The 288358-nt window shown below is 34.4% G+C and overlaps 1 protein-coding gene, 1 long non-coding RNA gene and 1 pseudogene across 2 annotated transcripts; 2 read left to right on the forward strand and 1 right to left on the reverse strand.

The window, feature by feature from the left end:
* The first annotated feature begins 9981 nt into the window (after positions 1-9981).
* On the forward strand, positions 9982-18651 carry LOC149561084 (putative prolyl 4-hydroxylase 7). Its single transcript, XM_089827743.1, has 6 exons — positions 9982-9990; positions 13251-13355; positions 13585-13642; positions 17741-17916; positions 18022-18082; positions 18302-18651. Exons 2-6 carry the CDS (start codon positions 13275-13277, stop codon positions 18649-18651), a joined length of 726 nt encoding a protein of 241 aa, XP_089683869.1. The 5' UTR covers positions 9982-9990; positions 13251-13274.
* A 28758-nt stretch (positions 18652-47409) lies between these two features.
* On the forward strand, positions 47410-158836 carry LOC149561085 (DNA mismatch repair protein MSH2-like; annotated as a pseudogene).
* A 97762-nt stretch (positions 158837-256598) lies between these two features.
* Positions 256599-257120, reverse strand: LOC149561086 (uncharacterized). The gene is made up of 3 exons (XR_016363395.1): positions 257018-257120; positions 256816-256919; positions 256599-256662 (listed from the first exon to the last, which is right to left on the reverse strand). It is a non-coding gene; the product is annotated as an uncharacterized LOC149561086 (long non-coding RNA).
* Positions 257121-288358: the final 31238 nt, after the last annotated feature.

The raw sequence follows: 288358 nt of genomic DNA on the forward strand, positions 1-288358 counted from the left end.
TAGACAAAGAAGGTCCGTATAGAAATATAATTGTATAATCACTTTCAACTTACTACATTTTATATCTCTCACATATAGACAAGGAAGAATTGCACGTATGAGTCATGACTTGATTATTCTATATATATTATTTAAATATTATTAAATTTCCATTTGATGGATTGCAGGTGCCACTAAATAGGTACTTCTTAGATCTATCTACATTAAATGAGGAAATGGTAGATGAAAGCTCTACATGTGGTACGTCTAAAATAGGGAGATCAACTAGAGGTCAAAAGATTAAAAAAAAATTGATAAATGCATGTAATTTTTCCTTGCTAATGGGGCTTCATGTTCTTATGATGATGAGACCAAAGGTGACATCAAGGTGCCCTTTTGATACACACACATTGAGAAAGAATGGGTACCCAATGAGCTACCTCCAATTAACACAGATTTTTGTGTTAATGAGAGGATATATCGCATTGCTCCATCCTCATTACATGGTTTAGGCCTATTTTCCATTGATGGGATAAAGGTATGTTACAAAAAAGTTGTCGAATTGTTAAAGTATGTCGGTCCATGATACAATTACAATGATTGGATGTGGATTGTTTGATATAAAAAAAGTATGCATAGGTATGCACTATCAACTAATTATATACAATGGAAAGAAAATGATCAAAGTAAAATATTTTCTATGTACATTGATGGGAGACCAAAAGCAACATGTAATATTGCAGGTTTTATAAATAGTATGAAACCTTCCTCAACTAGTAAGCAACCCAAGTGCATATTTGAGGCGTGTGAGGGGAATGAAGTTTTTGTTTGTGCAATAAAATCAATAAGTGTAGGGGAATAACTGCTAATAGATTACCATTTAAATTGCATAGATACAAACAAAGTTACTATCATGAGGGTTGTAAGTATTATATACCATTTTGTTAATAAGTTTTTTTTGCTGTCTATTGCTTTCAGTTAGCTAAAGTTTTTATTTTTAATCTTTGTGATAGGACGATATGGATTCAACAAATGATAGAGGCCATGAGGATGCTGCTCCCACCCATTCTTCAGAAAGTGTAAACCTTATTGAAATTGTACAAATTAGATAGTTGAAAAATGTTATATTATTGAATTATTTTATTTACAATTTTTGAGATTCTATGATAGTTTTACTGATACTCCTCTCACAATCTGATGTTCAAAATAAGGGAAAAGCATCTGCAGTAACTACAGAGCCACTAGCTACCCCTTCTGATGACGATATTGCAGAGACTCACAATGTAACAATAATGTTTAAGAAAAGAAATTTAAAAATTAATTTAGAAATAATGAGAACTTTGGAAGAAGCAAATATTTTGTCTAAGTAGATGATGAAGAGGCTATCTAATTTGAGAGCGCAAGCTCGTCATTATAAAGTAAGCAGTAATGAATCTTTACTTATAAAAAAAGTTCAATAAAGATTTATATTTATAATGTTTTATGTTCTGAAGTAAAATATGTAATATGTGTTTTTATTTTAGGATTTTTTGGCAACTAATCTAGAACTTGGTCAAGGACAACCCGGTGAGGGTGCTAGTAGCATAGCTCTGACTGCTACTACTAAAATAATCTTTTAGTTGACAAATTACAAGGAATTTTTTATTTTGAACATTCAAAAACTTCTTAAGTTAACTCTTACTTTTATTATTTTAGAATGTCTTTGCTAACAATGTATTGTTTAGGTCATCAAGTGTAGGAGACTCCTAGGAGGTCGACGGATGTCCATACAAGATTGTTGACTACAATGTCAGCAACAAGGGGACATCTAGCTAGTAAATCCTTGTTTTTCTATCTTTGGTTTTGTGTTAATTATGGGTTGATAATTTGTAACTTTATCTTGGGTGCATCACATAGTGGATTTTTTTTTTTTTGTGGTAGGAGATGCACCATCTACTATGCCAGAGATAGATCATAGTCAAAGTATTGGGTATAATTCACCATCATTTCCTAGAGCTACCCATGTTTCTAGCATGGGAACTATGAAGATGTCATTGTGGATTAACAATGATGAATTGATGTCTTTAAAATATCCTAAGATTCCAAGTACTTTAAATAATTATTTTTTATATTGTAATATGCATTTACCTATTCATAAGAAGCTTTGGATTGATTATCCCATCACATTTTTTTGTAGGAAATGATACATTTTATAGGAAGCTTTATGACCTCAAACTATAAATATTCGGGCCCACCATACGTACAAGGTGGAACATCATAAGTGAACTAATTTTATCCCACTAATTTTTTTTTCATATCATTAATTGGTGCAAAAATTTTCCTTTCATTTGGGTCTTTTATTTTACTAGCTATATCTAACAATTTTGTGTTTTTTCTTAAAAGGTGGAAATTTCAACATCAAAAATTAAAAGATCAGCTCATCAAAGATTTAGAGCATAAGTTTGGTAATAATATTTTTGATTAAAGAAAATGTTACAAAAAGCTTGCAAACATCTTAAGGTTGTGAGAGACTCATATAGAAAGAGTCTTTTCCTAAACCCAATGTATGAGCATCCTCTATTTATTACAGTGAGGGAATGGAATGAGTTCATTTTAGGAGAAAGGGGCGGATGATCAAAGAGAAACTACACCAACAAGCGTGAGAAGGTATGAAATAGTATTAACTACTAGTACATTAATGTAATAATGCACTAATTAGTATTGATCTTTATATCTATATCATCTAACATATTTCAAACTTTTCATGGGTTGCAGGACACATCAAAGGCAACAAAGGCTAGGCTAGAAAAGGTTGGGTAACACAAACTTGGTGCTGGGGGATATTCTTAAGTCAAAGCACGAGTTGTAAGTAGCAATAAATGAATTGCAGAGAAAAAATATTTATAAAATGAAAATAATTTTGTTAATTAATAAAAAATGTAAATAAAATGCAGGGTGCGGATTTTAATCTGGAGGCCATGGAAGAATACAAAAGAATTGCCTTCAATCAAGGCTATGTAGCCATAGCTGAACACCTATGGCAAGCTTCCATTGCCCCAACTGAACAGTCTCCTCCATCATGTGCATAGGTAAATATGCCAAAAAATATATTAGAAATTGAATACTTGAGAAACAATCTATTTTATAATAATGTGCATGACATTGCAATGTAGCCTATTAATCATCACATAGATCATAAGCCACATCATGAAGCCCTTGATGTCACTCATACTGTCCATGGATGATGGATACACAATCCAAGTACATAATGGACACAACAGGAAAGGGAAACTTTTTAAACTATGAAAATATGCTAATACACTTAGTGCAGAGTAAACAGACTCCAAAACATGCCCTATGGGCTTACAATAGTATAAATCTGGAGATAATTTCTTCTCCGAGTACCTTCTCTCAAACTCCACTCTGAACTACCTTTTACAATGTCAGAGATGTTCTTAAATAGACCCCAAAGGGTTGAGGATTAGAAATACATTCTAGAAAGTGCTAGTTGGCATCCACCACCCAAATGGAAGGCTCTAGAACTCGCGTTAGAAGTCGGTACAAAATTAGAAGAATCCAGAAATGGTAGCCGAACTTTCGGGAGGCATAACTTTTGAACTGTAGCTCAGATTGATGAATCATTTACATTTTTGAAAAGCTCTCAGAGTGCTCTATAGTCCTATGGAATAAATTCACTTGTCCCCCATTTTTTAGGCCTGTACAAGGTCATTTAGTGCCTTGAACCTGACTTTGAAGCATTCTTAGGAGGTCTCCAGAAACCAAAAAACTGCAATAACTTTCAAACTGTGTAGCCTTTTGACCTAATTCTTTTTTTGGAATGTTCTAAATTACTATTTTAATAATACCTCCAATTTAATCCTTCTAACTCACCATAATTATGGCTTAATTATATAGTCCTTTTTTTTTTTGTATTTACACATTTCCCAAGGTGCTTAAAAACTCTAACCCAGAACACTGATAGTGGAACTGTGAGAGTTGGAACTTTTATTTGACCCAAATGTGTATCCAAAAATAAAAACAAATGAAATAAAAACTATTTCTAGATATATTTTTTTTGGGTGACACGGGATTTCCCTTATATCTCTGGATGCTCCTGCATCAGACACCCAGGGTAGATTAAAAAGTGACCCTGTCACTTTATGGATGGTAGAGGAAATCCCAAATGGGATACCTCAGCTGCTGATATACAAGTTGAATCCTCTATCGGCCATCCTTTCCACTTAACCAGGTACTCTTCATACCTCCTATTTCTGGTACTCCTACCCACACGACTATCTAGAACTCTTCTATCTCCTCCTTCTTAGAAGTAGGAATTGGACATGGCTCCAACATCAACCCCTCATCTGCACCATCATCATGATACTCTATTAAGTTTGCAATGTTGAAGATAGGAGAAATGTGAATTCCATTTGGCAACTCCACTTCATATGCATTTCCTAAGTCATGTTTCTTCAAAAATTTGCAGGGGCCAAATTTTTACATCTTTAGCTTGTTGTAAGTACCTACTAGAAATCTTTCCTTTCTCAAGTGTACCATGACTAGATCCCCTACTTGAAACTCCTTGTGTCTTCTCCTTTGATCAGCCCTACCCTTATACTTTTGGTTCATCTTGGTAATGTGTACCTAGACCTCCTCATGTAGATGCTTGATATGTTTAGCAAATTCTTCTGCTTCACCACTTATCCTCTCCCCTAGCTCTATCTTCCTCAATTCTGGTGTAGTCCTTGGGCTACTTCCATATACAATTTGGAATGGTGATCTACCAGTACTCCTATTTATAGATTTATTGTAAGAAAATTCTGCTTGTGGTAGAATCAAATCTCATCCCTTGGGCTTATCCCCAACTAAATATCTCAGCAAATTGCCCAGACTTCTGTTTACCACTTCTGTTTGGCCGTCAGTCTACGGCTGATGTGTGGAACTGAATTTCAAGTCTATTCTCAACTTCTTCCACAATATTCTCCAGAAATACCCCACAAATTTAGTATCTTTATCAAAAACTATACTCCTTGGGAGACCATGTAATCTCACCACCTCTCAAAAAAACAAGTCTGCAATATGGACGACATCATGAGTTTTCTGGCATGGAATGAAATGTGCCATTTTGGAGAACCTATCCACCACAAATATTGAGTCATTACCCCTTTTTGTCCTCAGCAATCCAAGAAAAAAATCCATACTTATGTCCTCCCATGGCTTTGATGGAACAGGTAATGGCTGATATAGTCTAGTATTGTGACTAAATCCCTTGGCCACTTGATAAACCTAACAACTTTGTACAAACTTCTTCACATCCTGTGAAATTTGAGGCCAAAAATAATGTTCTCTAAGAATGGCAATGGTCTTATCTCAACCAAAATGTCCTATCATCCCTCCACTGTGTTTCTCCTTAATCAAATTTTCCCTCATGGAACTCCTTGGAATGCACAATTGACTGCCCTTGAACAACATACCATCCTGAATCAAATAGTCTAACCACTTGGTTCTGTCTACAGCAACAGGTTCTTTACAAGCTTTCCACACTTCAACAAAATTAGGATCCTTAGGGTACAAATTCTTGAGTTCATCAAACCCAACTACTTCAACTTGCATTACTGTAAGCAACAACTGCCTCCTACTCAATGCATTTGTAACCCTATTAGACTTTCCACTTCTATGCTTCAACACAAATGTATAGCTCTGCAAGAACTCTACCCACTTCATATGCCTCTAGTTCAATTTACCTTGGCTAGCCAGGTACTATAATGCCTGGTGATCAGTATATAAAACAAATTCCTTTGGCAATTAATAATGCCTCCATTTCTTTAAGGCTTGAACTATTGCATAGAACTCTTGATCATAAACATAATACTTCTTCTTCGCATCATTCAATTTTTCACTAAAATATGCAATAGGCTTACCTTCTTGGCTCAACACAGCCCCAATAGCACTACCACTAGCATCACAATCCACCTAGAACACCTTACTAAAATCAGGAAGTCCCAACATAGGTTTTTCTATCACCTTCTTCTTCAGAAATTCAAAACTTCTTGCAGCTGTTGTAGTCCATTTGAACTCTTTTCTATCACCTCTTATTGCATCAGTCAAGGGTGCACATATGCCACTGAAATTCTTAATGAACTTCTTGTAAAAACTAACCAAACCATGAAATGATCTTACCTCAGTAGTAGACCTTGGAGTAGGCCATTCCAAGATGGTTTTTACCTTCTCTGGATCCATTTTGAGACCTTCAGGTGATAGAGCAAACCCCAAGTAGACTAACTCTTTTTTAGCAAAGCTACACTTCTTTAGATTAATTAATAGTTTCTCTTCCCTCAACCTTTCAAGGACACTATGAATATGCAATAAATGTTCTTCCAAAGTCTTGCTGAAAATTAAAATATCATCCAAATAGACAATAACAAATTTTCCCAAGAACTTCTTAAGTACCTCATTCATAAGCTACATGAAGGTGCTTGGGGCATTCGTCAATCAAAAGGGCATGACTAGCCACTCATAAAGAACCTCCTTAGTCTTGAAGGTAGTTTTCCAATCATCTCCTTCTCATATCCATATCTAGTGATAGCCACTCTTGAGATCTATCTTTGTGAAGTACTGAGCTCCACTCAAGCATTCCATAAGATCATCCATTCTTGGCAAAGGAAATCGATACTTGATGGTTATCATATTTATAGCTTGAGAGTCTGTACACATTCTCCAATCTCCATCCTTCTTTGCTACCAGTACTATAGGTACTGCACATGGACTCAGGCTCTCTCGAATCAAACCCTTCCTCAATAGCTCCTGAACCTATTTGTTTAGCTCCTCAGTTTCAGTAGGAGTCATCCTATGAGCAGCCTTATTAGGAAAACTAGCTCTAGGAATTAAATCTATCTGATGACTAATTTTCCTTACTGGTGGCAATCCTTCTAGAACATTATCAGAGATGATATCTCCAAACTCACTTAATAAATCTAAAACTTCAAGTGTTATTTCACTACTACCTTCCTTATCTTTTCTAGGAATCAAAGAATAACACATACGCTGATGTTTCATGCCATCTAAAAACTTTCTTCCATCAACAAGACAGATCTTAGCACTGTTGCATACCTTTTCACCTTCCCTTATCATGGGCTTAAGTTTGTGGTGAACTCCATCCTTTGTCAGAGAGTATGTGTTTCCATGACCATCATGTATTGCATGTCTGTCAAATTGCCACGGTCTTCCCAATAATAGATGGTAGACATCCATCGGAATAATATCACAGAGAACTTCATCATGGTAACTCCCAATTTTGAACTTCACTAAACATTGTTCACATACCAAGACCTTATGATCATCCTTCACCCAAGCAATCCGATAGGACTGGGAGTGTTTCTCCCTCTTGAGCTTTAACTTAGAGACCATCTCTTTTGACACCAAGTTGTCAGTGCTACCACCATCAATGATCACATCACAACATTTATCCTCACACTTGCACCTGGTACGAAATAGACTCCTCCTTTGTCCTGGTTCAATCTCACCACTCAGTAGGACCCTTCCATTTACTAAAGCCTCCTCTTTCTACATCCTCTGAATGTGATGACTATGCATCCTCATCCACATGAGCAACCCTAGCTTGGCCCTCAGCTCTCCTATCTGTCCTTCCTTGTTGTTGAGGACATTCAAAGGCACGATGACCTTGTTTATTGAAATAGAAATAGGTACCACAGAAGCCTCCTCTTCCTGAACCTTGTCCATGTCCTCTACCTCTTCCTCTCTGATCTCCAAAGTTTTGATCATGGGAGAAGTTGAAATCCTCGTTCCTCTAGTTCCTGCTAGTACCCACATCTTCATTTTTCTTTTGGGTCTCATTTCAGCCTCTAGATGACCTACCACTACCCCTTCCTCCTTGACCTTGCCCTCTTTGTGTCCCTTCAAACCTTTTACTTAGCTTCTCTTCAACTCGTAGGAAAAACTGGTATGCCTCTTCAATGCTGGTCATTCTTACCAGACTTAATTCCTCCTTGATGCTGGCTTGCAACCCACTGATATAATGAGCAACCTTCTCCTTATTTTCTTTTGCATGCCCTATTCTAATAAGAAGTCAGTAAAACTCCTCCATATATTCCTAGACTAATTTTCCTACTTTCTTTAACCCATGCATCTTCTTAAACAAATCAAGCTTGTAGTCAATAGGAATGAATTGCTTCTTTAGTTTGTCCACCATGCGATCCCACCTTGTGATCTTCTCCTTTCCTCTTCTATTTCTTTCCAATTAAACCTCTTGCCACCAAATTTTGGCATGGTCTTTCAGTTTGGCCTTTGCAAACTTAACTCTATCTAGATCCTTGATATCCTCATACTCAAAGTACTCCTCCAGTTCGTTGATCTAGTCAATCAACTCATCTGGTTTCAGATTTCTTGAAAATACACCCACATCAATTGTAGGTATTTTTCCAAACTTAGTAATGGCCCTAAAAAGCCTCTCATCTATCTAATTTAGAACTTCCCCTTTCGGTCCAATGTCTTCTTCTTCATTGTTGTCCTCACTTTCGTCACCTACGACAACATTTGTTCCTCTACGGAGCTCCTCCTGCAATGCTTGAACCTACCTTTGGACGGCTCTAACCTCCTCAATATTAATAGCTCTAGCCCTTCCACCATGCTCTCTTTGTGGAGGCATCTTCTTAACTCAAACCCATAACCACACAGTCCTGGTCCAAACTACCTCACAGTCGACGCTCTATCTACACACTTAGGAAAACCTCCTCTAATACTACTTGATGGATACACAACCCAAGTATAGAATGGACACAACAGGAAAGGGAAAATTTTATTTACTATGAAAATATGTTAATACACATAGTGCAGAGAAAATAGACTCCAAAACATGCCCTATGTGCTTACAATAGTATAAATCTGGAGATAATTTCTTCTCCCAGTACCTTCTCTCAAACTCCACTATGAACTGCCTTTTACAATGCCAAAAATGTTCTTAAATAGAACCCAAAGGGTTAAGGATTAGGAATACATTCTAGAAATTGCTAGTTGGCATCTACCCCCCATGTGGAAGGCTCTAGAAGTCACTTTAGAAGTCGGTGCAAAATTAGAAGAATCCAAAAATGATAGCCGAACTTCTGGGAGGCATAACTTTTGAACTGTAGCTCTGATTGACAAACTGTTTACATCTTTGAAAAGCTCTCAGAGTGCTCTATAGCCCTATGGACCAGCTTCACTCATCCCCCATTTTTTAGGCCTATACAAGGTCATTTAGTGCCTCGAACCTAACTTTGAAGCATTCTTAGGAAGTCTTCAGAAACTGAAAAACTGTGATAACTTTCAAACCGTGCAACCTTTTGACCTGATTCTTTTTTTGGAATGTTCTAAATTAAAATTTTAATCATCCCTCCAATTTAAACCTTCTAACTCACCATAATTATGGCTCAATTACATAGTCCTATTTTTTTGGCATTTACACGTATCCCAAGGTGCTTAAAAACTCTAACCCAGAACACTGATAGTGGAACTATGAGAGTTGGAACCTTTATTTGACCTAAATGGGTATCCAAAAATTAAAACACATGAAATAGAAACTATGTCTAGATATATTTTTTTTGGGTGACACAAGATTGCCCTTATACCTCTAGATGCTCCTGCATCAATGGAGGTGCTCATTTGCTATTTAAAACTAATTATGTAATTATTAATAAAATTTAATAGCTTTAATTGAACTTGGTGTAACCTTTTTTGTGTATATTTTAGAGGATATAGATCAATCATATCATGCTGATGAATGAGTGCCAAAGGTTGTTTAGATTGATCAACAAGTAGCTCATGTCACACATTCGGTTCAAGAAAATCTATGTTTTGTTCTTTTAAATTAATTTTTTAATTTATGGTTATTTTACTTAAATAAAAACTCGTAATTCACTAATATAAAATGGTGTGAATTTAACTCTTGAAGTACTTGTTATTGTAGCGGACCCTCCTTTGGTGTAGCGGCCTCATGATGTTCCTCAACAGATGAGGAGGAGACATGTGTTAGAACTAGTAGAGGAGAGGGATGACGAGGACATTGATATTCATCTTAGAAATTTCATGAAAAAAAAGTAGCAAGAAAGCCAAAAGGAAATGAATGTTGCGTGTTAAAGAATTTTATATGTTAATGACTTATTCATGAATGTTGGGTGTTAATGAATTATTCATGAATGTTGTGTGTTAATGAATGTTATCATGTGATTATAATGATTGAATGTTATATTTCAAAAATGGATGAATGAATGAATATTATTAAATGTTAATGGGGAATTTAGAGTCATGTTGGTGGGGGGGGGGGGGGGGGGGGGGCGAATGAGCTTCCACCTTCATGTGGCTAGCCTTGTTTAGTAGAGAATATTAAACTATTCTTAAAACTAAGTGAAGCTCAATTTTTAAAGTTAAGCTTATAGTTAATAGTGACAACCAATTAGCAAGTCCAAATGAAGTTCTTCATTATAGATACCTTTTTATTTTTTAAAGCACGATGTCATGTTTTAATATTGTGTAGTTTTTTTCTTAAGTCAAAGTATTCTTTTACTATAAGAACATAATTTATTACTTATTTTCTAAATTTAAAGTATTAAATAGTCAAAATAGTCTTATTTTCAATGCTCAATTTTCATATTAATGTGAGATGTTTTAAACTAACCATCTAAGAACTGTACAATATCCGATTTAAAAAACCCTACATGTTTGAAATGTGGTGCTCTTTCTAATACATTTGTTGTCAATGCATTCCAGGCAAAGGCTGGTCATGATAAAGATTTTAAAGAAGCATTACAAGCTCTTAGGGGAACCCAATGTGATGTGTCATGTGAAGCAACTAAAATCCTGGTGCATATCTTTATCTGTTCTAGAAATATATATATTTTTCATTCATCGGTATCAACTAGGTCAGCTTCCAATTTCAATTTAAGCTTAAATTTGAGTAAAACTTTGGAGCTAATAAGTTCCAATGAAGATGTTAAAAAAATATTTGATTGCTGCTGATATTAGGTTATCAATGTATTAAATATATTATATAGGAATATATGGTGGAGTTGGAAAATCTGCCCAAGACAAAAATACTTGATTTATTTCACAGAAACTATGCTCTTGCTATCATTGTAAGCAATATACTCAATGATTTGTTGGTTCTCCATAATTTATCTACTCATCCATAGTTCCTTCCAATAATCCATTCATCATTTACAACTTCATAATATGTACTGTACTTGATAAAATTTTATTTGTTGAATCTTAATTATTTATCTAGTCATCCTTTACAACTTAACAATTCAATTTTCTATGTCAGGTTGATATTGGCCTAGCAATATGCCAAAAAATTGGTGGAATCAATGGTGTTATATTTTATGCCAGTGCAATCTTTGAGGCCAGTAGTGAGAAGCTACATTAGGATATTGTTTCTCTTTCATTTCTACTGATATAAATGTGTTCTTTTATGTTTTAGATGTAATATAATTGTTTTAATTAGATAAAGTGGGATAGGGTTCAAACCTGTACAATAAAGAAACAACAAGATCATAAAAAGTAATATCAAGTTGAAACTACAGGCAAAAGGAATTCATAAGAGGTCAAAAGACTTTTGGACTTTAATGTAATATAATTAATTTGGACTTTGTTGTAGGCTATTCTTTGGGTCAGAGAACATCAGTTGCAATTGCTATAGATCAGGTGCCAAAAATGGTCAATTCAAGATAAGAATATCTTATTTAGTTCCTCTCAATGATCAAATATGTTTTTCTTACTTATTAATTAGAAAGTGGTGCTTGGCAGGTGCCAAAGATAATAGAAGGTGCATTGTTGTGGACAAATCTGGTAGGAGACCACTTCTAATGGTATGAGTTAGGTCCTAAATATAGACTATTATAAGGACATTTACTGTGTATTGATTTGAACAATAATAAAGAAAACTTTCTTCAGATTATTGTAGGAGGAATGAGTATCAGTTGCCTTATTGTTGGATTGTCATTCTACATACTGGTAATTACACTTTCCTATCATTATAACACTTTATGTCCACTAACTCAATTTAATGGGATTTAATTTCATTTACCTAATGCTCATGCAAAATAAAATAGCCATTTGTCTTGTTAAATCATCTAAGACTATAAAGGGAATGCCATTGTTATGTCAATGTGTTTAAAAGAAAATTTTAGAGTTTTGAATAAGGGTTTAGTTCAGCTCAATTGTTTTTATAAATTAATTTCTGGCTATTTTGTTAAAACCCTTGTAGAGTAGGACAGTATAAATCTATAAGGTCCTCTTATTTCTATAGGGGTTTGAAATTGAGAGGGGGTCTTTATTTAGAGGCTAATTTTTTTGTGATATTGCTATTATGATTTAATTTTGTAGTTTTTGAGTCAAATTCATGTATCTATGTTTCATGAGTAGTGATTGGCACTAATCTATCTAGTAAAGCATTGGGACTTTGGCCGAGGGCACTCATCCTCATACTACATCAACTTAGAACTCACTTAACTACATAATTTTGTCCATGGTTAAACCCACTCTGATTAATTTTTTAGTGAATTTAATTGTATAAAGTTTATTTATTCTGATTATATTTCATAACTATTATTGAAACAAAAGAAACATAAGAAACTAAAGTAAAGATCCCATCTTTTACAAAGTATGGAAACAAAATTAGACCTAAACCATGTCCATAAAGAACACAAACTCTATAAAAACCTTCAAGATGTAAATAGATAATAAGAAGCACAATAATGAAATGAGCCTAAAAGACAGCCATGGATTAAATAATTAAAGGAGGAGAGTGCATATGACAAGAGTAATTGGATCTAATCAAAAGGCAAACCCAATATTCAATGAGTGGTTGTGAGTCCACTCCCATGAACCTAAGATGAGCTACCAAAATGAAATGAATAAATCCACTTTAAAAAACTCCTAAATGGTGACTACTTGAATGAACAAGTGTCATACATGTAAGGAGGACCAATTAGAATTAAAATTATAAGTGTGATTAAATAAAATAAATATACTAACTAAATCTAATATTAAGCACTACTACATTAACAAAGAATCAATCCCTAGCTTACCAGAGACCCCACTAGATTCCAAAGACTTAGAAGCAACCTCTTGTTTAGTATGAATCAAAATATGTGAGATGGTTAATTGTTTTTGTTTATTGTGACATTGGTTTGTTTTGGTTAACTTTATACTTTTCATTAGTCAAGTAGTCTAGTAAGGGGGCTAAGGGCTGACCTTTGCACTATTAAATATTTCCTTACAGTCGAGAATGTTAGCTTTAGGCAAAAGACAAGTTAGAGAAATCAATGGTGGCAAATAATGAATCAGGGAAGAGTATTATTAGTGAGATTCAAACAAGCTCAAGAATGTTCTTAAATAAATCTCAGGTGTGTTGGGCTCATCCATCAATCAAAGCTTGATTTTAAAATGTAGAAAAATATGAGACTATTCATTATAAATTAGTTGGATGAAATTTTAAGAAGGCACTTGGGCTTTACCAAACATCCATATTATAGATTATATTGATTAAGATCATGTAATAAGTAGATCTTTCTTGGCTTATGATTACTCCTCTACAAAGGCTATTTATTGGCATTTCTTGTACATTTTTATTAGGATGTCATTGTTGCAAGGATTGAAGATAGAATAACATCCTGGACCTTTCTTCCAAAAGGTAATAACATGTTGAAAAATGGTAGTAACCTAAGTCTAATTCATGATGTATTGGTAAAGATTCTTTTAAAGAACTTATATCATTCTAATGATGATTGCAAAAAGTTGTTCCATTTTTATAACATTGTAAATTCTTGTACAACTTCTTATGAAAAAAGAAATTCATTAACTAGTTTCATTGAATGTAATTTAATTGGTTCAGGTCAGGCCCTTTGTGAGGCCTCACCAGATTTGCCATAGTGTATATGATATATCCACATTATGATACTTCCAATTTGATGTTTTGATATACTTTGAGACTATAGGGTTATGTTATTGTAATATCTGCATTTTAATGATCTGCACATTAGGACCTAATTGATATAATTAATGATTTCATTCCATGTTCTAAATTATTTCAATTGCTTTAATAAAAACTGAATTGTAGAAATGCTTGAAATGTCAATTACAATGTTAGGGTTAAAGGATAGATTTTTTTATGAAATAGAACCTAATATTGCAAACGAAATGATCAAACACATAAGGATGCAACTTTATGACATGATAAAATTAGATTATAATATGATGATTTCGATGATCTATGATTTAATGAGATATGTAGATAAATGTTAATTTGATTATGATGGCTTATGATTTAAATGCGGATAAATGTTAATTTGATAATGATGAATTAGGATTTAATGTGGTATGAAAATAAATGTTAATTTGATTATGATGATTTATGATTTAATGTGATATGCAGACAAATGTTGATTTGATTTTGATGATTTGTGATATGCAGACCCTGATATTTTAACATTTTGAATGATTTATTTGAATTATGTTAATAAGATTACATAATGTTTGAAATTATATGCATTTATGATATTTATTTATATAACCTCCTTGGACTACTGATGCTCGAGTTGAATGTGCAGGAAGTGGAACCATGGAAAGTTTTGGGGGAAACAAGTTCCAAACCTTGTAAACACAATTTAACCAAGGAAAATCTTTGGAAGATTCAAAAGCCTCATTATGAAATTATTTTTCTTCATAAATGTGAGTTTTCTTGTGTGAGGAAATGTTTAATCATTAAGATGCATTAGGGGCATGTCATGGTGATGTGGAATGTGTCTTTATTTGTAACTTGACACTTGTGGACTTTATGTGTAATTGACATGTTATTTAGGGGTTTGATCATGGTGGCCATTTACCCTAAAACCAATTACCTTGTTAATGAGTAAGTAAGCCCACTTATTAAGGGGTAGGATGAATCACAATCAAAGGAAATCCGAAATTTGACTTGGCTAGGGTTTTGAGGGGTCTTTAAGTGGTCCCAAAATGTCTTTTAGGTGAAAAGAAGTTACCCATATGATAGTATATCAAGTTAGGGACCCAATTTTGACCATGTGAGTACCTAGATAGCCTAGGGGGCCCATTTACCCATGCATTATTCCACCAATTCGAAATTTGAGTTGTCATATGTGTCCTTTTTCCATGTTCCCACTAAGTCAAATATAGCAAATGTAGAGGAGACAAGTTTGTAAGAGGGAGTGGCTTAGTGTTCTTGCTAAAATTAGTTAGTGAGAAGACCTTATTAGAGAGACTTGGACAAACTAGAGGGTTGTTCACCCACTCTCTAAGTTGAGAGATAGTTAGGGTTGGAGAGAGGAGAAGGGAGCTCTACTACAACTAGCATTGCCTTAGCTTGGAACAAGGTTGGTGATTCAAACCATGTTCATTTTCCTTTCTTTTAGTATTGCAAAATAAATCAGGAAGCATGGAGTATATGTTTTGGAATCATGCATTTTGTGATGAATCTTTGTATTGTAGATTTTTGTATGGATTTGTGACAATGTAAATGTGTAGTGTCGTCATGTGAATTTCTTGGTTTTCTTCTTTCTTGAATATCCTTGTTTTGGAATTGAATGTTAAGTGCTATTATGGGTGTGAGGGCTTCACTCACCCTTTGGGAAGGGAAGATAAGTCCATGGTGAAGGGCTTAGTTTGGTTTGAAATATAGTTGAGAACCTTGGAGTATGGTCCCCATTGTATGTCATATTCATCCATATCTTGCTTTGGAGGTGATAAGGAAAAAGATGGTGTAGAAAGGAAGATTAAAGAGTATCGGCATGAAATTTTTAGATTTGTGAAAGCCCCACAAGGGCATGAAATTGTTGATTTGTGAAAGCCCTGAAAGGGCATGGAATTTATTTATTGCAGATATGTAACGATATGGAAAGTCTCCTTATTGAAAGCACACCTTTAGCCTATGATCAATGGTTCCAATGGTGAATCAATGTGTAAGCCATGGGAGGGATCGTTGTGTGTTATGTGATAGGTTTTATGCATTGGCAAGTGATGTGTCTGCACATCCCATTTGGACTTGTTTCCCCTGCTTAGTGGGTGGCTTCATAGAAGCCTAGGATGGGAGGTGAGCCTCCATGGTTCTTGTTTAAAATGTATTTGCAGGTTTCTTTTGTGCTTCATGGCTTCATAGGGGAACTTTGAGATTTCTCATTGTTTGGATCCATTACAAAGGAGACAATTTGTCTTTTATGTATTACAAGATAATGGAGGAATCTCCACCTTGTTTTAAAGAGTTGTCATACATGTTTTCCTATTGGCAGATGTTAGTTTTGTGGAGATGTAAATTGTACCAATGTTTAGTGATATACATTTATATGTAATGAAAAAAAAAGTTGAAATATTCTAATGGTATGGTTGAAATATAGATGAAATCATGTGAATAGATAGTCCCTTTTAATGATATAGTTGAAAAATAGAAGAAATCATATTAGTAGATAGTGCTTGGTACTCATGTTATAAGATTGAATAAGTGTATGAGAATCATGTTCACTGTTGAAATTATAGAAAAGTCCAAAAAGGAAGTGCATTGCAATATGGTTGTTCTTATAAAGGAATTCCATGAAGTAAATGGTTAAATGAGAAATTTCAATTAAAGTTTCATTATAGATAGAAGGAATTACTCTATTAGATTTCATAATCGATCTTGCTCAAATACAATACCTGGAGTCAAATTTATTGTTACATGTGTGTATACATTTTTAGTTCCAAGTTAAAATTTCAATAATCTAAAAAGGGACTTAATGGAATCATCAATTGATTTTACTTAGACTAGAACATTAAAATACAAAACTTCATAACCAACTTTATTAACACAATATAGTTAAGATATTACAAGCATACCTTTGAAAACATAAACAAAATAAATCTGGAAATAGGCTTTTGGCTCTCTAGAATTTGTATGGAGATAGAACTAATTCCCTCTCCCAATTATACACTATTAAAATAATCCCCCTCCCTAATTCAACCCAATATAATATTCCTCACAAGTAATCATGCATGCAATATCATTTCCTAACAAACTAACCACCCAAGGATTACACTTTATATAAAAATTATTAAACTAATGGCCACTATGACATGACTTTCCCCTAATCCACTTAACCATATTGTCCCATAACTATCACCTGCATCACATGCTTGAGGTTCTAAAGTTGACCTAGGGTCATGAGCTTTTTTCAAAGATCAGCCTAGATACATGTATAAAAAAATGGGGACTTGGTCATTGCCTTGAAAGGAGTGTATGTTTAAATACAAGAAAGAGAACTTTTTTTTTAAAAATCATCATCCTTCCTTCCTTAGGTGCCTTCATCTAGGTGCTCAGAAAATCCACCAAGGATGTGACATCCCACCCCATCCTCTACTCATGTGCCACTTAGACACTCAGTTTATTACCAACAAATTTTGGGGAGGAAAAGGGGTGTGAGGTGTTTAAAAAAATAGAAGATTAAGGGAGTTAGGGTTGACATCTAGTTGATAGTGTGTCATATTAAATGTTTAGGAATAAGTTATGCAATGGGGTGTTGGGGTAGCTTAGCTTAAATATTTAATAGTTGAGTTTATTTAAAAAGGTATTATAATGTCAAATTTTTTAATAAATGTAATTTTGGGCATGAAACCTTTGCACTTTATTTAGCCAAGATTTCAATCATGAAATGACCTCATTAAAATGTAAGCCCTAATTTTTCTAATACTATTAAAGATCTTATTTGTAAGTTTCTTTTGTTAATATTTCTTTTATGGGTGTTTTTAGAGAATGGCGAGGCAATACAAATTTTACGTTATGAAAATGGCCAGAAATATGAACCTCATGTTGAATTTTTCCATGATAAGTTTAACAAAGAGGTGGGTGGTCATAGAACTGCTACAATGCTCATGTATCTATCAGATGTGATCAAGGGGGGTGAGACTATTTTTCCCTGTTCAGAGGTTAGTTTCTTTGCATCAAACACCCACTTTATGTGGTTAATCCATATCATAAAATGTAAGTGAGCTGTTACAAATATTATTCAATTATCTTTGTTGGGTAGTCAGGAAAGTGATAACCAATTAAAAGACAGTTCTTGGTTAGAATATGCCAAAGGTGGATATTCAGGTATAAATACTTTGGAAATTTTTTTGTGCTCCAAATTAACACTGACTAAGCATTCATGTTTACATTTAATAATCTTAAGGGTGAAAGATGAACTGAAGCTTATATTCTTTATTTTTATCAAGATAATTTATTTTCTAATTCATAGACAAAAGTAAAATGATCAGTGAGATGATTATAGTATAAGTGAAAAATGAAATTCATGTTGTTTTTTTAATAGAGTGAAGCCAAGAAAAAGTGATGCTATTTTGTTCTTCAGTCTTCTGCCAAATGGGACAACTGATGAAAACAGTCTGCATGGAAGCTGTCCTATTATAGAAGGAGATAAGTGGTCTCCTACAAAAAGGATACATGTGAAGGCATATGACTTCATTAAAATGGGCACTTCTGATGAATGCATTGATGAAAATGATGATTGTGCTAAGTGGGCTACTGTTGGGGAATGCATGGACAACCCCACCTATATGATTGGCTCTCCACATTCTAATTGGATACAAATTTACCCCCTGCCTCAACATCTTTCATTTCCTAAATATTCCAACATGTACAACAAAGTCAAGAAAGATAGTTAGAAACAAACTAGTACACAACTTCTAGTCCACATCAATAATAGGTAAACAACTCACCCACCATTTGGGGAGGTGAGTGAGAGTCTACATACTAATTTTTTCCACCTTTGGAAAATTTCAAGCCTTAAGTTTAGTAGGGTCCCAACTACAAGAGGAATGTGGAAGAGCCCATTTCGAGAGAGAATCAACAACAATAATTTCTAGATATTGACAATGATTTATCTCAACAGTCAAGCCTTGATGTGAATTAGGAGCAATAATTTAGAGAAGGTTGTGCATGACTAGAGTGGACCACATCAACAACAAGAGGTGGAGTTGGATCCATTAGGCCACAAAAGACTAGTTCAATAGAACTATAACATTGGGAGGAGTCATCATTACCCTATGGAGAGTCATTAGAGGAAGAGTTAGATGCGCAAATAGTCAAATAATTATCATTTGTGTCCCTCCAAAAAGTGACAACACCTCTTTCACATGCAAAAAGATAATTTATAACCAAATATCCTATGGAGAAGCATTGATGACTCCAAAAGGGGAGGTCCTCATAATCTAGTAGTTGAGCCCATGACCTAAACCCTACCATCAGAACTTGCTCCTGAAGGAGAGGATTGGAGATGCTAGTGTCAACTAGAATGTGAGGAAATGTAGAATGACCTATAATACCCAATATTAGTATAAGTAATTTGGGACATTTTGGAATATAAGATTTATCTTAACAAATAACACACGAGACTGAATTAATGAAGCAATTGTAAGGGTGTATTTAGTTATATGTTTAGCTTTAATAATTTCAATCTATACAACATCTATCTATTGGTATTATGTTATATTTTTCATTAGTGACAAGACTTACTCAATTCTAAATGCTTACCAAACTTATCACTCAGCCTACAGTTTATACCAAGCATTCAGTGGTTACCTTGTAAGCTTAGCAGTTAAGCAGTTTACACCGAGCATTCCTGAAGCTACTGAGTAAATACATGCAATGTGAAGACCAGTAGTGTCTACCGTGCTTCTTAGTATCTACCATGCTTCATAGTGTCTACCAAGTAGCAAGTTTGTGTCATGAAGTTCAGTGTAAATTGAGCATTGGAAGTAGTGTTTACCGAGTGAAGCAAGGTAAACTCAGTATGCAGTATCTATTGAGTGACACTACATCTATAGAGCCATCAGTGGTTACAAAGCTCAAAACTACATCGAGTGAGTAGTATGGACCTAGCCTTCACTTCTACTGAGTGCATGATGATGCCAAGTAATGCAGTGGACACCGTGTATCAAAAGGTCATCGAGTTAGTTTAGTGAACCTAAGTTATTTACTGTTGGGCAAAATTTTTAATGTATTTGTTCACTTGTATTTTTGTTGACCTTGCAGTTTTGTAAATTTGAAAGGTATATATGTAAGGTGTATTGCAAGATATCATGTGTATGAAGAAATAGTGAAGTAATGAAAAAGATATGCAAAGGTTTTTCAATAGTAGTTCAAGGAATATAGCAAGGTCAATACAGAGGCATAAAAGTTATATCCATCACGTAAGGTGATCAGTGCATAGAGGATCTTATCAGCAATTAGTTTATGTAGATCCACTACTTCATCTTAACAAGTGAATTAGTTTTCTAAATCCTCTAACAAGGTAGACTTAATAGTCTTTGTATACATCTCCTAACCGAGTGCATACTTCATTGTATGTTTGTAAATCCTTTAACAAGGTGGACCTAGCAGTCCTTTGTGCTCCTAATAGGGTAGATCACCAGAAGTGGTCAATGTAAGCCTTAATAGGCCAACTTTATGGTGTAGTCTTGAAGTTTTGTGAGTATCATCCCCACCCCAATTTTACTTTCTATTTGGAAGGTTTCTGGGTCACCAAAATATTGTGTTCTTTTGTGTGATGAATGATTTACCTTTCAATAATAATGTATATAGTAGTATAGATGGATGTAAATTTAAAAGAAAGTTTTAAAGTTACTGATTCACACCTCCCCTCTGAGTAACTTTTCATATCCTGAATATTTCCAACAATTGGTATCAAAGCCTTGTGGTTCTTAGGATAAAAGCTTTGTAGCTTGAGCAAAGATCTAAGGACAAATGGAGATATTCAAACTTGACAAGGCAATTGAAAATGAAAAGCTAGATCTAGAGATGGCCATAGCTCAAGTCAAAGAAGCAAAAGAGCACCTTTCCCAATCCCTAAAAATAAGGAAGGAACTTGCAAGAAAAATGGATGACCATCATTATGTTGAAGAGAAGATTGAAGACTTTTTCCCATCAAGCAACTCAAGTGAAGCTAATAAGGCAATCAAAGAACTAGCAAAGAATGGCTCTCTACAGGAAGAAGTAAGGAAACTTAAACAAGAACAAAAATCCAATCAATCAGGCTATGTGAAATTTTGGAACAAAGGAATCAGGAAAATGAAGACTTAGAAGCAAGAAACAATGAAGAACAAAATCAATCCAATCAGCATGAAGACCTCATTGATCAAATCACTAGAGCAAATGAAGAAATCAGAATTCTCAAAGCACAGAATGAAAGAATAAGAAGTGATCTAAATTATGAAAGGGAAATCAATGAAATAATAATGAGAGAACTGAGACGTGAAAAGTAAATCATTGAAAAATTAAAAGATGACCTAAATGCTAAAAAAAAATCAATGAGAGAATCTTGAAATCACAAGAAGACATGAATCAATTGAATCAACAAAATCTTCATAGGCAAAAAGGTAAAGTAGGACTTGGATACAATGAAGAACAAGGTGAATCTTCCAAGTGACATGCAAAAAGGAATCTAAAACCCTCATGCAATCATTGTAGGATAATTGGTTATACATCAAACAAATGCTAGAGCAATGAAAAAGGAAAATTCAATGGAGAGTGCTATAACTATAATCAACATGGTCATAAAGCCAATGAATGCAAGGAGAAACCAAAATTTGATGGTAAATGTCACAAGTGCAAAAGGCATGGTCACAAGGCATCTCAATGCAAATCTAAATCATTCAATCTAGCTAAACAATTAGTAAAGGCAATATTTGGATGGGACTACAATACCTGGTGTAGATGTCATTATTGTGAAGAATATGGACACACTGGTATAAATTGTACAAGGCATCATCTAAGGAAGAAGGACACTACTATAAGGTGTTACACATGCACTGAACTCAGTCATATAGCTAAAAAATGCATGAATATAGGCAAAATTGAAGATGAAAAGAAAGTAAGGGCTGACAACATAAGGAAACAAATGAAGCAGCAATGGATTCCTAAATCCACTGACGATACAAGCTCAAATCATGGAAGTGAAGTCACTCAAGAAGTGGGTGGCTCCATCCCCTCAAACTAAATTCCTAAGAATGTGTTGGAGCTATACTCAACAAGAAAAATCATAAGCAGTTCCAAGAAATATGAGGAATACAAATGATTCAATTAGTATTCTAGATACACTAGGATCATAGAAAGGTTATCTTTTATCGAGTTACATCAGACTCCACTGAGGAAAGTTAGTTAAAGACCTTATCGAGCGAGGTTGGGAGCAAAAAGAATTTGGTTCGTCTGTCGAGTTGATATAGTTACCAAGTTAGGTCAGTGGATGATAGTCTATCATGCACTACGTTAATATGGTACCTAGCATTAATGGCAAATTTTCATGAAAAAGGGCAGAATTCAACTTCATTTTTCACTGTGTCTTCAAGAGCAAAGAGATTTCTAGGTGCATTCAAGCGATTCCAAGCAATTTCAAATGAATTTGCAGATTAGGGAATTTGTTTGAATATTTCATCACTTACCAAGTAGAAATGGCATCCAGAATTTCTAGTAGCAGCAAGGTGAAAAGAGGATCAGAGATGTTGGTCAATGGTGTAGAGTGGAAAGCACCAAATTTCAAGTTAGTTCTAGTAGTGGCAGAGGCACTCAACCCTAATGGCACACCATCATGAATTCCACCAAAGGTACTTCTGATTAATGATATCCACACTCATTTTAAGTGTTCAATTCAAGAGATAGGAACCCTAGAAATGGATAGTGCTTTAGAAGAAATGCGTGTTGATAGCTCACTGAAACTCAAGCATAAGCATTCAGAAAAAAAGGGTTGACACACATACCAAACCTACCAAGAAGCTTTCAGATAAAATGGACTAGGTATATTCTTAGCCATGTTCAAAATGGTCAGTTATGGTTCGAGCAGCCTGTATTGATCACCAAAATGATGATTCACAAGATTATTGGCCTTCCCATTCTGAGCAAAGCTAAATCCACCAAAACCCTAGGTTGGGATGAACTCCAAAAGAAAACCCTAGTTAGGTGGGATAGTAGAGGCTTTAAAATTAGTACCATTATTGATGTAGAGTTGAGGTTTGGAATTCATGTAATTGCTCACAAGATTTACAGTTCTAGTCATTGGAATAGCATGCCATGTGAGGCAGTAGACTTAGCATTCAAAGTTGTGAAGAAAAACTTGGAATTTGACCTGTCAAAACTACTACTAAAGCAACTAAACAAGAATATGGATAGCATCAGGTCATCAAAGAACAATCCCTACAAATTTGGTTCTTTATTAATATGTCTCTTCTTTTATGTGCAAAAATTCTTTCCATCCAAAGGTTTTGTCATATGGAGAAAGGATGTTCCCATTTTGTATCAGATAAATGAGTTTATAGGAGAAATGGGTGTAAACTTTGATAGTATAATGGATAATTATTTTGAAGACTTCAAAGAAAGAATGAACAATAGGTTTAGGATTCCTCATAAACTTTTTGAGGACTATGAAGATGATGTATGTTTCATGGTAGACTGTGCTAGAGTATACATTCAGGTAGTCAGGCCTAGAGTTGCATGGGTGAATCCTCTCCCTTATGAGGTCAATATTGATGAAACCAGGGACATCATTGAAGCACTAGTAAATGAGCCTATAGATCCCAAGTAACCATTCTTTGGAACTTATGATGAGGCAAAAACTAGAATTGAATTGGAAATTAAGCTACCTCAAGCAATTAGCAAAGGTAAGAGAAAGATTGCTAAGATGAAAACTATCACTGGTCCCTTAATGCTTACCAAGGGAAAAGGAGAGGACCAAGAATAGAATCAAGAACAAGAAGATGAAGAGAAAGAATCATAAAAGGAGGTAGAGCCAACAAAGAAGAAAGGGAGGGTTATCATTACTAAACCTCCAAAGGCTTCCATAGTTATTTTCACCAGGAGAGGTAAAGGCAAAGATAAAGGTGAAGTAATATTTAACAAGCCCCAACTCACCTTCCAAGAAAGGCTAAAATAGATGGAAGAAGGAACTGGCATCCCAAAATTCAAGGCTTTAAAGTTTGAAGCTAGAATTGATGTCGAGAAGATACAAATTGAGGAGCAAGTACTCACTAAAATGGGAAAGTGGAAGTGTTACCCAGACCAAATTACTCCTCAGATCTCAAAAGAATTATTAGTAAGACTACAACCGACGTGGGAGTCAGCCACATAGACATCCAAGGACATCTATGAATAATTCTTGAAGAAACTATTGCAAAATCTCACTGAGGCAGAAATAAAGGCAGCCATGAAGAATAATGAAGGAAAAATGATGATCAAATTTCACACATGTTTGATTCTAATTAAGGACATTGAACATGTTGTAAGAGATTCAAAAAATGTGTGAAAGAATATCTATCATCTACATAAGCCTAGTGATGATCCAGTTGAGATCAAGGATGATGATGGTGATAGTGATGATGAACAAGATGGCAACACTCTACATATTACTTTTGATTTTGAATATTATTAGACACTAAGAGCTGATGATGAAGAGATAAGGGAAGAAGCTGAAGAGGTAGACAAGGAGGAAGTGGATGAAGAAGGTGATCCAATGAAGATTGCAGCAAAATTCATTGCTTCTCTTCCTCACTCTCCACCTAAGCTAGCATCATCATTAGGGTTGGAGTCATCTTTAGAAGGATTGATTGCATCCACATCAGAAGTATCATCTACTCCTACCACCCCATAGCTCCAGGCATCTTCTATGGAAGTATCAATTACTTCATCTACCAAGTTGTAGCCCTCTTCATAAGCACCCAAGCAATCCATCATAGCAACATGCACATCTATTAATTTCACAACTTCATGTATAGTAAGTCTACCAACCCATTCTACAATTTTGTCCGCCATAGCTCTGACTACACCAATTTCTATCAGTTCTTCAATTGTAAAAATTCTAGCTTGTACATTACCTATTAGTACATCATTTTTGGGAAGCACATCAATTTTTGATACAGTTGGTACTTCTCTCATTTTTCCTCCAGTTGGACCAATTCAAATTTTTTCTGCTAGTCCATGTCTATCAACTATTGTTTTTGTTTCAAAATCCAAGGAAGCAAGCATTGAAGTAAAACCAAAGACTCCACTAAAACTTCTACTTACTGGTAAGTAAATTGATGAAGATATAGACTTGGATAAAGAAATTATTATTTCTAAGATAGATTTGGACATTGCCTCAGCCAACAAAATGAGATTGGTCAGTCAACTTTTAGAACAAAAGGCAAGGCAGGAGTAGCTAAGAGAAGAGAAGGACAAAGAATACTAATAATTGAGAATGCCAAAAATATAATTACTGAAGCTATTGGTGTTGATGTTGATCCATCTCAACACATTTTGTTACAATTAGAAGAGGTTGTAAATAAGTTCAATGAGAACACCTCTGGCCAATAGAAGCTCATTGAAAAGGCAGAGAAGAAATTTGACAATAAGGTGCTTGAGCACATTGCTTAGCACATTGCAATAAAGTAAGTAGAATTATCCACAATTTTGAGCAATCTTTTACAAATGTAACATTACTTTTTGGAAAGCTTTGTGATGTTACTGAGTACACAAAGGATGTTAAAGAAAAATCAAATAAGATTGATGTGGATATAAAGGCTAGTGCTCAAAAGTTATAGCTTGACCATAGTTCAAGTTCTTCACATCACATGAAGGTGAAATTTTTTTCAGCAATGCAGGCAGAGTTACTTAGAGAAAAAGCCAGGATCATGTCTACACTGATTGACATCCAAAATATGATCCTTCTAGTCATGGACCAAATGCAAAAACATATTACCTATTCAAAAACATTGATCCAAGACAACAATTTTTCTATAGAAGATCATATGATTGAACTTTCTGTAGAAGTTCAAGTGGCACTCTCCACTTGCAAAATTTTGCAAGATAATTGGGACAAGACATTGTCTCTTATTCTCAAGGTACACTCTGAATTTCTCTCACATTTTAGGGTCTCTATTTGAATTTATTGTATAATACTCTTTGGCATTATTTTCAAAAAGGGGGAGTATGAGATGAACTAGAGAAGGGAGCAAGGGGAGTAAAAGAGACTTGTAGAGAAATAAGAAAGAAAATAAATTGACATATGTACAGATAAAAGCTATGTATATATATTATGCCATATGTATGGGGGAGATATGTAAGATATGTATGTACAATAGCTTTACAAAGATCAATTTTGAAAACTCAAAATCAGAATGTCAATTAACATAAGTTTTGGTTCATAAGTGTTTTTGTCACTAATGCCAAAGGGGAAGATTGTTGGCATTATGTTATATTTGTCATTACTGACAACACTTACTTGATTTTGAATGCTTACCGAGCATTCAGTGGTTACTTTGTAAGCTTAGCAGTTAAGCATTTTACACTGAGCATTCCTGAAGCTACAAAGTAAATATAGGCAATGTGAAGACTAGTAGTGTGTACCGAGCTTCTTAGTATCTAATGTGCTTCACAGTGTCTATCAAGCAGTAAGTTTGTGTCATGAAGTTCAGTGTAAACCGAGCATTGGAAGAAGTAGTGTTTACCGAGTGAAGCAAGGTAAACTCAGTATGCAGTATCAACTGAGTGACACTACATCTATCGAGTCACCAGTGTCTACCGAGTTCAGAACTACATTGAGTGATTAGTATGGACTAAGCCTTCACATCTATTGAGTGCATGACAATGTCAAGTAATGTCAGTTCAATGAAGCTAAGTTATTTACTATTGGGCTGACTTTGTAATGTATTTGTTCACTTGTATTTTGGCCAACCTTGCAGCTTTGTAAATTTGAAAGGTATATATGTAAGGTGTATTGCAAGATATCAGGTGTATGAAGAAATAGAAAAGTAATGAAAAGGATATGTGAAGGTTTTTCAATAGCAGTTCAAGGAATACAACAAGGTCAATACAGAGGCATAAAAGCTATATCCATCACATAAGGTGATTAGTGCATAAAGGATCTTATTAGTAGTTAGTTTAAGTAGATCCACTACTTCATCTTAACAGGTGAATCAGTTTTCTAAATCCTCTAACAAGGTATACTTAACAGTCTTTGTATAAATCTCTTAATGGAATGCATACTTCATCGTATGTTTATAAATCCTTTAACAAGGTGGACCTAGCAGTCCTTTGTGCTCCTAAGAGGGAAAATCACCAGAAGTGGTAAATGTAAGCCCTAACATGCCAACTTTATGCGGCAGTATTGAAGTTTTGTGGGTATCATCCCCACCCCAGTTTTACTTTCTATTTGGAAGGTTTCTAGGTCAACAAAATATTGTGTTCTTTTGTGTGACAAATGATTTACCTTTCAATACTAATGCATACAATAGTATAGATGGATGTAAATTTAAAGGAAAGTTTTAAAGTTACTAATTCACCCCTCCCCTCTTAGTAACTTTTCATATCCTAAATATTTCCAACACTATCTACTTGACAAGTTCCTAAAAGGTTCTATGGGGTCTTGATTTAATTAATGCTTCAACTAAATTATTAATAGTTATAAGTGTCTCTATCCTTAATTTACTAGTTGGGATTTCTTATGATGCTTAGAACCTATTTTGCATCTTACATTGTTAAAAGTGTACCTTGATTCATATTTATTCAATATCATGTTTTCAATACCTTGTATTATGTTTTATATGTTGCTCAGAGTTCTAATACAATATCACACTTGAGCACATTGCTTATGAATAAGTATGATTTGGTGTTAACCCAACCCAACTAAAAGATTATGCTTATGTACATATATGTATGCTTATTTTATTCAGCATGACTTTTGGATGAGGGAAGATAGTTGTAGTCACTTATTCAAGAGATATACATGATATCACACTCCTCCTTCCTTGCATGTCAATGTTTTCTATATCCATTATCACCTTGTCTTTTCTAGATCATTGTTTCAATAATGCATTATAGAGTATGATCCATATTCTTACAATCCATCGTTAGGATTGTTATTATTATTTTTAATTCATTATATTGATGGGTGTTTGAACTCTTTGAAAATCTTTATTATAGACCAAGAAAGTAAGACTGCCTAATTAGTTTTTAGATTTAGTTATTTTATCATTTATTCCTATCAATATTTTAGATCATGTTCTATGATCTACCATCACAACTTTCATGTTCTCTAACTTCCTATCTTGATCATGATAGGTAATGGATATGTGTCATTGCCATAATGTCTTATTAATAACTCATAAATATTGATGCAAAAGAGATTTATGAAGTCATATCCAAATCTTTCAAATTCATTAAATTCTAAGAAAAATAGTGTACACTAAGTAAAATACTTATCAACATAATCTTTATTTGCTTTGAATTTTCATTTTTTGAGTTGATTGTGTATTTTTGTAAACTCAAAATTAGAAATCATAGCTTTATCTATCATCATAACTTTTCTCTTTTCTAGCTCATTATCTTGTCTAATCCATTATAAACCTGACCACACTCATATGAAAAAGTCTTAATTTGTATCTTAAATTGGAAAGCTTTTAGACTTTATTGCAGGTATCTCCAAAATTATATTTATGATCTAGCATAACTTTTTGTTTCTTTTCAAGCTCACTATACTAAATGATGCATCATGGTAGCTCTCTTTTTCACTAATTCATTGTCTAGATTATAGATTCTAAAATATGAATTGCAAAGTCGATGCAAAAATGTTATACATGGTCAAAGTGAACTATCCTCATTCTATTTGTTTTGTTTTAGTGTTTATTTTATAGTAAGAGTATTTGGGGTCATTCAATATGATGACATTGTTCAATATGATGACATTCTAACTTGTGTCTTTTCAAAACGTGTTTAAACTAACCAGGTAGAAATGAAGCTTAAAGGCCACCAAAAGAAAATTATAGGCTTGGAATTTTAACACACTTTGAATTTATTGGTATCTTTTGGGGCCAATGCCTAGGTTTGTCTTCATTTTGTATATCCATTTCCATCTCATTTTGTACATTCACATGTTTATAGATTCAAATTACTAAATGTTTGGCCAATGTTTTGGCAGCTCTATTTTTGGAGCATTGATAGATGGGAGAAGTGAAAGTAAAAATTTTAACAAGTGCAAACAGGAAGATCATCACCACTAGTTGGGCATACAAGACTGAAATTCTATAATGATCAAGTTCACTTGTTGGTTGTTCACAAGAGCCAGCTTGCTATTTATGATGCTTCTAAGTTTGATCATTTGCATTATGTAAGTCTTTGTCAGCAATTTAGAATTCAAATTTAGTAAGTGATAATGATATAAGATACCTTCTCTATATGAGTGTAAACTGATATCACATTTGTTTGTACTGTTGTGGACACCTCATGATTCTCTATCTGCTCCCATTTCAAGTGTGGTATATTCATGTGACAGCCTTCTTGTATTTTATGATTCAACTCAAAATGTATCCTTCGATTATTCATGTAGTGTCTATCCTCTAGTAATTGCATCACATCCATCAAACTCAAATTAGTTCTCTCTTGGAATGATTGATGGAGGAGTTTATGTCACTAAGCCTTCAGAATCAGTAGGAAAGTGAGGGGTGGGACCTCCTGCACATAATGGTACCGTTGGATCAAATCCAACGTTAAGTAATCAAGGTTTAGAACTAGCTCCAAGGTAGTTTATCATATTATAACATCGAAAATGGTGCATTGTACTACCTTTTTATGTTTATCACTTACTTATCTGCAACTCCATAATCAATATTGATGATAGTCGCTTGCCCTCACTGTTCTCCTTTCGAGATATTAGTCTTGTAACCTGTATATATATCTTCAAGAGCATGGTGCTTCTTTGTGCATAATTTTGAGGTTTTAGAGAAAATTATTCACTTATGAACATTCCATCAAAGATGATGTATACAGAGGAATTATGGCTTTTCTAGCTATTAAGAGGAAGTTTTACATTTTTTGAACATTCAAATAACTTTACTTTTATTGATGCAGCTAAACTACAAGTGCCTTTTGTGTTCTTGACAAATTGTAAGCTTTCAACTTTTGTGAAGCCATTACGGATGCAAATGAACTACAACTAGTGAGATGTCAATTTTAAGGCAATTTTTGTTTCTATAGTACAGTTCAATTGCTAGAAATAGGCTTAGTGATTGATTGAGTTTTAATATTATGTCTTGGATGCTCTTGCCAAGGAATTGGTCAACAAGCAGCCAAATAAGGGGTTATAGTTATATATGCACTCTTATGATGATGTGATTGGGACTATAAGTTTTTTTGTCACATTTATCTGTTTGAAAAATAGAGATTCGTTAGTGTCATTGGCTTTCATTCCTAATAAATAATTCTTTCCTAATTTTAGTTTTCCCTTTAGCCTTCACAAGAAATGGTGTCTCAAGAAACAAAATTTAGATGGGCTATGGCAATTATTGCAAAGGCTTTGCTCTCACAGGAGCCTTTTAAACTGCATAAAATTTGATTCTGAAGCATAATTGCTCGATGGAGACTCAGGATATCATGCACATTTCTTCCTCCTTCCCATTTTTTTGTATGAAATAAATCATGTGATATGAAAAAAACAATGATGTGGAGGTAGAAATGTGCACGATACCCTGAGTCTCACAATGAGCAATTATGCTTTAGAATCCAATTTTGTGTAGTTTAGAAGGCTCCTATGAGAGCAAAGCTTTTCCAATAATTACCAAGCATTGGTCTCAATTTCAACCAACATGTCTTCCCTTTGCTATCACATGTATGGTACCACCGTAGAAAATTAAGGGGTCTTGGTCATAATTTTGATGCAAGTTGAAAGGGATCTTGGTTGCAATTTTGACTATGGTTAGTCTTTTTTTCCTTCAAATTTTTGGCTTTACCATAAAAAAAGTCAAGGGGTGTACATCAAAATTTCAACCAGTGATGGATGCAAATGATGAAATAAGAGTTCAAGATGGACTAAGGAAATCGATGAAACTCGCATCGGTAAGTCGACCTCTTTTGAGTCAAAATTTTGAAGCATAGTTACTGTGACAAAAATTGACTAAAATAGATTGATGAAAGGTTTAGTCATCTATTCAACTAATTCTAGTTAGAATATGGACCTTTTCTCATCAAAATTTAGGGCTAAATTTACTAGTGTCTTGACTAGTTCCTTGGCCTTTGACTGCAAGTCTAGATTAGCCAAGAATGTAGTAACTATCTTCTACATCCTTTCCAAGACTTCAGTTAGAGTCTTCTCTAAAGTTTGTAGTAACAATCTTCTTTTCCTCTTCTTCTTTCTTTTTCTTTACCTCTTCTATCCTCTTTTCTTCTACTAATCTCTTTGTTTCTTTCTTCTTCTCTTCCTTTATCTTTTCTTCTTCTCTCCTCCTAACCTCTTCTTTTCTCTTATCCTCAGCCCATTTCTTCTTTTCCTCTTATTCATTATGATCATTAGATCTAGTTTATTTTTTGATATTGTCAATAATGGATTGGCCAAATTTTGAAAAAGGATTCTCCTTTGTATCCATAGTTATATATGTACAATCTACTTGCATGGATTCAATACCCATAACAATGTCTAGTCATGAGAGTTCCTATTGAGTCTCTTATACTTCTTCCTCATCAATGCAGGGTGTAGTGGCTTGTACATATACTAGACTCTCAAGTTCAGAATGCACTCACTTTCTCTACTATAGGAACTGTGGTCATCTATTTCACAATGGCCCCCTCTCTTTGTTTCCCCATATCTTCATAGTTGCCACCCATCATTAGAATTGCTCTTCTTTTGTTCCTTATCAAGGGCTCAATACCCTTAAAAATTGTTTCTAAATCCTACTTTGAGTTTAGTTCACACAACTTATTTATAATTGTCTCTCTTAACTTAGTATCCTCTTTTGTCACTCTTTTGTATCTATTCAATAACCTATTATATAGGTCCTCTAGTATCTTATTCTAAATGTTATTAAATATTTTCTACCTCAACATCATATTCTTAAGTATGGCATTCTCTAGCTTCCTTCTATCCATATTATTTTACAAACTATAATACTTATTCAATGCACAAAATTGTCATCATTAATGATTTTCATTTTAAGGTTTTTTACCTTTGGCTTCCATGCTTTATTTCTTGTAAGAATTCAACCTTATTGCACATCTTTCTTCACTAGTCTATCCTCAACTTCATCCTTAGAATCAATTACCTACAGTGTCTTTCTTCCCTTTTGTGGTCCACTCATGGTCTACTTTACACTTTTCTTGGTAGATGGTGTTGGTTCTTTGTTAACCTTCACCACTCTCTCTAATTCCCTCTATACAATAGGTCTTTCCACGTCTTATTGCCTACTTGGCTGATCACTTCTTGTTCTTACTAGTTGCACTTGTGCAACTACTACATATGGTACTTGCACACTATGTTTGCTGATGGTTACACCTTCACAAGGTCTTGCCATAGAAAAGGGAGTTGCTACAATCTTTTCAGATTTTCCACTTGCCTTCATTTCTAGTGCAATACCTTTAACCTTATTGAATTCCTCATGAGTCATTCCAAATTACACAATCAATCTCTTTTACACACTCTTTGATGCAGAAGGATCTTGGGTTAGTGTGTTATCCTAGTCATTTTTTTTCATCTTACTAGTTGGTGCTGAGTTTTAGTCATTGTCAAGTTACAGAAATTGCTGAGTGCTAGTAATTTTGTAGTTTAAGCTGAGTTGAGGTTATCCTACGTCATGTTAATACTTAGGTTTGTGTATTATCCCATCTCACTCTATAGTGTGTGCCAAGCTATTATTCATGTGCCAAGTTACCTAGTATATGCCCAGTGACTCTTCATGTGCTGGTTTTTCCTATTTATGCCAAGTGTTATCATTCTAGATGTAATTTTTTCATTTTTGGCATGAGAAAACTTGCAAGATTGATTTTGATCATGACATTTATGATGAGATCTTTTCTTTTGGATGGTCCAAACTATTGTTGGGTCAGCATTTCTATTATGTAGTGTTCTAGAATGTTCTATAAGCCATTTTGACAAATATAAATAGAGTGTTTAGGCTTAGCATTAGGTAGTTTTTGGTAAAGTTAAAAGAAGAATGAAAAAGTTTGGAAAGTTTGTGGCATATGTTCTTCGAGCTAGGAAGTTGATGCTAGATCTTTGATCTTGATTGTATTTTGTATCTGGCTATAACTCAAAATGCCTTATAGTTGGGCTTGTATGCTGATCATTTGATAAATCAATAAAAGTATCTTGTTCTCTCTCACTCTATGGTGTTATTCTATTTATGTGTTTGCTTCCATTGTGTTAACTCTATAATGTTGGTCTAGATTGATGGGTTGCCTTCGACCATAGTTTCTTTGGCCCTCCTCATGTTACGTGGTATCAGAGCTCAATTGTTCCTTAGTGTGCAAGAAGATTAGCAAAGTGTGAGGTAGTTTGTACCAGGACTTTGGATCATGTAGAACCATATTTTAGATTTGGTTATAGGGTTGCAAATCTACAAATCTAACCTATAACTTGTAGAGGGTTATGATCTTGGAGGAACTTGATTTGTAAAGATTGTTTGTGGTAGAGGAAATGTTGATAATGCCATGTTAGATGCATTGAGAAAAATTCCAGCTAGATTAGATGCTATGAAGATAGCCTAGAGGAGAGGACCACATCTTGAGGATGTGAGTGATGGTAAAGTGGTAGCACTAAACCTTAATCCAAAACTAAAAGAAGATCAAGATGAGGAAAGATTGGTGAGAGTATTATCTAGGGCACATTCAGAGCCTACTATAGAAGTTGTTCCTTATGATAGAAAGTTGGACACCAATGTTGTGTTGGATTGGATCTCTAATATGAAGAAGTTCTTTGAGTTTGAAAAAACTCCTGATAATAGGAAGGTGAAGATTGTAGTTACTAGGTTGAAAGGTCACACTGCACTGTGGTGGGAACATTTGGAAACTAATAGACAAAGGAGAGGAAAGGAGAAGATTAGAACTCGACCGAAAATGGTGAATAAGGTAAAGAAAAAATTCCTTCCTACTGATTACCAAGTTAGCTTGTTGAGAAAGATGCAAAATTTGAGACAAAAAGACATGACTCTAAAAGAGTATACTAAGGAATTCTATAGATTGAACATTAGATCTGGACATGTGGATGATGATGTTGAGAAAATTGCAAGATACATAAATAGATTGAGATCTAGAATTCAAGATGAAATAAGTTTTGTGAAATTGGAAAGTGTGGAAGAAGCATATCAATATGCCTTCAAAGCTGAGGAGATCTAGAAAAGGAAGCATGAACATTGAAAAAGAGGTAGAGGTAGATCTTATAGTGAAGGTGATAGATCTGATAGTTATATACAAGATAGAGTGAAATTTGAATAGGAGAATGATGACAAAGACAAGACTAAGTGGAAAGGTGATAGTTCTTACTGAGGAGGTACTAGTTCTTATTGAGGAAGAGGTAATTCTTATTCTAGATGTGGTTTTTGTGGTAATTTGTTTCAGATGTGGTAAGGAAGGGCATAGATAATTTGAATGTAGATCTTCTGAAATTGGGCAAAATAATAGAAATGTTGTGATACAACAAGACATTGAGAGTTCATTGAGTGGAACTGAGGCTAGAGAAAATCTAATGGTGAGAAGAACCTTGTTTAATAATGGAAGTGATTAGGAACCTATCATTAGAGGAAGTCTTTTCAAGACCAAATGTAAGATGGCTGGAAAGTGCTGCAAGGTGATCATTAATAGTGGAAGTTCTACAAATTTGGCATCAAAAGAGCTGGTTACAAAGTGGCAGTTGTAGAGTGTAAAACATCACAAAACCTATCATTTTTCATGGATCAAATATGAGAATAAGTTATTGGTAAGTGAACAATGCATTATGAAGTTCAAGATTGGGCACTATTTTGATAAAGTATTGTGTGATATTATGCCTATGGATTATTATCATATTTTGTTGGGTAGACCTTGGCAATATGATAGATATGTTGTATATGATGGAAGATTAAAACAATATACACTTTGGGTAAATGGGAATAAGAAAATATTGTTTCCTTTGATTAAAATTTAGATGAGGTTAGTTGTATTGCAATAAAAGTTTGTATGGTGAATGGGAAACAATTTGAAAAAGAAGTGAAGAAGAATCAAGTCTATATTGATATAGTTTTTGAGAGGACCGAGTGTTGGTAGTAATGATTGAGTAATAGAAGCTAGTAATGAACAAGTGATAGGAGCTAGGGGTAGCCAAGTACCAGAAGAAACTATAGAATTATTGAATGAGTATAAGGAGATTGTTGCTGAAGATAGTCCTAATGGTTTACCACTAGTAAGAATTATAAGTTATTGTATAGATCTGATTCACGGAGCTAGTTTGTTCAACAAAGCACCATATAGATTGACACCTACAAAGAATGAAGAACTTAATATACAAGTGCATGAATTGCTATAGAAGGGATTAATTAGAGAAATTTTGAGTCAATGTGTTGTACCTATTGTATTACCACCTAAAAAGAATGGAGAATGGAGGATGTATACTAATTTTAGAGCTATTAACAAGATCACAATGAAATATAGGTTTCCTATGCTGAGGATGGATGACATAATGGATTTTTTGAGTTGGGAAAAGTATTTTACCAAGATTGATTTGAAGAGTGGCTATCATCAGATTATAATCAAAGAAGGTGATGAATGGAAATGCTTTCAACACAAAAGCTGGTTTGCATGAATGGTTGGTTATGCCTTTTGGTTTGACTAATGCACCTAGTGCTTTCACAAGGTTGATGAATGAAGTTCTGAAAAGATTTTTTGGTAAGTTTGTGGTCATTTATTTGGATGATATTTTGATATTCAGTAAGACTGAGGAAGAACATCTTGAGCATGTTAGACAAGTATTGCAGAGATTGAAAGAGGAAAAGTTGATGATTAATCTTAAAAAATGTTCTTTTATGCAAGAGGAGATTGTGTATTTGGGATTTTTGATTTCAACTGATGGTTTGAGAATGGATCTTGAGAAGGTTAAAGAAATTTTAGAATGGACTACACTTGAGAATTAGGGTGAGGTAAGATCATTTCATGGTTTTGTTAGTTTTTATAGAAAGTTTATAAAGAATTTTAGTGTTGTTTGTAATGCTATGACTAAGACAATGTGAGGAGATAAAAATGAATTCAAGTGGACACATGGATATAATAAGCATTTTGAGACTTTGAAACAAAAGGTTTTTGAGTTACCTATATTGGCTTTGCCTAATTTCAATACGGTATTTCAAGTTGAATGTGATTCAAGTGGTAGTGCAATAGGAGCTATATTGTGTCAAGAAGGTAAACCTGTTGCTTTCCTTAGTGAGAAGCTGAATGATGTTAAAAGGAAGTATTATGTGTATGATCAAGAGTAATATGCTATTGTTCAAGCTTGAAAGAAGTGGAGACACTATTTGATTCCTAAGGAGTTTTTTTTGTATACTGATCATAAAGCTTTATAGTTCCTAGGAAGTCAACATAAATTTAACCAAAGACATATGAAGTGGGTTGAGTATTTACAAAGTTTTACATTTGTGATTAAACATAAGAGTGGAGTTACTAATAGAGTTGCTGATGCATTGAGTAGAAGAAATTCTTTGTTGACTGAAATGAAAGTTAAAGTTATTGGTTTTGATGAAATGAAAGAGTTCTATAATGCTAATCCTAATTTTTCTTAGGTGTGGAGAGAGTGTAGAGCACAAAATCTAACAAATCATATTAGTAAGTATGATGAATATTTCATTCAAGAAGATATGTTGTTCAAAGGTATTTGGTTGTGCATCCCTAGAAGTTCTACGAGGTTGAATCTAATTAAGGTAAAGCATAGTGGTGGATTGGCTAGACATTTTGGAATTGATAGGACATTAAGTTTGTTGAAGGAAAAATATTATTGGCCATAGATGTATAAGGATGTTTAGAAATTTGTGAAGAATTATGGAGTTTGTCAAGTTGCAAAAGGAGCAAGTCAGAATACTAGATTGTATACACCTATTTTTATTCCTGAGAAACCTTGGAGTGACATTAGTATATATTTTGTCCTTGGATTGCCTAAAATTACAAAAGGGTATGATTATATATTTTTTGTTGTCAATAGATTTTTTTAAATAGCTCATTTTATACAATGTAAGTGTTGGATACAATTGATTAATTGTGTATTGTCTTTGATGTTACACAAATGCCATATCATTAGCAATCAGTGTATGTCGAGATCACTCGGGCAGTAAACATAGTTTTCTTTGTCTACCAAGCATTCTTGAGTTTTTTGAGTTTAGAAGTCAGTATTTACAGAGTTCACTTAGGCATCAAAGGAAATTCTATAGAAGATGAGTGTTAACTAAGCTCACTCGGTTAATGAAGGAAAGTTGGATGGAACCAGTGCTAACCAAGCTCACTCAGTTGCCAAAGGATTTTTATGAGTTTGCAGTGTTAACTAAGCTTCTATTGTTACCACAAGAAATCATTTTTGAGTTGGTTTCTACCAAGCTAGGTTGGCTAAGGAAGGATTTTCTTATTTTGGCATATTAAGCTTAATTGATTTATCAGCTAATTCCAGCCGACTGAGGTGATGAATATTAATTGTTCTAAGTTGTATATGAGCCAACATAACAATATGAAAGATATAAGTATATGGTTAAGTTGTGGTTTCAAAGTGTGCAAGTATGAAGATGTTGAAAATTTGAAGGATAAGCAGAATATCCTTGTGGAGAAAAAAAAGCTATATTCAATCAAGAAGGATCAAGTACAAACTAGAACAAAGATCTATAATAAGAAATTTAGTTGAATTCAAATCAGGTCATCTCATTGTTACTCTCTTACCATTGTAGTTGTGATCTAAATCTACTAACAGAGCTGACTTAATAGCTATTTGCAAATGCTCTAATAAGGTGGAAATTCTATTGAATTGTCTAAAGACCTCTAACAAGGCCACTTCTAATAGGGTGATTAAATCATCTAATAGGGTCACACCTAATAGTGTGTTTTGTAACCTTTAACAAGTTTGGCTCTTAATAGGGCTCACTTCAAAAGAGTGAAAATAGTAACTAGTTGCAATTGGTAGTTTTTTCGAAATTGGGTTTCCATGTTAAATCCTGGTGTCAAATGTGTTCATGCTATTTTCTGTTATGTGCTTGCAACTAAATTAAAGTAATGGTAATCATAGATAAAATCTAAAGTTTATATGTTAAGAATTTACCAAGTACTTACCAAGTTATAGCATTTTGTATGTGTTTACCAAGCTTCAACAATATTCAATTTTTAGTTTGCATTTTTTATTGACATCTAAGTGATCTAGGCTTTATTTTAGTAGTAAGTAATTCATCCCTCCTCTCTCAATTACTCCTTTTATATTTCCAAACATTGGTATTAGAGCATTTGGTGCTTGTAGAGAAGGTTTCAAGAACTTAAGATAAAGATTAGGATATCTTATATAAGAGAGATCCCCAAGCTAAACATAGACAATTTTGCAGCATGGCAAGGACTTATGAGGTTAAACTTGGCTACCATCAGTAACTTAGGATGCAAGTATCTTAATACTGAATATAAGAATCCCTCTAGAACATTATCAGTTGAAGATATTATTGATAAGAAGAATCATAACATCATGATGACTGATATTGCATCTTCTCTTAGTTATGCCAAATTTGATGAAGTCAAAGATTGCAAGACAACTCATGAGATGTGGGTCAAGCTAAATGACATATATGGAGGAGATGAAAATGTAATAACGGCTAAGGTTGAAAGTCTTAGAGGTCATTTTGATGAGATGAAAATGAGAGAAGATGAGAACATTGCAAAATATGTGGAAAGGATCAAAGCAAGTGTAAGTCCAATCAAATCATCTAGAGGAGACATTGAAAAAAAAATAGTTGTAAGCAAGGTACTTAAAACTCTTCTTCCTATTTATGTAATTAGAGTATTTTCTATTCAAGAGATGAGATGTGATCCAAATAATAAAATATCTTTGGATGCTCTAATTGGAAGATTGATAGATTTTGAGTTAGATAACTTTGATAACTATTTCCTAGTTCAAAAGTCATTGAATCTATATTTAGATCTAAACTCTCACTCAAAGAAAAGGGTAAGAAATCAAAATCTAGTCAATCAAGAAGTGAATAATAAGAACCATTAGAAGAAATTTCAAATAGTGATCTTGAAGTTATTGAAGCCCTACTTCTAGGGAATTATTCCAAAGGTAGAGGAAAGTACAAAGGTAAAGTTCCTTTGATCTATTATTTCTATGAAAAAGTTGGTCACATTACTGCTAGGTGTCCAAATAAGAAAATCAAAGATGAAAATAAAAGCAATAAGCATAAAGGCAAGAAAGATTCCAAGAACTACAAGAACTACAAGGAGAAAGGTAAGAAATCTTGTTTTATGGCTAAAGATTCTGATAATAGTGAAGATGAAATGGTATATACTTCTATGAAAGATGAATCTAATGATGATGGACATAAGATGACACTTATCTCTAATGTTAGAAAAAATGATAGATGGATTATTGATAATGGCTACTCACATCATATGACTGGAGATAAAACAAAATTTGAGCACATGGAATATTATGATGGAGGTAGTGTGAGATTTAGAAACAATGAACCTTGTAACATAAAAGGAAAAGGATGTATTTCATTAACTAAAGAACTTGTATGTGACAATGCTTATTAGGTTGAAGGACTAAAGCACAATCTACTAAGTGTGCCACAGTTGAATAACATTGGATTCAAGGTAGAATTCATGAATGGATAGGCCAAACTACTAGATGGTAAAGGAAATCAAGTTGGATCTGGCAAGCAAACAAAAGGTAATCTATTTTATCTTGATCTCAGTGATTGTTCATGTTTTATTGCTCAAGTAGAAGAAAGTTGGTTATGGTATAAAAGGATATGTCATGTAAACTTTGATAATCTAGTTAAGATAAGTAGATATAGAAGAGTAAGAGGTATTCCTAGTTTGAAGAAGCCTGATATGGGTCTTTGCAAGAATTGCCAAATTGGTAAGACGGGATCAATTAGAAGAAGTCTAGGAAATTGTTCATACAAACTTATTTCAACCTATTGGAATAGAGAGTTATAGTGGAGAATTTTTTTTCATTCTTTTTGTTGATGAATATTCTAGAATGTTTACTGTAATGTATCTAAAAGAAAAATTAGAAGCCTTTCAAAAATTTAAGTGGTATCTAGTAAGAGTAGAAAAGGAAATTGGTAAGAGATTAAAATGCCTAAGATCAGATAGAGGTGGTGAATTCATCTCCAATGAATTTAATATTTTTTGCATTGAAAGAGGAATCAAAAGACAAGTATCAGCCCCTGGTACACAAAGTATAGTTGAAGAAAGATTCAAAGAAAACTCCTTGTCAACTATGGTATGGCTATAAACCTAATGTAAGTTACTTGAAAGTATTTGGTAACAAATGTTATATGTTGAAAGAATATAGAAAATAGAAATTTGATGTAAAAGGTGACGAAGGCATATTTCTAGGATACTCCTACAGAATTAAAGCACATAAAATTATAGAAAGTCCACATGTTAGAATTGATGAGTTTGCAAAAAGGAGTGAAAATGAAAGCAACAAGGATCCAGATGATTATAGAAATTTTTTTTACTATGAACCTAATACGCTACCAAATCTATTTGGAAGAAAGGAGGCTTCACCTCTCCAGTCCCCAAAATCACCAATAGTTACTCAGTTGCAAACAGTGCAACCTGAGTCATAGTCAAGTTCAACCCAATTAATAGTCAGAGGCTACTGAGCTAGTTCAAACCAAGTCACAATCCAAAGGACCCAAGTAAAAAATAGAAGGACCTGAGCTTGATATTGATGATCATAATAAAGATAGTGGAACTCATTCAAAGCCCAAAGAGCCTGTATTAGCAAGATATGTCAGAAGGAATCATGCACCTGATTAGATTATTGGAGACAAATATGATGGAACAATGACAAGAAGCAAATCAATAGGTACATGTTTAGTTGCTGATTTTGAACCTATAAATGTTAAAGATGCTCTAGCTAATGAAAGTTGGATTGAAGAAATGAATGAAGAGATAGAATAGATTGAGAAGAACAAAACTTGGACTCTTGTTCCTAGACCCAAGGATAAAATATAATTGGTACAAAGTGGGTATTCAAAAATAAGCTAAATAAAGATGGAAAAGTTAGAAGAAACAAAACATGATTGGTGTACAAAGGCTATTCTCAAGAAGAAGGTATTGATTTTGCTACTATAGCAGGACTAGAAGGTGTTAGAACTTTACTAGCATATGCAACATATAAAGGATTTAAAGGATATCAAATGGATGTCAAATCTACATTTTTGAATGAAATTCTTGATGAGGAAGCCTACATTAAACAACTAGAAGGTTTTGTAGATCCTAACAAAAGAGACATGGTTTGCAAGTTACACAAAGAATTATATGGTCTCAAGTAAGCTCCCAGAGCTTGGTATGAAGGACTTCATAATTACTTGGTATAGATTGGCTTTCAAAGGACAAATGATAACAGTAGTCCATATATCAAGGAAGGACTAGGAAAGAAGATTGTGTTGACAGAAATATTTGTTGATGATACTCTATTTACAAGAAATGATGACTTATGCAAAGCATTTTTAGAAGAGATGAGTACAGAATTTGAGATGTCCATGTTTGGAGAAATAAAATTCTTTGTTGGATTGTAGATACAACAGAACAAAAATTGAATCTTGATGTAGGAGCATCCAGAGGTATAAGGGCAATCCTATGTCACCCAAAAAAGTGTACCTAGACATAGTTTCTATTTCATGTGTTTTCATTTTTGGATACCCATTTGGGTCAAATAAAGGTTCCAACTCTCACAGTTCCACTATTAGTGTTCTAGGTTAGAGTTTTTAAGCACCTTGGAATACATGTAAATGTCAAAAAAATAGGACTATGTAATTGATCCATAATTATGGTGAGCTAGAAGCTATAAATTGGAGCGATGATTAAAATTATAATTTAGAACATTCCAAAAAAAGAATCAAGTCAAAAGGCTGCACGGTTTGAAAGTTATCGCAGTTTTCTAATTTTTTGAGACCTCCTAAGATTGCTTCAAAGTTAGGTTTGAGGAATTAAATGACCTTGTATAGGCTTGAAAAATGGAGGACAAGAAAAGGTGGTCCATAGGGCTATAGAGAACTCCAAGATCTTTCCAAAAATGTAAACAATTCGTCAATCGGAGCTACGGTTCAAAAGTTATGCCTCCCAAAAGTTCGGCTACCATTTTTGGATTCTTCTAATTTTGCACCGACTTCTAAAGCAACTTTTGGAGCCTTCTATTTTGGTGGTGGATGCCAACTAGTGTTTTCTAGAATGTATTCCTAATCCTTAACCCTTTGGGGCCTATTTAAGAGCATTTTTGGCATTGTAAAAGGCAGTTCAGGGTGGAGTTTGAGAGGAGGTACTGGGAGAAGAAATTATCTCCAGATTTATACTATTGTAAGTCCAGAGGGCATGTTTTGGAATCTATTTTCTCTCCACTAAGTGTATTGGCATATTTTCATAGTTAATAAGATTTTCCCTTTCTTGTTGTGTCCATTTTGTACTTGGGTTGTGTCTCCATCAAATCTACATCACTCAATCTAAGAATATTAAGGAAATATTGAAAAAGTTTGGATTGGAAGATTCAAGACCAGTTGTAACCCCTATATCTACTAGACATAGGCTCTCCAAAAATGATGATTCCAAAGAAGTAGATCAGATCACATATAGATCAATGATTGGAAAATTGTAGTATCACTAGTACATTTGCACTTGTTTTTCTACCAAAATTTTTGACCAAAGGTATGATTTATTTTATTTTTTGGTTTTCATGCTTGTATTGGTAAAAAATGTAATAAGTTTTCCCAAATTGGTCAAAATTTTTACCAACTTAGGTCATAAGAAATAAAAAAATATCTTAATCTTATATGTACATAGGCTTATACTAGTCTATGATATTACTGTTTAATCTTATTTCATTCCTGCCCATGTAGGGTATCATTGCAGGAAATATTGTAGCTTCACGAGTAAATTTTGTAGGATTCATCACTAGAGGAAGGTGAATGATTTCTGCATTCATTCTATGGAAGCTCTAAGACATTGGTAGAGGAAGAAAGCAGGAAGTGTTTACACGATTTTGTCAAGTCTGAAAGGGTGAACTTGTGATCAAAGTAACATTCTAGGCATCCCAGAGTGAATGCTTGGGCTGAATTTTCTCAACAAGTAAAGTACACCATGGACTCTAAAGCTGAGTTTCCCAAGTGCAAGGATTCTTTACCTACGATGCCTTGAATCTGCATCTTCTTGCATAGAAATTATTGGAGGAAGTTGAATTTGATACATAGACAAGCTGAATCAACACAAAATTTTCCATTTGAATGTTACAACATCTTGGTGAGATTTTAATTCCATGTGTCATAATCAATGCAAAAAGAATCTAAATATATCATTTATATACCCTTCTATATTTGTGCAATATGTTCTCCTTTCAACAATGAAGAGTATATGATGTTTGTGCAAATAAATTATATTGACATCTTGGAAAATGATCTCTTAATTTCATGATCATCAGATGCATATAATTAGTGATCCTCAATATGCACCAAGTTCTTGCACCATACTCCATAGGCTCTTTCAATTTGATAGTATGGATCAAAATGAGTCTTCTTTCCTATAACTCCAAAGAACAATTCTTGAATTCTCTCTCTGTTACTTACTACTAGAAGCAATGGACAAGATTTGGTGTCAAAACTATGTGGAAATGAAATTCCTAGCTTTTTTATATGCTTCTAAATCATATCATTTATAACTCACTACCTTGCAACTTCCTTGAGCAACAATTGTTTGGCAGAAACCTTGGGAGTTTGATTGGGCATATTGTACTTTCTAATATATAGATGTAGGTGAATTTTGGAAACTTAGCGTACCATGATCCATACTTTTTCAAGAATTTCTCCACTCAAATTGATAATCTCATTAGGAGTGCCTTGTAATACTCTCACCGTGTGCATAGCAAAGGCTTTTTTGCAATCTTAAACCAATCCCTGTCTTGAGGTTACATTTGTGGATAATAATCATATATCGCGTATTGTCTTGGTCCAATTCCAATTACAACTAGGCATTCCAATCCTTTGTACTCGTGTACTCACAAAATCATGTAGATCATATAGGAGCTCATGTAAAATGTCAATGATTTCATCATAGTTCTTAATTGTATATTTAAGTTGTCATTGATCATTGTTTCCCAATCAAATCTTTCACTTGCATTGATGATACTCTTGATTAAATAACTCATCCACAATCTGAATAGTGCCACTTGTGAGCTTCCAATTGCTTTATTCAATCTGATTATGACATCCTAATATCTTCTTTGAAATCTTCCTTAGTCAACTTCAACAAATTGGTATTATTCTTTGTGGATTATAACCTTTCATTGTTGACAAGAGTGATGTAGTCATCCTCTCTTTTTTTTAAACTCTTTCATGACAAACTCTCATGTTCTATTTAAGCCATCTTTGTACTATGAGATATTGAATGGATCCCTTATGTTATCAAGTATGATTGCAACCACAATTCTTCCTTTAGGGGTAGGTAGTTGTTTCAGTATCATATCTTCTAGTACATTTAGCCATTAGCTTGGGCCATTGTCTGACTGGTGGAAATGCAGCTGCGTGAACTATACAACTCTTCAAGATTTTATTTTCCCATGGTGATGGACTGTGTTGAAATGTTCTATCTCTTATCAAATTCATGTTATAGGGAGCAAGTTTGGTGTCATTGATTTTCTTCCATTTGAATGTAAAGTTTTTCTCGAGGAGCATGTCTCATAAATCCTGTTTGAGCTACACAATACTACATTGTCTTGAGTTTATCCCATTTTTAGGTGTCTTTTCCATTTTCTTTGAGCCTTCTCCTCAATTAGCTCCTTCAATTCCTTAACCTACCATACAACACCCTACATTAGGTTTTTTCTTTTTATATTTCTTTAAATCAATAGGAGTTATTATTTAGGGAATCAGAATTGAAGATCACGAACAATTCTAATTTGTCCATTTGCTTCTCTTCTTAATGACTCTTTAAGAAATTCAACCACACATACTTTGTGACTACTTTACAAATCTAATACATTTCCTAATTCCAATGAGATTTCTTAGCTTAAAATTCAAATCTAGAGATGTTTTGAGTTTTTACAAGGCATGATTACTTTCAAATTTTACAAATTCAACACACACCTGCAGCTTGCAACCTTTAGATCTGATTTCTCCACACTAGAATATGGACTTATATAATTGAGTTGTCTTAGTTTCAATTTTTACAGAACTGATCGTGAACATTGATCAACATTGTCCACAAATTTGGCTTGTTAAAAAATGGTTAATTACTAATGTAAATAGATTTACTTTGCTCCTTATTTGATTTTTTTGAGCTAACTGAGTTTATGATTTGAAATGAAGTGGGCAAGTTCTGTTTATATGGCTATAGAATCCAAAGTGTATGACTCATATTCTCACTTCATTCACCAAATCAAAACTAATTCCTTAAATTTAGATCGTGCTTCTTCATTATTTATTTAAATTGCTCCTCATCATTTAATAGAATAGAATTGCAATTCATCAACATTTATTTAAAATTTAAATCACTCCTACTCACAAATGGTTCCAATATTCCCATAGACAAGTAATGTTCCAAATTTGATAATATTGGGGATTACAAAGGGTCATACAAGAGTAAAGGCATATGTATGCATTGTCAATAAGTGATTGTTTCTTAATCTTGTGTAAGACATAGTGCTGCATAATTAATCATTGTTAATTGGCACTCTCCTAATAAGGAACATTACAAGTTGCTATCCCCAAGTGCATTTACTTTATGAGTTATTAATATATACTTAGTCTAATCATTTTTCACTCACTAATACAGTTAAGAGGATAGGTTGGCTTGTCAGGGTTGGAGTAATACCATGTTGGAGGAAGCTTTTAAGCTAGTGGTATGGATATATATCATGAATCTTTGAGGACGTAGCCCAAAAATAGTTAATTCTTATATGTGCCACAAATCCTTTGATGGAGCCTACTTGTAGAGGGTTTCTAAGGCCCTCTAAAAATTAATTTCCCATCTTTCTTAAGGTTAGTGATGAAAAGTGTAGTGGGGAATTGAATGCTTGAATATGTGTTGTGAATCAACAATTATTTGTTAATGCAATTGAAACACATAATGATGAACATTGATCATTAGGAACTAGCATTCTCCAAGTAAGGAATGTTTTATAACTCCATTTTTGTGCAAGACCTAAACCCTAGTTGGGAATAGTAGTGTAAATCAAATGAGGTCTTAATAAGGGACCTTATAATGGGATCAAAGCACTATCTTGCTATCCTGTAGGGTATTGGATGAAAACAAGGAATCATTCTAAGTCAATAAGAAGAAATCTAACAATGTAATGTATTATGTGTATACTTGGTGTATGTTATGTGTCTTCATGCATTCATGTGTATGTTATGTGTATTATTCATGCCTTCATGCATCAATGTGTATATTTTGCATATCCTTTGTCTTCATATATTCATGCATCCTCAAGTATGTGCTCCATGTGTGTTTCTACCCTTGGTTGGTCTAGAGAAAGATAATAACTAGGAGCAAATAGAAAGATATGAATTTAGGGCATGTTGTTTTGAAAACATTGGTTTTTGCAAACTCAATTGACATCATTTTGGAATGGCCTACATTCTTGTCTCTAGATAAGAGAAAAATGTATAATGATAATATCAAAATTGAACCCTGATAGTAATATTGCAATTTGACTTGCCTACGTATTCTTGAGTGGGAAGTTATAGGGTTCATAGTCCACAATTAGAAGGAGCTTATTCTCTCCTCTTTAAAAGTTCTCTAATCTCTCTTTAACTATTATCTTTAATTAAGTGTAAACTTAGTCCCATCACAAATAAAGATACTCATTGTATTTAGGTGATGGTTCCATCTCTAACATCACCTATCATTATTTGCAAAAAATTATACATATTCATATGGATCATATCACAAATCACACACATCATGATTACAATGGGAACCTGTCTCATATACAAAAACTTGCTCATACACATCATAGGTACACAAATTAACTAGCTTTCCATACATCACATACATAGTAAGTAGCTCCAACAAACATCACAAAGACTATAGTGACTTGCTCACATGTGAATCACAAGACAATAGTGACTAGTTCACATATAATGGCCAATCATTCTCCACCCATGTGCATCCTAAAGAAGTGATTGTTAGTGCATTATGCACTACACTATGGGTCCCATTCCTTTATTTGGTCTTGGCACTAGTAGATAATTGGGAAGGGGATTAGTTTCATCCCATGCTAAACCCAATTGGGTGAATTTTACCATTTCCACTTCAAACTAAACCCAAAAGCATACCATGAGGTTCATCCAATTATCACCTACCTATTCCTCATTAGAAATTCTCTTCTCTATAGTCCCTTAGATAGCCAAGAAATTAATACTTGTGGAGGTAGCCTTATGATAGGTATTAGATATATGTGCCATAGATCCTTTGAGGGATCCTACTCAAAAATGGTTTCCAAGGCCCACAGACAAGTAATTCCCCATCTTTCTCAAGGTTAGTGATGAATAGTGCAACAAGGAATTGAATGTTTGAAAATGTATTGTGAATCATCAATAATTCCTTAATTTAATTAAAATTCATAATGATGAAAGTTGATCATTAGGAATTGGCATTCTCCTAGTAAGGAAAGTTTTATATCATTATTTCTGAGTGGGATCTAAACCCTAGTTGTGAATAGTAGAGTAAGTGAGTAAAAGTCTCAATAGGGGACATTGTAGTAGTATAGTATGCTAACATCCCATTTGAGGAAGGCAATGAGTGGAAAGGAAACTAGTAAGTCTTCAATGGTAGTAGTTCAACTATATATCAACTAAATATTGGTGAGGGTCCAATAGACAATTATTGATTACTAGAAAAGTATCAAAATATTAACTTTGACTCAAATCAAGAGTCACATATAAAATATTCATTGGCTGATGGAGTTTATGATATAATGCTTTAAGATATGAAGTCATCTATTCACCCAAGCATCAAACAAGATTCAACACTCTATCATAGATTATCAAATGATGGGGGCATGCAGAGATAAAAGGGATAAGAAAGAAGAGCAGTCACAAACCTCTACCAATAACACAAAATCCAAGTTATTCAAGTTGATAGATGATAACATGATCATAGAATTGACTAAAGATTTAATGATATCAAGATTACTATACTACTTATGGGGATGATGCACTCTTCATTCCAAAAGATTACTACCACACCACAACTACTCTTTTTCAGTTGGGTAATGAACATGATGCTCTCTCAAGTGTGAGCATTAGTAGGAATATGTTTGAAATGATTATCAAAAACTTGTTATTAGAGAGGATTGAACATACTGTGGAGCTTTTTTAGGGAAGTGGGTCAAATTGGAAGTTGGCAAAAACTGGAACCCTTGGCAAGCTTGGTAGTTTTGAGGACATTCTCTTTGCTAGCAATGACATGTAAGATACACCAATGATAATCACTCTTCAATATGTTATTCATGAGAATGATTACCTTGTGGGTATGGCCTTTGTTGACTTGACAAAGATAACTTTAGGCATTGCCAAGTTTCTTGATGCCAACCAATACTCAAACCTGGAATCTACTCTGATAGCTCTTAGTTGTAGGGAATTCTTGTTACCTCAAGTCAGTGGAAAGTCCACTAATAATAAATGCCTACATGATGTATTGGCAAGTTATAATGTTCTCTTAACTGAAAAGAAGAAATCTGATTTCAAGTCTAGGGATGTTGATCAAGATCTTTGTCACTTGTAAAATGTTTAGTTGATTCATTGAAGGACATAGTTCCAAGTTCAGAGTCTATTGCTGGAGCTTTGGGGGCACTCATCTCTTACATAGATTTGCTTGCAGATGACAGTAATTATGGAAAGTTTACCATTTAACATTATCACATAGGTAGATTTATGTGGCTAGATGTTGCAGCTTTACAAGCATTGAATGTTTTTGAAAGTAAAATAGATGTGAACAAGAACTTTAGTTTATTTGGATTGATGAACATGACATGTATTGCTAGCATGGGGAAGAGACTATTGAATACCTAGCTTAAGAAACCTCTCTTAGATGTAGAAGAGATCAAGTGTAGACTATATATGGTGTAGTCATTTGTTGAGAATGCAACATTATGCCATGATTTAAAACTTCATCTAAAAAGAATTGTAGATATTGACTAACTTGTATGGAAATTTGAAAAGGGTAGGGCCAATCTACAAGATATTGTAAAGCTCTATCATGCAAGGACCTTTAGGTTTTACTGTACTTGATTTTTTATACTATGCATTTGCAATAAACATGGTTTGTATTTTTTCCCTTCTATGATCACATGGATACTTTTGCATTGAACTTATGTGTTTCTTTCACAATAATGACATTGTTCTTTTGAATGAAAGTTGATCATTACGTTATATGTAAATTTATTTTTTTGTTGTGCAATTGCACTTACTAATTAAATGGTGTATTTCATCATCTATGATTTTTCTTAGCTATCATGCTAAGCTTCTAGCTAGTAGATATCACATATTTTACAAGATGAGAACTATGGTTTTCAAGAACTTAAACTATTTTTGGATTATTTTTGTTCACTATAGTTATTTTACATGTGACATACAAGCATACAACTTTCGGTAATCAAAAGTTCACTCAAATGATATCAAGGGGACTTTTCTTTATTGATCAAGGAAAGATACTTGGATGCCTTTGAACTTTGGATAGATGAAGAGCATTTGACAAAGTTTGTAGCACTTGTGAAGGGCTATTGTTGATCTTGATCAACTTGACAATGGAGAGTACATCATCTCAGTTGGTATCCTAGTCTGACAACACTTAAGAGTGAATTAGATGAAGTAGAAGAACAAATTCAAAAGTACATCATAAAGTAGCAGATGATCTGGATCTTCCTATTGACAAGGCTTTAAAACTAGACAAAGGCACACAATTTGGAGATGTATTTAGGATTACAAGGGAAGAAGAACCAAAATTATAGAAGAATTTGAATCCATAGTATATAGTCTTAGAGACATAGAAGGATGGAGTCAAATTCACAAATGCAAAACTTAAGTGACTTGGGGAGCAATATATTAAGTTATTAGATGAATATTTGAGTAGTCAAAGGCAACTTCCTACTCATGTGGTATAGACAACAACAAAATTTACTAAGGTAAGTTTTTCTAAGTCTATTTTTACCATATTTACTATTTAATCTTTGTGAGAAATAATTCTATACATAGTCTTAATAAAAATTTTTCTGATATTGTGTGTTCCTTTTTAATATATTTATGGCTTTCACTCATATGCCCTAACTTGTTATTGAGTCTTGACTATTTTTATTTAAAGTCCTCAAAGCTTGTATGATTACTTCAAATAATAATGGCTAGATTAAGCTATTTCTTTTGCATGCTAATTGAACCTTCCAAAAAGAATGTATTATTGTAGGAAAACTAAATTTTTTGTAGGTGATGGTTGATTTGAAATTTTCTTAATGCCAGTTGGATGATTATGTATGGATATCAAGTAATGTTGTAAGACAAGTTTTGAATGAATTGGTTCTTGAACTCATAGGCCTTTGATAGCATACAATGACAATCTATGTTAACACTTAAGTAGTTAACTCTATGCTTTATATTTCTTTAGGAATTTTTCAAGATTGTATAAGTAATGGAAAGCTGAGGATTCCTCATGGTAATATTTTTTCCAGAAATGACCTGAAAGCAAGGTTACATTTTTGTTTGGTTTAAGATAGCTCCTTTACCCCTTTATGACATCTAACTAAAGGACCATTTGTGATAACATTCATCATTGGAAATGGGGTAATTTTATTTGTACTAAGTCCATAAGCGTACATGTAGACTATATTTTGTTATAGAGAAATGTGTCTCAAAAAATCTAAGCTCACTTTTAAGGATGACTTAGTATAAGATGGTAGCATGACCTTAAGTTCTAGCCACATTTCCAAATTTCATGTCCCATTTCCAATTGTCATCCTCCATTTTGGTTTTCCACTACTCCTTCTAGTTTGTTTATGTTGGTCTTAGATTGGTTTTGACATTTTAGTGTCAACACACTTAACCAAATTCTCAAGATGATGTCAAGTATAATACATATGTTGAGCTACAATGTATGCCGAGCCAGAGAATCCAATAGGTGTGAGTGAACTTCAGGTGCTAAGTGAAGTTCAAGTGCTGAATGATAAGTGATGCCAAGTCACTTTAGGTGTCGATAAAAGTATAGATGCCAAGAAAAATAGAATTACTATAGGAGCCGAGTGAAATAGAATTCCTATATGTGTTGAGCATCAACAACTAGTAAGTGTCGAGTAACATAGAATTAGCATATGAGTTAGTACCTTCACAAACTCATATGTAAACCATTTTTGGAGCCAACATAGGATGAATCTTGAAGGATCTTGAAGATAAGATTTAATCTTTTGCATTACCTATGTAATCAACATGCACCCAATAAGAAAAATGGAAAAGGCATGCAACCAATAGGAAAAGTGCATGAATAGAGCAAGAAATGAAGAGTAAATATAGATCATAGATTCATACCTAACCCTAACACTTTTAAGTATTTAAAAGGAGGAAAGAACCCCATTGTGCATGTAAGAGAGAAGGGTATGGGTGAATTATAGTGAACTACAGAAGGGTGTTTAAAGACGTAGACATAGTAGAACAACATTGCAGAATTAAGTTGATTAAGAATAGAGTGTCATAATTTCAAGAAGAGATAAATAAGACCAAGCAAGGATCAGAGTAGAAAAAGGAAAATAAGGATCTAGAATCAACAATTCAAGATCGCAAGTCATCAGGTCAAGACATTCTACTATACTTTGTAACCATTGTATTGTAAGAATGGAAATCCTATGTTAATAGGTTGGTCTAGCAGCCATATTGGTTTAATAGCCACATTGTAGATCCTTAAAAGGATTGTAAATCCTTTAACAAGGTAACATTCCAAGTGAATGTTTTGTAAATCCTTTAACCATGTTAATTTTTACAGGGTGTAAAGTCTTTAACAAGATAGACCTTTCATAGGGCAGACCATTGGAAGTAGTTTAACTTTGTAACCTTAAATAGTTACTTATTGCTGTAGTGATACTTTGTGGGTGTCATCTCCACCCCAATTTTACCTTCTCATTTTGGAGGTTTTCTAGGTTACCAAATTCTTGTGTTTTCTGTGTTCATGTATGTCTTTACTTTCATGTTTATAAGATGAATTAGATGCATGTGAATATTTTTAGTTAAAAGGTTTTGAAAAGGTTTAAATTAGTTACTTCTAATTCACCCCCCCTCTCAGAAGTAAATCTTCCCACTTGTAAATTCCAAAAATTGGTATTAGAGCCAAGTTCTCACAAGAAGGAGCCTTACAACTTGGATAAAAGATCTAAAATGGAAGTCTACAAACTTGGGAAGATCGTAGAGAATTAGGCAATTGATATACAACTTGCTTTACATACTTCGAAAGAAGCTAGGGAGGAACTAAGAAAATCCTTAAAGAGAAGGAGAGACATTGCCATAGCTGAGAATGATACACAATACAAGGAGATTGAAACCTCAAAATTGTTTTCAAATGGAGATTCCAAAGAGTTTGATGTAGCAATAGCAGACCTAATGGAGAAGAATAGAGCCCAAGCAAAAGAAATTAGAACACTCAAGATTGAAGAAGAATCACAAGCCATTATGCTTTGTGAAGTGACTGAATAGAAGAAAATAGACATTGAAGATAAGGTTATGCTAGAAGAAGACAAGAGAAATTTTGCCAATAGACTAGAAGAGAAGTCAATTGAACTTGCAAGAATTTCAAACATGCAGCTAGACACCCTAAGTCAGATGATGAATCCATGAACTGAATGTCAAGGATATTGAGATCTCTACACTAAAGATGAAAAATGAACAACTACAAAATGACCTAAAAAGAGAGAAGGCAATTGCAAAGAGCTTCAACAAAGCTAATGGGGAAATCAAGTACTTTGAGTAGATGCTAAAATCACCAAGGGCTAGCAATGATACCTCAGAAATTGGATACACCAGCACTGAAGAAGGAGAATCATCCAAGACTATAGAAGAAAGGAGTAAAAAAGGTAAGAACACTAAACCTACTTGTCATTTCTATGGTAAAAAGGGACATACCTCTAATGTATGAAGGAGCAAGAATGCCCATCAGCATGACAAACCTAAGAATGTGAGTCACTATCATAATTGCAAAAAGCAAGGACATCAAGCACATGACTATAGGACTAGGACTATTAGAATGCCAAGATTTGAATGTCATTTCTATAATTGCAAGAAGTATGGACATAGAGCTTTTGAGTGTAGAGAAAAGCCTATGTGGACACCGAATCAGCCAACAAGGGGAAATAACCATGGACATCACTACAATTGGGACTACAACACTAGGTACAACTATCATTACTATTAGGAATATCGACAAATTCCTAAAAATTACATAAGAACACATTTCAGAGGAAACTACAGCAGATGGTTGAGTCAAACCATATGTTTTAGTTGCTTGAAGACTGGTCATATCAGCAGGAATTTTCCTATAAGGTCAAAGGCACTCAACTAAAAGAACAACAAAGGTAAAGAGAAGCTAGATGTTGAATACATCAAAGGAGAAATGAATAAGACATGGAAGAAGAAAGAGGTTAAGTGGTCACATTTCATCAAATTAAGCAAAAAGAGGGCATGTGGAATTGATTTGAAAAGCTTTATCATACATTAGTTCCTAAATAAGAAAGTATTGAAAGGAAGAAATCAGCATGATTAAAGATGCAAAGTTAAAATTTCAAGATTTCACAAGTATTGTCGAGTTTCCCTCAGATGTCGAGTAGAATCCTAGTGCATACCAAGTTGATAGAGGAAGCTGAGTAAAGTGGAAAATTCAGTGGAAGTCGAGTGAAGGTTACTCCTGTGAATGTCGAGTGATGAAAAGCCAATGGAAGCTGAGTAATGCATAAATCCTTAAGAAGTTGAGTGGACAATTGTAAACACACTAAGCATTAAATGTGATAAAAATAGAGTATATTATTGCATTTTCAATCATTTTTACTCATAAAAAATTAAGAGCAAAGATGACAAAGTGCAGAGTGACTTTATAGTAAAAAATCCAGTGTTTAGGTAGATTTCAATAGCAATTTAGCATGATTTCATCAATTTCAAGGTACTTATGTTTGTGTCGAGTTGCACAGTTTCATATTGTCTTTGTGTTCAAACCCTAGATTGCACAAATGACTTCTAGTTCTATGCAAAATCAAGAGAAGGAACCATTCAAGGTCTAGTTAGTGTCCAATGAAGTGAAACAACCTAATTTCTACCCAATTCTAAAGGTAGCATATAATAATGACCCAGCTAGAGCCCTATCTGTCATACCTCCTAAGGTAGTTATGGTCCAAGATGTTAGGAGATGTTACAATTGCAAGATTGGAGCCATAGGTGACATGGAGATGAGGGAAGCTTATGAGAAATTGTGTGATAATGGAATTCTGAAGGAAGAGTCCAAATTGTTGAAAAGAAGGGTTTGACACGAGCCCTAGAATTCCATACAATTTTCAAGTCTAAATGGATTAGGCTAGTGCTTAGCAAAATACATGATGGGAGCTTATGGCTAGAGGATGATCCAATGAAAATCACCAAAAGGGTTGTACATAGAGTGATAGGGTACCCAACCCCAGATCAGCCAAAGACCCTTAGGAGTGATTCTAAGGAGGCAATTGAGAAAAATACTGGTGCCAAATAGAACAAGAGAGGAATGACAATTAATACCATTCAAGACCCTCTTTTTGATTTTTCTATTAAAGTCATTGCACATAAATTCTACCAATCTAGCAGACTTAACAATGTGCCTTGCATTACAGTGGATTTGGGTTATAGATTGGTGAAAAAGGATCATACTTATGATCTTGCAGAATTGCAACTACAACAAATTAATGAGAATTTAGTAGCAATAAGGAGTACCAAGGGAGCCCAATCCAAGTTTTGTACTATTTTGATTTGCATTTTCTTTTATGTGTAGAATGATTTTCCTTCTTTTAGAAAAGTAGTCCAGAAAGAAAATAGGTCTATCATAGCTCAAGTCAATGAATATATTGAACAAATGGGAGCTAATTTTGAAACCCTTATGACTATCTATTTTGAAGACTTCAAGAAGAAAATGAAGCAAAGGCTAAGAATACTAGTTTCCTTAGTAGAAAAGCATGTAAATGATGTATGCTCTCTTGTAGACATTAACTACACCTATATACAAGCTACCATACCAAGAGTTAGATGGCTAAGACCTCTAGGTATGAAATAAATATAGATGAGTCATCAGCAGCTATAACTAAACTACTAGCTAAGGAAGTGGACAAGAGTGCACCACATTTTGGAACATATGATGTGGTCAGGTAAAAATTGGATATGGAGTTAAAAACTTCCTCTACACTGAAGAAGAAGCATAAACTTGTGAAGAAACTTAAGGCCAAGTTTGGTGAGGGCAGGACAGAAGAAGAAGAAGAAGGTGAAGAAGGAGAAGATGATGAAGAGGAACAAGGACAAGAAACACTTGCATTAACCTAAGGCATGGGGGAGGATGCAAAAGAAGAGGAAAGTGTCAAGCAAGAAGCACCCAAAGCTAACACAAAGAAGAGAAAGACACAAAAACAACTAGCTGCATAGCCCAAGCGAAAGAAAAAAGCAACAAAGTCAAGCCTAGCCAAGCCAATTACAAGGGAAAACACCAGGGAAACTACCCAAGTGGCAAAAGAACAAGGGAAAAAAAAGGAAATAGAGCAAAGAGGGCCTACATAACAAAAGAAGAGAAGAAAATATATTGCACCTCCAGAGTTAGATGACGAAATGATAGAGTCTGATAATGAACAATATAGATAGGTAAGATGTTCTACCAAATCTACATTGGAAAATGTTTGTAATAACATTAGAGATAATGCTGATTTAACTAGTTTAAAGACCATTGATTTTAATAAATTTTCAAGGGAAGAACAAAACATAGTGGAAGAGTCCATCTACACTATGTTGGCTAAGTTCAAGACCACCCCACTTGAACTAGACAATTCAATGCCTAAAGAGCTAAGCTCATTAGTTGAAAATAAATGGCATTACTACCTTAATATGGAAAAGGATATAAGGGAGTCAACATTAGCTCGTGTGATGCCAAACCTTACTAAAGGTCAAATAACTAAGGCTAGTAAGAAACATGGGAGAAAATTTGCACCCAAATATAGAGCCTTTTGTATTTTGCAAAATCAAATTGAGGATGTTGTACAGAAATACACACAAATGTGGAAATTAATTTATGAATTGACTATAGTAAAGGAAGGGAAGGAAGACCCCTTTGAAGGAATAAATTATGAGGAAGAAGAGGAGAATGAAAAAAAGGAACAAGGAGAGAAAGAAGAGGAAATAGTGGAGAAGACACAACAAGGTGAAGAGGCAACAACTAAAGAGCAGTAGGAAGAACACAATCTCCAAGACAGTCAAATGCCACCACCAAGTCCTCCACATACAACACCTATAGAAATGGTAATTATTAAGGATGTTCCTAACACCTTAGGTTCGTACATCAATCCATTGACTACAGAGGATCTCAAAAAGATCCTTCACCAAAATGCATTGCAATCACAACTATGCACAAATCCTATTTTGGTGAGTGTGGAAGAATTGCAAAAGGCTATAGTAGAAATTGCAAGGGAGAAGGTGAACACACAAGAACCACCTTCACAACCTCCGATAGCTATAGTAGATCAACCAAAAGAGCAAGAAGCATAGGATACAACCGCTAGGGTTGATCACATAGTCATAGCAACAACAACTATTGAGGAGTTAGTAAAGGAACAAATAGGACAAGATGTTCCTACACACAAAACCAAGGTGTACCTCCTCAAATCATTATCATTGATCAATGTAGTAGAGAAGAATAGAAGGAAGAGGAGATAAACCCCAAAGAAAAAGAGCAAGAGGCAATATAGACATTGGTAAACTTGCCTATTACAGGGACTCCTACCAAGTAGCCAAGCACTAATGCAGTACCACTACAAATTTCAGCACAGGCTTGAGCTCCACCAAGGTAGTAATGGTACTTCACTATGGAGACCCTATAGTTGATGTAGAAATTTTCATACCAAGTTATGACTCCAAGACAATGAACCTAGCTCAGATTAATGAAGTACAAGAGGCACTAGAGAGAAGGAAGAAATAGGAGATACTCAGAAATGAGTATAGACAAAAGCAAGCACTAGGAGAAATCAAAGATATATTTCTTGATTCATTTAGCTTGCCAATACCTGATGAAAAAATGCCCATCATTGAGAAATTATCCAATATAGTGGACTAGGTACAAAACAAAGACCTTGATACAAATGTTAAGTTATTAGAGTGGTTTGAAAAGAAATTTCAAATGAAAGTTAATGAGAAAATATCTAGTGAAATAGCACTTTCACAAGTAGAATTGGCTAAGAAAATTGAGAAAGTTAAAACAATACTTAGGAATATATTTTTATTGTACTCCAAGTTGTGTGATTCATCATATTTCACACATGAAACTAGCCAAAGGATATTGAGCTTGGAACTAAATCTAAAGATATCTAGCACACAGCTACCCAAAGATCTAGCTCAAAGTGAGAAGCATTTTGCAACTACGCTTCACGCCCAAAAGGAGTTAGTTGCATTGATAGTAGAAGAGGCCAATATTAAGGCCAAATTAATACAAATTCAATCTTCTATTACTCCACATCTAGAAGTCTTGCATAAGGAATAGGCCTATGTAGAAAATTGTTTTGAATAAAGACCCAAATCTGTCTACTTTAGAAGGCCTAGTACATCTTGCAGTAGAGACAACCATCCAACACAAATCACTGGAAATTGCCTTAGACAATTGGGATGCTTCTATAAATATGATCATGGAGGTAAATAAAACATTTTTGGCTAAATATTCTATTGATCCTTAAGACCCTTTGACATAAGTGTCAAAAAGGGGGAGATAAATTTTTTTGAGGGAGATGATAATAAGAATGGGAGAGACTACATTCTTTGATGGAAGTAATAAAGAATATCCAAAGGGGGAGATATTCAAATTTTGTGGAAGTAATAAGGAGATATTCGTGTAACACAATAAGGGAATAAAGCCAAAGGGATGCAAAAATTGCAAGAAGATGTAAGCAGGGGAGCAGAAATAGGGTACAAACAGATATAGAGTACATACAAGACAAAGAGTATCAGACACATCAGCATGAGACAAATTCAGCACAAGAGTCTTTGGTTGTAGAAATGGAATATCGGTTATAGAATTGGCATATCAGCTCAGGGGGAGTTACAAATTTTTGAGGTATACAAAATTTTGAATAAGTTTTTGAAGTTTTGTACATATGCCAAACAAGAATGTGAAGTATACTCATAATTCTTAGATTCATAATGCTTAGTTAAGTTTTTTTTCCACTCATGTCAAAGGGGGAGATTGTTGATCTTAGATTGGATTTCACATTTGAGTGTCAACACACTTAATCAAATTCTCAAGATAATGGTGAGTATAATACATATGCCAAGCTACAGTGTGTGTAAACTAGAGATTCCAATAGGTGTCAAGTGAACTTCAAGTGCCAAGAAAAGTATAGATGTCAAGCAAACAAAAATTACTATAGGAGCCATGTGAAATAGAATTCCTATATGTGTCGAGCATCAGCAACTAGTAAGTGCCAAGTAACACAGAATCAGCATATGAGTTTGTATCTTCACAACCTCATATGTAAACCATTTTTGGAGCTAACATAGGATGAATCTTGAAGGATCTTGAAGATAAGATCAAATCTTTTTCATTACCTATGTAATCAGCATGCAACCAATAAGAAAAATGGAGAGAAGGCATACAACCAATAGTAAAAGTGCAAGAATTGAGCAAGAAATGATGAGTAAATATTGATCGTAAATTCATACCTAACCCTAAGGCTTCAAAGTCTTTAAGAGGAGGAAAAAACCCCATTGTTTGTGTAAGAAAGAAGTGTATGGGTGAATTATATCGAAAAACAAAAGGGTGTTTAAAGACTTAGATAGAGTAGAAAAACATTGTAGAATTTAGTTGATCAAGAACAAAGTATCAGGATTTCGAGAAGAGGCAAATCAGATCAAGCAAGGATTAGAGTAGATAGAGTAGAACAAGGATCTAGAATCAGTAGTTCAATATTGCAAGTCATCAGGTCAAGACATTCTACTATACTTTCTAACCATTGTATTGTAAGAATGGAAATCCTATGTTAATAGGTTGGTCTAGCAGCCATATTGGTTTAATAGCCACATTGTAGATCCTTAACATGATAGTAAATCATTTAACAAGGTAAAATTCCAAGTGAATGTTTTGTAAATCTTTTAACTAGGTCACTTTTAATAGGGTGTAAATTATTTGACAAGATAGGCCTTTCATAGGGTAGACAATTGGAAGTGGTCACACTTTTTAACCTTAAATAGTTATGTTGGTGTTTGAAAACGCTGGAGGGTTTTCAATTATCCCCATTAGAATATGACATATCTAGGGGCAGCTAACTCCCATTCTCAATATATCATTTCAGACACAAGGCCAACTATAAGGCTTGACCCTTCTTCTACTTCAAGCTTGGCCAAACCTAGGTGGGTAGACCTCAAATTCAAATGATACCGTACTAGTGCAAAAATATATCGCTGAATCTATTAAGCAAATTTTACCCTTATTTCTCCTAATGACTCATGAAATGACACAGATCTACAGTAGCTGAATGGAAATCTACGAATCTCATAAGCTGAGTGAGGGTTAAACATTTTAGATCTTTCAACATGACAGGAAAAGAACGTTTGATTAATAATGTTGAATTCAACAAACCCTCAGATATGCAGCAGTAAGACTTTGATGATCCTATGACTGACTAGTGCCTAATCCATTGGGCAAATCCATGAATCAAATGCATACATATGGATATCTGATACTTATTTATATATTCAAATATTTGATCCATCCATCCACCTTATGAATAAACATCTATGCTCAATCCAAACCTCATTCTTACATAATACCCTTCTCAATAAACCTACAACCCTATTGATTCACTAAAGCATTTACATAACCCCTTGAGTTAGAAGCAACAATAAGAAAAAATATAGCCTTAAGGGACTGCAACTACAATCTAGGCTCTTTGTTCAAAGATCGTAAAACATTGAACCTCACTGAGATAGGAGACAAGATTCAAGATGAAACTCAACTTGTTGCTACTCTTTGTATTATTTCCTTGAAATTATATAGTCATATGCATGATAAGAAAAACATGAAACAACCTAATAGAACTGAACTATCTGTATATTCCTTCCTACTGCTGTTCACATGAGAGAATTATGCTAAAAAATATGGTGTCTTAGTATTGGGAATGCATCAAGACTGGAACCAAAAACCTGGTATCACAGTAATGTGCAAGTTTTCTCCAAAAGACAGGAACCTAAACAATCATAAAGAAAGAGATTGATATCGAGGAAGGAATTCCCAGATCTGCTCTGCAACTGACATGTGTGGTGATTCCCTTTTAAAAGTGTGGTGGGCTCTCCTCAATGCAGGCTAAGGTTTTCCCCTTCACTCATGGGTTGGTGTGTCTTCTCTATTGCTCAGGCTGCTCCCCTATTTCTACATGTTGTGGGTGACCATCTATGCTATGAGCTTCCTTCTTTCCATTGGGTGGTTTGTTCAACGTTTTGCCATGTCAAACTATTTGTAATTTGAATGAAGCCTCCTCTTCAAAGCATTAACTATCCTACTGCTACTTGAATCAATCCCATTGAAAAATGATTTGAAGTAAATCATGGCATTGTCAACATTACAACATCATCTCAATTTGTCATCAGAGCTAGCATATAACATGGTGTCCCACTTCTTTGAAGTTTGTCGAGTCTACTACCTCTGTGTGCTTCATTGAGCTTGTTTTATGTGTGGAGAATTCTACACAAAACTATAGTTCCCCTTTTGTACATGTCTGCTAAAATGTGAATCTCTAAATCTCTTACCTGGCATGGTTTTCCTTCAAAATGGTGCTTCCAACTACACTTTCTTCTAGCTGGCTCTGGTCACGTTGACTTACTTACATTTTCAGGCCATTGATTCTCCTTTATAAGTTGCGTGGGTTCCTCTTTGTATCTACTGGTAGCTTTTGTTTTTCTTTATATAAAGTATTGGTTTTCTCTATAAAAAATTGAATACTCTCACCCAATACATCTACCATAGATGATGATGTAGTTTCATTAAGTTTTAATTATGAAAGATCTTTAGTTGCAAGCAGTTCAGTTTCACTAGTGTCTATTAAATCTGGCATCTCAATAGCAATAGGTCTAGGAGAACCATTTGGCTTTTCTCTTAAAGATGCCTATGGAGATTCTAAACAAGCAACTACTACATCCTTGTTTTCTTGAAAAAACAATGCCAGAATCTCAAAAGAATTATCTTCTCTTTTTTGGCATAACATTGGCTCCAGAACACACATAGCTTTCAACTACATGTATATGAGCAAATGAATTTCATGAGATTTGATCGACCCTCAATGACTTCAAAGGAGGATATCTCTATTATAGTCAACTGTCTAGTTCTTATTAAATATAAGTCTCCATTTGAAGCAATATCCTTCACATTTTATCAATCTGGAGAAATCAGTCAGACCCCAAAGTGGGTCCGGCTAAAAAAAAAAATTGTTTCCAGACAACTGAACCGACAAATTGATCTATTGATCATCTCAAACTGATTAGAATCAAGTTCGAGCACTGAACCCTCATTTAAAACTCATTTTACCATAGATCTGCAAATTGTGAATTTCATGTCAAGAGGTCCATTGACTGGCCTTAAAAACTAATCCAAACCTCTGACCAGGCTCTAAAATCTGGCACACTGACTCTTTGTTCTGCATACTTTCACCCTGTTAGATCTCGTCTTATGATGAATTCAGGGTCAAAAGATATTGATAGTCAAAGTTACCCTCTTAGAATTACCTACATGAAAACATGTCAGAAAACAACAAATTGCATTTGGAATTGGCTTTGAAAACTAGGTAAATTGACACTTGAGAAGACAAAAACTAGGGTATTAGTTCACTGTCATGAGGAGAGTATGAATCTATGATTTGGGCTCATGAAAAATCATGGGGCGCATTTGGAAAGGGTCTAAAGTTGGCTACTTCAATTTGCAGGACAGTGATCAATAGTAAAAATAGAGTTTTTTACAAATGGAAAGGCCCCGAAAATGTGCGTAGATGGATTCGTCAAGACTTGCAAACTGACACACTTGTAGTATTTTTGGAGTAGAATTCATGGGAACAAACCATTTGATCTCATCTATCACAAATTAGGAGTTATGACATCACAAACAGGGCTTCTGAAAAATCTGCAAATGCCGACACCAGTAAAAAGATATAAATTGCATTTGGAATTGCGTTTGAAAAATGATCAAACGGATTCATCACGATCTAAAAACTTGAATCATAACAATTCTCTAACGTCTACAATAAAACACAAAAGTAATTTTAGCATTTTGGTCAACTAGTCAAAATTTATAACACGTCAAATAGGGCTTCCCAGAAATTTGCACAATTATACAAAAACATGAAACAGTAAATGACCAACTTTGAGGGGTTTGCAACCTATTCAAACCCATTCAAAATGGGCTAAAAATTGGAACACGTGTTCTTTGATATGAATACTACACATCCCCAAATTGGTGGGTCATAACACATTGCTGGGTAAAAGATATTCAAAGACAAACTGGGCCTCCTATCACTATTTGACACTTTGGCAAAAATGCAAATTTTGACACTAGCTCAAAATCGAACTTCACAAAATGGCTCAAAATGATGATTTAACTTCATGGAACAAGTAGACACACTGAATGCAAGGTGGTAGAAACATTAAAGACCTCTTGGGGCTCGAAAGTATAGTCGGGTACAAAGGTATTTATGGGGCTTGATTTGACTCAAAATTGAAAATAGACGCTCAAAATGGGAATGCAATTTTGAGTGCCAACAAGTTACATATTGCTGCAGTGATACTTTGTGGGTGTGATCCCCACCCCAGTTTTACCTTCTCATTTTGGAGGGTTTCTGGGTTACCAAATTCTTGTCTTATTTGCGCTCATGCATTTGTTTACTTTCGTGTTTATTAGATGAACCAGATACATGTGAATGTTTTTAGTTAAAAGGTTTTTAAAATGTTAAAATTAGTTACTTCTGATTCACCTCCCTCTCAGAAGTAAATCTTCCCACTTGTAAATTCCAATAGTTTAGACCATTTTTCATATTGTGTATATTAATGGAGATGCTCTACTCTTAAGTAGAGCTTGAGAGCCCATTGTATCATATCAGGTGTAAAGAAAATTGATTTTGAAGTTGATAGTTTGGTTTTTTGAATCTTGAAGTGCTAAATTAATAATACTTGTAATATGTTCTTTATATATCAGCAATATTATTAATGTTACTTATCACTTCCTGTTATGATTAATCTGAAGTGTTCTAGAGATTTCTTCATCAATATTAATTCAGAATTCTAGCTTCATATGATTAATCTATTATGTTGCATGTAGGTTTTTGAAGTGATTGCCAATATACTTTTTGAACTGAATGTTTTGCTTAATTTTTCTAATCTTTATGTGAGCTATTTGAACCATATGTGAGGCCAGATATCACTTCACTGATAAATTCTTTTCCAAAGAATATGTTTTCAATTTTATTTTTAATATTTGAATTGTCTCTAAAATTACGTTGGTTGTGCCTTGTTAAATAAAATATATGTTTTCCATGTCTTTGAGTTATTAGGAGGAAGGGGACATTATACTTAAGGGGAGCAGGCATCCTTTTGTTGAAGCTCAAGATGGTGTAAATTTCATACCAAATGATTGTTGTCTTGTGAGTTGTGTAAATAGGATTCAGATGAATGCCTACTTTTTCACCTTTACTTTCCTTCATTACATTACAATAATATTTTTACCTTTGTAATAATGTTAATCATATGGTTGTTTTCTAGGTGAGGGGTAAAACTTGGTTCCAAATCATCACTGGACCAAACATGGGAGGTAAATCAACTTTCATTAGGCAAGTATGGTGTTTTATTTCAACTATGGCACTACAGATCATTTATTTTCCTTTACATCACCCTACTTAGTATGTTTTCAATTTATATGTTTTATTTTAAAAGTGAACTGAGTCAAATTAAACTAGATATTTTAAAATTCTATGATTTTGTTTTGGTCTGGATATTGTTTGATCTAGCACTATAGGGCCCAGACACTAAGAATTGCCAAAGTTGATAGTATATTTATGTGAGCAATTAAGGATTATTGTAGCTTTAGCCTTAAACTATAGTTGCATCTCGGTGATTCTACTCTTTTTTTCTATAAAGAAATCTAGAAGTTTCTTGTTTCCTACTTTGATTTAGTGGTGTTTGGAGTGATTTAGTTCTTTATAATACTTGCATGATCCTTCCTTCTAAAAGTAACTAGACCTTATAATTCTCTTTTCTCTTGCCCAATCTCTAGAATCTTTAGTGAATGTTTTTCTTACTTTAAGTTCTTGTGGGAATAATCATTTTTTTTTAGTTGTGCTGATCATGTTATTTTGTGTTCCTCTCCTTGTTTAGTTTTCTCATTTATTACATCTACTCTCATTCAAGTTTTTTAATCCTGGGTCACTTCCTTTGTAATATATTTCTAAGCAATATTTTCTATTAAGCCAATAAAAAAAATAGTATGATTTCATGTAGAATGGATCTTATTTCATTAGGGTGATCACCAGCTTAAGAAAATGTAAGGATGCAAGGTTCTAATAAAAAAAAATTAGAGAGAAAATTGAGGATAATTTTCTTCTAATGAAGTTCAAGTACTTACAAATGCAACATATATTCATTGAGAAACCAAGTAAATTTGTTGTGTCCAACTACATGCACATCTAGTGTACCCTTTATCAGGTGTATGTCATGAGATCAAGGAGATTTGTGAAATTCAATGGTTCAAGAAGGTAGTCGAAGAGCCAAAGGAGGTGTGCATGCTTGTGTATAACCATCATAGCTCCTTGAAATTGCTTCAATCCTTTTCGATGAAAGAATTCCTCAATCCAATTAAGATTTGGTATGTTTCCTACTTGATTTTTTGAAGAAAATTATTAAGTTGTGGAAGTCCTTGAAAGTTATTATTGAGACAAAAGATTGGACTGGTAATGAAAAGTTCAAGGCAAGGGAAGGAAATGGGATAAGGAGGTTTTGGTCAGCAATGTGTTTGGATCAAGTTTCAATTAATTAGGATTTGTGTGCAACTTTCCATTGGCATCAGATTTGGGGATTCTTAAACTTGCATGTACAAGTGCCTTGTTAACATGTTTACCTAGAATAAAGCTGCAATTCATGAGATTGATCCCACCTTAGAAGCCTAATGCAACAATATTCAGCAGAAGTGAGAGAAGTTGAACATACATTGACCAATGACAACATATGTAGTGAATCCAAAATGATGTGCAAAAAAGCCCAATAGAAGTGTTCCCATTGATAATAGTGAAACAAAAAAGAACCTTGTAAAGACTTCCAAATGAAGGTTGCTAAGAGCCTCATCCATTAAAAAAAATCCCAAAACAGGTCTCCCAATCATAAGATAAAAATGAGCAACTCCTCCATTACAAAACTGAAATCCTGAAATCTAAAAACTACTATCTATTATTATAATAACTTTAGTTACATTTTTTGCTACAATATCACCTGTACAAATCAAAATTGGGTGATACAACTAACAAGATGCCCTAAATTCAAAGTTTTGATGATAGTTACATGGTGCCACTACCATCCCCTTGGAAGGGAATATGTCAGGAAGGAGAGTTGTTTAATACATCACATTGCAACAAGTCTATTGTATATCTCATGCATCTTATTATTTAGAAAGTCCAATGTATAGGGGGTGAAGTTTATTCAGTGGATCTTGTAATTTTTCATATTATTTCTAGGGTTAGCTTCAAATATTTGTGAAAATACTATAGTTTTGATTTAGGCCTCGATGTTATGTGGGCCAAGCTTGACAAATTCATACTTCATGAGTTTCACCCAAAACTATCGATTTATCCATAAACAGTTTTATTCATCTCTTCTTTTAAGTGGTCAAATTTTTTTGTAACACATCCATTATTGACTAGAGCTTATGGTTTAGGAAGATAATCGGTGCACACTAGTATATTAAAACATATGAAGCTGAATTTGGTCAACTAAATAGGAGTAGTGTAAAAGAGTTTTGCTCACCTCATGATGCATTAGGTCATGTAACTCATACTTCTTCAATAGTAGTAGGTAATTTGGTATATAATGTGAGCTTTCTTGGGCTAGCTCCAAGATCTACGAGGGGGGGTGCCCCAGGAGCTCACATTGCAACATATAAAAAAAATTTGTTGTAGTTTTTTTAGCTGGAAACTCTAGACCTTACTTGGATGCAGTTACAAATAAAGCTCCCTAGTTAATCATAGTAGCAGCAAGCATAATTGATAGAAGTTTCCCTTCTACATTGACTCTTGGAAACAATCAAACCTTCAAGGTTAAACACCCATTCTTCTCTAGTTAGAAAATTGTGTAAGATGTTTAATATATTTTGATCATTCATACTTAGTATCAATAATAAGAGATTTCCAGAATCCAAACTGTATAGAGAGAGTTGTCTTTGGATTAAATTGTGTACACAATTTTTGTACCCCATTCTGTGATTCATAATATCTTGATGATGAATCATGAAATCTAATCTAAAAGATTGATACAAAAAACTTGTACACAATTTAATTTTAAACTAGTTTTCTTTCTCTACTGATTTAGTAAGTTAAAGTTTAATGGCATTACTATAAGGTATATTTTTTCCTATAGGGTCAAGCATTGTATAACAAAAAGCATATGGTGAAGTTGTGTAGCCTTGTTTATGCCGAAGACATTGCTTCTAGGGATGTTTCTACCTCACAAGCTAGGTATGACTTCTAACATTTATTGCTAACTTTCACCTTGAATGAAGTAATGGTTCTCATAGGAAGTAATAGATCTGTAGGACTTGTGAAATACACTCTCTTAATGCTACTTTAGCAAAAGGTAAATACAAAAGCCAAGCAGTGCAGTAGCACTTAGTGTCTACAATGGCCAAGGAATTGGAGTGATCTATCCTCAGATCAGAACTAGGACTATAGTTTCTTCCCCTATTATTCCATGTGTACAAGTGGATTTTGAAGTGGACACTAATATTCTTTCATACATACAGACATCAAGGTAATCGATTGGTAATTTTTACAAAGGAAACAAGGTTGCTGTCACCCTGCATTTGCAACTAGAAGATTTTTTTAAAAACACTTTGACTAAAAATACCTTGATATCGATACTCTATAGATCTCCTCTTCTGAGACTAACCACTATAGAGAGAGCTATCAAGAAGACACTTGCTCTACAAATTGCATTTTTCTCCTCTAGAGGACCTAGCTCTTTGTCTCCAACAACATTAAAGGTAAGCAATTGCAATATTCCTGCCCTTTTGCAATATGATTTATTTATTATGGATCTCATTTGACTAGTGTACATTATATCAAATGATAATTTTCTCCTTTCAATAGTGAAACAATGTTGCAAAATGAGAAATTTTTGAATGCCTCTAAAACTTAACCTTAGAGATTGTTTAGTACACATATTGTTCTTCTTGTTAAATATAATTATAAAAGTGATGTACAATTTGAGTGAAATAATTATTTGCAATGTTGGGGTCATTATAAGACAATATTGTAACCAAAAACCAATGGAAAAATTAATATTGACAAAATTTGTGATGAATGTATTCCCCTGCTTCATTATTGAATTGAATAATTATGTAAATAAATTCTTACGTCTGTTACTCATTTGTGTTTTATGGTATGCCATTTACACTTTCTTTCAACTACATATGTTTGACTTTCATAAGTAGGCTTCTTGAAACACACCTCTCATGGATGTCCTTTTAGCATAGAAGACAGGTTTGGAAATGTCTACAGTGCATTTAGTTTATCCTTTGCCTTAGATGTGTTGCCTAGAAACCAGGCCTCTTCTCTTGTATTCAAATTTGAAATTTTACAAGCAATTTGGGTAATACAAACAACAAGCACTGATCACACTATTTAAAATTTGTTTCTCATCCCACAACTTTTGTATTTTTGGTTCATGTGCTGGTGAATTTCTCTAAGGGTGAAGCTTTTCTGAGGTAAGTCAACCATATACATGTACTCATTTTCATCTTCAGTTCTACCTTGAGATGTTTTATTTGTTGCTGCCATGTCACTGTTGATATAATACATACTGTGGGACCCATCTTTATTCGGATTGATTTTCATAAAGGACTATCTTTCTAAAGTTGGGTGTTTCAAAATTCCATCACATATATTATACTCTTGAATGGATTTATAATTGATTATTTAATAATCATTTTTTTAGAAGTAAAATCATTTACTTATTGGCAATAGTTTGATTTGTCTTTATTCCTAATAGTAAGAGCTTACTGTTTGGTGCATATGGGAATGCTTTGTGTTAAAAAATGGAGTGTCATGTATAAAGGATGTATTTGAGACAACATTGACCTTGTTTGGGCTTCTGTGTCGAATATTTCTTATTTTTAGAATGGGTTGTGATAAAGTTTAATGAAGGAAGAAAACATGTGTATTGGTGGGAATATACACTGCTACAAATTCTAGAAATATTACTCTTTAGTTTTGCTATCATGGACCATGCACTATTTAGTTAAGGGAAAATGTGTCATTATTTTATAAAGAGAGTCGTAAGAGTTCTTGGAGCATGTGTGAGAAGCTCGAGATTTGGCTAACTATGATTCTTCTTATCATGTGTGTACTGAGTGAGTATCCATTTTGGTACATGTCTTCTATATATCCAGCTCTTGGAGAATATAGCTACTATTTTATTCCTGTGAATGATTTGATTCAAGCATGTGATGTAGTAGGAGCAGATATATAGATATAAGAAATTTAGTGTAGATTGGGAGGTGAAAATATACATTAAAGGAGAAATGAATGAGCTGTGTGATAGATATTATTCGATATTGTGCATTTCATTGCAATTGAGATGTTGTCATTGAAGATGATATTTGCAATGCAACATTCATTTTTCTATTATTGCTGATAAAAAAGGGGTGTTATCTAAAATGCTAAGAATTTTTTGAAAAGTGGTATTAAGTTCTACATTTGGGTTGGTGCTCGCATTTGTATGCTGGGTTGTTGGTGCCCATTTTTCATTTTGGTTCATAAAAAGCTCTTGTATACTGTGGTTTTTTACCCATAAAGGTTTCACATGAATAAATTAATGTATGCATCTTTATGCTTACTCTCTTTAGTCTTTAATACTTTATGTTGTTTAATGTGCATTCAAAATTTCTAACAGTTCTAAAATACTGATTCATGCCCATAACAAAGATGAAGACTCACTTAGGGGATAGGAGCCCATAAAAAAGATGAAGACCATCAGTTTGTAGTGCAATTTACAACCACAATGTCAACCTCATAGAGATTAGAAACCTTATATTAATTGGTGGCTTTGACCCAAAAAAATTTGGCTGCATTACTCACATAATTGATGGTGCCCTATGCAAAAATGTCCATTTGTTCTATGTTGTATCAAGCAATTATTTCTTATCCAAGCCATTTAATTTCCAACTTTTTAAATCTCTACAAAGATAAAGTTGGAGTAGGAGAATTTTTCTTCTCAAAGGTGTCCATTCCATTATCTGTTCAACAAACAAGACATATCTAGTTCAACAGATAATGGAATGGACACTTTACAATTAGAGGACACCTTTGAGAAGAAAAATTCTCCTACTCCAACTTTATCTTTGTTGAGATTTAAAAGGTCACAAATTAAATGGCTTGGATAAGAAACAATTGCTTGATATAGCATATAAAAAAAAATTTGAGCAAACATTTGTGGAAATTTTGACCAATTGTTGACAGTTTTCTACCAAGACTTGGTCAAAATTTTCAACAATTATTAAAAAAAATTGACCAACATTGGTGGAAATTTTGATCAATTCTTGATAGTTTTCTAGCAAGACTTGGTTGAAATTTCCACCAATTATTAAAAAAAATTCAAGCAAACATTGGTGGAAATTTTGACCAATTCTTGGTAGTTTTCTACCAAGAATAGGTCAAAATTTCCACCAATTCAAAAAAAATTCGACCAAACATTGGTGGAAATTTTGACCAACACTGACAAATCAGAGCTAGCAAAAATCAAAAATTTTCAACGAATGTATTAGTCAAAATTTTGACCAAACATTGGTTGGTCAAAATTTCGATGAGAAAAATTACCACGAACTACTTGGTCAAAATTTCAATCAACCTACATCAAAATTTTGACCAATATTCATCAAAAATTGAGTTCAACTTTAGTAGTGTATGTAGTACACACAATGCCTGATATTGCTGTAGTAGTTGGAATAGTGGCAAGATTCTCAACAAATCCTAAGGAAAATCACATGATGGCAATCAAGAGAATCATGATATATCTAAAAGGTACTGAAGGCTATGGCTTATGGTATAAACTTAGAGGCAATTTGGACTTAAAAATAGTTACTAATGTTGATTGGGCAAGAAATATTCATGATAGAAAAAGAACTAGTCTTAGAGCATCCTTTCTTGGTAAAATATTAGTGTCTTTTACAAGCAAGAAGCAAAATTATACATCTCAATCCAGAACAGAGGAAGAATATGTGGTAGCAAGAGTTAATTGTTCTAACATTGTTTGGTTCAAACAATTGTTGGAAGGAATGAAGATAGGAATCAAGGATCCAATAGTCATATACTATGATAACACCAATGCAATCAATATATCAAAGAACCCTATGATGCATTCCAAAACAAAGCACATTTCTATAAAATATCACTTCTTAAGTGAGTTGGTGTAGGATAAAGAAGGAAGATTGGAATATGTTAATAAAAAACAATAGATTGTAGATATATTCACCAAGCCATTACGTAAGGATACATTTCTATATCTAAGAGGTAAGCTAGGGATCATTCCCCTATATGAAGATCACTAAATAAAGTTTAGTGATGCATCAACTAGACCAAGTTGAAGATCAATCAGTTTGTGCACAATTGACAATGGCATAGTACTAATGAATCAGTACTTAATGTACATTGATATTAACATAGTTCTTGTCTTTGGCATGTGTTTTCAAAGAGGGGGAAGTTTACTATCATATCTCAAAGAAATTTGTAAGAAAGAGAAGTTTTTTGTAAGACAGAGAAGTGTACAGAAGATTTTTGACAGTGGAACTAAAGAGAGAAGGAGATCACACAACAGAGGGAGTTCTTATGGATGAGAATTAGAATGAAAATAAGAATATGTTCTTTACTTTATTCTTTCTCTAAACTTTTATTGTGCTATGACATGTTGTGTTGCCATCAATGCCAAAGAGGAAAATTGTTGGATACAATTGATTAATTGTGTATTCTCTTTGATGTTACATAAATGTCATATCATTAGTAGTCAGTGTATGCCAAGGTCACTCAGGAAGTAAAGAAAGTTTTCTATGTCTACTGAGTGTTCCTGAGTTTACCAAGTTCATAAGTCAATATTTACCAAGTTCACTCAGGCATCAAAGGAAAGTCTATAGAAGATGAGTGTTAACCAAGCTCACTTGGTTAATGAAGAAAAGTTAGATGGAACCAGTGCTAACAAACCTCACTCAGTTACCAAAGGATTCTTGCAAGTTTGTAGTGTTAACTAAGCTTCTATTAGTTAACATAAGAAATTGTTTCTAAGTTAGTTTCTACTAAGTTGGGTTGGCTAAGGAAGGATTTTCTTATTTTGGCATATTAAGCTTAATTTATTTATCTATTGATTCCAGCTGACTGAGGTGATGAATATTAATTATTCTAAGTTGTATTTGAGTCAACTTGATAATATGAAAGATATATGTATAAGGTCAAGTTGTGGTTTCAAAGTGTGCAAGTATGAAGATGTTATTGAAGATTTAATGATGAGAAGAGGAAGTGGATTTGAAGGATAAGCAGAATATCCTTGTGGAGCAGAAAAGCCATATTCAATTAGGAAGGATCAAGTACAAACCATAACATACATCTATACTTAGCAATTCAGTTGTATTGAAATCAGGCCATCTCATTTTTACTTCTAACCATTGTAGCAGTGATCTAAATCTCTTAACAGAGTTGGTTTAACAACCATTTGTAAATCCTCTAACAAGGTGGTAGTTCTATTGAATTTCTAAAAACCTCTTACAAGGTCACTCCTAACAGGGTGATTAAATCCTCTAATAGTGTCACACCTAATAATGTGTTTTGTAACCTTTAATAGGGTTGGCTCCTAACAGAGTTCAATTCAAAAGAGTGAAAACAATAAATAGTTGCAATTGGTGGTTTTTACCAAATTGGGTTTCCACATTAAATCTTGATGTCAAATATTTTCATGCTATTTTATTTTATGTGTTTGCAACTAAATTAAAGTAATGGTAATCATAGATAACATATAAAGTTTATATGTTAAGAATTTACTAAGTACTTACTGAGTTACAACATTCTATATGTGTTTATCGAGCTTCAACAGTATTCAGTATTCAGTTTGCATTTTAAACTGACATTTAAGGTTTCTAGGATTTATTCTAGTAGTAACTAATTCACCCCTTCCCTCTCAATTACTCCTCTTATATTTCCAATGGTAAGAAGACATCAGATGATGAGCATGTTGCTAAAATTTTCTTCAATGAGATTATTAGATTGCATGGATTACAAAGAAGTATTATTTCTGACAGAGATAACAAGTTTGTTGGTTATTTTTGGAGAACTTTTTGGAAGAAGATGGGTATTGAGCTGAAATTTAGTTCTACATTCTATTGGTGTTTTTCAACTATTAAGAAAAAATACTTAATACCAAGATAAAAAAGATGACAATAATCTAAGGATCGACTACTTCCCATAAACAATTAGATGTGCTTAATATTCGGAACCAACTTCAAAAAAATCAAGATAGATTTTTTGCTCTTTATGCTCTGTAGAACCTAGGTGGGTATACCTGAGGGATGGACGACTTTCATTTTGATATTACTTACATACTTCTCTCATTCCATGACACTCTACAACACTACACATCCATTATAGAAGATTGGTCACAATTCTTCTTAGATCTACAGATAACTTTGGATAATAGTAACTAACTAGGATTCAAAAATTAAATGTAAATAAGTGATGACCAGCTTTAATATTCTTTAATAGTAAAGTAAATTTGAGTTTGATTTTAAGCTTTGATGCTTATTCATGACCTCTCCATCTGTAGACTAGATTAAATAGATTAGTGCCTCATCCATTGGGATTTAGAGTCCATTCAATACACAGATCTAATTGATTGCATTACAACCAATATTATCAACAATTCTTACCAAAATTCATTCTTGAAGACATCCCTCCTACCACCATAGAAACCCTATCATCTTCCCTAAAGAATTTACTTAATTCATTGAATGAAAAGAAATAACAAATTGACATACAACCTAAATTGAATTGCATTCAATTGGACAAGCTTTTCTTATACAACATCAAAATGACTAGGTAAATAACAATGGAGACAAATTTCAGCAAGAACAGATATAGGGATAGTTCATATTTGTATTGATTTCCTTTGAAAATTGTATACGATTAAAATAAAACTCAGAATGATTCAAGATGGAACATCAAAATCCTTCAATACCAATGTATTCTCAGACACTGGTAGAGAAAATACATCACAAAGTTTGCATTAAAATGAACTAAACTGACCAATTCTTAACAATACTAAAATTGGTAAAAAGTTGAACACTTTCTCTAGCCCTGGAATCTCACTTATGTAGGCTGAGATGCAACAAGCTTTAGGTATAGAGAATTGATAGTTATCCTCTAGAAAAAAGATATTTACATCTTGTTAATGTCATAAAAGAAAAAATTTGAGTAACAAAGAAACTTTACATCACAACCATTTTCTTGGTGGGCCCATTTTTTGTCACATCTTCAAATGCTACTAGTTCCATGACTGGCTTTTGTGCTATTCTGAATCCTCAGAATATGTAGCCATCAGGTTTACCAATGATGTGTCTAGTTCTAATATTTGTAAGTTCACTTTAACTTGGGAATCTTCATTGGCATAATCATGAATTGTCAAAACAACAGTTATTTCTGAGTTCTCAATCACCACATCATCACTTGGAACCATGGTGCTTTCCTTTTGAGTTGGTTGTTCTGCTTTGTCTTCTTCTGCATATATCAATGTGTCATCTATTTGACTCTCATCTTGGCCCACATCTTCTTCTATTGCCACCTATTTTGAAGAAAAAAGTTATTCCTTCTACTTGTTGAAAATAGTATCATTAGGCCAATCAAAATTTAGGATCTCCCATTGCTTTTTTATTACAAAGTCTCCTATTTTCTTTATTTCAACAAAATCCTTGCTAATAACATTATAAAACAATTGTACTTTGACAAATTCCTCATTAGTCATTTCCCATAGTACATGTCCCTTTTCATTTATGACCTGATTCATCCTATGGCACAATAACTCATCTAATTGCTTTCCCCATTCTTTCTTTTCTTTTATTTTGTCAATCTTTTTAAGTGCACTGGTAAAGAGATCAAACTTTTATTCTCTATATTTAGAAAGGCGAATCATGATTCTTTTTTGCACAGAAACCCTTTTCTTATCAAAATCTATCAGATTATTAACTTTATTAAAAAAATTCTCTATTTGCTCACAAGATAACTGAATAACTGAAATACACATGAGAGTGACATCATTATCCCTTTCCTTCCATTTCTACACAATGGGCTTCAATCTATGTTCATCTCTCCTTATTTCATCCCACATTTCTAAAATTCCTGCCAACTAATCATAGAAAGTAGGCTAGTCAATCTTGTCTACTAAGTGCAAAATTGTTTTCCTAAGTTTTTTATCATATTGATTATTTACTTCAATCTACAATTCATATAGCTTGGAATTTTCTTCTTCAAACTCTTCAGCAATGTAGAACTCAAGTCTCTATGGGGTATCAAGCAATTCAATAATGATGGTAGACTTGAATGGTTGAATTGGAGGGCAAGGATACACAATCCTTGCTTTGTTGGACTCTCCCATTTTCCTCCTTCTGAGCGCTTTATCCATTTGTGATATTTGATTTTCCAACAGTTCTATCCTTTTTCCTCTTTCCTCATATGCCTTAAGTATTTCTTCAAACTTGGCATTGAGTTCTAGGAATTTACTCTTCTCTTTCCCAACTACCACACTCCCAAAATATAATATTTCTTGAGCCATTTTAGTGATATTTCCACTACTTACTTCATCAGCTCTGTATACTGTGAGAGTACTAGTATGTTTAGCACTTGAAATTTCTTACATCCTAGTCTTATTTCTTTTTTCAATAGACCATATGACCAGGTCTTGGTAATCATTACTGAATTTTACCCCCCTATGTGTTTGTAAAACTTCTTCTTTAGTTTTATTATGCACATCTTTCTCTTTTCTAATGGAGTCAAAAATCATAGCATTGGCTATGTCCCATTCAGGAAAAACTAAGACTCGTGATTCTTTTACCAACTATCTACTAGCCTCAAGAGTTAACTGGGAAAAGTCCTCCAAAAATTTGGCTTTTACATCCTCTTCAATTTCAAAGTCCAATTTTCTTGGTTGCTCTATTTTTATTGCTTTACACTTCTCAAAATTTCTTATATTTTTCCTCCACAAAAATTATGCAAAGGCCCTAGATTTAACAAAAAAATTATCATCTATGAATTTTTGGGATGCTTGTGCAATGATGGGATCTATCTCCTTACCTATGGAATCAGTAATAGTGAAGTCAAAAGATGGCATAGAAGGCTCCTCATGCACTCCCCTTTCTATATCAATAGTAGTGACAATAATGTCTCCCTCCCCTCAATTTTTTCTCAATTTCTTTCTGAGAGATGCTACATCATCTATTCTGAGTCATGTTTGGGATGGTGAATATTCTCTAGCTTGAGAAGAGGATTCCTATTCTAATCTTTGTCTCTTAGGAGCACTGGTATTAGATGGGATTTCTGATCTTGGCCTTTTGTAAGGAGGAATATTTTGTACATTCTAAACTATCACATATCTAGCCCTCTTTTGCAATGTATACTGGCCTAGAGTCACAATAATTTTGCTATTTATTTTCTTCTCCATATCAGTAGCGCTATCTGGATATGCCTTAGCTAGAATATCCTTCTTCTCATTTAGAGTTTGCATTATTCTAGGAAAATTGTCCATTAGCATATTCATCTTAGCTCCCCAATGTTTCTTATCTACTAATGGATTATATGTAGGCTCAAAAGCATTAATGAAATCAAGTACTTTGCTGAAAACTATCCATTTTTCTTTTCTATCTTTTATGTTCTTGTAAAAAAATGTTTTCCTAATGATATCCTTGGGAAAGTACATAGTCTATGTAAGAGCCTTAGCTTTAGTTCTTTCTTTAAAAAGGTCATAAAATCCCTCTAGATCAATGTATCTAGCATGGGATTGGGCCATGTGATATCTATCCAAAAATAAACTCAGATTTCTCTAGCCTTTCTTAACAAAATCAAAATCAAAATCATGTATAATAGTCACAAAAGGGAAGAAAGTGCCTTTACCTTTGCCCAATATATCCCTTTCCTCAATTGTTCCAATCTTCCATAGTAATTCTGCAATTCCTATCTTCAAAGGCACATGAAACAGTAATACATGGGGTATTCCTAAGAAACCATAGACTTTGATGATAGTAGGAATAGGGTATGGGATTATATCCCCACAATTGTGACTGGCCAATATCCCCTTGGCATGGTCCTTGGGTTTGATTAACTCTAACAAAGGTTGTGGGATTCTTGGACTATCTACTTTCAAAAGCAATCTGAGCCTTGAAGCAAAGTATCTATCATTTCTTACATAACTAGCATCTGTGGCTTCCCTAGTCATATCAACACTCCATAACTAAACTGGGAGCTTCTCTCCATCCTACTTTAATTCCAAATTCATCACCTTGAAGAAGAAATTTACTCCCTTGTATAGATATATATACATTAACAGATAATACCAATAGAAAGGCCTATTTACCTTGCCTTGAGCAATTCTAGTCAAACCATTGTGAATTTCCTCAGATAAGAATGTAGCAAAATCAAGAACTGAGCTTATTGCAAATTGCAAGGTTTGAGCTATGATGAGGACCATAGAGCCTTGAATATATTCTTGCTCATCCATCCCAAATATTTTACAAAGAGTAATATATAGGGTTTGTGCTCTAGGATTAAAGTACTTTTTCATCAAGGGCTCTGGGGTATTTGGTGTAACCAGAGGTAGTGACCCGATATTAACAATGTGTTGTTATAATGGCCCTACCCTCAAATATACCCTTTGTGCATCATATCTTGCCTAAAATTCATCCATGTCAATTTTCTCATGGATTTCCTAGTTAGGTTTGAGCTTAAAAGCTTCTTTAATCAAGGTAGGTGAAACCCTAAAGAGGTTATCTCTGGCATGGTTCTTCACAATTCTAGTGATGGGTTCATGCTTCTTGGCCATATTAGATAATAAGTCACTATCAAAAAATACCCCAGGAACAACTAATTTTCCAATGTCAAACTCCCTAACATTACTTAGTGAGTTATCCAAGTTGTGTTCAACAAACCATTTCTTAAACAATTCTAAACACCCCATTCAAACTTGAACATCTCTTACCTAATTGGCCCTATCACAGAAACCCTCACCTACAACCAACCTAGGTTTTTTAGGGATGAGTTATCTCCCTTTTGTTAGTTCATTCATAGACAGAGGTAATTGTTCAAGGAAATCATCATGAACAACTCTTTTTAGGTAATATGTCTAGCTAGAAAATTCCTTTTGGGGAGGTATTTTAAATTCTTCTTAGCACACTTGTACTTTTTTAACATTCTAAGAGTTACAGACCAGTTACCCACTGATTTTAGCTTCTTTTTCTCTAAGAATTGCTCTATAAATCATTGAAAACCTTGCAAAATCCTGTGCCCTAGCTCTAAAAACTCTTGCGCTCTAAGAATTTTACAATTATGTGGCTTAGTAATGGTGAATTTGGAAGTTATACTATAGTATTAAAATCACACAAAGGAACTCTGAGCACATTAATGTTCTTTAGCCATTAATTTTCTTGTCGCACTTTAGATTTGAATTTCATCTGTCAATCTCACAACATTGGATAGATTTATTTGAAAGAGAAAATATTTTTTAAAGTTTTGAGGTCCTTGCCAGGCACTTCCCCACTTTAGTTAATTTCCTTGCATCTTTTCATTATAGTGAAGTGCCAGTTGTTGATCTTTCAAAGATCGACAATCATGAAAAACCAACATAACTTTGTGAATAAGCCCTTTAAATTGTGGCCCCACTGGTACACCCATTTCCAGCCTAGCAAGTACATATCATGACTTACCAGTGTTTACACTCTATTTGATGACCTATTTCCAACATGGCATGACTTAGCAACTATTCTAACAGTTGATCCAACTTTTCCACATGGCAAAGAAGTGCTTCCCCACTTTGCTTAAGAATAGGTATCATTTTTCTACTGTAGGTAGGCACCTCCCATTGATCTTACCAAGATCAATGATGTTACAAAATTATGTATTCGTAAGGTCTAGTCAGCCAGATGAACCAATAGACAACTTCCATTTTCACCAACATGTCTAACAATTCCTACAATGGTACAAACTACATTATTACATTTTAGAACTTTTGGCCTCATGACATCATCATGCCACATGTCTCATTGGTGCTTTCCTACATTACCTAAAAGGTGAGCAATCTAACATAGCGGTAAAGCACCTTTCACTGATCTTCCAAAGATCAATAGCTCAATTAAACATGTAATAAAAGCAACTCCATTACACGGGGTAACCAATGACATTATAGGGAAATAGAATGTGCCCTGAAAATTTTTGCAAAAGTTTTTAAAAGTACTGACAAGCTTTGACAAACTTTGGTCTTTGTGGCACATTGAAAATCCACTATCAACAAGGGCTATGTGGTGCAAAGGCACTTTCCTGCTTTAGTTAAAGACCTTGCATCTTCTTAGTGTGGGTATGTGGTAACCGTTGATCATGGAGAGATCAACGATCAATCAAAACAAACTACTATAGTTAAAGTGCTTCATAAAATAGTTTAAAAGCATAATCGTGGTTAAGGAAAGCTTTTAAATAAAAGGTCTATTTCATAGAAAATAATAAAGTAATCTTTGAAAAAGAAAGCTTAGAATAAAAGCACCCTACACAATTTTATTTGAAATATTACTTTTGACCACACTTTTAGGGTTAGGGCAAGATAAACAAGGCTTCAAGGAATTCAACAATTTCACCCAAGGTCTTGTCCTAATTTCTCAAGATTTTAGAACATAACACTAGGGTTTTTCACTACTGAATGCAACAAAATATAAATGGTGAAAAAGTAGGCCAACACATTCCATCTATAGATTGATGGATAGATAGAGGCTGTAAATAGAAGCTTGGGTAATTTGTTGATATGCTTAGTTGGAGATGAAACACATAATTGGGAGATGGTATTGGCACAAACTAAGTTTTCATATAATAATTCTATGAATAGAAGTACAGGGAAGACACCTTTTGAGATTGTTACTAGAATAAAGCCTAGAGAAGTATCAAATTTAAGGGATGTTTCTAGTGAAGAGAAGAGAAGTGTTGCAGGAGAAGAATTTTCTGATTTTATGGAGTCTTTGCATAAGGAAGTAAAGTTGAAGTTGGAACAAAGTAATTAGAAGTACAAGGAGAATGTTGTTAATTCTAAAAGACATCATATTTTTGAAGTTGGTGATAAGTTGATGGTTCATTTAAAGAAAGGAAGATTTTTGGTTAGAACATACATTAAGCTAAAGTTGACAAAGTTTATACCTTGTAAGATATTGAAGAAGTTTGACAGTGGAATTGCTTTTGAAGTTGAGTTACCTGATGACATGGATATATCTCCTATATTCAAAGTTGTTGATCTATATAAGTATCATGAGTCAGATGATGAAGCTTTTGTACCTGATGATTATCCTAAGAAGCAGATTGAAGAGGTTGAATAGATATTGGATCAAAGAGTTGATAAAAGCACAAGAGGAAAAGACTGCTATGAATATTTACTAAAGTGGAAAAATAGACTAGTTGAAGATACTACATGGATTTCTCAATCTAAGTTGGTTTCAGCTCAGCTTGTGACACCTCAATGATTTAGGATAATCATTTCTTTCTACCTTAGTTGTCTGATGCTAGAGTACCTTGGGTTAACGTGTTATCCTACTCATTTATTTTTATCCTGCTAGTTGTTGTTGAGTTTTAGTCATTGCTGAGTTGTAACAATTGTCGAGTGCCAATAATTTTGTAGTTTAAGCCGAGTTGAGGTTATCCCATGTCATGTTAACACTTGGGTTTGCATGTTATCCCATCTCACTCTATAGTGTATGCCAAGTTCCATAGTGTGTGTCAAGCTATTCTTCATGTGTTGAGCTATCCTTCATGTGTTGAGTTACCTAGTCAACGGTGAGTGAATCTTCATGTGTTGAGTTTTCCTCTTTATGTCAAGTGTCAACATTCTAGATGTGATTTCTATGTTTTTGGCACAGACTGACTTGCAGGATTGATTTTGATCATGTTATTTATGATGAGATATTTTCCTGGGATGTGTCCAGACTATTATTGGATTGGCCTTGCTATTGTGTAATGTACTAGAATATTCTATAAGTCATTTTGGAAAATATAAATAGAGTGTTTAGGCTTAGAATTAGGCAATTTTTGGGAGTTTTTGGGGGAGTTCAGAATAGAATGCAAAAGTTTGGAAATTTTTTGGCATATGTGCCTAGAGCTACAAATTTGATGTTGGATCTTTGATCTTGAATGTATTTTGTATATGGTTGTAACCCAGAAGGCCTTACAGCTGGGCATGTATGCTGATCATTTGATAAATCAATAAAAGTATCTTATTCTCTCTCTCTCTCTCTGTGGTGTTGTTGTCTTTGTGTGTTTTCTTCCATTGTGTTAACTCTAAAAGGTTGGTTAGGATTATTGAGTTTTCCTTTGGCCCTAGTTTCCTTCACCCTCCTTGCATCACTCTTCTTTATTTCTTTATTATGAAATTTAGAGTGAACTTCTTGTTACAAGATAGGGTTGTTGTTGCACCAAAAGAATGACCTGTTAATGCCCTGATACAACCACTAGACTTATAGAACATAGGAGGTGGTTAAGTCATGTCATGAATCTTGGAGGGTAACATTGGTGGTTTGTCCAACAATCCCCCCCTCAACATTACCCAAGGAGATTCAAACTTGTGACCAAGCTCTGATACCACTTGCTATAGTGGAGTTGACATTGCACCAAAAGATCAACCTATTAATTCCCAATACAACTACTAGACTTATAGAACATAGGAGGTAGTTAAGCCATGTCACAAATCTCAAAGGGGAGCTTTGGCAATTTGTTCAATACTTCTCTCATCTTCTCTTCATAGGTTCCCCATCTATGGAGCTCAATGTCCTTAGATTTAGATATGATCTGCAAATACCCTTTAATAAGTTCTACACTCATATCATATCCCATGGGATCTATGAACTTTACACTTTGTTCCATAGCTTCCATGTAGGTGTTATCAATTTCCACCATGGAGGGAGGTATTTTGTACCTCTACTTCATCTCAGTCTAGAAATTCATCATCATTCTATCTATGCCATTATCTCTAACATTCTCTAGCTTCAATCTAAATCATTGAGTCACTAACTTCATTTCAAACTCATTGCTATCCCAATTTTTCATCCCTGGGAACTTCCTTATTTCATAGAAAAACAAATGATTCAATAGGGACTTAAGTCTAAAGAATACATTATAGGTCTTCTTTAATTTTTCAATGTTATTCAACAACTGCAATATGATAATCTCCCATTGACGTAGTGCAAAGTAGGAGAATCCCCAAAGGAGATGTCCTAGCCCCCAACACAAAAACCACACAGTGGAAACACAACATAAAATGAGAATAATGTAGGATATAATACCAAATCACAAATCTTTATTCATAGACATAACTGATTACATGCAATATGCCCAACTGTAATGCCTTCCAGGTTAGGGACAACTACAAATAGCAATTACAAAAGTCAATTCTACAAGATCCATAAGATCCAACTTACAAATCCAATCCTAGCTAGCCTAGATACACAATTGGATAAGAACACCAAGAAGAATCCAAACTTGTACCTGTAGGTCCACCAAGAGGTCCTCTAGTTCTCAAGCTTCGCCCTAGCTCTTCAAAATTTGCCTCTACTTCTTCCCCAAAACTTCACTTCCAAATGACTCAACAAGACCCTTATTTATACTTGTCAAAATAGCTTAGAGAACATTCTAGAACATACAAAATAGGAAGCTCGACCCAATAATAGTCAGGACACATCCCAAGAAAAGATCTTAACATCAATATCATGATCGAAATAAGTCTCGCAAGTCACCTCATAGAAATCATGTCAAAATGTTGACGCTCAGCATAAACAAGAAAACTTGGCACATGAAGAGTCACTCGGCATACACTTGGTAACTCGACACATGAAGGGTCACTCGGCATACACTGGGTAACTCAGCACATGAAGGATAACTCAACACACACTGGATAACTCGACAGACATTGCACAACTCGACACACACTAGAAACTGGCACTTGACAATAATTAGAAATTGGCACACGACAAGAACTAGAAACTAGCACTCGACATTAAATAGAAACTTGGTAACAACTGGCAGAAAGAACAAACATGTAGGATTACAAGGAAAACCCAAGATGCTCCTACAGTAGACACCCCAAGTTCATAAAGATGTTCTAATAGCTAGTAGAACATCTTCTGGGATTCAACACATAAATCCCAAACTGGTTCTTCACATACATATCCTCCAAATCTTCAACTTGTACACTCTTTCCCTTGTTCTTCTTTTCCTTCTTCACATCCATCTAAGGTGTGCTATAGGTTCGCTTTCCATAGTAATCTCCAACCTTCCCAAGATCTACCAATACTTAGGTTCTTCCTTCTGTGCTCTTCATTTTGCAAAGGAATCAAGGAAAACTTTCTGCCACCTTTCTCAATAGTAAACACATTCTTGACACAATCATGCACAACCCTACAATCATACTGCCAAGGTCTACCAAGCAACACATGATAATTGTTCATGTCCACAATGTCACATAACACTTGATCCTTATACTGCCCAATCTGGAAATCAACAAGGCATTGTTCCCTCACTTCTAAAGCATGTTCACCTTGTAACCAACTAATCCTATAAGGATAAGGATGTTTCATTCTCTTCAAACCAAGTTTCTAAACCATCTCTTCAGTAACAAGGTTATCAGTACTACCACCATCCACAATCACCTAGCAGACTTTACCACCTAACGTACAACAAGTCTTGAACAAACTAGTTCTCCGAAAATAATCCAAAGTCCTCTCACCAACCAATACTCATCAAGCCAAAAAACTCTCTCCTTGCTTCGATTGACTGCCCTAGACTTCAACCTCATTCACAACAATAACTATCCTACCAATCAGACATTCAAAAGATCTATTCCCTTGACCACACTTGAAACAATTACCTTTGAACCCACCTCCACCTATCCTCTTTTTCTATTCAACAAGTTTTGGTTCACCTTCTTCTTTTGGTTTAGCTTGTGTTGAACTATCTTGCTTCTCCTTACTTGGGAACTACCTTAATTCTTCCTCTTTAGCTTCTCCTCTACCCTCCAAGCATACTGATAAGCATCTTCAACTGAAGAAATATTCAGCATACCCACCTCATCCTAAATATTAAATCTCAAACTATTAATATACTATGCTACCTTCTCTTTTGACAATTCTCTATGACCAAATCGAATAGTCAATTTGTAGAACTCCTCTGTATAATCTTTCAGAGTCATATCCTTCTGGTTCAAATTTTGTAACCTCTTAAACAACTCAAGTTCATAATCAACAAGAATGAAATTAGCCTTCAACTTAGTCACCATCAATTTCCATCTAGTGATCTTTATTTCACCTTCCTCTTCTCTTTCTCTTTGCAGTTCCTTCCAACAAAGAGCAGCATGTCCCTTTAACTTTATTTCTGCCAACCTCACTCTAAGTGGATCCTCAATATCATAAAGCTCAAAGTAGTCTTCTAATTCACCAATCTAATCAATCAGGTCTCCAAGATTCAAAGTACCTGAGAAATTAGAAACCTCCATCTTGTGCTTCAGCTTCAACTGAGATCCAGGTCTAGCAGCCCTATTTCCCATAGGTCTCTCCACATGATCAATTCTATCCTCACCACTAGATCCAGTAGCTTCAAAGTCTTCAGAAACTTCCTCATAACTTCCTTCAGTATCCACATACCTAGGTACTCCACCTAAAGCACTTACAATTTCAGCAATCATGTCACTCTTCATCAATGCAATCTCAGATCTAAACTTTGCTCTCATCTTATCTAAGATCCATTCTTCTATAGCATCACTAAGATCAGTGATTTCCCTAGGGTCCAATCTTCTTGGAGGCATCTTCTAAAATTTTAGCAAACCCTAAGTAACAAATCCATGAACTAAAAGATCAATTAGCTGCAAGATCAACCTTTGTCAACCCAAGTCCTAGTGCAAACTGCCTCAGCTTTCTGCAATTTATCTACACACTCAGGAATAACCTTCACTCTGATACCACCTAACATAGTGCAAGATAGGAGAATCCCCAAAGAAGATGTCCTAGCCCCTAGCACAAAAACCACATAGTGAAAACACAACACAAAACAAGAATAATGTAGGATCTAATACCAAATCACAACTCTTTATTCATAGATATAACTAATTACATACAATATGCCCAACTGTAAGGCCTTCCAAGTTAGGGCCAACTACAGATAGCATTTACAAAAATTAGTTCTACAAGATCCACAAGATCCAACTTTCAAATCTAGTCCAAGCTAGCCCAAATGCACAACTAGATAAGAAGACCAAGAAGAATCCATAGTTGTACCTATAGGTCCACCAAGACATCCTCTTGTTCTCAAGCTATAGCCCTAGCTCTTCAAAATTTTCTTCTACTTCTTCCCCAAAACTTCACTTCCAAATGACTCAACAAGACCCTTATTTATACTTGCCAAAATGGCTTACAGAACATTCTAGAACATACAAAATAGGAAGGTCAGCCCAACAACAGTCAGGACCCATCCGAAGAATAGATCTTAACATAGATATCACATTTGAAATAAGTCCCGCAAGTCAGCTCGTAGAAATCATGTCAAAATGCTAACACTCAGCATAAATAGGAAAACTTGGCACATGAAGAGTCACTCGGCACGCACTGGGTAACTCGGCACATGAAGGGTCACTCAACATACACTGGGTAACTTGACACATGAAGGGTAACTCAGCACACAATAGATAACTTAGCACACACTGGATAACTTGGCGCACACTGGACAACTCAACACACACTGGAAACTAGCACTCGGCAATAACTAGAAATTGGCACTCAACAAAAATTGGAAACTGGCACTTGGTAGTAACTAGAAACTCGACAGCAACTGGCAGAAAGAACAAAAGTGCAGGATTGCAAGTAAAACCTAGGATGCTCTTGCATCACCCATAGATTCACTTTCCTTCCCCAAACTACCATCGCATAAGATACATGTAAGGATCTAGATGCTATTGAGTTAACCCTTGAAACATGGTTAAACTTATACATTGTACTCAATATCTTTACTCCTTTGTCCAAAATTATGTCAACCTTCATGTTTCCTCTCTCAAATCTTTTATTTAGGTTTGCTTCAACCATCCTCCTTACATTATTTTTATTCATAGGATTACATCCTTCATTACTCAAACCTTTGACCTTATGAATTAGGTCATTGCCAATTTCTATGTATGCATCACCTAACCAAAAAAAATCATCATGTACCATACTCAAAATGATTTAGGTCCAATCACAATTATCAAACTCCATATAAAATGTTTGCTTCACTAAGTTTTTCTTGTTTAGGTGCATATACTCATACTTTGAATTTAGGTCATTGTTGCATATGACTCCTAAGTCTTTGTGAATATCTTCATCACCTATACTCTCAATCTTATAGTGTATATAGATTCTAATATTTTGAAGATGAAGCAAATTCCTTAGAATTTATAAAAATGCACCTAACATGTCATCCATAAGTGAAAAAAATGGATGTTACTTGAACACATACCTCAGTCTCACACTAAAATCATAAATTGTCTGACTAGCCATCGGATTTCTATTTGTATACATAGAAAATTCAATTTGAGCTCTTTAAAATAGATTAAAATTGTGTTTAGGGATTTTGTAACTTTGCACTTCAAGAACTTATTTTTGTACTTCAAATCATTGTCAAATCTCTCTTCAATTCACTCTAGACACTCTACATGAAAAAATGGCACATATAATCCTATTCATGATATTTAAATCATTTGATACTAGTCTATGCACTAAGTGCTTATATAGCAAAAATTCAAATACTTTCCATGTTCATCAATATACTTGTTTTATATCTTCCCTCTTACTACAACCATATCTAAGATTGTGCACTTGAACATAGCTTCCTCTCTATGTCCTCTACCTTCTATTAATTGTGCAACTTCCAATTTTCTCTCTAACATTAGTTTTGACCAACTGGTGCTCTTTCTCTTATGAAACTACTTAATTTAGGTAGGATGAGTCACAAACAATCTTTGAGTTCAATTTCCCTTTGGGTGCATCAAAGTACCATTCTTCCAAAAATGTGCAAGAACTTTCTAGATTACATACATTCACAACTACTTCCTTGAATTCATCAACATGTTCCTTAATTTCTTCCTTCTAACTATTATCACTTCCATTTTGATTCCTTCTATAATCTTTTGTTTTTCCTTCTATTATTAGGATTCCTCTTGAAGTTCCTTCTATCCATTATGCAGTATCTTGCTATGTGTCCAAGGTTATTTCCTAAATGACATACAAGTGTATTTCTCCTCTAATTAGTTCCATTCTAATTTTCAAGTGATCTATACTTCCTTGCAATGTGTCTAGGATTGTTACACTTGTAACAATACAATCTTCTTCCTTTCACCATTAGGTCCTTCTACATAATTGGATCTACTCTAGGATATTCCCTTTTCATTACCTATAGAGTTAGTATTTCTAAACATTCTACTATTCCCATTATTACCATCAAAACTAGGTTTCTTACATTTTACTTCTTTATGTCCATAGTCACGACAATTATAATAAATATAAATTAGTAATAGGTTTGAAATACTTACTTTTGCAATCTCTCTTCATATGGCCAATTTCATTACATATGAAATATCTACCTCTAAATTCATGTCTAACTTCCTTGGTTGAGTCATCTCTCTTAGGTTGATCAACTTTCTTTTTTATCTTAGGTTCATCATTTTTCTTAGACAAATTAACTATCTCAACATCTTTTGATGACTAGATCTTGCTCTGATAAATTTCCTTAGGGGTTTTTATAATAGGATATGGTTCTTTCCTAATTTCAACTTTCTTAGTAGAATTTTATCCAATAAGGTATCCAAGATCTATCTTTTCATAAGAGGGTCTCTGAAAGAATATATGCTCATTAATTTTCTTGAAACTTGTGTAAAGCTTCTCTAAGTAATACTTGGTTTGTGTCAACTCTTCTTTTACAATAATATTGTACTTTTCCAATTCATCATGTTCTATCTTAATAGAATCTATTTCAGATGTCACTTGTCTCAACAAGGACCTAAGTTGTCCATTCTCAGATTTTAGATTAGGTTCACTCTTACATTCATTTGTCTAAAGAAAAAACTTAAGATCAACAATTTTCAAGTCATGTTTCAAGATATCATTTTCTTTCTTGAGATTTCCTACTTCATCATTGTTGCTAGTATGCACAATTGATTATTTACTAGATTTCAGATCATCAATCTTATCCTTCAGCTTTCCAATATAAACTTTTGCATCTTCAATACCTATCTTTGAGGCTATATCTTTATTCTATAAGAAGGTCAATCTATTCAACAACTTATTTTTGATTTCTCTTTAACTGAATATTTATAGGGATCTTATTCAAGCTATTAACCTTCTTCAAACTAATTTCACTCTGATACCAATTTTTAGAAATAGATAATATTAAGAGGGGGGTGAATCAATAGCCTACAAAATTTTTCCCACAATTAATTATTGTTAATTACTTTGTAATATTCATATGAAAGTAAACCAATAATACTAAACACATAGAGAGACCCTGCACATACAAAACTCATAATACCATTATTTTTTAACTCAAGAAACCCTGGCTAATGGAAAACCCCAATAGGAATAATACCTACTAGATGATCCACTAAACAAAGGAATCATGTTAAGGAGACTGACACTATTAGGAGTCTATGAAATACATATAGTGTCACAAGTCCTTTTTAGAGGGCTAGGCCTTGTTAGAAGCCTCAACCTATAAGGAGTTGCTTCAACCCTATTAGGATTTGGTAGATCAAATACAATGTATGCAAGAAGAGCCCACTACCCTAACATGAAATTATACAATTTAGTTCTGCACAAAAGGAGATATACATGCAATACTTTCTTACTTCTCTAACTCATACTTTCTCTGATCATACATCAAAAATTGCATCACATAGGGCTCAAATAACATATAAGATTCTTTCACAATAGTTCACATCACTTATATTTCTCGCACATCACATTATATTTTCACACTTATCAGTGCAAGATAAGATCTTTACTTATACCTCGCACATTAGTAAAACTCTACTCAGCCTACCTTGAGTGTGCTTAACTACATAGATTCCTTCATTGTTAAACCGACTCTATTTGTAACTCCATTTGCAAAACCTTCACCAAGTTTTGTGTGTTATTTTCCATTCATTAGAAATTCCCTTAAGCTAAAGGGGATTTATAATGAATGGTTCATAAGGTACTATGCTTAGTGAAGATTTTTCAAATGGTGTTGCAAGTAGAGTGGGTTTAACCATATGGAGGAAACTTTGTAGTTAAGTGCACTCAAGTTGGAGTAGTACTTTAATGGGTGACCTCGTAGGAGGTCCTAGTGCTTTACCTCTATGGGAATCACCTATATCCAATGAGTGCTAGATTTGAAATTTATCCTCATGATAGATGGATTCAAGTTGATTCACTACTCATGAAATATGCGTCAATGAGTTTGACTCAAAAACTACATTTTTAAATCTTTATAGAAATATCACAAATTGTATCAATTGTTATGAATAAAATATTTAACAGGTTAAAGAAAAAGGTCATATTTTAGGGGATTCCTAAATATGTGAAAAATATGTGAATGAAAGGACACTATATCATCAAGGAAAAATATGATAGAGGGAAAGATAATACAAATATAAGATAGTCAAAAAATTATAAAGAAAAGATGTGTCAGTTAAAGAGTGAAATGGATATAAGATATTAATGGATGGTGTCGTTGGCATTGCTGTCAAAGAGGGAGAAGTATTCAAGTTACTATTTAATATATATTGATGTGACAAGGGGATGAATTATTTTTGTTACCATACAAGTTATAGATAAAGAGGGAGAAACTAAATGTCAACATATAGAGTAAGTAGATGTATGATAGAGGGAGTCATTACAATTTGTAATATAGTTGGTGTCAACATGAAAAACGTGAATTGGTGTCTTGAAAGGATAAGTGTAAATAAGTAGAAAGAATACCAAAGAATAAATGGATGAGAATCATAATTAAATTAAGGACATTAATAAAGATTTGATACATGGATAACCAAAGGAGATGATAGTAAAAATCTAGAGAAATATTTTGACATTGCATTGTAACTAAAGGTATTTCCATTAGTGTCAAAGAGCGATATTGTTGGAAACTACAATAAGCACTTGATCAATTGGTATTGGACAAGGTAATATGTTTCTTTATCATTATATTAAACAAAAAAGATAGTTGAGTTGAAGTCTATAAGAGATGGATTATAAAAGAGAAGGAGTTGAGGAAAACACTAAACTTGAATAAGTAACAATTTTACTAGGTCAATGAAGAAGTTAAAGTATAAGATTAAGGAAGTAAAGGTTTAGCTAAGAAAAAAATAAAAGCTAAGTGATAATAATGGCTGAAAATTTTGAAGATATATTGTAGTAGCAACTAAGCGTAGTGAAGATTGTGCAAGCTAGTATAAGATGATTGATAGAGATTTAGTAGTGACTAAACTAAACATTATGACTGAGCCAAAGAACACAATGATGACCAAGTGTTAGAAAAATAACAATTTATGAAGGAATCAAGATTTGTGGTTGACATTGTTAAATTTATGAATTGGTTAAAATGCATAAATGATAAGGATTAATGAGTTGGCATATTTAATTAAAGAATTGAGTTTGTAAAGAAATAAAAGGCAAGGATTTAATGAGAAGTTTCCAAAAATTTTAAGGAAGATGAAGATGGAAGAAATGATGGATAGATTCATTAAATCTAGTCAAACTCTATGATCCATGGTGATGTTTGAGTTGAAAAAGATTAAAGATGCCTATTTTATGATGGAAAAGAGATATTTTTGTTTCAATTTTGTGTAGTTTAATTGTTGATTTTAAAACTTACGAAGACTTTCTCAAGGTAAAGAGTAGTAGAGGAATGTGAGAAGTTGGGAAAGAGTAATTTCTTGAAAGGTTGACAAGTGGACAAGACATGTAGTATGTGATGATGTCCAATCAATGAATAAGGAATTAGGTGAATAGTGATCCTAATTTAGAAAGTGAGTTGTACTTTATCATATCACAGCTAGACATCACTTTCTAACCATTGTAGCAGTAAAATAATTTAATCAAGGTGAAATTCTATTAGGATGTTCTAAAGACCTCTAACCAAACCACTCCTAACAATAAGGAAACTTGGCAACAAAGAATATAACCGTTTCCACATAACCCATAATAAATTAAAAATAAAAACGAAATTAAAATCCACATGCAAGAGAACAGACAACATACCCACAAAATTGTGACACAAGATATACCCTGGGAAACCCTCATTGAGGGAAAAACCCAGCCTCCAAAAGCATCCATCATCATGTATTATTCAGCAAAAAATACCATTGCCATACAACCATGGAAGCCTTCATGGCCATAGCCACAACCGAGCAAACTATGTGAACAAGCATGAATCCACACATCCCATGCCATGCTTTCAACCTTCACAAATGTTCCCTTGGCTAACCTATCAAGCCTTGTCCCGCTCGACTCTTGCCTTTTGTCTTCTCCTTGTCACTCTTTCTCTCTATACAACAACTACCCTTGTGGCTGCTTATATAGTAGCAAGTTCCACAAAACCACCAAGTGGTATTACATAAACTATGTGCTAATACCATGTGCTACCTAACCCACTGACCCCACATTTAATATTGGGCATTTAATTCTTTTCCCCAATATTAAATAATTACATGAAATATTATCACAATGTTACAATACAACTCATCAAGAATATTTCATGGGAATCTTTACATGTTGCACGTCCATCTAGGCACAACATTACATAATAAAAAAATAAAAAAATAAAATAACAATATTATGCAATGTGTGCAACACCCATTATCTCAACAATCTCCCACTTGTTGTATACATTGCATAGGGTCAATCCGTAGCCACATAAATGAACAAGGGAACAATCCCTCCCAGCACATCCACCATCATGGATCAAAATACACCAAGTGCTCCATCCTAGTACCTGCAACAAAATCAAATTATTCAACATCTCAAACATGAATGATCTCACCTCGTATTATGCCACTCCCACTGGACATACATAGAAGCCATCCAAAGAGAAAATCACCCAACCTATCACATTAGAAGATCATAAAATCCTGTACCAACTAAAATTCCGAGCACAAAAAAACCTGATCCAAAAGTAATCACATGTATCTATAGTTGTCAAAATATCCATAGCTGAAATAGCACCCACAGCAAAGTGCCAAACCCATCCAACTATCCATACCTCAAAGGTATAACAAGTGAATCTCATATCACCGACATATCCAATCTATAACCTGCAATCACAAGCCTCAAGAGCAATACCTACCACATATATACCAAGAAGCTCCCACTGCAAAAGATAATGTCAAATCTATAACCAATCCACTCACAACATCTCAAAGAAGTGAATTCATGTAGTATCAAGGACATCCATAATACATAATCCAATATCCTGCAAGAATAACTCTCATAACAAGTCTCCAATGCTCTCCCAAATTCTCCACAACCAACAAAGGAAAGAGATAAAGAAATAACCATGTCATCTCTCACATGACATACATGAGCACAAACCAGTGATCACAATCTCTAACCAATCTCAAATCCAATGTAGGCAAAACTGAACATCCAAGAAGATAACCAAGACCAAAGAAACCATGCAAATCATAACTTGTATCATGTCCTTCTACACACACCTCTAGATGTAAACTGTGCAAGTATGATCTCCTCCATAAAACCCCAACAAGAAGCCTCAACAACACCCAAACCATACCATATAGCTAATCATGGATGTAAGCCTCTCACAAGAAGATCAAACTCATAAACCCATTCCTAAACCAAGGAATATGTCCAATATAAAACCATCTCCCAAACTCAACCAGCATAACAACATATGCACATGGAGATAACCAATGTTAAAACCATCTCTCAAATGAACCCTCCAGAACTAACTCATGTACCATAGCTCAAGATCCATATCCATGAAAGACAAGCATAAATATAATGCAACTGAGAGAAACAATGGGCTATACCTCTCAAGTAGAAAACCACCGAGTAGACCAAGAGTGGGGAATGAGAATGCTCATCAAGATACCCAAGTCTCCAACCAAGACTCATCTAAGAACAATCTCCTCTTAAGTCCATATCAGGTGACTGCCCCTCGGACTTCCTGCTGAAACCATCAACCGTCCCAACAAATACTTCTCTAATCCAAGAGAAATCAGCGTCACCACCGTCTCTAAGTATCCATGAGCACCTGTAACCAATCAATCCATGCCAACTCCAAATGCAACATAGCAATATCATGAAGTATCCAGCTTATGATCAGTGTACTCAATACCAAGAAACTAAACCAAGATAAATGTCAAAGTTCCAACCATGGCCTTAGGAACATAAACATGACAACATGATCTTACCATCTCAACTAAAAAAAGATAACATGCTCCATATGAACACACTATAACTTGTCACAACTCTAAACGTGTATCAAGAGTATACCATGACATAATAATGAAACCATCCTCATACCAAGGATAACATGCCAAATAAAAGCATAAACCACACCTTTGCCAAGAACCCTGTGAGTCCTCAAGATGCAACCATCTCCACACACCATGAAGAAAACTATCTCCACATACCAGGAAGAACCATCTCCACACACCATGAAGATAACCAAGAACCCCATGATTCCTCAAGATCTAACCATCTTCAAACACCATGAAGATAACAAGTGCACCATGCAAATGTCAAAGATGCTTCTACAGCAACAAGATCTAAGACAAACCTCCAACATCTACAAACACTCAATAAATATATCAATGCCAACAACTCCCACTCAACTGTGGTACCAAGTCACCTATGGCATCATAAAATCCATCCTCTCCAAACTAAGAAGATATAAACCAAACCAAGAACTAATCCTGCACTGTCACCCCATCACTGTCACAAGCTCCCACTAAATCGTGTATCCAAGCTATCCATGACATAATGATGAAAAATCCATCCTCTAACCATGAGAATCAACCAAGGCATCAAACTATCAAAGAACTCAAAGTGCACATCATGAGCTCCTCAAAAGAAACCAAATAACCATGATCCTCAACCAAGAAGATATACCACCATAACTGAATCAGAAAATCCAAGCTAATGAACATCAAGGATGTACCTATATAACCAATCATGTCATGCCAAAATCCATGACACCATGATCACATTCATGAACTGAGCATCTGGCTCTCAATATGTCCAACCTGTCAGCATAGTCAACCACAACCCTCCACCATGATTGTACCTGGTAACAACATCTCATCCCTTCTACATGAAGAAAACAGTAAATCATGTGACTTAGGGCATAGACAACCCAAATCCAAGCCACCAATCTAAATATGTATCAATAATGAAAGATCAATGGGCAAAGACAACCCATAACCAAGCTATAAATGCAACCTGTAAGTATAGACCACTTACAACACTGCACAACTTGTAGACCCAATAAGTCATCATGCATATCCAAACCAAACACTGATAACCATATCATCATGAGACCAATTTGAAATATGAACTGAGTATACAATGACATCAAAACTTAAATCTCCAATGCCATAAACTCACAATGTTACCATAGTCAAAATATACCTATAAATTGTTCAGATAAATATATCACCAAATAAATCATGCCAAACCTACACCAAATCTAAACCAATGTGTAGAGCTCTCCAAGAGCTTTCTGTTGACTACTCGAAGTCCAAAATCCGACTCTGTATGCCCAAGTTATGCCTCAATCCGTGCTCAAAATAAATAACATCAGACTTTAGGGCTCTTAAAACCTTAAAAAAATTCAAAATCATAGAACCAAACCTACACCATCTTATAGTGCTCTGAATTAGCTTTTCAACGCCTATAAGAACTTTGAAATCTGATATTTTGAGAGAAAGTTATGGCCATTTTACTAAGACAACCTTTTTACCATTTTCAATACGATTTTTTATTTTTTATTTTTTTCAGTGATGAAAATTATGACAGGATTAAATTTGACGGCCATCATGGGCTGAAACTAAAAAACTCTTTCATTTTCTCTGAACATGGCCAAACTAGGGCATATTATATATCATAATTTATGGAAATGTCGACCCGGATCCAATGGTGAGGTCTATTTTTACCCAGGAGGTCATTTCTACAAGCTACCCCCCAAAACCCTCATTTAAATGAAACATCCGAAAAAATCTTTTTGTCCAACAATTTCACATGCCCAAATCTTTTAACATCCCATCATAACAGAAAATCCAAAACCCTCAGATCTGCAATAAATCATTCATATATCTTACCCTTTTCTTTTATCCTCTCATGCATTCCCATGGATTCAATCTAGGGTTACAAATAATAAAACCATAGCTCTGATACCACTTGTAAGGAAACTTGGCAACAAAGAATATAACCATTTCCACATAACCCATAATAAATTTAAAATAAACACGAAATTAAAATCCACATGCAAGAGAACAGACAACATACCCACAAAATTGTGACACAAGATATACCCTGAGAAACCCTCATTGAGAGAAAAACCCAGCCCCCAAAAGCATCCATCATCATGTATTATTCAGCAAAAATACCATTGCCATACAACCATGGAAGCCTTCATGGCCATAGCCACAACCGAGCAAACTATGTGAACAAGCATGAATCCACACATCCCATGCCATGCCTTCAACCTTCACAAATGCTCCCTTGGCTAACCTGTCAAGCCTTGTCCCGCTCGACTCTTGCCTTTTGTCTTCTCCTTGTCACTCTTTCTCTCTATACAACAACTACCCTTGTGGCTGCTTATATAGTAGCAAGTCCCACAAAACCACCAAGTGGTATTACATAAACTATGTGCTAATACCATGTGCTACCTAACCCACTGACCCCACATTTAATATTGGGCATTTAATTCTTTTCCCCAATATTAAATAATTACATGAAATATTATCACAATGTTACAATACAACTCATCAAGAATATTTCATGGGAATCTTTACATGTTGCACGTCCATCTAGGCACAACATTACATAATAAAAAATAAAAAAATAAAATAACAATATTATGCAATGTGTGCAACACCCATTATCTCAACACTAACAAGGTCATTTATAACCTTTAATAGGGTCACACCTAATAATGTGTTTTGTAACCTTTAACAAGGTTGGCTCTTAAAAAATCTCACTTCAGAAGTGTGAAAAGTGGTAGCATGTTGTTGTCCAAGTTTCAGTTCATATCTTTTTTCTGTAGGGTTTTAAGTCAAGTCAAGTATCAATGTCTTGAGTCTGAGTCTATATTTCCCATAGAATGACCTTTCTTCTCATCATTCCTTTGAGATAACTTGATGTGAGAAATGATATGAGTAATGAACCAATCCAATGGCTAGGTGATTAGGTTTTGTATGGTTTGGTATGCATTTCCCAGATGAAAAGAATTTTTTTTTCAAACCATAATGCTTTGATCAAGTAATCACATGATGAAGATATGATCCATACAAGAAGATTTCAGGTATATTCAAAACAAATGATAATAAATAATATGAGGATGAAGGTCAAAAATGATATGCAGATCATGAGAATGAACTACAAGAAGGACCAATTGAATTTGATGTAGAGTAAAGACAGAAAGATGTATAAATGGTGAAATAACTCAATTAAAGGTGGTATGACTCTCCTTTAAACTAAATTGACATCACATATTTGATTTGAATATTTATGTTGCAAATTTGTGTAGTGAAATGACTTAGGGATTAAATTCAGATTGTCGATGAAGACTAGATCGATGAATGGTGTATTAATAATGGAAGTATAAGTATTTAACAATGCATCTTATTGACTGTCAGATCAAAAATAGATCAACATTCATCTTTATGTCACTATAAAGAGTTGCATGAAGAATAACCAAAATGACATAATGATAACATGACATATGTAATAGGTGGGACGTTCTTTGAGTCATATGCAGTAATCAAAGAACATAATCAAGATCATTGATCTTGGGAAAGGTCTATGGCTATTATTATGTCACCATGGAAAGTTGCTCAATCATTAATTGTGGTGACATAGTGATAGAGTAACATGTCTCCTAATGGGTCCATTAAACTCCACAGTTAGAACCTAGTCATGAAGTGCCACAAAGCAAAAAATGGTTAATGTCAGATTCTCCAAGCAATAAAATAATGCATTCTATCTGCCATGACATGCATAGATAGAAAGTGGACCTGCATCATAAAATAAACAAAGGGTTAAGATATTTTATTGTCACTGTCAAATAAAAAAGAAATCAATGATTTTCATTATGTCACTATAAAGAGTTGTACGAAGAATAATCATAGTGACAAAATGATAGTTTGACATGTGTATATGAAGGGACCCACAAAGGAACATGTAAAGGACGAAACAAAGGAGGTTATAATAATTTAATCTTAACTATTGATTGGATATCAATGATGGATATTCAAAACTACAGTGATCGAATTACAATATGAAATAAATAGGTTTTGCATGAAATGGGAGAAGATGAACAAGACAACAATTTTTTATAGGATTTCATGAAGATTGTAGGAAGCTAAATAACTATTGCATATTTTTAGATGTGCCATAGATTTAGATTATCGATACAAATGATTCCACGTGGATAATTTCACATTCTCTTTCCTTTTCTATTTTGTGACTATTTTTTTATGAAATTGAAGGATAAAAAAAAACTATAAATGTAATCTCATTTAACAATACAAGGGTTGGCAAAATTTATGGTGAATTGGTCTATAATTCCATTTATCCTATTTGCTTGTCATGTTTTGTTTCCCATGTATAGAGTAGTTTTGATTTACGAGTTAAAAGATGATCATGTATGATTCTATGAATAATTAGATGAATTCTATTTCACTTTGATGTTTACAGTATAGTGATTCCATTCACTTTCTTCATATATGGTTCTATTTCTTCTCTTGCTAGTTCCATAACATGTTAGATAGAGTCATTAGGAAATGAAAGATTAATGTGTATTAATCTATTAGTTATTGGTTAGTTTCCATTTCATTCAAGGCTGATAGTGAAAGAAATTCCATTTTCCCTCATGTGCATATTTTCTTTCTTTCATCATTTAGATGGTTAAGCTACATTTAGGATAGTAGTAAGAGTTAGAAATCTCAAGATAATTTTTTGTGATAGGTTATTCAAATCCATCTTACCTAAATTTTTTGTGCCTAGAAATAATTTGGTTATCCTTTACTACTCTCAAGTTAAGAGTTTATAATGTGAAAGCTTCTGATCTCATAAAAACATATTCATTACATATCTGTGTAAATCATAGAGAGTTGTACCTAATCATTTAGAGGGTAGTGATAAAATACATACATTAACCCATTTGTTGGTAAACATCCTTTTGTCTCTCCAAACATTGGGTATCAAAGAGTCAGATTATAAAATCTAAAAGGATGACAAACTATTAACCAATAGTTTTTGGTGACTCTAGTGGGGAGACTTGGATGAAAGCTTTGAATAATTTTCCTTCATAATTAATTTGTCCCCTAATTCCATATATTGGGGTTGCAATAAAGGACTTGTGGTAGTAAGGTATTTTCCATAAGAACTTGATACGAATTTTATAGCCTCGACCTACTGAACAAAAGAAGAAAATTCAAAGTTGATGACTAATAAAGTAAATTCAAAACACTATTTCCTAAAATATTTAATAAACTCTAGATTCCAAATATACTAGGAGTGTTAAGGAGAAAGGAAAGATTGACCCAATATATGAAGAGCTTGAGAAGGCCAATTTTCCTATCCTAGAAAACCTTTGTAGAAGAGAAAGAGCACATGCAAGGGAATCTATGAACAAGAAAATTCAAGATACTCACTTGTCTATAGTTTTTCCTCCTAATAGAACACAAAGAAGTAAATCTTCTTGTCCTATTGCTAGGACTTCCATTCCTCCTACTTTTAATACTTCGTTGTTGATTGGTGCAATACTTCTAGTTTTTGTTACTTTTCAGATAAACAAAAATGTTATACCAGCAGTTATGGCACTTCCATGGGCAAATGCTATTGGTCCTCTTATCCTTAGGGATAATAATGATCCACCAAGAGAATCAATGAATAATTTTCCAAAATTTAATGGTGATGGTACCATCTCTGCAGAACAACACCTAAATGCTATTCATAAGGCTTGTAGAGTAGTCTAGATGTTTGTAGATACACTTGTAGACAAATTTTTTGATTGGTTTCAAGGCCTACTTGGAAGATGCATCATAGATTGGGGTACTATGAAACAAAGTTTTGAGGAACATCACAAAAGTACAAAAGATGCATAAGTACTATTGTTGCAATGAACATAGATAAAGAAAGAACCATCAGTCTCTATGAGAGATTTTTATGCAAAGTTCAATAAACTTATAAAGATAATACCTACTACAAGTGCACCAATAGATGACAATAAGAATAATTTTGACATTAGCTCTATACCTCCTAATATGGGATATCAAATTAAAAGATCAAATGTAACAAATATACAAGCTAATTAGACATAGTTGTGGAGATGGAGGATGACATGATAGCCTCTGGTAAGTGGAAAAGAGAATTCCAATGTGGAACCATGGGTAACAGAGTTAGTACTTCTAATAATATAGAGGCTATGCCTCAAAAAATTTCTAAACAGCTCATTTCTTTGAAGAAACAAATTAATATCCCTACTCATTCTTTTCATAAACCTGAAGCCTAAATGGAGGTAAAGCATTGCAAATACCACCTATTCAATAGATATTAGAAATTGAAGGTGTCCCAAAAAGGCAAAATATATGTACTTTTCATCTAAGGGTAGATCATGATGGAGACACCTGTGTTGATATGATTAGATATATGCAAATGGTGGATAAAAATGAAAAAATAATTGAATATCCTAAAAGTGAGGATGCAACTATAGAATTCCCTCACTTAATAGTAATGACTAGAGGTAAGAAGAATAGAAATCAAACCAATAATTTAGTTCCTATCAAAATTAATGCAACATCAAACAAAATTGATAAAGATACTGGCATAATGACTTCAACTTCATAAAAGGAGCACAAAGATAAGTCAACTAATTCCTTTGATACAATACAATACTATGAAGAGGTAAGAATCCAAATATCTCCGTTGGATTACTTGAAGTCTAATCTTGATCAATTGCAAATATTAGTTGAGTATTCGAATAATAAAGATTGGAGTCATGTTAGTATTAATGCATATGTTGATCATCACAATAAAGCTAGCACTAGTGGGACTTCTTTGACTAATGAAGATTTTTCATTCCCTAAGTTTTTCAAAGATGAAGAACCCCTTATCTTAGCCATATGTCTAAATCAAAAACCATATCCCTTTTACATTTCCTTGTTTATCAATGGAAATAAATTGAATAATTGCATCATGGATTCAGAAGCCTCTCATAATGTAATGCCTACTTTGGTAGAAAAAGCTTTATGACTTCCATTGACTAAAACATTTGGTATATGTTACTTAGTGGATGCAAAACAAGTGCCCTTGATTGGAAAAATAAAATATGCTCAAGTTACCCTTGCTACCTATCCTTCCAAAAGGATAAAACATACTATTCTAAGGGTAGGCATCCCTACAAGCTATGTGATTCTCCTAAGTAGAAGTTTTGCAAAGACATGGGGGGAGAGACAAAACTAGACTATTCTTGTGCCACTATCAAATTTGAAGATAAAACATTGTACCTAGAACCAAAAGAAAAGATAAAATTTTCTATCCTAAAGTCAGATGATCCTAGGTCTCAAATCTTGTATCATGAAATGAAATTTGGTAATTATATGTTGTTCTCTAACACCCTTGATATTTTAGAAGAATAAAAAAAACTAAAGGTGATCAGTTGTGGACTTTGGAATTTGATGGTAGTTTTGCTAACATTGGTTCAGGTGCAAGGGTAGTGTTGACATCACCTAATAAGGAAATGACTTTCTTGGCCTATAAGTTAGATTTTAAAAATACTAATAATATTTTAGAGTATGAAGCCCTTCTCCTTGGTATAATGATAGGAAAAAAAAAGGGATTCAAGGTTCTTAAATCTCAATGAGATGCAGTATTGGTGGTGAGACAAGTGAAGAACCAATATGCAATAAATAAATCAAGATTGAGGAACTATCGTACTAAGGTGTGGGATGAAATTGAGGTTTTAGATGCTTTTTCAATTATATTAATACCAAGGGAATTCAATTCAAGAGACAATTCTTTGGCAATCTCTCACAAACACATAATAAAATTCATTGAAGGAGAAGATCCTTTTAAATGCTTAAATTTTAAAGGAAGCACTAATGCAAATGGTGATGATTTAGTGACAGGTGATAAAAAGAAAATAGAGCTTGATATGATTCAATTCAAGGTAATAAGATTCCACCCCATCTAATCTCTTTAGAAAAACTTTTTGATAGGCATGATGCATACATAAAGAGGGAACAAGATAAGAAATGAAAAATCTATGGTGAATATGGTGGAATAAATATAAGGACAAAATTCAGCCCAAAGACAATAAACATAGGAAAGTATTGTACAAAAGAGGAGAGGGTAGAGATTAGGAAATTACTTATTGAATTTCAAGATGTATTTGTTTGGAGTTATGAATACCTAAATAATTTCATGGGTGAAAGTTCAAACACGAAATCCCTTATAAACTAGAATCAACACCATTCAAGCATAAACAAAGAAACTATAACCCTATAGTTGAAGGAGAAATCTATGAGGAGATTAAAAAAATGTTGCAGGCTAGGATTATATACCCTATTTATCATTGCACTTGGGTTGCTAATATTGTCCTACTAAGGAATAAGAGTAGAGAGATAAGGATTTGTGTAGATTTCATAAATCCAAATCAAGCCTCACTCAAAGATAATTTTGCTCTTCCTTATATGGATCATCTTTTACAAACTATTATAGGATCAGAAATGAAGTCCATGTTAGATGGATTTTCAAGATATAATCAAATTAAAGTAGATGAAGTAGATCAATTCAAAACTACATTTACCACACCATGGGGTAATTTTGCCTACAATAGAATTCCTTTTGGCTTAATCAATGCAGGTTCAACCTTTTAGCATGGCATGAATTTGGCCTATGAAGATTTGGAAGATAGAATTATTGTCACATACCTTGATGATTTGATATTATTTTCCAAGAAGAGGAAAGATCATATTAAAGATCTATAAAAAGTGCTACAAAGATGTAGAGATCATGGTGTCTCACTAAATCAAAAGAAGTTAGTGTTTTGTGTGATACAAGGCAAGTTTCTTGGTCATATTGTATCCCAAGAAGGAGTGAAGATTGATCTAGAAAGAGTTAAAGATATCCAAAAATTAAGTCTATCATTGAGTAAAACTAGAGTGAAGTCTTTGTTTGGCTAGGTAAATTTCTTGAGGAATTTTTTTCTTGACTTCACTGAAATAGTTAAATGTATAGTTGATATGATGAAAGGAAATAAAACTTTCAAATGGTGTGATTTTGCAAAAAAGGATTTTGAAGATATCAAGGGTGTCATTACAAAAGCCCATGTGCTTATCCATCCTAACTACACTAAAGAATTCATCATTTACTGTTATGCCTCAAAAAATACTATGTCAGTTATATTGATCGAAGACTATAAAGAAAGAATACAAGCTCCAATTTTTTTCATGAGTATATCATTTAAGAATAAAGAACCAAGATACTCAAAGATGGAAAAATGTGCATATGCAATGGTGAGAGCCCTTAAAATTTTAAGGTTTTATTTGCTACATTCTCATTCAATGATATATGTGCTAGACCCTACAGTAAAATGTATTTTGACATAAAAAGTTGTTGGTTGTAATAATAGAGGATTTTGTATAAAAAAAGTTCAAGAATATGATATAGAAATAAAGCCTAATAAAATTGTAATAGGTAATGCACTCTATAAAGCCTTGGTAGAGGATCAACAATTCAAAGATGAAAATACTCCAAAAGTTCTTATCGTAAGTTTTCAGGATCCTTGGTTCTTAAACATTGCTTAATTTATGAAATATAGTGAATGCCCTAGTGGATTGACTACTAAGAAAAGAAGAGATCTAAAAACCAAAACTTTGAAGTATATGATTCATGATGCTATCTTGTACAAGAAAGCACTTGATAAAATATTTTTAAGATGTGTGGATAAAGACCAGTAGGTAAAATTGTTGACATCTTTTCATAATGAAGCATGTGGAGGGAACCTTTCTCCTCCTATCACTGCACTTAAAATTTTGAGGCAATGTTATTATTGGCATGGCATGTTCAAAGATTCATATAAGTAGGTTACAAATTGTGAGTGTTGGAAATGATTGAAAAGATCATGAATGAAAAGTAATGTAACTAGGAAAGAATGTCTCCAATCATTGTTTTGTCATTGATGTCAAACTTGCTACTTGTAGGAATGACAATTGCTTTAGTGATCCAAATACTATCAATTGGTTGATTGACAAGGAGGAGGCAATCAATAAGATGTAACTAGAGTACCTAGAGAAAGGTTGAAGTTATGATGTTATAATGAAGTATAAGGATCAGCTAAGCCATTGATGAAATATTGTATTGATGACATATTCTAAGACACAGAGAATGGACACACTAAAACACATCAAAGATGTAAGGTTTAGCTAAGTCATTTGTAAAGCCTAACTAAGTTCATTAGAGAGAGTCGAGCAAGCTAGTTAGTGCCAAACAGATTCTCAATTGAAGTTGAGCAAACTTCAACATTAGTGTGTGTCAAGTGATCTTCAAGTGCCGAGTAAAAATCAAGTGCCGAGTGAAGTTCAAGTGCCGAGTAAAAATTAAGTTCCGAGTGAAGATCAAGTGCTGAGCATGTTATAGGAGCTGAGTAACATAGAGGAAGCCAAGCATCAATAAACCAATAATTTTGAGTTGCTGCATTATTTTGAAAAGTCAAAGATTCGCAAGATCTGAGCTAACATGGTTGTTACCTAGAATTTTGTGAACCAGATAGAAGATAAGAACGATGAATTTTTTAGATGAAGATGAGATATGGGATAGATAAATTGTATCCTACCTAATCTATTGAAACCCTAAAGTTGGAGAGGGAGAATCGAGCAGGAAAGTTATTCTAGATTTCTATTTAAGGAGTTATAAGGTCACGAAACAAGAGTTTGGTCAAGCATGAAAGCATGAAGTGCTAAAGAAGGTGCTAAGGAAGAAGAGAGCACAGGAAATCTATTTCTATAGATGACCACATAGAAGATTGCATTGGTATGATGAGCAAGAAGACTCAAAGAGATGAAGCTTGAGAGGAAGACAAGTTGTCAGAGCCGCAGTGATTAAAGCCAAGCAAAAGATTGAACTGAAGTGTGATCTGAAATCTGCAAGATATGTTATGAGTTGTATCAGATCAAAAGCCATTATTGTTACTCTCTAGCAATTGTAACTATTAGTATAAATCCTATGAACTTACGATGGTTTAATAGCCATGTTATAAATCCTTTAACAGGGTGACATTCCAAGTGAATGTTCCAAAGTCCTTTGACTAGGCCCATTCCTAACAGTATGGTGAAATCCTCTAACAAGGTCACATTTAACAATGTGTTGTAAGCCTTTAATAGGGCAGGCCTTTAACAAGGCATCACTTCAAAAGAGTGAGAATTGAGTAGCATGTTACTGGTGGTTTTTCCCAAATTGAGTTTCCATGTAAATCACTGTGTCATTTGTTGATGTTGCATGTTGATTTGTTGTAACTTGCTAAGATGGTTGTTTTAAGCTTGGATGGATGAATAGTTTAATGGGCTCACTATAATTAGTGAAAAAGTATTATTAGGGAATTTAGACCTTGGATAACTAATTCACCCCCCCTCTTAGTTATTCTAAAGAATTCTAACAATTGGTATCAGAGCTTTGCAGCTGATTTAGCCTTAAGGGACTAGAAGCAGAAAAGATCAAAATGCCTAAGAGAGAAGTTCCCAAGCTCAACAAAGACAACTTTGTTGCATGGAAAATTTTGATGAAGCTGCATCTTAGATCCATAGGATATTATGCCCAAAATTAAATTTTTACTAAACATGCTGATCCAACTGGTACTCTTACTATAGAAAATTTGAAAAACAAATAGGAACACAATCAGACAATGCTGGAGATTGCTTCTGCACTCAACTATGCTGAATTTGATGATCTCAAAGGATGTGACACTACATTCAAAATGTGGAAAGCCCTGTCAGACATTTATGGAGGAGATCAGAATGTCCAAAGAGCAAAAAGAGAAAGCCTCAAAGGAAAGTTTGATGACATGAAAATGGAAGAAAGTGAGAATGCTACTCAGTATGTGTTGGAATTATGATATATTTGTCATTAGTTACAACACTTATTCAATTCTGAATGATTACTGAGCTCATCACTCAGTCTAAAATTCATACTGAGTGTTCAGTAGTGGTTACCAAGCAGAATAGTTCATACCATGCTAAACAGTGGTCACCGAGCAAATGGGAAGTTCAGCAGTGTTTACCAAGTTCTTAGTGTTCACCGAGTCATCATTGGAAATTAGTTTTTACCGAGTGATCAAGGTAAATGAAGGACTTAGTGTTTACCGAGTGAACAAGGTAAATGAAGGAATCAATGTTTACCAAGTAAAGAAGGTTATCAATGGATTCAGTTTTTACCGAGTGACACAATATTCACCAAGTCACCAATGGTTACTGAGTTCCAAGCTACTTAGAGTGATTAGTATGGATTGTGCCTCTACTCTTACCGAGTGCCTGATGATGCAGTGTATTGTAGTGGATGTCGAGTATCAGAAGGTCACCAAGTCAGTTTGAGGAACTCGAGTTTTCTACTATCTGGCCGACTCAGTAATGTTTCACTTGTGTTTGGCCGACCTTGCAAGTGTAAATATTGGAATGGTATATATGTAATGTATTATATCATTTGTAAAATATGATGAAATGTTGTGTATCATTGTATGGTGTTGTATTGCAATATTTTGAGAAGAGTGAAAGCAAATTAGAAGCAGAATAGAGGAATATAGCAAGGTCAACATAGATGCAGAAAAGTTATATCTATCACATTAGGTGATCAGTGCATAAAGGATCTTATTAGCAATCAGTTGTAACTAGATCCACTGCTTCATCCTAACAAGTGAATTAGTTTGTAAATCCTTTAACAAGGTAGACTTAACAATCTTTTGTAAATCTCCTAATAGAGTGCATACTTCATTGTATGTTTGTAAATCCTCTAACAAGGTTGATCTAGCAATCCTACTTGCTCCTAACAGGGTAGATCACTAGAAGTGATCATTGTAAGCCTTAATAAGCCAAATTTATACTACAATATTGAAGTTTTGTGGGAATCATCCCCACCCTAGTTTTACTTTCTAATTGGAAGGTTTCTAGGTCACAAAATCAGTATGTTCATGTGTTATGAATGTTTATCTTTTCATGCATACAGTAGATTAGATGGATGAATGGTGAATATGTTATTATGCTGAATTGATTTAAAGTTTTAGAGTTACTGATTCACCCCTCCCCTCTCAGTAACCTTGTTAGTATTGATTATTTCCAACAATTGGTATCAGAGCATTGTGGTTCTCAGGATAAAGTTTGACAGCTTGAGCAAAGATCAAGGACAATGGAGATATTTAGACTTGGCAAATCTATTGAGAATGAAAAGCTAGATCTAGAAATGGCCATGGCTCAACTCAAAGAAGCAAAGGAGCATCTTTCTCAATCTCTAAAAAGAAGGAAGGAACTTGCAAGACAAATGAATGATCATCAATATGTTGAAGAAAAGATTGAAGACCTTTTACCATCAAGCAGTTCAAATGAAGCTAATGAGGCAAACAATGCAATCAAAGAACTCTTAGAGAAGAATGGATCTCTGCAAGAAGAAGTAAGAATGCTAAGAAGAGAATAAGAGATTCAGTCAACAAGGTTATGTGAAATTTTGGAACAAAGGAACATGATGCAATATGAGATAGAAGGAAGGAACAATGAAATTCAAAATCAATCCCTTCAGTATGAGGATCTTACAGATCAACTTTCCAATGCAAATGAAGAAATCAGAATTCTCAAAGCACAAAATGAAAGAATAAGGAATGATCTGAATGTTGAAAGAAAAATCACTGAAAGCTTACAAAGTGACCTAAGATTTGAAAGACAAAGAAATGAAAGTTTGGAAAATGACTTAAATGTTGAAAAGCAAGTCAATGAAAGGATGATAAAATCTCAAACAGATGTGGATCAATTGAATCAGCAAAATGAGCAGAATCTTCATAGAAAAAAAGGTAAAGTAGGCCTTGGATACAATGAAGAAGGTGAATCTTCCAAACAAGGTGCCCAAAAGAATCAAAGACCTACTTGAAATCACTATGGCAAGATAGGTCATACATCTAACAGATGTTGGAGCAATGGTAAATGCTACAATTGCAATTAGCATGGTCACAAAGCCAATGAATGCAAAGAGAAACCAAAATTTGAAGGCAAATGTCACAAATGCAAGAAACAAGGTCACAAGGCATCTAAGTGCAGATCTAAATCATTCGATCCAGTAGAAAAAATTGTCAAAGTATTATTTGGTTGGGACTACAATACTTGGTGTAGATGTCACTATTGTGAAGAATATGGACACATTGGAGTAAACTGTACAAGGCATCACCTAAGGAAGAAAGATACTACCATAAGATGTTATACATGTACCATACTTGGTCATATATCCAAGAATTGCATGAACATAGGAAGAGTTGAAGATGAAAAGAAAGCCAGAGCTAACAACATTTGAAAATAGATGAGACAACAGTGGATTCCTAAATCTACCAAACCAGAAAGTTCAAATGATGGCAATGTCACTCAAGAAGTGGGTGACTCCACCATTTCTAATTAGACTCATCAAGGAGGATCAGGGACTACATCTTCAAGCCATATCCTAAGTAGTTCTAGAATGAAGGAGTGCAAATAACAAATCAGTATTTTAGATACAAGACATAGTTCACTGTGATGCATCTACCGAGCAAGGTTGGTCTCAAACTTAACCGAGCTAGGTCGGGAATATGAAAGGTTTTGTTTGTTCACCGAGTTTCAAGGTTTACCGAGTAAGTCGATGACTATCTGACAAACCCTATGTCATCTCAGCTACCTTCATACCCGAGCATTAATGGCAGATTTTTCATCAAAAAGGCAGAATTTGATCTCATTTTTTACCGTGAACTTAGAATATACAGAGCGAAGAGATTTCCAAGAGCACGCAAGTGAGTTCAAACGATTTGAAGTGATTTTCCAGTGAAGAATTTTTTTTACGAAATTGTTCACTCACCAAGAAATAATGGCATCTATGAGCACCAGCAGGAACAAGGCGAAGAGGGGCTTTGAAATGCTTGTGAAGGGAGTCGAATGGAAAGCACCTAGCTTCAAGCTTGTTCCCGCCATAGCTGAATCGCTCGACCCGCATGTAGCTCAATCGTAGATTCCACCCAAGGTACTACTTATAAATGACATTCGTACTCATTTAAAATGCACTATTCAAGAGATAGGGACACTAGATATGGATAATGCCCTAGCTAAGTTATGCATGGATGGAACCCTTAAACCCAAGTTCAAACATCTGGAAACCAAAGGTTTAACCCATATCCTGCATTTTCCAAGAAATTTCCAAGTGAAATGGATAAGATACATTTTGAGCTGTGCTCATAATGGTTAGTTGTGGTTAGAGCAACCCACTCTGATTACAAAGAAGATGATTCATAGAATCACAGGTTTACCTATGTTGAGCAAATCCAAAACCACTAAAACCCTAAGTCAGGATGAACTTCAAAAGTTAACCCTAGCTGAATGGAACGGCAGAGGACTGAAACTTACCAATGTATCAGATATAGAGCTAAGATTTGGAATTAGTGTAATTGCATACAAGTTGTATAGTTCCAATAGATTGAATAGTGTGCCCTGTGAGGCTGTGGACTTAGCCTATAAGGTTGTGAAGAAGAACATGGAGTTTGACCTAGAAGATGTGCTGTTGAAACAACTAAATAAGAACATGGACAGTATAAGGACCTCAAAGACCAACCCTTGTAAATTTGGTTCTTTGTTAGTTTGTTTATTTTTCTATGTACAAAAGTTTTTCCCTTCTAAAGGTACAGTTGTATGGAGAAAATATATTCCTATTTTGTATCAGATAAATGAGTTTATTGCAGATATGGGTGTAAATTTTGATAAGGTTATGGATAATTACTTTGAAGATTTCAAGGAGAGAATGAACAACAAGTTCAGGATTCCTCCTAAACTTGCTGAAGACTATAATGAAGATGTATGTTTCATGTTTGACTGTGACAAAGTATATATATAGGCAGTCAAAATCTGCATTGCATGGGTAAAATAACTTCCCTATGAAGTGAACATTGATGAAACTAGAGACATCATTGAGGCACTAGTAAATGAACCAGTGGATCCCAAATTGCCTACATTCAAAACATTTGATGAGGCAAAGGTAAGAAGAGAACTTGAGATCAAGCATCCCCAGGAAATCTCTAAGGGAAAGAGGAATATAGAAAAATTGAAAACTGACACTGGACCTCTAATGCTTACTGAAGGAAAAGGTGAGGATGAAGAACAAGAAGAATCTGAAGAAGAGGAGCCAGAAAAGGAGGCAGAGCCTGTGAAGAAGAAAGGTAGGGTAATCATTACCAAACCTCAGGTAGTATTCACAAGGAGAACAAGGAAAGGAAAAAAGGAAAGTGAAGTTGTGTTTAGCAAGCCTCCTCTCACATTTGTAGATAGGCTAAAACAACTCAGGATTCATGCAGGAATCAGCAACTTTAAAGCCTTAAAGTATGAATCTAGGACTCCTGCTGAGCAAAAGGAAATTGAAGATCTGGTAATGGAGAAGTTGGGAACTTGGAAATTCTCCCCAGATCAATTTGTCTCCCAAATTCCTACAATATTGTTTGATAAAATAAAGGTAAGATGGGAGAACACCGAGCAAACTGTTAGAGACATTTTTGAACAGAAATTGAGAGAACTGGTATCTAGCCTGACAGATGCAAAAATCAAAAAGGCAATGAAGGATCAGGAAGGAAGAATGAATATGAGATTCAATACATGTCTCATATTGTTAAAGAATATTGAACCAATTGTTAAGAATGCAACTCATGTTTGGAATGATACTTATAAGCTGCATAAGCCAAGTGATGAACCTATGGAAATCAAGGATGATGACAGTAATGATGAAGAAGATGTGGATGGTGATAACTCTATCACCATGGATGTAACTGATGAAGATCTCCAGCAATTAATGAAGGAGAAGGAAGAAGAAGAAAAGGAGGAAGAATTAGTTGAGGAGGAGGATGATCCAGCTAAAATTGCAGTAGCTGTCATTGCCTCCCCTCCTCACTCTCCACCTAAAATTGTTAAATCTATGGAGATAGGTTCTTCAAGCAAGATTGTGAGCACCATAGAGACATCAATAGCTCAAACTCTTCCAGTCACCTCTCAGCTCCAGGTATCTACAATGGAAGTATCAAGTACTTCATCTACCGAGCATCAAGCAATATCTTCAGTCATTGAGTCATCCACTACAGCAGTCACTACATCAGGTGTATCAATTCCTCCTGTAGTATGTACAGTAAGTTTTCCAGTTTTCACTTCAATTTTGTCATCCCCAGCCACATTGGGTCCAATTTTTGCTCCAGTCAGCTCTTCTACTGCAAATATTCCAATTTTTAGATCAGTTTTGGATATGGGAACATCAATTTTTCCCACAGTTAGCACCTCTCTCAGTCTTCCTTTAGTTGGTCCTATTCCAGTTTTGATAGCCAGTCCAGCCTCATCAACCATTGTCTCTGTTTTCAAAGGCAAAGATGTTGGCACAGCAGAAAAACCAAAGATTCCATTAAAATTTTTGCTTATAGGCAAGACAGTAGATGAGGATGTAGACTTGGATGATGAAATTGTCATTTCCAAGATAGATCTGGATACTGCTTCAGTTGATGAACTAAGACTACTCAGTCAGCGTATAGATCTAAAGGAAAAGCAAAAACAACTAAGGAATGAGAGAGATAGAGAGTTTAATATTATTGAAGGAGCGAAGAATATTATTACTAAGGCTATAGGTGTTGATGTTGATACTTCTCAACACATTTTTTTTACAATTAGAAGAGGCAGTTAATAAATTCAATGAGGATATCTCTGGTCAAGAAAAGTTGATGGAGAAGGCAGAAAAGAAGTTTGATAATAAGGTGCTTGAGCACATTGCTCAGCATCTAGCAATAAAACAGGTTGAATTAACCATAGTTTTGGCCAACATTGAAAATTCTTTTAATAATGTAACATCTCTTTTTGCTAAGCTTTGTGATGTTACCAAGTATACTAAGGAGATACGAGAGAAATTGAATAAGATAGATAAGGATCTGAAGGCAAGTGCACAAAAGCTGAAGCTTAACCCCAGTTCAAGCTCATCTCATCACCTCAGGATCAAATTTTTGTCAAAGAAGCAGGCAGAGTTGCTTAGAGAAGAAGGAAGGATTTGGTCTACACTGCTAGATATCCAGAACATGATTCTTCCTATCATGGACATAATGCAGAAACATATTGCATACTCCAAAACATTGATCCATGACAACAATTTCTCTGTTGCAGACCATGTGATTGGACTTTCTACAAAAGTTCAAGTAGCTCTATCCACATGCAAACTCTTGCAAGAGACTTGGGATAAGACTCAGCAACTCATTCTCAAGGTACATTCTGAGTTTATCTCACATTTTGGTGTCTCTATGTAAATACATTATTTTATTCTTTGGCATTATTGTCAAAAAGGGGGAGAAAGAGATACTCAAAAAGAGATATTGGTGAGATAAATGTACAAAAGGGACAAAGAGATACTGTGAATAAAAGTCATATAACTCATGTAAATACCTTGTGTATATTGTATGGGGGAGTTATATGTAAGGAAGCCATGTATATTTAGCAGAATCAGACGTCAGTATGTCAGATGTTGTATATAAGTTTTGGCTAATAAGTGTTTTTGTCACTAATGCCCAAGGGGGAGATTGTTGAAATTATGATATATTTGTCATTAGTTACAACACTTATTCAATTTTGAATTCTTACCGAGCTCATCACTCAGTCTATAGTTCATACCGAGCATTCAGTAGTGGTTACCAAGCAGAACAGTTCATACCATGCTGAACAGTGGTCACTGAGCTAATGGGAAGTTCAGTAGTGTTTACCAAGTTCTCAATGTTCACCGAGTCATCAGTTGAAATCAGTGTTTACCGAGTGATCAAGGTAAACAAAGGACTTAGTGTTTACCGAGTGATCAAGATAAATGAAGGACTTAGTGTTTACCAAGTGAACAAGGTAAATGAAGGAATCAGTGTTTACCAAGTGAAGAAGGTTATCAATGGATTCAATTTTTACCAAGTGACACAATATTCACCAAGTCACCAATGGTTACAAAGTTCCAAGCTACTTAGAGTGATTAGTATGGACCGTGCCTCTACTTTTATTAAGTGCATGACAATGCAGTGTATTATAGTGGATGCCGAGTATCAGAAGGTCACCGAGTCAGTTTGAGGAACTTGAGTTTTCTACTATCTGGTCAACTCAGTAATGTTTTTTTCACTTGTGTTTGGCCGACCTTGCTAGTGTAAATATTGGAATGGTATATATGTAATCTATTATATCATTTGTAAAATATGATGAAATGTTGTATATCGTTGTATGGTGTTGTATTGCAATATTTTGAGAAGAGTGAAATAAAATCAGCTACAGAATAGAGGAATACAACAAGGTCAACATAGATGCAGAAAAGTAATATCTATCACATCAGTTGATTAGTGCATAAAGGATCTTATCAGCAATCAGTTGTAACCAGATCCACTACTTCATCCTAATAGCTGAATCAATTTGTAAATCCTTTAACAAGGTAGACTTAACAGTCTTTTGTAAATCTCCTAACAGAGTGCATACTTCACTGTATGTTTGTAAATCCTCTAACAAGGTGGATCTAACAATCCTACTTGCTCCTAATAGGGCAGATCACCAGAAGTGATCATTGTAATCCTTAACAGGCCAAATTTATACTGCAGTATTGAAAGTTTGTGGGCATCATCCCCACCCCAGTTTTACTTTCTAATTAGAAGGTTTCTGGGTCACCAAATTAGTGTGTTCATGTGTTATGAATGTTTATCTTTTTATGCATACAGTAGATTAGATGGATGAATGGTGAATATTTTATTATGCTGAATTGATTTAAAGTTTTAAAATTACTGATTCACCCCTCCCCTCTCAATAGCCTTGTTAGTCTTGATTATTTCCAACAGTATGCCTCTACAATAAAGGAAGTCGTAAGTGCAATAAGATGTTTGAGTGGTCAATTAGATGAAGATACTATTAATAGTAAGTTCTTAAGAACCTTGCTCCCTATATATGCTATTAGAGTATTAGCTATACAAGAGTTAAGATGTATACCAGCAAACAATCTAAGTTTTGAAGGAATAATGGTTAGACTCTCTGCATTTGAGTTATCTAACTTTGACAACTACAGACCTGAGAATGTTGAATCTACTTTCAAGGCCAAGCTATCACTGAAAGATATTGAACAGGTAAAATCAAAGAAGGTAAGAAAGATGAAATATGTATCTAGTGATAGTAGCACTGATGAGGAAGATGTGGAACAATTGGAAGCATTACTAGCTAGAAGATTTCATAGAGGCAAAGGAAAATTCAAGGGTAAGTTGCCTATCATTTGTTTCAATTGCAATGAAGTAGGACATATTGTTGCAAGGTGTACACAGAAAAATGATTACAAGGAAGAAAACAAGTACAAATATAGAAGAGAAGATGATAAGAGACATTACAAAGACAAAGGCAAGAAATGTTATATTGCTGAAGAGGATTCTGATGATGAAGTTGTTTATGTGGCCATGAAGGACCAATTTGATGAAGAAGAGCCTACAACACTGGTAACATGTATGAACAAGAATGATAGATGGATCATAGATAGTGGGTGCTCACATCACATGATAGGAGACAAAAGTAATTTTGTTGACTTTACTCAGTATGATGTAAATAGTGTTAGATTTGGAAATGATGCTCCATGTCAAATCAAAGGAAAAGGCTCCATTAAAATTACAGAGAAAATTTCATGTGACAACGCATACTATGTTGATGGACTAGACTACAATTTGTTGAGTGTCTCACAGTTAGGAAATGTTGGATGCAAAGTAGAATTTGGAAAAAAAATTGCAAAAATCTATGATATTGATGGTAAATTGATAGGAAAAGGAGATCAAGCAAGAAGTAATCTATTTTATCTTGATATGGAAAATGCTTCGTGTTTTGTTGCAAAATTTGATGATGTGTGGTTATGGCATAAAAGGCTATGTCATGTCAACTTTGATAATCTGGTCAATATCAATAAAAGGAAGAAAGTCAGAGGTTTACCTAAACTGAAGAAGCCTGACAACATCATGTGCAAAAATTGTCAGCTAGGAAAGATGACTAAGCCAAGTTTCAAGAGTAAAAATTATACATCAAAAGAAGTACTTGAGTTAGTCCATACTGATTTATGTGGTCCAATAGAAGTACAAAGCTACAAAGGAGATAAATATATAATGTTGTTTGTTGATGACTATTCCAGGATGATGATTGTTATGTTTTGACACTTTTCAAATGTTAAAGTGGTATGTGGCTAGAGTTGAAAAAGAAATAGGAAAGAGTTTGAAATGCCTAAGATCAGACAGAGGTTGTGAATTCACATCAAATGAATTTGAGACATTTTGCAATGACAAAAGAATCAAGAGACAAACATCAGCTCCTAGAACTCCCCCACAAAATGGAATTGCTAAGAGAAGAAATAGATCTGTGATTGATTGTGCCAGAACATTAATGATGGAAAAGACTATTTCTCTAAAATATTGGAGAGAAGCTGTAAGTGTGGTTGTTCATACACTGAACCAAGTACAAGTCAAGACAGGTACAAGTGCAACACCTTTTGAATTATGGTATGGTCACTCACCCAATGTAAAGCATTTCAAAGTATTTGGTTACAAATGCTTTATCCTTATAGATACTAGAAATGGAAAATTTGATACAAAAAGTGATGAAAGTATATTCCTTGGTTACTCTACTAAAAGTAAAGCTTATAAGTGTTTAAATACTAACACTAACAAACTTGTGGAAAGTGCAAATGTAAACTTTGATGAGTATACAGAAGTCCAAGTTGAAGAACCAAAGAGAATGGATGAATACAGAACCTTTGTGTATTCTTATGAAGGAATGCCTATTGACAAGATTGCTATCAATCAAAGTGGGGTTCAATAGCAAGATTCTATTTCAGTAGAATCACAACCAGTGAATGTCGAGCTGCATTCAGAAGTCAAGTTGCAGAATGAAGAAAATGCACATTCTAGCTCTGAAGTCAGTACACATGAAAGAGAAATAGAACTACCTGACAATGAAGTACATAGTGAACCTGAATCTGAAAGATCCAACATGAAAACAAGGACAGAACCAAGATTATCCAAATATGTGAAGAGACATCACCCAGCTGAATAGATAATTGGTGAAAAAGATGCAAGACTATTGGTGTAATAAGTATTTACTTATTACACTTACTTAAGTTTACTTAGGTTAATGCATTATTTAATTATTTTGCATTATTTTATTTGTGAGACACTTGGGAGTTTGTGCACTCTTGTGAGTTGTCTTGATGACATCACAAGGGTCCGCACCTCTTTTCAGTACATGTTGTCTACAACACAAGAATCTTCTACACACATATGACACTTAGTCATTCTTATCCATTCATCTAGAATGTTGGATAAGGTTCTTAGTTGTCTTATCTCATGGTTGTTTCTAGAGACATTCTAGATGTATCTCAGAGGCCTTTATATACAAGCACTCCTAGTGTGTTGAATATCACATTCTGAATAGAGCAATGTATTCAAACATTCTCTGATTAATTGATCATATCCATTTTTTGTCTATTGTGTGCTTGTGTTTGAGTTCTTAGTTCATGGGTGAATTTTTCCCTTAGGCAAATTCTTACAAAGACCAATAATAAGGAATAGAATAAGAAATGAATCATGTCTGTTAAGAAAATTTGAACCTAAGATAATGTATGATGCATTGCAAGATGGTGACTGGTATAAAGCTATGGAAGAAGAGATTGATCAAATAAAGAACAAAACCTGGAGTTTGGTTCCCAAACCAATGAATGTCGAGCTAATTCAGAAGCCAAGTTGCAGAATGAAGAAAATGCACATTCTTCCATTAAGTTACTACACATGAAAGAGCAATAGAACTACCAGACAACAAAGGACATAGTGACCCTGAATCTGAAAGATCCAACATGGAAACAAGGACAGAAACAAGATTATCCAAATACGTGAAAAGACATCACCTAGCTGAACAGATAATTGGTGACAAAGATGCAAGACCAATGAAAAGGAATAGACTAAGAAATGAATCATGTATGTTAAGAAAATTTGAATCTAAGACAATGTATGATGTGTTGCAAGATGGTGACAGGTATAAAGCTATGGAAGAAGAGATTGATCAAATAAAGAAGAACAAAACCTGGAGTTTGGTTCCGAGACCAGCCGAGAAGAATGTAATTGACACTAAGTGGGTATTCAAAAATAAGCTAGATGAGAATGGTGAGATTACTAGAAACAAAGCTATACTAGTATGTAAGGATTATGCTCAAGAAGAAGGATTAGACTATGGGGAAATATTTTCCCCTATTGCTAGAATGGAAGGAGTAAGAACTTTACTTGCATATGCTGCATATAAAAGTTTTAAAGTCTATCAGATGGATGTAAAGTCTGCTTTTCTGAATTGTATATTGGAAGAGGAAGTCTATATTGAACAACCAGAGCATACTACGAGAGACTTCACAAGTATCTAGTGCAAATAGGATTTGAAAGAACTGATGATAATAACAACATGTACATCAAATCAAAAGAAGGTAAGGATATTCTTGTATCTAAAATATTTGTGGATGACATAGTTTTTGGAGGAAAGGAAGTGCTTTGCAAAAGTTTTTCGGACAAAATGAAACATGAGTTTGAGATGTCTATGTTTGGAGAAATCAAGTTCTTTGTTGGATTGCATGTACATCAATTAAAACTTGCTATATTTGTGACACAATCAAAGTAAATCAAAGAGATACTTAAAATGTTTGGATTGGTAGACTCCAAACCAGTCAGCACACCAATGGCAATAGGACATAAGCTATCCAAAAATGATGAATCAGCTATAGTCAATCAAATAATGCATAGATCAATGATTGGAAAACTACAATATGTTGTACATAGTAGACCAGACATAGCATTAGTAGTTGGAATAGTGGCTAGATTCTCTGGAAATCCTAAAGAAAATCATCTCATGGTAGTAAAAATTATAATGAGGTATCTCAAAGGAAATGATGATTTTGGCCTATATTACAAAAAGATTGAGAAGTTTGAGCTCAATCCATACACAGACGTAGATTGGGAAGGCAACATTGATGACAGGAAAAACACAAGTGGAGGAGCATTATTCTTAGGTAAAAGGCTAGTTACTTGGACTAGCAAAAAACAAACATGCACATCTTAGTCCACTGCAAAAATAGAATATGTGGCAGCAGCAGTCAATTCCACTAACATTGTGTGTCTCAAACATCTATTGAAACGAATGAAAGAAGAAGTAACCAAACCTATGATATTGTATTGTGATAATACAAGTGCTATAAACATATCTAAGAATCCAGTAATGCATGCAAAAATCAAGCATGTTGCAATCAAGTATCACTATGTCAGAGAATTGGTAGAAGACAAACAAGTGAAGATGGAGTACATTAACGCAAAGGAACAAACTGCAGATATCTTCACCAAACCATTGCCCAAGGATTCTTATGAATATCTTAGAGGCAAGTTGGGGGTAATGTCCCTAACTCAAGCAGTTTAAAGCAACAAAGAAGCTACCCTGCATCAACCGGAACAAATCATTGAAATATCAGAAGAATGATGTAGAGGATGACAACAGGAGTAGAAACTCCAGATCAGTCACAAGCATGGTGATAGAGGGAGAAAATATAAGATGCAAATTTTATATTTAGCATTTTAAAGATGCTACATCTTTGGCATTTATGTCAAAGAGGGATATTTATTAGAAACTAATCAATGCATGGTAAAGATATGTGAGATCAGTAGTAAGGATGTAGCAGTAAAGAGGGAGAAGCAGAAAGAAGCAGAAAATGTATATAATTTTGGTGGTAACTAAGTTGATCAATTGATCAGTTTGGTTTTCCATCAATGCCAAAGAGGGAGATTTTTGGAAATGATTGAAAAGATCATGAATGAAAAGTAATGGAACTAGGAAAGAATGTCTTCAATCATTGTTTTGTCATTGATGTCAAACTTGCTACTTGCAGGAATGACAATTGCTTTAGTGATCCAAATACTATCAGTTGGTTTATTGACAAGGAGGAGGTAATCAATAAGATGTAACTAGAGTACCTAGAGAAAGGTTGAAGTTATGATGTTCTAATGAAGTATAAAGATCAGCTAAGCCATTGATGAAATAGTGTATTGATGACATATTCTAAGACATAGAGAATGGACACACTAAAACACATCAAAGATTAAAGGTTTAGCTAAGTAATTTGTAAAGCCTAACTAAGTTCATTAGAGAGAGCCAAGCAAGCTAGTTAGTTTCGAACAGATTCTCAGTTGAAGTTGAGCAAAGTTCAACTTTAGTGTTTGCCGAGTGATCTTCAAGTGCCGAGTGAAGTTCAAGTGCCGAGTAAAAATTAAGTGCCGAGTGAAGATCATGTGTTGAGCATGATACAGGAGTCAAGTAACATAGAGGAAGCCGAGCATCATTAAACCAATAATGTTGAGTTGCTGGATTATTTTGTAAAGTCAAAGATTCACTAGATCTGAGCTGACATGGTTGTTACCTAGAATTTTGTGAACCAAATAGAAGATAAGAATGATGAGCTGGTGGCACAAAACTCTATGTAAAACATTTTTGGTGAACACAACTATATTCTAAATGAAGTTTCTAGATGAAGATGAGATATGGGATAGATACATTGTATCCTACCTAATCTATTGAAACCCTAAAGTTGGAGAGGGAGAATTGAGTGAGAAAGGTATTCTAGATTTCTATTTAAGGAGTCATAAGTTCATGAAACAAGAAGTTGCTCAAGCATGAAAGCATGAAGTGCTAAAGAATAAACTAAGGAGGAAGAGAGCATAGAAACTCTATTTTGATAGATGACCACAGAGAAGATTGCATTGGTATGATGAGCAAGAAGACTCAAGGAGACAAAGCTTGAGAGGAAGACAAACTGTCAGAGCCGTAGTGATTAAAGCCAAGCAAAAGATTGAATTGAAGTGTGATCTGAAATCTGCAAGATATGTTGTGAGTTGTATCAGACGAAAAGCCATTATTGTTACTCTCTAGCAATTGTAACTATTAGTATAAATCCTATGGACTTAGGTTGGCTTAATAGCCATGTTATAAATCCTTTAACAGGGTGACATTCCAAGTGAATGTTCCAAAGTCCTTTGACCAGGCCCATTCCTAACAGTATGGTAAAATCCTCTAACAAGGTCACATTTAACAATGTGTTTTAAGCCTTTAATAGGGCAGGCCTTTAATAGGGCATCACTTCAAAAGAGTGAGAATTGAGTGGCATGTTACTAGTGGTTTTTCCCAAATTGGGTTTCCATGTAAATCACTATGTCATGTGTTGATTTTGCATGTTTTATTCCTGCATGTTGATTTGCTATAACTTGCTAAGATGGTTATTTTAAGCTTGCACAGATGAATAGTTTAATGGGCTCACTATAATTAGTGAAAAAGTATTATTAGGGAATTTAGACCTTGGATAACTGATTCATCCCCCCTCTCAGTTATTCTAAAGAATTCTAACAATTGGTATCAGAGCTTTGCTGCTGATTTAGCTTAAAGGGAATAGAAGTAGAAAAGATCAAAATGTCTAAGAGAGAAGTTCCCAAGCTCAACAAAGACAACTTTGTTGCATGGAAAAGTTTGATGAAGCTGCATCTTATATCCATAGGAGATTATGCTCAAAATTCAATTGTTACTGAACATGCTGATCCAACTAGTACTCTTACTGCAGAAGATTTGAAAAACAAACAGAAACACAATCACACAATGCTGGAGATTGCTTATGCACTCAACTATGCTAAATTCGATGATATCAAAGGATGTGACACTACATTCAAGATGTGGAAATCCCTATCAAACATTTATGGAGGAGATCAGAATGTCCAATTAGCAAAAAGAGAAATCCTAAGAGGAAAGTTTAATAACATGAAAATGGAAGAAAGTGACAATGCTGCTTAGTATGCCTCTACAATAAAGGAAGTGGTAAGTGCAATAAGATGTTCGAGTGGTCAATTAGATGAAGATATTGTTAATAGTAAGTTCTTAAGAACCTTGCTCCCTATATATGCTATTAGAGTATCAGCTATAAAAGAGCCAAGATGTATACTAGGAAACAATCTAAGTTTTGAAGGAATAGTGGGTAGACTCACTGCATTTGAGTTATCTAACTTTAACAACTACAAACCTAAGAATGTTGAATATGCTTTCAAAGCCAAGCTATCATTGATAGATACTGAATAGGTGAAATCAAAGAAGGGAATAAAGATGAAATATGTATCTAGTGATAGTAGCACTGATGAGGAAGATGTGGAACAATTGGAAGCATTACTAGCTAGAAGATTTCACAGAGGCAAAGGAAAATTCAAGGGTAAGTTACCTATCATTTGTTTCAATTGCAATGAAGTAGGACATATTTATACAAGGTATAAATAGAAAAAGCATTACAAGGAAGGCAACAAGTACAAATATAGAAGAGAAGATGATAAGAGAGATTACAAAGACAAAGGCAAGAAGTGCTATATTGCTGAAGAGGATTTCGATGATAATGATGATGAAGTTGTTTACGTGGCCATGAAGGACCAGTCTAATGAAGAAGAGCCTACAACACTGGTAACATGTACGAACAAGAATGACAGATGGATCATAGATAATTGGTTCTCACATCACATGATAAGAGACAAAAGTAAGTTTGTTGACTTTACTTAGTATGATAGAAATAGTGTTAGATTTGGAAATGATGCTCCATGTCAAATCAAAGGAAAAAGCTCCATTAAACTTATAGATAAAATTTCATGTGACAATGCATACTATGTTGAAGGACTAAACTACAATTTGTTGAGTGTCTCACAGTTTGGCAATGTAGGATGCAAAGTAGAATTTGGAAACAAAACTGCAAAAATTTATGATACTGATGGTAAATTGATAGGAAAAGGAGATCAAACAAGAAGTAATCTATTTTATCTTGATATGGAAAATGCTTCGTGCTTTGTTGCAAAATTTGATGATGTGTGGTTATGGCCTAAAAGGCTATGTCATGTCAACTTTGATAATCTGGTCAATATCAGTAAAATGAAGAAAGTCAAAGGTTTACCTAAACTGAAGAAGCCTGAAAACATCATGTGCAAACAATGTCAGCTAGGAAAGATGACTAAGTCAAGTTTCAAGAGTAAAAACTATACATCAAAAGAAGTACTTGAGTTAGTCCATACTGATTTATGTGGTCCAATAGAAGTGCAAAGCTACAAAGGAGATAAATATATAATGTTGTTTATTGATGACTATTCTAGGATGATGACTGTTATGTTCTTAAAGAAAAAATCTGATGCTTTTCAAATGTTTAAGTGGTATGTGACTAGAGTTGAAAAGGAAACAAGAAAGAGTTTGAAATACATAAGATCAGACAGAGGTGGTGAATTCACATCAAATGAATTTGAGACATTTTGCAATGACAAAGGAATCAAGAGACAAACATCAGCTCCTAGAACTCCCCCACATAATGGAATTGCTGAGAGAAGAAATAGATCTATGATTGACTATGCCAGAACATTAATGATGGTAAAGATTGTTTCTCTAAAATATTAGAGAGAAGTTGTAAGTGTGGCTGTTCATACACTGAATCGAGTACAAGTCAAGAGAGGTACAAGTGCAACACCTTTTGAATTATGGTATGGTCACTCACCCAATGTAAAGCATTTCAAAGTATTTGGATGTAAATGCTTTATCCTTAAAGATACTAGAAATGGAAAATTTGATGCAAAAAGTGATGAAGGTATATTCCTTGGTTACTCCACTAGAAGCAAAGCTTATAAGTGTTTAAATACTAACACTGACAAAATTGTGGAAAGTGCAAATGTAAACTTTGATGAGTATACAGAAGTCCAAGTTGAAGAACCAAAGAGAATGGATGAATACAGAACCTTTGTGTATTCTTATGAAGGAATGCCTATTGACAAGATTGCTATCAATCAAAGTGGGGTTCAATAGCAAGATTCTATTTCAGTAGAATCACAACCAGTGAATGTCGAGCTGCATTCAGAAGTCAAGATGCAGAATGAAGAAAATGCACATTCTTCCATTAAGTCAGTACACATGAAAAATAAATTGAACTACCTAACAAGAAAGGACATAGTGACCCTGAATCTGAAAGATCCAACATGGAAACAAGAACAGAACCAAGATTATCCAAATATGTGAAGAGACATCACCTAGCTGAACAGATAATTGGTGAAAAAGATGCAAGACCAATGAAAAGGAATAGACTAAGAAATGAATCATGTATGTTAAGAAAATTTGAATCTAAGACAATGTATGATGTGTTGCAAGATGGTGACTAGTATAAAGATATGGAAGATGAGATTGATCAAATAAAGAAGAACAAAACTTGGAGTTTGGTTCCCAGACCAACCGAGAAGAATGTAATTGACACTAAGTGGGTATTCTGAAACAAGCTAGATGAGAATGGTGAGTTTACTAGAAACAAAGCTAGACTAGTATGTAAGGGTTATGCTCAAGAAGAAGGATTAGACTATGGGGAAACATTTGCCCCTGTTGCTAGAATGGAAGGAGTAAGAACTTTACTTGCATATGCTGCATATAAAAGTTTTAAAGTCTATCAGATGGATGTAAAGTCTACTTTTCTGAATGGTATATTGGAAGAGGAAGTCTATATTGAACAACTAGAGGGATTTGTTGATGAGAACAATAGGGATATGGTTTGTAAAATACATAAAGCACTTTATGGTCTGAAACAAGCACCTAGAGCATGGTACGAGAGACTTCACAAGTATCTAGTGCAAATAGGATTTGAAAGAACTGATGATAACAACAACATGTACATCAAATTAGAAGAAGGTAAGGATATTCTTGTATTTGAAATCTTTGTGGATGACATAGTTTTTGGAGGAAAGGAAGTACTTTGCAAAAGTTTTGCTGACAAAATGAAACATGAGTTTGAGATGTCTATGTTTTGAGAAATCAAGTTCTTTGTTGGATTGCAAGTACATCAATTAAAACATGGTATATTTGTGACACAATCAAAGTACATTAAAGAGATACTTAAAATGTTTAGATTGGAAGACTCCAAACCAATCAGCACACCAATGGCAATAGGACATAAGCTATCCAAAAATGATGAATCAGCTGTAGTCAATCAAACAATGTACAGATCCATGATTGGAAAACTACAATATGTTGTACATAGTAGACTAGACATAGCATTAGTAGTTGGAAAAGTGGCTAGATTCTTTGCTAATCCTAAAAAAAATCATCTCATAGAAGTAAAAAGAATAATGAGGTATCTCAAAGGAACTGATGATTTTTGCCTATATTACTAAAAGAATGAGAATTCTAAGCTCAATGCATACACAGACATAGATTGGGGAGGCAACATTGATGACAGGAAAAGCACAAGTGGAGGAGCATTATTCTTAGGTAAAAGGCTAGTTACTTGGACTAGCAAGAAACAAACATGCACATCTCAGTCCACTACAGAAGTAGAATATGTGGCAGTAGCAGTCAATTGCACTAACATTGTGTGGCTCAAACATCTATTGAAAGGAATGAAAGAAGAAGTAACCAAACTTGTGATATTGTATTGTGATAATAAAAGTGCTATAAACATATCTATGAATCTAGTAATGCATGCAAAAACAAAGCATATTGCAATCAAGTATCACTATGTCAGAGAATTGGTAGAAGACAAACAAGTGAAGATGGAGTACATTAACAGAAAGGAACAAATTGCAGATATCTTCACCAAACCATAGTCCAAGGATTCTTATGAATATCTTAGAGGCAAGTTGGGGGTAATGCCCCTAACTCAAGTAGCTTAAAGCAACAAAGAAGCTCCCCTGCATCAATAGGAACAAATCATTGAAATATTAGAAGAATGATGCAGAGGATGACAACAAGAGCAAAAACTCTAGATCAGTCACAAGCATGGTGATAGAGGGAGAAAACATGAGATGCAAAGTTTATATTTAGCATGTTAAAGATGCTACATCTCTGGAATTTATGTCAAAGAGGGAGATTTATGAGAAAATGATCAATGCATGGTAAAGATATGTGAGATTAGTAGTAAGGATGCAGCAATAAAGAGGGAGAAGCAGAAAATGTATATAATTTTGGTGGTAACTAAGTTGATCAATTGATCAGTTTGGTTTGCCATCAATGCCAAAGATGGAGATTGCTGGAAATGATTGAAAAGATCATGAATGAAAAGTAATGGAACTGGGAAAGAATGTCTTCAATCATTGTTTTGTCATTGATGTCAAACCTACTACTTGCAGGAATGACAATTGCTTTAGTGATCCAAATACTATCAATTGGTTGATTGACAAGGAGGAGGCAATCAATAAGATGTAACTAGAGTACCTAGAGAAAGGTTGAATTTATGATGTTATAATGAAGTATAAGGATCAGCTAAGCCATTGATGAAATAGTGTATTGATGACATATTCTAAGACACAAAGAATGGACACACTAAAACACATCAAAGATGCAAGGTTTAACTAAGTCATTTGTAAAGCCTAACTAAGTTCCTTAGAAAGAGCCGAGCAAGCTAGTGAGTTCCAAACAAATTCTCAGTTGAAGCTAAGCAAAGTTCAATTTTAGTCTATGCCAAGTGATCTTCAAGTGGCAAGTAAAAATCAAGTGCTTAGTGAAGTTTAAGTGCCGAGTAAAAATTAAGTGCCCAGTGAAGATCAGGTGCCGAGCATGATACAGGAGCCGAGTAACACAGAGGAAGTTGAGCATCAGTAAACCAATAATGTCGAGTTGCTACATTATTTTGAAAAGTCAAAGATTTGCCAGATAGAAGATAAGAATTTTTTGAACCAGATAGAAGATAAGAATGATGTCCTGATGGCACGGAACTCTATGTAAAACATTTTTGGTGAACACAATTGTATTCTAGATGAAGTTTCTAGATGAAGATAAGATATGGGACAGATACATTGTATCCTACCTAATCTATTGAAACCCTAAAGTTGGAGAGGGAAAATCAAGCAGGAAAGGTATTCTAGATTTCTATTTAAAGAGTCGTAAGGTCATGAAACAAGAGGTTGGTCAAGCATGAAAGCATGAAGTGCTAAAGAAGGTGCTAAGGAGGAAGAGAGCATAGAAACTCTATTTCAATAGATGACAACAGAGAAGATTGCATTGGTATGATGAGAAAGAAGACTCAAGGAGACAAAGCTTGAGAGGAGGACAACCTATCAGAGCCGCAGTGATAAAAGGCAAGCAAAAGATTGAACTGAAGTGTGATATGAAATCTACAAGATATGTTGTGAGTTGTATCAGATCAAAAGCCATTATTGTTACTCTCTAGAAATTGTAACTGTTAGTATAAATCTTATGGACTTAGGTTGGTTTAATAGCCATGTTATAAATCCTTTAATAGGGTGACATTCCAAGTGAATGTTCCAAAGTCCTTTGACCAGGCCCATTCCTAACAGTATGGTGAAATCCTCTAACAAGGTCACATTTAACAATGTGTTGTAAGCCTTTAACAGGGTAGGACTTTAATAGGGCATCACTTCTGAAGAGTGAGAATTGAGTAGCATGTTACTGGTGGTTTTTCCAAAATTGGGTTTCCATGTAAATCACTATGTCATGTGTTGATCTTGCATGTTTTATTACTGCATGTTGATTTGTTGTAACTTGCTAAGATGGTTTTTTTAAGCTTGGATGGATGAATAGTTTAATGGGCTCACTATAATTAGTGAAAAAGTATTATTAGGGCATTTAGACCTTGGATAACTGATTCACCCCCCCTCTCAGTTATTCTAAAGAATTCTAACTGTGAGAAATGTAAGATGTTTACTTGCAAACATTAGCTTGTTTTCTACCTCTTAGGCCAATGGTAATTCAAGCTCCCTTCCATCAATGGGGTTTAGATTTTATAGGCCCAATCAATCTTCCTTCTAGTCAAGGACATTGATATATAGTAAGTACCATAGATTATTTTAGTAAATGGGTTGAAGTAAAGTCAATGAAGAAGACTTCATTAGAAGTAGTAAGTGAATTTCTCAAAAAGCATATATTGATTAGGTTTGGAGTTCATGTGAAGTTGATAATGGATAATGCATCTTATTTTTCCTCTTTAGAAATCATTGAGTTTTTCTATGATAGTGGTATTCAAGTTGGGCATTCTTCTAATTATTTCCCTCAAGGAAATGGGCAAGCTGAGTCTAGTAATAAGAATTTGATTAATATTTTGAAGAAATTAGTCTTAGATAATTAGATAAGTTGGAATAACAAGATTCATGATGCTTTATGGGGTGACAAAACCACTCCTAAAGGGGCCATTAGTATCTCACCTTTTGAATTATTGTATGGAGTGGAAGCTAATTTTCCACTGCGTTTGGAGCTTTCTGCTTTTAAATTAAAGACTATGATTGAAAAAGATGTTTTCAAAGATGGATTAGGGAAGAGGGTCTTGTATCTTACCAAACTACAAGAAGAAAGGGAAGAGATTGTTGATAAGATCACTGAGCATCAATGAAGGGTAAATAATTTATTTTATAGAAGAGCAACACCTAGAAAATTTATGGAAGGTGATTTGGTGTTGTTATGGGACAAGAGACATTAGCCAAGAGGTATGCATTCCAAATTTCAATCATTGTGGAAAGAACCTCTTCAGATCATTCAAATGAATCAGAATAATTCTTTCAAGTTGGCATATCCCATTGCAAAAATCCTAGCATGTTCTTATAATGGGCATATTTGAAGTTGTATCAAATGCAAAATTGAAAGAAGGTAACCCCTGCATAGCAGTAATTAGGTAGGTTTTCCTTTCATGCAGTTTTCTTTATCTTAGTTGCTTGCTTTCTAAATAGTTCATTATTGTTTTCCTAGTTTAGTCTATACTTTTTATTTCCAAGTTGTCACATTTTATATGGACCCAGAGATTGCTAGATTTGTTTCAAGTATTAACATGCCTAAATCCCCAGACAATGCCAGTTGTTGCCCAAGTTTCAATTCATATCTTTCTGCTCTAGGGTTTTGAGTTAGGTCAAGTATCAATGTCTTGATTGTTTGTCAAGATTGACCATAGGATGGAATTTCTTCTCATCATTCCTTTGAGCTAACCTGATGAGGGAAATTATATGAGCAATGAAACTATCCAATGGCTACATGATTCGGTGTTGGAGGGTTTATTATGTGTTTCCTAGATGAAAAGAAAGTTGTTTTGAAATACTAATACTTTGATTAGGTGATAATGATGAAGATAATATGTATCCAAGAAGAAGATCACAAACATATTCAGAAAAAATGATAGTAAAGAATATGAGGATCAAGGTTAAAGACAATATAGAGATTGTGAGAACGAAATATAGGAAGGATCAGTTGAATTTTATGCAGAGTAAACAAAAAATGATGCAGAAATGGTAAAAGAACCTGGTCAAAGGTGGTATAACTCTCCTTGAAATTAAATTGATGTCACACATTTGATGTGACTATTTACATTGCATAGTTGACAAGTCAAATGACTTAGGGATTAAATTTGAATTGTCAATGAAGACTAGATTGATAGATGGTGTTTTAATAATAGAAATATAAGTATTTAACAATACATCTTGTTGACCATCAAATCAAAAATAGATCAATGGTCATCATTATGTCTGTATAAAGAGTTGCACAAAGAATAACCAAAATGATATAACAATAATGTGACATGTGGAATAGGTGGGACCTTCTTTGAGTCATACATAGTAATCAAAGAGCACAATGAAGATTGTCAATCCTTAGAAAGATCTACGAGTATCATTATGTCAACATGGAAAGTTGGTCAGTCATTAATCATGGAAACACAAGAACAAAGTAACATGTGTCCTAATAGGCCCATTACATTCTACAGTTAGAAATTAATCACAAGGTGCCACAAAGAAGAAAAGGTCAACATCAGATTCTCCAAGCAATGGAACATTGCCCCCTATCTACCACAACATGCATACCTTGTAAGTGGACCTACATCACAAAATAAACAAAAGGTTAAGATCTTTTATAACCACTATTAGATAAAAAAGAAATCAATGTTCACCATTATGTCATTATAAAGAGTTGTACAACCAATAATTATAGAGACATAATGATAGTTTGACACATGTATACAAAGGGACCCATAGAGGAAAATGTAAAGGAAGAAACAAAGGATTTCATAATAATTTAATCTCGACCGTTGATGGGAGATCAATGATGAATATTCAAAACTACGGTGACTATTACAATATGAAAAACATAGGTTTAGCACAAAATGGAAGAAGATGAAGAAGATAATGATTTTGTACAGGATTTCATGATCATTGCAAGAAGCTGAACAACCATTTTATAGTTTTAGACGTTCCATAGATTCAGGTAATTGATAGGAAATATGCCACGTGGATAATTTCTCATTTTATTTCCTTTTCTATTTTGTGACAGTTACTCTACTGAATTGAAGGATAACAAAAAACTATAAATGTAATCACATTTAACAATACAAGAGTTGACAAACTTGATTGTGAATTGGTCTATAATTCCATTTACCCTATTTTCTCATTAGTTTTTGTTTCCCAATTATAGAATAGTTTCGATTTAAGAGTTGAAAGACAATAATGTATGATTTTGTGAATAATTAGATGAATTCCATTTCACTTTGATGTTTACAGTATAGCAATTACATTTACTTTCTTCATAAATGGTTCTACTTCTTCTCTTGTTAATTTCATAACATGTTAGATAGTTTCTTTAAGAAATGATAGACAAATGTGTATGAATCTATTAGGCATTGGTTGGATTCCATTTCATTCAAGGATGGTAGTGAAAGAAATTCCATTTTCCCTCATGTGTGTATTTTCTTTCTTATCTCTTCTGCATTTAGATGGTTAATGTGCACTGATAATATTAGTAAGAGTCATAAATCCCAAGATAATCTACCATATTCATTCCATTGAATTTAATAGGTTATTCAAATCCATCTTGCCTAAAAATTTTGTGCCTACAAAAAAATTGATTATCATTTACTGCTCTTAGGTTATGAGATTATAATGTCAATGCTTCTAATCTCATAAAAACATATTCATTGCATATCATTGAAAATCATTTGGAGTTTTACCTAATCATTCAAAGGGTAGTGATAGAATACATACACTAACTATTTTTTGGTAAACATCCTTTTATCTCTCCAAATATTGGGTATCAAAGAGTCAGATTATAAAATCTAATAGGAGGACAAACTGTTAACCAAAACATGTTAATTTTTGGTTTTTGCCAAATTGGGTTTCCACATTAAATCCTAGTGTTATATATGTGTCAATGTTATTTTCATGTTGCATGCTCTTTATAATTTTATATTTCTATTATTTAGCATACACTAGAATAAAGAGTGTGTGATGTTATCAATAAGTTTTTTATTAATAAGTTGTTATATTATCTGAGTGGATTTATGATTTTGAATAAGTTACTTGATATTTTTAATAGGTCATTTGGTACATTTGCACTTGAGGATAAATAATTCACCCCATCTTTATTATTCTAAATATTCCAATGCAAAAAAACCACTTACCATCTCAATTATTTATAATAGTTAGACTAAATTTTATCCTAATATTTATTTTAGGCACCTAGAAGGTTTCTTCCCCTTTCATTGTATTGGAACTCAAAATTGCACTCATATTTTGAGTACCACATTTGCAATTTTTGTTAGAAATACCCCTATAAATTCTTTTGATGCATATGTGTGTAGCTATAATTTTGAGTGCTGTGAATTTTTTTTAGGTTTTCCATGCATTCCATTTAGTATATAGATGTCTCTCCTAATCATAAGTTGCATTTCTTAGTTATTTTATGAAGTGTCAGTTGAAGCACTTGTGAAACTTACACTTTTCCAAGTGTCAAACAACATTTAGAGGGCTAGTTTGCAATTGAATATCTTGCACCTAGTTAAGTTTCATTATCTACCACTTTTGAAATGATTAGAATACATATTAGAGAACCTAGACTTCAGATTTCAAGTCATTTGGACATGTTTGGATAGGGTTTTGAGTTTCCAAAAGTCATTTGTTAAGTGTTGTTAAACTAATGTACTTTATCCATAATTCTAGTAAGCCTTGTTTGACTAGTTATAAATTTAACCTAGTTGACTAAAATATTAAATTTCCTTAACCATTGTATTCTAGGGCTCGAAGACATGTTATATATAAAATTTGAACTTATGAAGAATTCATTTGACTAGTTTTCAAATATGATTCCATTTGAAATTTCAAACATGTTGGTGCAGGTTAGTTTCACAGATTAATTGGAAGGTTGTTCTAACTTTGAACCTATGATAGATGAATATAAAAAAATATATATATACCACTATGTTTTACACTAAAAATTATTTAAGTGTGATAGTTTGCAAGTTTCATGAATCCATTTGTACATCTTCCCAAGTCCATTCCATTTGCAAGAATCATTGTTTTGTCAACTTGACCAGTTATGCATTTCTTTGTAGTTAACTTTGCATGTTCACCAAATATGCCTAGTTACTTGTCATGATCTAAAAATATAAATTCATACTCTCCATATTAAATTCTAACAATGCCTCAAATTGTAGGTTCCCAAGTGATATTTTGACCTTTTTTTTGAGGTCAAAACCAAACATATTTATTAGTTTCTAACAAGTTTTGATGTAGGACAATTTTTAAAAGGCAACTTTAATGGTCAAAAGACTGGAAGATCATCATGAGATGAGATTTTCTAGAATGAAAGAATGTAAACTAGAGAACATGAATACAATGCATTGGCTCTTGATGATGTGTTTTTTTTAGTTTTTAAATCTAGTTCCAGGGATCCTTGACACAAAAATGACAGTTTTTTAGGAAAGGTATAAAATAAGTTTTCATTGATCAATTGGTGATTGATTTTGAATCCAATTAGTAAAATGATCCTAGTTGATTAGTTTGAGAGATAACGTGTTTGAGTTTGAATTTATTTTTAGCTGGACCCATTTTGGTGCCCGACTGATTCCATTAGATTGACAATGTACTATAGAAATTGAAGGTTTCTTAAAGCGGTTAATGATATTTATCATTTAAATATTTAAAGGTGATACAAGTAAGTGATACTATTTTAAGCCATAAGGATGAATTTATTACTAAGTATAGGGATTTTTTCACATAATGCACATATCATCATTTTTTATCAAATTGGTGTTTGGTCTTATACACGTGATAAAAAATAGAAGATATTGAACATATCAAAGATATTCCAAAGCTCACATGTTGAGGTACAATTTTGCAATAACCGTGCCTATAAATATGCAGTCTAATGGGACATAAAATTTAAATAGGGTTTTGAGTATAATATTGAGGAAATTTGTTAAATGAACCTATATAAGAGATTTTTTCTTTTTCTTTTTCTTTATTTAGACTGCAGGAATCAGTGCAACACGGCCCCCCTATAAACTGCAGTGTGCTTCGTAAACTTTTTAACGTGACCGGCAGCGCTGGCGCGACACGCCCACCGGTACCACGAGGATGGGGGAGACTAGAACTTGTGACCAACCCCCTGCAACAGGGAAGATTTAGCCAACCGAGCTAGGGCACATGTACTCAACTATTATTTTGAAGGCTATGAGATGTTTTGATTGTTCTACACCTTTCATTTAATAATAATCAGTTGTCATTCCAAATCATTTTATGAAGTTTCATTTTGTGCATTTGCCAAATTTGCATTTTTCCTAAGTCTCAAATAGTGATCAAAAGCCTAGTTTACATTAGAATATCTTCCACTCAATTCATTTTCATGATTTTCCACTTTGGAAACTCTTAGTATCCATTTAAGAGAACATATATTTTAGATTTCAAGTTATTTTGTCTTGTTGTGATAGGATTTTTAATTCCTTGAAGTTGGGTATTTATCTTTGTCAGTAATCAAAATCCTAGTTTACATTAGAATATCTTCCACTTAATTGATTTTCATGATTTTCCACTTTGGCGGTTCTTGGTGTCCATATAAGAGAACATATGTTTTAGATTTCAAGTTGTTTTGTCATGTTTTGATAGGATTTTGAGTTCCTTGAAGTTGGGTGCTTATCTTTGTCATGGAAATGCACATTGTTTAGAATTCTAGGAAGCCTTGTTTCACCAATCACAACTTTGACCAATTTGAAAAAAATGAAGAAATTATTTTTCCATTTGACTAGGTTTCAAAACTAATTCCAAATGCAATTTCTAAAATTTTATTGGTAATCTGATGTGTAGATTAATTGGTAGACCTATTTGAGATGTGATATCTTTAAAATTATATGAAGTCAAACAAATTACACCACTATATTATATATTCAATGTGTACCATTTTGTAAGTTTTCACAAATCCATTTGCATATTTTCCCAGTTCAATTCCATTTACAAAATCTCTATTTCAACAGGTTGTCCAATTCTACAATTCCTAGAGGCCAACTTCATGTGCTTTCCAAATTAGTCCAATTATCCATATGAAGTGAGAATTCATGCTCTCCTTATGAAAGTCTACCAATGTCCCAATTTTTGTACCCCCAAGTGATGGTTTGACTAATTTTCAAAGTTAAAACTAGATTCATTTTATTGTTTTCTAACATGTCATTTGTAGGGTAATTGAAAAGAGAAACTTTTCTAGTAAATATCTTTTGATTGAAAGATCATTATGAAGAAATATTTTTTAGATTGATAATATGTAGACTAGTGAACACAAATGAAAGGTTAGATGGCTTGTTATTTTGAGATTGTATGAGCAAAGCTTTTTTAATTAAATGAAACTATGATAAATTGTATGTCAATTTGTTATTGCTATTGATTCAATGAATTGAGTGAATACATCAATGAATGTGACAAGATCTCTAGGCATTAGGATGTATTTATGTAAGAATTAGTTGTAGGGAAAATTGGTGATTATATTGATTGTAATGTAGTCAATTAGGTCAAGAAATTGGATAGAGTCTAATTCCCAATGGATGAGGCACTGATCAACTATTTCAGTTAGCACATGAAAAGATCTTAGATATATGTCTAGTAAACATCTTAAAATCAAATCAATTTTACTTTAAATATATGAAGAGTGTCATAGAAGGTTAGCACTTGTTTACACTTAACCTCTGAGCCCTAGTTAGCTACTATTGCATAGAATTATTTATAGATCTAAGAATAATTGTGATTAATCTACTATAAGGGGATGAATAGTGTAATGAAATGTCAAGGAATAAACGAAGTTTGAAAGTAATATCAAGTTTTAAATATTTTCTCACTCTGGTGTACTCACGTTCATTTTGCAAACCCAAAAGAGTAGAAAATCCTCCATGAATTTGTTGAAGTTGGGTCCAGATCTAAAGAACATATAGTTGTTCATAGGAAGTAGCTAATCCTTAGGTTATTCTGATCTTCACCATCTTGGTATTGAGTATTTTGTTTCTTAGTAGTGTAGAAACACCAAGTAGGATGATACTTGACAGTGTATTCATTGATTTAGCTCCTCATCTTGCACACATGAAAGGAAAGATAATAAAGTAGTGTCTGAACTTCCACCTTCCTATTTTTTTTTGGAATATAGTCTCATTGATTTGAATTATGAACTTGGGTTACAATACTCGGTGTAGAACCTGTGGTATTGTGATTAAATTAAAAATAGTTAAAATGCAACAATAGATGTTCTGCAAGCTAAAAAGTGATCCATTCATTTCAAAAAATAGAGTTTATACAAGTTTGATGGATCCCAAGGGTCACCATTATGCCTTGGATATAAAAATGAAAAGTCCACAAGCTAATTAATTATAAAATAAACTCTAACAACTATTAAAACTATATTAAAATCTGTTTACTTGTAGAAGTCATAACTTTCTACTCGTAGCTCAAAACTATGAATTGGTAGAGTTTTTGGAAAGATCTTCTAGAGTTATACATTATTGTCTAAACTCTTAAACATGACACTATGAATTCCTCCTCCTATAAAAGCCTATAAATTCCCTAGAGACCTTCAAAAATGAAAAATATTAGAACATAGAAAATACCAAAAAAATAGATTTTGATATTTTCCCATTTTTGCTTATGCCAACATCCTCTTCATCTTCTTGGACTATGTTTTGATCACTCATGCGAGGAGATATTTGTTGACTTCTTGAAGGGAATTGGGTGAGACACACAAAGTCAAGGTCATCAAATGAAATAATGTGTGTAGAGAAATCATTGTCACTAGTTACACATTACCATTGATTGATTCATGCATTGGAAATAATAGGCCAAATTAGTTATGTGGATGAACTCTTTGCTAGCTTGGAGTCAATATTTTCAGTGGAGATCATTTTTGTTAAGAGTGACTAATTATTTCTAATTTCTCTTCCTAAAATACTTGAGCATATAAAGGAGAAAAGAAAGATTGATTAAAATACCAAGTCAATAGAAACATCTGATGTACATAGGAAGATGGAAGCATAGGTTCGAAAATGTCATAGACCAATAATTAATGTTGTCCCTAAATTGCTCAATAAATTTTTTATCAAGAAAATAGAGTTTTCTAGTTTTGGGAACATTTGAGAAGGTGGTTTTTTTTCTAGTGACATTTCTTAAGCATGTTGTATAACTTGCTGATATACTCATAGTATAGGCCCAAGAAAAGGATGAAAAATATAACAAATAATAACATGTCCATGTTGAATTCCATGAAAAATCTTCATGGTAGATGGTTCTTTCTCGACCATATCATATCAATAAATATAATTTATCTTGTGCACAATTTTCTTGTTGGTGAGGAGTTGGAGGAGTGATTTGTTCTTGTGGAGTAATTAGTGCTCTAAGGTCATTCAGCCAGATGAAAAAATAATTGCAGCCAAGGGAGAAGGCTTTTCCTTTCTCCAAAATTGACCCCATAATGGTAATTTAATAAGTTTTAATACCATATTTAGTAGCTAAGTAATTTTCTAAGAGGCATAATGTTTTGGACCTCAAGCTCACATGTTGAGCCCATGTGTTTAGTTGGATTATTTCATAATAAAATTTGAATGATCATGTATAGTGGATGTAAATTGGTGCCCAAATAAGATGAATAAGAAATTACAATGTGGCGAGTTCATAAGGATGGTGTGTAATTATGAGAGGGAAGTCATAAATTTGCAAGAGTGGTTATAGTTAGCCCAAAGTTGCCCTCCCACCAAAAAATCAAATTCATATAATGATATGTTTTAACGACCACCTAGGGTTATCGTGAAATGATTTAACATTGGCCATATTCTTTATTTCATGTTATGCCTTATGATATTTTAAGTCGCGATTGAGTGATTCACATGGTCTCAGGTAATTAAGTGTTGACCAAGGTCAAGGTGGTCAAGGTGCCCTTTGTTTTGATTTTGTCTAATTGCATAGTTACATTTATATGCTATGGTTTAAGTTGGAATGACGTGACAAAGGTAGATCTTTAGTATTTTAAGATATATCTTGCACTGTTAGATCATCTAGATCTATGGCCAGTACATGATCTCTGCAAATCAAGAAATGGTTAAGGTTTGAGTCACGAAGTAGCAGTTTCTTTATTTTTCTTGATCATAAGGGTCAAACAATAACATTAGTCTAATAGGGTGTCGGTGCCAATATGGTCTAACTCCAACTTTCACATGATCATGGTCATTAGTAAAGAATGCCAAGTGTAGTTTGTGAGGCAACAATGCTCAATGGATCATGGTTTCCCAAGTAGTAATAGTTATCAGTGAAAGGTGATGGTGAGGTTGTGACTATGGGTGGTTGAATGCAAGACATAAGGATTGAACCACTAACAGGGTGGCATAATTGTGAGAAATTTTTGGTCCATGTAGCAGGATTGAATGATTAAACTTCAATTGACCAAGGGTCATGATCGAGTTGTAGGTTGATAGCAATAGGAGTAGTCCCTTGAATGATGAATCTGATCTTTCTAATTCTCTACAATTACTCTCATCGATCCCTAGGATTGATAAATGTAAATGAAATACTCTACCACCATTTAGTGATCCACTCATTCAGTTATAGATTAAATAACTATCAGTCCTAAACTTGTAGAGATTTTTTGGTGTGGAAGTGATCCTCTCATGTATGGATTTACTCAATGGCTAGATCTTTTCATCTTTTCAGTAATTATTCTCTGGAGATTTAAGTGTAGTGGTTGAAGTTTTCTTATGAGGGAAGTCATCCAAGTTATGCTTACACTATAAAGGAAAAATTTGTACTCTTTCTTAGGGTTGGATCTTCTTTGTTTCTTTAGTACCACCTTGGCATGCTACTACAACTTACCTATTGCCTCTAAGTTATATGAATTCCTACATTATCTCTATCAACCATCATCATACTGTGTAAACTTGTTTGCATTTCTTTGACATACTATGAATATCTATAATATCCACTCTTTGTATCTCTTTGGCCCATGAATGATAAGAAGTGAAGTATTTTCCTTATGTAACTAATATGGTTGTATGATCTGTGTGTAGTTTATAGATTAAAGCTAAGTTTGAATCCATATATCTTTAGACTGTCATAATAATAGCTCTATGCATGTATGGGCAGAGACTAATCTAGACACTCTATTTTGGTGAATCACCTTTTAAGAATAGATTATGTAGTTTCTTTCATGTGTTCCTTCTCCCTTTTCTCTTCAATAATAGTTTAAGTGCATCCTAATAGTAGAGGAAGCCAACCTTCTTTGGAGACTCAACCTCATAGTTCAAGTCCCACAACTTTGAGGTTGTTTCCATGTTTCACGAGGTTATCTTTAGGTAAGACTTTGAACAAGGGTGCAAGCTTTTGTCACAATAGTTATCGCTAGTTCTCCAAGAGTGCACATGTTTCAGGAAAATATGGTAGAAAGGTTGTCAAATGATTAAGTACATGTTCTCTATAGTATATAGTGGTTAGTTCTTAATACACATGAGGTTGTGCTAATCATTAGTGGTTAGTTGCAACTTTGTGATAGTCAGTGGTCATTTATAGATAAGGTTGGATATTGTGCATGTGGCTAACAAGGGACTTTATGGCTTGGTCACAATTTATCTATTTTCTAGGTGGGTCCCACCAAGGATTCTACGAAGTGGCAAGGGTGTGACATGTGCTAGGCTTATTGACATGAAGATGAGATTGCAAGTATTGTTGACATATGAGTCAATTTTTTTATTAGTGACACACACTTATTTAGATTGTATATGGTTATCAAGCTCATTGTACAATTTATAGTGTTTGGCACATAATTTAGTTGTCACTAAATTCTATAGTTGCTACTGAGTCCTTTGGACACATTGCAATGGTTACCGAGCAGATTTAGTTAATGTGAAGACAAGCAATGTAAACTGTGTATTTTAGTTGATGCCAACTTTATCAATGGTTATTGAGCAATGCAGTGTTCATCAAGTTCACATTCTATGTAATGCAAGTCCAGTGTTAACTAAGTGACTTAGTTTATACTGAGCTTGAGGTGAGAATGTTTACCGAGTCATACATTGAAAATCAAGAGACTCAGTTTATATGATGAGTTTCATAATGTCTACCAAGTTACTAGTGTAGATCAAGTTCATGACTACTTAGAAGTCATCAATATGGACTGAGCTTCTATGTCTAAAGAGTGCATGATGATGTCAAGTATTGATAGTGGATGTCAAGTATCAGAACCTCACCGAGTTAGTCTTCACAACACAAATGTCTCCATGTGGGCCAACTTTGTAACATTTTTGGTAACTTGTATTGTGGTTGACTTTGTAATTTGTATAATTGGATTGATATATATGTAATTAATTATTTTATATCCAAGCATGAAATGAAAAATGTGAAAAATATTAAGATTTGAATGTGAATTACATCACAGAAAAGAAGGAGTGAATTATAAAGGCCATAACAGCATAAGGAGTAGCAGAGACATATCTATCATAGCAAGGTGATCAATACATAAAGTAATCTCATTCAGCAAACCAAGTTGCAAAACAAAGATGATCTAATATTTTATCCTAACAAGTGGAATAGTCAAATCCTTTAACAAGGTAGACCTAATAGTCTTTTGTAAATCCCTTTATCAAGTGCATACTTAATTGTATGTTTGTAAATCCTTTCACAAGGTGGACCTAGCAGTTCTTATTACTCCTAATAGGGTTGATCATCAGAAGTGATCAATGTAAGCTTTAACAAGATAATTTTATACTATAGTACTAAAGTTGTTGGTATCATCCCCACCCCAGTTTTACTTTCTATTTAGAAGGTTTTTGGGTTTCCAAATCTTTGTGTCTCAGTGTTATGAATGCTTTCAATTTCTTATGCATGCAAATAGATTAGAATTTATATGATGGATTAAATGCTAATTGAATGGTTGGATTAAAGGTTGAAATTGTTGAAGTTTTAGAAGTTACTGATTCACCCCTCCCCTCTTAATAACTTTTCTTAGTCTTCAATATTTCCAACAATAGGTATCAGAGCATTTTTGGTTCCCAAGAGAAAGCTTAATAGCTTTAGCAAAGATTAAGACCATAGAGATATTTAGACTTCAAAAAGCCATTGACAATGAAAATTTGGATTTAGAAATGGCCATTTCCCAACTCAAGAAAGCAAAGGAGCAACTCATTCATTCCTTGAAAAGAAGAAAAGAACTTGCAGTTCAAATTAATGATCAACTCTACATTGAAGAAAGAATTGAGGACCTTCATTCAAGAAATTCAGATGAAGCCAATGAAGCAATCAAAGAACTTCTAGAAGAGAATGGTTCCCTACAAGAAGAAGTAAGAAAGCTAGGAAGAGAACAAGAAATTTATTTAGTAAGGTTATGTGAAGTCTTGGAATAGAGAAACAAGATGAAAGAAGAGATAGATGGAAGGAACAATGAAATCTAGAATCAATCCCTTTAGCAAGTAGACCTTATTGATCAGCTCTCCAATGCAAATGAAGAAATCATGAACCTAAGATTTGAAAATGAAAGAATGAGGAATGATATAAATTCTAAAAAGAAAATCAATGAAAGATTGAGCAATGATCTGAACTCTAAGAAGAAAATCAATGAAAAAATAATCAAATCTCAAGTAGACATGAATCAATTGAATGAACAAAATTTCTATAGGCAAAAAGGAAAAGTAAGAATTGGATATACAGAAGAAGGAGAATCATCCAAGCAAGGAGCTCAAAATAACCAAAGACCTACTTGTAGTCACTATGGTAAGACATGTCATACATCAAACAAGTGCTGGAGTAATGGAAAAGAAAAGTTCAATGGAAAATGCTACAATTACAATTAGCATGGTCATAGAGTTAATGAATGCAAAGAGAAACCACAAGAAAAATGTCACAAATACAAGAAACATGGACACAAGTCATGAAAATGCAAAACCAAGGTATTGAATCCAGTAGAGTAAATTGTGAAAGCAATATTTGGATGGGACTACAACACCTAGTGCATATGTCATTATTGTGGAGAGTTTGGACACATTGGAATGAATTGTGTTAAATATCATATGAGGAAAAGAGATACTACCAAAAGATGTTTCATTTGTACAGAACTTGGTCATCTTGTGAAGAACTACATGAATACTAGTAGAATTGAAGATGAGAAGAAGGCAAAAGCTAATAACATATGAAAAGAGATGAGACAGTAATGGGTTCCTAAGTCTACCAAGGATACAAGTCCAAGAAATGATGGTCAAGTCACTCAAGACTTGGTTGACTCTACCATTTTTTATTAAGTTCTCAAGGGAGAACTGGAATGAGGCTATCAAGATGACATTCAAATCAGTTCTAGTTGAAATCTTGCAAAGATCCAAATCTGTATATAGGATACAAAGGGATCACTGAGTGAGATTGGTATAAGTTACTACCAAGTTGCTTCTCTACTAAGTGAGGTCGAGTCATAGACTCTACTAAACAAGGTTGGGAGTAATAAAGATGTTCATGGTTACCGATTTATGAAGACTTCACCAAGTGTTCAATACGAGTGTAGTGGATGATAGTCTATCAATATGATGTCAGTTGATCTACCATCATACCAAGCATTAATGAAATTTTTTTAACAAAAGGAACGGAATTGAAATCATTTCTTACTATGAAATTTCAAGTGCCACTACAAAGAATGATTTTTAGTGCAACCAAAGTGATTTGAGTGAATTTCCAGCAAAAGTTTTTCGAAATCTCTCAATCTATTGAGTGAAAATGGCATCCAATAGTAGCAAGGTTAAGCAAGGATCTAACATGTTGGTTCATGGAGTTGAGTGAAAGGTGCTAGATTTCAAGCTCACTTCTACAGTTGTCAAAACCCTAGATCCAAGTGGTGCACAATCCTAGATTCCTCCAAAGGTACTTCTTAACAATGATATTGACACTCATTTCAAATGTGTTCTTCAAGAGATTGGTACACTAGAAATTGATGATACCCGAGGATAGTTATGTGAGAATGGAGTCCTAAAACCTGAGCATCAACATCTACAAAGCAAAGGACTGACACATATCCATCATATGCCCTAAGAATTTCAAGTCAAATGGATTAGGTTTATCCTCAGTCAGGTGCATAATGGGTAGCTATGGCTAGATCAACCAATTCTGATAACCAAGAAGATGATTCATCGAATCACTAGCCTCTCAATGCTAGCCAAAGAAAAAATGGCAAAAACCCTAGGTCAGACAAAACTAGAAAAGAAAACCCTAGCTAAATGTGATGGTAGAGGAAAGAAAATTAGTAGTGTCACTGATGCAAAACTAAAGTTTCGTATTTATGTCATTGCACACAAGATATAAAATTCAAGAAGACTGAATAGTGTGTCATGTGAAGCAGTGGACTTGGCATACAAGGTGGTTAAGAACAATTTGACATTCGACCTTGCCAAGCTATTGTTGAAACAACTCAACAAAAATATGGAAAGCATAAGAACTTCAACAAATAACTCATGTAATTTTGGTTCCTTGTTAACTTGTATATTCTTCTATGTTCAAAAATTCTTCCCTTCAAAAGGCACTGTGGTTTGGAGAAAAGATGTTCCTGTGCTTTATCAAATAAATGAGTATATTGTAGAGATGGGTGAGAATTACAATAGTATTATGGACAACTACTTTGATGTATTTAAGGAGAAAATGAACACTAGGTTTAGAATCCCCAGGAAGCTAGTTGAGGACTATAAAGATGATATATGTTTCATGGTGGATGGTGACAAGGTATACATTAAGGCATTTAAGCCTAGAATTGTGTGAGTAAAACCTCTTGATTATGAGCATAATATTGATGAAACCAAGGATATCATTGAAGCTCTTATTAATGAACTAGTTGATCCTAAGGCTACATATTTTGGAACATATGATGAAGTAAAAGCCACGATTGAAATTGAAATAAAGCTCCCTTAGGTGGTGAACAAAGGGAAGAAGAGAATTACAAAATTGAAATCCAATTTAACCCTTTTGTTAATAAAGGGAAAAGGTGAAGATGAAGAAGTAGAGGATGGAAAACAATTTGAGGAAGAAGAGCCACCAAAGAAGAAGGGAAAGGTAATCATCACCAAGCCTCTAAAGCCATCCACTATAGTTTTCACAAGGAGATCCTCAAGGAAGAAATCTAAAAAGGAAGGAGGAGACATTATACTTAGAAAACCTCCACCGACCTTCCAAGATATATTAAAAGATCTAGAAGTGGTAGTAGGTATAAATTTTTTTAGATCATTAAAATATGAAATCTAGCCAACAGAGGAGCAGAAGTAGATTGAAGACCCGGTGTTGAATAAAATGGGTAAGTGGAAATACTCACCAAATCAACTTGCTTCTCAAATTCCTAGTGGATTATTGGAAAAGATAAAGCCAAGATGGGATTTTGCTATGCAAACTATCAAGGATATATATGGCCAAACCTTGAGGTAGCTATTATTGAGCATATCAGATGCTGAGATAAAAGAGTCATTGAAGAAAAATGAAGAAAAATTGACTCTAAGGTTTAATACTTATCTAGTTTTGATCAAGGATATTGGGCATGTTTTTAGGAATGCAACAAACACTTGGAGGAACATTTATCTACTACATAAACCAAGTGATTTTCTAGTTGATGTTAAAGAAGATGATGATGAAGAAGACAAGGAGAAAGATGAAGAAGAGAATATTGAAGAAGTAACTCACTTTGACAATGAATAAGATGAAGAGGATCAAGGAAAAGAGGTTGCTGAGGAAGAAAAGAAAGTTAATGAGGAGACTAATGCAGTCAAGCTAACTACAATAGTCGCTTCCTCACTTCATCACTCTCCAAGCAAGCTAGTGTTAACATCAAGTGTGGAGACATCATCAACAAGTTTGATTGTGACCATTAGTGACATATCAAATGTCCAATCATTCTTTGTTCCTACTCAGCTCAGCATATCACTAAAAGAAGTGACTTCCACTTCATCTATTGAGTTGAAGATTCCTCCTTCATCTACTAAGTTGAGTACTTCAATTTTGACTACTCAAATTTTGATTTCTTTAGTTGTAAGCACACTAGTTTTGGCTTCTACAATTTTGACCACACCAATTTTGGATTCCTCAAGTATTTTGGTATGTATTCCTTCAGTTAGTATAGTATCAGTTTTTATTACAAGTCCAAGTATCTCTACTATTATTTCTATTCTAGATACAAAAGCAATATGTGTAAGGATAGTTGAGCCCAAGGTTCAACCAAGCACAAAACTTTTGGTAAAAGGAAAGGAGATAGAGGAAGATATTGATTTAGATGAGGAATTAGTAATCCCCAATTGGTGAACTCCTCCAAAAGAAGGCTAAAAAACAAAAGCTAAGAGAGGAGAGAGATAAAGAGTATAAGATAATTGAAGATGCTAAATAAATTTTGGTAGAGGCTATAGGAATTGAGATTGATTCTTCTCAACTTATTTTGTATTAGGTAGTAGAAGTAGTCCAAAAATTCAATGAAGACACTGATGGACAAGATAAGTTGGTGTAGAAGGTAGAAAAGAAGGTTGAAAATAAAGTGCTAGAGCACATTTCTTAGTCAAATGTTATTTAGCAAGTAGAACTTTCTACAATTTTAGACAATTTAGAAGCATCATGTTCAAATGTGTCATCACTTTTTAAGAAACTATGTGATGTTTCTAAATTTACAAAGGAAATAAAGGACAAAGTATCCAAAATAGATGTAGATCTAAAGGCCAGTTCTCAGCAGCTACAACTTTACTCTACTTCAAGCTCTGCACATTTTCAAAGAATAAGATTTTTGTCAGATATGAAAACAAAATTGCTAAGGGAAGAAGCATGGATCAAATCCACATTGATTGATATACAAAACATGATCCTTCCCAACATGGATGCACTACAAAAACATATTGCATATTCAAAAACTCTAATCCATTACATTAACTTCTTTATTGCGGACCATATGATAGAATTGTCAGCAGAGGTACAAATTGCACTTCATACATGTAAGGTCCTGCAAGAAAATTGGGATAAAACCTTGGCAATTATTCTTAAGGTACATTCTAAAATTTGGTCTCATTTTGGTGTTTCTATGTAAATAAAATAGAATAAATCTTTGGCATTACTGTCAAAAAGGGGGAGAGAGATATAGTAGAAGAAAATATGCTATGGGGGAGAACTTGCAATAAGCAAGACATGTATAGAAAGACAAGTATATAGTAGGAAGATGTATAGTATATTGTATATACCTTACAAAATCAATTTTAAAAATCCCCAAAAACAACATACTCTACCAAGCCAGTATCACGTGGTGATGGATATAAGGCATTCAGTTTTGGCTGATAAGAGTTTTTGTCAGTAATGCCAAAGGGGGATATTGTTAACAAATAAATCAAGTTTGTTATTAGTGACAAACACTTATTTAGATTGTATATGGTTACTGAGCTCATTGCACAATTTATATTGTTTTCCATGTAATTTAGTTTTCATCGAGTTCTATAGTTGCTACCGAGTCCTTTGGACACATCCTAGTGGTTACCAAGTAGATTCAGTTAATGTGAAGACTAGTAGTGTAAACCATGCATTTCAGTTGATGCTGAGTTTATTAGTGGTTACCAAGTAGTGCAGTGTTCACTAAGCTCATAGTGTATGTGATGCAAGTCCAGTGTTAACTGAGCCTTACAGTGTTAATCAAGTGACTCATTTTATACTGAGCTTGAGGTGAGAATGTTTACCAAGTCATATAGTGAAAACCAAGAGATTCAATTTATATGATGAGTTTCACAATGTCTATCGAGTCACCAGTGTAGACCAAGTTTAGGACTACTTAGAAGTGATCAGTATGAACAGAGTTTCTATGTCTACTAAGTGCATGATGATGTTGACTATTGATAGTGGATGTCAAGTATCAGTACCTCACCGAGTCAGTCTTCAAAATCCAAATGTATTCATGTGGGCTGACTTTGTAACATTTGTGGTAACTTTTATTGTAGCTAAATTTGTACTTTGTATAATTGGATTGATATATATGTAATTCATTATTTTATATCCAAGCATGAAATGAAAAATGTGAAAAATATGAAGATGTGAATGTGAATTACTTCAAACAAAAGAAGGAGCAAATTGTAAAGGCCATAATAGCATAAGGAGAACTAGAGACATATCTATCATAGCAAGGTGATCAGTACATAAAGGAATCTCATTCAACAAACCAAGTTGTAGATCAGAGATCATCTACTATTTCATCCTAATAGGTGGATCAGTCAAATCCTTTAACAATGTAGACCCAATAGTCTTTTGTAAATCTCTTTATTGAGTGCATACTTAATTGTATGTTTGTAAATCCTTTCACAATGTGGACCTAGTAGTCCTTATTGCCCCTAATAGGGTAGATCATCAAAAGTGATCAATATAAGATTTAATAGGCTAACTTTATAATGTAGTACTAAAGCTGTTGGTATCATCCCCACCCCAGTTTTACTTTCTATTTGGAAGGTTTCTGGGTCACCAAGTCTTTGTGTCTCAATGTTATGAATGCTTTTAGTTTCTTATGAATGCAATTAGATCAGAATTTATATGAGGGATTAAAGGTTGAAATTGTTGAAGTTTTAGAAGTTACTGATTCACCCCTCCCCTCTCAATAACTTAGCTTAGTCTTGAGTATTTCCAACAAGTATATCCAATCTAATGATGCCACATGGCACCTTATGGTAGTCAACTCAATTTTAACAAATCATGAAGGGATAAGTAGTGTCAAATTTCTAAATTAAAAAATATTTATTATGTCATGAGTTTGAGTGCTCAATTTTGAAAGTGAAAATTGAAAGATGTATGGAACCCAAAAAGGATATAAATAAATGAACAAATATATAGTTTAGACTATATTAAAATTAAACTATTTTCAACATTTTAAATATGCTATTCATCATTTCTTGAAACTTCAAATACATGCTAATGGCATCATTTTTAACCAAAATATCAAGTATTATATCATTGGATAGGGGACATAATGAACTTTCTATTTTTGCAGTTACAATGTGTGCATGTATAACTATGCAAAAGATACTAGTAGTTTTGTAAAGCATGGGCCTTCTCAAACAAACTCTATTATTTTTATCTTGGGGATTTTATTTTCAATTTCTAGGAAAATTGTTATCTATGTTGTCTCTATTGGCTCGTGATTTGACAAAAATTTCAAAAACCTTTTAAAATAAAAGAATACCTAGAATTTAGCTAAAAACCATAGCAGGTACTCTAAAAAAATTAAAATGACCAACTAACAAGACCCTGCAATGTCTTCTTCTCTTTGAATTTTGCAAAATTCAGGCGGCTTTACCTAGGAATTCACTTTTTCTCTTTAATTCTCATTTCTCGATATGCATTCCAACATTAAAAAAAACAAAATCCTTAGATTATTCCAATTCTAAAATTGTAATAGAAATGACAATTAGCTAATTTATCAAACCATAAAATTCAATGAATCCAGCATAGGCTAACTTTCAGATCTTCAATAATGAAACTTTAAAATATTTTCTATATAAATCAATTCGCCATATGAATTTCCAAGCTATATCAACTTTGATGATGACTAGAGCCTTATCCATTAGGCTACCATATCATACAAATTTATGATTTACCATTAGATCTATCTCATCACTTTATGGAGAGAAATCAATATTCAATTTGAAATATCATTCTTATGAGAATCTTCTTATGATAACTACTAATTCTCTTAACCCACATTAATAATTTACATAATCCATTGGATTATCAACAAAACATAAATTAAAATATAATTCAAGAAAGAATAATAACTTATTTTTAGTAAAATTTTCTAACAAATCTTAGAAAATCAAAAGTAACACAGAAGATACAATATTCAAATTGAATAAACATTCTATTAATCTCTTTGTATTATCTTCCTAGAAAAATATACAATTCAATGTCAATTTCAAGCATAAATGATCAACTAAACTCATTAGATTTAACCATCTTCTCCATTCTAACTTTGGAAAAGCAGCCTACAATATACATGGACAAACTCAAATAGTGAATAATATAGTTCACCAAAATGAATCTCGGACCAATTGTCAACCTTAGAAACTCACTTATAAATGTGAGATGCAAACAACCTTTAGCCAACAAAAGGACACATGTCATCTATTTATTTGACAATTTTACTTGTTACAACTAAAATGCATGACTTACATTAGTATACAAACAATTCCCAAAATTACAAAAAGTATTGATTTGACATGTGAGATATAACCAGCTTTATAAAAAAATATTCCTCACCCATGAGAAAAAATTGATTTCACAATTAGTTATTCCAGTGGGTCCTCATGATATGAATCAACATATGGATCATATTTCTTTATCCACTCATGATATTCATCATCAGTTGGCCATGTGTGCTCAAAGATTTGATCTACTATTTGTCTATAGTAAATATACTTTACTATATCCTGAGTAACCACCTTTTCTAAATTATCATAAAATGTGCTAGAATTTACCAATTTTGAGATACATTCTTGGAAAAGTTTCATGTTCCTATCTTTTGCTATAATTTTCACCATATCATTTACCTTAGTAATAGCCTCTACTTTCCAATTAGTGAATTATTTGATATTTTTATTAGTATCTAGAAGTGGTGGGACCAAAGTCTCCTGGTAACTCATTACTATATCTTTATGTTTGATTAATCAATTTTTAATGTGATCAGGAAAAATTGAAAAGCTCTTTATCTATTTGACAATTATTTTGAGTGGCATGGCATTTTGGGAAGCATTATGATCTATCCTTTTACATAATTTTACCTTCTTCATTTTTATCAAATGGTTTATCCATTTTTGAGAAGTTGGCTTAACCAACATCCTATCACCTCCCATTTTGTTGATTGCCAAGTAGAATATCTTGTATGCTTCATAGAGGCTAAGTAATTTTACATTTATCTTTACATGCAACATCAACAATGTAGTTCTAACAATAATTTATTGATCAAAATCATTCTTATCTTTAATATTTTCTAACTGCATTTTAATTGTACCATTATCATTGCATCATCCCATTTTATTCTCTTACCATGGGCTTGTTTTAACTAACCTTGTTGGGAAAATGGCATAATGGTCAGGTACTTAGGTAGACCTTCTCAATTTTTGATAGATGGCTCAATGGTGGTTAGGACCTCCAACTTATATATTCTTCCATCTAACAAGTTTATTTATTTTTGTAAATCGATGGTCTTTGTTTTCCTTTTCCCATAAGATGAATACACGTGTATGCATTTTTCTAGTAAATCTTCATATATTTTTCCTTATCTAGAGAAACATCATACAAATATGAAACTTGTCCTTGTAGATTCATAGTTGAATCAGAGAGCTTCGTATCCTTTACCCTTTGCCTAATAATGTTCCCTCTTACCCTAGTGTCTATCCCTTCTCCTCTTTCTCATCTAGACGTAGTAAAACTCCATGTTGTAAGGTCACCCAAGTCTTTACTATAATATTTATAACTTGACACATTTTCTAACCTCTTTAAATCTAGTCATTTCAATATCATATTCTTCATAATTGAATCAAATGAAATGACATCAATAATTATAAGATTAGGTGTCAACTGGACCGCTTCTTTCTTAACTATCTGTCTCCCTTTCTCTGGAATGACTTTCTCAGTCATAGTCATCATTTCAATTTTTACTTCCTATTCTGAATCATCTAGATTAGCATTTGGATTTTATTTTCTCTTTTCCCCAACTTTCTTTAGAGAATCCTCTATGTAATGTTTCCATAGTAATGTTAGAAATGGGTAATATTTAGAAGGGGGTGAATCATTATTCTAAAAACTTTTTCCCACAACTGAATATTCTTAATAACTCTATAACTTGCATATGAAAGTAAACCAACAATTTTGAACAGTAAATATAACCATACACAAAGAGAACTCGTAACACCATTATTTGTTAACTAGGGAAACCTTGGCCAAAGGAAAACCTTGATGAGGATGATACCCACAAGATGATCCACTAAAAAAATTAATCTTGTTAAGGATATTGACCTTATTAGGAGTCTATGAAGTTCATATAGTTTCTTGAGTCCTTGTTGGAGGACTAGGCCCTGTTAAAAGCCTCAAACCTATTAGGAGTTGGTAGAACAAATAAAATGTATGCAAGAAGGACCCACTTCCCTAACATGCAATATCTAATTAAGTTCTTCATAAGAATAAGTATACATACTGTATATGAGCAATGTTAGTATGCTAATAGAAACCAAATTTAAATAAAGCTTCTACAAACTAAACAAAATTCATAAACTTCAAGATAGACTAAGATGAGCTCTCAATTGAGAATATGAGCCATTAATGGACTCTCTCAATAAGAAGCTCTCTTGTTGAGTAGCTTTATCTAAATGGATAGGATGTATGCTCAATATGCTTCCAAAGGCTTTAATGGATGATTGTGGATTTTTGGTTTGGATAGATGGCTTTAGTATGGATTTGGCTCTCAAAATAGCATTATAACTTTACTTCATGGATTGTGTTAAAATGGCTTGGGAGAGGATTCCTTAAATAGGCAAAGGGCTTGAGGGATCAAGGGCTAGGATGCAAGGATGGGAAAAAGCTCATGGAGGGCTTAGATTGCATGAGAGGAGAGCACGTGGATTGTGCTTCCTTACAACCAATCAAGGAGTGACACATGTCACATGGTGAGAGGATGGAGGAAAGGGGAAGGATGAGTCAACAAAGGAGGCTCAAGGGATAAAATCTTCATAAAGACCCTCATAATGACTTGTAAGAGCAATAAAAGGGCTTGTAAGAGTCATTTATGACCTAGTGGACTTCATAAAGTTTTATGGTTGAGATATTTTGAGGATGATGAGAGCAATTTCGACTTGGACTTGATTAGGAAGGTTTTAAGCTTACTTAGGCTTGTGCAAATGATTAGAGGATGGATTAGGATGGTTTAGGATTAGCTTAGGGATAGGCAAGTGGATGGCATTTAATGAGGGTGGGTGAAGGAGGAGATATTTGTTAACTTTGGCTTGGGTTAGTAATTCTTAACCCATGTTTAGGGAATGTGACAAGGTTAGGAGGGGATTAGGATTAGGTTTAAAGACATCTTCTAGAAGAGTCTAGACTTTGGATGAGGATAAAGACTTTCTAGAATAGTCTAGAATTTCCTAGGATGAGGATGAAGACTTTCTAGAAGAGTCTAGAACTTCTTAGGATGAGGATAAATTAGATTTTTAGGAAATAAATAAAGTTTTATTTATTTCAAGGGTTTGGGTTGAGGAGATATTTATTAAAACTTTTTTAATAAACATGAGGATTAATATTTAATCTTAATTAAATATTTTGAGTTGGGGTTAGGGGTAGGAAATGATGAGATTAGCCTTTAATCGAAATTAAAGAAGGATTAGAAGATTTTGGAAGAGGTTATTGGTCATAAGGAAATTGGCCAAGTTTTGGGCAAAAAATAAATTTTTAATTTATTTTAGGATTTTTGGTCAATTTATTAATTAAATAATTAATAAATAAGGAAATAATGTTTAAATAAGATTTAAACATTTTTGGGAGGGATTCCTTAATTAAATATTTTTAATTAAGATAAAGGGATTTAATGGCATAAAAATTAATTAATTAATTAATTAATAAATGATGATGTCATCAGGACTTTTTCAGAAAATAAAAAAACTTTATTTTCTAAAGGTTTTTAGGTGTCTACACATACAATATTGTCTTATTATTGTAACCTGCACTTGCTCTATTCATACATCAGATTTTGCATCATATAAGGCTCATATATCGTTCAACATTTCTTCATGATAGTTCACATCACATTCATGCAACACTTTATCTAAACAAGATATGATCTTTCTTATATATCATAAATTAATAAATCTTTGCTCTGTCAACCTTAATGCTTTCACACAGTCGACCGATATAAAAGTGACTTGGGCTAAATATCTTGGATGTCAGCCCATCATGACTTAGTAATTATTTTTTCACCAAAATAATTCCTTAAGTCATACAATCCAGTTCTCTTGTATGCTATGTTATGATCTATTAAATACCTAAATTGGTTTTTTGACTGTAGCTCACATCATATCATTCATACAAGTCTGTGCACTAACATACATCATCATGACACTATCAACTATTGTTCCTCAACTCTGCACAAGCTAACTCAAAGTTTGGCCTCCATAAGCAACATAAGTATATTTGTACTATTGCAAACTATGTAACACTTAGACAATTTTCTAACTCTGATAATATCATGAAATATCAAACACAAATGTTACCATAAATGATAATACTTATGCATATATCGAGCCATATTTCCAACAATCTTCCCTCTTGGCATTGATGGCAACATTTGGGAAAATTGGCTAAGTCCCAAAGTGAAGCCATACAAAACAAAAGTAAATACAAAAGAAATACCTTTAAAACATAATAATTTTATTCATGTCTTGATGGATCATTATATTCTATATCACTCCTTTATAATGATGCATAGCTAAGCTCCCTCATGTGTGTGTGTGTGTGTGTGTGTGTGTATATATATATATATATATATATATATGTATATATATATATATATATATGTATATATATATATATATGTATATATATATATATGTATATATATATATATATATATATATGTATATATATATATATATATATATGTATATATATATATATATGTATATATATATATATATATATATACATACATACATATGTATATACATAAATATATATATACACACATACATATGTATATACATAAATATATATATACACACATACATATGTATATACATAAATATATATATACATACATACATATGTATATACATAAATATATATATACACATACATATGTATATACATAAATATACATACATATATATATATACATATGTGTATATATATATATATATATATAACAATTTTACATACTTATCCCTTTACAAAAAAAAAATTGTACATATACAATCTTCCTTGCATACTTCTCCCCTTTGACATCAATGAAAAAGGTGGCAAAAATTTATACCTACAAACCTATATTGTCTTCTATTGATCAACTAGACATTCTAGATATACAATCTAGAAAGTTGTGTTTCAGTTTGTCAAAGTCCTTCTTCTAGTTTTATTTCACTATATTAGATATACTAATGACTGCACAAAGTGCCTAAGATGCAACTTCTACTATGCTTAGGTTAGTATAGGAAAATTTTCATAGGATGCCTTAGTTGCAAGATACTCTTCCAATTGCCTCAACAAAATGACAACTTTAGGTGAATCTCTTTAATACCCTATCCTTGTCAAACTTGATGCTTCTAATAGTATTATGGATCTTCTCCATATCTATTTCAAAATCTTTAATTATAGCCTCTAGTTGTTGCAATCTTATAGTGTGACCTTTCATCTGGCTATCAAAATCTAACAAGTAATTGTATGACATTGTGCACTATCCATACAACTTCTTAACTTTATATGTGCTCTTCCTCAATCCATTAATGTGCATAGTTAATATCTTTAGATTATTTCTAACATTTCTCATATTGTATAAAAAACTAATGCATCATGCTTCATTTGGGCATGAACTAGACAAATTTCTAACAAGTTTGTGAGCTCTTCATAAAAATATTTTACCAACTTCTTTTCTAGTGTCTACAAGTCTAGATTTGTGATAGTTGTATTGACTGTCCTTTTTATTGTTTCATGTTGGCATTATGTTGTATTCATCATTAGTGACAACACTTATTCAATTCTATATGGTTACAAAGCTTATCACTTAGTCCACAATTTATACCGAGCATTCAATGGTTGCCAAGTAAGTGCATCAGTTAAGCAATTCACACTGAGCATTCCTAAAGCTACCAAGTGAGTGTACAGTGTACTAGTGTTTACCGAGCCTACAGTGTTCACTAAGTGGATAGTGGTCATCGAGCTTCACAGTGTCTACTAAGTCATTAGTTTGTGTGATGAGAAGCCAGTGTCTACTGAGTAATGGATGTATAGTGTTTACCGAGTGAAGCTCGGTAAACGAAGGATTCAATATCTACCAAGTGACACTATATCTACTGAGTCTCCAGTGGTTACTGAGTTTGAAGATACATTGTGTGATTAGTATGGACTGAGCTTCTACTTCTACCAAGTGCATGACAATGTTAAGTAATGCAGTGGATGTCGAGTATCAGAAGCTCACCAAGTCAGCTTATAGAACCTGAGTTTCTACTATTTTGTTGACTCAGTTAAATTTTGTTTACTTGTGTTTTAGCCGACCTTGTATTTGTAAGTATTGGAATGGTATATATGTAATGTATTGTATCATTTGCAATATGTGAAAGAATATCAAGGAATGGATATGTAATGCTTTGAGAAGAGTGGATGTGAATCAGTAGCAGAGCAGAGTATTCAAAAAGGTCTACAAGGAGTAGTAAGGTTATATCAATCACAAGAGGTGATCTGTACTTCAAGGATCTAATCAGTAATCAAGTTGTAAGTCAGCTCTACTATTTCATCTTGACAAGTGAAATTAGTTTTCTAAATTGTTTAATAGGGTAGACTTAACAGTCTTTTTTTAAACCTCTTAATAGAGTGCATACTTCATTATATGTCTATAAAACCTCTAACAAGGTGGATATAGTAGTCCAAATTGCTCTTAATAGGGCAGATCATCTGAAGTGGTCAATATAAGCCCTAACAGGATAACTTTATACTATAGTAGTGAAGTTTTGTGGTTATCATCTCCACCCCAGTTTTACTTTTTATTTGAAAGGTTTCTGGGTCACCAAAATACTATGTTCATGTGTTTTGAATGTTTATCTTTCCTCATGCATTCACTAGATTAGATGAATGAATGATGAATGGATTAAGTGCTCAATTAATTTAAAGTTCTTGAGGCTACTAATTTGTAGAAGTTGAGAATCTAACTCTGATAATGCGCCAAGATCACTTGCAATGCAAATATTTTGCTAAAGAGAAACCTAGGGAGCAAAGAGCTTGAAGCAAATACCTCACCAGAATATTTCATAATAGGAAATTAGAATTGCTATGTGAAAATGGAATGAATTTACAATGAGTGAGAGACCGCTTATAAAGGCCTCATGGAAGCTTGTAGAACAAGTTGGAAAGAGGTAGAAGATAAGGATAACAACTCAGAACACATCCACAAAAGGTGGAAAAGATAAGTATGCTAAAGGGAACAAACTCCCGAGTTGTCAACAACTAACCTCAACATGCATTAAATACTAAGTATTAAATAAATGCATTAACCCAAGTAAGCTTAAGCAATGGAATAAATAATTAACAATTAATTAATTATTTACTCTAACACCCCCCCTTAAGTGCAACTTAGGGGAATGCCTTAAGCTCACAAAAAAAAGAAAAAAATACAAAATGGGTCCTAGCAACGAGGCCATTTTAGGTACCCATGTACAATGCAACAAAATGCAACCTCTGTAAAATGGAGAAAGAGAGAAAACCCCATGGGAAAAACTCTCCCCCAAAAAGAGGTAAAAAATAACATGCTGAAAAAAAACATGAAGTGAAGGAAGGAAGGCCTCAACCAATCCCCCTAAGGACAACTTCTATAACCCCAAGCATTGACCGTAGCTGAAGAAAGTGTGGCAATGCAAAAGGTTTAGTGAGGATGTCTGCAACCTGACCGGAAATAGAAATGTACTCCAATGCAATAACACCATCTTGGATCAACTGACAGATGAAATGCATATGCAACTCAATGCGCTTGGTATGCTGATGTTCCACTGGGTTGCGTGAAATGTGGATGGCACTCTGATTATCGCACCACAAAATAGTAGGATGATCAGGAGGAAATGCAAACTCAGTCATCAACTCACGAAGCCATAAAGCCTCTTGACTAGCAAGAACTGCAGCCCTGTACTCAGCCTCTGTAGATGAAAGTGCTCGAGCATGTTGCTTCTTGCACGACCATGTTATGGGACCAGAGCCAAGGCAAAACACAAAGCCAGAAGTAGACTTCTAATCATCAACATCACCGGCCCAATTTAAGTCAGTGTAGCCAACAATGTGTGGAGTCCCCAAAGTGTAGTGAATGCCATACATGAGTGTGCCCTAAATGTAGTGCAGAATATGCTTGGCAGCTTGCCAATGACTCTCATGAGGGTCCTAAGAAAACTGAGAGACTAGGCCAACCACAAAAGAAAGATCAGGGCGGGTGTGTGTCAGGTACAATAGGCTACCAACCAACTGCTGACACAAAGTAGCATCCACTGTAGGTGAAGAGTAGGAGGTAGACAAAGTAACACCCAACTGAAATGGTGTAGGAGCAACCTTACAATCAAGCATGTGAAAGTGATGAAGCGTTTCAAGAGCATATTTTTGCTAATACACAAAAATGCTAGTAGGAGACTGATGAATCTGAAGACCAAGAAAGTAGTGCAGAAAACCAAGATCAGTCATCTCAAACTGGTCCATCAGTTTACACTTAACATCCTGGAGCATGGAGGATGAACTACCTGTAAGGATAAGATCATCAACATACAAAAACAAGAATCAGAATCTCATCACCAAGACGCTGAATGTACATTGTGGGATCGAAATGGTAGTGAGTGAAGCCTGTAGATAGTAGAAATGAGTCCATCTTCTCATACCAAGCCCTAGGGGCTTGTTTGAGACCATACAATGAACGTTGAAGCTTGCAAACCAAGGTGGGATCCTGCACAAAACTTGGAGGCTGCTCCATATAAATCTCCTCTGTGATATCACCATGCAGGAAGGCACTCTTCACATCCATCTAATAAATTGACCATCCCTATGAAGCTACAAGGGATAAGACAAGGTGAATAGAATTCATCTTGGCGACAGGGGCAAATGTCTTAGAGTAATCAACACCCTTGGCTTGCAAAAAACCCTTCGCAACAAGATGATCCTTATACTTATCAATGGAACCATTAGCAGTGTACTTAGTGTGGTAAATCCACTTACAACGCACTAATTTTCTCCCCTGGGGAAGAGGACAAAGATCCCATGTGTGGTTCTTCATCAAAGAAGAATATTCCTCCTCCATTGCACTGTCCCATTCTGAATGTCCTGTTGCCTCCGAAAAAGTCTGAGGATCAATACTAACAGCATGATTGAGTAGACTAGAATATGTAGTGTGAGAACGAGTGTGACAAGAAGTGGATGGGTCACCAACTAGAGATCCTGTAGCCTCAACAGTAGCTCGAGACCATTTAGGCATCCGAGGAGGATCTTGTGGTAGAGTTATATCAAGATCACCATGATCATCATCCTCATCATCCGTGAAACAAAGTGGAGATGAAGAGAGAGTAGTGGGAGCTGGAGGAGGCGCTGGAGGTGAGGAATGAACTACAAGAGGGCTCTCATCAAACTAAACATCCTGTCAAAATAGGACCTCTTTGGAATCAGGATCAAATAACCTGTAAGCCTTTACATCCTCGTTGTAGCCAACAAAAATCAATTGTTCACTCTTTCATTCCATTGCTTTCCTCTGAGCATCAGGTACAAATGCATATGTTGTACTCCCAAAAACTTTGAATGATGACACATCAGGCTTGACATGGGAACAAGCCTCCTCAGGAGTGATATGTCGATGTGCCTTGTGAGGCATCTGATTCTAAATGTAGTTGGCACAATTGACTGCCTCTACCCAAAAACATGAATCCATGGACCTAGACTGAATCATGTAATTTGCCATCTCCTAAAGGGTTCTATTCTTCCTCTTGGCCACACCATTCTACTGAGGAGTGTAGGGCACTGAAAGCTGATCCTGAAGACCATGCTTAGAACAAAAATCTCTAAAAGCTTGGTTCACATACTCCCCCCCATTCTCTGTGTGTATGCACCGAATAGAAAGTCCAGACTGCTTCTCTACAAATGCCTTGAAAACTCGAAATGAGTCAAAAGCATCAGACTTGTACTTAAGAAAATACACCCATGTGCATCTGAAGAAGTCATCAATGAATGTAAGCACATATCTAGCACCCGAAAAAGAAGGAATAGGAAATGACATGAGATCACTATGAATCAACTCCAAAGGTGCTAAAGCACAAGTGGCTTGTCCATGTGGAAATGAATCCCTATGTTGCTTGCCAAGTGCACATCCCTGACAAACACCATCTAGATAGGAAATCTAGGGAAGCCCAAGAACAAGTGCCTGTGTCCTCATCTGCTGAAGATATCTGTAGTTGACATGCCCAAAACATTCATGCCAAAGTCTGCTTACTGAATCTGCATGTGCAACTAAACATGAACCTGTGTCATCAGAAGACTCAAATCCATCAAATATGTAGAGATGTGATGTAGAGTAAACACTCCCAGTGGCCACAATCATCTCTGAATCATGCAAGTACCAAATAACCACATCATGTGGTGAGAACTCGACGGTCTTCCCAGAGCGAGAGTGGCAAATCTGATAGATAGACAGAAGGTTCATTGAAATAGTAGGAACACAAAGTACATTCTGAAGAGAGCCCCCACCCAAAGCAACAGTGCCAAAACCCAAAACTAAAAGTTGTGAAGAGTTCCCAACTGCAATCTGTGTGGTGGCGCAAGGAGCAAGTGAAGTAAGCAACTTAGGATTGTTTGTTAAGTGGTGAGAAGCCCTAGAATCAAGAATCCATAAAGGTGTTGAAGTCGTAGCTTGTGCAGAAAGAGCATGACCTTTCCTTGCAAGTGGAGATGAAGACTAAGGAGCTGAAATGTGATGCTCCTTCATGGCTTGCTCTAAAGCCTCTAATCATTTCCAACACCTGGAAACAGAATGTCCATCTTTCCCACAAAAGCTGCAGTTCTCACTCAATTTCTTCTTGGTCTTGGAGGTAGACTCACCCGACTTTGAAGAATCTTTACTCTCAGGAGGGTTTGCTGGAGGATTAGCTAGAGGATCAAATTTGGATGTGTCTTTCTTCGATTTTCCTTTCTTCTTTGATTTCCCCTTAGAATTTTGAGCAACCAATGCTTGGCTAGAAGAGCCAGAGCCATCCACCTGCTGGATCTTTGCCTATTCCCTAGTCAACCTGTCACAAAATGTCTCAAATGTAGGCATCCTATGTCTGTCTCCAAGGGCATCCATGGTGGAATAGAAAGTAGAAGAAAAGACCTGATACTGCACCTTCAACTTTGAGAGTATCAAAAATATGCACTCATTATCAGTTTTGTTCTTCCCACATCCCTGTAAAACTGCACGTAGGGATTTGAACTTCATCAGAAAGTCCTCGATGGTGGGAAAGTTGCTTGGTGACAAAGAAGTCAATTCTGCATCCAACTGAAGTTCTCGGAACTCATTCACCTGTCCAAACAAAGTCTAAATTTTTTGCCAATAAGCCCGTGGAGTAGTCAAACCATCTAGGTGAAATAGCAGATTGTCTGAAATGTTGAGTGCAATCAGCCCCATGGCTTCATCCATCTTGTTCCTGTGTTGTAGAACCTCAAAAGGTCATGTAAGAGTAGGCAGATTCTCATCCAGACAAGACCATAGACCTCTTGACATGAGAAGCCTAGTCATTTGTGCCTTCCAGGTGTGGTAGTTGTGTGGTGTGAGATGGGTTATAGATGGATCCGCCATTGAGAGAAAGAAGAAGATGGAAGTAGAAGGGTCTTACCTAAAGTAAATTATAGAGAAGAAAGACACCCCCCAACAAACGTACAAGAATATCCCTCAAATACCACAAAAACAACTAAGTAAAGCAAAAAACTGGAAAAGAACCTTGATTCGTTGATGCAGAATAGGAGGAAACACAAGCCTCAACTTTGATGCCAAAAATGGAAGCTCAACCAAACTTAGAATCTAACAAAATCAGCAGCAATGTCTCCGTCTTTGAGTCAGATTTTTGACACTTCTTTCAGATCAGAGAAAGACCTCTATATACTCAAGTTATAGCCAAAAAACTAACTGCTACTCTAAAATTGCACCTTGCTAGAAAATTACAGACACTGTCTTAAATTTGAGGGTCGTATGCCCATCACAAGGCCATCACCGAAAAAAAACCTATCACAAGAAAGATGACATCAGTAGGTAGAATATGATGTCAGCATGTCAGAATGTGATGTCACTGTCAAAAAAGTGACGTCACTATGCTGACTGGGCACCCAAATGCCACGCGAGTAGAGAATGCTAATGTGGGTAGGAAGACCACGTGTCAGCAGGTGGAGGTATCCATGTGGTGCTGACTGTCTACTGAGCTAGCGACGGAGTCTAGAGGCGGAGGCAGAATTCACAGATGGAGTGGTGCTGCAGAAGGAAGGCGCTGCCGGAAGGGCAGCGGCTCGGCGGAGCGGCGAGGGCCACAGAGCGGGGGCCATGTAGAGGCTGCCCCACAGCTGTGCTGCCGGTGGGGGTAGCTCCTGGGTGGCGCGCGAGCGTGGCCGCGGTGGTGCAGTGGTGATGGTGCCCGTGAATTTTTATTTTTATTTTTATTTTTTTCGCTCTATTCGTCCATACGGCTACCTGGGAGGCCAAAAGAAATTCCAAAAAAATGCATGAAGCAAAAAATGAAAAGTTTTATATGAATCTTAGCTATAAATGACGTTCCAAATCCAATGGAAACGTTCATTTGGGCTGAAAGTGCTCTGAAAAATTGCTCTACCCTCAATTTGAAGAAAAATTGCTCAAACAAACTAGGGTTTGTGACTTCAAATCACGGCTTCAAAAATCCTTCGAACAAGAAGCAACAAGGAGGCTCTGATACCATGTAGAAGTTGAGAATCTGACTCTGATAATGCACCAAGATCACCTACAATGCAAATAGCTTGTTGAAGAGAAACCTAGGGAGCAAAGAGCTTGAAGCAAATACTGCACAAGAATATTTCACAATAGGAAATTAGAATTGTTATGTGAAAATGGAATGAATTTACAATGAGTGAGAGACCACTTATTTTTAGGACTAAAAATTGCATGGTCAATTTTGAGTCACATATTGTGAATCTTGAAGAATCATGCCCTAAAGTGCCCTTTTATGCATATGTAGTTGGTTGTCAGTTTGACGCCTAGATGGTGTTTGAGTGGCTTAACAACTTTCATTTGACATATGCATGTGATCCACAATATTATTTTTCCATCCCGAATCATTTTGTGAAGTCCCATATTGAGCTAGTGTCAAAATTTGCAATTCTGCCAAAGTGTCAAATAGCAACCAGAGGCCCAGTTTGCATTTGAATATCTTTTACCTAGGAATGTGTCATGCCTAGCCACTTTGGGAGTGTTTAGTTTCCATAACAAAGAACCTATGTTTTAGTTTTCAAGTCCTTTTGAATCTGTTTGACTTGGTTTCGAAGCCCTCAAAGTTGGTCATTTATTATTTTGTACATTTGTGTAGTTCACAATTTTGGGAAGCCCTGTTCGACCAATCATATCTTTGACCCAGTTGACCCAAATGAAAAAATTCCTTTTCATTGTGTTCTAGGGGTCAGACACTTCATATGTTCCAATTTTGAGATCATGAAATATCCATTTGATCAGTTTGCTAACATGATCAAAAACCCAGTTTATATTGTTTTGTTATGGCTAAGGTATCCTGATTGATCCGTACCCCTATTCGACACATTATAACTTTGATCCTGTGATTGGTGAGCCTAAATGGTTTATATCATTGTATTGTCTCCTAAAAATCCTTTAAGTATGCCAGTTCCCAAGTCATGAAAAATCCATTTGCATACTTTCATATGTCTGTACATTTGCCAAAAAACACTTTTTGACACATTTCCCAATTAAAATTTCCAAGTGCCTATTTTTGGAAATTCGTCAAATGCATCTTGTGATTCATCATGAGCCCAAACCATAGAATTATATTCTCTTCATGGCAAAGAACTTATATCCTAGTTTTCAGAACCCCAAGTGATCAATAACTCAGTTTATAATGCCGAACCCGAGCCCAGTTTATGTTTTTTAACATTGTTCACCTGCAGGGTAATTGAAGTATGGATGTTCGGCAATTAAAATATTTTTACTGGAAGATCATCATGGGCTAAGAATTTTTAGTATGATAGAGTGTGCAGGGTTGAACACTCATGCCGATTTTTATGTCTTGGTTACGTGATTGAGTTAGTTTTTACGGCCACTTGGCGAGCCTCCAGACACAAATCTCACACTAGTGCGAAAATGATTAAAATGGAATTTTAAAGTGATGTTCTAGTGATTGTTCTAATTCCAGTCATTACATTGCAATCATGGGATAAATAGGAGGATGCCAGTTGTTTGAAAGGCAAAATTTTTAGCCAGACTTGCTTTGGGGTTCGACTAAATTCTTCAAGCATGGGTTATTTTTAATATCAAATAAATGTTATCATGATTCAAATTATTTGAATGCATGATCATAGTTCTCAAAAGGAGAGGAAACTTGCAGATGATTTGAAATATGCACCATTGGGCAATCCAAATTTTGGTAAATGATATGAGTAAATCCACAAGCACAATGAAGCTTTTTGTTGTGAGTTTGCACATTGAATTAAGGAAAAGATTGCATAAAGGCTGCTCTCTCCCACATTGTAGTCTCAATTTGAAAGTTGTAGTTGAGAGGTAGTTTTCAACATGGAAGATGTGCTCCATGTCTAGAGAAAATAAAGAGTACAGCAACAAGCATCCACAGAGGAAGAAGCATCCACGTTTTTAGCAAAATGTACAGATTTGTTGGTGAAACAAAGCTCAAGGAAGCATGTATCCACATTTTTGAAGCCCATGGCTTCCTCCAGCAATAGTATCACATTTTTAGAAGGGGGAGCTTCATTTTAAATGACCATGTGCATAAGAAATGACCATCATTATGAAGAGTCTACAGATTCATGGTAAAAAATGACCAACAGGCAGGGATATTTACATAAAAAAGTAACTCCATTGTGGAGCTATCAATCGCAAGGTTAGAGCTCCATGTAAAAATGAGCAACCAATTCATAAAGATGAAAACAATAGTGAATACAAGGAACCCACTAGCCCAGTATAAAAGAAAACCCACGCATTTAGCAATCATAGCAAACACAAAGAGGAAAAACCATTGAGGAACATTATCCCACATTGAGCAGGTGGGGAGCATTTTTAGTTTTTATATACTTTTGCACTCAAACATATAGTGTCAAAAACACAAAGGCTTTTGCAAGCTGTGTGATGTGTGGTGGATTTTGTGGGTCCCAGCTGGCTGGAGGAAAGATGGCCAAAATTTTGACTGGACACATAGTCAAAATGATGATGTTAGCAGATTATAGGTCCCCGAAAAGTCAAAAATCCAGCGCTCGCTAGCCGAAAAATCTCAGAAAATCCAGCTAGCGACTTGGCGACTTGCCGAAAAATTTCAAATCCGGCTCAAAGGTTAAATGAGCATGTGGGTCCCACCTAGATATGGAGCAGTGAACTAGTGAGTGACACATGGTGGAGCTTCTTGATGTGGCACATTTCCTGAGGTGCTGACGTGGTAACGATGCCACATGTCGCAATGTCGTTATGTCGCTAATGATGTGGCAAATGCTGACATGTTACAACGACATAGTGACTATGATGTGGCAATGATGACATGGCAACTAGTGACATGGCCATGAGATGAATGAATATGGTGATGACATGTGGCACGCAGTTGGAGGTGTTTAACAGCTGTGCATGGAAGGAGCGAATCAGAATATGCCACGTGTCAAGGTCAGTCAACCAAGTTTGACCCAGATAGAAAATTGTGGGAAATTGAGAAATTTCAAATTTAAATATTTTATTATTTCTCCCATTTAAATAACGTTTGAAACTTTAATATAGTTTAAACTATATAAAAGGTTTTAATTTTTGCAAAATAATGTGCAAACCTGTGAATGGAAGCCTGATTTTCAGAGGGACATAACTGGGGCTATTTTAATCCAAAATAGGCACTCCAATATACCATCGGAACTAAGAAAAGATGAACTCTTCAAATATGAAGTTAGATTGTAAATAGGTATTCACCGATTCGCACTGTAGGCCAATTTGTAAAACTTGGGGCATTGGCCACAGAACAGGCTGAGTTCTTCATTGATGATCAGAATTGGTTAGAGAACAGTTTTAAAGGTCTGTTGCAATCTGAAAGTGAAGAAAATCAACTTGAGTGATTTGAGATTCAGTTATAGAGAGAAGTTAGAGAGAAGCTTTTTTGCTTCTTGGGAAGGAATTCTAGGGGGACACATGTCAGTCGTACATTCAATCTGGGAATTTCCCTCCTCATATTTATTCTTTCTTCTTCTCTCAAAGAAGGGTTGTTGGTTGGTTTTCAATTTCAATTTCTTGGAGCTTTGCTCAGGCTGTGAAAGCCACACACCCAGCATTTCATATTTTATGCAGATAGTTCTGGTCTATTAGATGATTTATGAGTTAGTTTTTGTACATCTTTCATGTATTCATTTTCAAGGAGAATGAATAAAATACAGCAAAGGTTTCCAAATTCAATTTGAGTCTTGTCTCATGTTTATCGATTTGTAATCTTTTCTAGTTTGTGATCAAGGATCATAGATTAGGTTGCATCTTGTTTAGTGGTGTATGTGATTGAAATATCTTGTTGATGGAACAAAGAGCCATGTAATTGCTTGGTGTTTATCACAGGGTTTATGGATTTCATGAAAGGATTGTTTGAGTATGAGATTCATTTTTGATGCAGATGTCGATTCACAAGGTGAAAGATAGATCAGGGATCTTGATGTAGGGATTATGTCATAGATTTCAATGAGATGTAAGGTTGCAATTCATTTAATTACCCAATGGATAAGGCACTGATCATAGATAGGATTATTAAATTTTGTTTCTCATACCTAAGTCTTGCTATCATCAATCTATTAAATCATTTTCATTTTATGTTGAAAGGTATTCAAAGTATAACCCGCACTTAGCTTTCCAGTTTCATGAGTCATGTTCTTAGCTATTTCATGCTTGTGATCTCTTGGTTAAGCATAGAAGAATTAGGGGTTTTATCTTCTATTCTAGATCTTGATTATGCTTATTGCACTGGTCACATAGTTAGATCTTAAGAGGTTCACCTGCCTAGGTTTTGCAGAGCCTGAAGTGCAGAAGGAGTATAGCCTTATAGTTGGCCGAAGTTCTTGGTGAAGTGTGTTCATTATTGGAGATAGCTACCCATAGATGCATTCTTGCCTTCCATACTTGGTTGTTTAAACACTATTAAATCAGGAGCCAACACTTAGAAAGGCCTCATGGAAGCTTGTAGAACAAGCTAGAAAGAGGTAGAAGATAAGGATGACAACTCAACACACATCCACAAAAGGTGAAAAAGATAAGTATGCTAAAGGGAAAACACTCCCATGTTGTCAACAACTAACCTCAACATGCATTAAATACTAAGTATTAAATAAATGCATTAACCTAAGTAAGCTTAAGCAATAGAATAAATAATTAACAATTAATTAATTATTTACTCTAACATAATTCACCCCTCCCCTCTCAGTAACCTAGCTAGTCTTGATTATTTCCAACAGTTTTGAACACTTCTTCTAATATCCTTTCCAAATTCTTATAATAGACTTTTTACTCTAAAGAAGTTTTCTCAAAGATCTCATCAATGCTTTTTGATCATCATCATCGTCATTAGATAATACTAGCAATAGTTTGACTGCTAATGCTAGGGTAGCTATTTGTTAGTGTAGTTTTTTATTTTTCCTATTTTGCTAGGTTTTTTCTACACTTTTAATAATCTCGCTTAGGTTAATAAAGCATGTCTTATTAGGTGAATGGTTGTGAGGTGTCACCTTCCTACATGTGAGCATCTATTAGCTATCTTGGGAAGATACTTTGCTATCTTTAGTCCGATAGATGGTTGCTCCTCATTGGTTGGTGTTGCCACCTCCTCCCTCTTCCTAGCCTATATAAGCATGCTACTTGGCTTGTATTTGCATCTCTTATTTTTGCGTCCTCTTAATGCTATTTTGCTTCCAGCATTTGCATTACTCTCTTGGAGACTAACTCTATGATGCTATTTTGATTTTGTATCATTTGCATTCATAGTTTAGATATTTACTCTTTGCACTAGTTTTCTGGGTTATTAATCTTATCAGATTCTAACATGGTATCAGAGCTTTTCTATGTGCAAGAGTAGATTTTAGTTTCCTTATTTGAGAGATTCGGGAGGGGCAAATAAACTTTATTGTAGTTTTTTGAAAAACGAAGTATGCTCTTCTCTTGCATCTTTGGATGATCCTGAGAATCATAAAAGTTTTGACAAAAACGGTTTTTCTCTTGGGTTAAAATCTCAAATCTGACAACCAACTTGCATATTTGGAGTTTTCAATCAGTTTTGCAGGTTTCAGCATGCCATTGATGGACTTAGGAAGCTGATCCATCATTTGCATGTCATATTCTAGTTGCTGGGGTCATTTTTTGATTTTTGGAACCATTTTTTATTGTTAAAAGCATTTGATTTACACTACAGCAACATCTTTTGTACATCAGCAAGAAAAATGCTTTCTGGGTTTTGTTCACAGCCCCGAAAAACCATTTGGGTACCTTTTAGATTTTGCATGCAAGCTGTATATTTTGCAAAATCGAGCATGCAAAGCTATAGTCATACCCCTCTCCGTTGGCAGTCGCAGATTTGAACGCAGTTTTCAAATGTCTCATTCTTTCTCATATGAACTCTGATTTTGATGATTCTTGTTATAAAATTGGCTATTTTTTTCTACTCTATCCATTAGTGGAGTTGTTTTTTGATTTTCATGCATGAATTCTTCAGAAATTGCAGATTCTCAACTGTAACTGTGCACAGTTCTCATTTTGGAAACTTCGGACGATCATAACTTTCTCATATGACCTCATATTGAGGTGATTCTTTTTTTGAAAGTGCATGATTTTTTGAGTAGATCACAGTGGTGCTATTTGTTTTCTTGATTATTGTGCCCAAGTTTCATTTTTAGCATATGCTCTTCATGAGGAGGCCCTATCGATTTTTCTTCCGTAACTTGAGCATACAGACGTATTTTTTTGATCCAAAAAATGCGTCAGAAAGCTGGTTCTAAGGTGGAGATGATGGTATAGATTTTTTTGATTTTTGCTCCAGTCTGGTTGCCTACTTTGGCAGTCAAATCCAGATGTTCTATTTTTCCTTCTGGGAGCAATATCTCGCTCATTCGGACTCTTTTCTGGGCTCGCCAGATATCGTTGGAAAGCTGGTTTTATGAGTTATTCAGTTGCAGAGGTCTTTTATCCAAATTCTACTCCAAGCTCTTTCTCCTTCAAGTTTTGCACTTTTGCACTCTAGCAAATTATTTGGATTCTACAAGTCCTAGAATCTCTTCTTCTGTTCTTTTGGCTCACTCTTCTTTCTGACTTCTGAGCATTGTATGCTTTTATTCTGTTGCATTCCTTTTCTTGTAAACGCACTGAGATAAAGTGTCTGCTTTTGCATATCTGGGATCTTGTACACCTTGTGTTTTTTTGTACTCGCACTCAGTTATAAAGTGCCATGGGGGGTCATGATGTTTTGCCATTTTGTGCTCATCCACCTTTGTCAAGTGAATTTTTCTTCCACGACATTAGCCCATGTAGTGTGTCGGTGACACCGCCCTTTATCCTGTGCTTGTACTTCTATTGCATTGTTGGTGTTCCTGATTCTTCTTCTTGCAGATGTTTTTGGCATTACATTTTAGTGTTCCCGTCACCCCTCTCCTTGTTCAGCATTATGGGTAGGTTCACCTATTGGCTCTATTGCTTCTTTGGTTCGATTGAGTGATCTACGTATTCAATTTTTGTTCCTATGTACTAGGCAAATGCAGTGGCTAGGCACCTATGCATTTCGGTGAGATGGTTCATCTACTATATAGACACTCATTCATTCCTACCTTTGGAGGTCACCTCTTCAATTGATCAGCTCTTCAGATTGTCTTCTCTACCTGGTCATGCACTATTTCAGTGGGGGTTCCAGTAGTTTCTTCTAACAGTGTTTGCAGCTTCATGCTCTTTTTTGTTCCTCTCTTTGGGACATTTCCTAGATTGGATGCTTAGTTTCCTTCATCTAGTTCTTTTTCTTGTATTGGGTACCTGATCAGGCCATGTTGCCGGGACCCATTTTCCTTCTTTCATAGCTTTGCTAGGTTAGCATCCACCTAAGCTTCACTTATGGGGGGGTGTTAGTGTAGTTTTTTATTTTTCCTATTTTGCTAGGTTTTTCCTACACTTTTAATAATCTCGCTTAGGTTAATAAAGCATGTCTTATTAGGTGAATGGTTGTGAGGTGTCACCTTCCTACATGTGAGCATCCATTAGCTATCTTGGGAAGATACTTTGCTATCTTTAGTCCGATAGATGGTTGCTCCTCATTGGTTGGTGTTGCCACCTCCTCCCTCTTCCTAGCCTATATAAGCATGCTACCTAGCTTGTATTTGCATCTCTTGTTTTTGTGTCCTCTTAATGCTATTTTGCTTCCAGCATTTGCATTACTCTCTTGGAGACTAACTCTATGATGCTATTTTGATTTTGTATCATTTGCATTCATAGTTTAGATATTTACTCTTTGCACTAGTTTTCTGGGTTATTAATCTTATCAGATTCTACCACAATTGATACTACAATAGGTAAAACTTCTAGAGCTACATAAGGTATGTCAACTTCATCTTGAAACACTACCTTCCCATGTTCTATCTCCACATGCTTTAGATTGGCCAAGAATGATGACTCTTGCATCACAATCTTCCATTTCTTCTTCAACTAAGAAGTTTCTTCTACTTTCTTTCTTTCCTCATCTTTCTTTCCTTTTCTAATTTTTCTTTTTCTTTCTCTACTTCCTTTCTTTTTGTTTTTTCTTTTCCACTTTCTTCTTCGTTTTTATTTTCTTCTCTCTTTCTCTCTTCATTCTTTAACTCTTCCTCTTTCTTTTTCTTCCTTTCCTCTTCAATCCTCTTTTCATTTTCAATTATTTTAGCATCTTGTTCTTTTATTCTTTCATCCTCTTTCCTATTCTCTTGTTTCTTCCTTTCCTATTCTTCTATCCTTTTCTTTTCTACACATTTTTTTGTATCTTTTCCATCCTCTTCATTAGAGCTTGAGTAACTAGTAATATTGCCAACAATGTTGGTCCCATATTCTACAAAAGTATTTTCTTTATTATCTATATTTATGTGAGTACTATCCACTTGCATGGATTCAGTACTAATAAGTATATGAGGAGGTGATAGTTCTTGTTGTCTCTCTTGAGCTTCTTTATCATCATCAGTGGGAGTACTAGCCTCCACATACGTTGGACTAGTTATTTCTAGTTGCGCACTCTTCTTAGACATGGAAGTCATATATTTTACTGTGGCTTCTTATATTTTCTTCTTAAATTATTCATAGTTTCCTTCCATTAGAATAATTGCTCTTCTTTTTTTCCTCGACAAAGGTTCAATACCTTTCAACATTCTATCCATATCTTCGTTTGTGCTAATTTCACACAATTGATAAGTCATGTTTTATCTTCACTATGTATCTTCCTCTACAACTCTGTTCTTTATATTTAATAACATATTCTATAGATCTTTTGGAATCTTGGTTTGAATGCTCTCAAATCTCTTATTTCTCAAGATAATATTCCTTACAATAGCATTCTCTAATTGTCTTCTACCCATATTATTATACAAGCTATATTATTTATTCAACTGTACAAAATTATCATTGTTGATTATTTGCATGTTTAGATTCTCTAACTTTGGTTTCCAAGCTTTCTTTCCTATTGGTGTCCTTCCTTCTCCAATTACTTGCTCAACTGTATTTTCTCTAGTTTCTTCATCAGATTCCTCTGAGTCACTAACTTGAAGTTCCTTTCTCCTTTTTATTAGTCCACTGGTGGTGTGCTTGACCCTTTTTTTTATAGGTGGAGAAGGTTCTTTCTTACCCTTCACTAGTCTCTCTAACTTCCTTTGTGCAACTGATGTATCATCTTCTTGTTTCCACTTTGGTCAATCTTATTGTACTCTAATTAGTTGGACCTGTACAACTAATGCATATGGTGCGATCAGAATTTGTGAAGTAGACCCTGATACTATCATATCCATAGTTGGTGCTTCCATTGCAATAGGTTTAGCTACTAGTATTTCAATCTTCCCATTGGATTTAATTTCTTAAGCTATACCTTTGATCTCATTGAATTCATCTCTTGTCATACTAGACTCCTTAAGAGTAGATTGGATTTTCTTCTCCACATTCCTCTTAATTTCTTTGTTGTGAAGTTCAGAATGAACTTCTCTCATCATTTCCTCATAGGTACCCCATCTACGACATTCGGTGTCCTTATTTGATTGCAATATGATCTATGCATAAAGTACAATTATTTTTTCACTCATTTCATATCCCATGGTTTCAATAAAATTTACCCTAGGATCAATGACCTCAATACATGTAGTATCAATTTCTACCATGAAACATATCTCATCCTTATATTTCTCCACCATTGAAGGAGGGATTATATATCTTAGCTTTATTTAGCTTGGAATCTTCGCATCATTCTCTCAATATCACTATCTCTTACTCTAGACACCATAAATTTGGCAAGACCTAAAACAAAAAAAATTATGATCAAACAATGAAAATTAAAGGCAAAAATTAGATAATCAAGGAAACTAGCAAGATTTCAAATCAATAGTAACATCATGTCATTAATCAATCAAATCAAATATCAAATTAAAGAGGAAATATATCACTTTAAAAAGAGGAAAAACAATTCATAAATCATAAAATGAAATGAAAAAAGAAAAAGAAAAAAGGAAAAGACAAAATTTGAAAATAAATTAAACATTTAATAAATCAACAAAATCAATTTATCCTCTCAAAAGTGAAAATCCTCCTTTTTGCAATTAAAAGAATTGAAAAACCCTCATTTATCTTCACAAACCAAGTCTATTGGACTTTCCCTCTTGGTTCCTTAAGAGATATTTTTAGTTTCACCATGGTCATCTAGTGGAAAGTAAAATCCTGATCCTTGCTCAGACCCCCTTCTAAAATCCTATAATTAGGAAGGAGATTCAAGAGCAAAAGGACCCAAGTTTGATGCATCTGCATTATAGCCACATTTAGAATTCTCATTGATTTAGCATTGTAATCATAGTAAATTCATGTCATCTTAGTAGCATTTTAGTATCATTTATATATTATTTTTGCACATATCTAGTATCATTTAGCATTGTTAGCCATATCAAATGCTCATATTCTAGCATTTTAGTGTTACTATCTTCATTTAATCCACATTTCATCATAGATCTTGCATAAACATTTGCAGATTTGCATTCATGGCATATTCTTGTTCTAGAACTATCACTAAGATAGTAGTCTAAGAGAAATCATATTGTTTGTAGTTACAGAAATATGGGATGTTCATGGAGTCTTTGATTAATAGTGATATCTTGGGTCTAGTTTAGTTCATTGTTATTCTAATTTGTACTCTTCTCTAAGGTCTCATGAATATGCAATTCCACCATGTACACTTATAATTTATAATTTGGCCCTATACCACTATGTTATCATCTTCATTAAACATTCATTGTTGTCCCAAATTGTCATACCAACATACTACATGGTTACATATAAAAATAGGTGTGTTAATAAAGATTCAAATCTAAAGACTTCACCCTTTTACTTCTTCACCTTAGCAATATTATCCAACAAATGTACTCTATGATAGCTCTTTTTTCCACTGATGATAAAAATTTAAATTTTGTGGTGAAAATTTTTAAAATTTTGATAAGGTTATTTTTATATTCTTTCCTTTCACAGTTTAACCCTAGCAAATTTGCATGGTCTCCATCATTTTGATCCATAATCCTGAGCCATTTGAATGAGCGGGTTCTTATATTTTCAAATGTATTGTTTCTTAAAATGTTATGATGGAGGGTTGGCAGAATATCATAAGCAAGGGTGTGCAACTTTTCCAATCTCACAATTAAGGTTGTGTCGTGTTATCGTGAGCAAATTTTTGAGTTTCCTTGATCATACCATATCCTTTGTGTTGTATGATCATATAACATTTTAAGTGTTGACAATTTGTCTTCTACAATGTTACAATTACTATGCTATTGTAGGATTGCCAAGCAGAATTTGGAGGGTTGTAATGTTACGATGAAAGGTTTATTGTGGTATTGTGAGTAGAGAAAAGGAGCGGTCACAATCTTATGCTAAGGTGTTCGTCGTCAGATCATGAAGTGAAAGATGGAGGTCTACGATCCCATGATGTTGTCATATGGTCAGGAAAGTTTTATTTAAAGGCTGAGATGCTACAAAAATTGGTTTTTTGTGTGATTGTAGAGGAAAAATGAAGGCCTTGCAATGACATGATACTTTGTCATCGTAGGATCATGAAGTTATTAAAGGTGAACAGCAAGATGAGCTGTTAGATAGGTGCCTACTTCCTATTTAGATAGAGCTAATATATGAATGTCAGATGTGTATGTTGTCAGAGTTAGTGGGACCAGAAAAGGTTTAAATGGAGTGGCAAGCAATGGTCTCCAACCTAATGATGAATTGTTCATCGTGAGATCTCAAGGTTGGGCAAAAGGATCTCTAATCTTACAATTAGGGAATGATCATAAGATCGCACAAGAAAAATGATAAACTACCAATGTTACGATATAAAGTTTTCAAGGGTTTGGCATAGCATTGTAGAAGCAAAAAGGATCATTCACGATGTTACAAAAGGGTGAACTTAACTATGATCTATGATCATAGGGTAAATGAAAGTGACCTGCGATGCTACGAAGCTGCTTGTCATATGATCAAGGAAGGAGAGAAGGTTGATACCAATGCTGTGACAAATGGGATATCATAAGATAGTAAAGGGTTTTTGCCATTGTATCTAATTGTTTGACAGGGGTTTATAAAAGGGTGTTCGTAAGATCAAAAAGCCATTTTGGCAATTGTGTGATGTTACGAAAGGTCTTCTCACCTATCTTTGTCATAATATCATAGGATCTAATTTTGAAAGAAACATAATGACACAAAATGGACAATGAGCTTCTCGACCAATAAGATTTGAATGCAATACGAAAAGTGCATAGTTGGATATTAATGGTGACGCTCCATAAAGTTGATAGAATAGATTGATATCATATTTCAAACATGCTGAAATCAATGCAAGATAAATGGTAGTCTGTGCATATCAACTTATAGAGATTTCCTCTTCTCATATTCACAGTTCATCATTTGCAAAGGAGGAGAGTTCGAGGCATTCCCTATGTTTTATATGCATTCTGAATTGTTTTTTCTAGAACTTATTAAGAAAAAAACAATATCTTTTCTTGGTGTTTTATTTGCAAATTTTCAAGATGTCTGACTAAGAAGTAGAGGAGATTCAGGCTTTAGATATGGCAATTTTAGAGACTTCAACTTCTAAGGGAGGCAAAACTAGATAGAGAAAACCTACCAGATTTGCAAAGGATTGGATAAAACTTTTCTCGAGTTTTACTAATGCAAACTCTGCAAATAATCATGCCTTTTTTGACCCATATGCTAGATGTATAGATGCCATATGTCTTGATGTTACTGGTTCTAAGCTTTTCTATTTCTTCTATTGTAATAGGGAAAATAAAATTCCTATATGTAATCCATGGAAGAAGAACCTTGCTAAATTGATTTTCCCAGAAGTTTTTGTGGATGTGGATTTGATGAAGTCCCCATTTCAATGTTATAACCTAGCCACTAACTCTTTTCATAGGAAGGATGGAATAGTTCTCTATACTTTGGATCAAGAGTCATTCATTGAGGCCTTTGGATTAACTGGTGCTATGGGTTAACTTATAGATTTAAAGGATTTACTGAGGAGATTTGAGGAAAACCCCAATGGCTTCATAGGAGCCTCATTGCTGCAACATATCCCCAGGGATTTGAAGAAAGTGGGTGACTATCTAAAGAAGATTCATAAGAAGATGTCACTAGAAAAATTCAAAATTTATTTTGTCAAAATTGTATATGGTGTCCATAAGGTGGTAGGAAAAGATGGGTCTGATGTGGTCTGGGGAGTAGAATACATAATTGCAAGGAATGTATAGGATTCCTCCCATGCCTGTGAATATGACTATGTTAGTCATATTTTGGATATAATGAAGGAGAACATTGCTAGGGCTCATAATGGAGATATGAGAGAATTCACTTTCCCCTACTACTCACTACCGATGCATTTGATCCTCTATAACAATGTGGGATATATTAGTTTTGACTTCATTGATCAAACTTTTGACTTGAATGGAGATCTAGTTGTACAGTTGTGGACACAGGTTGTGATAGTACTTACCATTTTTCTGATTCTATGTCATTTTTCAATAATTTTAGTGCTATAATATTGAAAATGTTGGAGCCTAGGTACTTTAGAGCACCTGATATTTTGAAAGGTCTTTTAAGACCAGCGCTACCACCTGAGGGGAAAAGACTAGATCATAACTAGGAGAATATTTTCTTATTTTCCACATTTTCTTTAATGAGAATCTATGGTTGTCCCCATCCATCCCATATATTGCAAAAATTCATTCATCCTAGGCTTGGAATAATTGAGTTCATTCAGCAATTGTTCATGGTAAATAGAGAATACTTAGGGCCAAAAGGTACATAGGGGAACCTTTTTGTGTAGATGCTTTAAGATTAGTGATTTCACCATTGGTAAAGAAGCCATGGATTCAATCCACTCCTATCTACACCATTATAATTTATGCATAGGCCCCTATAGAATGTATGACTCTAAGGGTTGGATGAGGGAAACACTCAAAGAGATGAGAAATTATGTCTTGCCAAATTCCAAGGAGCTGCTCCATGAAGACATCATCTCAAATATAGCAGCAAAAGGGGAGGCTGTTGATAAGCTTGCAAAGCTTGATGATGTGTTGAGGGTAGAGGGAGAATTAAAGGGAATTGATCCTACATTTATAGGATTCTACATCGATATCCCTTACCCCCAAATAATTAGGAAGATGGTCATGGACCATGTTGAGATTATGACCAAATTGCCTCAAGGTCCAATAGGGGAAGAGGATAGAGTTTTCCCTAATAGCCCTAAACCTAATGTGACTCTTCAAGTAGGCAAGGATGATGCACCTCAAGCATCATGGATGGCCAAAGGAAATAAGAGGCAAAAGATCATTCAAATCCCTCCATAGGTCAGACAAAGGACCCTATAGATTTTACTAGAAAATAGTCAGTAGTTTGCTAACATGAGACAAAATTATTTACAAACTAGGGCTAATGCAATAGAGAACACCCTCATAGACCTGGAATTAGTTGCAGCCAGATTAGATGAGAGGATCATTCAAGCTCAACAATTCTTAGAGGATGATGAATTCAGTAAGTCTAACGAATTCAAAAGTTTTTTATATAAAATTAAACAAAGTGAGCTTGTTCTGAAGATGAAACCTGATGAATCTGATGAGCAAAGGATGGAATTAATTGAGAAGCTACATGCATAGGATCCTGAAAGTGAAGTAATGATTTTAGAGGATGCCAAAGATCTTGTGTAGAGGAGTGGTATGTTATTGGTGCCTCGATGGGACTTGGAGCAAGCATTTATACTTGATCAGATCAAGAGGTAGGAAAGTGTCATTTCCTATGAGGAAATCAGTGTAGATGTATTAAAGAGAGGGACTAGTTTCAAAATTGATACCAAATCTCTACCAGTCTGGAGCATGGCCCCTACTTCCAACAAGCCAAAATGATGGATATACAGAGCACACAACATGGTAATATGATTCTATTGACTTTATAGGGCACCTTTGGCACAGAAATATCCAAGGCACTATAACATTTCTCATTCATGAATGAAACCAAGGTGGAGGAAATTGAAACAAGATTGGCCCATTCCATACATGATTACATTGATGTTAGGAAGCTCTATGAGAATGAGCTTAGGTGCAGCCATGTATATAAAGAGAAAATTGTTGAGCTTGAAGCAAAAATCTAGGGACTTGAAGATGAAATCACATCTCTCAAAGAATAACTGGCACAAGCAAAATAGAGGATGGCTCCAACTCAGAGAGAAGAGGGACAAGGAACATCAATGCCAATCAAGGACACTACTAAGGCCCTGATTCAAATAGAAGACATAGAGGAGGATGAGTCATCACAGCCAAGAAGGATGAGTATTGATACTCAATAAACCCAGCAAAGAGGAGATATGAGGACAAAGATCCTTAAGAATATAATGAGCCATAGGGTTGATGTTTTGAAGAACATATCACAACAAGCTACAATTTATATATTGCTTTAAAAAATGTTGAGCAGTTTTGAAATGAAGCACTTTCATGGTTGACACCTACTTTCGGCCTATGGGGGCCTTATATTCAATTTTTGGATAGACTGATTGTATTGATGGCTAAAAAGCTAGACTTGCCAGACAAGATTTTCATTGTAAAGGAGAGCCTAGAAGTGGTAAGAGAATTAAGTGGCTTCTTTAATGGTAAACTACAAGTCATACAAGGAAAATTGAAAATTTTATCTGAGGGAGTGGAGACTTGTATACCATCAATACTAGATGCTACCAATATAGTACAAGACAGGTAGGAGTGGTCATCTTCTTTTACTATTATTTTGACCAAAGAGACTATCATAGCAATTTTTGAAGATATGTTTGATTCCCCATTCCATGCTTTAGTTGATTCTCTTTTCAAGGAAAAAATAAATTTAAATAAATTTATTGTTGAATCAAAAGCAATTATGGATGCTAGGTGGAGCAAGGCCACTCAAGATTTATAGGAAGTAAAGAATACTGAATGGCCCACTAAAAGGGAGATTTATGTTTGGGAAGTAGTAGGTGAAATAAAGGCTCTACCAGTAGGATGTAGCTGAGATATTTTGCAAACAAAGTAGATAAAGTACATGGAGAAGAAAAGATCAAGGATTCAACATTAATGTTTTCCTGCTTCCTCAGCTACTTATCTTTTTTATCGATATTTTTGAAAGAATGTCCTATGTATTTATTGTGTACATCTTCCAAAATTTTGGTGTATCCATTAAAATTTTGACATGTGTCCTCCTCTCATCTATATCTTGTTGCAATCCTATATATGGATTCCCAAGATAAGAAGTAGAGAGCAATCGTTTGTAGAATTTTTATATGTGTCATGTATTATTTTGCAATTTGTCCAATTTGTTCTGTAATAATCTGAATTAGTTCACATGTATGCATACTTGAATACAAAAGGAATATTTGGGACCAATGGTTTATTCTTTTTGTCATATGAGTTTTATTTGCAGTGCTAAGATTTAAATTGAAGGATTTATCCTTAAATATCATTATTTTTGAAGTTTTGTCTCTTTTTTCATATATCTATGGCTTTGGGACTAAATAGATAAGTTTCTTTTCAACTAAATGTAATCCAAAAGGTTGTATGTCTCTTATTGATTGCTTCTGATTCAAAGAATTGGGTAATTGCTTTCTATAATTGATAAGGTTTAGGGTTTGTGGAAAGGATGAGAATCAGAATGAAACTAAAATTTTAATGTTGACATTTTCAATCACAAGTTGATTAAAAAGGTCTAAAACTACTAATCTCTGACTTAATATCCCACTAGAGAAAGTACAAGTCCATTCTAAAGTTCAAGAATACATTGTTGATTCAATTTTTTACATAACAATCACATCAAAAAATCAATTTACTTTCATGCATTGACGAGCTAGAAGTGTAGGTCATGGCTTATTTGCCATGCTTTCTTTAAATTGTAATTGGCTATTGCAGTTGGGCATTTTGTTAGCAAATCATAGAAGATATTGCCCATTTCTGCTATAGAGGGTATTCTTGCAGAGAAAAGTAACAAGTTAATAAGATAAGTCCCTTAGGTTTTCCTGACTTAGCTTAGCAGAGCCTAAAGAGAAGTGAGTCCTGTTGACTCTTTAATGTTTGCCCTAGAATTGAGATTTAGCCTTGCTGAATATAGGATTTAGCTACATCCCTAGGCTTGTCCCTTTCTTTATTTCCTGGTATCGAGTTTAAATTCACTTGATATGTTCTTTACAATAAGGAACTCCAACACTCTAATAATCTCACACATATTCACTACCTTTATTTCAACTACCACAACATATGTTGCATGCAAAAATCTTGATGGCACTTAGTTAACTATAGTACTATGGTTTAACTTGTAATCTACAATCTTTCTTAGTATTCTGATTCCAATATCCTATATCAGATCAACACTCATGTTCTTGCCATCAATTTTAGTTTTAATGTTGGTTTCAAAAACCTTCCTCACATTCTTGTCATTCACTGGATAATGTCCTTCATTGCTCAAAATTTTGACCTTATCAATTAGGTTATTTTCAATTGTGATTAGTACATCACCTACCCAAAACATATCTTTGTGGACTCTACTTAGGATAATTTTTTCCATTCATGATTGTCAAATTCCATGTAGATCATATACTTAATCAAATTCAACTCATTTGGGTATGTGTACTCACAATCTTTCTCATTATCCTTAAATCATTTAAAATATAACTCCGCATAAATGTGCATCTAACACATTTTGAAAAGCTCCCACTGATTACCAATAAACCTAGTTTGTTTTTCATAGCTTTTCAAAATTATATCAATACTTGAGAACTTGACCATAGCTTCCTCTCAATGTCCTCTACCTTCTATTAACTACAAAATTTCTTGTTCACCCTCTAACATCATTTTTGTTTAACTAATTCTTTGTCTCTTCTAGAAATACTTAATATAGATAGGATGAGTCACAAAAAAAATTTGACTTCAATTTCCCATCAAGTGCATTAGAATACTTCTCTTCCAAGACTATATACAAAATTTTTGGATTACTTTCTTTCACAAATACCTCTTTGAATTCATCAACAATTTTCTTGGTATCTTGATTTTGAATGTTGTCACTACCATTACCATTCCTTCTCTCATTTATGTTATTGTTCCCTCTATGATTACGATTCATATTTAAGTTCATTCTGTCCATTCTGCAAAATCTTTTTGTGCATCCAAATTTATTGCATAACTGATATATAGGTGGATTCCTTCTCTAATTAGTTCCATTCTGACTTTAAGATGCTCTACAATTCCTTGCAATATGTCATTAATTGTTACACTTATAATATAAAAATGATTTATTTTTATCGTTAGATCTTTCATCACCATTATATCTACTTTGGGATCTTCCTCTTTCATTCCCTATAGGATTACTAGTCCTAAACATTCTACTATTCCCATTATTACCCTCAAATTTAGGTTTCTTAAAATCTACTATTTTATGGACCCATAATTATTAAAATTATAAAAATATAAATTAGTAATAGGTTTAAATGAGTTACCTATGCAATCTCTCTTCATTGTATATCTTGGAATTCATGTCTAACTTCCTTGGATGATTGAACTTGTTTATGTTCATCAACTTGCTATGGTATCTTTTGTTCATCATATTTCTTAGATAAATAAACTAGTTGAACTCTTTTATATGATTTGATCATACTCAAATTAGTTCTTTTAGGCTTAGGGGTTTCAATAACTTGATTTGGTTCCTTTCTAACTTCAATTTTCTTATATGATTTCTCAATAAGATATCTAAGAACTATCTTATCATAAGAGGGTCTCTGATGTAATATCTGCTCATTAATTTTCTCAGCACTAGAGTAAAGCTTCTCTAACTATTGTTTTTCTTATGATAACTCTCCTTTAAAAATACTATTGTACTTTTATAACTCAAAAAATTCTATCTTAATAGAATATAATTCATATGTTACTTGAGTCAACAGGGATCTAAGCTCTGCATTCTCAGTTTTCAAATATGGTTTGCTCTTACTGTCATCATTCTTAAGACTCAACTTAAGTTCAAAAATTTTAAGCCCATATTTCAAAATCTCATTTTCTTTGTTGAGAAATCCTACTTCATTATTGCCACTAGTCTACAAATTTGATTCCTTACCAAAGTTTAGATCATCAATCTTGTCTTTGAGTTTTACCATGTAAACTTTTGCATCTTTGTACCTATCTTTTAGATGATCTATTTTTCCTATAATAAGGCCAATCTTCTCAAGAGATTCTTCAAGATTTCTTTTTAACTATTCCATATTTATAGGGATCTTACTCAAGCTATTAAGTCTATTCTGAGTAATTATACTATGATACCAATTGTTAGAAATAGATAATATTGAGAGAGAGGGGGGGGGGGGGGTTGGGGGGTGGTGAATAAATATTCTACAATTTTTTTCTTAAAACTAAATATTATTAATTACTTTATAACTTGTATATGAAAGTAAAACAACAATATTGAATAGTAAATATGATCACACACAAAGAGAAATCATAACACCAATATTTGTTAACTAGGGAAACACTGGAAAATGGAAAATCCCAATGGGGGTGATATGCACAAGATGATCCACTAAAGAAAAGAATCTTGTTAAGGATATTGACCCTGTTAGGAGTCTATGAAGTACACATAGCGCTTTGAGTCCTTGTTAGAGGACTAGACCCTATTAAAAGCCTCAACCCTATTAGGAATTGGTAAATCAAATATAATGTATGCAAGAAAGAGCCCACTATCCTAACATGCAATATACAATTAAGTTCTTCACAAGAATAGGTATTTGTATCTCACACTTTTTCTAATCATACATCAGATTTTGCATCACATAAGGATTGCATATTATTCAAGCTTTTGTTGAAATAGTTTGCATTACATTCATACTGCACTTTATTAGTACAAGATGTGATCACTACTTATGTCTCACAAATTAATAAATCTCTACTATGTCGGCCTTAATAATTTCACATAGTTGACAACTATAAAAATGAATTGGATTAAACATCTAGGATGTTGGCCCAGCATGAAATTGTAATTATTTTTTCTCCAAAATAATTCCTTAAGTCATACAATTTAATTCTTTGACATACTCTATTCTAATTTTTTAAATGCCTAAATTGGTATTCTTCCATATAGGTCTATGCACTGACATACATCACCATGACAATTTCAACTATCAATCCTCAACTTCGCATAAGATAACTCAAAGTATACCATCCATACATACCAAAACTATCTCTATACTACTACAGAATGTCTAACACTTAGACAATTTTCTAGCTTTAATAATATCATGAAATATCAAAACTTATGTTTCAATAAATGGCAAAACTCATACATCTATCTAGCCATATTACCAACAATTAAGTGCTTGAATGCCACTAAATTTTTCATCATATTCCATATTTCATCATAAGAATATTTCTTTAGTTCTCTATGGATATCTCATGTGGTGATTTGAGAAATATGGGCTATTATAGGAGGTTAAGGATTTGTCCCCCTCAGAAGATTGCTAAGAGGTATAAAGATATTCTTCCTCTTCATCATCATCATAAGGTAATTTTAACCCCCTTGCTTGTTCTACCTCTTGGGTATGCTATTGTTATATGGGAAGATTCTCTCCCAAAGTCTTTCCTTAATTTTATTTGGTTACATCTTCAACATGTGCTTCTATTGTATTGGAAGTTATAGGAGGTGGACTAGGAGATTTAGGGGATGGAGGTCTACTTTTGGGATCATCTGTTGTGATAGCTTCCATGCTTGGAACTTTAACCATGTTGGGATAAACTTTCCTTTCTCCTAATCCTCTTCTCTAATATATCCTCAAACCAGCCTAAGATTTAGGATCTTCACTTGTCTTTATAGTAGGGGTTGGTATTTCCTCTTTGGCCCTCTTTTATCCCCTCTTCTCCTTTTAGACTATATGACTTGACTATAATAATGCATTACAACTTTCCTCACTATCCACAACTATGAGCTTTGTCTTTTTTCTCTTCCCTAATTTCTTATTCATTGTTCTATATATTTCCTTTGAAATTAGTCAAGATTATCATCAATATTTTCTTTCAAATTTTGCAATTTGGGAGAGGTTCATAACAAGGATCATCTTTGTGGATCTCATTTAACATATCTTGATAAACATGCCAACGAATCATTTTCCTCCTTTGAGACTCAAAGTGTTCATCATTTCTAATTATATCTTTAAGAAGACCAAACTCATGGGCAACCATAGGTTTCATGTTTATCTTTGACATTAGCCTAGCACAAAAAATGTTAATATCATCTAACCTCGTTGAACTTACATCCAAATTGTATGGCCCTAATAGATAAACCAATTCATTCCTACCTTCCTTCATTATTGCAAAGTGGTGAAATAAGGTGAGCTTAGGTAGGAAATTTATCTTTACTTCTTTAGCTAGTGGGAAATCAGTATCTTACAACATTGAAATCTACCTCATGACCTCCAAAATACAATCGTCAAAGGAACATATCTAGGCAACCTATTTGGTCATCCAAGGAAACCATATATTCTAATAACTATTGTGTTCTTATAAAAGTAGATATCTAGACATTGATGACACATCTTTGGCTTTAGATTATAGTCAATTGATCTAAAAACTACCCTTAAGGCTTAAGAAAAATTCTTCACATTTTTTAAATTTCTCTTCCTACACTTCTCCAAACTCATTTTTCAGAAAGGATAACATTACACCCCTCCCAATCAAAAGGCAAAGTGGTAGTCCATAATTGAACTAGTTGTGATTTACCATATCTTTCAAATTTTAAGTCCATATATTATGCAAAATAATATTTCTTATGAAAAATAATTAAATGCATTAATAATGAAAACCATCTGAAGTTTTGGGACTTCACTCTCTTCAAAATTGCCAATCCCTCATTGATGTTTTCTCTAAATAACTAGGGAAATAAAAGATCCCTACATCTCCATCCTTTTGGAGTCCAAAACATATCCACATTGTAGCCTTACAAAATTTCTTATTATTTGGCAACCCTAAAACCTTGTACATAGTTGTGTGTATTCACAAAGGCATCATTGGAATGCTCACAATTTCTAGACTATATGAAATAGCCAGATGTGACAACTTTACACCATGCACCTCTTTAAAAAAAAGCATGATTAGTTTCTTCTATATATCTATCTCTTCATGGTCAAAATATTCCTCAATCATTTTGAAATCAACTCTACTATTTACTTCATTTATTGAATGCAAATTGAAAGCTTTCCTATTTGAATATACATCAATGTTAAGGAAAACATTTCCATCTATATATCTAATCTCATGTGTGATGGGTTCATACTTCTCCATTAGCTCAAGAAGTAAATCAAAATATAAAAGCATAGTAGGGACTACCAATTTCCCTAAATCATGTTTCTAGAAATTCCTAAGTGGACTCTCTATATTTTCTTGTGCATACCATAATCCAAAAATTTGCAAACTCATAGTTGTTATGTGAGTGTCAGAAATTCTTCCAAATCTATCTTTTAAGAAAGGGTGATATTCATCTTCTAGGTTTTTTTAAGAGTTCTTTTTCATCTTTACCCTTCTTATAATTGGGAAATTTCTCTAGAAAATCATCTTGCAACCTCCTATCTTCGTAATTAAATTTAACCAAAATATTTCTAGGAGACATGTTCTTTTTCTTTCATCTAATCACAACTCTTAGGATTTTTTCTTCCTTCTATAATTTTCTTCAACTAGGGCCCCAAATACTTCACCACTAAGTATCTATAATTCTCTAGTTCTTCTATAGAGGAAAGAAGCAAGAAAGGTCAGATTACTTACTTTTTATTTCTCTACAATTTTCTTCTTCAAAAAATATATCAATTGGTTTCTTCAAAAAACTCAATCACTTTGGAGATTGAATTATTCATGATTGATATTAGAATCTAAAGGATTTATCCATTTATGAGGAATGGCATTCTTTTGTGCAACATTTATTTCATTAATTTGTGTGATACAAGGCCTACAATTTTGAATTAGAAAATTTTCTCCATAGTATTATTCTAAAGTTGAAATTCAATCATAGATGTGATTTGCTAGAAGATAGATGGTCTTAATCCTTCTTCAACATTCCCCAACATAGTGTGATATTAAATGTTGATGATATAAATTTTCTTACAGAATCAAATCTAGAAACTAAATAGTAATTCCCTAACATTCCACCTTTCTCTCTAGGTCTAGTTCCTAGCCAATAGGAACAAGGACATCAACCATGTTAGTAGCTTTCAAAAAGTATTCAGAGCTGAGAAGAGAAGAACACATGTCCTCATCTCACTCAATCACCATACAATCAACTTTTCTATGAGATAGAATGCAAGTCACTAATATTTTGATCATCTAGTGAATATATGGGTGACTATGATTTATCACAGATTAGATATGGGTCATCAAAATTTCTTCATGAATAAATCATCACTTAAAACCTTCCATGGTAAGTGAGATACATGGCACTATCATGGTTTATCTCAAAAAAAATTATATATGCTTGTGTGATAATCATGCCATTGATTTCTTATACACATGTGATACCTTATTCCATCTTATGTATGGGTCATTCTAATAGTTTGCAAATGTGGCCCAATTATTGCTCAGGTCTTGCAGACTCATCAGGTCCTACTGCCAATACTTCCTATTCAAGTAGTGTCATGTGTCAACATCTTGTATCTTTGTAAACTTCTTATGTAAGTCAAGTGATGCAAATTGGACTATTGATCTTACTTTAAAGGAAACAAAACTAATGATTTAGATTCATCATGAGATTTAATTATGACCATTGATTTTGGTTCTTTCTTAATTTATTACTTAAGCAATGTGAACACCCTTCATTGGAGATGAGATACATGGTTACATCTTGCTTATTTTCTATAAAATCAAGATCCTTTGTTATGGAATATGATATTTTCAATCACCCTTCATATTTTTCTTAAAATTGAAATGTGTCATCAAAAGTTTTTTGAGAAGCTATGTGGCCCAATCATATCTTAGGTCCCTATTGACAACACCAGGTCCCACTGAAATTCATACTCTTAATGAAAATTCTATACACATGGCACTATCTAACTTTATCTCAAACAAAATTCTATATGCTTGTGTGATAATGCAGGTCATTGATTTCTTATACACATGTGATACCTTATTTCATCTTATGTACAGGTCCCTCTAATAGTTTGGAAATGTGGCCCAATTATCGCTCAGATCTTGCATACTCATTAGGTCGCACTGCCAATACTTCCTATTCAAGGAGTGCCACATGTCAACATCTCATATCTTTTTAAACTTCTTATGTAAGTCAAGTGGTGCAAACCAAATCATCGATCTTACTTTGAAGGAAACACAACTAATAGTTTAGATGCATCATGAGATTAAATTATGACCGTTGATTTTGGTTCTATTGCCTGACTTTAAGTCGCCCATTTTTTTTTTGGCAATATTGGTTAGTTTAGTCAGTCTTGAGTCTAGGTCTAAGTCATTATAGGTAGGCCATCCTTTTCGGGTTTCCCTTTCTCTTGACCTCTCATTTATTTTTCGGGTGGGTTGGTTTAAGTGTTGTCATGTCGGGTAGGTGATAGCTCCTAGCCCAGCTAGGATATCATGTTTTGTTGATGATCTTCTCAGATAAAGGATATATAAATATTTCTTATTTCAGAGATTCATGGAGCAGTATGTGCAATTCAGAAAGACATTTGGTTACTAAGGGATCTGAAAATTCGGAAGATCTCCAGGTATAAAGGAATCCAAATTGGCAATGGTCAAAATGCTTGCACAATTGCAGCTTGATGACAATAGAAGAGAGGCCTTGATTCAACAAAATGTAATTGATGCTTTGAAGCTAGAGGGGTTCCTTTGCTACTTCTCTTCTTAGAGAAGCCTAATTTGAATATGAAAGTCAAAGCTACAGCTATTCTAGCAGATTTAACTAGGGAGCATGGAAGATCTTTTCTTCTTTGTGATGACAAGACACCAATGGAACCATGCAAGCTTGTTGAAGCCATCATGGGAATTCTAACTTCCTTTGAATTACCAATTGCGGGGAATTCAATGAAGGTGTTGTTATTGTTGGCGGAAGCTTTAGATGACAGTGATGTTACAGGATTGATTCAGGACAATGATAATAACCTTCAAACCATTTGGGCTTTTATCAAAATGGCCAAGCCTCCCTTGCAATATCAAGCTATATAACTAGTTTTTTTTAAATGTGCATAGATTGATCGTTTTGTCTGAATGGATTCTTAGCATGTTCAAAATGTGGCTGTCACATTAAAGAAAAGAATTTGGAGTTGAAAAAGTTCATGTATCTATATCTCATTAATCATGCAAAGAATATCATGCTGATGTTGAAGGTCGACAATCAGGAAGGTGTAGTCAATTTTGATGAGATTGTGAAGGAGTTAGATGCTTTCATGGTTGCCCATGGAGATCTTGGTATGGAGATTCCAGTTTAAAATATATATATATTTTTGACGCAGAAGAGAATGGTCATAATAATGGAACTTAGATGTTACTTTATCAATGCAACATGGATACCAACAATGAAGGACCCAGATACATCATGCTTCATAAACAAGCTTGTCATTTCCATGTTTCAATATTTTGGAGGAATGCGAATTGGAAGTGATGTGGTTGTAACACCAGAGTAGATGTGAAGAACCTGCACCCGATAAATAGACATATATGGCTTGAAATTGATCATCAAGTGTATGAAATAAGACTGTTGATGCCAAAGAATAACATGTGGACCATTTAGACATATGTCAAACATGCAATGTAAGTTTAGTTATCTAATGTATACAAGCAATGAAAATCTGAAGCCATAGTCATCGACCCATGGTGTTGGTGCATCTTCTCACCAAGTTCAAAGACTTCATTCTAAGCATGAAAGCTCAAAAGGTGATAGATGACGATTTCATAAAATGCCACCATTTTGGATCCACCGCCACATATGATGAACATACCATATGGTCATCGGCACTTAAAGAAAAATGGATTTGAAGGAGGAAGTTAATTTCTTCAGTTTTCCTCTCGCAAAAGACTTTTGGGTCAAATCTTAATAGGCTGGTGCAAATTCTACACACTAGTGGAGTAACAAGTCCGAAGTTGTATTGCCTAATCATTCACCAATGATGCTAGTAGCATAGACTTCTTTCAATTCGATGAAAGTTAGGGCAGATGTAAAAGCATCCAAAGGAGTGCACGCCGACTATTTGATGAAATGAGCTAAACACCGATCGATGGGCAAGTTCCCCATACTTCCTCATACAAACTCAATGGCCTCAGTCGGCATGAGCACAACCTAGAAGAGATGAATAACACTATGATTTAATCATCCATTAAATTCACTATAGATTACACAGTTCTCAACTCACATTGGGAATTTTGGGTTCCTAAGATGTTAATGGTAGTAAAGGGAACACAAGCTATATGCACCACTCATGGTATAGATGATTCATGTCATAGTTGCTAGATGTCAAGATGTTAGCTCACCATTGAATGCAAATGAGTCAAATATAAGTCAATCACAAGTGTCTCCTGGTATGCCATCGTATCCAATTAATCAATGCAAATAAGAAAGTGAAGATGTTTGAACATAAGTGTTACTAAGAACAGATGGAAGAGCATTCCAGGCTAGTCATATTTTGGAAATGAAGAGTCAAGGAATCCCAACAATACCAATATTTAGAAGATTGTTGAAAATTTTGGGGAATAATTTTCTTGAACCCATAAAGAACGATGCTATTAGAATGTTTAAAGTATTAAAAGTTAAAAGAATGGGATTCAAAGAGAGCAAAAATAAAGTATCATTAAGAAATGATTAAAGAATTTGATTCCAAAGAATCAGTTATATTGGTAATTGAAGCGTCACGGAGATGGAAAGGTGTTAAATAAAGAATTGTTCATGTATCAAAGGGTTCTGCTTTTTTTGCATACAGTCAAAGAGCTAGAGTAGGGAGAGGAGTACATTTGATTTCTATAATTTTTTCGTTTCTTGCATTTGGGGGGTTTTCTATTCCATTTTTGTAATAGATTTGATACTGAGTTGTAAGTAATAATGATCAAAGCATCATTATTTGTTATATTCATAATAAAGAGAGATCTTTTGTTAAATTAGAGAGTTTAAAAGGGGTTTTTCTGATTATTTCTCAATTAGAGAGTTGCATTAATCGATTTTGGACATTATCTTACACATTAGAATTGGATAACAAATGTGTTGTGGATAAGAGGTGTTTATAGCCATTTCTATTATAGGAACCAAAATAGATAACCTTCTGTTCTAATTTCATTTACATTGCATTTGCATTTGTATTCATTGAATTCATATTGCATCACCAATGCCGAGGAGTCATAAGATGTGTGAGTTCTCAAAGTTAGCTAGGTTTAGGATCTAAATTTTGCCTGAGTTAATCTTGCCTAGGATTGACTTGGTATTCCTCTTTCATTCTCGGGTTAAGAACGCACCCAGTTAGTTTAGGCAATAAAACAAATTCATTGCATATCATTTCATAAGTGAGTTGTACCTTCCAATTTAGAGTAAATATATCAATCTCATGATAGATTATTCTTTCAGATTTTGGCATTTTGAGAGTTTATTTAAAAGGACAATCTGTTTAGCAATAGATTTTTGGTGACTCTGTTGGGGAGATGGAAAAGAAGATCAGTGCCGGAGATTTTTTTCTTAGTCTTATTATTATTATCTCTGCTAGAGATTGGTGATTTATGTTTTAAAGAACCTTGTTGCATATCAGAGTTCATAGAATTTAAAAGGAATCAGGCTTCCAGTCCCAACTAGCTGAAGAAAGAATTAATTCAAAGTTGATGGCAGGAAGTTTTTACTGAAGAAAAATAGAGGATAAAATCCTTGTTGATGTTTGCTTCCTCAGTGGTTATAGATATCTCTGCTATCTAGAGATTGGTGACTCCATTCTGGTTCTCACAATTTTGAGTAAGAGGTCTAGTGTCTACATTTTCAAATTTTATTATCTCTAACTTGTAGAGATTGGCAACTCTGTTGATTAAAAAGGGCCATGCCTATTAAATTGGTGAAAAGAGGGAGACTAGATCCTTCCCTTATAGAGCTTCATCACACTACTGATTTTGTATTGCATGACATGTTTGAAGCTTGGAGAGAAATCATCAGTAATGGAGTAAGGATGAACATAAGTATCAAAGAAGATCATGCAACCATGCTATTATGGAGAGGTATATGTGCAAGATATCACCTATTGAAAGAGGTGGAAGAGAAAAAAAAGTTGTTATAGAAGTTAAAGAGAGAACTACATGTAGGTGAGGGCAAAATGTCAGAAGCCCTTCGAGATTGCATTTCTTTAAATTTTTCAGTTTTGAGTGAACAAGAAGTCAAACCAGATGTGCCTGATAAAAAACTAGTGAATGCAAAACATTTTCAGCCTGAATCATCACAGGAAGAAGAAAAGGTAGTTTTGATCCCTTGGGGTTTCTCAACAGTTTTTCCTTTGGAATCATTAGTTTCACCAATAGATTCATCAGTTGAGGGTGAAAAGGAGATTTCTTCTCCTAGTGATGAGAATAATCAAAAAGATTTTGAAAGTGGTCTACATGTGTCTGAACACCAAAAACACACCATCAATAGTTCAGATGCAATTATGGGGGATTTTAGTTTCTCTCAAGAATCAACAGGTATGAATCTAGAATCACTTCCTGAATTGAAAGCAAAAGAATCAGTTTTGATTTCAGATGATGAAATTATTGAAGCCAAAGAAACTGCATTGATTGTTAAAATGAGTGAGGAATCAATGATTGAAGATAATACTACTCATAGGCATAATGAGGAATCATCTCTCTTAGTTGAATCACTTAAGGCTGCAGAGAATTTTTCTGAAGAAAATATAATCAGTGAGCAAAATGAAGAGTCCATGACAACCAGTGGTTTGATTCTTGAAAAACAAGAGATGTCCTGGTTTCCAAAAGTACAACTGTCAGCAAATGAGGGTATTCCTCATAGTGATAAAAGATTGGTCAACAAGGACCCCATGGTAGAATTTATTTGTTTTGAAGAAAAGGTAATGATTAATTCTCTTGATGAGTCTTATATTGAAAAAAAAGTGAGGTCATGTTTTGCTAAAGCTGAAAATATGGTCGAAGAGTTGATAAGGAAAATTAAAAGAGAAATAAATGGGGATCATGCTTCAAATTGTTGTCTTCCTAAAAATTATCTTGAAACAAATGTGTTAGCTACATTATGTTGTAGTGGTCATCATATTAAATCTGAGAATGTAACTTCTTATGAGGTGGATGAAAGTGATAATGAATTACCTTGGAAGAGGCACCGGCAAAAAGAATGTTTCCAGCCTATGGAGATTCTTGAAGATCATGAAGGAAAGGTAAGAAAAATTGAAAAAGAAGATGTATCTATATTTTCTTTTCCTGATGTTGATGAAATTTGTGAAATGGATGAAAAGAATGTGGGTGATATTTCAAAATGTTGGTCTAAAAATCATCCCAAGGCTAATGGATTATTTAAAAATGAAATTTTTGATGTCATTGAAGAGTAAGTATTGAGTCTTCCTTCATTATGGCTGGTAAAGATTAGCTTTCTGAAACATTTTGCTTTGAAGATAATTTATTGGTGAATGATCTTGATCAAATATGTGTGAATGAAAAGGTTGAGATATGTTCTGACAACCACCTTACTAAAAATGTTGATGAATAAATTGATGCAACAATAGTTTTTGAAAAAGAGGTTTCAAATATTAATGAAGTACTGCAGCATCCTATAGGAGACAAAGAATTAGATGAATATTTTCTAGTCGTGAAATGAAAATTGAGCAATCCATGGTGCCAGCCACATATGATTCTTCTTCTTTAATCAATTCAAATATTAAAGTTTTGAGTTTAGAAGGACATTTCTCATATTTGATAAATGCTAAGGATGAAGAAGATGTTTCAGTTCTGGTAGAGTCTACGGTATATCCACCACTTGATGATTGTCTTTATCCTTCACAAAAGAAGTTAGAACATGTGGAAAATAGGGATGCATTTTTCAGCTCTGGTTTAGAATCAGAATTTTTTTTTTACAGTGCTTGCAAACAGTATGATGATATTTCTCTCCTAAAAGATTTGCAATGTTCTGATTTTGTTAATTATGAGTTGAAAGTTGATATCTCTACTAAGGATGATAATGCTGAAAAAGATGAAATGAATTATATTCCAGTAATGCATCCAGAATATGTTGAATATTTTCTTCCATCACAGAAGTTTGAGTATGCAAGGAAGGATGTACATGGAAGCATAGATGAATCAGAGGTCTATAATGAGGCATGGCTGTTTGGAAAGATCTTGTGGGTCATCATGTTGTAAAAGGCTTTGGGGCTTAAGTTCAATAGTGAAGGAGTAGCCGAAGATTACCTATGTTGTTTCAAATTGATGAAGCATCTTCCTCTATTCAGAAGAGGTTCATACTTTTCTCTTCCCATGAATGGCCACTTATGAATCTTTCTTTATTGTTGGTCCTACTAGTGAGGTTTCCTCACCTTTTGTAAATAAGTTTTCTTTCCAATTTTGGTGTGTCTAGTGTAATTTTTTCTTGCTTAGTTAGATGGTTGTTTTCTCTCACTTTGTTTTAGTCTGCCCTGCTCCCCTCTGCCCTCCCTATATGCACTTTCTCATTGATTTTGGTCTAGACTCTGTAACCCAATGCTTAAGGCACTTGTTTAACTAGAGATGTTGGATTCTCTATGCACCTTGCAGTACATATTCCCCAGCCAGAGCCAACTAGTGCCTGACTTTAAGTCACCCATTTTTTTTTTGGCAATATTGGTCAGTTTAGTCAGTCTTGAGTCTAGGTCTAAGTCATTATAGGTAGGCCATCCTTGTCAGGTTTCCCTTTCTCTTGACCTCTCATTTATTTTCCAAGTGCATTGGTTTAAGTGTTGTCATGTTGGGTAGGTGATAGCTCCTAGCCCAGCAAGGATATCATGTTTTATTGATGATCTTCTCAGATAAAGGATATACAAATCTTTCTTATTTTAGAGATTCATGGAGCAGTATGTGCAATCAGGAAAGACATTTGGTTACTAAGGGCTCTACAAATTTGGAAGATCTCCAGGTATAGAGGAATCCAAATGGGCAATGGTCAAAATACTTGCACAATTGTAGCTTGATGACAATAGAAGAGAGGCCTTGATTCAACAAATGTAATTGATTCTTTGAAATTGGAGGGGTTCCTTTGCTACTTCTCTTCTTAGAGAAGCCTAATTTGAATATGAAAGTCAAAGCTACAGCTATTCTAGCAGATTTAACTATGGAGCATGGAAGATCTTTTCTTCTCTGTGATGATAAGACACCAATGGAACCATGCAAGCTTGTTGAAGCCATCATGGGAATTCTAACTTTCTGCGAATTACCAATTGTAGAGAATTCAATGAAGGTGTTTTTATTGTTGACAGAAGCTTTAGATGATAGTGATGTTGTAGGATTGATTCAGGACAATGATAATAACCTTCAAACCATTCAGGCTTTTATCAAAATGGCCAAGCCTCCCTTGCAATATCAAGCTATACAACTAGTTTTTTTAAATGTGCAGAGATTGATGGTTTTGTCTGAATGGATTCTCAGCATGTTCAAAATGCGACTGTCACATTAAAGCAAAGAATTTGGAGTTGAAAAAGTTCATGTATCTATATCTCATTAATCATGCAAAGAAGATCATGCTGATTTTGAAGGTCGAGAATCAGGAAGGTGTAGTCAATTTTGATGAGATTGTGAAGGAGTTAGATGCTTTCATGGTTGCCCATGGAAATCTTGGTATGGAGATTCTAGTTTAAAAATATATATATATATTTTTGGCGCAGAAGAGAATGGTCATAATAATGGAACTTAGATGTTACTTTATCAATGCAACATTGATACCAACAATGAAGGACCCAGATACATCATGCTTCATAAACAAGTGGGTCGTTTCCATGTTTCAATATTTTGGAGGAATACAAATTGGAAGTGATGTGGTTGTAACACTAGAGCAAATGTGAAGAACTCGCGCCCAATAAATAGACAGATATGGCTTGAAATTGATCATCGTGTTTATGAAATAAGACTCTTGATGCCAAAGCATAACATGTGGACCATTTAGACATATGTCAAACATGCAATGTAAGTTCAGTTATCTGATGTATACAAGCAATGAAAATTTGAAGCCATAGTCATCGACCCATGGTGTTGGTGCATCTTCTCACCAAGTTCAAAGACTTCATTCTAAGCATGAAAGCTCAAAAGGCGATAGATGATGATTTCATAAAATGCCACCATTTTGGATCCACTACCACATATGATGAACATACCATATGGTCATCGGCACTTAAAGAAAAATGGATTTGAAGGAGGAAGTCAATTTCTTCAGTTTTCCTCTCGCAAAAGACTTTTGGGTCAAATCTTAATAGGCTGGTGCAAATTCTACACACTAGTGGAGTAACAAGTCTGAAGTTGTATTGCCTGATCATTCACCAATGATGCTAGTAGCATAGACTTCTTTCAATTTGATTTAAGTTAGGGTAGATTTAAAAGCATCCAAAGGAGTGCACGCTGACTATTTGATGAAATGAGTTGAACATCAATCGATGGGCAAGTTCCTCGTACTTCCTTATACAAACTCAATGGCCTCAGTCGGCATGAGCACAACTTAGAAGAGATAAATAACACTATGATTTAATCATCCATTAAATTCACTACAGATTACACAGTTCTCAACTCACATTGGGAATTTTGGGTTCCTAAGATGTTAATGGCAGTAAAGGGAACACAAGCTATATGCACCACTCATGGTACAGACGATTCATGTCATAGTTGCTAGATGTCAAGATGTTAGCTCACCATTGAATGTAGATAAGTCAAATATAAGTCAATCACAAGTGTCTCTTGGTATGCCATCGTATCTGGTTAATCAATGCAAATAAGAAAGTGAAGATGTTTGAACATAAGTGTTACTAAGAACAGATGGAAGAGCATTCCAGGCTAGTCATATTTTGGAAATGAAGAGTCGAGGAATCCCAACAATACCAATATTTAGAAGATTGTTGAAAATTTTGGGGAATAATTTGCTTGAACCCATAAAGAACGATGCTATTAGAATGTTTAAAGTATTAAAAGTTAAAAGAATGGGATTCAAAGAGAGCAAAAATAAAGTATCATTAAGAAATTATTAAAGAATTTGATTCCAAAGAATCAGTTACATTGGTAATTGAAGCATCACGGAGATGGAAAGGTGTTAAATAAAGAATTGTTGATGTATCAGAGGGTTCTGCTTTTTCTGCATACATTCAGAGAGCTAGAGTAGGGAGAGGAGTACATTTAATTTTTGTAATTTTTGTTTCTTGCATTTGGGGGCTTTTCTATTCCATTTTTGTAATAGATTTGATACTAAGTTGTAAGTAATAATGATCAGAGCATCATTATTTTCTATATTCATAATAAAGAGAGATCTTTTGTTAAATCAGAGAGTTTAAAAGGGGTTTTTCTGATTATTCGTAATCAGAGAGTTGCATTAATCGATTTTGGGCATTATCTTACACCTTAGAATTGGCTAACAAATGTGTTGTGGATAAGAGGTGTTTGCAGCCATTTCTATTATAGGAACCAAAATAGATGACCTTCTGTTCTAATTTCATTTACATTGCATTTACATTTTCATTCATTGAATTCATATTGCATCACCAATGCCGAGGAGTCATAAGATGTGTGAGTTCTCGAAGTTGGCTAGGTTTAGGATCTAAATTTTGCCTAAGTTAATCTTGCCTAGGATTGACTTGGTTTTCCTCTTTCATTCTCGGGTTAAGAATGCACCCATTTAGTTTAGGCAATAAAAAAAATTCATTACATATCATTTCATAAGGGAGTTGTGCCTTCCAATTCAGAGGAAATCTATTAATCTCATGATAGATTATCCAACTGTTGGCATCTAATTGCTCTTTCAGATTTGGGCATTTTGAGAGTTTATTTAAAAGGATAATATATTTACCAACAGGTTCATGATTAATTTATTACTTAAACAATGTGAAGGCTCTTCATTAGAGATGAGATACATGGTTACATCTTGCTTATTTTCTATAAAATCAAGATCCTTTGCAATGGAATATGATATTTTCAATCACCCTTTGTATTTGTCTTAAAATTGAAATGTGTCCTCAAAAGTTTTTTGAGAAGCTATGTGGCCCAATCATATCTTAGGTCCCTATTGACAACACCATGTCCCACTGAAATTCATACCTTGCCTAGGTCTACGTGCCATCATCCTGCTTATTCCCTAGATGTTCTATTAGAATAGATAAAAAAACATGTATCATCAATTTCTTTTATTACATTATAGAAGACATGAGGCCCTTTTAGACATGCATCATAATCCTACTACTTTATGAGCCAAGTTCTTGCAATGACTAAACATAGACCACAGATCTTATCACCTTTATCCTATATAGTGGTTTTTCAAGACTTCACTTATTTGTATCTTGCATGTTTTCCATGGAAGTTGTTAGATTAGTAACTAAATGTGAGTCATCTAATATTAGGTCTTATAAACTTGAAAGGGGTGTAGGCAAGGTTCTTATTCTTAGGAGAAACATGAGGAGCATGGGTTAAGAAAATAAATAAATAAAATGTGCATGGACACAACTTAAGGTCATTAATCCTAATGAAAGGGTACAACTTAAAAGTGTCATGCCCAAAATAGATGGGGCATAGACACATGATTTTTTTTTAATTTATTTATTTAGATTAATAATTGAAATTAAATTCACTAAGTTCAATATGTTCGTTATCACAAGTTAGGGTACATGTATAATGTAAGATAGAATAGGTTCTCCTATCAGTTTCTTAACATTTCCATTTAAGTTTAAAATCAAAGTGTAGGACTAGATCGTTAAACCTGAACATTTGTTGCTAAAATGACTAATTCATTTTAAAAATTTGAATTCAATTATCTAAAGGATCTAACATGTTATCACTTTTATCTACTCTTAAAATATTTAAAACCATGTGGATAACCATTTAAATAAATATTGATCTAAATATTTCGAAAAATGTTTGAAATAGAAAGAAAATTACAAATTACTATACATTACATCCATAATTAAATTTTACTTAAAATTTATTCTAATAATAATATAAATCATTGTATCTCCAATCCTTCGAGATTTTTTGAAATAAAAAGAACTCTCTAAATGAAATAACATTAAACAAAATCTAAATACTTACTATACTAAATTAAAAATATTTACAATCAACTAACTAAACAACACAATAAAATAATTACTTACAATTATGAACTAACTGAAACATAATTAAAACAAAGGCTAAACTTTAATAACATTATAACAAAACTAAATTACAAAATAATAATAAAGAAAAAAAACATAAATTAAATTGATTATACAAGCTACTTAATTTAAAAAAACTAAAGTAACATTATTAATATAATGAAAGCAAACTAAACTTGAACTAAATTTAACTAAAACTTAAAAAATAGCTAAACTAGCCTCCTAACCTATCTACTCCTGACATGGCCATGCACTTCCCAAGGGCCATACATGCTCCCCAAGTGCTAATAGGTGTACCCCTTGGCAAAAAAGCTCCCACCTCCTGCATGTGACAGGCCCTCTTGGGTGGGTGATCCAAGGAGGCAAGGTGGAAGTAGTTTTTACAAAACAAACTTTGTTGTAAACTTAGCATTAATGCCCAAACTAGGCGGTGGAAGTAGTTTTTACAAAACAAACTTTGTTGCAAACTTAGCATTAACGCCCAAACTAGGCACTAGACCAAGGTGTAGATAAGTCTTTTTTTTTAAATAAAAAAAAATCAAAATTGTTATTGGCTCAAAAGTCCACAATAATACTTGCACCTTCCTCTTTACTCACGTGATAAATCTTGGGCTGCGAAAAATTGGTGGGAGTATATGAGATTGTGCTACCATAAACACATTTGACTTGTTTAAGGATAGAATTCGTAGGTCATAAGGGTATTGTAAGTTTTTTTGTCAGACTTAAAACACAAACAATTACTTGTTTCCCACAATATATTGCAAATCACATCAAGCATTAAGTGCCCAATGAGTCAACAAGGTCTACGCCCACCTTTGGCAAGGGATTAAATGAAAAAAATTACCTGGGTGGGTTTGTAGTGGAGGGAATAGGATTTAAGTCATAAAGTTTTATAGTTGGGCTCTAGGATATTTAGAAATATTATCATATATTTTTATCTCTTTATTTTTATTTATTTTTATTAATAGAATTACACAAAGGATTTCAAAGAGAATCAAAAAAAGGAATATTCTCTACTGCATCCAAAAGATTAAAACATTCTTCCATACAAAAACCAAAGACTTTTACTCTTTGGGGGAAATTATTTTTTTTCAAGTCCTAATTTATGCTAAGTATGGATTTTACAAGCAATTTATTTTTTTTACAAGGGGATTTTTTTTTAAATGGGTTTATAACTCGAAGTTCATTAGTTTGTTTCGACAATAATGCAAGATCAATTTTTATCTCCTATTAAGCTCGAAATCAAAATGATGATTCAACCATATCAATATATATTTGTGTGTGTGTGTGTGTGTGTGTGTGTGTGTGTTTAATATAATTGAACTCAAAATTGCATAAAATTGCATGTTACCATTTTATCTACTTTTCAATGCACATGATCATATAACCAAAAACATGAAAATCTCATGAGCAAGAATATTACGCAATCATTATTTTATTGACCACCTGATTCAAAGGCTCTGTTAGGAAAGAACCAAGAAAAAAACTCGACATCGTTTCCATTTCAACAATTAGTTTAAGTACATTTTACACAAGACCTCAATCCCGAGGAGAAATCTCCTCAACATAACTGAACTTCAATAACAAGTTGAATTTCCTTCTTGGCCCTTCATAAGGGATGCATTTTTAATTCTACAATACATCATGGGGATCATGGAGAAAATAAAAACTAACTAGGAGACAACCAATCACAACATGAAGACAACATCGAACATTCACTCCCATACCGAGTTTTCACAATAGATACAACACTGAACCAAAGTAGGGAGAAGGTGGATTTTTCCAATAGGAGACATCAAACACAACACCAAAATAGATGCCCTATTGGGGCTATAACTCAAGAACTTCCATTCTTCCACTCTTACATGCCAAAACTCATACATGGTTTGTGCTAACAGGTAGGGGCCCATAACACCCTACCATCTCTCCCTCTTCTCATCTTGAGAAGAGACTCTACACTGTTGAAGTCCAACTAAAGACCTTTCCCCAGAAATGGCCACTTCTGCCCTATCCGAGGGTGAGTAGTGCCAAAACACCCATAAAAAGAAAACTTTGAAATTCAAAATAAAACACAAAGGAAAGACATTTAAGAAAACATGTTTTCAATCCCTCCCAACATACACAACACACATACAAACATACATAAGCAATGAAATTGAAACATGAAGCACAACATGAAACCAAAAAGAGGTGAAGTATTCCTACCTTCAAAAAAAATCAAGCTATGGCAAATGAACAAGTCTGAGATCAGCTTGCTTTCCTCTCCTTCTCCTTCAATTCTAAAAATCCCTCTAAAACTAGAGGTTGGGTGAACACCCCAAACCCTCTCAAAATTGCCTCGAAATAAGATCCTAACTCAACCACCTGTAAAAGAAATAACTCCTCCCATTTTCCCAAAAGTTCTAGAGGCTTCTAATACAACTAGACCTAAGGCTAACCTCAAGGTGGAGTTAAGGTCATCCAACTCATGATAGGATCAATCAATTTTCGTAACAAAGTAAAAATTGGATTTTTAAGTGACCATAAAAGTCAACAAAAGGGGCTAGGTGGGTGGAAAATGGCCCCAACCGATACCCATACCCCTTGGGTATTAAGAATTCATATTTTAAGGCCTATAGGATAAAATAGGGGCCTAACAATGCTAAGAAAATTAGGACTATCTAACAACCTTCAAAAAGTAGATTAAACACTAATCTAGATTAGGGGTAATTCATCTTGTTTATAAACTAATTAGCAATAGGGTCACTAACCTAGTCCATCTTAGATCTTTGAGTTACTCGGTTAACCCTAACAATCATGTTTAAATGCATATACAATTCATGAGTGTCAAGTGACACTATAAAAACACTGTTACAAAACATTAACATTTACTGATGATAGAATGATACATTCATAAATCTCATGATACAAATAAAATATGAACAATAGGGTTTCCACAAATGGTACATAGGATTTAGTTTCTTTTCTCCATTAGATTTATTGGCTAAAATATCCTGCACACTCATTGTACACATCAGTAGCTCAAGAAAATCATAGGCACATATGTATATAATGTATCAAGGAAATCACATAAATTAAAACATCCATTTTAAAATAATCAATTTTTAATCTCGTTCTACTCATATACTTAATCATTAAAATTGCATACCCAAAGTGCTAATTCTGCATTCACTTAATTTGTCAGTATACATGTTCATAAAGTGTTAAATGATGAAATCAAATATCTGAAAGTAAAACTTCACACAACATGAAATAATATAATATGTTTAGTGTATCTGATAGTGTCTTGACATATCGAGTCATGAGTATCAAAATAATAAAGTATCACTATGCTACAATGGGTCGGGGCAAGGTCTCACATCCTTTCCCACTAGACATGAACTTCCTCCTGGAGTTTATGAAAAAGATAAGGGTATTGAGATCGCATCTATGCTACATCCCCCATGAAACCATGACCTCATCGTAACAAGCCTACTAGACCATAACTTGATCTAGCTCTCAGCCTCCAAGAGCTAGTGTTCATTAGGCAACAATATGGATAGGCTCTAGCACTAGCTGCCTATCTGAATCCACCTGCAAAGCATCCCAATCTATAATATGAGACTCATCATAAATGTATCCTCTAAGTAGTAAGATATGAAACACATCATGGATGCATGATAGGCTCGGTGGCAGAGCTAAATGGTATGCAACTAGTCCTATCCTCTCTAGGATCTCGAACGGTCCAACAAATTGGGGTGCCAACTTAGATCTCTTTCAAAATTGAATTGAACTCTTGTGCTATCACACCCTCAAGAAAAGTCTTTCTCCAACCTGATACTCTCAATCTATCCTCTTCGCATCTACATACTACTTCTGCCTATCATGTGCCTCTCTCAAGCACTGTCTAATTAGGGTCACCTGCTACTCCATCTCCTTGACTAACTAAGGACCAATAGATACTCTATCCTTGATCCTATCCCAACTCAAGGGCATTCTTCAAGGTCTTCCATACAAGGCCTCATAAGGCAGCATACCTATGGAGGAATGGTGCCCATTGTTATAGGAAAACCTAACAAGATGTAGGTATTCCTCCCATTTGACCTAATGGTCCATCACGTACATACATAGTATGTCCTCCAAAACCTGATTCACTCGCTTAGTCTGACCATCGGTCTGAGGATGTTACATTGTTCTAAAATTGAGCCTAGTGCCCAAAGCTTCCTGCAACTCTCTCCAAAAGGATGAAGTGAACAATGAGTCTCTATCAGAGATTATCTTACAGGGAACGCCGTGAAGTCTGACAATGTCCCACAAGAACAATTGAGCTATGTCTCGTGCTGTGTATGTAGTATGCATGGGTGAGAAATGGGCAACCTTGGTCAACGTGTCAATTGTCACCAAAATGGCATCATGGTGGTGAGATGACATGGGGAGACCAACGATAAAATCCATAGATATAGCATCCCACTTCCACTCTACAATCTCATGAGGCTGAAGAAGCCCATCAGGATGACGGTGCTCTGCCCTCACCCTCTGACACTCGAGGCACCTCACAACTATATCAGCAACTACCTCAGATCTGCATGTAACTTCTTAACACCGGGGTGTGCTACATAAGGTACTCTATGAGCCTCAAGTACAATGAGCTCATGCAAACCATCAATGGAAGGTACATACATACGTCCTCTATGATGCAAAACTCCATCAGACTTGAAGGAATACTCTGAATACTTCCCTTCCAAGGGTCTCTGAGAATGCACTATTTGACTAACATCTACATAAAGCTCATCTATTAGCAAGTGTTGTAGGATCTGCTCTCTCAAGTCAGTGCAAGTAGTCACAGATGAAAGCTCATGGGGCCTTCTACTTAAGGCATCTACAACCACATTCTCCTTTCCCTTGATGTAATGAACATCAAAATCATACTCACAAAGGAACTCCATCCACCTTCTTTGCCTAGCATTAAGGTTCAGCTGAGTAAATATGTACTACAAGATCTGATGGTCAGAATGAAGCTCAAATCTATGACCTAGAAGGAAGTGTTTCCACCTCACTGAAGCATGAACCACTACTGCAAGCTCTAGGTCATGATTAGGGTAGTTGAGTTCATGAGTCTTCAACTTTCTAGACTCGAAGGAAATAGGTCATCCATCCTGAATAAGAACTACCCCTATACTATCTAAAGATGCATTAGTGCACACCACAAAATCTGCAGAAGGATCTGGCACTGCAAGAATCGGTGCACTTGTGAGGGATCTCTTGAGCTCTTGAAATGCTCTATCACACTTCTTTGTCCACTCATATTTCTTCCCCTTCTTCTAAATAGATGTGATTGGGTGTGTCAATCTAGAGAATCATGTAATGAAGCATCAGTAATACCTTGCTAGTCCCATAAAACTCCTCACTTTAGTGACACTGGTGGGTGCTGGCCAATCCATAATAGCCCTAATCTTTGATGGGTCTGCAGAGATAGCATCGCCTAAAATGACATGACCCAAATAATGTATCTCAAGTCTATACAATGCACACTTTGACAAGCTGCCAAACAACTAATTCTCTCTCAACTTTTGCAATACTTGTCTCAAGTGCTCCTCATGCTCCTCCTCATCATGAGAATATATCATAATGTCATCAAGGAAAACAACCACAAACTTATCTAGAAAGGTACAGAATACTCCATTCATGAGGCTCATGAATACAGCTAGAGCATTCGTGAGGCCAAATGGTACCACGGTAAACTCATAGTGACCATATCTAGTATGAAATGCAGTCTTTGGGATATCACTATCCACAATCCTCAATTGATGATACCCCAACTTTAGATCAATCTTTAAAAATACTCGGGCCCCCTACAACTGATCGAAGAGGTCATCAATTATGGGAAGAGGATATCGGTTCTTGATGGTCACCTCATTCAATTGCCAATAATCAATACACAACCAAAGTGATCCATCCTTCTTCTTTATGAAAATCACTGGTGCACCCCAAGGTGACACACTAGGTTGAATATGCCCCTTCTCTAAGAGTTCCTCCAACTGAGCCTTTAGTTCACTAAGCTCATGAGTAGTCATCTTGTATGGTGCTCTCGATACTATCTCGATTCTTGGCACAAGATCAATATGAAAATCCACTGCTCTAGGTGGAGGCATACCAGGGAGCTCTGAAGGAAACACATCTGCAAACTCTTGCAGGATTGGAAATGGTTGAGGGATGGCTCTCCCTCTCAATCTTCCTCCCTATCACAAATGGTGATAGTGAACAACTAACACCCCTTTTGTATGCACTGCCTAAGTTGCATAGCAGAAATCATATGAAGGGATACTAGTCTCTTCACTATGAAGATCTCTCTAGAGATACCATCTTCATCCACACATTCCACCCTCTTCTATCGATAGTCCATCTTGGCGCTATGGGCATAAAGACAATGCATGCCAAGGACTACATCATAAGAATCTAGAGGGGTAATGCATAAATCAAACATCATGGACATGTCTCCAACCTACATCTACCAATTATGCACCATGGAACTAACTGACACTCTGGCTCCTAAGGCTAACTCTACTTCCCAACTGACATCTTGTCTAACTGCCAATAGCCTGCAATGCTCGACTAAATATGGAGATATAAAAGAGTCAATAGCTCTAGAATCAAATAAAACTGCAACCATACATCCCTGTATAATACCTATAGCCTCAATAATTATGGCCTAATGCTCAGCCTAGTAGTTGTCAACTACTGTAAAAACTCTATGGGATCTACCCATGTCTCTAATTGTCATCTCTGAAAAAGCTCCTCTCTAGCCACTAGATGATTGTCCTTGTGGGCACTCTCTAGCTATGTGACCCATGCAACCACAAGTGTAGCATGGTCCTTGGGTATAAGATTGTGCACCCTGTGATCCAGATTTTTGTGGGCATCCTGACCTGCTACATCCACTGTATCCACCCCTAGAAGACTATGAAGTCTTTATTGACTGTGACTATGGGGCTTATACCTTTTGATCCTACTTGGGACCCTGTGACTACCACTGCTTGGGCTTGGAGCCCTATTAACCCTGTGAGGGTTTTTGTTACTGTTGTTGCTATGGTTTCTACTGCTGAGACTATTGGCTCTTAGAGGACCCTATTGAATAGTTTTGATTCCCTTTCCAAGGGGGTTTCTACTGGGTAGAGTTTTGATTCTAAGATCGATCCTATGACTCTTGTCTACCCCAAGTATCCTCAACAACTAGTGCTATCCCAACTACCTTTCTGAAGGTGGTAGGGAAGGCCAAATGGACTGGACCCTAGAGTGAAAAATTTAGGCCCATGATGAAGTGATGCACTCACAATTTCTTGTCCTTCATGTATTCAACATGAGGAAGGAGCTTGAGAAACTTGCTCTCATATTGAGCTACTGTAAGACCCCTCTGATATAGAGAATGAAATTCCTCTATTTGCCTCTGTTTAAAGTGCTCTGATAGGTACCTCTCTCAGAATCTCTCCAAGAATGACTCCCATGTGAGGGTGTCCATCCTCACTCCTCCTATAGTCTCCTCCTGATGCCAGCAATTGGAGGTATCACCTCTAAGCTGATGGACTGCTAGACGTGCCTTCAGATTACTCCCATAAGGATGTAATCCAAAGCACTATTGTAGACTCTATAACCAGGTCTCTACTACTATTCTCTCAATGGAACCGATAAAGAATGGTGGCCCAAGTCGTATCAACTCCCTAATATCATCTCCTATATGTCTAGCAGGTCTATCGAGTGGTGGTCCTCTCTGGTGTATCAACTCACCATCATGCTCTCCCTGTCCCTCTACCTATCTTGGTGAGGGACTCCTACTCCTCTGTCTATCTCTAGCCCTGCCTCCTTCGGGTCCATCTACTTCCCTTTATGGAATCTGATACCCTAGCTATACTATAGGTAGTACCCTCTATTGAACTACACCAATCAATGTCTAAAGGGCATCCAAAATATCTTGATTTAGGTTTGGTGGTGGTGGTGGAGGTGGAGGTGGTGGTGGTCCATCCTCCTGTCCTACTCTACCACTTCTCGCCCTATCACCTCTGCCTCATCGGTTGCTTCGTGTAATGGGAGACATCTTACACAATTTAATGTTTAGTTTAAGTTTCAGCAGCATAATGGTTTTAGGTTCCTATTGTTGAAACACGGGCTATGATACCAAAATGTCATGCCCAAAATACATGGGGCATAAACACATGATTTTTTGTTTTAGATTAATAATTGAAATTAAATTCACTAAGTTCGATATGTTTGTTATCAAAAGTTAGGGTACATGTATAATGTAAGACAGAATAGGTTCTCCTATCAGTGTCCTAACATTTCCATTTAAGTTTAAAATCAAAGTGTAGGACTAGATCATTAAATTTGAACATTTGTTGCTAAAATGACTAATTCATTTAAACAATTCGAATTCAATTAATTAAAGGATCTGACATGTTATCAATTTTATCTACTCTTAAAATATTTAAAACCATGCGGATAAAAATTTAAATAAATATTGATCTAAATATTTCAAAAAATGTTTGAAATAGAAAGAAACTTACAAATTACTATACATTACATCCATAATTAAATTTTACTTAAATTTTATTCTAATAATAATATAAATCATTATATCTCTAATCCTTTGAGATTTTTTGAAATAAAAAGAACTCTCTAAGTGAAATAACATTAAACAAAATCTAAATACATACTATGCTAACTTAAAAATATTTAAAATCAACCAACTAAACAACACAATATAATAATTACTTACAATTACAAACTAACTGAAACATAATTAAAACTAAGGCTAAACTTTACTAACTTATATACACTTAAACTAACTATCAATAACATTATAACAAAACTAAATTACAAAATAATAATAAAGAAAAAACACATAAATTAAATTGATTATATAAGCAAGTTAATTAAACAAAACTAAAGTAATATTATTAATATAATGAAAGAAAACTAAACTTAAACTAAATTTAACTAAAACTTAAAAACTAGTTAAACTAGCCTCCTAACCTATCTACTTCCCACATGGCCATGCACTTCCCAAGGGCCATACACACTGCCCAAGCACTGACAGGCATACCCCTTGGCAGAAAAGCTCCCACCTCCTGTGCGTGATAGGCCCTCTTGGGTGGGTCATCCAAGGAGGCATGGTGGAAGTAGTTTTCACAAAACAAACTTTATTGTAGACTTAGCATTAATGCCCAAACTAGGCACTAGACCAAGGTGTAGATAAGTCTTTTTTCTTAAATTAAAAAACATCAACATTGGTATTGGCTCAAAAGTCCACAATAATACTTGCACCTTCCTCTTTACTCACGTGATAAACTTTGGGCTGTGACAAATTGGTGGGAGTATATGAGATTGTGCTACCATAAATACATTTGACTTGTTTAAGGACAAAATTTGCAGGTCATAAGGGTATTGTAAGTTTTTTTATCAGACTTAAAACACAAACAATGACTTGCTCCCAAGAATATATTGCAAATCACATAAAGCATTAAGTGCCCAATGAGTCAACAAGGTCTGCGCCCACCTTTGGCAAGGGATTAAATGAAAAAAATTAGTTATGTGGGTTTGCAATGGAGGGAATAGGATTTAAGTCATAAAGTTTTATAGTGGAGCTCTAAGATATTTAGGAAAACTATCATATATGTTTATCTCTTTATTTTATTTTATTTTTACTAATAGAATTACACAAAGGATTTCAAAGAGAATTAAAAAAAAGGAATATTCTCTATTGCATCCCAAAAGATTAAAACATTCTACCATACAAAAACTAGAGACTTTTACTCTTTGGGGGCCATTTTTTTTTTTCAAATCCTAATTAATGCTAAGAATGGATTTTACAAGCAATTTATTTTTTTTACAAGGGGTTATTTTTTCTAAATGGGTTTATAACTTGGAGTTCATTAGTTTATTTCCACAATAATGCAAGATCAATTTTTATCTCATATTAAGCTCGAAATCGAATTGATGATTCAACCATATATATATATAATATAATTGAACTCAAAATTGCATAAAATTGCATGTTACCATTTTATCTATTTTTCAATACACATGATCATATAACTGAAAATACAAAAATATCATGAGTAAGAATATTACACAATCATTATTTTATTAACCACCTAATTCAAAAGCTCCGCCATGAAAGAATCGAGAAGAAAACCTGACATCGTTGCCATTTCAACAATAAATTTAAGTACATTTTACATAGGATCTCAATGCCGAGGAGAAATCTCCTCAACATAATTGAACTTCAATAACAAGTTGAATTTCCTTCTTGGCCCTTAACAAGGGATCCATTTCGAATTCTGCAATATATCACGGGGATCGTGGAGAGAACAAAAATTGACTAGGAGACAACCAATCACAACATGAAGAAAAAATCAGACATTCACTCCCATACCAGGTTTTCACAACAGATTCAAAACTGAACCAAACTAGGGAGAAGGTGGATTTTTCCAACAGGAGATGTCAGACACAACACCAAAATAGATGCCCTATCAGGGCTATAACTCAAGAACTTTCATTCTTCCACTCTTAAATGCCAAAACTCATATGTGGTTTGTGTTGATAGGTAGGGGACCATAACACCCTACCCTCTCTCCCTCTTCTCATCCTAAGAAGAGACTCTACATTGTTGGAGTCCAACTGAAGACCTTTCCCCAGAAATGGCCACTTCTGCCCTATTTGAGGGTGAGTAGTGCCAAAACACCCATAAAAAGAAAACTAAAAAAATCAAAACAAAACACAAAGGAAAGACATTTAAGAAAACTTTTTTGAATCCCTCCCAACATACTCAACACACATACAAACATACATGAGAAATGAAACCGAAACATGAAGCACAACATGAAACAAAAAAGAGGTGAAGTATTCCTACCTTCAAGAAAAATCAAGTTATGGGAAATGAACAAGTTTGAGTTGAGCTTGCTTTCCTCTCCTTCTCCTTCAATTCTAAAAATCCCTCTAAAACTAGAGGTTGGGTGAACACCCCAAACCCTCTCAAAATTTCCTCCAAATAAGATCCTAAACACAACCACCTCTAAAAGCAATAACACCCCCCCCCCCCCCACTTGCCCAAAAGTTCTAGAGGCTTCTAACACAACTAGACCTAAGGCTAACCTCAAGGTGGAGTTCAAGTCATCCAACGCATGATGGGATCAATCAATTTTAGCAACAAAGTAAAAAATGGATTTTTGAGTGACCATAAAAGTCAACAAAAGGGGCTAGGGGGGTGGAAAATGCCCCCAACCTATACCCATACCCCTTGGGTATTAAGATTTCAATTTTTAAGGCCTATAGGATAAATTAGGGGCCTAACAATGCTAAGAAAATTAGGACTATCTAACAACCTTCAAAAAATAGATTTAACACTAATCTAGATTAGGGGAAATTCATCTCAATTATAAAATGTTGAGCAATAGGATCACTAACCTAGTCTGACTTAGATCTTTGGGTTATCCGATTAACCCTAACAATCATGTTGAAATGCATATACAATTCACGAGAGTGAAGTGACACTATAAAAGCACTGTTACAAAACATTAACATTTACGGATTACAAAATGATACATTCATACATCTCATGACACAGATAAAATACAAAAAATAGGGTTTCAACAAATGGTACATAGGTTTCAATTTTGTTTCTCCATTAGATTTCTCGTCTAAAATATCTTGCATACTCATTGTACACATCAGTAGCTCAAGAAAATCATAGGCAGATATGTATATAATGTATCTGGGAAATCACATAAATGAAAACATCCATTTTCAAATAATCAATTGTTAATCTTGTTCTACTCATATACTTAATCATTAAAATTACATACTCAAAGTGCTAATTCAGCATTCACTTACTTTTTCAATATACATGTTCATAAAGTGTTAAATGAAAAAATCAAATATCTGAAAGTAAAACTTCACACAACATGAAATAATATAATATGTTTAGTGTATCTAATAGTGTCTCGACATATCGAGTCATGAGTATCAAAATAATAAAGTATCATTATGCTATGATGGGTCAGGGCAAGGCCTCACAAAATGTTTTGGAAGCATGAATGTTGATGATACTTCTATGGGGGATTATTGTATAAATATGATTAGATCATTATCACGATGATATGTTACATTCGTGACTATGCTTTTGTTGACATTACAATCATGTTTGTTATTAGTGACACACACTTATTCATATTATAGGTATCTAACAAGATTATTGTATAGTTAATAGAGTTAACCAAGCATTTCAGTCTCTACCAAGTTCTATAGTTGCTACCGAATTCAAGGGACAATTTTCAACTTGCGTCAAGTAGTTTCTACCATGATGTTGATTAGTAGTGTAAATCAAGCTTTGTAAGGTTTACCAAGTTCCTCAGTGAAAATAGAGTTGAGTAGTGCTTACCAAGTTCATAGTTACAATGATGTGAATCAAGTGTTAACCAAGCCACTCAGTGTTAACCAAGTGATTCAGTTTATACTGAGCTTGTAGTGATAGCATTGATTGAGCTATGTAGTGTGAATCTAGTGATTCAATTTATATGCCAAGTTTCATAGTATTCACTAAGTCGCTAGTGCAAACTAAGTTCAAGACTACTTGGAAGTGATGAGTATGGACTGAGCTTCTACGTCTACCAAGTGCATTATGATTTTGAGCATTGATAGTGGATGTCGAGTGTCAGAACCTCACTGAGCTAGTCTTCAGAACCCAAGTTTCTATAGTTTGGCTAACTTTGTGTATTTTATGTAAACTTGTATTGTACTTTACATTGTTAATTTGTAATTCAATTGGTATATATGTAATATATTGTATCATGTCCAATATATATATATATATATATATATATATATATATAGAAAAAAGATGTAATAGGAAGATGCAAAGTAGAAGTGTGAAGTTAAAGGCTACAATGGTATAAGGAGCAGCAAATATTTATTTATCACAACAAGGTGATTATTACACTTAAAGGAATCTCATTCAACAAACCTTGTTATAGATCAGAGATCAGCTACTATTTATTTCTAATAGGTGGATCAATTAAATCCTTTCACAAGGAAAACTTAACAATCCTTTGTAAATCTCTTTACCGAGTGCATACTTCATTGTATGTTTGTAAATCCTTTTGCAAGGTGAACCTAGCAGTCCTTATTTCTCCTAATATGGTAGATCATTAGAAGTGATCATTGTAATCCTTAATAGACCAACTTTATACTACAATACTAAAGCTTGAGGGTATCATCCCCACCCCAGTTTTACTCTCCATTTGGAAGGTTTTTGAGTCACCAAATTGTGTATCAAAAGTTTTCTAAATGCTTTAATGATTTCAATTTTTCATGCTTGCAATTAGTTCAAAATACACATGAAGAATTAATTGGTAATTAAGGATTAAGTTTTATTGGTTACTTATTCACTCCTCCCTTTTGAGTAACTTAGCCTATCATCTATATATTTCCAATAGTTTTTCATTGACGTCAACATAGCAATTTTTTGTGGTATGTGATAGAAGGACAATGTAAAGATCAAGTTGGTAAATATTAATAGTTGAGCATTTTCACTAAGCAAGGTTAAATGGAGATAATACTAAGTTTCTAGTATATGCAACTAACCTTAGAAGCATATGATATTAAGTCTAGAAGAAGTTATGCAAGTTTCGATGAAGGCTATTATGAGATAGAGTTTACATAACCATGTTCTATTAAACATGTTATATCTCTTAGCACAGTTGTTATTCTTAGAAGTTGAAGTACTAGAGGATATTTTGCTAGCAATAGAATATCTAATGAGGATAGAATGATAGAATGAGTATCCCATTTGGTAAGAAGAGAAAATGATTGTAGGAAAATATTTAAATGTAGGACATGTAATGCATTTAATAATTATGCATCTAAGTGTCTTAAAAGAGAGAAAAGGTATAGAGGAAATTTCAAACCTAGAAGAGATAGAGAGTGTTTGTATGCAAATGAAGGAAACCAATCTGATGAACAAGCATTCAGTGCTAGTGATGATGTAATAGGATTTGTAGCTATTAAAGAAGAAAGTCCAAAGAAAATGGATTTGGTATTACAAGTTGAAAAGAAATCTCATTGGATAATTTATAGTGGTCATTCACATCATATGACTGGTGATATGGACAAGTTTTTTGACATAAAAAGTCATGATGGAGGCATTGTCAGAGTTGGAAACAATGCAACATGCCATGTTAAAGGTATTGGATCTATAACTCTTGATGGTAAGACTAACACTGAGGATGTATATTTTTTTGATGGTTTGAAAAACAATTTTTGAGTGTTTTACAACTAGTGGAAAAAGGTTATTAGTCATAGTTCACAAAGAAGACATGCATGATCAGGTACAAATATTGAATGGTAATTGGAACAAGAACTTTATCTAGAGGTAATGTATTTTAAAAGAATCCTACAAAAATGACATGTTTGGTTGCTAAGGCAGATGACAATTGGTTATGGCATAAGGGATTTTGTCATATAAACTTTGACAACATTGTGAAAACTAGTAGTATGTTGGTAGTTAAAGATTTGCCTAAGATTGTAAAGCCTACTAAAACTTCTTTTCCAAGAAAGAAGTTTACTACTAAAACAAAATTGGAGATTATACATACAGATCTTAGTGGTCCTAAGACAAAAAAATGATTCTATAGTGAAATGTATTTCATGATTGTAGTTGATGACTGTTCTAAAATGATGTGGGTTGCATTTCTTAAAGAAAAATCAGAGTCATTTGATAAGTTCAAGATATTCAAGGATAGAGTTAAGAATGAATCAGGTATGAAGATTAAATGTTTAAGATTAGATAGAGGAGGAGAGTTTACTTCAGATGAGTTTAACATCTTTTGTGAAGCTAATGGAATCAAAATAAAATTTTCAACTTTGTGAACCCATGAACAAAATGGCATTACAGAGAGAAGAATCAGGTCAATAACAGAAGAAGCAAAAGCTATGTTAGTTGACAATGATGTAGCCAAGATGTTCTAGAGAGAAGTTGTGAATACGATAGTCTACACTATGAACAAAGTGCAAGTCAAGAAAGACACAAACAAGACCCCTTATGAACTATGGTTTGGTACTCTCCTACAGTAAAGTGTTTTAGAATTTTTCGTAGTAAATGTTATATCAAAAGAGGTGATGATGTTGGTAAGTTTGATGCTAGAAGTGATGAAGGCACATTTCATGGTTATTTATTAAAAATAAAGGCTTATAGATGTTATAAAATGAGAAGTAAGAATATTATGGAAAGTGCAATTGCAAGAGTTGATGAGAAATTCATGATAAAATAAAGAATAGTTGACTACAATTCATGTGATGAGAATGTTGTTACTAACCCAAGGAATGATGAAGTATTCTTTAAGACTAACAATGATCTACAAAATGAAGGAGAGCTAAGCCAAGAACAAAGCTTGGAACCTTAAAAAGAGCTAAGAGTTGATATAACAACTCCTACTTCAGGTAAGAAAATTACAAAGAATCCTCCACCTGAGTAAATCATCAGAAGAAAAGATAAAGGTGTGATAACAAGAAACAAAATGAATTAAGAACTATGTTTGATATCTCAAGTTGAACCAAAGAATATAGATGAAGCATGTAAAGATGACTATTGTACGCAAGCTATGAAAGAAGAATTGGATCAGATAGTGAAGAATGAGACATGGGAATTAGTCCCTAAACCAATAGACAAGAACGTGATAGGAAAAAAATGGGTATTTAGGAACAAGATGAATGAGCAAGGTGAAGTGGTAAGGAACAAAGTAAGATTGGTATGTAAAGATTACTCACAACAAGAAACAATAGACTATAATGAAACCTATGCTCCTATAGACAGAATAGAAGCAGTAAGGTTATTCTTAGCATATTCATCATATAAGAAATTCAAAGTGTATTGGATGGATCTCAAGTCAACATTTCTAAATGGAGAACTTGAAGAAGTGGTATACATATAATAGCTTGAATGTTGTCCTTTAATAGATGACACAGAAATATTATGCAGATTGAAGAAAGCATTGTATGGCTTGACAAGCATTTAACAAAGCTTGGACTTAGCAAAGGTATGGTAGATAGTAATCTATATTGGAAAGTAATAGATGATGGATTGATGATCTATCCAATAATTAAAACATTTATCTACCTTAAATAATCTTAACCATTCCACCAAAGTAAATAGAAACCATAACAAGATGTACTTACACAATTACACTAGATATATTAAGTTGGGAAACCCTTGATTAGAAGGAAAACCCTAGTGGGAATGATGCCCACAAGATGATGTACTAATATAAATATTCCTTGTTAGTGGATGGACCCTCTTAGAAGTCTATTACAACATTTAGAACATATGAGTCCCTGTTAGGAGAATTTGAATCCTTATTAAAACATTCCAACCTTATGAAGAGTTGTGTCGACCTTGTTAGGAGTTGTAGATGACAAAAGGACCCACTGTCCACACATCTTCTAGGGAATGACCACTAAACCCACTGTCAAACTGATCTCTCAACTATTCCTTACAAAATAATTGTCTATACTATACTTTAACTTCTTTTCTCTATCTTGTTAATAGGACCAATCACTATCAAAACTTGTAGACTAGGTCATGAACCTTAGTTCCAAGTATCCAACTTTGGATCACACAATAAAACCTCTAAAACAAGGTTTCCTTCACCTTTACTCTACTCTTCTTATCTTCACATTCTGCTCTTCGTGCTTCTTATAATTATTCACATTTTTTTATCCATTCATGATAAAGGAAAATTCCCTTCCTTTATACTGAATCCATAGAACAATTCCTTGAGTTGACTATTACACCTTCTTAATTAATTATTATAGGACCACATTAAGAAAATGTTACACTTATTGATAATAGTAATATTTTACCTTGTAATTTGAATAACTTTTCATTCATGTAATATTATGATGAGAAAGCTTAGCTATGTCATCTCTAGAATGTCTTCTTCACATATTTAACTTCAGCTTCTCAAAATAACAACTATACTAACTGATTTAACAAGTTTACCTGAACATGCCTCCATAAACTCTACCTCAAAACACTCTTCACTGAAACTTGGATAACTTCTCCCAGACTTAATATCTTATGCTTCTAAGCTTAGCTACATATACTAGATACTTTGTAATATCTCCCTTAAACCTCTTTTAGTGAAAATACTCAACTATCTATCCGTACCAACTTGATCTTTCCATTGTTTTTCTGTCAGATACCACAAAAAAATGCTATATTGACATCAATGAAAAAGAAAGTCATGAATATAACATATCATCAAGATAATAATTTGATCATGTTTCTATGATACTCCCCCATAGAAATATCATCATCATTCATGCTTCCAACAATCTCCCCTTTAGCATTGATGACAACATAGATGAAAAACATCTAGTTCAAAAAATACCAATTACAAAAGACTATTAATCTTTCTTTTCAAATCCTCTTCATTAATCATTCTTCCATGTTGTATTCTCCTAAACTCTTACTTCTCTCAAATTGTTATTCTTCTCAAAAACTATTTTTCATGTTGTATTTCTCCCCAATTGACATTAATGTCAAAAGTTTCAGCAACCATCATTCTTTGTAACAATTGTCTCTAACCTACTCAAGTATCCAAAGACATTTTTAAAAACAACATCCAACAAGAGTCCTAGATAACTCTTTCCATCATAGATACTCCCCCACACAAGAAGCATCAGTATTCATTTCAGACAGACAATAGTTCTATGTTACACTGGATTGATGCATTCTTGCATCATCTACTCTTATGTACAAAGGGGCATAACCCCTAGCATACCTTGCAAATACTCAAAAGTCTCTTTGGGAAGAAGCTTAGTTAAAATATCTGCAATCTACTCTTTGGTTCTTACATACTCCAATCTAATTTATTTTTCTACAACTTTTTCTCTCGGTATGTGATACTTGATAGAAATGTGCTTAATCTTAGAATGCAACACTAAATTCTTTAACATGTTTATTGTGCTTGTGTTGTCACAATGTATGAGTATAGGTTCACTAAATCCAATTCTTATATCCTTCAGCATCTGATTCATCCAAATAACTTGATTACAATTTTTTTTTTTGTAGCCACAATGTATGAGTATAGGTTCACTAAATCCAATCCTTATATCCTTCAGCATTTTCTTCATCCAAATAACTTCATTATAATTGTTTTTTGTTGCAACATATTATGCTTCTATTGTACTTTGTGAGGTACAATAGATTTCCTCATGCTTAACCAAGAAAGAAGGAACCACCACTAGTTCTCTTTCTATCATCCATACTGCCTGCCCAATCACCTCCAATATAAGCATATAAAGTTAAATTATTAGATTCTTCATACCACAATCCAAATTCTGGTGTTCCTTTCAGATATCTAGATATCCTTTTGACTGGTGCATAATGCGCTTCTCTGGGGTCAGCTTGAAATCTTGCAACAATTCTAACTGCATTTTCTATATCTAGCCTTGTGTGAGTCAGATATTGCAATCCTCCAATCATAGATTTATACTTCTTCTACTCAAGAGTAGATGTCTCATCCTTTGTAGATAACTTGTGTCCAATTACCATAGCTATTCCAATGAGTTTACATGTTTCCAAACCAAACCTTTTTAGTAGATCTTTTAAATACTTAGTCTAAGAAATAAATATTTTTTCTTTGTCCTATACAATCTATAATCCTAGAAAATATTTCATCTCTCCTATCATGCTCATTTCAAATTCCTTCTTAATTTCTTTTTCAAACTTGTCACTTTCATCTTTATTTCCTCCAAATATGATATCATCAACAAATATTACCAAGATCATGAATCCATCATAATTTTTTTTCCAATATAGATTACTATCTGCCATAACTTTTCTATATCCAAGCTTTGTCAAATGCTTGTCCAATCTTGCATACCAAGTTCTAGGTGCTTGCTTCAAGCCATACAATGCTTTCTTCAATATGCATACTATTTCTTTGTCATTTATTAAAGGAAGACCTCCAAATTGTTCTATGTATACCTCTTCTTCAAGTTCTCCATTCTGAAATGTTGACTTGACATCCATCTGATACACTTTGAATTTCTTATATGTTGCATATGCTAAGAATAATATTACTACTTATATTCTTGACATAGGAGCATAGGTTTCATCATAGTCTATTCCTTCTTGTAGTGAGTAGCTTTTACATACCAATCTTTCTTTATTCCTTCCCACTTCATCTTGTTCATTCATCTTGTTCCTAAATACCCATTTTGTTCCTTTCACATTCTTCTCTACTAGTCTAGGGATGCATGTCTTATTCTTCACTATCTGATCCAATTCTTCTTTCATAGCTTGATTCCAATAGTCATCTTTACATGCTTCATCTTCATTATTTGGTTCAACTTGAGATATCAAACATAGTTCTTCATCGATTCTACTTCTTGTCATCACACCTTTATCTTTGCTTCTGGTGATTTTCTTGAGTGGATGATTATTTGTCATATTTTTACTTGAGGTAGGAGTTTTTATCTCAACTCTTAGCTTTATTGAAGGTTTTGAGCTCTGTTCTTTCCTTAGCTCTCCGTCAGTCTGCAAATCATTATTTGTCTCAAAGAATACTTCATTGTTCCTTGGTTTAGTAACAACATGCTCATCATCTAAATCGTAGTCAACTATTCTTTCTTGTATCTGAATTTCTCATCAACTCTTACATTTGCACTTTCCATAATAGTCTTAGTTCTCATATTATATCATCTATAAGCCTTTCTTTTCAATGAATAACCAAGAAACCTACCTTCATCACTTCTAGCATCAAACTTACCAATATCATCATCTCTTTTAATATAACGTTTATGACAAAAAAATTTGAAATACTTAACTATAGGTGAGTGACCAAACCATAGTTCATAAGGGGTCTTGTTTTTATCTTTCCTAACTTGCACTATGTTCATAGTGTAGACTATTGTATTCATAGCTTCTCTCCAAAACATCTTGGATACATCATTCTCTGTTAACATAGTTCTAGTTACTTCTATTACTGACATGTTTCTTCTCTTTGCAATGCCATTTTGTTCAGAGGTTCTTGGAGCTAACAATTGTCTTTCAATTCCATTAGCTTCACAAAAGATGTTAAACTAATTTGGAGTAGATTCTCCTCTTCTATCTGATCTTAAACATTTAATCCTCATACTTGATTCATTCTCAACTATATTCTTGAATATCTTGAACTTATCAAATGCCTTAGATTTTTCTTTAAGAAATGCAACCCACATCATTCTACAAAAGTCATCAACTAAAATCATGAAATACCTTTCACCATAGAATCCTTTAGTCTTTGTAGGACCACTAAGATCTATATGTATAATCTCCAATTTTTTAGTAGTAGTAAACTTCTTGCTTGGAAAATAAGTTTTCTTATGCTTTGCCAATACACATTCCATGCAAATTGTGTTAGTAGGCTTTATAATCTTAGGAAAATCTCTAACTGCAAACATACAACTAGTCTTCACAATGTTGTCAAAGTTTATATGATGAAATATATTATGCCATAACCAACTATCATCTACCTTTACAACCAAACATGTCATTTTAGTAGGATTAAATTAAAATACATTACCTCTAAAATTGGCTCCTATTCCAATTAACTTTCCACCTTTGTCTCTAATCATGCATGTCTTCTCTATGAACTTTGACTTACACCCTTTGTCCACTAGTTGTCCAACACTCAAAAGATTATGTTTCAAACCATCAACAAAATATACATACTCAGTGTTAGTCTCCATCAAGAGTTATAGATCCAATACCTTTAACGTGGCATGTTGTATTGTTTCCAACTCTGACAATGCCTCCATCATGACTTTTAGAGTCAAAAAACTTGTTCATATCACTAGTCATACGATGTGAAAGACCACTATCAATTATCCAATCATATTTCTTTTTCAACCTATGATATCAAAGCCATTTTCTCTAGACTTTCTTCTTTAATAGCTGCAAATCCTATTTCATCATCACTAGCACTTATTGCTTGTTCATCAAAATCATTTTCTTTAATAAAATCACTCTCTATCTCTTCTAGGTTTTAAAATTCCTCTATAATTTTTCTCTCTCTTTTAGGAAACTTAGATGCATAATGACCAAATTCATTACAAGTCCAACATTTAAATATTTTCATACCATCCTTTTCTCTTCTTTCTAGAAGGGCTACTCCTATCTTTCTGTCCTCATCAGATCTACTACTACTAGCAAAGTCTCCTCCAACACTTGTGATCCTTCATAAAATAGGTCAAATATTTATGGCACTAAAATTTGTTTCTATTCTGGTCAATTCTCTAGACTTTCTAAGCTCATTCTCAACTGTTGAACAAGTCTCCCAAGTAATGCTTCCTTTGTGAAATCTTTGGTACAAGAGATCAACAACTGTATCATTTGAACTACTAGCTTAAATGGTGGTGTTAATCACTTCAATATCTTCCATATCACCTCATCATCCTACTTCATTCCTCCTTGAGATCTAATACTTATAGCAATTTCTAATGTCCTACCTACACATGTTCTTATAAATTCATCTTCCATAATTTTAGCATCTTGAAATGCATAAATCCAACTTTGTAACCTCAATTTCTTAGAATATTCATCGCCTTCAAAAATATTTTACAAAACTTTCCAAATCAAATGAGAAGTAATAAGTGACTTGACCTATTTCTACTCAATTTAATAAATTGCAGACAATAGTGCTTCTCTAGCTTTCATGTTGCACATGGAAATTTTCTTTTCTTCCTCGGTACAAGTTTCCAAATCTTTTCTAGCAATGATTGTCTCAACTATTCCTTGTAGAATAATTTTCTATACTATACTTTAACTTCTTTCCTCTATCCTTTCAACTAGACCAATCACTGCTAAACCTTGTAGACTAATTCAAGAACCTCGTATCCAATTGTCAAACATTGGATCATACAATAAAACCTTGGAAATGAAGTTTCCTTCACATTCCCTCTGCTCTACTTATCTTCGCATTCTGCTCTTCATGCTGCTTACAATCATTCACATTTTTTTATCCATTCATGATAAAGTAAAATGTCCTTCCTTTATACCAAATCAATACAATAATTCCCTGAGTTTGCTATTACACCTTCTTAAATAATTATTATAGCACCACATTAAGAACACATTACACTTAGTGATAACATTAATCTTTCGCCTTGTAACTTGAATAACTTTCCATACATGTAATATTATGATGAGACAGCTTAGCATCATCTCTATAATGTCTTCTTTGCATCTTTAACTTTGGCTTCTCAAAATATCAACTCTGCTCAGAGATATAACAAGTTTACTAGAACGTGCCTCTGTAACTCTATCTCAGAACAGTCTTCACCAAAACCTGCATAACTTCTTCCAAACTTAATATCTTATGATTTTGAGGTTAGCTACATATACTAGAAACTTAGTAGTATCTCCCTTAAACCTCTTTTAGTGATAATGTTCAAGTGTCTATCTATACCAAGGTGATCCCACAATAATGGGTTCCACTTTTTGACCAATTTTGACACTGAAATCAATATTTTTGAAACAAACCTCATGTTCAAGTGACTATATCTTTAAAACTATGAATAATTTCAAGATGAAATAAACTAGTGATTTGTAGTACTCTATTCCTACTTTGTAACCATATTTTTTAATTTAAAAAATATATATTTATGTCAAATTTTTTCTCCTCTGAAAAGTGGTACATGTTAAAATTCAATTTTTTAAAGAGTGACAGTTTGTTTGACACATATAACTTTTTTTCTAGAAATGATAATGAGGTAATTCTTTCGGCGTTGGATTTGTAACATAAATACCTATAGGATGCATTTGGTTTTATTCAATTTGGTTGAATATTGTATAGTTTATGAAGTTTTGAATTGACACCAATTGTAATTCAAACATATGTTCGTTTTGACACAAATAACTTGAACTCAATTTATCATAAATCTATTTTTTATTTTTTTTGAATAGAAAGCTATCTCAATAACCTATTTCCTAGATATTTTTCAAAAAAAATTGACCTAATTTACTAATTTTTCTGAAGTGTCGAAGTCAGTTGATGTTCAATCAGTATTGAACCTATAATGAGTTAAACTCATATTTGAAAGTCTTAATGAATATAATATGTATTAAAATTATAGTCATTGGAAAGCTTGCTCCAAGTAGCACAAATTGGAATTTTTTATTTTACAGTAGGAGATCATTCAATCTCAATTTGAGGGGTCAAAAGAGCCAATTTCATTTTTTTCCAGAAAACAACACCAAAAATTTGTAATTTGACATCTTCACACGAACATTATGTTCGTGTGAACATATTAGACATGTTCGTGTGAACATATGTAAGCACGAACATATGAGAAAAATAATTTGGCAGTCAAAAATTTAAGTTAACGTGTTTGCGCAAACATACCTTATTTAAACTCAATATGTTCGCATGAACATATAATTGTTTTATGTTCGTGCGAACATAGTTAACGCATTCATGCAAACATACGTAAAATTCAATATGCAAAATTTTCATCATTTCACGATTTCCTTTGTCCCCCAAAAGTGGTACCCAGTATTGTGGGTTCACCCACCAACTTGATATTTTCACTATTCTTCTATTAGATACCATAGAAAACTTACTATGTTGACATCAACGACAAACATAGTCATGAATGTAACATATCATCATGATAATGATCTAATCATGTTTCTACAATACTCCCCCATAGGAATATCATCAACATTCATTCTTCCAACATAAGCTACTTCTCATAGAAAAGAGAAATGCCTTTTAGGAGAAATGCCTTTTCAAGAATTGTCCATGAATTGGTAGTTCCATAATATCTAAAATGAGCACTTTCAAGATGCATGAATCTTCACCCCACCTAGAATCTATTAAGTAAGGGAAAATCCATATAGGATCAAACTTGCCATGTTTCCTCTTATTCTCCATTCTTGATTTCCACAAAATACTAGATCTCCAGTCTCAATTTTTCTCTCAACTACCTTTTTATCAAACAAGTATTTCATTTGCAACTATAATTTAGCATTTTTGGTAAAGGCTTTTCTCTTATTTTCATTTAACCCAGAAAACTCATTCATCTTTTCCTGCATATCATCCATGACACCCTCATCATACTTTTGGACAAAATTGTATAAACCAACCAGGTTGTTCTGAGGCATCTTTCCTAAATCCAATATACCAAATGAAAAGGTAAGATTCCTATTACCTTCTTTATTGTTATAGTATTAGCCTAGACTACCAGAGGTAGCCTAGAGTTTAATTCATTTCTATTTTCTTCTAGAGTCCTTTAAATGATCTTTAATAATATTATGTTTGTTAATTATGCCTACCAATTTTCTTGTGGATGATATGGAGATGACATTGATATAGTAATATCATGCTTATCACAAAACTATATGAACTCATTAGGTTTGAAACACATTGCATTATCAGTTCCAATTCTTTCTTGGCATCAAAATTTAGTGATTATGTTATTTAGGAGGAAATTTTTTACAACCTTGTTAGTCTCTTTTATGGTGTGGAGGCATTCCTCTCACTTTGTGAAATTGTTAGTTGCTACAAGGATCCATGAATAGCCAGTGCTAGATTTATTTTCTATCTCTCCTATGAAATTCATTCCCCACTAATGAAAAGGTGCTTGAACTTCTACTAGTTTCAATAAGGTGTTCCTAGAAAACTTTAACTTGCCAGAAAACCTTTGACAAGGGTCACATTTTCTAACTAAACAATGAGTATCCTTGAATAAGATTGGCCTCCAAAACTAGCTCTGATCACCTTGTGGGTTGTTTTCTTTGCCATGTAATGTCCCCCATAGACTCTTGAGTGTATTTCAATTAATACATGATTTGATTCCTTATGGTTTGCACATTTAAACAATATTCCTTCAAATTTCCTCAACCATAGTTTCCCATTAATAATGATATATCTAATTACCTACAACTTCTTAGATCTTTTTCTAATTTTTAATCAAATTAGGTAGAGCTTCCATGTGTTTTAGTTAATAAATGGCATTGGTATACCACTTATAATAATTCATATCACAAGTATTGGGCTAGCAGTCTTCATCAACAATATTTATTTGATTGGCATCTAACTTAGATTGATCCATCATCTTTGCTAACCTTTGGCCTCTTACTAATCTTATAATTTGGATATCTATGTTGAAATTTTGAATATGGTTTATCCATCTACATCTTCTACTAGATACTCCTTGCTGGGAAAATATGCCTTTCACAGTAGCCCTAGGGAAAAAGGCTATAAAAATAGCACAAACCAGATAGCATCTAAGTGATTCAATTTCTATTACAAGTGCATAGACTTGGTTCTCATTTATATCATATTTTAGCTATATAGATTGCAATAATTTGCTAAAAAAGAAATTGGTTTTTCAAAACCCTCCTAATTCTTCTAGAGCAGAAATATTGTAATTGTGTGGAAAGATGCAAATTAAAAAGTTTGCATTCGCTTGGTATAATGTGGAGTATTAAGTAGAGGGGCATTATGTATAGCATTTTTTATTTCTTAAAAGGAAATTGAAGGTTATCCATCCTATATGATTATTGCTGCTTTTTTTAGCATTTTGGAAATTGGCTTGCTAATCTATGTAAATTTTTTTATAGATCTCCATAAGAAATTAATTTGGCAAAAGAATGATTAGATACCTTTGGCATTACTTTATTTGGGGACCTTGTCAATAGTTGCAACTTTTTCTAGGTCAATCTTTACTCCATATTTAGATATTATGTGGCCCAATACCTTACCTTCTATAACCCCAAAAGAATATTTCCTTGGGTTCAAGGGAAATCCATATTCCAAGGATTTCAAGAAGATTTTCTCCAAGTGTTTGCAGTGATCCTCTTCTTTCATAGAATGGGATATTAGAACATCTTGGTAAACCACCATGAACTTGTCTATGTATTCTATAGAGTAAACATCAATGGCTTTTTGGAAGGTGGCCCCTATAGTAATTAAACCTAAAGGTATTCTAATATACACATAGGTTCCCCATGGTGTGGTAAAAGTAGTCTTGTATTATTCTGCTTCATTAACCAGTACTTGGTTGTAACCAAAGAATCCATCCTTCATAGACATCAACTTAGAGCTAGTAACCTATTACAACATAGCCTCCATGTTAGGAAAACCATAATTATCCTTTAGTGGGGCAATATTAAGATTTCTAAATTCCACACATAGTCTGATATCACCATTTTTCTTTATGACTAGCCCACTAAATTGGATACCCAAGTGGAATGTCTTATAGGCTTGATGATTACTCCATCCCTAAGATTCTTTAACTCTTCTTTCATTTTTGGAGCAAGTGTGGGACTAGCAGGCCTCTATTTCTACCTAAATGGTTTAACATTCAATTTCAATGGGATAACATGTTTGAAAAAATGTTCCCTATAAGCCTTTGGAACATCATAAGACCATACAAATATATGTCTAAATTTTCTCAACAAATTAACTAAAGACTTTCTTATAGTAAGGGACAAAGTCTTACCTATTTACATCCTTTTCAGATATTCATCTATTCCAATATTAATTTCTTCTAGCTCTTCTAGTTTCTTATCTTTGATGTCTTGTTGGACCCTATCTTGATTTTCAAAAATACTTTCCAATTCTGTTAACCCCTTAGGTACTATTTTTTTTTTCAACTATGAGATTTTCTATCAAAAAATTATGTCCCTACCATTTATATTTTTAATAATGGTGTTGCAATATACTTCTTGACCATGGTATGTATCTTCATTCAAAACTAATTGAGAATATCTTTTTCATCTTCAAATACCTACCAATTTTTTGTGTTATAAGGAATTGAAGGCCTATTTTGTACTTCAATCTTTAAAACCACAATAAAAGATATACTGTTAAGCTCTATAGCCTCATTGGCATTCATATAAGCCATTTTTTGTTTGTCCTATCCACTCAAGTTATCCCAAAATCATAAAATTCTTCAATTTCATCCCACACAACATTTATCTATTATTTCAATCTCTTATTCTTAGATGCATATGTCTGTCTAATCTGAGATACTAATATCTTTGAATCACCAATGACATGCAATTTTTTAATCCCATGATTAGTAGATATATTTTATCGAAGTAAAAGTTCTTCAAATTCTTCTATATTGTTGGTGCAAGTGAAGTTCAAGGTAAAAGAGTACTTTAATGATCTCTTTTCTGGTGAAATAAAAACTACTCAAACCCTTGACCCTTCTTTAAAACTAGCCCCATCAAAATAAATTTTCTAGACCTTTTAGGAATCAATACATCTTGTTTCTTCTTATGAAATCGATGGGACTATTTTTTTAGTCTCTAGAATCAAAATTTCATTCCTAAAGGGCATTTACCTCTATGCCCAAGAAGCATGTGGCATTAGTATCAACGTTATCCTCAATCATATGAATAACTCTAGGCTCTCTATTGACCATGATAGCTTTTTTATTTATGTTAAAAATAGAAAAAGATAGATCATATTATAGGATCCTCGCATTGTAGAACTCTATTTTTTTGAGGAGGAATATCAACTATTAAGATAGTCATGGTCCAATCAATATCAAGATAAGAAACTAACCTATATGGTAATACAATGATAGTGCCTATAAAAGGGACCTCCCTTATGTCCATTTCCTGACATCTACACTTTTTAGCATCTACTTTTAGACCAATTGATTCCATGATTTTAAAGGGTGTGACATTATTTGAGGCTCCTAAATCAATCATAAAATTCTTCAAAGTTTTTCCATTTATAGTTAGAAGGAAGAAGGTTCAATATTCTCTATATATGCTACTGTTGAACTATCTATGAACATTTGGGGTATTTGGGATACAACTCCTTTATCTTCCTTTTCTTTTGATAAAATACCTCTTGTCCGAATGATGATTCTCCCTTAATAAAATTACCCTTCCCAATTCCTCCTAACTAACAGAGGGTTTTTCTTTTATGTTCTTCTATCCTAATCATTCTAGATAAAGGAACCTTCACAATAATTTGTGACAACATAAATATCATATCAAAAGGGTCATAAAAAGAGGTTTATATTAATTACCTTTGGTTTCTTCCACTTGAGCAGTAAGATCCTTAGTTTATCTAACAATATCAAGTCTTAATTTTCTTTCCTTTTCATTTCATCATCATTCTTTCCTTCCTCCCCCTCTTAGGCTATGTCTATTGAAGTGTAGAGAATGATTGAGAAAATACATAGTAACCAGGAAAATGAGGAGATTTACAAAAAATACACCAAGACTATGTCTATTGAAGTGCAAAGCATGATTGGTAAAAGTACACCAAATCCACTTCAAAGAAGTTCTACAAAGTAATCAGGATAATGATTGAGAAAATAAATAGTAATTTCATGACTTGCAATAACTTATACATTTCCTTTTGGAACCTAACATCAAAATCAAAAGTAGATTCATTTTGATTTTTCTTAATATTATTAAATTCAATCAAAACAAAATTGGTATTAGTGTTGTCTCCACATTGTTCATTGAAACAATTCTCTAGATCATCCCATGAACCAATGCTATCATCAAGGGGTCTCCTAAAAAATTCCATGACATCTTTTGTGAATCAATGTACAAATAAACTCATAGCAACTTCATGTTTAACCTCATAATCATTCAACATATTAGTAAATTTTTTGAGATGTTCTACACCACTAATGGAATTGTCTCTAGAAAATTTTGTGACTTTATCTATCAACTCATTAGGGATAGGATAAGGAAACTCATGAATAAAAATAAAATTCATCTTCTTATACCTTTCCATATAGATGGGTCTTTTATGAGATCCTAAGATATTTGAAGAACTTGGTCCAGCAACTTGGATTTACCTAAGAATTTTTCCTTGTTGGATTGCAGCTAATTGGCAAGTTGTAGTAGAAGAGGAAGCTGGCATTGATTGGGAGAATACTTGACTAATTATCACAAGACAACATATTGGAACAGAAAATATACCCTGTGAAATCTAATTTTTCCAAGTTGTTAAGCCAATGGTGGATTTAAGAAAGTGGATTTTTCTCCTTGTTCCTATTGTGTCTACCTCATTTTTCGCTTCCTCCAATTCTTTTTCTAGAGCTTCCCTCTCCTTTTTAGCTCTTTCCAATTATATGTTAATATTATATATAAAAATATTCTTGGGGGTAACATGAAGTTCATTGATCTAAATACCCACAACCTTCTACTTTCCTTTATCAACATTCTTAGTGGTGAGATCTATCAAATTCTCTTTAATGAGTTTATAAGGTTAAACTTGAAAAATAATAGATCTTTTTTAATATAGAATATTCTCTTGATCTTTTATTTCAAACCTTATTCCTCCCATATCTTGAAACATATTTGATTGTAACATTGAATATTTCTCTTCCAACTTCGTATTCTCCTATTTAAGTGCTTCCATTCTTCTGAGAAAGATTTCTATATCTATGAGAGTATTCATAGTGATTACTTCTTTCTATTTCTCCAAATATATAAGTTTGGTATCCTCCTCTACAACCCTTTCCCTAGGTATTTCAATTTTAGATAGTAGGCCATGAGGATCTACAGAGGTGATTTCTTAATATACATGATCATCTAGATCTATAAGATTTTTTTCAACATATGGAATGTGCCTAATGTTTTTCATATTATTTAGGGTGTTCTTATATCCCCATTGTTGATTTGCATCCTTAGATATATTGGGTTTGAAGGTAGTATTTCCTATAAAAGAAACAATTTTATCTTTGTTTACTCTTTCTTCAAGTAATGGAGTAGTGAAAGTTTCACCTAGAAGCCTAGTATTCTCAAATTCAAAATTTAATGGTGAGGGTTTTCTTTCTATCATATGTTGTTACTATGAATGGGTTGAGGTATTATCTCAGGGCTTCCAGGTATGGCCAGAATCTCCTCTTTTCTTATATTGGTTCTTCCTTCCAACCTAAGGCATTTTTATCTATAAAGGAACCTCTTGGTTTCCTTTTGTATATGCTCTCATGTTCATCCTTTTATCAGCCATGTCCTAAAAAAGTAAAAATATAGCACTAGTTACTAAAACTTTGAATGACCCACCACCCATTGATGGAATTATTTTTAACCTAAAAAATTAAAATATAGCACTAATTACTAAAAATAAGAGACTACCAAGATACTGGCATGTTGACCACAAATCTGATACTAGGGCTCAATACATAATAATCTTATGTCACAATGCACCTTGGGAGATAAAAAAAATTGTCACATGGACAACGTACTACTCTAAAACATGAACTATCATACTTTGGGATATAACCCACATCATGCAACCCCCAATAGAGTTACCATTTCATTGACTCTCGATTTGACAAAGTTTTAAAAACCTTTGAAAAGGAAAGAATTCCTAGAAGTTGTTAGTGTGACTATTGATGATACTACATTAGGCAAGTATCCTAAAAATTGGAGAGTATTTACATATTGCATTTATGACTATGTTTGTCATTGATGCCAACATAGCATTGTTTCTTTAAAGATGGGAGGACATCAGCTAGACATCTTACTGGTATGGACAATGGTTTGTTTTTTTAGTGATGTATACTTAAGGACATGTTCCAGACTATGTCCTAATGATTTGGTTAAGTGTGAAAAGTCTAAGTTGTTAACATATGATAGTTGTACCTAATTTCCAAAGACTACTATAGAAACAAAGTATTGCAAAACACTATTTTGATGTTTTATTGCAATCTTACATCTGAGATGTAATGAAGAAATGTGCAGCCACATAGTGGTAGGGGGCAATCCTATGGTGACATTAGCGATTGTAAAAGCACTGGTATCACACATTTGAATTTTTTTATATACTATGAGCTTATAGTGCTATTGGAATTATAATTAATTAATTATCTTATTATAAATAATTGGGAAAGCCTCAAGGCCAACTCAAGGAATTATTATGAAGATGTGGTATAAAGGAAAGTTTTTTTCCTCGTTTGTAGTATCCATGTTGTATAAAGTAGAAGTGTGAAGTGCAAAAAAGAATAGAGTGCTTACTAAATGTGAGTAACTGATCCAAGGGATTATTGGATGCAAATTTTGTGATCTAGTTACAAGATCTAAAGGAGAAGAATTCTAGTTGACAAGACACAAGTAGAGGAAGGAAGTACATTTCATTTCTATTATTGTGCAAGGAATAATATAGAGATCATTTGGATGGTGGGTTCATTAGTCTTAACCTTGAAGCTATTTTGGCAGTGGGTCTAGCTATCTTCCACAACACCTAACAGGGTTGGCACAACTTCTAATAGCATTGGAATCTCCTAATAGGGTTTCAAAGTCTCCTAACAAGGATTGATATGTACTTAATGTTGTAATAGACTCCTAATATGGTCCATCCTATAAAAAGGAATATTTATATTAGTGCATCATCTTGCAAGTACCATCCCACTAAGGTTTTCTCTATGATCAAGGGTTTCCCTAGTTAACATATATAGTTTTATTGTGTATGAGTATCTTTTTTCTGGTTTCATTTTGTATTTCTCATACGGTTAAGTTTATTTAAGGTTGATATTTGTGATCATAGAATCAGGTCCTTGAAGGATAAGCTTAAAAACTTTGGAAGATCGATAGTGAATATTTTCAATAAGGATAATCCTAGATTTAGTGGGGCCAACTATGACAGTTGGAAGGAGAAGATGAAGAATCATCTATTGTGCATCTGTCTAGGTTATTGGACCTTGACAAAGAGTGTGAAGATGATTGTGGATGATGAACACCTTGAACAATGTACTGAAGCAGAGAGAGATTTATTATTGTGTAACATGAGAGCTAGAGAAGCCCTACTATCAGCTCTTTTAGAAAATGAATAGAATAAGGTAAAGTCACTTCAAACATCTCATGAAATTTGGAAAGCACTAGAAGATACTGTTGAAGGTGATACACATGCAAAAATAATGATATTACAAAATTGGATATGTGCATTCCAAGATGCTAAGATGATGGAAGATGAATATGTACAAGAAGTTATATCGGCAGAATATCATAAATTATTGTAGGAATCTTGTCTCTTGGTGGAACCAAGGAAGATGACGAAGTAATATGGAAGATCTTGAAAAGATTAATGCCACCATTCAAGCATCTCAGATGATTCAAATAGTAATACCCTGCACTACATATTTCAAAAAGGAAATGTTCCTTAGAAGATTAGAGTTTGTAAAAGTAGATATGAGATAGTCTAAAGATCTAGCTAGTGTTGAAACAACTTTTAGTGCCCTGAACATTCAACCTAATCTAACAAGTAGTGCAAGCACTACTGGAGATTTTTCTAGTAGCATAAGATTTGATGAGGAAAAGAAGATTGAGGAAGGAATAGCCCTACTTGTGAGAAGAGAAAAAGATGGTAAGAAAATATTTAAATGTTAAAAATGTGACAAATTTGTTCATTACGCATCTAAATGTCCTGAAAGAGAGAAAAAGTATAGGGGAAATTTTAATCCTAGAAGAGAGAGATTGAAATTGTTTGTATGCTAATGAAGATGAAGAATCTAATGAAAGAGGTAAAATTGAAAGTGATAATGAGTTGGGATTTCTAGCTATCAAGGAAGATGACCATGTAAATAAATTAGCAAAGAAAGAGATTTGATTTCCCAAGTTGAAAAGAAGTTTGATTGGATAATTGGCAGTAGATGTTCACATCACATGACTAGTGATATGAATAAGTTTGTTAAGTTTAGAAACTATGATGAAGGTATTGTTAGGGTTAATAATAATGCAACCAGTCATATTGCAAGGATTAGATCCATTTTAGATGGAAAGACTAACACTCAAAATGTTTATTTTGTTGATGGATTGAAGCATAATTTGTTGAGTGTTAGATAGTTGGTGGACAAGGGATATCAATTATAGTTCACTAAGAAGACTTGGATTATGAAGGATAAGGATGGTAAGATTATTAGAACTAGAACTAGATCCAGAGGTAATCTATTTTAATCTTAGTGAAATGATATGTTTGGTTGTGAAAGTTGAGAATGGTTGGTTATGTCATAGGAGATTTTTTCATATAAACTTTGATAATATTATGAAATTTAGTAGCACATTTGCAATTAGAGACTTTCCTAACATAACAAAGGCTAATAATGTTATGTGTAAAGAATGTATTTTGGCTAAGAATGAGGAAGTGTCATTTGCTAGCAAGAAGTTCACTACCATGGAGAACTTGGAGATCATTCACACAGACCTAAGTGGTTCTTCAAGAAAAAGACAATTCTATGGTGAAAGGTATCTTATGACTTTTTGTTGATGATTTCACTATAATGATGTGGGTAGCATTTCCTAAAGAGAAATCTAAAGCTTTTGAGAAGTTTAAGATATTTAAGAATAGAGCTAAGAATTAATCTAGTGTTAAGAAAAAGTGTTTGAGATTAGATAGAGGAGGTGAATTCACCTCTAGAGAGTTTAAAATTTTTTTGTTAAGAAAATGGAATCAAAAGACAACTATCATTACCTAAAACACCTTAGCAAAATGGGAATGCTGAAAGAAGAAATAAATTAGTATCAAAGGTGATGAAGGGTGCTCCCCTTAATACCATAAACACATAATAGAAAAAAAGAAACAAAAACAAATGTGAGAACAAAATATGGACTTCTTATTTGTGACACAAATGTAGAATTACAAAATTCACAAATAAAATATCCTAACCCACATGGGTGCCTTTATTATAGTTATCTGCAAGACTAAGCTGCGAACTACCACCCAGAGTTGTCCTAGACAATGTTCGAGCCTTTCTTAGATAGGCAATTTTATGCTGCCTGAGAAGGTTCTAGACATTAAAACTTAATACCTAGGGCTGACAAACCCTAACAATACATATAGAGTTGGCCAAATACATCTTTGACAATTATTTTAGATATTTCAGGTAGCCCAACTCTGAAAGGCCATAAGTCACAAACCATTGCTCTAATTTGCTATTTTAACCACTTTTCAAAAACACTACCTCCTAATCTATAGGCTTGGAATGGTGCAAGTGCCCTTCTATCAAGCTTTCAAACCTCATCTGGACACTCTAAGGTGTCCAATGGTGAGGTTGAAGATTTTTCTACAAATATTTCCACCGAAAATCCACAATAACTTCTTTGATACTTAAGTTGGAGCAATTAGATTTTTATCATAGGATTATAACTCTAAAATGAACCTTCTTGTAGAAAATGAGAACATTCCAAGAACATATAAAAAACTTACTAAAAATAGCAATTTCCCATATATAGTAACCACCTTGTCTACTAGTCCTTATTAAAATAGAAAAGATTGAAATGAAAAGATTTTTGGGTGATGCAAGATTGTGCTTACACCTAGGATGCTCCTACATCAAGAGGAAGCTAGAGTGATGTTGTTTGAGAATGATGTTTTTAAGACATTCTACAAAGAAGCAGTTAATACAATAGTCTAGACTATGAACATAGTACATATGATAAAAGATATGATAAAGATGCCTTATGAATTATGGTTTAGTCATTCACCATCAGTCAAATATTTTAGATTTTTTGGGAGAAAATGTTAGATTAAGAGAGATGGTGACATTGGTAAGTTCAGTCCTAGAAGTGATGAAGGTATGTTTCTTGGCTACTCATTGAAAAGAAAGGTATACAGATGTTTCAACTATAGAACTAAGACAATAGTTGAATGTAAAAATAATGATGTGCTATCTATTAAGAAGAGAGGAGAACACATGTTTGAACTTAGAGATGAGATAAGATTTGAGATGTCAACTCCTACCTCCAACAGAAACATGACAAAAAATCATGCCCTAGACTAGGGTATGTGCAAGATCATGGTGTACCAAACTATGGCCTTAAGTGGCAGTGAAAAACCAACAAATAAGGGTTATGTCAACTTGACACATAATTTTAAAGTGGTTCTAGACTTTATATCAAAAAGTTGTAAGACAATAATCTGTAGGAAATTGAATCTAGTTTCTAAACTACAAGGCTTTATCTAGAGAAAAAATTATTTGATTGGTCAAAAGTTTGGATTTTAATGCAATACTACAAAAATTTCAGGGCAAAAATAAAAAGTAGGTGTATGTCTGACCACCTTAATCATAATGAAATGATAATATTTTTAAATATAATTTTAGATATAAAAAGTAGACTCATGCCTAGATGTGACGCATATTTTTGGGAATTTTTATTCCAAATAAATAATTAATTATGAATTTTCTACTATACTATTTTTAGAATTAAAAAACTCCTATGTCTGACCACCTTAACTAGTTCAAAAAAATCAAAATTAAGTTTTTCTTTTTTTTTTCTTATACTAGTCAAAGCATAGAATGTGATGCATCTTTTGGATTTCACAAATCTTATACGGTTTGAAAGTTATAGCTATTTTTCAACCAGTATGTCAATCAGCACTTTGTAGCTAATTCCATTAGAAAATAAGTAATAATTACTTACTGAACTCGTAATTTGACAAAACTTACATTTATGAAAAGCTAAGAACATTCTTAAGAAACCCTTTTCATTACATCAAATTTTGGCTAAAAAAAGGTCGTCAGCTACATGCTTGAAGTAAAAAACATATAAGAACATGCCAAAAACACATTTTTGGGATGTTTTAAAGATGACCATATAAGGTTGGTATTGAAAGATATAGTAGGAATTATAAAGGTATTAATTGTTTTCATTTAGTATCAGGATGGGTGGGAAAAAAGTGGGAATAGATTTTGAAATTCTTTGAGGCATTTCACAAGTACATATTTTTCAGATTGCCACTTTTTGGCACACCATGATCCTGCACATACCCACTATAGAAATGAAAGTAAATATAAAGGTGTGATGAAAAAGAATAGATTCAATGTGAAATTGTATTTGATTTCTCAAGTTGAGCCTAAGAGTGTAGATGAAGATGTAAGAATGATCACTAGATTCAAGAAATTAAGGAAGAATTTGATTAGATGTAGAAGAATAAGACATGGGAGTTAGTTCCTAGACCTAGAGACAAGAATGTGATAGGAACCAAATGGGTATTTATGAATAAGATAAATGAACAAGGAGAAATTTTGATAAAAAAGGGGAAACTTGTTTGCAAAGGTTAATCAAAACAAGAAGGCATAGATTATAAGGAGACGTATTTGGGCCTGTAGCTAGAATGGAAGAAGTAAGAATGCTCTTAGCTTATGCAACAAGTAAGAAGTTCAAGGTATATCACATGGATGTCAATTCATCTTTTCTAGATGGAGAAATTGAAGAAGTTTTCATTGAGAAACCTAATGGATTCCCTCTAATAAAATAAAAAGATATGGTATGTGGACTGAAGAAAGCTTTATATGGTCTAATGAAAGTGCCTAGAACCTAGTATAGACAGTTGGATAAGTCTTTGACAAAGCTTGGATTTGTTAAAGGTATGACAGATGGTGATTTCTATTTGAGAGAAGTTGATAATGGTTTATTTATCATCGTAATATTTTTTCATGACATAATATTTGGAGGAAATAATGAAGAAAGTGATAAGTTTGCTAAAGAGATAAAAATTGATGTTGAAATGAGTATGATAGGAGAGATGAAGTATTTCCTAGGATTGTGGATTATGAAAAACAGTGATGGTATTTTCATTCCACAATATAAGTAATTGAAAGACTTGTTGAAGAGATTTGGATTAACAAGTTGTAAACCTATTGGTACACCTATGATAATTGGTCACAAGTTATCTAGCAAGGATGAGACACTTATAGTTGAGCAAAAGAAGTATAGATCCATGATTGGAGGATTGCAATATCTAACTCACACCAAACCAGATATAGAAAATGTAGTTGGGATTGTAGCCATATTTCAAGCTGATCGTAAAGAGTATCATTATGTAGTAGTAAAAAGGGTATTTAGATATTTGAAAGGAATATTTGATTATGAAATTTGGTATGACAGATCGAGTGATTGGTCACAAGTTATCTAGTAAGGATGAGACACTTACAGTTGAACAGAAGAAGTATAGATCCATGATTGGAGGATTACAATATCTAACTCACCAAATTAGATATAGAAAATGTAGTTGGGATTGTAGCTAGGTTTCAAGCTGATCCTAAAGAGTATCATTATGTAGCAGTAAAAAGGATATTTAGATATTTGAAAAGAATATTTGATTATGATATTTGGTATGACAGATCGAGTGATTTCTCTTTGTGTGTATATACTGATATAGATTGGATAGGCAATAAGGATGACACTATGAGCAACAGTGGTGGATAATTATTTCTTGGAGGAAGATTGGTTTTTTGGTTGAGAAAGAAACATGATTGTACTTCAGAGAGTATAGTTGAGGCAGAGTATGCTACAGTAGCAAATAACTATAATCAAGTTATGTTGATGAAGTAGATGTCGAAGGATATTGGGATTGAGTTTATGTAACCTTCTATCATTTAATATGATAACAAATGTACAATGAGTATGTCTAAGAATCCTATGTTGCATTCTAAGATGAACCATATATCTATTAGGTATCCTGTATTGAGAAATAAGGTAGCAGAATAGGAGACCAGATTGGAGTATGTAAGTAGTAAAGATTAGATTGAAGATATATTTACAAACCCTTTGCCCGAAGATACATTTGAGTATCTGAGAGGTATGCTTTGGGTTATGCCCCTCCCTAATTCTAAGTAGATGATGTAGAGAGTGCATAAATCTAGTGGTACAGAGCACTATTGTTAGATTAGACTGAATGGGGGAGTATCTTTTGTGTACTAAGTCATTGAGGACTTTAGGTATTTGGTATTTTGGTCTTAAATAGTGTCTTTGGACACTTGAGCTAATTGAAGAGTTGAAGAAGTATATGTAACAATTGGTATTTAACAATTGGTATGTAGCATTGAGGCCTTTGATATTGATGTCAATAGGGGAGAATTTACATGAAAAATATCTCCTAAGAAATGTGGGAGAAGAACTCATAAGTATGTATGAGGAAGAGATATATCTTTAAGGAGATTTAGAAAGATTCATGTAAGGAAGTGGGAATATGCACCTGGTGTATTGTGAATTTTTTAGTGTGACATGAACAATTGATGTCAATCTAGAAGAAGGATATTCACCAATTATGTTGATATTTTTTAGCGTGTGGACAAATCATGTTGGTTCTAGAATCTAGAGGATTTTAGATTGATGAAGAGGATTTGACAAGATGGTCCAATAGTAACAAAGTATAGTTTGGTATTCTTGGAACTTAGATGTTTTTCATCTATGTTGCCATCAATTCCAAAGGGGGAAATTGTTAGCATAATGTTGATAATACTACATTGAGGGAATATCCTAAGAATTGGAGAGTATTGACATGTTGCATTCATGATTGTGTTTTTCATTGATGTCAACATAGCATTATTTCTATAAAGATTGGGAGAACAGTAATCAAAGATCTTACTAGTATGAACAATGGTTTGATTTCCTTGTGATGTGTAATTAAGGACATGCTCTAGACTATGTCTTGATGATGTGGTTAAGTGCATAAAGTTTATGTCAATAGCATAGGGTAGTTGTACCTAATTTAAGTTGTACCTAATTTACTGAGAGTAGTACAAAAACATAGTATTGAAGAACAACATTCTAATATTTGATTGCTATCTTACATCTAAGATGCAATCAAGAATTATGTAGTCACACAGTGATAGAGGATAGTTCTATGGTGATGTCAGTTAGTGTGCAAGCCCTAGTATACATTTATTTATGGAGTTTATGGAATTTGAATCTATTTATGGCATTTAAATGATATCGAGTGAAGTTTCTTCCTATAGCATTCTTTTGTTATCTGATCTACATGTGGTTGTTAGATTAAGAAATGTCTAAATCTGTATTCTTTGAGGTTATAACTAGTTAACTGCACATTTATGGGAAGAGATAAGATCAAACACTCTATTTTGGTGCATCACCTCATTAGAATAAATTAGGTAGTTTTCTTTTGTGTGTTCCTTCTCCCTTCCCCCCCAAGTGTAGTTAGGTGCATCCTAATAGTAAAGGAAGTTTTCTGGAGACTCAACCTCATAGTTCAAGTCCTTTTGCTTGGAGGTTGTTTCCATGTTTCACAAGGTTGTCCTTACGTAAAAAATTTGGACAAGGGTGCAAGCTTTTGTGACAATAGGCTAGAAAACCTTATTAAGGATTGGTGGGGGATTCATGTAGAGGGAAAAATGATGTTTAAAGTTTTTAGAAAGCTTAGAAATATTATAGATAACATCAAAAGATGGAACAAAAATACATTTGGGAGTATCTTTCATAGAAAAAGTAAGATTTTGGAGGAATTAAAAGTTATTTAGGATAGCATTTAGTCTGAGGGTTATGAGAATGTGTCTAGGGAGGAGGAGGATTTGAAATTAATTGAGTTGTAGAGCTTGAAGTAGAAGAAGGGTCAAGCCTTATAGTTGGCCCTGTGTCTGAAATGATATGTTGAGAATGGGAGTTAGTTGCCCCTAGATATATCATATTCTCATGTGGGTAATTGAAAACCCTCCAGCATTTTCAAACACCAAAAAAATGGCAACTCTGTTGAGGACTATATTGAATCTGAATGATAGGCAAACCTTGAGAATTTAAAAGAAGAGATTCAATACAGTAGAAGAAGTGCATGATAAAGGTTGCAGCAATAAGTTGTCTGATGTGTTTTTCAGTCTTCTTACTCAAAATATCATGCACCCCAGTTGAGCTTTATTCATGGACAACAGTATGTTGTGAAATTGGATGAAAATTGTGTGCTATGACTGTTATAGGTCTATCTTCAAACAATTTAGTTTGCAAGTGGTGTTGAGAAAAGTTCAAAGTCAAGAATTGATTTATAAAGTCTAGTTTCTTTTCAAGGTGATTAACGATCTGCAAGTTTCTCCTACATTGAAGGTCTAGTTCAGATTTGTCAAGTGACAAATTATGTTTTATTCCTCACATAAGTGAGTGGCGACTCTCAAATATCTGTACCAGTTTGTTCCTAGTTGATTTCATTGCAAAATTTTGAAGGACTTTCAATTGTATGGGCAGATTTGAAGCATTTGGTAGTTTCTTGAAAAGGAATTTTAAATTCTTGATAAGTTTTAAAGTGTTGTTTGCAATCTACTATTATAAGAAATTGTAGTGTAAAAAGTGAATCATGGTAGTGATTATTTTATTCCTCAAGGAAAGAGGTGGCGGCTCTACAAAGGACTCTATCTATGGTGTGAAGGGTTTCATATTTGCACCTATGCCAGTCAATAGATCTGAGATTTTAAACAACAACACATAAAGGTATTTTCAGTTTCCATGTCTTTGTCATTCATGAAAGTCAAATGGTAAAAATGATTGCCTCCATCTAGTCATTTCAGCACTAAGAAATAGAGATCGAAGTTTAAAATTTCAAGAGATGGATTCTGAGTCTAGGTCTAAAAATGATGTGCCAACTCCTGAAAGTGTTTGTGCAAATATTGCTAGATTGAAAAGAAAGATTCATGATAAGACTGTCATCATGCTAAGAGATACAATTGGTGATATTAAGGGTCTTAGTGGATTTCAAATTTACATGAAGTTCAAATTAGTAGTTATGAATCTTGACGAGTTTTTTGGACCTGAGGAGTCTTAATGGCTAGTGGTACTCTTAGAAGTTTTAATGCCACATTCAGTTGATTGGCCAGCCAATATAAGATTAGATTAGATTTATGAAATCCAAGATTTTATCATGGAGGTTGAAAGTGATTTGAAGGCTAATGAGTTTAATGCTAAAAAATGCAATGAGTCTGTTGAAAATGATGTCAAGGATGAAAAGTATCAGTTTTATGAATTAGAGGATAGAGATCAGCAATTTGATGACATGCATAATGTGGATTTATCTTCTTATGATGATGATTGTCAAGAAGAGGAAAAGTGTAACAGCAGTAATAGTCTTTCTTCTAGTGATGAATGTGATTGTGTTACAAGGCCGGTTGTTGAGGTATTGTCTAAAGAAGAAGATGTATAGAATGATTAGAATGTTGATTTTTAAGAATATATTACTAATACCTCTGTTTTTGTAAATGTGTCAAGCCATCCGGATGATAATCACAGCCAAGGAAAAGAAACAAGTAATGAAGTCTTGTTAAGTGTTGATGAGATTTTTGATTTGTTGGCTCATGATTTTGAAAGGTATGCTAATCTATCTAAGGATGCTTGTGCTTTGCCACATTTTGCAATTTCATATAGTGAAGTCATTTCCCCTAAATTTGATGATGAAGAAGATAAAGTTTCAGAATATGCTCTATCAAGTTTGGGAGGTGTATGTAATGGTAATCTATATATCAATACACATGATGACTTCTATGTTGAGAATGAAGATGTAGAGATAAGGTCTGTTGCTGGTTCATGGTTTTCTTGTTTTCATAAGGATGAGATATATTTAGATTGCTCATATGAAAAGGAAAGAAATAGTAATGAATTAGTTCATTCTAGTGAGTTATTTGAAGAAGAAATTGATACGGATCAGCATATTGTGAGAAGGCAAATTCATGATGATTCTTGTGATTTGATGTCTAATCATTTATTGGAATGTGAAGAAAATGCAGTGTATGTTCAGTCTGATTTATGGAGTGCTGATATTACAAATGAGGAGAAATCAGACTTTGCATCTTCTTCATATCCGGATGCACAAGGTGAGTTACCATCTGATTTATATAACTCGTTGAATGAAGTTGAATATGAGCACTTTGTGTTTTTGGTTGAAGGAATCCATGATTCAGTTAGTGGTGATCAATTTTAGTTTGATATCAGTTGTTATGATCACGCTGAATCATTTTTTCATAGTCAGAAAGATGAGGAAAATATGTTTGATTTTTATATGCACTATGAAGATGATGATAGTTTTGTTTTGCCTAATGAGTTGATTGCAAATGTTGATGTGTTGGGTGAAATGAATGGGAATAAGAATTTCAGTTTACCTCAGGAGAATGGTGATGAAAATTAGGTGTATGATAGAGGTAAGAAGTTTTGAAAACTTTTCGGTGGCCCGAGGCCATCGTTTGTATATAGTAGTAGTTGTTTCCCTGCTTTCAATAAAGTTGTTCGAGAGAATTTTTTTGCTGTCAGGTGTGTGGTTTGCTTCCTCCAGAGATTTGAATCCTTGCCATGCCCGCAAGGGACATGCATCCCCAGACAGAGCAACTGTTGGAACAAAAAATTGCATGGTCAATTTTGAGTCACATATTGAAAATTTTGAAGAAATTGAGCCCTATAAATGCTTTTTGATGAGATTTTACCCGACTATACTTTTGAGCCCCATGAGGTGTTTAATTTTTCTAATACCTTCCATTTAGTGTGTCTACCTATTCCATGAAGTTAAATTGCCATTCTGAGTCATTGAGTAAAGTCTTGTTTTAAGCAATTGTCAAATCTGCATTTTACCCCAGGTGTCAAACAACGACAGGAGGCTATGTTTGCATCTGAATATCTCACACCTAGAAATATTTTGTGACTTTCCACTTTGGGAGTGTCTAGTGTCCATATCCAAGAACCTATGTTTCAGATTTTGAGTTGTTTTGAATCAGTTTGACTAGGTTTTGAATCCCTCAAAGTTGGTCAGTTACTGTTTTCATGCTTTTGCAATTTGCACATAATTTTGGGAAGCCCTGTTTGACATGTTATAACTTTGACCTAGTTGACCAAAATGTGAAAATTCCTTTTGCGTTGCATTTTAGAGTTAGAGACTTGTTATGTTTCAAGTTTCAGCTTATAACGAATCCGTTTGATCAGTTTTCAAACGTGATTCCAAATGCAATTTGTAACTTTTTACTAGTGTCAACATTTGCAGATTTGTTGGAACCCCTGTTCATGATGTTATATCTCTTGATCCTTGATAGGTAGGATTGAATGGATTCTACCACTATGTTGTCCTCTGAAAATACTTTAAGTGTGCCAATTTTTAAGTCATGACGAATCCATTAGCACACTTTTCCAGGTCAATTCCTTTTGCAAAAATCACCTTTTTGACAGTGTTTTCAATCTGCAAAATCCAAGTAACCTACTTTGATCACTCTCCATTTGCGTCCTGTTATTCATCATGAGCCCAAATCGCAGATTCATACTATCCTCATGATAGAGAACCAATGCCCCAAGTTTTGTTTGCCCAAGTGTCCATTTGCCTAGTATTCAAGGCCAAATCCAAACCCAGTTTATTACTTCCTAACATGTTTTCTTGCAGGTAATTCTGAGAGGGCAAATTTGATAGCGAATATCTTCTGACCGCGAATTTTTCATGAGAAAAGATTTGATGGGGTGAAAGTATGCAGAACAAAGAATCAATGTGCCAGTTTTTAGAGCCCGATTAGGTGTTCTGATCAGTTTTTAAGGCTACTCAAAGGACCTCCTGGCACAAAGTCAACAAGTTGAAATAAAATGATAAAATGAGTTTTAATGACAGATCAGTGGTTAGATTTGTTCTGAATCAATGCCAGGTCATTGAATGAGTCAGTTTTGCAGTTCAGTTGTTCGAAAAAAGAAAAAAAATTAGTCGGACCCACTTTGGGGCTTGACTAATTTTCGCTAGATTGATAAGATGAAGAGTAAATTGATCAATAATGACTTCTGAGAAAATGAGGGAGTTCCCTTCAAGAAGCTAATTAGAGTTAGAGCTTGAAGGATTGCAACAAAATGTTGACAAATATGAAGAGGCTCTTACTTCTGCTAAAGAAGAGTTCCACCATGTGGAAAATGAATCTGCAAGAGAAGAACAAACTTTTAAAGGATTCTGGCTTGCCCACTCAAACCCACCTTAGGCAAAAAGATGAAATTAAAGGTCTTGTTTGTGAAAGATAAAGAAAAATGAAGATGAGTTTCAATCTTCAAAATAGAAGACTTGGATTATTATGTTCTAAATTGTACCCAATTATAGAGAAATGACGTCCCACCTCTTCTTACAGTTCTATTTGCTAGTGTTTTTCTTTTCTCATAACACTTGCCAGAATGCTAAAGCTTTCTAAAATACTCCTTTCTCCATAGAAAAAACCATTCTACAAATTCAGTCATAATTCAAGGCAAGCAGGCTTAACTCCACGAGCCTTATACGATTCTATCTCCATCACATCCAAAAACTTAATCCCCGACTCCATGCTGTTATTGAAGTGAATCCTGATGCTCTCCTGCTGGCTAAAGAGAGCAGGTGTAGAGAGGTTAAAAGAAGGAGCATTTCTTGGTGGTCTCCATGGAATCCCTTTACTTGTTGGGACGACATTGCTTCCAAGGAACTTGTTTGTCCATTCTTTCCCCCTTTTCGATCAAAGGGCTAGAAAGGTTTGTATGGTCAGGCATTTGTAGAGGCAGCGACATTTGGAAATGAGGCAGGGGAGACCCGTGTGTAAAGGAGGAAGGGTGTCAATCAGCTTCGAGCATGATGCCTTAATAGAGGATGAGAACGATCCAAAGGTATCACCCACGTATGGCATCTGCATAGAAGAAAAGACCACCCACGTGAAGAGTGAAAGCATCAGCCAGTAAAGGAAAGTTGCCAGCTAAAGTAAAGGAAGACCCATGCAATTGAAAGAGGGGATCGCCATGAGGAGGAAAATAGTAGAGGACGATTGAAGTTTGTTTGAAATGTAGAGTAGCAGGCTAGCGTTTGAAAAGGCCGCAGCAAGCATAGAGCAAAGCAAGCCATCGCATGTGGAGGGCAATAGGAGGAAAACTTTATGTTTGCAGAGGCATTGCTCTAAATCAGTGGCAAAACGTGACATATCTAGATGCACTGTTCGAAATGTTCCAGTGGAAGCGTTTCATTTTTGCAGAACAGTAGGGAGTAGTGAACACCAGAATACAATCGTGAAATTGAATCCTAGCATGTTGTTGTTGAAGAATTGGTTGGAGAAGGAAGAACAAATTGATATTGTGAAGATATGTTTAAGATTGGGTAATGGTGAAGGGGGATTCTACAGGTGGAAAAGGAATTTGTGGATGATGTGCCTCAGAAGAGCTAGAACCCTGATTTACACTATTAGGAAAATGTGCACTCTTCATATGACTATGCAATTCCTTATAGTAGAACAAGGCGCTAGCAGATGCAAAAGCAACAAGAGTCGGCCACGAGAAAAGTGAAAAAATAGTAAAAACATTAATCCCACATTCTTACTGAGATGGGTAATTTTGTTTTTTAAATACAAGAGTGTGCTAAATTTAAATGTCTTTAAGACAGTGGCCTTTAATGAGGCAAGATATGCATGATGTGGGCCTTGTGGACAGATAGCTGAAGGTGACTTGTACCAAATATGCTGATGAAGTGATGACATCATTGATGACATGGTAGAGGAGATTCCAGCTGGGCATGGATTCCAGGAGGATGCAGATGTGGCGCAGTGTGCCACATGTCACATAGACGCATTCTCGCATGCACAGTCAGTGCCCTGCTGACTATAATGCGAGAAAGCCCTTAATTGACATGTGTTAGTGGGCCTCGCTCAGAAGTGACATGGCATAATTGCGATAGGGAGATGAGGTGGACCTAGCAGGCAACGCTGATGAAGTGATGACATCATTGATGACGTGGTAGAGGAGATTCCAGCTGGGCATGGATTCCAGGAGGATGCAGACGTGGCGCAGTGTGCCACATGTCACATAGACGCATTCTCGCATGCACAGTCAGTGCCTTGCTAACTATAATGCGGGAAAGCCCCTAATTGACATGTGTTAGTGGGCCCCGCTCCGAAGTGACATGGCATAATTGCGATAGGGAGATGAGGTGGACCTAGCAGGCAATTACGAGGAGACACGTGGCATCTGTCAGACGAATCATGAAGTGACAAGTGGTAGTGTGGACAATAATGCGGGAAAGCCCCTAATTGACATGTGTTAGTGGGCCCCGCTCCGAAGTGACATGGCATAATTGTGATAGGGAGATGAGGTGGACCTAGCAGGCAATTACAAGGAGACACGTGGCATCTGTCAGACGAATCATGAAGTGACAAGTGGCAGTGTGGACATTTGCAGGAGCCTGAAATGGAGCTGTCAGATTTCGCCACGTGGCGAGATCCAATGGCTGACGCTTGCCCACAATACGAAGTTGCCCGAAGGTTAAGAAATGTGGGAAAATGGGTGAGTGCCACATTGCAATGAGGTGGCAGGTCAACCAATCAGAGGTTGCCACATAGCAAAAGGTCGGTCAAAGCTTATTGACCCAGATTGAAGGCAAGGGAAAATATAAAATGTTTGAAAAGATTAAAAAAATTAATATATTTTCTCAAAAAAGGCACGTCCAAAGTTTTAAGTTTAAAGGGGCCTTTTTTCTAAAGTTTGAACTTTAGAACAAATTTAAATTTTAAAATTGCAGACCTGAACCTTCTACCAGGGGAGTGATTTTCAAATCAACTTTCTGGGTGTTTCCGAGAGGCTAGATATGCGATATTATATATCGCCGGAATCATGAGAAGACAAGCTTTTCGATTCTACAATCAGATTTTGCACAAAATGCCACGGGTTCATGCTACAAGAGGTTTTCTTCCAGATTCCCATTGTGCAACTATATTCAAATGACAAAGTTCAGAACTGATTTTAGGCATGGAAATGACTTGAATATGGGTAAGAGATAGTGAAAATGTAGTTGGGGTCATTTCTAAGTTAGTTAAATGGAGTTTTATCAGCATTCTTGATGCATATCAGATATTTTGACAAACAAAGGATTTCATCATTAAGCAGAAGATATTTTTAAGTCAGTTATATGATAATGATGAAACCAAATTAGATCAAAATGGTAGAGAGAAGAGAGAGGTTTTTCAGTTGCAAAGAATTGAATTCCAAGTGGACAGATGGCAATTGCAGATTCAATCCGGGATTTCCTTCTTGCTATATCTTTCTTTCTTTCATCCATTGTAGTGGTTGGTAGTTTTCTCTGGGTAATACCTGCAGGGTTCTAGTGTTTTACTGTGAAACCACATTCTTTCAGCACATTCTCTCTTATATGAATAGCATTAAGAAGGTTAATACAGATAGTTCAGATCTGTTAGGTTGTTTCATGTTTTTTTCATTTCATGCATATGACTGTATAATTTCAAAGAAATAATACGAAGAGAAGAAGAATTTCATGAGTTTCATTCTTATTCTCCTCTCCAGTCTCAGTGAATTTTAAATGTTTTATGATCTTTGAACAAAGAGCTTAGGTCATAGTTATAGTCCCTTAAGGTTGTATGTTGTTTTATTGTTGCTTATGACTCAAGGAGTTATGTAAATGCTTCAGGGAATCAACAGGGTTGCAAGTTTATTGAGAAGGATATCATGTAAGAATGAGATTCAGATTGAACATGGATGTCTATTTACAAGTTAAATGGATAGATCAGATATTTGAAGATACAAATAGGTATTGAAGATATCCATATGTATGCATCTGATTCATGGATTTTCCCAATGGTTAAGGCATTGATTAGCTATAGGGTTACTTAGTTCTTGTTGCTGCATATTAGGGGTTTTGTTGAATTTAAAATTATTAATCAAATGTTCTTTCCCTTTCATGTTGAAGGACCTAAATCTTTAACCCTCACTCAAATTATGAGATTCATAGCTTTGCATTTAGCTACTGTAGATCTATGTCATTTCATGAGTCATTAGGAGAAATAAGGGTAAAATTTGCTTGATAGATTTAGGGATATGTTTTTGCACTGGTATGGTATCATTTGAATCTAAGGTCTACCCGCCTAGGTTTAGCAGAGCCTGAAGTAGAAGAAGGGTCAAGCCTTATAGTTGGCCCTATGTTTGAAATGATATGTTGAGAATGGGAGTTAGTTGCCCCTAGATATGTCATATTCTCATGGGGATAATTGAAAACCCTCCAGCGTTTTCAAACACCAACAAGGTAGATATTGGATTCTATTATTTAGGTGCATGAAAATATTCACTCCCTCATGAAATCCAAGAAAGAAGGGTTGTTATTAAAGTTGGATTTATCCAAGGCTTATGATAAGGTGGATTGGGAGTTTTTTTTAAATGGATTGGAAGCTTTTGGGTACAACAAAATATTTTTTTGAGGTGGTGCATATGATGATTTTCCCTGCTACCTTTTCTATTCTTGTTAATGGATCCCCGACTTCTTTCTTCTGGGTTTCTTTTGGACTTAGATAGGGGGGTCTGTTATCTCCTATTTTATTCATCCTCATGGTTGAGTGTTTAGGTAGATTTGTGGAAAAAATGGTTCAAAACGGGGAATTTATGTGTTTGAGACTTTCTTCTAAGGATTTAACTTGTTCCCATCAACATTTTTTGGATGGTTCAATAATGATGGAAGAATCCTCAGTAAAAAATGCAAGAAATATTTAAAAGGCCCTTGAGGATTATGGGTAGGCTACATGTTAGATTGTTAATAGGAACAAAATCTCACTCTACTTCATTAATGTTAATGAGAATAGACAAAATAAAATCAAAATAATTATGGGGTGTGAGGTTGGTAACCTTTTAGGGTCATATCTTGGTTTACATCTTTGTCTTGACTTGCCCAAGTCCTTCTAGAGTTCCCTTATTAACAAAATCTACTCAAAGTCAGATGGCTGGTAAGGTCATTTTTCTAAAAGCAACTTTAAAGAACATGCCCTTGTATTCTTTGAGTGTTTTTAAGATACCTAGGAAGTATGCCCTGGCCATTGAAAAAATTCAAAAAAAATTCTTATGGACTAGTATGAAAAAGAAGGAAAGAATGGCCTTGATTGCTTGAGATAAGTTTTGTATGTCCATCAAAAAAGGAGGGTTGGGTCTAAGAAAGATTAATGGCATGAATTATTTTTTACTTGATAAGCTTATTTGGAGATTACATAATGAAGATGGAGCATGGAAAGATAGATGGAATGATAAATATAATAAGGAGAATATAGGCTTTAATCGTTTCCTTAGTAGTGAGGATACTCAAGGGGTTTCTATGATTTGGAAGCATGCTTAGAAAAACAAGCAAATTATTAATAAAATGGTTAGATGGAAGGTTGGAAATGGCAAGAGCTGATGGAGACACAACCCAAGTACAAAATTGACACAACAGGAAAGGGAAAACTTTATTAACTATGAGAATATTCCAATACACTTAGTGCAGATGAAACAGACTCCAAAACATGCCCTGTGGGCTTACAATACTATAAATCTGGAGATAATTTTCTTCTCCTAGTACCTCTTCTCAACCTCCACTCCAAACTACCTTATTTAATGCCAGAAATGTTCTTAAATAGACTCCAAAGGGTTAAGGATTAGGAATACATTCTAGAAAGTCCTAGTTGGCATCCACCGCCAAAATGGAAGGCTCCAGAAGTCGCTTTAGAAGTCGGTGCAAAATTAGAAGAATCCAAAAATGGTAGCCAAACCTTCAGAAGGCATAACTTTTGAACCGTAGCTCCGATCGATGAACCGTTTATATTTTCATAAAGCTCTCAGAGTACTCTATAGCCCTATGGACCAGCTGTGCTTGTCCCCCCTTTTTCAGGCCTGTATGAGGTCATTTAGTGCCTCAAACCTTACTTTGAAGCATTCTTAGGAGGTCTCCAGAAATCAAAAAACTACGATAACTTTCAAACCATACAGCCTTTTGACCTGTTTCTTTTTCTGGAATGTTCTAAATTACAATTTTAATCATCCCTCCAATTTACACCTTCTAGCTCACCATAATTATGGATCAATTACATAGTGCTATTTTTTTGACATTTACACGTATCCCAAGGTGCTTAAAAACTCTAACCTAGAACTCTAATAGTGGAACTGTGAGAGTTGGAACCTTTATTTGACCCAAATGGGTATCTAGAAATGAAAACACATGAAACATAAACTATGTCTAGGTACATTTTTTTTGGGTGACACAGGATTGCACTTATACCTTTGGATATTCCTGCATCAGGACCATTCAATTTTGGGATGAAATATGGATTCTAGATCATGCATTGAGTTCTAATTAGAAGTGGAATGGGTATATGGATCAATGCAAGACTATTTTTGGGACTTTTGTTGTTGATTATTGGCAAGGAGGCAAATGGGTGAACGTTACCTTAATGACCTTCATAAAATGTTGAATTCTATCCTTTTAGTACATGAGGAGGATACCTTAATATAGAAATTTAATCCAAATGGATTGTTTTCTGTCTCATCTCTACATGATAATATTTTTGAAGACTATCATGTGCCTTGCTAGGCTAAAGCCTAGTTTAAAGGCTTGACACCCAAAGTTAGCATATTTTTTTGGATCTTGTTGTGAGATAAAATTTTTACTATTGATAATTTAATGAAGGTATGTGTTGTGTTAGCAGATGTTATGTTCGTAAGGAAGAGGAAGAGTCGATTAATCATTTGATCTCTCATTGTTCTTACACAAGTAGGTTATGGGAAAGGATTTGTAGACTTCTAGATGTGGATTGAGTTTTTCCCCTTATTATTCAATATTTATTCTTACCCTTTAAGTCTCCTTCTTGTAATACTTTACTTATTAATTTATGGGATTTCATCCTTCCATATATATGTTGGGGCTTTTGGAAGGAAAGAAATGATAAGGTTTTCAGGGGTAAGGAGATGTCTTTCAATCATATTTTTTCATAAGATTAAACATATGGTGACTGAGAATATTAGGATAATCGGGAAAGTTCAAGAGCTTGAAGATGATTGGGAAGCCAAAGTGATTTAGAATTAGAACTTGGAAGGGATCAGATACTCTTAGAATGATAGTAACCTTAGAAAGTTGGCTAGGTGGGACTGTCCACCACAAGGATGGTATAAGATTAATTTTGATGGGGCCTTGAAGGGCAACCCAAGGATAATAGCTTGTGGTGTTATTATTAGAAATGAAAATGGGGTTAGTCTGGGTGTTATGGCTATTCCTATTAGGGATCAAACCAATCATGTTGCGGAAGCTAGTGCAACTCTCTATGGTCTTTTACTTCCCAAGACCATGAATTTGGAGAAAATTTGGCTAGAAGGGGATTTCCTTAACTTTATTAATTGTCTTAATAAAGTCAGTCACCCATCTTCGACCATCTATAATATAATTTGCAAGGCTAGTATTTTTATTAATTTCTTTGTTGAAGGAATTATCACTCATAACTATAGAGAAACTAATAAAGTGGTCAACTGGGCTGCAAACATGGAATGCAAAAGCCATATAGAGATGATATGGAATTATGGTGACAACATCCCTATTGACAAGCTCCCATTAATAGGATATGATAAGGTCAAAAGTATGGAAATGAATTTTAATAATGATGGAAAAGACATTTCTAGGAACAATTATGTTTTGCGCAGGAATGGGTAGTTGTGGTTTATGATTATCTTTAATGACATAACTCATTCATTACCACACAGATTGTGAGTATTTCTGCATAAGAGAAAATTTTGTTGGTATTCCGATATATAGATCTCTATTTTGTCTAAAATTGTTAGGACTATGAGGAATTATTATAGTTTGAGGAATATGGGTGGTAAGAGAAAGTGGGTTGAGCCCGAAAGTTGCAAGGAATGGAAGTTGAAGACTAAAATTTGGGATATTTTAGAATAGGGCTAATTTACAGCCTTCATGGAGAAGTTAAAGGGTAGTAATATGGCCATAACCAACCAGCTTATAAAGACTTAAGAGAATGCTAGCATATTGGTGGGAAACCAGAGAATGGAAGTCACAGAGGATATTATAGTTGAAACCACTAGTCTTGTTCTAGATGGGATCAGTTTCTATAGGGATAGGAAGTTTTCTAATCATTTTGTTGATGAGTTTGTGGAGATGACCAAGGAGAGAAGCAGGTTGGTTAAAATTGGCAACTCTTATTTTAACCTTCATTCCATTTCTAGATCATGGAGGTTTTTTATGTTTGTTTTGATTGAATACCTAACCCTTGATGGTCATTTTAGAAAGATTTTTGGGCACCATTTTATGTTGGTTAGCCATTTTAGGCATAGGGTTCAAATTAGTTTCCCTTTCTACTAGAGTCATTCGCTGGATAATACCATTTTAGTTATTCAAAATGATCCTAAGGGGCATCATCACTGCCATGAGGGTTTGATGGTGATGTTAATGAATCTTCTTAAAGCAAAAAAAGTGGAGGAACACCGTATCACTAAAAAGACCTTGGAGTGTAATACAAAGGGGACTAATTAGGATGAGGTTTATGAAGAGGAAATGGAGGACAAAGAAGAGGAAAAACTTTTCACCCAAGAGCTCGTTTGCTAGGAAAAGGAAGAATAAGGAGGTGGATTATGAGATGGAGATGAAACCTGAGGAGGAGCTTGAGGAGGTTATAGGAAATAAAACTAAAGGAAAAAACTGGTATTGTTACTAGAACCAAGGTGAAGAAGACTAATAGAGTTTTGAACATTCCCTTAGATGTTAACCCTCTAATTAAAAGGAAGGAGATGACAAGTAAGAAAGTACTTTCTCAGGGGAAGACTGATGACATAGTAATTAAGGAAGTAGATACTGAAAGAAACACTATGGATACAGATGAGGGAAACATGAATCAGAGAAAGGAATATGATGAACATGGGTATATGAAGGGAATCCTTGGAAACCTGGGTGTGATGAAGAGGGATATTAGTAGTATGAAGGAATAGATGTAGGATATGAAGAGAGATTTTGCTCAGCTAAGAAGGACTACCAGAGGTGAAAGGACTCTTGGTTAGTATCTTAATAAACTCTCTAAGGTTATTGGTAATGCAAAAGAAGTCAATAATTTAATGAAGACAATCCCACCTCTAGAAGTGAAGAATGAAGATATGGAAAAAATGATGAAGGATATGCATAATAAGAAGGATGTCATGGGTAACAGAGTTGACAACATGAAGAATATTGTTAAAAAACTTGTAGACCAGATTTGCTCCATCTTGAAGATTGTGGCAAATAACATCAAAACTCTCTTGGACAAACTAGAATAGAGGAAAATTCAAGGGTTTAAGGACATGAAAGAGGATCAAGTCACTAGTAAATGAACAAAAGATAATTCAAAGAAGAAAAAGGTTATAGAAGATAAAGAAATTGATGAGTTGAAGGCCTCTACTATGAACATGAATATCCTTGCAAATCAGGCTATTGATTTTTTGAAGACCTTGTAGCTGTCCCAGTCTTGTCTTTTTGTTGATTTTTTTCTATTCTTTCCTATTTGTTGTATTAAGTCTTATGTCTTAGCTTGTTTTTTTTTTTGGTGCTAATGCACAGTTCCTTGTGGGATTTCATAGCTTATTCTTGTTGGAAATATTATGACAAGCTAAGTTACTGAGAGGGGAGGGGTGAATCATTAACTTCTAAATTTGGTATCCCAATTAGCAATTAATCCTTTATATGAATTTAGGTCTAACTTCATGCATGAGAAACTAAAAAATGAAAGCATAAATAACACTTTAACACAATATTTGGTGACCTAGAAACCTTCCAAATAGAAAGTAAAACTGGGGTGGGGATGATACCCACAAGCTTTAGTACTACAGTATAAAGTTAGCCTATTAAGACTTACAATGATCACTTTTGATGATCTGCCCTGTTAGGAGCAATAAGGACTGCTAGGTCAACCTTGTGAAAGAATTTACAAACATACAATTAAGTATGCACTCGGTAAAGAGATTTATATAAGACTACTAGGTCTACCTTGTTAAAGGATTTGACTGATCCACCTGTTAGAATGAAATAGTAGCTGATCTTTGATCTGGAACTTGGTTTGCTAAATGAGATTCTTTTGATTGTACAAATCAATTTGCTATGATAGATGAATCTTTGCTACTCCTTATAACATTATAGCCTTTGTAATTTGCACTTCTACTCTTACATTACTTCCTTATTCAATTCCATGCATACATTGGATGTGATACAATACATTACATATATACCAATCCAATTAGATAATTACAAAGTCGACCATAATACAAGTTTTGACAAAGATTACAAAGTCAGATCAAATGTAGGCACTTGGGTTCTGAAGACTAACTCGATGAGGTTCTAATACTCGACATCCACTGTCACACTTAGCATCATCATGCACTTGGTAGATGTAAAAGCTTGGTCCATATTGATTACTTCCAAGTAGTCTGGAACTTAGTCTACATTGGTGACTCGACAAATACTGTGAAACTCGACAAACACTGAATCACTTGATTCTCACTTCATAGCTAGGTCAATACTGAATTATCTACAAGCTCAGCAAACACTGAGTCACTAGGTAGCTTAGTTAATATTGGACTCACATCACATGAATTGCGAACTCAATAAACACTGCACAACTCAATAAAAACTAGTAAACTCAATAAACACTGGTAAACTTAGAAAACACTCGTAAACTCAGTTTACATTGTTGATCTTCAACTTTGGAGTAACTGCTTAGTTTACACTATCAACTATCCATAAGACTCGCTAGGAACTGTAGGACTCGATAGCCACTGAAATGCTTGGTTAACACTGTTAACTCTACAATATGCTCCTTATGAATTTATAGTCTGAGTAAGTGTATGTCACTAATAACAAACATGACTGGAATGTCAACAATCTCCCCCTTTGGCATTGGTGACAAAAAAACTTATCAACCAAAACTAAATTATCTTTCACCTTATATCTCCAACTCGGTAGTGATGGAAATATAGATGGAGTAACTAACATGGGGGGTGAATCAGTTACCACAAAAACAAATCCATAGATCCCTTAGATGTCTTATAAAACTAGTTATTGTTGTCATTCAGTAGATGAAGTGTATGTTATCTTTAATAGATCTTAAACATTCACAGTGATTAACATGCATGCATAAAAAAAATAACATGAACACATGAGACACTAGATTTAACATGGAAACCCAATATGGGAAAAACCACCAAGTAACTAGCTACTAATTTTCACTCTTATGAAGTGAGCCCTATTAGGAGCCAACCCTGTTAAAGGTTACAAAACACACTGTTAGGTGTGAGCTTGTTAGAAGATTTAATCACCCTATTAGGAGTGGCCTTGCTAGAGGTCTTTAGAACAATTCAAAAGAACTATCACCTTGTTAGAGGATTTATAAAATGGATGTTAAACCAACTCTATTAAGAGATTTAGAAATCACTACTACAATGGTGAGAAAGTCACAATGAATTGACCTGAATGAGAAGCAACTGAATTGTTGATACAAATCTCTATTCTACTTTACCAGGTCCTCTTCTGATCGAATACAACTTTGCTACTCCTCAAGGATATTTGATCCTTCTTCAAAATTTGCTCATACTTTCCTCTTCACATAATCAACACACTTGCATGCTCACTCATTACACTTTAGAATTCACAACTTGACCTTTTATTTATACCTTACAAATTGTCAAGTCATCTCATTTACAAGTTAATTTTACCAATAATCATTACATCAATCGGCTAAAATCATTACATGAAAAAATTAAACTTTATTTCCCAAAACAATGAAATCCTTCATTGGTTGACCCTTCTCGGTAGATACTACTCCAGAAATGATTTCCAGTATTAACCAACTGAAGCTCGGTGAACACTACAAACTCTACAAAATCCTTTGGAGACTGAGTGAAGTCGGTAACACTGACTTTCCTTCATTAACCTTGTGAGCTCGATTACCACTGACTTCTACCACAAAATCCTTTGATGCCTGAGTGAGATTAGTAGACATAGTTTCCATAGAGTAACTTTTAGGAATGCTCAATAGACTCTAAAATTTGCTTTGCTGACCAACTGAGTTCGGTAGACTATAATTTTCTTTTCTAACCAACTGAACTTGTAGACTTTGTCTAATAATTGATATGATATTTGTGTATCATCAAAGACAACACACAATTGAACAATTGTATCCAACAATCTCCCTCTTTGGCATTGATGGCAACACAACATGTCATAGTAGATGAAAATTGAAAACAAGTCTTTTTTTGATAGAACATTTCTCCCTCTTAGATTTTATGCCACAAACTTCTCTAATGCAGTAATCTCCCTCTGTGAAGGAATTACATAGCTTCTTTTCTAAACAACAAACTCTTCACAAAAAAATTCAAATTTTAGAAAGATATGACAATACACTCTCCCTCTTTGACAACACATACCAAAGACTATACATACCAAATGAGTAACAATGTACCTTGAGTACTAATTCATATTCAATGTTCCCATGACTATGTTGCATCAACTGATAGATCTTCAACTTGGTTCCTATTGATGCATCACTAAAACTTTATTTTAGTGAGCTTCAGATAGGGGAATGACCCCTAGCTTACCTCTTAGATACAAGAATGCATCCTTAGGTAATGGCTTGGTGAATATGTTAGCAATCTATTCCTCTATATGGACATATTCCAATTTGATCTCCTTATATTGCACCAATTCTCCGACAAAGTGATACTTTATTGCAATGTGCTTGGTTTTGGAATGCATTACTAGATTCTTTGATATGTTGATTGCACTTGTATTATCACAAAACATAACAACTATTTTTTTGATCTCAACCTTCATGCCTTCCAATAACTGCTTAAACCAAACAATATTAGAACAATTTACTACTGCTACAACATACTCTGCTTCTACTATAGATTGGGATGTACAATTTTTCTTTTTACTTGTCCAAGAAACCAACCTCTTTCCAAGAAAGAATGCTCCACCACTTGTACTCTTTCTGTCATCAATGTTTCTTGCCCAATGAGCATCTGTAAACACTTTCAAGTCCAAATTTCTTCAAAATTTGTACCACAATCCATAATCTTCATTGCATTTTAGGTATCTCAAGATCCTTTTTATTGCCATCATGTGATTTTCTCTGGTTTTTGCTGAAAATCTTGCTCCTATACCAACTACAAGAGCAATATCAGGCCTTGTATGAACTACATACTACAACTTTCCAATCATTGATCTATATAAGGTCCGATCTACTCTTTTGATTCATCATCCTTGTTAAACTTTGATCCAGTACACATGGGACTCCCAACTGGTTTACAATCTTCCATACCAAACTTCTTGAGTATCTCCTTGATGTACTTAGACTGAGTAATGTAGATACCATTCTTGCTCTACTGAATTTGAAGACCAACAAAGAATTTAATCTCAGCAAACATTGACATCTCAAATTTCTTGTTCATTTGCTCTAAAAATTCTTTGCATCAATCATCATTCCCTCTAAAAAAAGTATCATCCACAAATATTTCTACCAAAAAAAATCTTGTTATCTGGTCCTTCCTTGATATACAAGCTATTGTTATCATTCGTTCTCTGAAACCCAATCTGAATAAGATAGTTATGCAATCTTTCATACCATGCTCTAGGGGCTTATTTCAGACCATACAATGCTTTGTGTAACTTGTAGACCATGTCCTTCTTATCTAGATCAAAAAAACCATTAGGTTGCTCAATGTAGACTTCTTCATCAAGAATACCATTGAGAAATGCTAATTTGACATCTATCTGATATACCTTAAATCCTTTGTATGCAGAATATGCAAGTAAGGTCCTAACACCTTCCAATCTTGCAATAGGAGCAAAAGTATCTCCATAATCAATTCCTTCTTCTTGAGAGTAGCCTTTACATACCAATCTAGCTTTGTTTCTTGATACCTTGCCATCCTCATTCAACAAAATTCTGAATACCCACTTTGTTCCAATCACATTTTTGTCTTTAGGCCTAGGTACAAGAGTCCATGTTTTGTTCTTCTCTATTTTATATATCTCTTCATTCATAGCCTCAATCCAACTTTCATTTTCCATTGCATCTTTGACATTTCTAGGTTCAAAATCAGCAAGTAAACAAGTACCTTTTAACTTACTTCTTGTCATAGTACCTTCAAATTTTTCTCCAATAATCTAATCTGGTGCATGATGTCTCTTGACATACTTGACCAATATAGGTTCCTTTCCTTCTGAATGAGTTCCACTGCCTTCATTTTCAATTTCGATTTCTAGCTCTAGTTGATCTAATTGCTGCCCGGATCCTTCAAACTTGATAACCATTGGCTTGGTAGCATCTGAATGTGACTCAAGTTCCTATAGCTCGGTTTCAACTTCTTGCAACTTGGTGACTAAAGACTCAGAGTAGAAGTTTCCTAATTGACAAATGTATCTGGCACTATATCAAGTTCAATTAAAAAAAATCTCTTGTAATCTTTTGGTTCTTTTTTGCTTTCTTCTTCAGTCTTCTCTGCAAACTCATCAACTTTCACATGTGCACTTTCTATGACTTCGTGAGTAGATAAATTCAAACATCTATATGCCTTACTCTTGCAAGAATATACCTTCATCACCCTTCACATCAAATTTTCCTTTTCTAGATTATTTCAAGATGTAACATTTACTTCCAAATACTTTTAGGTAACTTACATTGGGTTTATAGCCATATCATAACTCATAGGAGGTTTTGAATGAGTTCTTCTTCAATTGTACTCAATTCAAGGTATGAACTATAGTGCTGATAGTGTCCTTCCAGTATTTGATAGCAATGTTCTTTTCAATCATTAGAGTCCATGCACAATCCATGATAGATATGTTCCTTCTTTTGGCTATTCCATTATGCTCAGGAGTTCTAGGAGCTGATACCTATCTTTTGATTCCTCTTTCAATGCAAAAGTTGTTGAATTCATGGGAGATGAATTCACCACCTCTGTCTGATCTCAAGCATTTTAGTCTTTTCCCTATTTCATTTTCTTCTCTAGCCAAATACCATTTGAACTTCCTGAATTCTTCTAATTTCTCTCTTAGATACATGACAGTCATCATTCTAGAGTAGTCATCAACAAAAGGAATGAAGAATTTTTCTCTAGTATAGCTCTCAATTCCAATAGGTCCACACAAATTAGTATGCACAATTTCCAAAATTTCTTCACACTGATAGTTTTTACTTTTAAAGCTAGTCTTTTCTATCTTACCAATCTGACAATTCTTGTATAGACCAACATTAGGTTTCTTTATACTAGGAATGCCTCTTACTTTCCTAATTTTTCTTATTTTCACCAGGTTATCAAAATTTACATGACATAACCTTCTGTGCCATAACCAAATTTCTTCCACTTGAGCAATAAAACATGAGCATTCACCAAGTTCAAGATAAATCAAGTTACCTTTTGTTTGTATGCCTGATCTAATCAGCTTTCTTTGTCATCCAACAATCTTGCTTTTCCATGCATGAATTCCACCTTGAATCCAATATTGATTAGTTGTGCCACACTCAACAGATTGTGTTTCAGTCCTTCAACCCAATAGGCATTATCACATACAAGCTCTTTGGTTAGTGAGATTCTTCCTCTTCCTTTTATGCAACAAGGTTCATTATTACCAAATCTCGCACTGCCACCATCATAGTCTTCAAAATGTTCAAACTTTGTTTTGTCACCAGTCATATGATGAGAACAACCACTGTCTATGATCCATGTATCATTTTTTCTTACATGAGAGATAAGTGCCATCTTATCTTCCTCATCATTATCAGATTCATCTTTCACAGCAATGTAAACAATTTCATCTTCACTATTATTAGAATCTTTAGAATCCTTAGCCATGAAACATATTTTCTTACCTTTTTCCTTGAATGATTTGAAGTCTTTCTTGCCATTACACTTGTGACCTTTCTTCTCATCCTTGTTTTTCTTGTTTGGGCACCTAGCAACAATATGACCAATTTCCTCACATGAAAAATAGATTAGAAGAACTTTACCTTTGTATTTTTCTTTGCCTCTAGAATATTTCCTTGCAAGTAGAGCTTCAACCACCTCAAGATCACTATGAAAAATTTGTTCAGAATCTTCTTCACTTTTTGACTAAGAATCCTTTATCTTTTTGCCCTTTTCTTTGAGTGAAAGCTTGGCTCCAAATGCTGATTCAATGTTCTTGGAAGCTAGAACATAGTTGTCATAGTTATCTAGCTCAAATGTAGTCAATCTTCCTACTATGGCCTCTAAATTTATCTTATGATTTGCTTCACATCTTCTTTCTTGAATTGTAGAAACTCTAATTGTATAAATGGGAAGCAATGTTCTAAGAAATTTACTTACAACTATTTCCTCATTGATATCTCCTCTAGAAGCCTTGCTTGCACTAACACTTTCTTTGACTCTTTCAACATATTTAGCAATCACTAATAGATTTAGCATCGATTTGCGATGGCTATGTGTCACAATTACGATAGCGATGTGTCACCACTGCGACAAAGATAGACGTCATAGTTATTTAGTCGCAAATTACGACGTCTATTCTTTCCCGTCGTAATTACGATGCCTATCCATCGCTATGCAGCCACTTATATTGACATCAACCCCATCACAGTTCCTGTGCTTTCTGTCGCAATTGCGACGGGGGTTCTGTCGCATCTACTGCAACCCCATCGCAATACTTTCCCAAGTCGTCGCAATTGTGACGTAAACCCCAGAAATTGTGATGTGATTGCTGTGGATGCGACAGCAACCGCGTCGCAATTTTTGGAATGGATGTCGCAATTGCGATGGTCAGAGAAGTAAAACAAAAAAAAATGTATTCCATTTCTCATTAAGCCCACACCACTCCTTCCATTGGTCTTGATCTTCTATTCACTTCTTCTCTCTTCCCTAGGTCACTGTCCTGATGATGGATCATGGCGTACAATTAGGAAGCAAAGAGTGCACATACTTACTCAAATAGGTTCCTAAACTTACATGCCAGTCTATATGGAAAATATTAACAACCTTTACACCTCAAAATTGGGCTTGACGACAAATCATCATATTTTAGGAGGCCAAGGTAGGCTAGGCAATTGATGTTAGCTAATGTAAATGTTCCACAAGGAACCAATCAAAGACATTCTTCAAGCTCTAGAGGTGCACAGTTATCGTCAGGTTGTGTGATTCAAATATGCACTCCTAATTTTTGGGTCATTTCATTAGAAGGGAACCACGAGATATCTATAGATGACTAGGCATTTTGTTCGAATACTATTAAATTAGCAGCATTTATGTGTATGCCTGGAAACAAAGATGGAAGATAGCCTTGGCGATGCTTCTGATGTTAAACTGAGATTATTGAGAGCTTTAACAGCAGACCCAACAACTAAATTAGTCACTGTCAAAAATCTAAATTGCCTTCAATAAAAATAAAGAACTAATGTAATGTAAAAAAAATTACAATTATAGCACTACCACCCTAGTTGACAATAGAATTACAATTTAACAACTCCATCTGAAAGAATATTTACTCGAAGACCTAAAAATATTTCACACTCTAAAATAACCTTTAGAAAGGTCAGCATGCAATCTTTGCATGAAAAGTGAAAATGCATGTTCAGACATCTACCTCTAAATTCCCTAGCAGTATGCTATGCATACAAAGTACAGATGCTACATCATATGATCTTAACGAAGTAGATCTAGTTAAAGGTGCAGACTGTAATAATTGCTGATAGGAAAATATAGTGATAAAATAGAATATGTCAAACGCAATCTTGCAGATCTAACTCCCAAAGTTTCACTTTTGAAATATAAGCTCTTCACAGCTACAAAAATACACAGAATCATGGACACATCTGCTAGACATTTAAATGCATGCAGTTCCACCAATGGATAAAAGTGGCAACACATAATGTCCATGTAAAGATGTCATGGTGTGTACATGCAGACAAGCTTGCTCGAAAATGAATGCCACGAAAAATGATAGGCAATACCCCAAGTACAAGATATGAAAATTGAGCTTAATTTAGCAAAATATTTAATTAGAGCATACAGCTCATGAACCAAATCTAAACCAACTTAAAGTATGAATAAGAATGACGGTATAGAATATGATGAATGTGTGCATGTTTGCTGAAAAATAACATAAACACTATTAAATAATTCCGTGTTTAAAAATGATTTACCTGTAAGAAAACATATACACCAAACAAATAGGTAATTGAACCAAGTTATATATAATAGTAAAGTGGATTACAATCTCACCAGGACAGATGTCATCAGACCAACAGATCCAAATCCTAAAAACAGAAAATCCAGTTAGGTTTGCTTCTAAAGAAAGTAATCATGTTTCCTTCCTTACAAAAACAATAGATATATGTAAGATTAGATATAATGATCAGTTCAAAGCCAGATTTAATGAAAAATAGTATTTTGCACCACTAACCCTACGCAAGGAAATCACTCTGCACATCACCGTCATAATTTTTGCATGCCCAAACATAGGCACCATCACTCTTCAAAGCATAGGCTACCATGTCATCAATAAGCCTATGCTCATACCTGTTCATGAATCAATCATTGAAAGAATTTATTGTGTGCCCGACAGAGTCAAGATAATCAACATTGCAATCTTCATATTATTGTGCCAAGAAACAAAACCAACAAGATTCTTGTTGCGTCATATTTAGCTTTCCAACTGGCCTCATATACCTCCTAAAAGATATCTTTAAACCTACCAATTTAAGTCACGTATAAGAAGAATCTCTGAGAATATGAGGATCATTAAGCTAGAGAATCATAAAGAATGGTAACATGGGAAGTAAGGATTGTTAGAGAAAAAGGTAAAAATAAGATCATCAATCCTTATATTGATTTGAAAACATACCTTCCATCATATTTTTTTTAAATTGTGTTTTTAGTACTCAGGTAAAGTGGCCATTTCTTCTCATAAACTGTTGCCATTGATGCATCAGCAAATGCACGAATAGACTGCACAGAAATAATTAATCGTAATTGAATATTTGAGATTTGTTCAATTAGAATTAGAACAGGAAATTATATTTTTCATAAAAGAGAGGACTACATACCTCATCAGTATTGTACATAGCTAATGCTATTCCTCCATCTCCTTTAAAGTCATATACCTCCAACTCTGTATTTTCACCTCCGTTCTCTGGAACTGCATCAATTGACAGAAATCACTATTGCATGCTACAAAGAATACTAATGAAACAAAAAATAGATGTTTTCCGATCTCTGACAGTGAAACCACAATGATATTCACTAAGTTGAAAGACAATAATATTATAATTCAACGTGTTCACAAGTTTTCAAATATGGAAATAATCCAAGTATCCTTAGAAGTGGAGTTCAAAAAGCAACAAGCTCTTCACTTTTAGTGATAAAAACCTCATTACCTTTTTTAACATCATTACCTTTGATTATCTTTTGTGACCTTTTCTCGGCTAAAGACTTATGACAACTATAATGTCATTCCTAAATGACTCTAAAAGACCTTTTAAAACACTCTTCACACACCTATAACCTTAACTAACCCCATTCAAGCCTAAGTTGGCTTATGTTGCCAATGTTGGCAATTTTACAAGATCTTGCACTTTGAGTGCATTTTACATCATTTAGGGGCTTTAATAGCCTATTACATCATGTAAACACTACCATCCACCCATAACTCTTCCTGGGACACCCTAGGACTTCAAATGACCCCTTACATCATATTGACTCCCTATTTGTGCCAATTTGAGCTTCACTTACATCTTATTGAGCTTCACTTTGTTTCGAGAATAGTTTAATATTCTCTACTAAACAGGGCCAACCACGTGAAGGTGGAAGCTCATTTGGCCCCACCCCCCTCCCCCTAACATCACTCTACATTCCCCATTAACATCTAACATTCATTCATTCTTTCAACCATTAATAAAATGTAACATTCAATCAATATCACATGATAACATTCATTAACACATTAGATTCATAAACATGCAACATTCATCAATATTTTGCATTAACACATAATTCATGAACATTCATTAGCACATAATTAAATTCATTGAGACATGAAATTCAGTCATTATCAATTAAGGTATGTAGATGACATTCATTTCTTTTTTTTCTTTCTATTTCTTTTTTCTATGTAAGCTCTAAGAGGAGCATCAGTGTCATCATCAATTCCCCCCTCATCAGTTCTTTTCTCTGTTCTTGATGATCTCAAATTCCTATGTTGTTGCAAAGGGGGGTCCTCTGCAATAACAAATAAAAGAGTTAAATTAAAAATAATTTATTATAATTGTTACAAGTATTTAATTATTTTAAATAACATAACTATGGCGCTCTTTACCTGATCTGACCACATCATTTTGTCTGGACTCAACGTCAACACGCTCATGAACATCAACCCCTCGATCCTCTATAGCTACTATACAAAATGTTACGTTAATCCAAACACCAATTGCAATTACATATAAAAAATTTAATAGAAAATGTATACCTCCACCACTGGGATGCACATCATGCGAACCTTCAACATTCACAGATTGTGTAGAAGGATTGTCAGGCTGCATTCCAACATCCTACGCATTGTTATCATTGCTTTCTTAAAATAGATATACTCACTTTATATTGGAACTTAACATCAAATAGACTAATTATTAAAGTATTCAATTTGAAATAAATTTCATTTAGCTTATTTACCTGTGGCTCAGATGCATCATTATTAGAACCTTCCACACTGATTTCAGCTCGTAGCCATTCAGCCACAGCTCTATAGCCTTGTTGGAAGCCAAATCTCTTATCCTCTTCTGTGAGGCATCTCTTGAACTCTGAGCCCTACATTTTTGCGTGGTATGGTGAATTTTACTTGCATTGTTTCATCAACCAATGGAGGGTAGTTAAAATATCAAAAGGAAATACAAAAGTTGCAAAAGTTGAGGATCAGGGATACTTACAACTTGTGCTTGAATTTTCAAAAAACCACCAGAGTCGAGCTTCTGTGTCCCGTGCTTTTCTAGTCTTGCCTTTGTTGACTTTGATGTGTCAGGCAATCTATGAAAAGTTTGAAATTAGTTAGTATAAATATAGAGGTTAATTAGTACATAATTACATTCTCAATAGTATCACATACCTTGGTGTACTCTCTACTGGTGTAATTGTATTTTTCTTGTCAGCTTTATACTTTCCATCCAAAATCAGAGCTTGCCACTCAGCCTCAGGAACATAGGGCGGACGCTCGTACCTAGGGTTATCCCGTAAATTTTTTCTGTACTGGTCCCTAATATACTTCAAACATAAACCAACTTTTTCAAGGAGCTTGTTTCTCTCGAATGCACGAGGTCCAAAGAGTTGGGTCATGCTCTCTATAAGATCATCCTTCAACTTTTTGTCTTGGAGATTCCACCTTTTAAGTAAAAAAAAACATGTTAGACTCATAAATGAAGTGAAGCTACCTTTAATATAGTTCAAGAAATGGATGAAAAGGAAAATTATTCTAACAATGATATGAAATCAAAATAGTGGTTTAGGGTTTTAGTTAGGATATGATGTTCCACCAAGTACACACGGTGGGCCCGAATATTCGCAAACACTCATCACCAAGTTTTTTCCAAAAAAAATCATTCCCTACAAAACAATCATGGGATCATTAGTCGATGAAGAGTGATCAAAAACTAAATTACTATTATATCACTATAGAATAATAACTTTAAAGTACCTAGAACTTTGGCTACTTTTAATGGAATGCCTTCATCGTCGCTGACGATCAATATGACATCCTTCACTATTCCCGTACTAGGAACATAGGAACATCCAGGGAATGATGTTGTAGCTCCTATTGCAAAAAGTTTCATAAGTTCAGATAAATTAACCTGTTTCAGATAAATTAACAGTTCAGTCTGCTCTATTTAGAGGAAACTGCCATTAGCATTTTCGTACAGGCATATATTGGCAAATCAAAGATGCATCTAAGAATTGCAGAGACTAAGGATAATAGATTAGACATGGCATCCATCATTGATTGCATGTAATAGATAGACATCCAAAACATCATCAGATTAACTTTACAAGAATATATATCCATATTTGACATTGCAACTCAATCTCTATATCAGACATTGCAAGTACAAAAGTATGTATCTAAAAGAGCAATATCATTGTTATAAGCAACATATCACACTCCATTACATAAACTATAAAGATAAGATAAGATATAGAAATTGTATCACCATAGGCAACATCATCTCATCAATTGTTGGGTATATACTTTGTCCTATCAGATATCGCAGCCATTGCTGAAAGCAATAAATCATTTGCATAAGATTGTCAGCTACATGAGATACAGCAGCACATTCATATCAATAAAGTGATAAACCATTTCCATAAGGATAAAACACTTTTATATCAATTATTGCATTTATTTCAATTTGTATATAGAAGTTTATCTAAGTGTAACTTTCATTACTTTCTTATTTTGCATTTATTTGGCATAGTGAAAAAGGAAGTAGAGGTAATTATCCCTATTTCCTTGCTTATCCAAAAATGGGATATTACATCTATAATTAATCAATAAATATGAGTGTCCATATTTTCAGAATTCCCAGAAAATCTTTGCATAATGTGTCTAGTGCCTATTTCAGGCCACTATGTTGGTGTCCATATGTACATTCATCCTCTTTTGATGAATAATTTGTGCAGGCTTAGTGGTTAGTGTAAATCTGTTCAAGCTGCAGTGAACAAGTATAATTTGTGCAGGCTTGGTGTACTCATTGAAATAGCAACTGAACAGGAGTCGACAATTGTAACAGTCAAAAGAAGGTGATGATTCATGCAAGAAGATGTGAAAAATACACAAAAAAATAATGTTTGAGTTCAAAGATAGTAGACATGTGAGTCTGGTTAATCATTCACATGAATTATAAAAACCAAAGGCATATCAAATAAATAGTTGTAAAAAAATTGTGAAAAGGTTTAAACGTTGAGTGACTACTAAAGGGGGGTCATTACAATCTACATCGTAAACACATAAAACTTAAACACATAACAAAAGAGAGAAAAAGAGGGATTTGTGTACCAGTAGATGGTGCAACAGTCGATGCCTGTCAGCTACGTGTTCTCGACTCAACAGTCGGACAGAGATTTGTGGTTGTCCTAGATGGAGGCGGCATCATCATAGGATCTGAAGCTAAAGAATAAAATTGTTAGAGCATGCATAAATATAGAACGTGTACATAAATTCAGTCTTAATTGCATGTATTGTCAATGATTATGATAATTCCTATCTATATTCAACGGAAAACACAAGTGGGGAATGGAACATGCGATCTACCTGAACCACCTGTAGCACCCTCATCATGGGAATGGGGCTCGAAATCACGCAAAAAACTCTGTAAAGACAACGCATCCATATTTTAATTAATGTCATAAAAGAGCATAACATAAAAACCATTATTGAACTCTTTTTATAATTAAAAATTTCATTAATACTTACTTTTAAGGTTTCAGAGGTGTGCAACAATTCAGATGCCCTATATTTTATTTCCTGAGTAGTAGGCTTAATGGTTGCCAAATGTATAATTTCTCTGCCAATTTTCTTTAGCAACTTTTTAATGGAACCGATCGGGTCATCGGTCTCTGCTAAATCAATATAAAATGGGTCCTCCTCAGGGGCAGACTGCTGAGGGAGTGCAGGTTCCTTTCCCTCCCTCCGACCGCTGGCCCTCTGTGACAACAATAGTATTAGTATTATCAAAATTACTCCAAAACAATGAAGAAAATAACATTAAAAAAATAACATTTTGCTTCTGTCTAGTTTGCACAATTACAATGAGTTTTACCTGCTCATGTGTAGATGAGCCGGGAACATCGCTAGCATCCCCTCTGGGCGGTTGCTCCATATTGTGCCCCTGTGTCAAAGATCAAGTATAAAAATGTTAGCCAAAAATTTATATGAGTCAAACATTGTCATGAAAAAGCACATAAATTTATTATTATATGCAATTAAAAGATATATAGTTAGATAGGGACATCCATAGGGCATATTGAAGAAATAAAATGGTCATATAGATTTCATATGGGATTTTGAAGATGTTAGTGTTCTAAGGCAAAGAATCCATTCATATAACCATAATGACTCTATTAAGGTTGATTCTAGTGAAAAAAGACTTGAAAATTTTGAAACTCTCGTGCAACAAGATATAACTGAAGAGGTTGAGATGCACCTGGTGGAAAAGCAGGAAACTCAACCCTAACCCCAATAAAATAAAAATTGAACATTAATTCTCCCAATAATTAATATACATCCTTAGAGGAGAGTCCAATAGCTTGCCCTTAAAACCCCACTGCAACATCTCAAATGCATGCAAAGTGCAGTTTCTTGGAAGCAGTGGCACAACCAATGCATCTGCATGTATCCAACCAGAGGTGCAACAGTTTGGTATCCTCTTCAACAGCTAGAGATCTCTCCAAACACCATAATTAGAATCTTTGATGTTCACATCCTCATTGTACCCTCCTAAACTGTCCTCACTCATACTTGATGCTCGTTTAGACACTGTCATTCCTGGTCATTGTTATTTGTTTTTCTAGTAGTTCCATGACATCTAGAGCTATGTTAGTTCCTAGGTTGGACTTATGAATTAAGCAAGTTGCCTTTCTTTCAATTTCTAGCTTTATATATCTTCTTTGAAGATATGATCTCACTGCAATGTTGAGCTCTGATTACTATTTCATTGATGTATATTTGAGCCTGCTTGTGGCCATAGGAGGTAGCCAAGTTGCTGCAGTCCTGAGCACATTTGTAGCAAGACATCTATTTTTAGGCAGCCATTTTTTTATTTTTTTTGTCATTGTGGGTTGCTTCATCCCTAGGAAGTTTTTAGGAAGAATATCTCTTATAGGGAGTGAAATTGAGCTGGTTTTTGTTATTTTTTTCCGATGTAATTCATGGAACTTTGTGATAGTAAAACAAACAATTATCATATTTATTCATTCAATTCTATACAATTTTGGGAGAGTTTGTGTAAATTTAATTAAAGTCATCGATCAAATTGATTTGTGTGCTCCATTTCTAAATTCATTGTTGTAAGAAGAGAACCAAGTCCCAGCTACACAATTGTGAGCTATGCATAGTTTCTATAAACATTTTACAATTAAGTGAAGTTATCTTTATTTCCACTCATTTTTATTTGTTTTTTTAGTAGTTCCATGAAATCTAGAGCTATGTTAGTTCCTAGGTTGGAATTGATGATTTAAGCGAGTTGCCTACCTTTTAATTTCTAGCTTCATATGTATCTTCTTTGAAGATATGGTCTCGTTGCAATGTTGAGCTCTGATTACTATTTCATTGATGTATCTTTGAGGTTGCTTGTGTCAATGAAGCTATCTTTACTCATCTCACTTTTTTAGCAGATACATCTCAAAGTGTCTTAATCAATACAAATGTGATGTTGAAGGCTATGAATTAATAATTATCTCATACATTGATTTCTTGGGTATAATGGTTTTAAGGCTGTTAATCATGCAATGGGCTACTATAAAAATGATTTAACAAAAATAAGATTGTTTCTTAACTGATCCAACAATGTTATATGGGTGGGGTATTTTCACTGGAATCCAGTGTGATGTAGACCTTTCACACACACCTTTACCAAGAGTAGCATCATCATTCGCAAGGGCAATTCAAGAAAGATTAAACTTAGTGAGAAAGAGATGTGTGCATCATCGCAATCTTGCTGCCTTTGTGGGTCACAATGAAGCCTATGTAGAAAGAGGTCTGCTATACATACTCTTTTTCTTTTTTTTTCTAGCACACTTATTTAAGCTGTCATGTTCCTCATTTTTCCTCTTTGCAAAACTACAAAATGGGACCGTGAAAAGTGTGGGTAACCAAAATGCAAAACATGCTTAGCCATTACATACTAGATAAAGAGTCTCAAAATGACTCAAGGGTCTACCATTCAGAACTAGCATCGGTAACTTAGCCTTAAAACAATTAAGTGTTCAGTTTAATTCATATATGGCTATCCATAGACATCTTCAAATGAAATGAAATAGATAAGTAAAATTTTTATGACAATTATGAACACCACAAAGTTAACAGAGGAATCATAAATGGTGTTTTTCATGAGTGGAAAGCACTCATGCCTCATGGGGATGAAAAACCACTCACAGAAGAATGCCTTACTGGCAAATGAAAGTGCCTCGTTGGCACTAAAACAACATCACAGTTCTAAAATTAAATGTACAAAGTATCATCTCTATTTTAATATGTATCATTTCCTGTGTATCTCAGTTCCTTGAGAATACAAAGCATCATCTATATTTCAATATGTATCATTTCTTGTGTATCTCAGTTCCTTGAGACTTGGGAACTCTGTAAAACAAATTGTATGCAACTCTATGTAGTGCTTCATAAAATAATATATACAGTCTATATGCTATATCTCACCTGATCAAAAGTATTGTTCTATGCAAATCCAATATTTTATAGAATTAAGATTGATAAATAAAACCAATTTCAAAATACTATTCAAAATCAAGCTCAATATCATCAACAAGCACTATGTCCCTACAAAACAACTCCTCCATATCTTTTATAAAAATTATATTTCCAATTAATTTAAAAATTTGAAATTATGACTAGTAAAACAAAGTATTCAATCAAACTTTCATGACTATCTTGGTAATCCCTTGAGATATCAAAGACAACCAACTCCAAGTCAATTTGCAAACAGTTTTGAAAGAAGAAATAATAAACTTATGGTTTGAGATTGTTAACCCAAACCAAATGAAGTCACTTGAGAACGAAATTACCAAACCTTTCAACTAATTGAGACTAATGTTCAGCAACTATGTTGGCTGTAAGAGTAGCTTCGACAACTGCAAAAGATTTTACAAGAAATCTTTGTGCACTAACAGACCACGCTGATGTCGACAACTATCAACATCAAGATGCTCATATCACTATGTCTTAGATATGCTTTAAATAGGTGATTATGTCTTTGGGTGCTTTGATGAGTATGATGTCAATGACTTCAAAATATACCTTTTGAAATGTAAATGATGCCGACAATAACCAAGGCAATTACAATGCCTTTGAAATGTACAAAAATATCAATGGTGTCGATTATCATCAAGGAAATTACAATGCCTTTCTAAATAATGTCAACGATAATCAAGGCTATAAGAAGGCCTTCCATTTGTTTCGATGCATATAGACCAAATCCTCATCAATGTCACAATGCCCTAGTCAAAGCAATAGATTACCACTCGATTATCCGAAATGATCCATGCAAGTTTTTTATACCAAGATGAAAAACATTATCTATGAATCATCATATCCTTTCATCATTAGCACCATGTTCTTGCACCAGTCACTGGACAATTATCAACCCTGTATACAATAATAACTTATCCATCTTGTATGTAATAAGACATTTGTAACTTATAAATGAAAAGTTGATAAGATACTAGTTCCTTATGAAAGATAAGAATGTATAGAGCATTGATATCTCGTGTAACATGATGACTGATGTATCAAATGACAATAATGCATATCAAGCTTGTACGTAACAAGGATGCATGAAGTATCAATCATGCATAATACGTTATTATATGTAAAATATGTAAAGGGGACCATTGATCTTGTATATCTATTATAACTATCAATTGAAATGAGTGTGCAATATTGTGTATCAATTGCCAGTCAATGCTACAATTGTATACCTTGTGTATTCCATTAACGATCAATATATAAATGTATTAAACTAAAGAGGTAATGTGTATCAATAAAGTGTCAAACAATACAAATCCCTTTGTCACCAAGCATCGATAAACTTATATGAGTATGCCATGTATTGAATTGACAATGTAATATTGCATAAAAAAGGAATATCGATAATAAATGTATCAATGTATTGATACCAACATCAATATCAATTTTTTTATGATGAAGGACAACAAAAGCGAACAAAGAACAAGAAGAACCCAACAAGAGTATATAAATGTGAATTTGCAAAGGTTGCCCATGGAGAAGAGGATTGGGGTTGGGGCCTATAGAAAAGGGTAAGAATGTTATTTTTCTAATGGAAACAAATGAACACTATGGATGTAGAGTTTGAGACTTTGAAGGCTATAATAAAATCAGCATTTGGAATGAAGATCCTACAATATGGCATGGTTATATATAATGACACATAGACTGGGCTCATTTGCAAGACTTACAGTGGGCTAAGCATAAGTGACTATGTTATGTCCTTTTAAAGCTCTATATTGAGAGTTGCCCTATGGAACTGAAATTTGATCATATGTATATTTTTTATTAAGTTTAACATAATTAAAAAGGGCATGTAGGAAGAGTAGGCCCAACATAAACATAATAAAAATTTTATGGAAGATAAAGTCATTATAAATCAAGAAAACCAAAAATCTTCAATGCGACTCTTATAAAGCCTTTGTAGTTGGCTAAAAATTGTTTAGGAGAGAAAGAAAATTGGGGAGAATAAATGTACATATGTAGTATCACGTTAACTCAACCCTAACCCTTGGGCTTTGTTGTGGCGAAAGTTCCAGAGTAGCCTATTGTTCTTTCCTTTCCAATGTCTACAATGGTTGCTTGTAGAAGTGAACTAAAGGTTGGAATTTATCATATATGGCTTAATAAGGAGACATGACTAGTGAGGGTAGAGATGGGTTCCCCTTGTAAGTAGACCACACCATGTTGGGTGGATGTGTTCTTGCCACTTGTGGGCCTAGGGGTGTTGTATCCTGCCTTTGGGATTAGTAGTGGTAAATGTTCTAGGGCACCCTAAATTTAAACCCTAATATGGTTGGGTATTCTAAATAAATCTATAAATTATGTCTACGTATGAAATGTTAGTAATTTAGTTGTTTATTTACTTTAAGTTTCAACAGCTATCATATGTTTAATTATAGAGAAAAATTTGTATACAAAGTTTGTTGTGAAATTCTTACTTTGGGTAAAAATCAGTAGGGGACACCATTATACCAAAGAGGTATATGTAGAAAGGCGAGCTAAATAGGGGTTTGCAACACAAATAGTTTATGGGAGAAATCAAATAGTTTATGGGGTTTTCCCTCATATATCTAATCTATATAGAGGCGCACCATATAGAGAAGCGGGAGATCGAAGGTGCCAAGATCCTCCATTTGATTTGTTAAGCTGTGAAAAATATGCAAAATTCAACACAAATTTCAAAAGATTTAAACAACCTAACCTTTTTCAGATGCATGATAGAGGCTTTACGCACTTTAATTGGCCATAGGTGAGCAGGCAAAGATTTGAATCCTTAATTTTTTAAACTGCTGCTGGATTTTGAAGGATAGCTTTTACTTCTGAGACGATTCCTTGTAGCCCACCTACCATGGTCAATAGATGATGTTTAGATTACGAATGAAACTGAGGTAGCCATAAGCTAGTCCGATTTAGGGCTTGCATCACATCTTACCTAGGATGCATACTTGTACAGCCACTTCAAGCAAATTCCTTAGAAAATCTTTGTAAGTTTGTGAGCCTCCATTTGTTAGAACACAGATAGCTAGGTATGCTCGGCTTCTAGAGCGTGCTGCTTGCAAATAATGTGATGGAAATGTTTGAAATGCGCGCATATGTATGTTTTTTTTTTCAATTAGAGCCCGACGTCGTCGCAATTGCAACACCTAAGTTGCTTGACATCGCAATTGTGATGTTGTCGAGCTATATTTGAAAAAAAAAGCCAAAGAACACATTGGCATTGCAAATTGGCCCCTAATGTATTAGTGAATGTTCTCATCCTCTCTCATCCTCACCTAATCAAATTGTCCTCTTAGACTTTATGCTTTGACTCTCCTCATATTATCATCACCTCCATATATATCTTTCAACTTGTTCCACATAGAAAAGGAAGTTTTGTAGTCCTTGATATCATCAAATTCCTCATAGCTTAGGGCTGATACAATATCTATCAGCATGGTGTTATGAGTCATTTTCTCAGCAATGTCATTGACAGATAATGTGCCAAAAGGAGTTACATATTATTGATCAAGGTATTTCAATCTTGTATCTCCAATGGAAGCCAAATGGAGTCTCATGAGGCCTTGCCATGCTAAAAATGTATCCTTATTAAGCCTTGGAATTCCCCTCTTATAAGACATCTTGATCTTTAGCTTAGATCCTTGCAATCCTTCCTACAAGCACCAAATGCTCTGATACCAATTGTTGGAAATATAGATGGAGTAACTGAGAGGAGGGGTGAATCAGTTACCACAAAAAAAAATCCATAGATCCCTTAGATGTCTTATAAAATTAGTTATTACTGTAGACACCTAAAAACCTTTAGAAAATAAAGTATTTTTATTTTCTGAAAAAGTCCTGATGACATCATCATTTATTAATTAATTAATTAATTAATTAATAAATTAATTTTTATGCCATTAAATCCCTTTATCTTAATTAAAAATATTTAATTAAGGAATCCCTCCCAAAAATGTTTAAATCTTATTTAAACATTATTTCCTTATTTATTAATTATTTAATTAATAAATTGACCAAAAATCCCAAAATAAATAAATAATTTATTTTTTGCCCAAAACTTGGCCAATTTCCTTATGACCAATAACTTCTTCCAAAATCTTCTAATCCTTCTTTAATTTCGATTAAAGGCTAATCCCATCATTTCCTACCCCTAATCCCAACTCAAAATATTTAATTAAGATTAAATATTAATCCTCATCTTTATTAAAAAAGTTTTAATAAATATCTCCTCAACCCAAACCCTTGAAATAAATAAAACTTTATTTATTTCCTAAAAATCTAATTTATCCTCATCCTAAGAAGTTCTAGACTCTTCTAGAAAGTCTTCATCCTCATCCTAGGAAATTCTAGACTATTCTAGAAAGTCTTTATCCTCATCCAAAGTCTAGACTCTTCTAGAAGATGTCTTTAAACCTAATCCTAATCCCCTCCTAACCTTGTCACATTCTCTAAACATGGGTTAAAACTTACTAACCCAAGCCAAAGTTAACAAATATCTCCTCCTTCACCCACCCTCATTAAATGCCATCCACTTGCCTATCCCTAAGCTAATCCTAAACCATCCTAATCCATCCTTTAATCATTTGCACAAGCCTAAGCAAGCTTAAAACCTTCCTAATCAAGTCCAAGTCGAAATTGCTCTCATCACCCTCAAAATATCTCAACCATAAAACTTTATGAAGTCCACTAGGTCATAAATGACTCTTACAAGCCCTTTTATTGCTCTTACAAGTCATTATGAGGGTCTTTATGAAGATTTTATCCCTTGAGCCTCCTTTGTTGACTCATCCTTCCCCTTTCCTCCATCCTCTCACCATGTGATTTGTGTCACTCCTTTATTGGCTGTAAGGAAGCACAATCCATGTGCTCTCCTCTCATGCAATCTAAGCCCTCCATGAGCTTTTTCCCATCCTTCCATCTTAGCCCTCAATCCCTCAAGCCTCTTGCCTATAAATTGGATCCTTCCCCTTTGCAAAATAACACAATCTATGAAGTAAAGTTATAATGCTATTTTAAGAGCCAAATCCATACTAAAGCTATCTATCCACACCAAAAATCCACAATCATCCATTGAAGCCTTTGGAAGCATATTGAGCATACATCCTATCCATTTAGACAAAGCTACTCAACAAGAGAGCTTCTCATTGAGAGAGTCCATTAATGGCTCATATTCTCAATTGAGAGTTCATCTTAGTCTATCTTGAAGTTTATGAATTTTGTTTAGTTTGTAGAAGCTTTATTTAAATTTGGTTTCTATTAGAATACTAACATTTCTCATATACATTTTGGCACGCCCGGTGGGACCCCGCATGGGTCATCTTCATTAGCTTTTTTAGTCAAGTTTTGTATGTCATTTGCTGATTTTGGCTAATTTTGCTTGTTTTTTGTGATTGGTAGGATTGTATAAATTGGTTTTGTAGGTCCACATGAGCATGAAGAAGACAAAGGAACTCATAGTCTATCTCATAGTATTTGCAGATTTTTCAAGCTTATAGGTGGACAAAGCACTTGGAATTCTTCTTCCTCTTCTTGTCTATATTCTTCTTATTCCATCTACTTCTTCTTCTTCTTCTTGTGGGAGATCTTGGCCATTTTTTTTTTAAGGAAGCAAAATCATACACACTTCTTTTTAGTGCTTAAAATGAACCCCCAAATCATACTTAAATCCATTGAAAAATTAAAAATTTGTGAAAAAGAAAAAATCTTTTAACAAGTGAAACTAAACCAATCTAATCATTTGCATCCTTGCAACATCAAGGTTTTATATGCATTCATGCAAAGTTAGAAACACTTCATTTTTGGGAATTTAAAAAGAACTTCAAGTTTCCATTTCAAAAGGTTCAAAATCAACACTAAGTGCGCACTAAAACCTAAATCAAACTCAAAGCATCAATCAAGGATAAAATGAACCTCATTTGCAAATATTTTAAAGTTCTTTTAAAAATCTCATGAAAACTAAGAGTCCTAAATGGTTTCCACAAATTTTTCTAAAAGCTTTGTTATTTGTTCCAAACAAATGTCTTGTTGCAAAATCTTTAATGTTTCTTAAGTTTTTCATGCATCAAAGCAATCTAGGAATATCATTTTTGGGCTTAAAACATGCAAACCAGAACACAAAATCTTGAATGAAAAGAAAAGTCCAAAGAGTCATTTTCATTTTTGAGTCCAAAACAATCTTGAATGATCTAAGGTTAAAACAAAGCACTTCAAAGTTCTTAAAACAACACACAAAATCTCAATCTTGAATGCTCAAAAGGAAAAACTTGAATGTTTAATCACTTGTCTTTGAATGCATGTTGCTAAAATCACTCTTGAGAGCACATGGAACTTCCTTCCATACATCCACAGGCACAACTCCATACTCCCTAGTCTATGGTGCCGAAGCAGTACTACCTATAGAGGTTGAACTTCCTTCCTTGCACATATCTTTGCAAGGGCAAATATCAGATGAAGAATATAGAGTAGCTCGACTCACCCAACTAGATCTCTTAGACGAGAAGCGGCAACAAGCCTATGATCATCTCACAGTCTATCAAACTCGTCTCAAAAGAAATTTCAACAAGAAGGTGCTTCCACGACACTTTTAGCCAGGTGACATGGTCCTCAAAGAAAACATGAAAGTCCAAGTAGATCGAGAAAAGAAAGGAAAGTTTGAACCTACATGGCTTGGTCCTTATGTTGTCACTGCTTCCTTTGGCTCTGGAGCTTATCAGCTATCTACACTAGAAGGAGAACTCTTGAATGATCCTACTAACATCATTCATCTCAAGAAGTTCTATGCTTGAAGATCCTTGGTATACCAAGCTTTTGAAAAATACAAAAGAAAAAAATAGTAAAGAGAAATAAGCGTCCAATGGTGAAAACTTGGCAATTCAAGCACCTTGGATAGGTACCTTGGTGAAAACCTGGTAATTCAGGCACCTTGTGTACTAAAGACTAATCCATTATCTATCACTATCCTATCCCTCATCCATTTACCCACCATCCCATAAGACACACTTGCTTGTTCCCTTGGTGTTCCAATCAAATATCCAAAATCTGATGAAGCTTGTAAATACCTCCTGTACAGCTTGTAAATCTTGTACCAAAGCTTGTATTATACCTTGTAAATCTTGTACCATACCTTGTCTATCCGAATCTTGTCCAAGGTTTGTACCATATTCCAGCCTATAAATAATCTTGTATCCTAGCTTGTATACTATCATGTGCACACACAAAACCCCATTTTCACTTAATCTTTTTGCAAACCATCTACTTATCCACCTATCACCTATTATAGACATCCCATCCTTCACAAACATTTCCATCTCACAAAAACCAAAACATGAAAAAATGTGTACATTTGTAACATATCTTGGTCCATCAGCTTGTACATCCTCTTTAGCTTAGTACCATTGTATCTATCCAGCGTTCGTGTCAGTTCGTCCTTGATCAGCATCTTGCACCCATCACACATCTTGGTTAGCTATTCCAATGCATCCTTTAGCTAGATTTCCTTTTCACCAAAGTGTTATCTTTCCTAGTTCAGCTTTCCAGACGCATCACTCATCCAAATCCACTAGCTTCGGTGCTCTCCGATAGGTCCTTGCAGGATATTACTTTCCTCATGTCTGATCTTGGTCCGTTAGTACCTTGTCCTACCCATCTCGTTGGCAAATGGCTCTCTTTTGGATTTTCACTTTCTTTTGATTTGGGATCTTCCCTTTTGGGTCTTGAAGTATCTTTTCCAAGCAATCTCCTTGTTCCCTCCTCAAGGTTGCCACGATCTTCCATATCATGGTATGCTGCGAATGGGGCAATTAGAGCGTAAGGTCTTGATTAGGTCTTTCATTTGTTTTTCTTTTCTGCTTGTGGGTTCTCCAGTGTCGTTTCCACGCTGCTTCCTCTAAGATTCATGTGTGATGCTGGGGCAATCCTTGTGTGTTTGTTTTGAGTTAGTTTGTCAGTCCTTTGGATGGTTGGTGAAAAGGCCTTGATGTTCTTGGTAACCTTGGCAATTAACCAATAGTCCCATAGCAAATCTAGTGCTCAACTACATGGTGGTACTTCTCTTTGAAGTATCCCCCCGCTCAAAAAGCTTCAATGGTTTTCCTTCATCTCCATTATCCCCCATCCATATCCAGCATCCGTCTCTCCTACCCCAGCTGATGCATCAGTATCTCTTTGAATCACTCATCACTCTTAGCTTTAGGGATCCACAATCCTAGTCTTAGGGATTCACCAATCCAAATCAATCCGCCAAGCCTCATCTTTCGAGATCCACAATCCTAGTCCTAGGGATCTCCGTAACCCATCTTCCACCAATCTGACTCTTTGAAATCCTATTGCATCAGCTTTATCATCCTATCATCCATCTCCATATCCTGGATTCCTTTTTATAGCACTCTGCTCTTTCATCCTCCACCTTCCCTAAAGTCTTAAGCTTGCTTCCTCTTGTGCATCTGATTCTCCTTTATCATTCTCCCATAGTGAGAGTTTGAGCTAATTCAGCCACTTCTCTTTGCCAATCTGAGTCTCCTTGCTCATCTCGAATTCTTGTACTTTTCAAGAAGTCATTGAGCCTCGCTTTCTCTCCCCACCGCCTTCTTGAGGGGGCATCTCACAGTCCATTCTCTCCTCTTCTGCTCTAGCCTTGGGCATCTTATTTTCTTATCTTTGATGTCATGCCACTTGCAGCATCACATCAAAGAGGGGAAAAATGTAGACACCTAAAAACCTTTAGAAAATAAAGTATTTTTATTTTCTGAAAAAGTCCTGATGACATCATCATTTATTAATTAATTAATTAATTTTTATGCCATTAAATCCCTTTATCTTAATTAAAAATATTTAATTAAGGAATCCCTCCCAAAAATGTTTAAATCTTATTTAAACATTATTTCCTTATTTATTAATTATTTAATTAATAAATTGACCAAAAATCTCAAAATAAATAAATAATTTATTTTTTGCCCAAAACTTGGCCAATTTCTTTATGACCAATAACTTCTTCCAAAATCTTCTAATCCTTCTTTAATTTCGATTAAAGGCTAATCCCATCATTTCCTACCCCTAATCCCAACTCAAAATATTTAATTAAGATTAAATATTAATCCTCATGTTTATTAAAAAAGTTTTAATAAATATTTCCTCAACCCAAACCCTTGAAATAAATAAAACTTTATTTATTTCCTAAAAATCTAATTTATCCTCATCCTAAGAAGTTCTAGACTCTTCTAGAAAGTCTTCATCCTCATCCTAGGAAATTCTAGACTATTCTAGAAAGTCTTTATCCTCATCCAAAGTCTAGACTCTTCTAGAAGATGTCTTTAAACCTAATCCTAATCCCCTCCTAACCTTGTCACATTCCCTAAACATGGGGTTAAAACTTACTAACCCAAGCCAAAGTTAACAAATATCTCCTCCTTCACCCACCCTCATTAAATGCCATCCACTTGCCTATCCCTAAGCTAATCCTAAACCATCCTAATCCATCCTTTAATCATTTGCACAAGCCTAAGCAAGCTTAAAACCTTCCTAATCAAGTCCAAGTCGAAATTGCTCTCATCACCCTCAAAATATCTCAACCATAAAACTTTATGAAGTCCACTAGGTCATAAATGACTCTTACAAGCCCTTTTATTGCTCTTACAAGTCATTATGAGGGTCTTTATGAAGATTTTATCCCTTGAGCCTCCTTTGTTGACTCATCCTTCCCCTTTCCTCCATCCTCTCACCATGTGACATGTGTCACTCCTTTATTGGCTGTAAGGAAGCACAATCCATGTGCTCTCCTCTCATGCAATCTAAGCCCTCCATGAGCTTTTTCCCATCCTTGCATCTTAGCCCTCAATCCCTCAAGCCTCTTGCCTATAAATTGGATCCTTCCCCTTTGCAAAATAACACAATCCATGAAGTAAAGTTATAATGCTATTTTAAGAGCCAAATCCATACTAAAGCTATCTATCCACACCAAAAATCCACAATCATCCATTGAAGCCTTTGGAAGCATATTGAGCATACATCCTATCCATTTAGACAAAGCTACTCAACAAGAGAGCTTCTCATTGAGAGAGTCCATTAATGGCTCATATTCTCAATTGAGAGTTCATCTTAGTCTATCTTGAAGTTTATGAATTTTGTTTAGTTTGTAGAAGCTTTATTTAAATTTGGTTTCTATTAGAATACTAACATTTCTCATATACAATTACTGTCACTCGGTGGATGCAATGTTTGTTTTCTTTAACAGATCTTAAACATTCACAGTGATTAACATGCATGCATAAAAGAAATAACATGAAAAAATGAGACACCAGAATTAATGTGGAAACCCAATATGAGAAAAACCACCAAGTAACTAGCTACTGATTTTCACTCTTCTGAAGTGAGCCCTATTAGGAGCCAACCCTGTTAAAGGTTACAAAATGCACTGTTAGGTGTGACCTTGTTAAAGGATTTAATCACCGTGTTAGGAGTGGCCTTCCTAGAGGTCTTTAGAACAATTCAAAAGAACTGTCACCTTGTTAGAGGATTTATAAAATAGCTATTTAACCCAACTCTGTTAAGAGATTTAGAAATCACTGCTACAATTGTGAGAAAGTAACAATGAATTGACCTAAATGAGATGCAACTGAATTGTTGATATAGATCTATGTTATGCTTTACCAAATCCTCTTCTAATAGAATACAACTTTGCTACTCGTCAAGGATATCTGATCCTTCTTCAAAATTTTCTCATATTTTCCTCTTCACATAATCAACACACTTGCATGCTTGCTCATTAAACTTTAGAATTCACAACTTGACCTTTTATTTATACCTTAAAAATTGTCAAGTTGGCTCATTTACAAGTTACAATTACCAATAATCATTATATTAGTCGGCTATAATCATTACATGAAATAATTAAACTTTATTTCCCAAAACAATAAAATACTTCATTGGCCAACCCTGCTTGGTAGACACTGCTCTAGAAATGATTTCTAGTGTTAACCAACTGAAGCTCAGTGACCACTACGATCTCTAAAAAATCCTTTGGAGACTGAGTGAACTCGGTAAACACTGACTTTCCTTCATTAACTTTGTGATCTCGGTTACCACTAACTTCTGCTACAAAATCCTTCGATGCCCAAGTGAGCTTGGTAGACACAGTTTCTACAGAGTAACTTTTAGGAACGCTTGATAGACTCTAAAATTTGCTTTGTTGGCCAACTGAGCTCAGTAGACTCTGTAATTTTCTTTGTTGACCAACTAAGCTCGATAGGCTCTGTCTGATAATTGATATGGTATTTGTGTAACATCAAAGACAACACACAATTGAACAATTGTATCCAATAGGTAGAGTATACTATTTTTTAGATTTTTCAAATTTGGTTTTGTAAGATATATTTTTGTACATGGTAAGGCGCCTATATAGTATACTGTACATATGAATATATCTCCTTTCTAGATACAATATACACTTGCTATACATGTTGTATATTCTTCTTTCACATCTTTCTCCCCCATTATTTTTACAACTTTTCAGATTATGTATCAATTCTTACATCTTTCTCCCCCATAACTCATCATTCCCATATCTTATTACCATATCTTCTCCCCCTTTTTGACAATAATGCCAAAGATTTATTCTATATATTTACATATTAATAACAAAATGAGACAAAAAGTCTAAATGTACCTTGAGTATGATAGCGAAAGTTTTTTCCCAATTGTCCAGCAAGACCTTACATGTGTGTAGTGCAATCTACACTTCTGCTGACAACTCAATCATGTGGTCTGCTATGGAGAAGGTGTTGTCATGGATGAGAGTTTTTGAATGTGCAATATGCTTTTGTAGTGCATCCATGATAGGGAGAATCATATACTGGACATCTACCAATGTAGATCTAATTCTTGCTTCTTCTCTAATCTGTTATGCCTGCATATTTGTTAGAAATCTAATCTTCTTGAAACAAGAAGAGCTTGAACTGGGGTCAGGCTACAATTGCTAAGCACTCGCCTTGAGATCTTCATCAATCTTGGAAAATTTTTCCTTTATTTCCTTACTAAAATTTGAAACATCACATAACTTACCAAAAAGTGATGATACATTAGTGCAAGAGGTTTCTAGAGAGCCCAGAATGGTAGAGAGTTCTACTTGGTAGATGGCAATCTATTGAGAAATTTTCTCTAACACTTTATTTTCAAACTTTTTCTCTACCTTCTATAGTAACTTGTCCTATCCATCCATATCTTCATTGATCTTCTAGACTACCCCTGCTAGTTGATACAAAATTGGTTGAGATTAGTCAACTTCTATGCCTGTAGCCTCTGCAAAAATATTCTTGGCATCCTCAATGATTTTAAATTCTTTGTCTCTTTTTTCTTTTAGCCTTTGTTACTTGGTTTTCTTTTAGAGAAGTTCACCAAATGTTTGCATTTGATCTGGATTGAGTTTGGAAATATCCCACTTCAAGATTACTATTTCCTCATCAAGGTCTATTTCTTCCTCCTTTTCTTTTCCTTGGCCCAAAACTTTTGTGCTTGTTCGAGGCTTGGTCTCAACTATTCTTACACTTATTTATTCCTTACTAGGAATGGAAACAATAGCAGACATAATAGGACTAGCCGCAAAAATGTATACTGCACTTATTGTAGTAATATTAGTAGAAATACCTATAGTAGCCAATAATGATGTATTTAAAATTGTTGTGTCCAACACAGTAGAAGAGGGAAGAGTCTGCAACTCGGTAGATGAAGTGGAGGTCACTTTAGTCAATGATTTGATGAGCTAAACTGGTGCAAAGATTGATTAGATGTTAGTGTTTTCATTTATAGTCACAATAAATTTTATTGAAGTTGTCTCCATGCTTGATGTTGTCACAATTTTTCTTAGAGAGTGAGGGACTGAGGCAATAACTATTGCAGCAATCTTAATTGGATCAGTTTCCTCATCATCTTGCATTCCTTCCTCAGTAGCCTCTTGCTCTTGTTCCTCCTCATCATCAATGTTATCAAAATCTTTTGTTTCTTAATCATTTTTCTCTTCATGTATTTCTTCTTTATCATCATCATCATCTTTCACATCAACAGAAAAATCACTTGGTTTATGAAGAAGATACACATTCTTCCATGTATTTGTTGCATTCCTCACAACATGCTCAATATCTTTCATCAGAACCAAACAACCATTAAATTTTAGAGTTAATTTCTCTTCATTTTTCTTTAAGGATTCCTTAACCTCATTTTCTCTTAAGCTTGGTATAAGCTACCTCAAGATTTGAGCATAGATTTCTTTAACAGTTTGCATGAAAAATTCCCATCTTGGCTCTATCTTATCCTTCAAAATATTAGCAATCTAAGAGGTAAGCTGGACAGGCGAGTATTTCTACTTACCCATTTTGTCCATCACTAGATCTTCAATTTGCTTTTGTTCTTCCTCAGTCTTGATTTCATACTTTAATGCTTTAAAATTTCTTATACTGGCCCTTGCTTGTAGATCTTTTAATCTATCTTGGAAGGTGGGTGGAGGTTTTCTTGATATTATATCTCCTCCTTCATTATCAGCTTTCTTCCTTGAGGATCTCTTGGTAAACACAGTAGTGGATGGCTTGATTGGCTTGGTAATGATTACCTTGCCCTTCTTCTTCAATGGTTCCTTTTCCTTCAATTCTTCTCATCCTTTGCTTCTTCATCCTCACCTTTTCCCTTGGTCAATAAAAGAGTAGAACTAGTTTTCAACTTGGCACTTCTTTTCTTTCCTTTGTTTACCGCCTAAGGGAGCTTGATCTCTAGTTCTATCATGTTTTTGGCTTCATCATATGTAGCAAAATATGCAACCTTGGGATCAACTAGTTCATTTACAAGTGCCTCAATTATATCCTTAGTTTCATCTATATTAACCTCATATCCAAGTGGTTTCACCCATGCAATTCTAGGCCTGACTACATTAATGTATACCTTGTCACTCTCTACCATAAAACATATATCATCCTTGTAATATTCAACTAATTTCCTTGGAAGCCTAAATCTATTATTCATTTTCTCTTTAAATGCATCAAAATAGTTATCTATGATACTATTGTAACTCTCCCATCTCAGCAATGTACTCATTAATCTGATAGAGTATAGGCACATCTTTTCTCCATACAACTGAACCTTTTGAAGGGAAGTACTTTTGAATGTAAAAGAATAAACATGTCAACAGAGAGCCAAATATACATGGGTTGTTCTTTGATGTTCTGATGCTCTCCATGTTCTTATTGAATTGAATCAATAATAACTCGGCAAGGTCAAGAGAGAGATTATTTTTCACTACCTTGTATGCACGGTCAACTACTTCGCATGACACACTGTTCAACCTACTTGAACTATAGAGCTTATGTGCAATTCAATATGAATACCAAACTTTAATTCCATGTCAGTGACACTATTTATCTTCATGCCTTTATCATCCCGTCTTGCTAGGGTTCTTTTTTCTAGTTCAGCCCAACCTAGGGTTTTGGTTGTCTTAGCTTTAGCCAACATTGGGAGACTAGTGATTCTATGAATCATCTTCTTTGTGATCAATATTTGTTGTTCCAACCATAGCTGTCCATTATGCACCAGACTGAGAATAAACCTAATCCATTTCACTTGGAATTCATGGGGCATGTGATGAATATGGGTCAACCCTTTTGTCTTGAGGTGTTGATTCTCAGGTTTCAAGATGCCATTTACACAACTTTTCTACATCTTTTTCCATTGCCAAAGTACCAATATCTTGAATCGTGCATTTTAAGTGAGAATGAATGTCATTAATCAATAGTACCTTTGGAGGGATTTGCGACTATGCTCCACTCGAATCTAGGGTTTCAACAATTGTAGGAGTGAGCTTGAAGTCTAGAGCTTTCCATTCTACACCACAAACTGGCACATCCAAACCTCACTTTACCTTGCTACTGCTAGATGCCATCTTCACTTACTAGGGTTTGAGAGAATTTGAAGGTTTTGTCAACAATTCACTCAAATTGTTTGGATGTGTTTTAAGATTGCTTTGCGCAATTTGCTCTCAAAATTTCATGGTAAAAATGACTTCAATTTCATTGCTCTTATCAAATTTTGCCATAAATGCTTGGTATGAGTGGTAGATCAAATTGATAGACTCTCATCCACTTTTCTTGTATTGATTAATCAATAGAGTTTTCCATCATTCGGTAACCAGATAAAATTTTAGTTACTCATGACTTTGCTCAGTAGAGTCTGTTACCTGACCTCACTTAGTAAGGAAGGTAACTCGGTAGAAACTAGTACCTCTTACTCAGTGATCCCTTTGTATCTTGAATACTGATATGGATCTATTGGTCTTTTAATTGGAACTGATTTGAATGTCTTCTTTAGTAGCCTAGTTCCATTTCTTTTTTGAGAAATTAAGTAGAAATGGTAGAGTCACTCAATTCTTGAGTGACTTGTTCATTATTATTTGGACTTGCATTCTTGGTAGACTTTGGAACCCATTGCTATTTCATCTATTTTTGGATGTTATCAGCCTTTGCCTTCTTTTCATCTTCAATTCTACTAGTATTCATGTTGTTCTTGGCAAGATGACCAAGTTCAGTACAAATGAAACATCTTGTAATAGTTATCTATTTTCCTCATATGATGCTTTACACAATTCATTCCAATATGTCCAAATTCTCCATAGTAATGACATTTGCACCAAGTGTTGTAGTCCTAACCAAATATAGCTTTCAAAATTTTTTCTACTAGATTTAATGTCTTGGTTTTGCATTTTGATGACTTGTGTCCATGCTTCTTACATTTGTGACATTTGCCTTCAAATCTTGGTTTCTCTTTGCATTCATTGTCTCTATGACCATGTTGATTACAATTGTAGCATTTTCCATTGAATTTTGCCTTCCCATTGCTCCAACATTTGTTTGAAGTATGATCTATCTTACCACAGTGACTACAAGTAGGTTTTTGGTTCCTTTGAGCTCCTTGCTTAGATGATTCTCCTTCTTCTCCATATCCAATTCCTGCTTTTCCTTTTTATTTGAAGTGACTTTGTTCATTTAACTTATTCATGTTTGCTTGGGATTTCAACATTCTTTCATTGGTTTGCTTTTCAATGTTTAGATCATTTTGAAATCTTTCATTCTTTGATCTCAAGTTCATGATTTCTTCATTTGCATTGGTGAGTTGATCAATGAAGTCTATTTGTTGAAGGGATAGGTGTTGAATTTCATTGTTCTTTTCTTCTATCTCTTCTCTTATCTTGTTTTTCTCTTCCATGACTTCACACAATCTCACTGACTGAATTTCTTGCTATCTTCTTAGTTTTCTTACTTCTTGAAGAGTACTATTGTTTTCCATTAGTTCTTTGATTCCTTCATCAGCTTCATTTGAATTGTTTGGATAGATGTCTTCAATTCTTTCTTCAATGTAGAGTAAATCATTCATTTGGATTGCAAGATCTTTTCTTCTTTTTAGAGATTGGGAGAGGTGCTCTTTTTCTTTCTTGGGTTGTCCAATGGCCAATTCCAAATTTATCTCCTCATTGTCAATAGCCTTGTCAAGTCTGAATACCTCCATTTGCCTTTGATCTTTTCTCAAGCTGTTAAATTTTTCACTAAGAACCACAAAGCTTTGATACCAATTGTTTGAAATATTATGACAAGCTAAGTTACTGAGAGAGGAGGGGTGAATCGGTAACTTCAAATTTTTTTATCCCAGTTAGCAATTAATCCTTTATATGAATTCAGATCTAACTTCATGCATGAGAAACTAAAAAATTAAAGCATACATAACACTTTAACACAATATTTGGTGACCCAAAAACCTTCCAAATAGAAAGTAAAACTAGGGTTGAGATGATACTGACAAGCTTTAGCGCTACAGTATAAAGTTGGCCTATTAAGGCTTACAATGATCACTTCTAATGATATGCCATGTTAGGAGCAATAAGGATAGCTAGATCCACCGTGTGAAAGGATTTACAAACATAAAATTAAGTATACACTCGGTAAAGAGATTTATATAAGACTATTAGGTCTACCTTGTTAAAAGATTTGACTGATCCATCTGTTAGAATGAAATAGTAGCTGATCTCTGATCTATAACTTGGTTTTCTAAATGAGATTCTTCTGAGTGTACAAATCACCTTGCTGTGATAGATGAATCTTTGTTGCTCCTTATACTATTGTAGCCTTTGTAATTCGCACTTCTACTCTTACATTACTTCCTTATTGATTCCATGCATACATTGGATGTGATACAATACATTACATATATACCAATCCAATTATATAATTACAAAGTCGGCCACAATACAAGTTTTCACAAATAATACAAAGTCAGCTCAAATGTAGACACTCGGGTTCTGAAAACACTAGTAAACTCGGTTTACATAGTTGTTGATCCTCAACTCTGGAGTAACTGCTCGGTTTGCACTAGAAACTATCCATAAGACTCGGTAGCAACTATAGGACTCGGTAGCCACTGAAATACTTGGTTAACACTATTAACTATACAATATGCTTGGTATGAGTTCACAATCTGAGTAAGTGTATGTCACTAATAACAATAATGACTAGAATGTCAACAATTTTGTTTGATAGTATGTAAAATGTTTCGGGTCCTTCAAATCCTAATTTTACTTAATCAAAACATATACGTTGTATAAAGAAGGCACTATGTATAGATGAAGATTCCATAGTTCGACATGGAAAATTGTGTAAGTATTAGATAGTGTAACTGGCAGAACAGACACATTTTTGACATGTGCAGTTAGTAGAAGCATTATTGCCATGTGTGCAATTGGGTAAGGATAGTACTAAGTGTCAAGATGATTCATGATAGAGTGTAAGTCAGTATGACTTGTATAAAATGAGTTATAGACTAAACACCTATAAAGGAAGTTTATAGAATAGAAAATAGTATAACAAGGAAATGTGAACTCTGGGTTAAGAAATTATTTTGGTTATAGAATAATTACTTAACTAATTAGGGACAACATCATAGGTGTTAACTGTAAGAGGGAAAGAGTTAATTTTTTATTTTGCCAAGTATGTGAATGCTTGAAAGTCAACTAAACAATTTTGGTAAAGTGTAAAGGTATAAAGGAAAGTTTATGATATACAAAGTGAGTAGATATAAGTGGATGTTGTAAGCAACATGCGAACTTATGTGAATTTTGTATGTACGATATGTGAGCTATATATGATGTGAATTCTAAAGTATGATCATGGGTATGTGAAGTACAACAATCAACAAGCAAGAGGTTTTTGTATTTATTTCCTTGTATAAGGAACTATGTTGTACATTGCATGTTTGGGAAGTGGGCTCATCTTCATTACATTTTGTATTTTGTGTATATGAACTCCTAAAATGGTTGGAATAATTCCTAATAGGGTTGAGGATTTTAACAGGGCCTAGTCCTCTAATAATGACTGATACACTATATGTATGTAATAGACTCCTAATAGGGTCAACATTCTTAAGCAAATACTTTTGTTAAGTGGACCATTTGGTGGGTACCATCCCTAGCAGGGTTTTCAATTGGCTAGGGTTTCCCTAGTTAACAAATTATGGTGTTATGGGTTCTCTTATTGCACGGTTATGTTTACTTTTCAACATTGTTAGTTTACTTTCATATGCAATTTAGAAGGCAATTAACAATATCCAATTTTTAGCTAAAGTTTATAAGAGACTAATTCACACACCCCCGCTCCCCCCCCACCCCAGTATTCCCTATTTCTAACAACCCCGCCATAGTTTTTCCTTCTTATAGGGGTTCTACAACACAAACTAGTATGTTATTTGTTGCAGATGTATTTTTTATTCTTACTTGCAAGTTTAATTCATTAAAATCTTTTTAAAAAGGATTTTAAGATTGTTAAAGGTTTTGATTTTTCAAACATCTAATTCACCCCCACAAGCCCCACCCTTGGTTATTTGCCTATATATTTCCTACAATAAAGAATACAAATTTTTTATATTAGTATTTGAAATATGTACACTAAATAACATAAATATATTTATAAATTACCATTGACTTCCATAAGGGCCCTCGTTTTTGTGGGAATTCAACTGTAATAGGATTTGGGAATTGGAATTTGTATTCTCATTTTGGTCCCAAAATAAGAATTTGTAAACCTACCAAAATAGGTATTATTGGAATTTCTATTAAGATTCCCATTTTGAAATTTTCTTATTTAATTAAATTTTTAGGTTTACTCATCCAATGTCAGAATGTTTGCAAATGGATCTTTGGCTCGAGCTCTCTTGTAGGTTGATCAGGCTAGGATGAAGCTCATGCTCGTCAAGAAGAAAATGTTGTGATGTAGTGTGAATTGGCATGGTAAGAAAAGATTTTAAAAATTATCACAAGTTTTAGTGCCAATGAAAGTGTGCCAATAAAGACTTTATTTGCATTGGAATCTACCTCAATCACTAGAGCCAATGTGCAATATCATCACTAATAGAATATGATGTCACAAAAATGTTTGGATGTGGGCTTCACATGTGCTTAGACAAATATGCGAAGAGATAATTGGATGTGAGATCGTGTGACAATGCTCGATCTCAACACAAGATGGGGAACGGGGAAATCTATGAATGCCAGCAAGTGTCGAGTGTAAAATTTGCACGTTTAACAAGGAGTCTTGTGCTCGATGGGTTGGATTTGCTTTGGTGCTTGCCAACTTGGGAAAAGAAAATAACATTTGGCAGTTTTGTAGAACCATATATGGTGTACAATAAAAAATTCTATTCCTGTCCCTATTCATTTACCTATTCCTATTCTCAATTCTTTATTTTTTATTCTTATTTCCAATTCCTATTTCTATTCTCAATTCCTATTCCTAATTTCCATTCCCACAGCCAAAGAACCCTAAAAATACAATACATTTTAACATCTTATATTAAAAAATTTGCACAAACTAATATTTAGTATTCCTATTTATTCTATCCTATTATTCTTGAAATTTCTTTTCACTAAAAGAGGGGTACAAATTTTATTGAATATCAAAGAGAGCAGAACAACACAAAAAACAAAGAGAACTACATAGCTTTATCCTGGTCCACAAGTTGAACCAGCATCTGAGATAAATCAAGGGGAAGCATCCTATGATCAAAAATATTCCAAGCTGGCCCCTGCTCCGAGGCCCCTTTAGCCAGACAATTAGCCACACTATTCCACTCATGAGGGATATGAATAAAAGACACAGAATCCAGAGAATTGCATAACTGAATGATCTGCTAAATAACCAGACCCAAATGCCAATCCACATGCACAAGGTTCCTATTATGCAATAAGTTCACAACCACCTGCGAGTCAGTCTCACAGATGATTCTTTTCCAGCCACATTGACAACACTATTCCACTGCAACCAAGATAGCTAGGGCTTCCATGAGGTTATTAGTATGGTAACCCTTGTATATAGAAAATAGAAACTGAATATCACTAGAACTATCACGTCCAACTCCCCCAATACTAGCCAGACCAGGATTTCCTCGAGAAGAACCATCAATGTCAATTTTAAGAGTGCCCGCCTTAGGAGGAGACCAATGTCCCTGACGATTAACATGCTGAGAGTGTTGCTTAGCTCTATTCCCAGAGCGGGTGTGGGGGACTGAGGGAGTGCAACCCTAAAGAGGAAAGGAGAGACAAGAGTAAATACCAGCATCAGTAGGATCTAAACCCCCACCGATGTCACATTTAGCTAGGAGTGTTTCTTGAAGAGAATTAACAATTTTCCCCCACAAGTGCTTGATCTCAAACTGCAAATCATGAAAGATCCTCCTATTCCTCTCAAGCCAAACATGCCATAAAATAAGGGAAGGGTCAATAGTCCAAGCAACCTGAAGAAAAGAAGTCTTGGAAGGGGAATGGCCCAAACGGTCCCAGAATTTAGACAAAGAGGAAAGATGCCAGCACTTGCATCCCCACACACTCCACTAGAAGTGTCAAATCTGTTTGGCAAAGGGGCACTGGAAAAAAAGGTGAGATACAGTCTCATCACTATTGCGGCAGATAACACAGATGGAAGGCCCCTGGAAGCCTCACTTGCAAAGATTATCCCAAGTAAGACAACGATTGTAAACCAAAATCTAAAGGATAAAGTTACACTTAGGCCATGAAAAACTATTCCAAACTTTCTTCCACCAAGGGACCTCCACCTCACCAAAAATTTGCTTCGTCAGCACAAGGTACCCAGAAGAAACAAAATACTTGCCAGAAGAAGCACCTCCCCAAGCCAAAACATCAGGTTCCTACAACGAGTTGCTCTCCCTAGAAGCCAATATCTATGATAGTTCCAACCGATGTCCCAGTGAGCCACCCAGAGGCCAATTAGAAGAATTCTTCCATCTATAACCCACAGCAACGCCCAGGTTAAAAGCCTCCTTATAATGAGCCACCTTATTCCATCTTGCAAAAAGGAAAGAATCACAAAGAGCTTGCAAATGAGGATGAGAGGAAAGGAGAGGAGGATGCCCATTCCAAGAATCACTCCAAAATAGAGCTTTAGTGCCTTTGTTGCAGATCCAAAAAAAAATTCTCTTCACCAAGTGAGCACCAATCTTGAGGGTATTCCACACCATAGAGCCTCTTCCCTCAAGAGAAAAACTAGAAATATCTGAAGGTTCAACACCAGGTAAATACTTGTGTGACAAGATACGAGCCCAAAGCTAAGACTGACTAGTACACCAACACCAACAGAGCTTGGTAGTAAGAGCTTGACTGCACAAGATAGCAGACTGAAGGCCAAGGCCTCCTTCCTTTTTTGGCCTACAAATAGTATCCCAATTGATGAGGCTATGTTTGGTATGTTGCAAATTGCCACTCCAAAGAAATTGGAGGGAGAGGGCATCAAATTCCTTAAGAAAATACACCAGGGCAGCTTGAACCATGCTTCTGTATATGGGAAGAGCCTGAATTACAAATTGAAGGAGTGTCACCCTAACAGCAGTAGAGAGCCACCTGTGAGTCCAATGATTGACCCTTTGTCAAAGTTTATCAAGCAAGCTTTGCTAGAAAAGCCTAGGCTGTCTACCCACCACAATAGGGGCCCCCAAGTAAGTCAGAGGGAGAGATGCAATCTGAAATCTCAGGATATTAGCAATCCTCAGCTGGATCGGCTCAGGAGTGTTGAAGAAAAAAATAGAGGACTTTTGGTCATTAATTTTCAGCCCAGAGACAGCCAAATAAGTATCCAAGGTGAGCCGAAAGGCTTTAGCTTCCCAAATCTAAGCTCTCCCAACAAGGGCAGTATCATCAACAAATTGGAGGTGAGAAAGAGCAGGCAAACTGTTAGAGTAAATAATTAATATTTAATTATTTATTCTATTGCTTAAGTTTACTTAGGTCATGCATTTATTTAATATTTCATATTTAATGCATGTAGTGGTTAGTTGTTGACAACACGGGAGTTTGTTCCCTTCTTGTTGTCATCCTTATCTTCTACCACCTTCCAACTTGTTCTACAAGCTTCCATGAGCTCTTTATATTCGGGCTCTCTCTCATTGTAATATCGAACAACAACATCACATTATTGTAAATACATTTCTCATTGTGTTTGCATTCATGATGTCTCTCATGTCCGTTTAGGGTTTTTGCCCATGCTCCATGCTCTTCCCTTCTATGGCTTCTCTTTGACAGGTTCGCATGCAAGTGATCTTGGCGTCTTCGGAGTTGGCTTTCCTCAACTCCAACATGGTATCAGAGCCTTCCTGCTGCAGCTTTGTTGAAGAAATTTTGAAGCCGTGATTTGAAGTCACAAACCCTAGTTTGTTTGTGCAATTTTTCTTCAAATCAGGGGATCAGCGATTTTACGGAGCACTTTCAGCCCAAACGGACATCACCATTGGATCCAGAAGGCCATTTGCAGTCAGGATTCATATACAGCTTTTCATTTTTGGAGACAAGGCATTTTTGGCGATTTTTTGAGGCCTCCAGGGTCGCTGCCGTACGGATCGTACGGACGCAGAGCGTAAAAAAATTTAAAAAAAAAAGGTTTTCGGGCGCACCGCCGCTGCGCCACCCGCGCGCCGCCCGCAGCGGCCGCAGCAGGCAGCGCCGCCCGCGCTCCGCCGCGGCCCGGCCTCCTCCCGGCAGCCGCCCGTTCGCCACCCTCTGCCGACGGCTCCTCCGTTTCGCCGCCCTGCGGTCACCTCCTCCTCCAGCGCTGCTCCGACAGGTCCGCTCCGCCTGCCCGCTCTGCGCCACATCTACAGGGTCAGCTGACACAGCAGGCCGAGTCAGCCACTGCGGGGGTGACACGTGGCATGGGCGCCACATGGCACCTTGCCACGTGGACCCGCCACGTCACCCCTGCCACGTCAGTACTGCCACGTGGCACTCTTTTTTTGCGGCGACGGCCTCCAAGCCGTCAAATTTAATCGGCTGACTTGCTGACGTCAGCACTGCATCAGCCCTTGCATGCACCTCTCTTGATTGCTTTTGGACCTACTTGTGGTTTTTTGGCCATAACTCTTGCATACGGAGGTATTTTTTCAATCCGAAAGAAGCACCGGAAAGCTGGTTCCGAGACGGAGATTTTGGTGCAGGTATTTTTAGGTTTTGATGCTTTTTTATTGCCTGTTTTGTCTGTTGAAGTCCGAAGTCTTATTTTTTACTCCGGCATGCATATCTTTTGCGTCCCATGCCTGTTTTTTGAAAACTTTATATTTCTGAAAAGCTGGTTCTCTGTACTTTTCAGAAAAGTAGTCCTTTTTCTTTGTTTTTGGCCTCTGCTCTTTCTATCATAGTTTTGGCATTTTTGCTCTATGGTGGATATTTTGAGTATTTTAGGCCCGAGGATCATTTTCCTGGCATGGTTTGCTTTCTTTTCGGCTGTACTTTCTTTTGGTTCAGCTCTTTTTTAGTTATGATCATTGTAGCTATCTTTTTGAAGCACTTTTTATTCTCGCACTGAGATAAATTGTCACT

Source organism: Cupressus sempervirens, chromosome 4 (genome assembly GCF_028749045.1).
Source record: "Cupressus sempervirens isolate cs-2001-9-10 chromosome 4, ASM2874904v1, whole genome shotgun sequence".
NCBI classification, from domain to species: domain Eukaryota; kingdom Viridiplantae; phylum Streptophyta; class Pinopsida; order Cupressales; family Cupressaceae; genus Cupressus; species Cupressus sempervirens.

Bases quoted from the DNA above. Each gene is read 5' to 3' on its own strand.
- LOC149561084 (XM_089827743.1), top strand. From the start codon at position 13,275: ATGGTGGCAAATAATGAATCAGGGAAGAGTATTATTAGTGAGATTCAA. The intron at 17,917-18,021 runs GTTAGTTTCTTT...TTGGGTAGTCAG, and splicing joins CTATTTTTCCCTGTTCAGAG to GAAAGTGATAACCAATTAAA. The intron at 18,083-18,301 runs GTATAAATACTT...TTTTTAATAGAG, and splicing joins TGCCAAAGGTGGATATTCAG to TGAAGCCAAGAAAAAGTGAT.